General features: G+C 42.4%; 4 protein-coding genes across 4 annotated transcripts; 3 read left to right on the top strand and 1 right to left on the bottom strand.

Annotated features, from left to right (window-relative positions):
• Nucleotides 1-5,831: 5,831 nt before the first annotated feature.
• fgf2 (fibroblast growth factor 2) lies at nucleotides 5,832-25,193 on the top strand. Its single transcript, XM_033632825.2, has 3 exons — nucleotides 5,832-6,639; nucleotides 12,153-12,256; nucleotides 20,167-25,193. Exons 1-3 carry the CDS (start codon nucleotides 6,462-6,464, stop codon nucleotides 20,350-20,352), a joined length of 468 nt encoding a protein of 155 aa, XP_033488716.1. The 5' UTR covers nucleotides 5,832-6,461; the 3' UTR covers nucleotides 20,353-25,193.
• nudt6 (nudix (nucleoside diphosphate linked moiety X)-type motif 6) lies at nucleotides 19,723-42,001 on the bottom strand. Its single transcript, XM_033632824.2, has 5 exons — nucleotides 41,655-42,001; nucleotides 40,248-40,451; nucleotides 29,147-29,202; nucleotides 24,487-24,541; nucleotides 19,723-23,027 (listed from the first exon to the last, which is right to left on the bottom strand). Exons 1-5 carry the CDS (start codon nucleotides 41,908-41,910, stop codon nucleotides 22,645-22,647), a joined length of 954 nt encoding a protein of 317 aa, XP_033488715.1. The 5' UTR covers nucleotides 41,911-42,001; the 3' UTR covers nucleotides 19,723-22,644.
• Nucleotides 41,997-201,684, top strand: afg2a (AAA ATPase AFG2A). Its single transcript, XM_033632820.2, has 17 exons — nucleotides 41,997-42,945; nucleotides 44,928-45,052; nucleotides 45,282-45,439; nucleotides 46,357-46,415; nucleotides 46,555-47,214; nucleotides 47,298-47,427; nucleotides 48,690-48,746; nucleotides 49,081-49,204; nucleotides 52,219-52,320; nucleotides 52,546-52,699; nucleotides 71,978-72,132; nucleotides 83,200-83,409; nucleotides 90,543-90,596; nucleotides 90,847-90,926; nucleotides 97,472-97,598; nucleotides 172,527-172,691; nucleotides 201,296-201,684. Exons 1-17 carry the CDS (start codon nucleotides 42,774-42,776, stop codon nucleotides 201,473-201,475), a joined length of 2,712 nt encoding a protein of 903 aa, XP_033488711.2. The 5' UTR covers nucleotides 41,997-42,773; the 3' UTR covers nucleotides 201,476-201,684.
• A 4,416-nt stretch (nucleotides 201,685-206,100) lies between these two features.
• Nucleotides 206,101-210,072, top strand: spry1 (sprouty homolog 1, antagonist of FGF signaling (Drosophila)). Its single transcript, XM_033633899.2, has 2 exons — nucleotides 206,101-206,632; nucleotides 208,025-210,072. Exon 2 carries the CDS (start codon nucleotides 208,080-208,082, stop codon nucleotides 209,166-209,168), a length of 1,089 nt encoding a protein of 362 aa, XP_033489790.1. The 5' UTR covers nucleotides 206,101-206,632; nucleotides 208,025-208,079; the 3' UTR covers nucleotides 209,169-210,072.
• Nucleotides 210,073-288,358: the final 78,286 nt, after the last annotated feature.

Consider the following 288,358-nt stretch of genomic DNA (forward strand, 5'->3'; position numbering starts at 1 on the left):
GCCACTTGGGGGAGACACATGATTATATGACACTTGTGTCTGTCTGACTCTGTCGTCCCAGCTGTCGCAGGTAAATATGACAAAACGAGACTCACAAATATTTCTATTTCAAACGTCCTCAGGATAAAACTCAGATCTAAGGTAAAGAACAAAGTGAAAAACAACATGTATGAACAGTAAAGTGCCCACTGTTGTTTCCCCTCAGAATTTAAAGTGATATTAACCTGATTTCCCCTTAAACATTTGCTCTCCTGACCTCCTGGTATTTGGAGACAAATGAAAAAACAGTTCAGTCAGTAGCAATTAAATAATTGACTTTTTTTTTTTTATCTATTCTATCTGTTTTCTTAGGTGTCATATTTTTTGTCTTGAAGGTGCTGCATACTATTCTTACAGGAAATAACCAGAGGTGTGACCAAGACATCGTTTTGCACGTCACAAGTAAGTCTCAAGTCATTGCACACAAGTCAAGTCTTTAGTCCTAAACTTTGAATTTCAAGTCCTAAATGTGTCATAATGCCCCCTCACCAAATCAACTGCCATTTTAATAACTGAGCAATATATTAAATTTACAGAAATCATAGATGCTTTTTTAAATTTGTATTTATTTGTGAAAACAAGTTTATTGGATGGATTTGTGTTTCCTGTCATTTTTAACTGCACATTTTGCATTTTGCTCAGTAACGTGGTTCTCATCTGCAAGTTAATTGGATGGTCTCAGATTTGCTCAAACAAAGTAGATCATGGATCATGAAGATGAATTGATCGTTGCACACTTTTTAAATAACATACTTTTAATCTTTGGGCTTGGGGAAAGGTATCAAGTATTTGTGAAGTCACGAGTCACTGGTGTTAAGTCCAAATTGAGTTGTAAGCCCTTTTTGATTTTGTCGAATTGAGTCTAAAGTCAACAACTTTGTGACCAAGCCTGATTTAACAGACACTACTTGTACGTGACCTTGTACACACCTCGTCCTCATGCTCAGCTCAGCCAGCGAAAACAAACAGTGCATGTCCAAAACCACAATTAAATTTCCCTCTCATGGAGCATGGGTGGAATTTTTGTTGTGCCAGTGTGTTTCTAAGTCTTGGTACACTTCCTTTTATGATATTTGCCTACGCTTTATTATGTGTACAGCTTGGCTAACGCTGTTCACATTGGACGCTGCTTCCCTGCAAACTGTGGTGGTTTTATGACCTGCTCTGATGGAGAAGGTCCGCCTCCAGACGGAGTAAATGTTTTTGGTTAAGTTTTATTAGGCTGTGTCTTTTCAAAAAGTGAACTGAAGGTAATTACGACTTCCAGAGGTTATTTTAGTTGTTTGAATTCTTGAAACCTTTTTAGCATTTCCCCTCCTACATGATCATTGAAAGGTCACAGGAATATTACCAAGCCACAAAACTCAGACCCTTGCACTCCTGAGCACTAGGTACCTAAAGTTTGTTAATCCTGGAGCTTATGATTATTTGGCAGTAGTTTTTAAATATGAGAGGACAGTTGAAAACCGCCATTCCGGCCTGATTAACCGTTACTCCGAAGGGAAATGTCGACTAATTGGAAAAATCTAAAACAACCCGATAACAATGATGGTTGATGTGAAAGTAAAGCACACTGCTGGTTATCTTTAGACTTTTTCCTATTCTGCGCGTCGCATTTCAGAGGTGTCAGTTGAAACGACACGTGAGACCTTCCATTTCCTCTGAGATCAGAGCGGCAGCATCTTGATGCAGTCTAAAAATAGCCCCAGTGAAATAAAAACGTTACAAAGGCTTTACGGTGGAGCCCTAACAACCTTGACTCAGGCATCACTCAGCGGTGCAGCGGCCATGTGAGGGTGGGGTATGACATAACATAAACACAACAATGAGGAGGAAATTGGAACGGCGAAGTCAGTGACACATCTGAGAGTTCAGGCTGAGTCCACGTTTTACTGTCTGCACAGAGAGGACCTTGGACTGATGTAGGCACATGTTACACTTTAAAGATGTAAAAGCAAAAGAGTTCATAGTAAGATCTCAATACCTAACAAATCAACATATTGTTCTAAAACTATGAGGGGAAATAGCAACTGAAGGCATCTGAAGTTTTGCTTTCAATATTAAAATGTGTTTGCATGTTACATACACAAGATTTTGACTGGTATTCTCAAAACTACAAATGTGAAGTGAGGTTGTGCTGCACCAGAATGCACATAGCTTCTGTCAGGTTTTAAAATACAGCCCTCAGTTTGGGAACAGATGTCACACTGATACCAGAATGTGTCACAGAAGTTTATTTAAAAAAAGAAACTGCTGGTTAACCATAAATCTTGTTTTGTTTTCCTCAGACAATGCCAGATACTACATGTTGTAGAGTTGTTAAAGAAAAAGTAGACCAGTGGTTCCCAACTGGTCCAGTCACAGGGTCCAGATTTCTCCTTTGTCATTAGTTCAAGGTCCACATAGTTTAATATATATTCTGTAACATACTTGCATATGAGCATGTCATTGAGCTAGTTTGCTGTCACCGTCAAAGAGCTGTCCATTACTCACTCTACAGCAGGAAACAGCACTTTAAAATGAAAGCTCTGTGCCAGAAATTCACTGCACTTTAAAATTAAGTGTGTCTTTTGCAAACTTGACATGTTGCCATGTCACTCGGGGCCCACCAGTTGGGAACCATTGTCTTAGAACCACTGATTGGATTATTGCTGCCATGTTGTTAAATGTGAATTCACCTTCTGTGATTCTTAAAGGGACGGTTCACCCCAAAGTCAAAAGTACACATCTTTTCTCTTACCTGTGCTAATATTTATCAATCTAGGTCAGAGGTCTACTACATATATTGTATAAATTTGAGTTTGGTTGAGATAATTCTTGCTACACTGTTGAACCTTACATTAAGTATAATCTAAACAAAAGACAAAGATCACTGTGTGCACAGTTGCACTCAGGAACGTTACCATTAGCCTCAGAGAATGGAAGGTTTAATGTCACGCCAGAGGAGGACAGAATTTGTCTGTTGTGTAATTTAGGGGAAGCTGAGAATGAGGGTCACATCTTGTTTTACTGTTCTGTATATGAAGACATAAGGGATGCACTTTTCAGTAAAATGACCTCTATTTATATTGATTCATTTTGGTCAAAGCATGAAAAATTTGAGTTTTGTGTCAGAAAGGGAATCTTTCTCCTGGCTGAATTTCTTTGCCAGGCCTGTGATAAAAGACAGAGTATTCTGTTTCAGGACCGAGCTGTAAAATAACATGTACTTTGGATTGTTACTGCAACGTCATTGTAATGGTGTCTTGTAAACCCATGAGCGTTGGGCACATGTAAGTGTGCATGACACACAAAAATCAAATCAAATCAATAATTCTCTGAATGTAGCAGCTAAATCAACAGCAGCTGTAGCATGGCTAGTATCATTAGCCTCACAATCTGCATTCTCGTTGGTAGTTTCTGAGGTGGACGATGTGTCAGAGTCTCTTGCTTTAAAAGTTACAAAACGATCCATTGTGACTCACAAGACTGTCGGTATGCTTGGATTTATAATATAGCTAATTGGCCGGTATGTTTCAATAGCATGTAAATGTTAGCTAATTTAGTTTGCCTTGCTGTCATGGGTTGATGCCACACAATGAATTAGCGTTCATTGGCATTCATGATCGCACAAGGACTCATAGTAACAGTTAGCCTGTCGTTAATGAACAGGCCAATTTATCTTTGCTAATAATATGTTGAATTCATGCTAAAGTGCATTTTCAGACATATTGTCTTGAAAAACAAAACAAACAAACAAAACTTTAATTAAAATGATTAAACAGTAATTTAGTGGGCCCCCCTGCAGTAACTCTGAGGACACCCTAGGGGTCAGCAGACCTGCTGTTGGAGACTCAGGATCTAGATTGATTTGTTGTGGGTTGCCGAATGTTGGAGCTATCGACCATAGAGATGTTCGGCTTCTCTCCAATATAATGGAACTAGATGGCACTCGGCTTGTGGTGCTCAAATCTCTAAAAATATACACATAAAAACTCAGCAGCAATGTCTCTTTCCAGAAATCAGGATGCGGTTACTCAAGATAATCCACAGATCTGCTGTGAGCAGTTTCATGTAGGAACTATTTCCTTTCTACCAAACTACACCCGCCAGAAAATAGTTCTGACATGAAACTGCTCACAACAAGGTCATGATTTCTGCAAAGAGACATTGCTGTTGAGGTTTTTTTTTTTTGGTACTTAGAGCATCACAAGTCTAGGGCTGATATGTCCAACACTTGGGATCTCACACTACAAAAATCTTGATTAATAGATAGCACGGGAACTGCCCATTGGTCCGACAGCCCATTGGTTCGACAGCCCATTGGTTCGACCATATTAAACCCATTGTTCCGAAGTCCGTTCCGAAATCATCATGATGCCCTGTGGTTAAGGTCTGGTTAGGTTTAGGCACAAAAACCACTTGGTTAGAGTTAGGAAAAGATCATGGTGTGGGTTAAAATGAAAAAGAAAGTGACAAACACATAAGCCGTGAGCCTGGTTCGCCTCAAGCCTTTCCCAGCTGACCCAGAGCCAGTCGCGGCGCACCATCAAGGCAGAAATACGCCCACCGGGAGCCGTTCAGCACTGCGGACAGTCGGACTAATGGGCTGTCGGACCAATGACATGGACCCGATAGCACTACAGATAAGAGGAAAAATATCCTTTGATTTTGAAGTGAACTGTCCCTTTCAGATTGGTTTTGTCTGGCATTGCTTTTGTTGACTTGTGTCTGCCAATGTAAATGCTGTATTAATGTTCATGGTGCCTTTGTTTGATCATCTGTTTCAGAATTGTCTTTGCTTCGAGCATGGTAGTGCTACACTGCGTACTGCAACACCTGGATCACTAACATGTCGTTCAGTACAGGTAACTAACAGGTAAGCAGTTGCCTCTTTTCTTAAATGTTCCTAGATATTTTGTCTTATCATGACCGACTGACTACAGCCTTGGAGTAAGCATGCTGTATGAACAAGTTGTTAGTAATGAGTTAATGATATAAACGAAATGTTCCAGAGAAGACAGAAGTATAACAGCCTGATTGAAAAGGTCACTAGTTTGAGGAACAGCCAGACTATCAGAGGTGTTTCAGTAATCTAGTTTTTGTTCCAGTGCTCTCTAATAAGGAGAATCCGTAGTGATGGTGTATCGGGCACACTCCCTTTGTGATGAGAAACAGGGCTTTGCCCAAAAAGAATGTGTGTGGTCTCTTCACCCACTTTACATAAATATTGGATCAAATGTATTTTTGGAGAGGTCTTGATTGATACAGTCCCAGGAAATGCATCCTAAGGATGTCCAAAACCATTTGAACCCCTCCTGTGGTCAGACTCCTATTCTGACCGCAAGTCTTACAACTATGCGAGTCTCCGGCCTTAGTCACTCGAAAGGCCTGGCTGGATGTCATGTTTCACTGACCAGTTTCAGGGGGGGGTCACCAACATGACGTCAACCAAGAGCACAGCTGACTTTCTACTGATCCAGCACCAGTTTCAGATGTGGTTACCTTTTAACCAGAGCCCCAGACCAGCGAGTGCCTATTTTGGCAAATGGACGGCCTTGTTGCTGCTGAAATCAAAAAAGAAACAAATCCTGCACGAATAACCGATCCTCCACTCAGCTGCTTCTGAGGAAGTTGAGAATAGCAATTAAAACCACTCATTCATGATGCAGGCTTTTAAGTCTGCTGGCATTTCTACTTCACATTGTTATTTTTCACCTATGAATAACTCTGAGTGATTCACTGAAAAGCCGGCTGTGCTGGCTCTCATTTTACGTCTCTTTTCTTGCTTGAACAGCCTGGATGAATGAACACACTGGTTCTGTTCACATGCTTGCCGCCGCTCTTGGCACTCTGCGGGGTCTCAGTGCATTCCAAGTTGCACGTCCCCCTCCTTACCCTCCTCTTCTTTCTCGACTTCTGCTGGGTTGGTTGGTTGGTTAATTTAGTGAGCATTAGTGGGCGTGAGCATGTGTGTGTTGGTGCTCCTAGGGCGCATGCGAACTGAGGCCCAAAGGGGAAAGCCTTCCTCACAGATCTAAGCCAGCTGCCCTGATTTAAACACTTCATTGCAAGAAGAGTGGAAGAGAGGGGGAATCCGCATGCATCCCCCCTACCAGTGTGCGCAGAGTACACTGGCAAAGCTGCTGCCAGCTCTACAAACAACAGACGAACCGCTACAAGTTACACGTTTGCTGTTAGGCAGAAGCATTTAGGAGTGCTTCTGCCTCCGACACTGAGGACTCACAGGGCACTCGCTGCCCTGAGAGGGGGGGGCGTTCAAGCAAACTGACCTCTGGGGTTAAGCAGAATCAGTTTGTGTGAAGCTCTGTGGAAGAGGGGAGGAGGGAACTGTTAGTGGGAGGTGGGAGGCCACAGTGGGGCTCCTGCGCCGCTCAAGAAGGAGACGAAGCAGTCGCCGGGAAGCGGGGAAAGAGGAGGATATGGCCACGGGAGAGATCACAACGCTTCCCTCCACACCTGAAGACGGCGGCAGCGGCGGCTTTCCTCCCGGGAACTTCAAGGATCCCAAAAGGCTGTACTGTAAAAACGGGGGCTTCTTCTTGAGGATAAAGTCTGACGGAGGAGTGGATGGAATCCGGGAGAAGAACGACCCCCACAGTAAGTACTCCCAGTCCCCTTCTTCTTCTCCTTTGCTTTGCACAGCACACAAAGCTTCTTTATGTTCTTTTTTAATATGCAACAGGGAAGTAAGAGTGAAGCTGAAAACATCATGGAGGAACGATGTGAATTTTCCAGCTTACTGAGGTTTATTCTCCACTTGTAAACACCAAAATGTGTGTAGGCCTACTTCTGGAAAGTATAATAACTCTAGTTTAAGGGAAGTACACCTCAAATTTTCTTAATCAATGGGAACTTTGATGGAATATGCGTGATGTTTTTAGTAAATGTGGATCCCCATGCTGAGTCACAGCCACTCACACTGCTTACTGTGTGGTTTACGTCATACAAAACAGCACAACATGGAGTTAAAAGCCAGAATAAGTAAATTCCTGATACACAGGTCGCTGTCAGGGTTTGAGGTCAATGAACTTCTCCCACTAAAATATCCAAAAATACTACAAAATATAATAAAACATACTCTGTACCACCAGTTGATCAGTATGTATTTAGAAAGTGAAAGTAGTTTTTCTCATGTTCGTCTTTAATAAATAATAAAGTTAAAACATTGATGTGTTTGTTTGGTCAGAGCAACTGTGACACCCCTCGGTGCCTCTGTATCACTGATTACTTTTAAGTGTGTGTCCTAAGTTGCATCAGTAAGAGGGAGGGGAGGAGGGGAGGGGGGACACAAGAAAATTGAGGTTTTTCCGAGGAAAAAAAGAGGGAAGTGCGTTGCCCAAGATACAGTGTGACGTTTAAAGCAGGTGCGCCCAAACAAATGCCTGATATGGAACCGGTTCAAGGAGAGAGGAGCTATTTTTAGAATAACTCAATTACATTCAGTTCGACGTCTTTGTGACTTTAAGTTAAAGAGCGACCTTCTTGAGATGATGTGAGCAAGTTGCATGTTTAGTTTGTTTGGATTAGTGCAGGGCTGTATATCAATACATAATATATCATATGAGACCAGATATCTTTTGGATGTGATGATATAAAGTGTTGTCTTTTCCTGGTTTTAATTTTCTAAACTTACCAGACTGGTCAAGCTGTTCTTTACCCACTTAAGGTAGCTTCATAATTTACGAGCCCACATGTCCAAGACGGTCCGCAGATTGTACACACAGTAGGAGCACCAATCACGCATGCTCCTGTTACAAAATATAATATCTTGTTCTACACTCCAGTCCACTCCAAAACACTGTGGTCAGGCCAGCCGCAGCTGCCCCAGTGCAGTGACGTTAGTATTAAAGGGAGAGTTTGGATTTCATGAAGTGGGGTTGTTTGAGGCACTTATCCGTAGTCAGTGTGTTACATACAGTAGATGTCAGTCAGCACGCCCCCAGTTTGGAGAAGCAGGCAAGAGTACGACACGGAAGCTAAGCAGTGTACTGCTGTGGAGGGGTCAGCGTGTTTTAGCCAATTATCATTTTAAGTGCACGCTATATTTAGAATATTTTCATTGCTTTACCTTAATGTTAGACTGATTTACAACTGGAAAATGAAGCTATTACATCGCTTTCTTCAAACCCAGACTCCATTGAGAAAAACCGTGATTTAACATGGCTGAATTGAGGCACTGCTGGTCTAAAGCTGCCTTAATCAGTTTATTTTTTTCTTCTTAAGAAAAAAAAACATTTAAAAGGGTTTTTCACATCCACAAAAGTCACACATTAACACAAACTAACAAACCAATCGAGGCAGCTATAGACCAGCACCTCCCGTGTTCAGTGAGCTAAAATTACTGTTTTTGTCAATGGAGTCTGGTGGCTCTTACAAGAGTGTAGAGGGGGAACTTAAGTAATGGCTTCCTTGTCGGAATGGGCTGTCTGGCGGAAAGGTAAAGAGGTGAAAACACACTCAATGTAGTGCACACTTAAACTGATATTGACTCCTTTAGGTGGGACTAGTTTTAGGTGGCTGAAATACGTTTTGCGGCTCCCTTCGTCCACAGCGGTACAATGCTTGGCCTCCTGTCTGCTTCTCCAAACTGACATCTTCTGTATACAATACACTAACCATTCCTCCAGACAACCCCATTTCAAAACATTTGAACTATCCCCTCAAGTTGGATATTTGACAGACATTCACTCCGGACCCAGTTGTGTCTTTTTACTCAGTTTCACCTAGTGTTTGCAGGAGGAGGACAGTAAGCTCACCTCCTTTACTGCGGAAGAAAGTATGTCAGAGATTTAGTGATTTTATCCACATTACTTATGATTATCAAAAATTTCATATTTAAAATATTTAGTAAAAGCACCTGTAGTTAACCCTACAGTGTCATTGCAATATTAATATGGAAGCATTAAGTCAATTCTCTCCATATCACCCAGCTCTAGTTTGCATTAAAACCAGAGTCAGTATCATGGCTTCAGAAAGGACTATATCCACAATGAGTCACGAAACAGGAATCGTTATTAATCATTTAGCTTTTTACCGTAATGTTTTCTTACAGTTAATGTGACCTGAGCTGTGTGATTTCATCAATGGTCCTTTTGTTAAGGCTCTGATTGACCTGCCAACTTTTTGGACAACACAACGTACCTGCCAGTTAGAATTGGAAATGTTAGTGAGAAATGTTACCCAATATATCCAAAGATCCTTAAGTGGGATCTTAACGTGGATGGGACTCTAATCTATCCCCCATGCCCAAACTTTCAGAGGAATATATTGCCTGTATACACATATATGTTGCCACGAATCGTTGCTCTTCCGTCAACAACCCCAGGACAATTACAGATAGGATCACACTGCACAGAGACGAGCACAGTTGAAGAAAAGTTTCTTCTGTGTTCACAATAGCTGTGGGACATGATACTCCCAGTAAACATTGAACACACGACAGCACACTCACAGCAATTATAGCTTTTTTCAGGGAGGAACACCTCTTTGATCTGTGACACGAATCATCCAAGCAGCGGGCTTAACTGCAGACAGATGCGCGTCTATCTGAAGTCTTAATTTGGATTAATTCTGTACAGATCCACTAATTTACCTTATGGAGCCTCTGCTTCCTTTTTGGTGGCTCTAGCTTCAGACAAAGAATGCTTTGTTGGCAAGCAGCGTTGCCTCTTCAGACAAAAAGAAAAAGAAATGTGGAGATGATTTTGATACATCTGTGTTGAAGCTGTCACAAAGCCAACAGGTACTGCGTGCTCAGACTGCTGTCAGCCGCACTGTAATGCTACTGTTCAGTGGATGATGGGAGTTGTCTTATTGTTACCAGTGGTGTTTCATCTGTTTACTGCAGAAGTATCTTTGGGTCGTCAAAAATGAAGAGGACACTCAAGAGAAAATGCAGATGAGGTGGTTTATGCAACAGAAACTGATAAATCCCCAGGATTTTTAAGATATTAAAACCAAAATTAACAACCGTAAAGGATATTTAAAGCCACGTTAATCAATATTTCTCACTAACTCTATTAATAATAATATAATAATTTTACTTGCGTAGCATTTATCAAACCAAGGTTACAAAGAGCTTTACAAAGTGCATGAAAATAAGACCAAAAAAAAAAGTTAAGAGCTGAGAAAAATAGTGTGTACAGAGGCAAAAAGTAGAACAAAAGGAAATAAAACACAAAAGTTACAAATCCAAACGTACAAATCAGGCATAAAAAAGGAAAATGGGTAATGTGATAGCTGGGCTGATATCCCCAGGCAGAGAATTCTAGAGCCTTTGGGGCCTTGATGGTAAAAGCGTGGTCACCTTTAGTTACCAGCCTCAATCTAGGGACGACTAGTGAGGGTAGGCTTGAGGATCTCAGGTCATGACTTGGAGCGTAGGCATTCAGAAGCTCAGCCATATAACTGGGGGCTAAACCATGTGGAGCTTTAAAAGTTATTCAGATAACACTTTATGGAGTTTTTAAGGTTCTTTTTATGCCCCAATTTGGGATCAGTGAAGCACAACTACCCATCCATCCATCCACGTCTGTGCAAACCACGGATACGTTACATTTGCACGTTATTGCATAGTGTTTATTTTAGTTTCAGCAACTCTGTATTTAAGGTGTGGTCAGGTTAAGGCACAGAAACCACTTGGTTATAGTTGGGAAAAGATCATGTTTTGGCTTAAAATATCTGTATTTGAGGTGACCTCTTGCTCACCTGGTAGAATGTGAGTCTCATGCAGGCAGGCTTTTGCAGCAGCCCGGTTCAATTCTGACCTGCAGCCCTTTGCTGCATGTCATCCCCCCTCTCTTGCCCATCTTTTCTGTCTCTCTGTAGGTGTCCTATCAATAAAGCCAACAATAACATCCAAAAAATAATCAAAAAAAAAAAAAAAGAAGGCAGAATCACATCTGGAAACGCAGCCTCAGTTAAAACAGTCCTTTTACGTGGCACACAGTGGAAACACAGCAACAGATTGCTGATAAACACCCACGTTTGGTGGCTAAAAAGCCACAGGAAACACAGTGATTACTTCTTAAAAACCGGTTTTGTTGTTTGTTGGTCTCAAACAGTGGTTTGCAGCTTGGCAGGCACCTCACCTGAGTATCATGTCACCCTCCATCCCCTCTACCTCCAAATGACAAAGTCAAGTCATACACTGCGTCACTTTAGAAATGCTAATATGATTTGTAAGATATTCATGGTTTGTAGAAATGTACAATGCCAACATTTTATTCTGCTGACCAGGCTGTTGATTTACTCTTTCCACTCTTATCAGTGTTGTTTGGAGCTGCAGCAGGCAGCTGTTTACAGTGAACATGCTCTGATAAGCCCCCTGCACGCTACCAAACAAACATTAGCAGCTAGCAACGTATAGCAAGTTCAGGTTCAAGCATCTACCAGTTTAAGAGCTAGATATTGTTCTCAAGAGTAAGTGGAGACCAAAACAGAGCTGAAATGAGAATGAATATTGGACTTAAATTTATTAGGTGAACACAGACACGACAAATGAAGTCTGATGTGTAAGGGCACTTTATTTGCTATGACATTAGCTTTAACAACTTTTTAAGCTGTGTGGCAGTGTACCTGTCAGCTTGTTTTGTTGCACCGCCATCTTAAGTTGACTAAGCAGCTGTAAGTATTAATATATCATTATCTCTGAATAATTGTTTTGCTTAGTTTGCTCTGTAAGAACAGTTTACTGTATCTGTTTTGTGCTACGAAGCTTATCACCAGTCTTCCCTCTAGAATTCGTCTAGTTTGCACACAACATTTAATGTCCTGTAGATAGCAGGTAGATAGCTCAGATTGTCTGTAAGGCAAAGACTGCCACAACTGTTACTTGTTTTTACAGCTGGAGTAAATATTTCATATTGAAATGCCTCACATAGCATCTTTACAGTGATTTCTTTCTCACATTGCTGGCTCAAGAGGAGAGATTACTATTTTGTTGGGATTTAGTGTAGAAATCTGATGCGTAGGATGTTTGTGCCCCTTTATCTTTCTATAAAATGGGTGCACTTAATCTTTCTCCTCTGACTAAACATCCCACAAACAAACTACTGATGACGTCTGTGTTTGCTCATTTTGTTCAAATACACATTTGTCTTTTTCCGCAGTAAAGCTTCAACTCCAGGCGACCTCAGTGGGGGAGGTGGTCATCAAAGGAGTCTGTGCTAATCGCTATCTGGCGATGAACAGAGATGGACGACTGTTTGGAGCGGTGAGTGAGATGGATCAACATCTTTCTGTTAACAAAAGTTGAATTGTGTCTGTTCTGGAAAGAGTTTGGAGATTACCGTGAAAAGATTTCCTGAAAGGGTTCAAAGAGTTTTTTTTTTTTTTTTTAACCAACAGTGCTTTTCACAAATCTGAATTAAACACCTACAGTAAATGTCGTCCGCCTCTGTCACACGCAGCATTTAGACCGCTGTGTTTTGGAAACCAAATATTTACCAGCCACCCGACAAGAAATCCTCCCCCGTGGGGAAATAATTAGTTTGACATTCATTTGTCACAGTCAGCACTGAGAATAAAAAAGGTTAGCCACAACATTAAATAGGCCCAGGTCAGAATGATCCTGTTGTAGCTGTATGGGAACGGTTTGGTATCTCGGCACCTCCTGTTTGTTTTGAACAGAATTTGGGTCCAGCCAAGGCGTCTCTCCCAAATCCAATCAGTTCGACCATTTGTCTTTCTTTCCACTCTCTAGTCTCGTCCTCGGCGTTAACGTTTCCTTGGCCAACAAAATCATGACACTCGTCATGGCAAGTTTGAGTTTGAGTGTTCAAATCCACATCACATTTTGTTACGAGACCTGGGGTTTGATTTTATACCCACACAGTCCAGAGTGGCGAAGAAAGACATACATTTTGTGCAAGATGTTTTTTGGCTCTGATTTTCCCATTCTCACTTCAGTAAGAAGAGACAGTGGCGCCCCCAGAACTTTTTCACAGGGGCGGCACACCAAAACCAAAAGCCATAACTGAATGTCAGGTGTTCAGTTATGCCGTTGAAAGCTAGGTGAAAACTGTGTCAATTTAGAGAGTTAAAGAATCACATACCAATATACATTGGTTTATTTTAAAGTTAATGTTACTAATTATCTGATGTGCATACTGTAAAACTTCTATTAAAAGCCCAGTTCCAATTTAACGCCCAGTCCCTTTTACTAGCCCAGTGTAGCTACACATTTTGACAAATAAATGCCGGTGTCAATTAGACGCCTTGTCTGGTTGCCAAGCAATTCCTTTTTTTTTTTTTTTTTTTAATATAAGTTATTCGGATGTATAAAAGCAGGTTTTGGCTACCTCAAATTATGTGTCCATTCCTCAATTACCCTGTAAGTTGTTCATTTTTCCTCAGTCTGTAAGGGTCCACAGATCAAATTTTTTTTCCTAAAAATTCATCCATGTGAGTATTGTTTTAACAGGATAAAGTGGTGTTGTGCTGGTATGCCAGGTGCCGTAATCTTCAAGTTAAGTTCAGTTAAGTTCAGTGATTTAAGCAAATAATAGCCTGGGCTATTTATTGAAGTTTTACGGTAGCCTAATACCAAGACAGTTAACATTTCAAATTCCACAGTAATCCTGTTTTAACGTGTTATGTATCTAAACATCTTAGACAAATCATGCATCTTCAGATAGTCGTTTTTCTTAAAAATGCAAATATACAGCTTTAATTTGAAGAAGTACATTGATTTGAAGGAACAAAACATTCACTGGGAGCAAGCCCTCTCAAAGTTAGGGGAGACTCATAGAACCCATTTTTAATTGAGATATTTTGAGGTGAGAGGTTAAGGACCCTGTTGACAATGGCCATGCCAGTTGTTCCCAGGCCAGAGTTTAAAAATAAAATTTAGAGCATAATTTAGCTCCCCTTCTGACGAACTATGCCAGCATGGTTGGTACCAATGGATACCTTCGGTTATTAAGTTTCACAAGATACCGCTACAGTTATTAGTTAAAAAAATGAGCGCACCACAGCTTCTTAAACACAGAACTATCAGCCTGCAATATTTTTTGCTGGAGAGGAGGCAGCAATTGTATCCCCTTGGGAGTGCCACTGAGGAGGGATCCATTAGAAATTATAATAAAATTATGCCCATCATTTGATTAGACTCGATTAATTAATGTGCATCTTTGTAGAAGTCAGGTCCATAAACATAGGATATAGGACAGAGTCTAGATGCTGCTGGTGGGAAAAAAGCAAGTAAAGGTAAACGATGTGGGCTCTAATATTTGCAGGCTGTTATTGAATTTTTTTGGATCTCCACGGGCAACCTGACAGTCATCAGGGTGATGGGAAGGTGAAGGATTGAGCAGTAATTACTTTAAGCAAAGACAGAAACACAAAGATATTTAAGGAGCTGCTTCCAACAGTTGATTGGTCCGTAAAACATGGGAAGGTAGTTTATTGTCCAGACGTAAAATCTGTGAATGAGAGGAGTTCTAAGAGTGTGGGAAAACAGACTTGACGGAGAGGCTTGCAATTTCTGAATAATGATTTAAGTAGAAAGAGACAGACATTTAGAGTTAGAGGATGTCACTTATTGAACTTTTGTAAAAGCTTTATCATGAATCCAAGGCAGGCCACTCATCTATGAAGTGAGCAGATGCACTATGGTGTCTGCTGGAAGCTCTTACTGCTATTATGTATTGTTTCTTTCTGTCCTGCAGCAGAACATCTGAAGTCTGTTTTCTTTTTTTATATAAAGGTTTTTAGGAAATGACAGATTGTCTGACTGACCAACAGACAAACTGACTTCATGCTGTCTGCTGTTTTAGTTGCTCAGTGGTCAGATGTTTCACATAAGTGAAATTAAAACAGGAAACTTGTGTATTTTGTCTCATTACTCGGCGTACTGTCAAATTAAACTGATCTGCAGGACTTTCTTAGTGCTCATGAGAAGTAGCCAACACCAATTTGGCACCACTGCTGGTCTGTTGCCGCAAAGTAGTTGCTTACAGCGGCAGTGGAAGTGTGAAGTGTTGGTGACTGATGTGGTTTGGTGGTTGTGAAAGCTTGTCCACAGTCCATGTAATTGGCAGGGAGCATTTCCTTCCTAATGAGAAGCTACAGCAGCTGCCACCCAAGGCGTTGTTCTCTGTTCTGCTCTCATTAAAAAACCCACAAGATATTAACTTCCTTCTTATTACCATTTGAAGTGTGAAAAAAGAAAAGTTAGTATACAGACTGACATGAAGACTAAAGTTTGTTGCCAAATAAATTACAATTTTTTCCCTCTAATTTAGCACCTTGACTGGTCTGGTCCTGCACATGTTTTATCTTGAGGCAACAGTCATCTGCTGTAATAGATATTTGCTAATATAATTAATGGACACCAACCACATACACAAAAGTCGATGCAGAAATTTGTTCTGCTGATAAGATCTGAAAAAGATCAGACAAATTTTCAATATTTATCCTATCCCAAACATTTGACAAAATAACATTCTTGTATAATACTTTTCATTCAAGGGTAGCTTAGCTGCACAGCCTGGACCCTATCTTTCTATGTTATGTGTCAAAGTGACTAATGGAGACCACATTTTTAGAAACTGGTCCAGTGTCGAGCGAGAGGCCTGCAGGCTGCAGTGGCAGAACAGGCTGCAGCTTAACCAGTTGGGGCATATGCACCGTCTATTTCAACCACTTAAAGTGCTTGTTTTGCCACTGAGAGGCTCAGATTATTATTCCAAGTGTGGGACGACATTGTGGAAAGGATCCCTGCAGAGGTAGAAATTTTTACTGCTAGCTCTCTAGCTGCAAGTTAGCCAGGTTAATGATTTCAAATGTAAACATCGAGGAAAAGATGGAGAAGAATGGGCACCAGCTGAACTAGCATCCTGCTACCTTTGTACAGACGTTTATCAGGACCTATAATATCCTTTGATTCACCGAGACATGACTAAATCTAGTCTCTTACACAGACGCCGATGATGTCAGCACGCTGGCTGACTCTGTCGTCTGTGGACATTCCCATAGGAAAGTTGTAATAGAACTAGCGCTGGCTCCCAGCAGCAGTGGGAGCCAGCGCTCCAAATCCGTGTACTTCCTCGACCAACAGCTGATTAGCCTTACACCTGCCTACACCGGAATTGCTGTTCCCCGAATTGTTGTCCGTAGTACAACAGAAAAGGAAGTGTTCAGTGCATCGCAAGAAGAGATTAAAATGGATATGACTTCATTTGATTCAGCTATATTGCAGAGCTGCAACGTCCACAAGATTGGAGAAATTAAGGATTTACAGCGTGCCGTACCTATGGCAATGCCGTCACGTGGTCTGGATATCCCTGCCCATTTCTATTACACAACGAAAGATGAATGTCCCCAGACTCCCATTCCGAAGTAAGGGAGGCTGGTCACGCAAGATTAGGCTAAATCCTCACAGCCCCATTCAACATGGTGAATCTTTTTCGATATGCTGATCCGATGGAGCAGAAGAGAAAGGAGAGGAGAGGAATGTGCTTCATGAATGTGAGGTGCTCCCGGTCCAGCAGTGGATAGCTGCTATAACATTCCACCGTGCAGAGGCAATGGCTGTGCAGTGCTGCTGTGTACAGGAAGTGATCCTGTGGATCATCTTGTTGAGGTCGGGATGTGTGGACAGTTAAATCATTCCACAACCAGAAACCACGGATTACCAGAACCATCTGGAATCATGGACAGTTATAAGACATCAATCAACGATGTAAGAAGACACAAAAAAGGACTAAATTACAGTGCACAAGTTTAAGAAGCTGATTGGATCCCATTTTTCTACAGTTGTACCATGTATTATTTCCATGTGACAATTAAATGAAGATTGCTTGATTGATATTGTTGAAGATTATGGTCTTTTTATTAAAACAGAAACAGCCCAGAAATCACTATCAGCAAACCCACCAGACACCATTTAAATCAACAGCAATTTTAGTGTGCATAGAGCCAGCATATTATCGCATATAACAAGTTGAATTTATTAATAATTACAACCAAACCAGAGTTGGTGATTGTTGGAAAAGCCGTAAGACAAATTGAGATGTTATTTTTGTTATGTCGATTTAAATTGAGTGTTTTTCATAATGACAAAATTACTGTTTATTTAAATGGAGTCTGGCGGGTTAGCAACTTTGGCGCTGTTTCTGGTTCAACAAAAAGGATCGTACTCTTAAACAAAAAGTCAGCTTCTGTGAGGAACCTTTCCATAATGTTGCCAGACACTCATAATAACAATCTGAGCCTGTTAGCGTCAAGAACAAGCACTTTTAGTGGACATAAATCGACGGTGTACAATTGCTCACTGTTTCGTAGGTGCCAGCTGCAGCGCTGTCGTGCAATACTGGACCAATTTCAGAAGTCCTTGTTCCCATTTGTCACTAAGACACAAAAATGTGGGGTCTGGGTGGGAAATTACTTGTGTCTTAGATGACTGAATTGAAAAATCGTAGATTAGATACAACAGTTACTTGAACTTCCTTTAGTATATCTTTCACGTGTCCTGGCTATTTTAGACTTGTCATAACTAGGGTAATCAGACACGACACAAAAGGATTACTGTTTATTGGAAGCTGCTGCTTTTGCATAATAAAGTGAACAAAGTAGCCCTGGGTGGTTGTTGCACTTGAAAGAAAATGCCTCTTTGACTAATAGCCCCACAGCTCTGTGCAGTCAGGGACCAGAAACTTAAACAAAATCTTCTTGTTGGACAGGGTGTAGGTCTGTTAACGCCCAGCAAGGCTGTAAAATTTTGGCCAGACGTCCAGTAATTAATGATTTCTTGAGATTTTCTACAAAGGACAATGATGAAAGAGGGATAGTGTTAGCACTAGCTGTGACAGTGTTGTGATAGCTGGTATTGTTTTCACCTCATGAGTCCGTGTTTGTGTGTCATCATGGTAAAATGTGGTCCTGGTGACATCTATTATGGTGGGAACTAGGGATGCCCCCTGAAAATTGGAGATTCGAATCATCAGCCAGAGACCCCTCAGTCGACTGAGATTCCTTCAAGTTGACAGTCATCAGTGTGTGGTTTATTTCTGGGGACGTTTCGGTTCCAAAATTTAGCTGCAGAGTGTGTGCTGCTGGCTTTCAGGCTGCTCTTTGGTGCAGGCAGCTGTGGACGTGGAGGCAGCTTCAGACACAGAGGCAGAGGCTTTGCCTGGTCAGGCTCCCAGATAACAATATCTTCTGCCTTCTGCTTAGAAGTAGTGAATTTACAGCTCACAGAAAGTGAATATGACAGTCTCTAGCTTTTGTTTGACACCGAGTGTCAGCAAAAAAATTTCACATATTTCCGATCCGTCGTTAGCATATTTGAACTGAACATCCGGATGAACTCCGAAACTCTGTAAGGTAAAAAAAGGCACGAGTTGTCAAATATTTGTATTGACTGACATAATTAATATAAGTTGGGTACAGCCCAAGCAGGACGCCATTTTTATATGTCTGTCTATCCGTGGTCAGAATTTGACCGTAATGCAGTTATGAAACTTAATAGATGTGTAGTAGTAGTAAAGCAGGAACAAAACACCAGCTGGTTGTGATGGGATTGATATGACTATAGCAAAAAAGACTATTGACTGCATTATTGAGCCTCACCGATTTAAAACTACTGAATAAAAAACCTCACTAAATTACAACCGCTCAGACTCATCTACAATGGCACATTGCGCCGAGTCAAAGTCAGGGAAACTGAAACTCCTGTGTGACATAACTTGATGGATGTAGTGCGAATTTCTTCCCTCATAAAATCCTGTATTAACTTTTAAAATAATTATTTTCAGGAACCTTTAAAGCAGCAGTGATAAATGGTTATGAAACAGTGTCAATTTAATATTGATGCCTCTATATGACAGACAAGCAAATGACACCATTAATGAGAAAAACTGGCTATTTCTATATAGTTACTCTGATTCCCCGCATAATCAGATAAAACTATTTGCAGCACGCTGCCCAGGAAAGCCAATTGTTTTCATTTTCCCAGGGAAAGTTTTACAGTGACTATGCAGTAGCCAATTTAAGGAAGCAAAAGGAAATTCATCTTCAGAGAATTTTATTTTTGTCGTTTTATTTTGTGGTTATGTCTGATACTGGGGCAGGATCAGCAAACAAAAAAGAAGCTAAAAGGGACAGTCATAAAGCACAAAACACAAGTCAACCCCAGTCATTCAAAAGATGGAGAAAATCTTCGTTTTTGAAAGGATTCAAAATCAACTGAGATCAAAATGAAGACAGTTCGACAAAGGGTGTGGTTTGAGCAAGTAGGCTAGAAGTAGGGGGTAGGAAGTAGGGGAGGGAGCTCTTTCCCCCTCACTGTACACCCCTGGTCCACATTAGTTTTAAGTTGTGGATCAGTGAGATAGTGGCTGTAGTGATCCCATGGCAGGATGGTGTCTCGTTTAGTTTGTATTTTATAGTGAGCTTCATCTGTGGTTCTTTTTAAACCCTTTAATTTACAGTATATTCCTATCAAATCCAAGTTTGTCCAATAATTACATTTTAGCCTGTTCACCTCTTTGTTTAATGTTTAATCACAAGTCAAGGAAGCTCAACTAAGACAAACACTGCGTAGAGCTGTAATAATGTCCCTGGTCAGGCATGGTTTCCTTTAAAATATGTCTTTACTGTGTGAAGTGTGAAACACTGAGGAGGAATTATTCAAACCCGACAGTCTCCTTCAACATAAAGGTGACATTTGACTCTGGGTGTTTTATGAGGTAATTTAATGTCATAAAATGTCAGCATTACAAATGTTCTGCCTTTCCTACAACATATATTAAACAAATTTAATCGAATGTCATCCAAACAAAGTAACATGTTTGATCAAATGCCATGACAGAAATGATGAACATAAGCAGAGAGGATTAGCAGCAGTTTGGAAAGAAACACATTGACATTTAGATTAAACGTACAAACCGAATGACCTAACTTCAGTTTCCATTTGTTGAAATTAAAGACAGTTCACAGTTTCCTTACTTTTTCTCAGTTTACAAGCTTATTTAGGTGAATTAACAGTATTTATTTGTCCTGTGAGCCAAAGGCTGCTGATTGAATCCTGTTTAAATCCCCCAGAACCCCTGCAGTTCCTCACTAAACAGCGTAGTTAAACATCAAATTAAACTTGTTATTCTTCTGTGTCTTTTTCTCCAGAGACGAGCGACAGATGAATGCTACTTCCTAGAGCGACTCGAGAGCAACAACTACAACACCTACCGCTCCAGGAAGTACCCAAACATGTACGTGGCACTGAAGCGGACTGGCCAGTACAAGTCTGGAAGCAAAACTGGACCGGGTCAAAAGGCCATTCTCTTTCTTCCAATGTCTGCCAAATGCTAATCTGGGGATCCGACTGAGAAATACTAATGTCTTAGTGGCAGCAACAAAGAAGAAGATGTGACGGCAATGAAGACAAAGTGTTCCATCAACATTGCCCAAATATAGCTGTGATGCTTTCTGACTGTTATATCCTGAAACATGTCTGCTCTTATTCAGCTTTAACTTTCAAACAGTGGCTGCATTCACAACTGGCTGCTTCCCAGTAAAACCAGGCTCTTTTTACTGGGGACCAGCCAACTGCTACACTAGTGCAACTGGAGCCAGGTGCCTTGCTCAAGTGCACCCCTAAAGTATGGCAGTGTTCATTTTACCTATTCAGATCTTCTCTCTCTGGCTGAGGGATTTAAGCAGCAACATATATACAGAGGAATATTCTGATAAACCGTGTCTCATCAGTACTGAGGGTTTAGAAAATGCACTAAAATCCTACATTATTATAACTTGATAAGAGAGAAGGGAACTAAATAACAGAATTTAGAGTTTTGTGATACTTAATTGTTTGACAAAAGAAGACTAAGCACACTAAACGCATTTAAATCAAAACCCAAATACTACTTACTACGTTTGTTTTAATAATTACTTAACACTACTTGGTATCTTTACACACTTAACGGATACAGCAGATGTTTCCTGAGCTTGTCTTTGTTTTCCGATAAAACTGCATTCCCCATTTGTAAGTGTATAATCTGAGATTTATGCAAAAACTCCAAATGTTGCATGGCACTGGAGCATAATTTATACATTTATTAATACGAGATTATTGTTTTAATGATGTCTAGTTTGACGACAGAAAGGCAGTTAACTTGAACAAGAGGATGAGTTTTACTTTTTTGACCAGTGAGTAGGCTAATTCAGCGAGGCAGCCAATATTATTATTGCAGCTACTAGCTACTATTGTTAGCTTCTGCTAGTATGTGGTCACCTGACACTGGTGGATAGCTTGTTAAAGACATATTTCCAGTTAAAAATACAGTATAGTTTCAAAACAGTTCCTTTAAAAACCTAATCAGCTGCTGACAGCCAATACTGCCCAGCAGATATGGGCTTCTAAAATGGCTGCCAAAAAATGTTAATCAACTGTCTAATTGTCTGTTCCCACTTGGGGCGACAAAGCTACAGCAGCAGGATACAGAGTTGGAGGCAGGGCACAGTTCCTTTCTTTGAAAGTTGCTCAGTGGCACATGAAGCCAAAAAGTTTGACGGATCTTCCGCGTTGTTGGACCCATAAAGCAAATGCATTAGAGACGCTAACATGGAGGGGGCGGGGTTTATGACCTGTACTGCAGTCAGCCACCAGGGGGCAGTCGAGATGTTTTGGCTTCACTTCTGTGGCTTCTATTATATAGTCTATGGAAGTGGTTTCCAGCTGGTCCAGCCCTGGGGTCCAGAAGTCCCTGTAGTCAGAGGTCCACATAGCTTAATACATTAAGCATCATACTTGTGTTTGGCCATATCATCGAGCTAGTAGTAGCTGTCCATTAGTCACTAAATCTACAGCAGGAAATGGCACTTCAAAATAAAAGCTATGTGCCAGAAATTCACTGTACTTAAAAAAAAAAGAGTGTCTTTTACAAACTTGACACATTTGCGAGTTAGTTGCGGTCCATTCAGAATGTACCCCCGACCCACTTTTGGACTGCTACCTACCAGTTGGGAACCACTGACTTACAGATGTCTCTTTCCCAGTTTAAGTCCGAAGGAAAAAGTCTTTTGGGCTCAATTGCATCATGTGACGTACCTTTGAAGTTGTAGTTACACTATCTGGCCAGTATGTCTTATTGGCTTTACAGTCTGGCACGTTTCAAAGTTGAGCGACAAAGCTACAGCATGGCTGGCTGTTGAAGTTTTGCTCAACTGCTTGTTGGCGTAGTTATGTTATCATCTGCTAGTGTGCGTATGTCTGCAAGCACTGACAAAAGTTGAGGTCAGCTCAACTTTGATTTGTGGTGCGTCATACCCTTCACGCAGCTACAAGTGTAGGGCATCAGTTTGTAGCTTCATGTCACTGACTTCCATTGAAATGACTTGTACCCTGTTGCTTTGTCACCGGTGGTCTGAACACAGCAGAAAACTTGGAGGCACCATAGTGGCATATCTGTTTAAAAACCACAAAGTGAATGTTCATGTAGACCTATTGCACCATATTTCTTCAACAGTAACAGCTAGTGTGAAAAAACACACCAAAAACACAATTTCAGTCATAAATACAAATTAAATATGAGTAATACTGGCAACCTTGTGTCATCATAGCTAGCCATGATATGCTAACCCCATCAGGTTGATGATGGCCTGCTAGGACTTTTGTGTCGGAGGAAGCTGCCTGTGGTACAGCTGGTAAAATATGCCAGAGTAGACAGCAGGAAGCTCCTCCATGGTGAGGTCGATCTTGTCGAAGCCCTGCTCCACGCCGTAAAGCAGAAGCCGAGCTACGCGAGAGGTGATGGGCGTAGTGTGGTTAGTCTTGGCCAGCTCGGCGAGGTCCAGCCACTCGCAGCGCAGACACTCCTGAGTGCAGAAGTTGATGTCGTAGCTGAGAGGGCTGAGTCGGCAGATGATGTACATGTCCGACATGCCGAAAGCGCCCGGATGGTTGTGCTGCTGCCGGATGCTGAGCAGAGATCTGAACTCAGAGTGAATGCCGGTTTCCTCAAAGACTTCACGGACGGCAGTGGCACCTGAAAGAGATTCAGTAACATATAAATAAATGTATGTGGAGGCATTTTAAAGATTCTGACGGAATAGGAATATATTTATGTTCCCTTGTCAGAGTCACCTTGATGTTTAGACGTGGGGAAAAGGGAGAATTCATATATTTTTTGTAAAGACAAATGTTTGACGCTGCTTTTTGGGTTGGGTCATGTATATAATATTAAAGCTGCTTTTAAAATGTTAAAGGTGAATTTGGAGAGACAGATATAATTCTTTGCGTATATATTATGTGCCTTATTTTGTACAGTTAAAATGAATGTATGTGTATCATCATTAAAGGGACAGTTCACCCAAAATCAAAAACACATGTTTTTCCTCTGTAGTGCTACTTATCAATCTTAATTGTGAGTGTGAGTGTTGGAGATATCTGCCGTAGAGATGTCTGCCTTCTCTTGAATATGATGGAACTAGATGGCCTGCGGCTTGTGGTGCTCAAAGCACAGCAGTGTCTCACAGAAACCATGACCTGGTTGATAAAGATAATCCACAGACAATAACTAGATAATGGATCCCAAGAATGTGGCCATTCATTCCATTGGAGTTGCTTTCCGGGGGCATATGCCAAAAAAAGTTTCTAGCTTCTGGGTTTGCTTCTGTGGCATGCAACCCACTGAATATATGCAGTTGTGTTTCCCCTGCTGTCCCCGCCCATGAGTTCCCTTTTCACTGTCATAACATGACAGACTTTTAAAATGCTTTTCTTGGCTCAAGAAAGGCTTTACAAATATAAAACCTCTGTGGATCAAAAACTCCTAACAGAAAGATTCATAATTGGCCTTGTTTGCAGTTCGAGGTGTCCTGTCAACAGTTTTCTTTTATAATGGTGGCCTATGGGGAAAAGTAAGGTTTTTTTTTTTTTTGCTTCGATACGACAAGTGGCCACTGGGAAAAATTTGCTGCAAAGCTGAACAGCATTCCTTGGAGCCCGGCACTTTCACGTTGGAACTATTTTCTTTCTACTGAGCTACACCCGCCAACTGCTAGCCAACCGTATCATCAAGCAGAGGGAAGCATGCATTTACTACTAGCTAATGTTACAGCTCAGCTGAGGACGATGCCTCTCCTCCATGAGTAGATGCACGCTTCCTTCTGCGGGGTGTTACGGCTCCCACATTAAACTGCTCACAACAAGGTCTGTGGATTATCTTGAGTAACCGAGTCATGATTTCTAGAAAGAGACATTGCTATTTAGTTTTTCAAATGTATTGTTTTGGCACTTTGAGCACCACAAGCTGAGTGCCATATCTCCAACGCTCGACAACTCACACCAAAGCAATCTGGACGGATAAATAGCGCTACAAGTAAGAGGAAAAATATGCACCTTTGATTGTGGGGTAAACTGTCCCTTTAAGCATAATACTAAAATCGAAGGATTTAGCTAGATGTACTGTATTAGTTTCTTGCTCTGTTGAGCGTAACACTCACCAATATTTTCTCCTGGATCAGACAAGCCACCGGGGAACTTCCAAGCATTCTTTGTCTGAAACACAAAGTTAAAATTTAATTGTAATAGATGGCACTGCTGTAAATGTATCTTAGAGTCATATCAACATGTACGTAAAAATAATGTCAATTTAATCGTTTTGAATCATAAAATCTTCCAGTCGTCCAGTTTGAAGTCACTTGTGTCTCGCAAGTTCTTTAAATCAGTGGCGCCGTCTCACAGTGTGGCAGTAGAAAATAAATAGATTATGTGTTTGAAGGATCATCATATATATCTGAACTAATAGTTACACAGGCAGAGAGATGTTTAATGCTCTGATCTGAGCATCCTTTGCTTTTCTGTTTTATATTACACTCTGGAGACTTTTACATTTGATGGGGTGAAGTGTGTCTTCCAAAACTGTTTCACCACTTATCCTTGATATTTAATGACAGTATGCTGCTGGTTAAATTATGATGTCAGTGTTGTATATATATTTTTGTAGTTACGTAAAGAATTTTGTATGCAGTGCCTTTTTTCCAGAAATGCTATATCATCTTATCATTGTGTTACCAGTCCCCTCGTTGTGAGGAACACAAATGCACTACAGCATCTATTTTCATGTATTGTCAACAGAATGCTATATTTTTGGAGCTGTTTCTAAAATGTGCTGGTAAAGAAGGAATAAAGAGAATTTGTGTAACTCTAATCTGTGTGGTTTTTTGCAGAGTAAAATGCAGAACCCTCAAAGGATCTGTCAGAGCTAAATGTGAAAGTAATAATACCAACACTGTGATGCCAAACATACGCAAACTGTTCACGCTAAATCAGCTGGGAAATGATTGAACGATGGTTAAATCAAACACCCATGACATCATTCAGCTCCCCGATGGATGAAATTGCCTTCAGTCCACCGGGGGATCTGTCAGTTGTCTTTTGTTCAGATGTGAGAGTGATAATGTCCTGGTTTCTTTTCAGGAAGTTCGTAACCCTTCGTGAGCTCTGAACTGGCTCGGTCTGCCAGAGACTCTGTACTGCCAAGGGCCAGACTGTTATAGAGCCCATTTCCAGTAAACAGCTCGATGAGGAGGAGGAGGAGGAGGAGGTGGAGGAGGAGGAGAGGAAGAGATAAAACACTTCCCACACGTCCAGGCCACTAACTGTTTCCCTCTGCTTCTGGACAAAAGCCATCAAGATGCATTATATGCTCTTAAGATTCCTGGCCGGGACACATGTTACATGTTGTCAGCAAACAGGCCCACTTAAATCCCATCGGTTATAATGTGAACTATTTTTGTCACATGATGCAGATTTTACAGTAACCATGTGTGCCCTCTCAGACTACTCCTACTGGAATTTTAAGAGACTGAAGAGAGATAAGCAGTAAGACTGCACAACAGGACGTTTGTTGCACATTATGTTATTTGAAATTCAATAACTTCTGTATTGTGTATATATTTTGGAGGGAAACCATTACTTTTAAAGGGGTTGGTTAACCCAAATGACATGTAGTCATATACACTCACCGGCCACTTTATTAGGTACACCTGTTAAACTGCTTCTTTGCGCAAATAGCTAATCAGCCAGTCGTATGGCAGCAGCTCAATGCATTCAGGCATGTAGACATGGTGAAGACGACCTTCTGAAGTTCAAACCGAGCATCAGAATGAGGAAGAAAGCTGATCTAAGTGTCTTTGAATGTGGCATGGTTGTTGGTGCCAGACGGGCTGGTCTGAGTATTTACAGAGGATGGTCCCAAAAAGAGAAAATATCCAGTGAGCCAAAATGCCTTGTTGATGCCAGAAGTCAGAGGAGAATGGCCAGACTGGTTCAAGATGATAGAAATGCAACAGGAAGTCAAATAACCACTGGTTCCAACCAAGGTCTGCAGAAGACCATCTCTGAAGCAACAACACCTTGTCCAACCTTGAAGCAGATGGGCAGCAGAAGACCACACCAGGTGCCACTCCTGTCAGCTAACGACAGGAAACTGAGGCTACAATTCACACAGGCTCACCAAGAAGATTGGAAAAATGTTGCCTGGTCTGATGAGTCTGGATTTCTGCTGCCACATTCAGATGGTAGGGTCAGAATTTGGCGTCATGGATCCATCCTGCCTTGTATCAACGCTTCAGGCTGCTGCTGGTGGTGTAATGGTGTGGGGGAGATTTTCTTAGTACCAACTGAGCATGGTTTAAACACCACAGCCTACCTGAGTATTGTTGCTGACCGTGTCCATCCCTTTATGACCACAGTGTACCCATCTTCTGATGGCTACTTCCAGCAGGATAACGCACCATGTCACAAAGCTCACATCATCTCAAACATGACAATGAGTTCACTGTACTCCAATGGCCTCCACAGTCACCAGATCTCAGTCCAATAGAGCACCTTTGGGATGTGGTGGAATGGGAGATTCTCATCATGGATGTGCAGCTGACAAATCTGCAGCAACTGTGTGATGCTAAGGTGCTCTGAGGTTTCACACTTCTGTAACTCTGTGCTGGCATTCTGAGCAGTTAAAATGTCACCATAGTTCTCGCTTCATCCTATAATAGTGGCGTGCTATGAAGGGCTCATGTGTGAAGAAAGCTACAGTTACAGCATTCCCACTGTGCATATGATCTACTGTACACTGGTGTATCTTGTGTTACACGGGTTCGCACAATGCCGGGACTTTCTGATGTTTGATGCTTTGAATTCCTGGCAGCTGCAGCAGAAGTGGTGGTGATGTGTGGTCACATTAGAAAATAGTATGTTTGTATTAAGACCAGGGGTTGCTGCTGCCTTCCCCAGAACAGTTTAGCCAATTTTAAGGTTATAAAAAAAAGTTTCTGTGGAAAGGTCTTTACTTGTTGCCTCATTTGTGTCGAGTTGAGTTAGACGGTGTATCTTAAAAACATAATTGCTCTCTAAATTGCAGCATCGTGGTGCAATCTTGTTTTGAGACTGCAAACAAATCTGTGCAGAAAAGCTTTTAAAAGAGGCCTGTTGTAAGTCAAGCTCATAACAGCTCAAGCACTACAGCGAAGCTCTGTGAGAGCTGACAGAGGAGCGCACTCACAAAGTTGTTTGAGTGCATTCAGCTCATGTAAACAGCATGTTTGCTTGAGGTCAGCTAATGTTGTGTGGAGCTATGTTAAGTGTGAGAGGAGCTGAGGGTCCGAGAGGATTTTCACCCATGTTTGGATCAACAGAGGCAATATACAACTCGCTAAATAAACAGAACTAATCACAGACTGTTTTAGCAGCACCACAATATCTGCTGCTTCACTGGCTCAGTTTCTCACTGTGGATGGAAGAATCAGTGTTCAATATTACTGGAGCTTTTTGGCTCAACCAGGCAAGAGCTGGTGAACTAGCTGCCAAAAATAATTTCAACCAGCCAAAATATGTCATAATTTTTCTTTCTGTGTTATTCTGCCTACTTACTAACTGCACCTTGGATTAATAATTATTGCTCTGTGCTTACAGTTCACTTTTTCATATGATGAATTCCTGATTTAAAACAACTAACTGAATTTTCATCCATCCTTTTTCTAAATTTCAGTTTCCTGCAGGAAAGTAGCAAATCTACAGCCAACACATGCAGAAATTTACAGGAAATAAAACAAAGAAAGTATTTGTATCTCAATTTAATTCAATTAATATGGCCTACATGGCAAAAATATAACATATTTTATCTTTAATAAATGTTATAATAGGCAACTGATTATAATTAGGGCTTCAAGATATGAGGAAAATATAAGATTATATTGAATGTCATGATAACAATATTACTTGCGAAAAATAAACAAATATTAAAAACATAATACGTAACTTTTCCGCATTAAAATGTCTTGAAATGGGGCAGCCCCTGCTGTGTCGAACAGCATCGGAGAAACATAGATTTTTAACATGAAACTGCTTTATTCTGTGTTTTTAGTAGGGATGCATGTTATTATTGAGGGCTTCCCTTGACTAAGAATTTTCCTAGTCGACCAACAGTCGTCATTTAGGGCCATTAGTTGACTAGTCACCCGCATGTTTACAATATTAATTTAATGATTAAATGATATATTTTGGTGGTTTGAGTTGAAGGTGTGAGAAAGAATAGTATCAGTAACATTGTTAACACTGTGCTACATTACAGAGAAATACAAAACCGTACTAATGAACCTTCATTAATATAGGTCTATATTTTATCTACAAGTGCACGTCACACACTGAGCGAGCTGCCTGTTAATGACGCTGTGGGCTAATGGGCATCTAGCTACTCCCATGTTTCTGATGATACGTCATGTTTGTAGTCGACCAATTAACCTGACTCCTGTCTGACTGCAGAGCATGAACACTTCCTGTGTCTGTCCTTTCAAATTAAATTCCCACATGGTCCAATCATATAGGTTTGGATTTATTTTGAAAAGGCGCAGCTCCTAATTGAGTTTCAAATTTGTTTTTTTGTTGTTTTTTTCTACGACTAAGCAACCAATGAAATCTTGCTGACCAATGACCTTTCTGGTCAACTAACATTTGGTCGAGTAATTAGTGGGCCGCCTTAATGATAATCATGTAATATTGTAGCTTTTTGAGATGTATTTATCGCGGAAGTTAATATTGCCTGATATATCGTGCAGCCCTGGTTAGAATGTAAAGTATATTCAAACAAAGTGACACACGTACCTTGTTCCTGTCTTGGACCACAAGAACTTTTCCATTGGATTCATCAACAACTGCACCTGGAAAACAAAAAAAACAATCAGAATTTAATTTCAAATATTTTACAAGCACTTATCACCCCAGTGCACAAGCTGGTCCACATTTTGTAGTTACTGTAAGAACAATTTCAAAAGGAGACCTGTTGGCAGTGTAGCTCAGAGTTAATTATTAGGTTGGACACAACATAAAAGCTGCACTGTGTGGAGGAGAAAGCCTGGAACTGAGGCTCTGTCGGGCCTCAGATGACACAACAGCTGCCTTTAATATTTTCTAACACGTCTCTGCTGTTGAAGATCAATGAAGTCCACAGACAAGCCAGTCAAATGAATGACAGTAACATGACTGGGCTTGGGAATCTAAGTTCATTCCACTTCTCAAACTGCTATACAAAAAATAGAACTGTAACAAAGTGCCACTTGACTTTAATTCAAAGCTCTATACAATACCAGAAGTCTATTACAGTTGTAAGTACTCTCACTGTAAGGCCTCAATATGCCTTAAATAAAGTACGACATGTCATACCACAAAGTGTTTATACCTGTTTGAATTGACTCTCTAGCTGCTAAACGCTTCACCTTGGTCACCAGCAGCTAGTGGCTAACTATCTCCGTCGTTTAGTGCAGGGCAGGTGGCGTGCAGTGGGTTAATCAGAGCTGTTTGACTGCAAACATCTGCCAACTGCAGCTGGAGACGGTGCTAATGAGAACGGTGAGAGTGAACTAAAGCAGTAAAGTAGTGGACCGAAAACCAAAACATGGAGCTGAAAGCTGCTAAAATGCTACATGCAGCTGATAACGAGTGCAGATTTGGGTGATATTTTGCGGTGGGTTTCGACACTATGGGAGATGCCTTTCATCCACAAGTAGATGTGATCCATCTGTGATATAAAAATATCGACTATAGCTGCTTTAACATCAGCACCCAATCCCATTTCTTATATTTACCCCTACGCCATGTTTTCGAATGCCCCTTTGCCCTTCAGAGCAGAGCTACAAGGGTTAATGGTTGAGACTTAAAGGTCCTGAAAAGTTATTGGTATTGGTATCGTCATCTGTGGCGTTTACGTAAACAGGCGTGACTGCAGCAAAAATGGTATTATCACAGTATTTGCTGTTTATCTGATGGCGATAGAAAAACATGTACACTCACCGTGTGTTCACAACTTAAGATTAAAGCTATCAATAGATTACACAAGTCATGAAAAGGAACACTGTTTTATTATTAAGCCACTAGCAGAACTCTGTAGGCTAACGTTAGCAACCTGTGCTGCTAGCTAGCCTGCCAGTCTGCACTGATATTAGAGTTTAGCAACTTCGCTGCTTGACTTTAGTTAAATTTTAGGCGTCATGTGCCATTAAAGGGGGTATAATGGGTTTTTTCATGTCAAGATGTGGGACTGTCTTGCACAAATCAGAAAAAACAAAGTTACGTTAGCTAGCTGGCTAGCTAGCTAGTTGGTTACTGAGCCATCTTGCCAGTGATTTTTCGCAAAACTCGGTTTGGATTGTACCTGTGAAAAACTTCCATTTAGAGGGCCATCTAGCCCTAACACTTCATAACACCCCTCCATACCAACAAGAAGCAGGACACCCTATCCCTAGACGTGAACGTGCACAACAGTGCGGTAGGGCTAAAGCAGGGGTCAACCTTTACTATTAAAAGAGCCATTATTGGCCTATCAGCCTATTAAGTTTAAATTAGCCCATAAAAATTACAAATAAGTCTAAAGAACATTCATTAAAATGATTTACTACAAGGTGGCTACTCCGCAGTGTGTAATATATAATTATTTAGTACTTTATCTTTGCAGTGTTGATGGTGAAAGCAAATTAATCAATTAATCTAGCCACCACAACTGAAGTCGGGTAAAATTTAAAGGCTCCAGGTCGTAGATGTATGACGCACGTTTAGTTGATGAAATGGAAAACATCTTCTAATTCGATGTATAGGCTATACATTTTTTACAATATTAGAATGCAACAATCAGTTTAGGCTGCCAACAATGACAAATGAAAATCTGAATGTTAAAAAATAACCATTATTTATTTCAATAGATTTTTATGTCAAAGCCACAGGGAGTCACAGTGTCTAAAGCGGTGGTTCCCAACTAGTCCAGCTGTGGGGTCCAGAATTCTCCTTAGTCATTAGTTCAAGGTCCACAAAGTTTAATATATTCAGTGTCACACTTGCGTTTGGCCATGTCGTCAAGCTAGTTTGCTGTCTCTGTCAAGTAGCTGTCCATTATTTACTCACTTAACAGCAGGAAACGGCATTTCAAGCTTAAAGCTTGTGCTGGAAATTCACTGTGCTTAAAAATCAAGTGTGTTTTTTTACAAACTTCACGTGCGGTCCATTCAGAATGGACCCATTACCCACTTTAGGACCACAACCCACTAGTTGGGAAGCAATGGTCTAAAGAGCGGCATGCAGCTCTGGAGCCGCAGGTTGGAGACTACAAAAGTTATTTTTCTTTAAAATAATAGGTTGCAGAATAGTGACAGAAACATCCACTGAGTCAACAAGGATGGCCGGAGCACATGAAAAATAGGGTTGTTAAGAACATAAAATAAAATTCTTTACTTTCTCGAGTCTCAACAGAGTCCGAGTGACTCAGCTGTACTTGTGAATGATGTGGATATCCCACTTCCACATTAACATTTTTCTCTCCCGCTTGGGAGCTTTTTTTTTTCAGCAGGTAGTGACTAAGAGAGGGAGCTATGTGCCGCTGCTGACAGCTCTGGAGGAGGAGGTAAAACGGGCCACTTTCTTTTCCGGTTGTTCCGTCTGACCGACCGGGACGGGCCTCCTTAAATGAATGTCACAGATGTGTAAAGAGGGATGGGTCGTCTTAAAGGCCTGACTTGGACTTCCAAGTGGAAACTGATGTCATCCCCCCGATCCCTGTGCCATATGGCGCTTCACAGGAGGAGGCCTGGCTGCTGCTAGGGGAGGCTATCATTATGTAGCCTTCAGTCTAGGAAACAAAATGCTCACATGGAGCAGGGGAGAAAAAGGGGGGAATAGGAATTATGAGACAAAAAGCCCAGAAGCAATCATCACAGGGGAACTGTGGGCTCTGTAGTAAAAGACTCTTAATCGCTTGAGGTTACAGTTGGCCTCCGAACCACTACGAAGTTTGAAGTCTTCACTTAATTTGTATTTCATGTAGGCTTCTCCCACCACTTCTTGGTTCATACAGTAATTATAGGTTGACAGTAATATCTGCTGTATACTATGAGGTCACACTGAGGTCAGATGTAGAAATCTCATCTGCTCTGATTTAGTCATGAATTAATTTAACATGTTAAGGACCCTGATTTTGCTTCCTAGGTTTCCATGCAAGATAATATTTGTTATGCATCGAGTCTGGCACACATCGTCTGATTTAAACTGTACACACACCTTACTTTGATGTGGAGGAGACAGCATTGAAAAGAATGTTCTCCAAAATACAATTATTAGAAATGCTCAGTGACACACTAGGTGATGTATTGAACTGTAAAACACTTGTAATGATTCACAATAACAGTGCTTAAATTTCTATATATAAGCCAAAACACATTTCCTTTGTTTCACTTCCTGTTAAGGCTCTGTGCAGGTCAGGTTACTCATCCTTTAGTATGGTGAATGCAGTATAATTATGTAGATATTGTGTGGACAGGTTGAGATGCTGCAGAGCAGACCTGTTCTCAGAATACCATCTATATACCCTAAAACTTTAATTAAAAGCTTTGTCCCAATTAAACGCCCAGTCCCTTTTACTAGCCTGGTGTGTCTACACATTTTGACTAATAAAGGCCTGTCTCAATTGGAGGCCTGGTCTGGTTGCCATGCAGTCCTTTTTTTTTCATAGACGTTCTTCAGATGTATAAAATTGGGTTGTTGGCTACCTGAAGTTATGTGCCTATTCCTCGATTATAGTTTATAGTTTTATAGTTTTAGATCAAAAGGATCAAAAAAGTTTTTCATAAAAACTAATAGAAGTTGTAAATATTGTCTTAAGAGGATAAAGTGGTGCTGTGTCGGTAGGTCAGGTGCCGTAATGATTCATAATTGATAAAATATCTAAAGCCTAATTTTTTTAACAAGTAATATTTAAACTGGCTTAATTTTATTTTACTTCCCATCTTTACTGAGCAACAGTTTTGTGTGAAAGGAATTAAAGGCCTGTCCCAAATATAGGCCTGTTGAGTTCACTGATAGAAGTAAATAATAGCCTGGGCTACTAATTTAAGTTTTATGGTAATAGCATTAATTATAGTGTGGATGTAGCCATTTTGAGGCCACCCACTGGTTTGTTAACCATGTCGGTTACGTTCACGCATACGTAACTACTTTAAACAGGAAGCCGCGAGCCATCTACATTTCCAACTGGCATCTACAACGTAACGGTAATGTTAGCTACTATTATGCTTGCTACTAACGTACCATTAGAGTAATAAGTTATGTACGACAGGGGACTTCTGCTAGCTAGCTAGCTAGCTAGCTAACCAGCTAACATTACGAGGCAGCATAGTTATACTAGCTGGCATGTTATCGCAACGTGAAAAATCCGACAATTTCGCAGAACAGGACAGATGACAGACGCCAGATAGTGCGAGCTAGCTTGCTAACAAGCAACCTGACGACAGTAACGTTAGCTAGCTGGCTAGCTTTCTCTCAACTCCAATCTAGACATCGTGAATAGCAATAAAAACTTTTTTCCCCGTCTCTTGCTTGGTGGTAGCCATGGCAACATCTACCCCTCGCTGGCAAGTCAGCATCTGAAATCCCTCGTTCCGAAGGGCTAGTTTCATACCCACTACCCTTCGTTATGTCCCCTACACACAAAAAGGAATTGGGACACCCCTACCCCTCGCAGGAACACGCAAATCTAGGGGTAGGGCCAAGGGGTAGGGCTAAGGGGGGGCATTGGGATGGGCCCTTGATTTGTCAATTTAAAGGGATAGTTCTGATTATTTGAGGCAGAGCTGTATGAGGCAGTGTATCACCTACAGTAGATGTCAGTCAACGTGCCCCTAGTTTGGAGAAGCAGGCAGGAGTACCAACACGAAAGCTAAGCAATGTAATGCTGTGGACGGGGCCGGCAATAAAACGTACATTAGCCATTTAAAAAAAAAGTCCCACCGAAAACAATCAATCTCAGTTTAAGTGTCCGCTACACTGAGAATATTTTCACTGCTTTACATTGCTGTCAGACAGTTCTTTCAAACAGGGAACTGAAGCCGTTATATCACTTTCTTCAAAGCCAGACTGAAAATAACAGTGGTTTAACATAGGAACATAGAACCCTTATTATTAAAAAGGGTTCTATGTTCCCCGGTCCAATACAAAGCGGGGAACATAGGACCCGGGGAACATAGGTACGCTCCCGACCATCAGCTCCTGTGTTCAACAATGTTAAATCGCAGTTTTTCCTCAATGGACTCTGGTGGCTCTGAAAAGAGCATAGATGTGGAACTTTTTTCGGTGAGACTTTTTTTGGGTGTCTAAAATATGTTTTACAGATTTGACTTAATTATTTTTTATTGCAATTTCTTCCTGTAATTGTTTTTTGGTATTTGAGAATCAAATTACTATGTAGTTTGTGCTATCTATGATTGTGTTCCTCCAGAGGTTTAATCTTATCCTCCTCTGACCAATATGATTTTCATGTCTTCTCTTCTGCCATTTTTCATCATCTAACTACAAGACAACTTTGTAAAATGATAACAGGCATCACAAGCACGAGTCCAAGCAAACAAACAATCTCCATGGAAACTTTTAGCGCTGTAAAATCTCTTTCAACGCAGTCAACAAGTTAACATTTGCCCTTAACAAAGGAAACCTTTTAAGGGATGTCATACTAAAGGAGAAAACTTTAGGTGTTTTGTTACAACCTAAATCTAAATTCGGCATGGCATAAATAAATCAGCATTATAACCCCTGCCTTTATACGCTCAGGCAGAATTTTCCTCTGCTTCGTTTTGGACAATATTTATAACCTACTGTTTTGTTTGACTCTTCAGTTGAGCTAACCATGTTACATCCCACATCCCACTGTAAACATCAGCAGCTCGAGTCAACCTGCAGATTGAATCTGGAGTCAGTTCTGCAGTGTTACAGTTGGTAAGTTTTAATTCACAGTGTATACCAGTCAGCAGAGGTCACTTTCACCTTGAAATACCAATGTTCCACTTTTGGGTATTTAGATTGAACAGTTGGGCTCATATCTCCTTTGTAAATGTGTTTCTAGCAGAGCACTGCTGTCCAGTGCCTCTAAAATGTGGTACCATGTTAGGTTCAGTTATAGGTGTACTGGCCACAACTACAACAAATTGTGAAACACCCATAAATGTTGTTAAATTAGTGATTAAACTGAACTATGTTGTAGTGCAGGTTAAAACTTAGGTCCAACACTTTTTAATCTTTACATGCTGCCACTTGGAAACGTCATAGGGAGGCACAGCATCAGTTTCCATAGTTATGCTGATGACACACAGCTGTACATCGCCATGTCCCGTGATGAATCAGGGCCCTTTTTAATTGTATTTTAGATATCAAGTCCTGGATTGCAGAAAACTTTCTTCAACTCAGCCAGGGCAAAACCAAGGTCTTAGTTATTGGTCCTGAAGCTTCGGAGAGAGGAAGAACTGGCTCTAAAACCCTGTCAACAAGTGAATAACCTCAGAGTTATCTTTGATTCGAATCTTAGTTTTTAACCACATATTAGAAGTATAACCAAAACTGGATTTTATCATCGTCAGAATATTGCCAGAGTGCGACCGTTTCTCTCCCAAGCCAACACAGAGACACTGATGCCTGCTTTTGTTAACTGCAGAATTGAATACTGTAATGCTCTACTCTCTGGTCTTCCTAAGAAAAACATTGCTCAGATACAGTTATTACAAAACTCAGCTGCACGTACACTGGCAAGGACCTGAAAGAGAGCACACATTACAGCAATATTGAAGTCTCTGCACTGGCTTCCTGTGTGCTTCAGAATTAATTTTAAGACCCTTTTATTGGTTTATAAAGCTGTTAATTGTCTTAGTCCTACCTATTCATCATATGAGCCCTCTAGAACTCTCAGGTCTTCTGGTCGTGGCATTTTAATCATCCCTAAGTTCAGGACAAAAACCCACGGTAAGGCATCATTTCATAACTATGGTACACGTCTGTGGAACAGCCTGCCTGAAGACCTGAGGGCTGCAGAGTGTTGATGTCTTTAAAAGCAAACTCAAGACCTACTTCTTTAGCCTGGCTTTTAATTGAATGTTATACCTTTTTTTTATTTTGTATTTATTGTTATTGTGTATTTATCTATTTGAGTTTTTAACCCCTTCTTCTGGTGTTTCCCCACTCAAGATATCATTTTTTCAGTTCCTGTTTTTTATTTATTTCTTTTTATTGAGTGCTGCTATAATTTTAGTCTTTACCATCACATTCTTTTACTTTATGTGTGCCTTTTTGTGTTTGCATTCAAAGTAACAATTTGCAAGCACCCGAGCAAACGAGTATCAGATCATGTAAACAGCTACGTATTTCAAATTCCTAACATTAGTTTCATCACTGTTTGCTCCTGGATATTCTGGCAACAAAAAAGGGGAAATTTTGGACCCTGTTCCACACTGAAGGATGCTCTGGACATGTTCTGACATGCTTCAAGTGCATCCACTCTTGAAAGGTATAAACCACAGTCTGCCCTCTGCTGGACGACCGGTAACTTAGCACAGTTCAGGTCTGCAACTCCTCCCTTTGTTGCTCTTCTCCCCACATTCACAGTCCTGAGGAGTGAATTTCCATTTACGCAAGTGAAATGGGCCAAAGTTGAAAATACATAACAGCCCAACAAACAACCTCTCATACTTTAGAAAGGAAAAATAAGAAGTTGTTATATGTAAGTCAGAGTTTACCCCAGCTTTATTATTTTATTACTGCTACTTGATTTTGATTCTAGAGCAAAAAAAGAGGGTTTATCCCTGAACACAAAACACACACCTCTATATCTTCTAAAACTCTACTGAAGCACATGTCATCTGTAGTGTGTTTAACCCTTTCCAAAACCTGAGGCACTGATTTATATAAAGAAATAAGTGCAGTCTCTGTCCATTTCTCATCTCTAATGGGGAAACATTACCACCAGATCAGTAATGATTTGGGCTTGTGAGTCTCGGGAGCTCGTGTTCAGCTCTGTCGGTCAGATGTAACGTTACACAAGATGAAGCTCTGCCAATCACAGCTTCGGATCTTCACTGTTGAGTGAAAATTTGATAAATGTCTGTAGTGTGCGTAAACATTAGATTGTGCATGTTTTCAATGGCCTTTGGTTGCTCATAGCTTTAATGTTCTAGTATTTTATATTCTTTTTACGTATGTAATTGTTCTTACCAGAGTTATTCTGTTTTATATTTGTGTGCATGTTATATTGTTATATATTTGTGCGTCATTTGTTTAATTTGTACAGCACTTTGGTCAACTGCAGTTGTTTTTAAATACTATATAAATAAACTTGATTTGATTTGATTACATAAGTTTATAAAACTAAATACTCAAAATGAAAAACTAGTATATGCTGTAAACTTGAATTTCTTTAAGTTAAAGGAATTATATTATTAATTAAAACTTAAATACATTATAGACAAATTCAGCGACTGCTTTGTTCCACCATCTGTATATCATATGTTTGGTTTTGATGTAATTTTATTGTGTTAGTTCAGACTTCTTGAAGTGGAGTCATATGGGGTACAGTGTTTATTTCATTGGCAAAAACTATGACGAAAATGTTTTGCCAACTACCTTTATTCCGTGATGAAAACGAGACGATGATGAGCTAAAAATAGACCTTGGTAATTAAAACTAACACAAAATGCATACGTAATTTTCATCGATGAGACAACATGTGACGAGACGTTTGTGACGAAAAAGATCAGGAAGTGCGTGCTCATAAACCACCCCTTGAAACTGTCAAAAACTGCTGGAGAAATTCAAGTTTGTAAGTGTGCAGAAATTATTTGGAGTTGTAGAAAAAAATTGGCCATGTGAAATTTTTATATAACCTGTCACCTTGATTTTGATTTCTTTCTTCTTCTTTTTTTTTTAAAGATTATTTTTTTGGGGCTTTTTGCCTTTAATGTACAGGATAGAGTGAAATGGGGGAGAGAGAAAGAGTGGGGGGTGACATGCAGCAAATGGTTGCAAGCTGGATTCAAACCTGCGACCGACGGGCGAGGCATTGCCTTTGTACATGGGGCACCGGCACTATCCACTGTTCTACCGACGCCCCCTGATTTAGAGTTCTGATACATGAATTAAAAATACAGATAAAAAAACGTGGAAAAACCCTGACTAAAAGTATTGACTAAAATGTCATGAATTTTCGTCAACTAAAACGTTTTGAGTTCGACTAAAACTAAACTAAAACTATGAAGGATGAAAATGACTAAAATGTGACTAAAACTAATAAGCATTTCCGTCTCAAGACTATGGCCCAATCCCATTTCTACCTCTTAAATCTTCCACTTGGTGAGTGCCCTCGTTTGCGAGATAACCCTTGATGAGGGAAGTGAAAAATATTAGGGTAGTGATCTTTCCCTAAGAAATGAGACACTAACTCATGCAAATCAGCATGGTTGACGTGCAGGCATACGTCAGGCATAGTAGCGACGCAAGATAGCGGCAGTCATTCAGGTTTGAAAATGCCGGCTCCAGCGCTTGTGTTGTGGCGTGTGCTATGTTTATTCTTCTCCGTCTGATGAATCAACGGAGAAGAAATGCTGAAAACAGGAGGCGCTTACGACGCCTTCTAGTTCTGATCCATTTTGATCGTCGTCTCTAGTCGATTTGTTTAAATATTTTGATGCTGTGTTCAACCAAGTTGCTGGCTAGTCCAACCATCTGTTGTTTGTATAGCCTACATTATGATCGTACAGTAACAAACTGTTTTCCAAAACTTGGCGAAGTTGCTGACTTCACAAGGTGTTCTGGGAAATTTCATCTTCCACTATGTTGAAAGTGTGGGTCGGGGCTCCCTTGGAATCTAGGGCGGGTTTTAAGTGTTGGAAACCACTTCCACTACCTCAGTTCTGTTTTGGGACACCACTAGCCTAAACGTGAACGCGCACAACCAAGTGCAAGTGGGTATTTCTAGGGGAAGTGTGGGTATTGGGACAGGCCCAAAATCTAAAATAGCTGTCAAAATGAACACTGATGGGGTACTTTTCCATAGTCGGTGCATTACGTACAGTAGATGTCAGTCAGCACAACTCCAGTTTGGAGAAGCAGGCTGGAGTCTGTCATGGAAGCTAAGCAATGCACTACTATGGACAGGGGCAGCAGCAAAATGTTTTTTAGCCATCTAAAAAAAGTCCCACCTAAAAGAATCTGTCAGGTGAAGTGTACGCTATATTGACAGTTTTTTTTTACCGCTTTACCTTGCTGTCAGACAGCTCTCCTTAAAGCCACCAGACTCCATTGACAAAAACAGCAATTTTAGCTCACTGATAACGGGAGTGGGACTTTAATGACTCCAAACTAACCTTTTTATATGTGAAAGTCAAACAATGACACAAACTGACCAGCTGCTCCTGTGTTCACTATGTTAAATCACTGTTTTTCTCAATGGAGTCTGGCTTTGAAGAGAACAATATAATGGCTTCACTTTCCCATTGGAAACCACTGCTTGACTTTAAGGTAAAGCAGTGACAATACTCTAAACACAGAGTACACTTAAACTGACACTGATTTTCTTTAGGTGGGACTTTTTAGGTAGCTAAAATACATTTTAAGTACCACTTACAAACCCACTTAAAAAAATCTGAACTATCCCTTTAATTAATTGTGATAATATGTATTCATAAAATGAGTGATGACATAGCCATAACAAGATAGTAGCTAAGTAGTATACATGAAATTTTGGCTAGTACTAAATATAAGCAACCTCGAATGTTTGAGTTTTCATCTGCGTCTTACAGCCGCCATCAGATCCATGACACCTGAGCAAACTTATTATTGTAAGTTATATTATTTTGCGCCAAACTGCTATTTCCAGAAGTCAAAAATGAGCTTTCAGTCTAAAAGTCTCTACCTGCCACTCCAATTTGGTGAGTTGCAAACCCAGGCAGCCTGCTTTCCCCTTCTCCCAACCAGAGGGCCAACACAGCGTGGTCATGTTTGGCATGATGGAAGGTGAAGCCGTGAGCGGAGGCGGCGGCGGCACATCGACTCAGTGAGATGGGCACCCGAAGCCACACTGCAGCTTTGCCCTCTGCTTTCCACTGGGCCAAAGAATCTGTGGAGCATAAACAGTGAGTCAAAAGTTAGCTGGGAGTTTGAGGGTTTATATTTACTGTTCCTAGGACTGCACTCTTCTGGACATAGACCTCAGATGTTGTACCTGGAATTTGCTGGAGCCACTCTCCCAGTTTGGGAGTCACACCCCCAGTGCTCCCATTACTACTTGCACCACTTTTGTCTTTACTCCCCACCTCTTTTCTAGCTCCTCTTTCAGCCCTTGGTATTTTCTGAGCTGCTCATGTTCCTTCTTCCTGATGCTGCTGTCATTCGGGATTGCTCCAGCTTTTTGTTGTTTGTCCATCAACACAATGTCCGATTGGTTAGCCATCACCAGTTTGTCAGTCTGGATCTGGAAGTCCCACAGTATCTTAGCTCGGTCTTTCTCAACCACCTTCGGAGGTGTCTTCCATGGTGACCTTGGGACTTCAGCCCATACTCAGTGCAGATGTTCCTGTACACTATGCCAGCCGCTTGGTTATGGCATTCCACGCATGCTCTTCCTGCCTGCATCTCAAACCCTGCTGTTATGTGCTGAACTGCCTCAGGAGCATCTTTGCACAGCCTGCACCTGGGGTCCTGTCTGCTGTAGTAGACTCCTGCTTCTATTGATGTTACACTAAGTGCCTGTTCCTGTGCTGCTATGATTAGTGCTTCTATGCTGTCCACCAGTCCAGCCTCTTCCAGCCACTGGTAGGGTTTCTTGAAGTTGGCCAGGCCTTGTCCTTTCATACTGGCTCGTCCTTCTCTTCTGTGTTCTCAGGTTTCTGCTGCCTGAGGTATTCACTTAGCAGCTTATCTTTGGGGGCCATCTTCCTGGTGTATTCCTGGATCTTGGTTGTTGCGTTCTGGACAGTGGCTCTGACGCTCACCAGTCCTTGGCCCCCCTCACTATGCTTAGTGTACAGTTTCAGGGCATTAAATATGTCACTATGGGTTTGTTAGTTTGCTGAATGATAGAAAAGGGGACTCTAAGGGAAAGAGCACCTTCAAGCACCTGCATCTATGTATATGTAACAACTGACTTTCACCTTCTTTATTATTGATTTTACACAGCAAGTCCCTCATTCAAACTCTTCACAGCCCACTGTAGTCTGTGGTCAGTGTTTGAGGCAGGTTAATGATCTGTGAGTTAATAGGAAGACATGATGTGTGCATTGTTTCTCCTCTCAGTCTCACACCACACTAACAGTCAGCTTACCCTGCAGTAACCTGCTGAAGGAGCTCTCACTGATGTCCACCGGTAAACCGACCTCAGCCAGGTTCACTGTCACTCCACCGAATCGGTCCACTTTACCCGGTAGACCACCACTGGACCCGTCCACTCTGTGGAGCTGAGACCGAGCTGCTGTGCACGAGACCGCACGGACAGCTGGGCGCGCGGGGCGAGACGCTCTGCAGCAGATCGTTCCTCTCACTAACGGCAAGAGCCTGGAAGCAACGGCACAGGCTGCCATGTTACTACGCTGATATAAACAACCGATCAAAGGTTTGTTCAATCTTCAACCGGCATGTGCTTTCCGTACAGTACGGTTACGTAAACGTCCGCCCTGGAAGTTGCATAAATACCGTAATGCTCCGGGAAAATAGCTCGAGGACTAGCTAGCAACAGAACACCGTGGCTCCTGCGGTGCTAAAACGAACTCCATTCTCCTAACTGACATTTTAGCCACTAAATACTTTAAAGATAAGTTACCAGCATTATCTTTAGCTAAAACAACCCTTATGGTATATTGTTAAATTCGGCTGACATAAAACCGTTTAAACCGGCTAAATATCAATTTTGACAATGAATTTATGACGTTGCTGTAGCTTGTTAACGCGCTGTCTTCAAGGTGGCATCTGTTGTAAAGAAGCTAACAATAAATCAAAAATAAGCGTTTAACACTGTTAAAAACACCCCTTGGCGTATAATATGTATGCCGAATTTTGGACTACACCCGAGTAATGTTTTATATTCCTTTAAATATTTTAAGATGTGTGTTTTTACTTGCTGGTAACAAAGAAACCCTAAATTATCAGATTTTTCTATGGAATTTTGCACAACTTATTTTCGAGGCCAAATTAGTTCCAGGCTCTCATAGTAAATTTTCTCAGTTAAAACCAAAGTTTTTTCAATTGTTAGTCATATTTTTGTCATCAAATGTTTACAATGCAAACAATACAAAAAGAATATCACCTGCTGTAAAATTTAATTCAGAGCTTTTCGAGGCTTTACGGTAAAATGAGGCGGGGCTAAAGTTAAACCAGGAAGTTTACAACACCGCTCCGTGTTTACACATGTTTGCACGTTCACGTGGGGGAGATTTTCGCTATTAAAATGTCTTCAAAGAAAAATAAAAGCAAATCCAAAAAGGGGAGTGAAGGGGATAGTTCAGTTTTATTAAAAGAGAGCTCCAGTGACTCCAACCTGCAAACATCTGGCCACGAAGGAGGAAGCTGCAGGAGTCTGAACAGCAACTCATTCACTGTCATCGATTTCATTGAGAAAGGTGAGACTTATCTGCATGAACCTAAACGTTTAACATGCTTTGACAGTGTTAGTGTGTGAATACGTTCAGCAAATGAAGCAGTCTGCAGTTTGAAGATGGAGGATCCGCTTTGGTCCCTGTTGAACTCAGTGATGCTGCTGGACGCTGAGATGCTCCTCTAACTGTACAACTCATGCCGTCTGTGGGCAACTGAAGAGGCTCATGATTTACAGTTTTATCTCTGCACTCGCATTGGATTGAGAAACGGACTGAGGTGGAAGTGACTTTCAGCTTTGAGAATATTTGAGGGTATTCATCTACACTGCTCAAAAAGATGATGGGGACACTTAATCATCACAGTCTAACACCATGTCAGGTAAACTTCAGGGATATCAATCTGTCCATTTAGGAAGCACAAGCTGCTTTGGTGCAAATGAAAGTGACAAGAGGTGCAATGGAGAGGCAAAAGCAAGACAACATTTTCTCTCTCCTTCTCCTTCCTGACTGATTCTTCTCTAGTTTGGTCCTCTGCTAGTGTTCTTATCACTACTGGTAGCATGAGGCCATACCTGCAGTCCAATCAGGTTGAACAGGTCGTCCAGCTCCTCCAGGATGGCACATCAAAAGAAGGTTTGCTGTGTCTCAAGGGCATGGAGGAGATACCAGGAAACCGGCTGTTACACGAGGAGGGCTGGACAGGGCCGTAGAAGGGCATCAACCCAGCAGCAGGACCGGTATCTGCTCCTTGTGTGAGGAGGAACAGGAGGAGCACTGCCAGAGCCCTACAAAATGACCTCCAGCAGGATACTGGTGTGCATGTCTCTGACCACATTGTCAGAAACAGACTCCATGAGGGTGGCATGAGGGCCCCACGTCCTCTAGTGGGACCTGTGCTCACAGCCCAGCACCGTGCAGCTCAATTGGCATTTGCCAGAGGACACCAGCATTGGCAGGTCCACCTTTGGCGTCCCATTCTCTTCACATATGAGAGCAGGTTCACACTGAGCACAGGCATGAAAGAGTCTTTATGTTTTTTACCTTGATTTTCAGTGTGATTTTGAATCCAGCCCTCAGTGGGTTGATGATTTTGGTTTCCACTGACTGTTGTTACGTCATTTTGTTCTCAACAAATTATACAATGTACATCAGTGAAGACTGTCAACTTGAATAGTTCGTTCATCATGATCTGATGTGTGATTTAGGTGTTCCCCTTAATTTTTTGAGCAGTGTATATTTAGTGAGCGACGAATCATGTGGACATCTCTCAAAGTTACAGTGTTTTTAAGATGAAATTCCCTCTTTGTTAATTTATATCAGCCAGGAGACTGTCGGGGCAAACGCACAGAGGACATTTTATACCAAGAGGATTAACTTTGGAAGATATCTGCTTGATTTGTCTAATTCAGACGGCTGAAGCCTCAAATAAAATTTAGCTGCACTGAAAGAGGACTGTGTGGATTTTGTCCCTCATCACTTAAGCTGAAGCACATTAGGAAGGGATCTCTTCATGGCCAGTATTGTCAGGAGGAATGATCACAGCATGCAAAACCATACTCCAACAGTTTTCAGTCCTTTTCCGGCCCCTTAGCTGAAAGAGAGATGGAGCAGGGGCCCCTACTACAGAGGACTGTTTTAGCCTAACACTGCAGTCTTCCCCTGTATTTGCTTTACATGTTAATGAGGAAGGAAACTCCATTTTCACAAGGATAAGTTCTTGCAATTTATTTTGAAGTGTGTTTTCAGACATTTTAATTTTTGAAAAGAAAAAAAAAAAAAAACGTACACTGCTATAGTATCACCTACACAGGAGTGTATGAAGTAGTTAGACTAAGTACGATCTGGACGAGCTACGTTAAAATCATTTTAACATGTTCACAAAGTGATAAATTAACAGTAGCGTTCTTCAGAATAAATACTTACAACTTTTTGATACCTGAGAACAGTTACAGCAAATGCTTCTTTACTTTTATTTCACATGATATTTTTCCTAATTTTCCTCCCAGCTGACGACAAAACACCCAAAAGCTGCCGATCGACTTTAGTCCAACTGAGCCTCAATTCAATGAAGTCAGCCAGTGTTTGCATCGGGAGACCAGTCCTACTGACGAGTCCCTCAGGACAACAAGAGGTGCTGTCTTGTCTCTTCATCAGTTTCTATGCCAGATAATTTCAAACAGTTGTATTGTAAAACTCCACTGACATGTTGAATACGTAATGTTGCGCTTTGTTCCAGTCCTTAAACCTTTAGTTGATGGATGGTTTGTGTTTTCAGCATTCCGCCTTCCTTCCTCTGATAATTTTTCAGCTCTGACACTTTTTTAATAATCATTCGTCTATTTATGTCCTCTGTCTTCCAGGTGTGTTTAGGTTGGCCTGTTGCCTCCTTTCCAGGTGGAAAAGTCGGTCTTCAGAAATGTGCTCAGAACAACCTCAGAGTGAAGTCAGGGGACGAGGTGACGCTGCACCCGCTGACAGGTCCTGTGCTTCAGGCTGAGGAGGTGGTTCTCTCCAACAGGTGAAGTACATCTGGCTCTCATTAAATATGCTTATGTCACATATTTCACTGTGACATGTGTGTCATAAAACTGCACTATTAGCAAAATGAAAAACAACTTTTCTGTTTAAATGTTGGTCATAAACATCTGCAGCTGATATTTTAAAATACATATACAAATAGCTGATTGAATCATATGTGATAAAGTCATTGTAATAATGTACAGGAGTATGAGCACTAATGTTATACCTCTGACAAAGCCTTCAGAGTGTATCACACCTTCATGTTATTTCTCAGGTAAGGACTGCCATCTGCTGGTGTCTGTTTGCAACTGCAGTTCAAATGCCAAACTATCAATTGTGTAGATTTTATTAATCCACATTATAAATTATGAATAAATAGATAAACTTTATTTATAGGGCGTTTTTCAAAACAAAGTTACAAAGACAATGTGGAATTCAATCGAATAAAATGAGGCAACTTCAAGAAATACAAAGAACAATAAAAAAAAAAGATAGAATATCAAAACTGAAGCAGCTGTAGATTGCACTTAGATATATAAACTCAAACAATTAAAATAATACAAGAATAAAAGAATACAATAACCAGTGACAACACAAAATAAGACATATATTAAATAAACAAAATAAATAAGTTAATAAAAGGCTTATTTGAACAGATAAGATTTAAGAAGTGATTTAAAAGATGTCACTGATTCAGCTCGCCTGAATGCATCTATTTGTAATTATCATTTCTACACAAATCTGTTTTTATATTACGTTATGACATATTATAATGTGATATGTTCGGCGAACTTTGATTATCTTCTTCCTATTTTAATGTTTTGTAACTTCTGTGAAGCTGCTCTTGTAAAAAGATTTGTTGTAAAAAGATGTTTCATTCTGGTTAATTGTCACACCCATTTAACTTTCATTCAGGTCAAAAGATGACACACTGGAGACGGATGAGTTCAAGAACTTCTTCCTGAGGTCTCTGGGTAAGTCAGTTTTCATCATCCATACACATTTACCCCATATGGGAAAAGCAGAAAACTGTGTCCTGGTTTTAAATTGCTGTTCTTGTTCAGTTTGAGTCCAGACTGGAATAACTCTTCTGGTTTGTCTGTCTTGTGCCAGTTGAGAACATCATTTTGCCAGGAAATACCATCTCCCTGACCTACTTTGGCCGCTCGTGCAGTCTCCGGGTCGAGACCATAAGAGGGGAGGATGGCGTCACCCTCCACAGACCGGCACCTCCCTCAGGACTTGGCCCTGACCCGGAGGAGTCCTCCGTGATGAACTCCGTGCTGGACTCCACGTCAGCCGACCTGTCCCTGCAGCTCAGTTTGCTCACTGTGGATGACAACAGCGCTGACGGGGCACCAAGCACGCCTGGAGACATGCTGGGGCCTGCAGCCAGCACCCCACGCCGACCAACCGTCCTCCCTTCTCTCTCCTCACCCTCTGCTCCTTGCACCCCATCCTGCAGCTCCCAGAATCCTCCTGCAGGGTCAGCGGAGGATGCCGTCAGTATGGAGGGCTCACTGAGCTCAGAGCAGGCAGAGAAAATCCCCACAGCTCCCCCTGGTGGTGCTCTTAGTACTGACACCTTCTACTGCCTCTCCTGCTCCACTAAAGTCAGTTTCAGAGGCAGAACAGGGCAGCAGGATCCAGATGCAGAAGCTGCAAGGTCAAAGGTCACATACAGCATGATTGGCGGGCTCAACAGCCAGTTGGACGTCATCAGAGAAACCATTGAGCTTCCTCTGAAACACCCCGCTTTATTCTCCATCTATGGTGCGTCAGACAGCACAGTGTCGTTCCATGTGCATACATTAGACTCTAAAACTAACTCTAACTGCAAGCTGTTTTCTGTGCAGGTATTCCACCTCCCCGAGGAGTGCTACTGTACGGTCCCCCCGGCACAGGAAAAACTATGATTGGACGAGCTATAGCCAATGAGGTTGGAGCTCACATGACGGTGATCAACGGCCCAGAGATCATGAGCAAGTACGGTCATATTGCTCACAAACATTACTCTCCTGTCCCAGTGTAATATATAAGGAGGATTTTATTATGTGTGGACAACAGAATTATAACTCTGCACGTGATCTGAAGTCATAATTAAATCGTAGCAGTTTAATTTACTTAATGAGAAGGGATAAAATGCTTATTGGTTTTATGGTACACCACAGGGAATTTTCAGACGGTTAGTAGTGCTGTTTCAAATTTGAATTATCGTTAAGACTGTGTTTGATACCGTGCTTTGAAAAGCTCACAGTAAATACTGTTCAGTGTCAGCTAGAGTTAACAGAAGTCTCCCAGATGCAGGTGCAGCATGCAGCGTGGGTTTGTTTTGCTGTTCCCTTGTTTACAGAGTGGGCGTGCAGCAGGCAAACCCAGTGATGCTACTGGTCCCTTGTCCTCATCCACAGTGACACACACACACTGCAGCGAGCATTGTAAAGACAGGCTGTCTTTATGTTAACCCTTTGAAACTTAGAGTGACAACACTTTTTTGTGCTGCTTTCTGACACCTTCACAAGTATTTAAACCTTTGAACCTTTGAGCAAACGGGTGCGATTGCTTTCAGAAACATGGGGAAAAAAGGCAGTGAGCAACTTTGTTAGAAAATGTCCCACAAATTGCAAATAGAAAAAAATGAATGTCGAAAAATATTTTCAAACGCAAGGGAAAAATTATTATTATTATTATTATTATCATTTTTTTTTATTATTATTTTTTTTTAATATTCTAAATCTATTTTTTTAGTATTTGTAATATTTTTACATTTTATAATTAGGTTATAGAATTATTATAATATTCAAGCACTCTTTCCAGGTCATTTCCTTGTTAGTTTGTTTTTAACTTTTCTTTCTTTTTTAAAATTATTTTTTTGTTTTATTTTTGTCTTTTTACTAATTTCTTGCTAGTTTTTTGGTCATTTCTTCTTTCATTGCTCACTGCCTCCTTTCCATGTGTCTAAAAGAAATCAAGCTGATTTCTCAGGTTTCACACATTTCATATGGTGTCATATGCTTACATAAGGTATTGGCAATGTCATTATTTTAATATTTATACAAACAAAAATGCATAGTGGTGCTTATTTGTAGTTTTCATTAGCACACCTGAAATTGAAAATTTAATGAAATTATTTCAATGTGTGCATCGGTACCTTTTCAGCACATTTCAGCAATACTGTTACAATGCTATTTTCATACTGTTTCATCTTCTTCTTCATTCATGATGTATGCTGTTTTGTGTCTCTGCAGATTCTATGGTGAAACAGAAGCGAGGCTGAGGCAGATATTTACAGAAGCATCTCAGAGGTAAACTTCAGTAAACTGTAGTTAATGTAGCTGACCATGCCCTTAAATTACCATCATCGCCACTATCTTAGTGTTTTCTGTATATGCAAAACACTAAGTGTTTTCTTTTTGTTGGCCCCTGTCTTGTGTTTATTTTGTATTTTGTGTCATTTGTAATACATGTAATTTATAAAAGCAATCATTAGAAAAAGATTAATGTGCGTACCATCTAAAATCAAACATCAAAAACATTTAATAAAACAGAACTACTTACATTTTTTCCGTTGCTTAAAATCTAAAATTTTGTAAACATCATGTCTAGTGTTAGTGTGTAACATTTTCTCTTGATTTACAGACAACCTGCGATAATCTTTATCGATGAGCTGGATGCTTTGTGTCCAAAGCGAGAGGGAGCGCAGAATGAGGTGGAGAAACGAGTCGTTGCTTCTCTCCTGACTCTGATGGATGGAATTGGTTCAGTGAGTATCCTCCTTATCCTTCAACCATAATGTGTCCTAACAGGTGATGAGTCTTAGGGTAAAGGGACAGTTCACCCCAAAATCAAAAATACATATTTTTCCTCTTACCGTTAGTGCTATTTATCAAACAAGATTGTTTTAGTGTGAGTTGCAGAGTGCTGAAGATAGCGGCCACAGAAATAAGTGCCTTCTCTTGAGTATAATGGAATTAGATGGCACTCTTTTGAGGCTCTAAGTGCTCAACAGCAATGTCTCTTTCCAGAAATCATGACCCTGTAACTCATGATAATCCACAGACCTTGTTGTGAGCAGTTTCATGTAGGAACTATTCTCTTTTTACTGAACTACACCCGCCAATCATATCACTGTGCAGAATCAACACCAGAACTGCTGAAAATGTTTTTGCCATTTTTGCTGTTCAAATATATTGATGTTATCACATACATGAATGTAGCGTACGCATACGTCCATGTTTAGTTATGATGAGCTAAACTGTGATGGCAAGATAGTGAATGGAGGTCCAATTAATGGTTTTACAAACACTGGAAACTGTCATCTATGGTCATGAGCTCCGAGTAATGACCAAAAGAATGAGGTCGCGGATAGAAGTGGCCGAAATGAGTTTCCTGAGAAGGGTGTCTGGGCTCAGCCTTAGAGATAGGGCGAGGAGCTCGGACATCTGGAGGGAGCTCGGAGTAGAGCCGCTGCTCTTTTGTGTCGAAAGGGATCAGTTGAGGTTGAGCATCTGATCAACCATTAGAGGTGCCTCCCATTAGAGGTGTCCTACTGGTAGGAGTCCCCGGGGCAGATCCAGAACACGCTGGAGGGATTACATATCTCATCTGGCCTGGGAACGCCTTGAGGTCCCCCAGGAGGAGCTGGAAAGGGTTGCTGTGGAGAGGGACGTCTGGGGTGCTTTGCTCGGCCTCCTACAGTGGTGGTACTTGAGAGCCAAATTTTTCTGAGGTGTTCTGAAAAGTTTGAAAACCACTGTTGATTATTCAGATGATTGTATCTGCTCCGGTCAGTTATACACCGGGTGATGATAGCTGCTTCTCTCTGTGTGTCATGTTTATTGCTTGGCCAGAGCTTGCAGCATGAAATGGACAGTCTTCTCTTTATTCTATCAACCATCAGTATCTCTAAGGCCTGCTTTACATTGATCGGCGCGTGTTCAGCACACACATGACTTCAGAATATGGCTCTCTGCAGCAGAACGTGGCTCTGTCAGGAAATGTCCTCATTGCAAATGCAGATTGTCATGCAGAAACCATCTCTGCATGCTGGACGCCCTTCAGACACTGTGGGTTGTGTCTCTGGGGCGTTGTTTGTCCTCTGAGCACTCTGTGAGTGCCTGATGAGAAAAAAGATGATTTCCCCCCCACACACACGCCCAACGGGAGCCTGGGAAACAAATCACCTAAGGTTGCCATGACCTGCCAATTTGGCATAGCTTTATCAGTAAAGTACATCTCCATGAGCCCAGGCAGAAACGAGCCTTCATTTGGATCGGTGATACAACACAGATACACCTACGCCCTGCCGGCTCCCTGCTCCTGCCTGTTTTCCAGTCCAGATGATCCGAGGTCATCAGCGCTGATTGGTTTGTGGAATGTGGAGAAAGCAGTTCTGCTCCTCAGCATTCTTGCCTGCACTGTAATTTATTTGTGTTTCAATTATCCTGGTGGTATTGAAAGGTGGGGGAAAAAAAGTATTCTCATCTTGCAGGCAGACCACCCTGAGAAAGATAGGAGAAACACAAGTTTTGCATCAGACAGGGTCAAATATTCTCTGAGGTTTTGCTTATTAAAACCACAGAAGAGTCACAAATGCGTGGTCATGAAGTCAAACACAGGGCTGTTTTACTTAGCTCCCAGAAAGTTGATATTGATAACTCAAAGCAACAATTTGCATGTAATTCTGGGTGCATGTCTTCACCAACATGACAGATTTGGCAGTGATACTTTGAAATGTACCATTCCTTGTCCTCCATCTGTTATTTTTAGGGATGCACTGACTGTGAAATTTTAGGCTGATACGGATGTTTAGAATTACAATATGGCCGATGGCTGACGCTGATGTTTTTTGTTGTTATTTATTCCCCCTTTTGTGCCAGGGAAACAGAGAAATCTTTATTATAAAAAATAAATGAACCATTTTAAAGTCATTCTTTGAGGGAGCGCAAATTAAATCATACACATTTATGAAACGACCTTGAATATAACCGTCCTTCACATGAAAAACATCTTTTTTAAGTGCTTTAAAAGTCTTTTTACTATATATGATATATCATATTTCCTTTCTAATATCTGTTTTATATTGCTGTCAAAACCTCAAAATCAGTAAATCAGTACAACCTCTGTCAGCTGATAGTTCCGGTCACTAGCTGCTAACAGCTAACATTAACCGGCTCTCATCCTGTAGATATCAACACAGAATTGTCGTTCACAATGTAGCATTCATTCATTCATTGATTAATTAATGCATTTTCCGTAACTGCTTATCCTGTTAGGGGTTACCGGGGGCTGGAGTCCCAGCTGACATTGGGTGAGAGGCAGGGTTCACCCTGGACAGGTCACCAGACTATCACAGGGCTGACACATAGAGACAGACAACCATTCACACTCACATTCACACCTACGGACAATTTAGAGACACCAGTTAACCTGCATGTCTTTGGACTGTGGGAGGAAGCTAAAGCACCTGGAGGAAACCCACGCTGACACGGGGAGAACATGCAAACTCCACACAGGAGGGCTCCCTCACCCCGGGTTCGAACCAATAACCCCCTTTGCTGTGACGCGACATATTTTAGTCGTCAACGTTTTGATTTTTTTAAAACCATATTTGGATAAAAACATTATTTGGCTAAATGTCTTTTCAAAGTCATTTTGATGCCTCACAAGGTAATCCACTAAATACTGACTTTGGTTCAAGGAAAATATCATGACATGACATTAAACCATGATTACTAGGTCAAGACTGATCTCTGCTGTTTTTCCTGCCCCTTCCAGGAGGGTCACTCAGGTCAGCTGTTGGTCCTGGGAGCCACAAACCGGCCCCATGCCCTCGACCCCGCCCTGCGTCGACCAGGACGCTTTGACAAGGAGCTGGAGGTGCGTACTGCCACACTGTAGTGGAAGCAGGTTGTTAAATAGTTATGTGCTATGTGGATAATTGCTGTGTGTAGGATCATTAAAAATCAATCAATCATTGTAGTACTCCATCCATTTATGGGTTAGGGTTCCTCAAGGTTCCTTCTAGGGCTCTAGCACAATTACTTTGAGTGTAAATGAAACTTTCTGTTCTGCACTTTTTATTTTTTGATTTCATGACGCCAGGTGGGAGTTCCTGGTGCTGCAGAGCGTGCAGATATTTTGCAGAAGCAGCTGAGTTGCGTACCATGCAGCGCCAACACCGAGGAGGTGACGCAGCTGGCCGACGCCGCTCATGGATACGTGGGAGCAGACCTTGCAGCTGTTTGCAAAGAAGCAGGCAAGTGAATACTGTCCTACAGTCACATAGAGAGCGAAATGCTTTGGAATTTAAAAAAAACAAAACATGTTCCCTACTCGTAGCCACCTGATGGCATCCAGAATGGTTTGGCAGCCATGTGCTCCTGACAGTCTGAATGTGGTCTGCAGTGTTTTTTTCCCTCCCTCTCCTCTGAACCACATGATGTACAAAATGTCCCAGAAGGCAGCTAAATATTGTTCCCAGAAATGCAGCTATAGATTGTGACAACGTTATAAATCCATATCATAAAACTGCCACTGAAACCAAGAACATCCACACTTACTGTCAAAGCAGTTGTGCTGTTCCTTGCATTGATTTCCTCTTCCTGAAACCAATATAATTTGGGAAACCAAAACAAAGTCGCACATGCCAGCTGGCCAAAAAATACTCACCATCTTTTAGCAGTTTGGTTTGCCTCGTGGGCTCAGGCACCCAACCAACGAACAAATAGCATACGAACAACAGTTTGTTATTGAGCTTTAGGTACATTTGACTCCACCTCTGCTTTGCCCAAAACCACAACTCCTGGTGACTTATTCCTTCCTAAATTAGTTTTTAACAGATTTTTGAGATGTTTTCTTGGAGTGTCTGACACTGCTGGAGCCTCTTTGAACACAGAGGGTCAACCATCCTTTGATATTTGCCAAAGAGGAAGTTGTGAGCTTCTGTGGTATTCAGATCCCAGTGAGAGAAACCACTGAAACCACCACTTGTTGTGAAATTCCTTTGCCCCCTCACCCCCGATGCCACAAACCAATCCACCTCACATCCTGAGGACATGCATACTGGCTTATATACAGTATGTGTGTATCTGAATGTGCTTGATTGTGGGGGTGTGTGGGATCGTACGAGCACATGCACATTTGTTTTTCTGTGTGTGTGACCCCATATGCCTCCTGGGTGGTCTCAGCGCCTGGGGTACGTGGCATATTGCATTTCCAGCTGAGGAGGGAGCTGAGGGCTGCTGTGCGGAAGCACTCCGGCGAAGAGCGTGATTTAGTGTCCACAAAGGGCCAGACGTGACTGGCAGTGTTTTCTGAGAAACCTCCTCGCGCCCCGGAGGGAGACAACAACCTCCCCAACCCCGTTCGACTCTGCTCGCTTCCCCCAAAGTCTCCAAACCCAAATCACTAAACAAACACAGGCCCTCACAAGTACGCCGCAGCAGAACTAACAGATTCAGAATGCATTTAATGCTTTAATGCTTTGCTTCTTTCTGTCGGCTCATTCAATCTGGAAATAAAGTGCTAATAAAACACAAACTGAGGTGAAACAGAATATAAATACAGCTATAAAGGCTTCAGAGTTGGGTGTCAGATCTCCTGAAATCCACATGTAATGCCGTCTAAGGTTCCCTTGAAGTTGGTTTTATAAATCGAAATATAAAATGATAAATATATATCCAGCAAATTAGTAGGCAGTCTGAGATTGACCTATTTTGGGGTTGGCGGGTTTGGTGTCGAGTTTGCAGATTTATCCCTGTGTGGGTTTCTCCAGGTTCCTCACACAGTTGAAAAGACATGCAGGTTAGGTAAGTTGGTGACCTTAAATTGTTTATAGGTGTGAATGTGAGCGCGAATGGTTGTCTGTCTTTGTCAGTCTGGCGACCTGTCCAAGATGTACTGCCCACGATCCCCATGAGGATAAGCAGTTACAGGTAATGAATGAATCTTTGCTATTCAGCCAACTACCTTAGCTGTACTTACTATAGCCTTTAGCGTTCATTCGAGGGCTGTCAAGCGATTTAAAAAATTAATCTAACTAATGACATGCTCTGTGATTAATTAATCTAAATCAACTGGTCTGCAGTCCATTGCAGTCCATTTTGCAAGACTTACTCAGTTGATGTATGAACACCTGGCTGCTAGCGTTAGCATCAGGGGCTATGCTAGCTCAGACCTCTGGGTTTGCTGCTAAATTCTTTGTATTTGTGATATTTCAGACTTGAAATACTCAAATAGTACGAAAATTCCTTACTGCAGAAATTGCAGAGAACGATGCTCAACAGTTTCATCTGTTTTTTTTTTTTTTTTTTTTAATGTAAATGTTCCGTTCACAGAGCCAAGCAGCATTGTCTCGTCTGCCTCCATCATGTGACATAGCCACTGTGGCCTTCAGTGATGCACCGGGTCAAAGGGCACCATGGAATGTAATTAATCAGCGTTAACTGTTTTAACGTGTTATTTTTCTGGGTGGCGGCACGGTGGTACAGAGTTTGTATGTTCTCCCCGTGTCAGCGTGGGTTTTCTCCAGGTGCTCCAGCTTCCTCCCACAGTCCAAAGACATGCAGGTTAATTGGTGACTCTAAATTGTCCGTAGGTGTGAATGTGAGTGTGAATGGTTGTCTGTCTCTATGTGTCAGCCCTGTGATAGTCTGGTGACCTGTCCAGGGTGAACCCTGCCTCTCGCCCAGTGTCAGTTGGGATAGGCTCCAGCCCCCCCCGCGACCCCCAACATACCCAGCTAGTTGCTAACTTTTTCTGTCTGCTGTTTGGTGTTGGACAACTTGTATATAGTGTGTTTTTAGACCTGACCTTTGAGAGTGAGCCAAAACATTAAAGTTGTGGGTAGTAAAACCAAAAGAATGAAATAAGACCCTAATGTGCTTCGTAGAACTGCAGAGTCGGGTGATGATTATAACACTACAAGAGACCCCTTTCACGGACACTAAATCATTTGATCCATTGTTGGTGCACTGCTAGGTATAGAGCAAAAATTAAAAGCTGTAAATTTAGGTTTGACTGTGTGTGTGTGTGTGTGTGTGTGTGTGTTTGTGTGTGGTATGGGTAAGGATGCACCCTCACTAAGCCCCATACTGCCACACATTGTTTCAATTGACATAAACAGACACATAAAGCCCCACAACACACACACACACACACACACACACACACATACGCAGACACACACGTACCTACAAGTTGATATCTGTTTTTTCCTTCTTTGCTTTCATTGAAAGGAACAAAGAGGCACAAAAACACATCAAGTAGGAACTGCAGTTGTTTCCTTCTGCTGCTGCAGGTAACAATGAGCTGCTGGGGGAACATACGCTCCGACGCATTGCTTCCTGCAAAATAAAAATGGGGGGGCGGCACTGCGACGGCTGCAACACGCTCGGGTCACGCACAAGATCCCCACCTTGCACAGCTGCAGAGAAGCATGCACTCATACACACTTATGGTTTCGATTTTAGATGCACGCACACACAAGAAGCACGTTGTGGTGGGGGTTTAACATCCTGCCTTCAGTACAGTACCAACCTGCTTATAGATCAGAGAGTCTTTAAACTAATTCTTCATCTCTGGAGAAAGGCAGAGGGAAGGATGGCAAGGCCAAGTGGCTCGGGTTTCTGTGTGTGCGTTATTCTTTTTTCTTTGTGAGCATGTTTGCATGTGCGTAAGAATGGATGGAAATCTTGATGTCATGCGGGAAGTTTTTGTTTGTCCACTCGGAGTTGTACCGAGCCCCAGAAACAACTTCTTGACGACAGATGTGTTATATAATCAGCACGTAATTACAGTTGATCACGGATCGGCCAGTTTCGAATGTAATGTAATGTACACTCATACCAGACCTATTAAAGTCTGTTTCATCGGGGTCACCTCAAATCCCCTTTAAGCCTCCACTGAGCACACAAATTATTAAGAAAATCTGCGCTTTACATCATGTGCACTGACCGAGGGAATCCAGGTTGAACACTGTGATCCTTTAATGAAAGGTAGGATTTTTAAACCTGGAGAGAAAGCAGGAGTGGGTCTCAGTATTAAGGCATGACCATGTGTGCGTGTACTGTTTTCTGTCAAAATACATTCATGTTTGTTTGCTGTGAAACTACAAAATCGGATAAGATAAAATCCAAAATAAGGTCAGAGGTCATTGTCCTTTAATCAAATGTCTATTTGTTCCCGTAAAGACTCACAGATGGGTGCCAAATGAAAAATAAAAACAACATTTGTCCACACATATCAGAAGTTCTGAAAATGGGCCTTTTTGCTCCTTCTATCTCAAAAAAAATCTCTTCCACACAAGCTTTGTTTAAAGAAAATCTCTAACAAAGAAGAGAAACTCAGTTTGCACCGTCTACATGTCAAAAATAAATACGTAGTTTCTGAAAATCTTCACCCTAGAAGGCGTTTTATAAAAGGTCCGTTCTCAGTGACCTAAAACGCAGTTTGAAAGGCCATAGGAATAAAATATGTCTAAAAAAAATCCTGTGTATGTGTGGACAAAGTGGCAACCTCCAGCGCTGAAAAATGCAAAAACGGCCATGGCCACTTGAGGGTGGCTCCCGAAGCCGGTCACTCCCCATAAACTCCCATGTTAAATGCCCAACCTGACAGCAGGAGTAAGCAGTTTTGGTCTCCTATAGGTAATTTTCCCCTTCGTGACAACTGTACGGGGGATGAATTTTTATATTACTTGCTGGTTTACATTTTACCAAGGCTTAAAGTTATACATAATAAAGGGCAAGCCTCTTTGAGTGACAGGCTCTCTACCAATAGTATCCTCAGCTCTCAGTCAGATCCACTCCTTGTTGAGTGCACAAAGAAGTAGAAATTTTCTGAGATCTCAGAGTTCACTAATGAGGTTGTGGATACCATAAGAAGGGGGCGTTCATATTGATTCTTGAACACAATAAATACAAGCCCATTTGAATGCAGCATAAGGTCACTTCTGACTCCAAAAAACCAAGATGGCGATTGCCGAAATGCCAAACTCAAGGCTTCAAGATGGGAGTCCACAAACCAATAGGTGATGTCACGGTAGCTATGCCCATTATTTTTACAGACTGGTGTGGCCATAGCAAGATATTGGTACAGTCCACCACAAGCCTCTGAAAGAATCTCATAGATTCTAAAGTCTCTGAACTCTTCTGCTCATGCATTTGGGTTATTCCTTCAATATGTAGCTTGCCTTTTTGACATGACATTAAAAATATCAAATAATATGAATTACCCAAAATCTCTTAACAAAAAAAGTGTAATGGTGCAAAGATGAAAGCGCTTAGTACAGATGCTGTTTGCATCTATAGATGACTGTTTCTTGATCTTTTTGATTTTCCTTGCAACTCATAGGTTGCATTTCTTTAAGTTGTGAGAAGTTCAACCGAAGATTGTTTCATTAGATTGTGTTTTAGGAGCCCAAAGATGTCACGCTGTATGTTATGTCACAAGTAAGAAGCAAGGTTATTTGTGTTTTCACATTTTAGTGATGGCCACTGTAGTTCTCCTTCATGCTTGGCACACAGGAGACGTTTCAGTTCTGCAACCTCACCGGCAGATGCCACCAAGTCCTTCGTAGTGGCCCTTTAATTTTTCCAGTTTTTAGACTCCCGAAGTGTCAATTCTCTCCAGTATTTGACAAGATTTGTGTAACAGAAATGTTACTTATTTTTTAAAACTATTTTGGTGGTCTGATCATTTTTGATGAAGGTTAATGGTTGCAGCAGAATGACAAAGTTAAGTAGTGGTAAAAATATGTCAAAGTGCAAAATTAGATTCCATCATTGCTTCACTGCTCTTTGCTGCAGGAGGAGATGTCAGATCCACTGTAGCTGAACTGTAGTAACCTTAAATTACGACCTCTAGTGGACAAATGTTATATTACTGGGGAGGTAAACAGCCAAGCTCAGCTGCATGCACTCAGATAAAGTCATCTGAATTCTACCAGCACTCTGCTGCCTATTCAGCTGTACTGTAGAGAGATTTGGAGTTTGACTATTGCTATTTCTGTATTTTTTATCTGTCTAACTTTTGAAACAATAACTGTCAAGATTTTACAAGTTAACTACTCATACACACAATTAAACTGCATATCTTTGTCAGTCTCTATTCAGCTTCTATCAGACTCACTGACTCAGAACTTCATCTGTCTCAGTTACTGTGTCTGAGGTGGACATGGCTTTCATCATGGTTTCTCGCAGGTTGACAGATTTACGTACACATTAGGATGATCTGCTGGACTCTGTTAGTCACAGCCGAAAAATGTACAGCCTGCACCCTAGTAACTCTATTTATAAACCTTTCTGACAGCGCTCCTGTTGTATCTGATGTAGCTCCTCGTCACGTCATTCTGACTGGGCTTTATGTCTGACGTGTGTCAGCACGCACACTGTTACTGGACGGGCCGACGCAGATAGAGTCATTGTAGAAGTCATGTTTTATAGTTTGTTAGCTGCAGCGCGGCTGCATCACATCTGATTCACATGGTGGAAATTCTGTTGGCTCTCAGCCAGGCAGGAGGTGCAAAGACGTTTTGACAAGTTTGATATAGTAATACAGCATTTCAGTAAGAGAGATTCATGGAAACTTAACTAACTTTAAAAAGAAAAAGGCAAAATGCTTGAGTTGTGTGTCAGAACTGCCAAAAAAAACAAAAAACTGTTGGAATTGTACATTTCTGTTTCATATGTTTCAGATAAACATTTCTAAAGTGATGTAGTTCTGATTACATGTATATAAGCTGAGGTGGAGAGGACGATGGATTGTGTGTTACCTAGGCGCGACGGCTGCCAAGCTGCAGACCAACATTCGAGACCAACAAACAACAAAACCGGTTGTTTCTAGCAAGACATTGCTGCATTTCCAGCAGCAACTGTGCCACCAAAACCAGGTGTTTATAACAACACATTAGATGCATTTTTAGCAGCGATTGTGTCACTGGACTGGGTGGGTTAAGCAAGACCTTGCAGCATTTCCAGCGGCAATTGAACCACCAAAACTGGATGTTTTTTTAACGAGACATTGGCTGTCTTTTTAAGGGTGATTGTGTCACTGGACCGGGTGTGTTTAGTGAGATTGTAGCATTTCCAGCAGCAATTTTGCCACCAAAACTGAGTTTTTTAGGAAGACTGACTGCATTTCCAGTGGCAAATTGTGCCCCTCAAACCATGTGTTTTTAAGCTAAACGTTGGTGGCATTTCCAGTGGTGATTGTGGCTAATTACGGCCTGGTCAGGACCGGCTCGGGCTCGGGCAGAGAATCTAAGCTCTAATTGTGGCACCAGAAATTGATATTTTAAACCAAAATATGATCTTTTCCTAACCATAACCAAGTTTATTTATTTATTTATTCTGGCCATAGGGTTGAACTGGGGGTACTAAAATAGATTTGATATAATCAAAGGGATGTGAAAGATAAATATTTGGATATATATTTGATTTCTGCCTTCTTCACCTAAAATGAGACAAGCTGTGAAGAAACTGCCTTTTAGGGGTCACATGCCAAAAAAGCTACGATCCACTGTATTTCAGATTCAGATCAGTTTAGAACATTTTAGAAAGATAAAGTCAAAGCTGCTTGTTGATGAACTGTGTAAATCTATTGTTTATACTGTGTATATAGGAGTGTAGAAGAAGAAACAGGCAGAGTAGCTGATTCAAACCATAAAGAGACAGCCAACAGAGAGTGCTGTATTTATATTTCTGATTCCTAAAGAGATTTCCTCCAATATAACCACATATGCACTGATTTCTACTGATCTTCCTTCGTCCAAACGTTACATTGACACTGTATCCAGCTCAGCACAGATTATACAAAACAGCTCTTCATAATGAATCCCTCTAGGTGTTTTGTGTGGTATTGGAAGCTATCATGTGGTTTCGTGGAGCCTCGCAGACTCCGGGCGTCTCTCTGTCGTCCTGTTGGCGTTCAGCTGATCCCGGTGCGAGCAGATGACTCATTTCCACAGTCTAAACAGTGCAAATTGTGTGTGTGAGGGCGCACGTTTGTTTCGAGTGTTGTATGCGTGTGCGTGCTTGTTTGGTTTGTGCCACATCCGGACACACTGTTTACAAGCCTCTCTAAACAGGGGAAGCCCACTGAAACAAAAAGGGCCAGTAAAATTGATTATGTGGAATAATAAACACACAACTCTGCACTCTGTCAGCTGAAAGCTTTTTGGTGTGCCGTCTGATTTGACGGCAAAGATCTGGCTCAATATTTAACATCCACTTCTCCAGCTTAGACTAAACGGCCTAAATGATTTACTTGGTAATTGTGCAAAGTGATCTGGCTAACGCACTTGAATCCTCTAAAGCTAAATACTTGCTGAGTAGAAACGAGGAAAAAAATGGTGGTAAAAATGAGCTTAGTTTTGTGTGTTTGACATAAATTGTGCAGTAGAGGACTAAATGGATCCAAACACTGCTGAATGCTTGCTGATGTTTACAGCGGCAGCCTTGCCTTATAAAGCGCTTTCCCCAACTCGTTTGTCCTTTTAAAGACACTTCAGGAATTTCAGGACAGGTCACATAAATATCAGTCGGATCAGCATGTGAAGTTTATTTGAGGCCTCTGTTTATAAAATCCGGAAATGTGCTGCTTGTACTCCTTAACCCCGGCACTTACCTTTACCCAGTGACAGCTGTGTGTGTTCTGTTGTGTGTGTACATGTGTGTGTACACCAGCACACGTTTTCCGCATGTTTGGAGTGTGTCAGCACATGTATTTGTCTTTGTCATCTCTGTGTGTTTGTGTATGTGCGCACTTTAAGAGCACATATTATTGCGGTGTTTCAGCCCCGGGAACAGATGTTGGGTATTGTAAATACAGGTGCAAAGACTGTTCCGGAAGCCCCGGCGAGTAATGAAAACGTTCCTGCGGTTTTGTAATAGTGTAATGCCCAAAGTATTTCACAATTCATTTGAGGACAGCGTCGCAGGAGAGCTCGCGGCTCGAGCCTGTGGGTGTCGATACACGGTGCAACATAACGTTACACACAGTACTGATTCCTCTCTGTTGAAATGTGGAATGCACTGCTGAAGTGCAGATGGACTTTTCTGACACACCTTCCTGGACTCTGTGGGTGATGAGCTGCTGTCTCTGACAATGGAGCTCTGTGAGGTTTTCCTGTTTGAGGTCTTATACTGGAACTACATGTCCTACCTCATTTTTTCGTCCTCCCTGGAAGTTGAGGCTGAACTTCAGACACTGCACTCACTCACTAGTCCGAGCAGTGTTGACCAATCACGATTGAGCGGCAGGTTACATTCAGAACCCAGTGGCAATAGTGAAAGACAATTAAGCTTTATATTAGCGTTTTCTTTTTTACATCTGCATTCACATACAGATATCTGTTCATAGTGCGTATATCTCTTAGAATAATGTTTTGTATTCAGGGGTTTGATTCTTTAGTAGAGCGGCCATTTTGGGGTGACCTCTGGGAGGTTAGCCAAAATTACGGTTGCATGGAAGAGGAAGTCTTGGCTTGGATATTCGCTGGCTACACTGGATCTTACTGGTAGAAAAAGGTTTCTTCACACTTAAATCTATGCTGTATTTTGGGGTGAAACGCTGCACAGATGTAAGTGTGCGGAAACCTTTTTCTACCAGTTTGGATGCATGTTTTCAGCACCTTGCCATGACCAAGCTGGGTGGAGCGGTGGTTGTTCTGCATCATCTAAAGTGGATCTTACAAAATATTGGCCGTTGTCCCGAGAGGCTCATCATCATCATCATCAGACCAATGGTTTCTGTGATTGGTATGGTTTATAGCCTGACTGACGCTGCATTTTTAAAGCCAATATCAGTGTTTGAGCGTTTAAAAGTTTAGATCATTATGTATCATCATAATATTTGTGTCTTTTTCAACATAATCAACAAATATATTAATTGATGATCCCTTAAATTTGTCATCTTCAAGAATGGTGGCCAAACGAATGGAGACATATCTTTGATGTTTTTGTACTGCAGTTGTTGCTGCATGTTAGTTATCTGCTGACGTACGTGTCAATATGCATCTATCGCTGATACACTAACAGTAGGTGCGTTTCTCCTCACCTCTTTTTGTGCATATCTTTTTCAATTAGTGCATAAAAAATCAGCGGAAATGGCAGAAATTCTAAAAATGCCAAGCTGTCTCCGTTGTCTCTGGCTGCTTATGTCTGCACACAGGGCTTTTAACAGAACTCCTCCAAGAGCACAGTTGTTCAGTGCTCCCTATTTCCATTGCCCAGTGGGCTCTGCATTATTATAAATCCATTGTTTTTCCTTTGAGGTTTGACTGTCGCTCTAGTAATTAGATCCTCTCATTGCACCCTCTTCTGCAGTGGCACCACATCCATAGAATGAGCACCACCTACTGCTTATCTCGATAAACCAACTCCCAGTGTTCGCACAACAGAAGTGAACCGAAAAGCGTTTAAATTCACAATTTCATGTGCTAACTTTTTGCAAATTAGCACAAGATGGATGGAAACCCAACTACTGTCTGATATATGCCAGGCAGACTTTTCCTCCAGGGTCAGCTGTGGATCTGTTGTGGCTGGAAGGTTTGGACAGCCTCTTTTCAACCCCAGCATGAACAAAATACTGCAGTTCAAATGGAGTTTCATATGAAGAGCAGCTCTCGAGAGGTATGGCGCGATGGAGGACTGTTGCTGATGGAGGCAAACCAACCTTTTTTGCTCCAACTAGCAATGGATACTCTTGCATAGCTGGTGCATGCTGACATCGATCATTAAATGAACATTCTGTCCGCTGTGCCTTCTTTTGTTTCCCCTTTTTTCGTAGAGAGGTATCTGAAATACCTCCTGTATTGATACTTCATCAAGAAATACTTGGACTGGTCTTGGCCTTAGGACATCCTGAGTTTGCAGGGGTGTTGTACTGGATTGCCGTGTACAATAAGTACTTCCTCTGTTGTGTTGGTATATGTAACTGAATGTACCAGAAAAAGGTATTGATAAATGTCATTGGCTCATTAATTACTTATGCGGGTGCTCAGAGCTCTGGCTCACAGCTCCTTGTCTTTCTCTTGGTCCTTGTCATTGGTAGAAGTTGATATATATGGATCATTTGATGCTCATTGAAACTTAATTTTATCATTGTTTCTGTTCCGTAAGAAAATGAGGATTCATATCTTGTGCTGAAAGTACTTGTGGTGTCATCACAAGTTGAAGTATCTCTGAATGTTTTGCATTCAGGGGTTTGATTCTTCAGTAGATGGGGCCAATTTGGTGCGAGGGTCAGCGGCGGTGACCTCTGAAGAGAAGGCCTTGATTTCAGGAAGGTCTGTTGTGGACCCACATAATTAAGACCATCCCTGTTGAAAAACCACAAATAAGCGTCCTCTCTTCTCCCTGGCCGGCTTCAGCTCTGTTAAATGAGTTCTTCCCTCTCTTCCATACCTAGTTTAGGCCCTGGTGTGATGTTTTGCAAATGTGCATTCTTGTACATTTAGGGGCCCCTTCTTCTCTCAATTCCCACTAGATCTCTGGCGAATTTGAAGCATTCTGGAAAAGGAGGAGTAGAAGAAGAAAATGAGTCCACATAAGGTTCAGATTAAATTGTGTTGTGTTGCCTCTTTTCTTTCCTCCTCCCTTCCCATCGGATGTTTTCATAACTAAACCAAATGTGTGCTCGGAGTCAGCCAAGAGCAGTCAGGAGAGAGAATCCCTAAAGCAAAATGTTAAAGTCACATCGTTGAATCAAGTTTCCACTGCCCTCTGGGCGTCCAGGCCGGACTCAGAGCTCTGCGGCTTATGAAGCCCATTTCCCCTCTGGTCGGGTTGTTTCTCTGTGAGGCTTTTCATTACTGCTGGAAGAGTGCTAGATTACTCTAGACTCTTTCAGATAATACTTGATGAAACATTTATGAAACATTTGTCAGCTGCATTTTTCAGTCCCCAGAGCTACAGACCAGACCCTTTAAACCAGCTGTCAGTCTGCGCTTACTGTTATAAATTATTATCTAACTGTAAGTGCTGGATTAAGTTAAATCTAGAGATATAACTTTTGCAGAAAAGTTTGCAAGACCTCCAAATTTGTTATGAAAAAAAGCCAAAAAAGGTTTGCCTTTCTCCGGTAAAGCATCATATATTAATGCTGCAGAAGACTTTTTCTTAATGAGTTGCATGTGTTTTTGAGCAAGTTGTATATTTTTACGTTATTCTGTTCTTAACCTCTTCTACTACACACCTTCCTACAATAGACTATTTTTTGTCTTTTTTTACGGGGGACAGGAGGTTAATAGTGGGATATAGCAGGTCAACAGTATATGCCACATAGAAGGGGTATACATCATCTGAGAGCTAGGAACCTGAAGATTAATTTGATGCAGCACTGTTTCAAGTTTTTCTGGTTATACATATGTCATAAACATTGTGTTTTGATCAGGTGCCGATTCAAACTTTGAAAGTTTAGAGTTTAAAAGGGCTTAGAAGATTATGATGGAAGCATGTTATGGCCATTTACATGCTCAATTATGTCTCATACGTTGTTGCATCAATTTTGGGGTTGAAGCATTTTTTTACCACTTAATATAAATGGTCAATAATCTCTCTAAAATACCACAGTAAGTAAGAAACCCTCTGTTCTGGAAACTGCTAAAAAAAAGCCTCCTTATTATCAATTTATCTATGAAAGTTATACACCCTCTGAATGCTCAAGGTCTCTAGTTCGTGGTTGTCAGATTTCACGAGGCTGTAATTATCCTAGAGATCACGATAGGTCATTTCATACAGGGAGGTCAAGTTTCAACTTTCACAACAGTGAAATGGTCACTATGGGGGCTAACATCATCGCACATAGATAAAACCAGACTCACTGAATCCACAAGAGTCTCAGCTTTCCTGTCATACCCATTTTATGCAATTCCAGGACTGTTGAGTGACCCGGGTGTGCAGGAATATTCATTGTTTTTGCCTAAAACTGCATTGCACTGGCATAAAGTGGGCATGTCTGTAAAACGAAGAGTCGTGGGTACCCATAGAACCCATTATCATTCAGATATCTTGAGGTGAGAGGTCGAGGAACCCCTTTGTAAATGGTCATGTCAGTTTTTCCCTCGCCAGAATTTAGCCTAACTTTGGAGCATTATTTAACCCACTTCCCAACAACCTAGCATGATATAGTTACCAATGGATGCCTTAGGTCTTCTAGTTTAATATGATACCAATATCATCATAGCTGAGGCAGCTACAGCCTCTGAAAGACCGCAATGTTGGCCAGGAATGCCGGCATCCCCATGGAGTGAAAGAGGTTAAAAAAATGCATTCAAAGACTTTATTTCTTGCAAATTTGGGGTTTTCCATCTAAATTTTATCTATAATTTTGAATTCTATTTTTTTCATGATTTTTTTGTGTAGTCATGTACAGACTGTTGTCTTGCTCTGTAGATATCTGAGGATTGTCTTTAACAGACCCTGATCATTGCATCACGTTATGTGTACTGTTTCTCTCCCCTGTGAGTCTTCTTCAACTCTGGGTGAAGCATCTTTTATCTTTTTCAACATGATCAGCACGCAGACGTCTCTTGGGTTTTCTCCCCTGTCCCATCATCCTCTCATCCCTGAAGGAGGCCGAGGCCCTCCACTTTCGCAGGGCAGGCAGCTCATGGTTTGGGGTTAGTGCATATGGCGTTGTGGCTGGTGCTCCTCGTCTCCCTCCTCGCCTCAGCTTCCTTCCACATCCTGTCTTGTCTTGCCCTGTCCCTTCCACTCAGACCAGATGTTTTTGTGCAGACTGAGCAGCGCCGGTCTGAAGCTTTAACGCAGATGAAGAGCTGGAGCGGCAGCCAGGTGGAATGATGGGATGTTTAGACCTCTGGGGATCAAGAGTGAGAAGGAGGGTGGGCGGACGGGGATAGAGAGTGAAAGAGCGAGAAAAAGACATCATACACTGGGGGGCCGGGACTGGGGAACACATTGACCCCGGCTTGGTGTGCTCGCCAAAGACAAACCTGCCTGCATTAATTGTGTTTCTTTTTCTCTTCTTCTTCTCTGTCTGTCTTTCTCTCTGTCTGTCTCTCGCCTAGTCGGAAGGGTCCTGGAAAATATAAACAGGATGCAGTCTTGTCTGATCGTAAATCCCCTCTCGTCTGCTCCCTGGCCCCCGGCCCTGGACCACGTCCGTTCCCCTCCAGCCCTCACCACCCCAACTCCCGCTCAGACCCCCCCTCCCCCTTTTAGTTCAGAAGGGGAAGCCAAAAGTTTCTGTGTGTGCATCTGTGTGATGTGTGCACATGTGCATCGGGAATGGTTGTGTGTCTAATATACTGTTACCCAACTCTGGGGTTGGAAACGTGGTTGTGGGCTGGTTTTGTAACTACTAATCATTGTTCACATTTAGCGTGTAATTCACTCCAGGAAGACCTGTCCTCCCACCTGTAGGGGTTAAATCTGCACAGCTGGATGCAAGCTGATGCACACATTGTAGCTCTGCTTTTTTCACACGTTCTTATTTGCCGATTTAGTAATGATTGCGTGCAATATTGCAACCAGACCGAGCTGTTTTTCTATAATGTGAAGTGGAGGAAATTACAAGCAGAAACGCACTAAAAAGATCCCCCGTGCACTTGACTGATTCTCTCAGCAAAGTTGCAAATGTTTGCACATTGTTGAAGACTTCTATCATGACCGGCATATCAAACTCTTGCCAAGATTTTGAAAACTCATTTGGGAAAACTCTCCTTGAACAAAACCTAAATTTGAAATAACATCCTATACTGATGACAAGCTGCAGAAACAAGGTCCTTAATCAATCTTCATTTCCTATCGGACAGAGATAACAACTCAAGTGGTTGTTGAAACAGAAATCCAATGACAGGAAGGTCATCGATTTAAATCTTCAGACTGACTGTGAAAAAGACTGGAAGGTGAAAAGAAAGTTCCTGCAGTTATGCTTACATAGCTTCCTTTGAGCAAGGCAATCAACCATAACTGCTTGGTGTCCAACAATAGAAGACAGAGATGTTTTTCCGGGAAAATCCCCAACGACAGAGGGTGAACTGCAGCTGAATAAATCTGGAGAGTCAGAGGAGCTGCTGTTTAACTTTTACTGACATCCACAGTTTTCCTCATCATGAGACACCTGAATGTGCTGGATACATTTGAAGATACTGTAGGTTTGTTTACAGGGATTCTTGGGATCTTTTGAAGTGGGGTTGTATGAGGTACTTATCCATAGTGTATTACCAGTCGGCGCGACCTCACTTTGGAGAAGCAGGCTAGGGCAGTGGTTCTCAAATGGTGTGTGCTGTGATGCCAATCTAGGTGTGCTGTGGGATACAAAAAGTTATGAATGAATTTTTAATTGACTCTATCAGTATGTTGTGTGCACTGTTTCCCAATTAAGAGGTAAACTCTAGCTAAAAAATGTAATTTAATCACTGGGAACCTATCTGTTGCTGTCCATGTATAGGAGTTTTAAGTGTGTGACACATCAGAAGCCCTGATTGGCAGCCAGTGTGAGGGATCACAACGATTAAAAGGACAAAGCTGCGAGTAGGACAATGGATCGCTTTACTGTACGGAGGAAATTACAGCAAAGCACCAGCGAAGACGATATGAGTTCTTTGGATGTATAAAACAGCGTTGTTGGCTACCCACTGGAGCTAACATTAAATAGCTGTTTAGATTGCACATACAAATACAGTACAGGCCAAAAGTTTGGACACACCTTCTCATTCAATGCGTTTTCTTTATTTTCATGACTATTTACATTGTAGATTCTCACTGAAGGCATCAGAACTATGAATGAACACATGTGGATTTATGTACTTAACAAAAAAAGGTGAAATAACTGAAAACATGTTTTATATTCTAGTTTCTTCAAAATAGCCACCCTTTGCTCTGATTACTGCTTTGCACACTCTTGGCATTCTCTCCATGAGCTTCAAGAGGTAGTCACCTGAAATGGTTTCTACTTCACAGGTGTGCCTTATCAGGGTTAATTAGTGGAATTTCTTGCTTTATCAATGGGGTTGGGACCATCAGTTGTGTTGTGCAGAAGTCAGGTTAATACACAGCCGACAGCCCTATTGGACAACTGTTAAAATTCATATTATGGCAAGAACCAATCAGCTAACTAAAGAAAAACGAGTGACCATCATTACTTTAAGAAATGAAGGTCAGTCAGTCCGGAAAATTGCAAAAACTTTAAACGTGTCCCCAAGTGGAGTCGCAAAAACCATCAAGCGCTACAGCGAAACTGGCACACATGAGGACCGACCCAGGAAAGGAAGACCAAGAATCACCTCTGCTTCTGAGGATAAGTTCATCCGAGTCACCAGCCTCAGAAATCGCAAGTTAACAGCAGCTCAGATCAGAGACTAGATGAATGCCACACAGAGTTCTAGCAGCAGACCCATCTCTAGAACAACTGTTAAGAGGAGACTGCGCCAATCAGGCCTTCATGGTCAAATAGCTGCTAGGAAACCACTGCTAAGGAGAGGCAACAAGCAGAAGAGATTTGTTTGGGCCAAGAAACACAAGGAATGGACATTAGACCAGTGGAAATCTGTGCTTTGGTCTGATGAGTCCAAATTTGAGATCTTTGGTTCCAACCGCCGTGTCTTTGTGAGATGCAGAAAAGGTGAACGGATGGATTCCACATGCCTGGTTCCCACTGTGAAGCATGGAGGAGGAGGTGTGATGGTGTGGGGGTGTTTTGCTGGTGACACTGTTGGGGATTTATTCAAAATTGAAGGCACACTGAACCAGCATGGCTACCACAGCATCCTGCAGCGACATGCCATCCCATCCGGTTTGCGTTTAGTTGGATGATCATTTATTTTTCAACAGGACAATGACCCCAAACACACCTCCAGGCTGTGTAAGGGCTATTTGACCAAGAAGGAGAGTGATGGAGTGCTGCGGCAGATGACCTGGCCTCCACAGTCACCGGACCTGAACCCAATCGAGATGGTTTGGGGTGAGCTGGACCGCAGAGTGAAGGCAAAGGGGCCAACAAGTGCTAAACACCTCTGGGAACTCCTTCAAGACTGTTGGAAAACCATTTCAGGTGACTACCTCTTGAAGCTCATGGAGAGAATGCCAAGAGTGTGCAAAGCAGTAATCAGAGCAAAGGGTGGCTATTTTGAAGAAACTAGAATATAAAACATGTTTTCAGTTATTTTACCTTTTTTTGTTAAGTACATAACTCCACATGTGTTCATTCATAGTTTTGATGCCTTCAGTGAGAATCTACAATGTAAATAGTCATGAAAATAAAGAAAACGCATTGAATGAGAAGGTGTGTCCAAACTTTTGGCCTGTACTGTATACATGTTGAAACTTTTGTCAATATACAGATGGTACACATCGTTAGCTTGGTTAGATTCTCCACAATTCAGTGGTTCAGTTGATTTTACCAAAACCACGAGCACCAGAGGAGACCGTAATTCAGATTTACCGGCATGACTCCCTTCCTCTGAAGCTGTCATGAAGTCAAAATATGTGTCAATTCCTCGATTATGCAGTAAGTTATTCATGCTCTTTTAGTCCGAAAGGGTCCAACGATCAAAAGAATCAAAGGGTTTTTCATGAAAACGTATTGTTTTAACAGCATAAAGTGGTGTTGTGTTGATACGCTGGGTGCTGTAATCCTCAAGTGCAGTAAAATGAGCATCTACATTCTCTGTCTGTCGGAGCTAGATCAAATGAATAATTGATATGTTATACGAAGCCTAATTTCAGATACAAAATTGTATTTCCCATCTTGGCTGGGCAACAGTCATGTAAAAGAAATTAAAGGCCTGTCCCATACAGACGCTTGTCCCAAATACAGGCTCATCGATTTCAGTGATGTGAGCAAATAATAGCTTTGAAATTAAGGTCAAAGTTTTACAGTATTGCTAATTTTTTTAGGTGGGCGGCACAGTGGTACAGTGGTTAGCATTGTTACCTCACAGCAAGAGGGTTCCTGGTTCGAACCCAGGATGGGGCGGGGGCCTGTGCACAGTCTGCATGCTCTCCCAGTGTCAGTGTGGGTTTTCTCTGGGTTAGGTTAATCAAAATAGCAGTTACATTAAATGAATGAATGAACTTTTTTAGGTGGCTAAAACATGTTATGTTGCTGCCCTCATCCACAGCAGTACATTACTTAGCTTCTGTGACAGTACTCCTGTGTGCTTCTCCAAACCAGGGGTGTGCTGACTTCCACTACTGCAGGTAGTACGCTGACTATGGATAAATACCTCATGTAACCCCACTTTAAAAGATACAAACTTCCCTTATAAGGCCATCGTCTAATTGTTTTGACGCGAGTTCTGACAAATTGTGCACTGTTAATAAACTAAACCTGATGTGACAAAAAAGGAGAGACCTTTGAAGCACATCAGAGATGTAGCATAAGCAAAACAAATCATGCGTCCATGCATCACCTCAGAATCCAAAAGTGAACTCATTTAAACAGCTGGATGTTTCCACAAGGCATAATCTTTAGCTTTAGCATTGCACACAGCCAAATTTTAAGCTTGGTGATTGGATGTTTTGTTGTGGACTTCTCCCTGTACTCTTCACATACACAGGCTTGTACCTTTGACTTGTTTTTATCAAACAGCCACATCGCTTGACACAGCTGCTCATCTTTTGTACATGTGATCCAATCAGGAGAGTTTCACGTCCACCGAGGTATTGAAAGTACTCCAACTGTCAGTCACTTCACATGCAGACCATGAATAGGACTTTTACTTTGGCACCCTGGATGCCTGAAATAACTCCAAACACTTCACACCGCTTGATTAGCACAATTCAGGAAGAGCGTGCATGTTTAATAACCCTTCCTGTGCATAAATACAATCTCTGTCTTAACTCACTCATCACCTCTGTGTTTTGCGGAGCTGTCTGTGCCCAGATCTTTTTTTTCTCCAGATCAATCTGCTCTGACCTCTTTTGCAATGCAAAACAAAAGCCCATTCTTGATATTGACACATCCGTGTTTGTTTGGCTGTCTTCTTTTTGTTCAGATGCTGAAGTCTCTGGAATTGACGGTATTCAAACCTTAAGCGCTTCAATTACACTTCCCTTCCCTTCGGCCTGCTCTCTTTTTTCCCCCAGTAACGCGGGCCCAATTATTTCCTCGGTCAAAAGGGGAATTAGTGTTCATTTTGAGATTTGCATTCACTAGGCGTGTATCATCACAGCGTGTACGAGCCTGAATGTTTTGAGTAAAAAGTTGGACTGGGTGCGTGTGGGTTTGGATTGAAAACCCTAAAGCCACAACGACACTCGCATTGCTTCTTTAGGAAAACAAACAGCAGTTTCATATCCCTTTTTATGCCTCAAATCACAGGCTTTTATTTTATAAATGATTCACCATTTCTGTTGTGATATGTGGACCTGAGGACTCTTTTCCATCTCTTTAAGCCATGGCATTATCTTGTTTTTTCTGAGTCTAACTCAATTCCGCAACTTTGGATTTATTGATATATATTTTGTCTTTGTAAAGCATGACTTTGTCAAGAAAAGGTCAGTTAGTTTTTTCTTTTGCTGATCCAATAGGAGAGAATTAAAATGTGTACACCCTCTTTCTACAGGTTTGCATGCACTGAGGCGAGCACTGGGAGGTTCCCACCAACCATCGGACCAGCAGCTGACAGGGACTGTGACCGTCACTCTGCAGGACCTCCAGTGGGCCATGTCTGTTGTGAAGCCAAGTGCAATGAGGGAGGTCGCTATCGATGTCCCCAAGGTACAGTAACCTCTCTTGATCACCGCTACCTCTGTCTCCATCTCGCTCATTTGTTCATGAACACACCATCGCTTTCCTTTTTTACACAAGTTGAAGAGCCAACAGCTTTGTTTTAAAAGTCAAGAAACAATACGAAAATATCTTTCCTTCATCCTAATATTAATACTAATGGATCTTGGGGCTGTCTTAACAAATACAGCTGTACACAAGTTGTAGCCGCAGCATCTTCTTCCGCTGGTTTGTTTGACCAATCAGCAGTGCAAACTGCAAACTTTGCCCCAATGTTTCTTGAGATCATTTCAGTACTACCTCCGGAGCAGGGACTGAATTTAGTTCCTGGTACCACGAGTCAAAATACAGGAAAGGTTTCTCATTCATTCATTTCCGTAACCGCTTATCCTGTCAGGGGTCGCGGGGGGGCTGGAGCCTATCCCAGCTGACACTGGGCGAGAGGCGAAACCTGGACAGGTCTCCAGACTATCACAGGGCTGACACATAAGCCCTTTTTAGATAAGAATTGTGCAAATTTGCAGGAAAGCCCAATCAGTCTTTTTTCAGCATTGGCAGTATAAAAGCAAAATCGGGGAGTGCAGCAAAATGCCGCCTGCCTACTTTTGTTCATCCAGAATGTGCCTTTTTCGGGGCAATGGGGGGCGTGAGCAAGTAACAAAATGTGTAGCTCAGCGTGTGACATAAACAGTGACGTGGGAGGGAAGCCGTGGCTGGTCAGTCCTTCGGCGATTCTCTCGTAAGTCGGCCCGTCCTTCACCGTCCCCATCATCTGACGGTAAATGGCCTCTTTGTTTGCGAGGACAAGGAGGGCGCGCAATTCCTTGTCTCCCCAGCTGCTCATCTTTACAGTGTCTGTCAGGTTTGTGTTTCCCTCTTGCTTCTAGCTGCTCACTACTTCCTGCTATCAGCTGTTTCCAGTTTATCCACCGCCAGTGGGTCGCACGTGCGGCGTCATAAACAGCTCCTCCCACAAGTCATCAACAGCCCCTCCTGTGGCGGAAGGGTGCCTCGGTCTGTTTAAACTAAAAGGGTTCCGCCAATACGACTACCCTACGAGGGGGAAAATTGGGCACCTCGCATCAACTCGCCTGTCTGGCTCTGTGTGTCTAAATGCTCGCAGCTGGCCGGCAAAAGTTCCAACATTTACGGAAAATCTGGCAGTGTAAAAGGGGCTTTAGAGACAGACAACCATTCACACTCACATTCACACTTACGTACAAATTAGAGTCACCAATTAACCTGCATGTCTTTGGATTGTGGGAGGAAGCCGGAGTACCTGGAGAGAACCCACGCTGACACGGGGAGAACATGCAAACTCAACACAGAAGGGCTCCCCCACCCTGAGATTCGAATCCGCCACCACGGGTTCAACCCAGGATCCCTCTTGCTGTGAAGCGACTATGCTAACCACTGCACCACCATGCAAGGTTCCTGAGTTCCTGAAATGGTTCCTGGTTTCCTAGAAAAGTTCCTGTTGTGTAAACAGACTATAAACCTAAATACAGGGCTGTCTGCAGTTATTGTAGTCAGCGAATAAAATACAATTGGAAAATTGATGCTTTCCAGGCCTGACAGATCTACGTAGCTGTTAAATCTTGCCAAATGTGTCTGTGTTTTGCGCTAAATTGGCCAAGAAATGCAGCTGGTCAAAAGAAGTAATTAAAGTTTATTAGCACCTTTCTAGAGCAGACATTACAAAGTGAATCACATGAAATACAGACATAATACAATGTCATATCTATATATAGAGTTTAATCCACTGACGTGTAAACAGGTGGGTCATGAGCTGCTTTTTAAAGGTGGACGTAGATCTTAAGTCAAAGTTTAAGGATTAATTTTTAGGCCTGGACTGCAGTATGGTGACCTGTGGTCAGAAGACCTCTTGACATCTACTGCTGACAGAAGGCTACAGTCACTAACTGATGTCAGAATATGATAAAGAGCCAGTCTAAAGAAATCAAGATTTGTGTTGTAGAAGACATTTTAGAGGACACGGTCAAAGTTAGAGAGAAGAGAGTGAATGATCAGTCCAGATGTATAAGGGATTTGTTCTCCCAAAAAACATGCATATACGCCTTTTCCCACACATAAACTGGTATTGATAGAGGAAGAATGTGCACACCTCACACATCACCAGGTGTACACACAGTTTTAACTGCGACAGGTGCCATTGAGATGATGAGAAGGAGTTCGAACATGAGTTGTGAGATGGGTAACATTGTTTTCAGGTTGTCGGCAGTTTCACAGATTTTCCTCTCCACAAAGCATTTTGCAAAGTCAGTGTCAACAAGAGCCCTATGACTGAATCACCGGACATCCCTCTGATGTTTAATAATAATGGTAATCGTGGTTTTACTGCAATGACGGTTGGCAGAAACATCTGATGAATAAGTAACAGGGACGCTACAAATGGCGGCTCCTCTGGCACCTCACCGATGCGACATAGTCTATGAAATTGCACTTTCTTTGCGGTATTTCTCAGACAGGTCTAATGAGTGGTATTATTATCCAAGCTGTTTCTGTATCCATTTATGGTGAAATTTGGGGAGTGGAAATGAGGCTCATGCATGTGCACCCAGCTCCAAAATGATTTGAGATTTATAAAACAAATGTGCGTACATGCTGCTTTATAAATTTGGCAAAAAGAGTGCATATGTACATTTTATGTCTTCATATGTATGAACGTATGTATGTAGTTTTAGTCAGAATCCACACCCACTCTTTTTGCATCTGGCCCCAGATGCCAGAGGGTAAACCACACGGATCCAAGGGTAGGGATAGGAATTGATACTGTTTTACTGATATCAATGCCGTCATCGATTCTTCTTATTGGTGCGATTGTTCATCAACTCCCTTGATTCCTGATCTACCCTCTGTGTGGGAAAAAAGGAGGCCTACACAGGTTTTCAGCGTCAACACAACTGTTTTATTATCTCTGTGTCTGAACACAGTGTAGCAACAGTCAGTCTGTCGTCATCAAAATAGATAAAATGAGGAAACATTTGTACAGCATTCATTCTCATTTAGGTTGTCAGATATGTGACATTCCTGGACTTCAAGCCCATGTTGTGTAGAACGATGTGTCAGTTGAAATCATCGTTTTACAGAAATCACAGCAGCACTGTTGTCATTTTTCTTTGTGAAATGAAACCACACTTTGGAGCATTTCGTCCTCTCCGCCATGACTCAGTTTCCAGCAGTGTAGATGCATGAGTTTGAAGTCATTGTCTTTGCAATGCGCAACTGTCAGCATTGATAAAAAGAACTGATAAGCTCAGCTGAGCTTGCGGTGGGGCTGGAGTCTATCCCAGCTGACATTGGGCGAGAGGCGGGGTTCACCCTGGACAGGTCACCAGACTATCACAGGGCTGACACATAGAGACAGACAACCATTCACATTCACACCTACGGACAATTTAGAGTCACCAATTAACCTGCATGTCTTTGGACTGTGGGAGGAAGCTGGAGCACCTGGAGGAAACCCACGCTGACACAGGGAGAACATGCAAACTCCACACAGAAGGGTTCCCATACCCCAGGCTTCGAACTGGGAACACTCTTGTTGTGAGGCAACAGTGCTAACCACTGAGCGCTGGAAAAACGCAGATATAGCAAGGCAAAATGACAAGCAGAGTGAATCTGGGATTGGCTTTCACTTTAGCTGGCTATACTGTTTACAAACAGTCACCGACATTTCCTGCATAGTAAACCTTTAATTTTAACTGAGGCTGCGTGCTACATGTCACAGACTACTGAGGGAAAAATCATGCAAGGAAAAAATAATCATTAAGAGGCCTGCCTGGTTTATGACATCATCTGTACTGACACAATCTGTATCGGAACCTTTGTTTATAATCAGCATTAGTTGTGTCTCAGTTGCATTCAACCTTGCGATGGCCCTACAAGGAAGCAGACTGGTTTACATCACTCACAGTCTTTGCTTCATTTAAAGCACCAAACAAATTTCTAACCCAAACAGCGTCACCACTTATTGCCACAAGAAGAACTAAAAGCTCATCAACAGCAGCTCCCTTTTCCCTCTAATGCACATTCAGAAAATCCCTTAACTACTCTTTGGACCACTGACCACCGAATCACCGGCACTTAAAAGACAGGGTCAGGCCAAGGAAGAGTGGAAATGACCCCGTGGCTATTTTACCCTCCACTGCAATGAAGATGAATCGCTTTGCTCTCAGCGGATGGAGGGAGAAAGAGGGAGCAGGGGAGGGGAAGGAGGGATGAGAGGACAGTGGTGAGACTCCAGGATGTTTTGGAGTTTGCATGTGCAAGACATAACGGACAGGAAGAGGGCTAACATCATCCTCCACCGGTAATTGAAAGCAGATCGGGTCGCTGACGGTTCCTGCCAGCAACCAAAAAAAGAGAAAGAGGAGAAGAAGAAGAAACGTCCTTCCTATCCCTTCACCCCCACCCGCCTCCCCCTCTTCTCTCTGCAACACTCTGCACTGAGCTCACCCAGAGACGTTCAGTCCTTGCGGCCGGTTCCTGGAAACAAGAGAGAGGAGTGAGTTTGAGTTTGGAATTTTTTTTGTTTTTTTCTCTATCCCCCTAGCGCAGCTCAGCTGAAAGGCCAGCCGCAGAGCCCCGGACTTGATTATATCCACATGAGTGCAAACATTTGTTTCTAATCCATTTTATATAAGAAACTTCCAGTGGTGCCGGATGAATACACGCCTTGAGTTCCTCGGAAACCTTCTTAGATCACGTATCTAGAGATTTGAGTTTTGCAGATTACGCCTCTCGATTTATGTTATATTTACATGTAAATAAATAAAAAGTTCCCTCTTAATCGTTTGTTTTGTGACGGGATATTCATCCTCTTTTTGACATCTTTCTTGTTTACCCAGCATTGCATCTTCCACTGTGCAGTCTGGCAGTAATATTTTCATTTGGCAGTTGTATAACAAGCCCATTTATTCTTCCTTTTAAACTTACTCCTTGTCTCCCTTGAGTTTTTTTTTTTTTTTGTCTGAGAAGTCCCCCACACCCTCCTTTCAGCCCCATCAAAGGGCCAGAGCCTGAGAGGCCCCTTGTAAAGTTCAGAAAACAACAGTAAAAGATAATAACTGGGTCTTGTACAAAAAAAAGGAAGGGAGTGAAGAAGGGGGGAAAAAACGCAGCACGGCGAGGTGTGAGTCAAAGCATCGCCTTCTAATTCCGCAGACGCTTCATCCGTGACAAAAAGCACCTTGCAATTAATGTTACTTTATATTGTTATTTCTCACAATGACTCCATTACGTCTGCAGAGCCTTAACCAAAATATGCAACAAACAGGGGGAGGATGAGACTTTACAGTGTTGTGTTGCACATCTGCTGCCTCCAGGGGAAGAGAGGATGATTGGCAGGTCTGAGGATCAGTAAACTCAGAGGATCGAGGGGCCTTTAAAGCCCCAAAACCACTGAATCTGGATCAGATGACAGTCTCAGATTGCAGGTCATTCTTAGCATTTGTTGTAGTTCTGTACCTGATAAGTCGGGTATACGTGCTACAGTTTGAAAGGAATTTGTTTTCTCGGTCTAGAACTTTGAATCCACCCACTCCACTGAGTTGACCGATTTGTCTGCCATTGCGACATGAAACAGCGGTTTCTCCAGTGAAAATCAATTGATCCGGTGAGCGCTGTGGGGGGACTTACGCCGCTGTCAGGCGTTCAAGCTGCATGCCAGAACCAATGAAGAGTAATAACAACAATGGCGACCGCTACAGACAAGATCACACTACTATCGAGGCTGTTCTAAATCCACATCCTGTCAGTATCGCCCAACATTGTAGTTTGTTTTTACTTTGCTCTTTTCCACTCTTTAAAACCCGGAAAAACAGATATGTTGACATGGCTGTGGACTTAAAATGCCGTTATATGCAGGCGGATACGTTGGTCTCTAGTTATTGGTTAGGGAAAATGGAATTACTGTCCATCAAAGAAGTCAGTAAGGCCCTGTTCAGTCCAAAGATTCGAGACGAGATGAAACCATTTTAGGACATGCAGAGAAATTTTGCAGCGGTGTGAACTGGCCGTCTGAGCTCAACTCAAGCCGGCTGATGGTGTCACCTGCAACTCAGCTGGTCAAATCGCCGACGGCTGGTTTTAGAACATAAAGCACGTCACCTGGCTTGTAGTGAAGTCCACTGGTCAAGTCAAAATGGCCGCAGATGGCATGTTCGCTTGCCACGGCAGGTGCTCCGTCCACGCCAAGCCCTCTGATTCCGTTCTCACGGTGTGTCGGTTTTGGACGATGGGTCGCTGCTGCTTGCTGTATGTGCTCCCACACACACATTCTTACTGACTGATTAATTGGCGCTGGTTATTTATATTATTGTGGTGTATTTATTATGAATACAGCCCATCTGATGCTCGTTTTGTTTCTACTACAAATGCAGCTGTAGCCAGTATCTCACTATAGAAGCTACAAATTATATTCAGCTACAAAATACGTCTGAAAAGGAAATCAGAACAGAAGTACAGAGAGTTGTTGCATAGAGATGGTACACAGTCTCATCTAGTTGCATTGGTGTGAACTTGCAGTTTAATGTTGCTGTTGCAGAACTGTGCATTGCAAGTCATTAGTTTCAACTCATCTCGTCATGAATCTTTGGTCTGAATTGGACCTTAGAGTGGAGGCAAAGTCAGACTTAAGATGGAAACGGAGTTTAATAAGTTGACAATTCCATCTGATATCACGCAAAGGAATTCGTCTACCACATTGTCCCTTCCTTCTCGCCAGGGAAGGACAATTCAGGACAATTCATTTCATACTGGATGACATAAGCTGTCATGTCACAAATCGTAGAAATGTTTACTAAAGTGTGACAACTTTTTGTACACGGCCTCTTTTTTTCCCATCAGGAAGTACATTATCAGTTGTCTTGCTATCTATTAAGAATGAACTGCAGAGGCTTAGAAAGTCTCAGTCAGGTTCTTCTTCTTCAGTCTTCATCAGCAGAATGAGTCGGCTCAGTTGTCATGAAACTGTAGATGTTCAATCTTTCCATTACTTTTAACACTGGAAGTACTTTTGCCCATATAATTATGTTGTGACATGTTTTAGCTTGTTTAAGTCTACATTGAATTTAGCCTCCATTAAATACTTCCCACTGTAGCACTCCTTTTTGTGTTAAGTCTCCTCTGTCTTCATTCCTCATTTGTCTCTTTACCCATCTACCTCCTGCTCACCTGTTTCCTCCATTTCTCTCTATAAGCCTGTTTTACTGTTGCTTTCATCTCACTCCACTTTTTATTTCATTTCATTTCTCTCCGGGCCTTCAAATGAGCCTCCTGGTCCGCTTGCCTGCTTCCGGCCTATCTCCTCATCTCTGCAGCGCTCCTCTCTCTGTCTCTCCCTCTCTCTCTCCTCCATCTGTCCTTTCCTCTCTCGCTCTCTCGGCGCTGTCCATAAATTGTTCGGTATTTACAGTATGTGGCCAGATGCCAGGTTTCCATTAGGTGCTTCGTTCCCCGGAGACGGCGCCGGTGGCCTGGGATGTGTTACCTCTGGATGGAGAGCAGGAGGAGGGTGAGGGGGAGAGGAAGGAGTGAAAAGGAGAGGAAGAGAGAGTGGCAAGCAGCAGTATTTAAGGGAGGGAGAGAGATGGCGTGATAGTGAGGGTCAAGTGAGAGAAGAAAGAAAGATAGGAGTGCAGTCAAGATAAGACAGATAAGAAACAGAAAGCTGGGGGAAAGAGAGGACAGGAAGGTAGAGGAACACTGCGTTTACATGCACTGTTGGTTTTCTGAGCTTATCTGATGAGAGCTGCAACGAAGGATAATAATAATAAAATAATAAGACATTTTATTTATAGAGGGCTTTTCATAGTACTCACAGACACTTAACATTAGTTAATTGATTATTGATTAACAAATGCCCAACAACAATGTTTCCAGAGCCCAAGACTATGTCAAATCATTTTGATTAATCAACAAATAATTTCAGCACCAATGTGATTTTGTAATTATCATGTATTAAAAAGAACAGGTGTCAATAATCAGGGTAAAAATGAGAGAAACCTGATTTCCTCAGCTATATTTCTGACAATATCTTGGCGTGTGACAGCAGAGCGGTGGAAAGAAAGGAACGATCTACCTATTCTCACTCCCAACTTATCAAATACCGATGCTAGGTCAGTGGCCCTCGGCATCAGATACTGACGCACCAAGGCTACACCAGACCCTGTCATTATTTGACATTTTGAGTAACAGTGGTAGTATAAAGGTTTAGGATGTATGGTGGAGGGAGGGGTGGTGGATGGGTCAATCAGGCACAGGACTTTGACCCAGGAGACTGCTGTTAAGGGTTATCATGTCCACCTCATCAGAAACTGGGGAGGTATTAAGAGGAATATTGGATTTCTCCGTAACGCTGACTAGCCCATTAGCTAACGTTAGCTTCGATAGCAAAACAAACTGGAGGAAACCATTCAAGTGTCGTCCTCCTTTGTAAGATTGCCATTGCAACCAACCACAAAGCTTCCTGTGACATCATCCATTCACTGAGCGAGAGCATATGGGTCAGCCAGTCTGGTCCCATCGGTCGGTGTCTCGTAGAGTGAGTGACCTGACATGGTGCGTTCATAAATTCAGTCTGACGATGAGAGCCTTGTTGATCGAAGAAATTAAGTGTTGTATTAATTAACAAACGCTCTGCACTCTGCTGTTCCGCTGCTCCGTCTCCACAGACACAGTGCCCAGAGTGTGCTCTGCCACTCAGAGAGTGCAGTGCTCTGGTGACCGAACGGTACATTCAGACAGTACTCCGGATTTACAAACGGTCCAGTTTGTGCCAGAGTGCGCTCTGGCACAAATAAGTATTTCTGACTGCACCACTCGCATCATCTTCCTCCATTGTTTGAAACAAGCCCACCGAACTTGCTAGCTACCCACCAAAAACATCATATTATTTACTAACAGTAAAAGGGTCTATATAAGTCAATGTATCTGATCCCGATCATTTGAAAATGTTTGGATCTGTCCCGATCCTAATCTTTGAGTTTGGATCGGGAGACCCTTAGTTCCCATAATGCAACTCAATAGCATCTTTCCTTAAGACTCTCCTGCCTGGTAAATGTGTGTTTTCAAACTCCACATCTCTAGGCTTTCTGCCAAAAAAATTGAACTCTCAAGCCCAACCTGAGGTAACCCTGATGACATTATTGAGGTTGTTGTCTAATAGGCTCCCACCAGGACCACAGACCATATCATACAGCCGTTCTTACATGTTTAGTATTACTCTTTTAAATGTGTTGTGTTACTCTCTATGACAAGTAAACAGACTTTCATGTGTAATATCACTAGAGTGCCCCTATAAAATAAGCCATTCTTCAAAATAAGGTTTGGGATAGGGGAGAAATCTGATTACCGGTGTAACCAGGCTACTACAGTGCATGTAAACACACTGTACGACTTCCTGCATAACGTGATTTCTCCCAGTAACCCGGTTTCTTCTGTGCATGCAAATGTACTTAGACAGAGAGCCGAGTGTGGGAGGGAAGAAAAGGAGTACAGGAGATAAGAAACAGAGTGATAGGGAGAAAGAGAGGGTATGGAGGTAGATCAAAAAGAGATATAGGGAATGATGAGGGAGATCTAGAGGAGGAGGAGGAGATGTATGGAGGAGACAGCTGAAAAAGCGAGAAGGGGAGGGAGTAATGGATTGTAATGAAGAAAGAAACAGGAAGGATGAGAGAGCGGTCTTAGAGGGTTTTGGACGAGGGCTTCTCTTCTTATCTGCTTTATCTCCTCCGGTTGTTCACTGCCGGACTCTCTCCCTCCCTTCCTCCTTCCCTCCTTCCATCTGTCAGACAGACAGCTGCTGGCCGACTCCGTCTGTTGTTGTTCACTCCGTCCAGTCTCCCTGACTCAACCCGAGCCCTCAGTTCCTCCATCGCCTTCCAAATATGCTTTTATATTTCACTTCCCCCTCCGACCCTGTCATCCGCCTGGAAGAACTTGCAGTTCTCTGCAATTTGCTCAGGCGGTCAGAAAGTTAAAAAGGTCCTCCGTGTGGGTTACATGAGAACATCAGTGACATCAGCGCGCAATCAGAGTTTGTTTGGTCCGTTGCATTTATTGTTGGCGATGTGTTTGTGTTAGAGCTGCCACAGATTAGAACTGTATGTTATTTCAGATGATCCAGAGTGAGTTAGAGCTTTATATTAGACCACTGTTGATCATTTATTAGTGTTTGGCCTCTTATTATTGTCCACTTCCAGTTTAATACATGAGATGCATTTTGTTTGATTACATGTTATTGTGTGATTGATTAATACCACTGAGGCGCAGTTTAGCTCAGCATGTTGATTGGATTCTACACAGATTTGCTCTCTTCTTCTTCTGCCCTTCTTTTTCTAACTACTTCTTCTATTTCTACTACTACTACTGCTGCTACCACTTCTTCATCTACTAATACTACTATTACTACTTCTACTATTACTTTTTCTTCTACTTCTATGGCTTCTACTACCACTACTTCTTTTTATTCTGATTCTATTATCAGATCTAGATCTACTACTACTCAGTAGTAGTAGTAGTATCAGTCTCATCTTTGTCTTCTTTATATTTCTTTGTCACCTTCTTCTACGTATCTTTTTATTTTTTCTTTCTCATCATTATTTTTATCTTTTAACAAGAAGTATTTATTCATAAATACTTTTGTTCTGTGTTTCTACATACATAATGGTCAAATGCTGCTTTTATTAGTACATAAACAGTTTCTTTTCAGTGGCTTCAATTAAACAAACCTGTGTTAACTGGGCCTTTAAATTTGATTTGGTTAAATCCTGGAGTACTGGATGCTGTGTTCATATAACTTTGATGTTACATGAAATGTTGAGTTTTATGAGATACTGATTTTTGATATACTGATAGTTTGTGTATTTGGTGAAAGTATAGATCAAAGGGTCTTTATTGCGCATTTCATCTCTTGTATTTTTACATGCATCAGGCTGCTTGTCATGGCTCTGCAATAAGAAACATTTCTAGTCTTCAACTTAAATAATTAATTCTTAAGTTTTCTGATTTTACCTTATCTCTGCCTTCCAGGTCTGCTGGTCAGATGTAGGCGGGATGGAGGAGGTGAAGCTGAAACTGAAGCAGGCCGTGGAGTGGCCTCTGAGGCACCCCGAGGCCTTCACCCGCATGGGGATCCAGCCACCCAAAGGAGTCCTGCTGTACGGGCCACCAGGCTGCTCCAAGACCATGATAGCCAAGGCCCTGGCTAATGAAAGTGGGCTCAACTTCCTAGCTATTAAAGTGAGTTTTTATTATAATAGTCAGAATTATATTTTCTCAGTATGCTTTATTTACACAAGAATTATAGCACTTTTGTTTTTCTGCTGTGCAGTGTATGATAAGTTCAAATGTAAGGAGGTGTGGGCAAAAGGCTGTTGTGTTCCCCCCTCTTTTTTTTACATAAATATGAACAAATGATATACTACAGGTGTTGGTTGGGTGATCTGCCAAAACACAGCGTATGAATCATTGAAAAAAATAATGGAGCTAATCCAAAAACTCACTTAAAAAAAGCAACCAAGACTTTAGCTCAGTAATGATTCAGGTTTAGTCATAGCAAACATGCCGTGAGCAAGTTCTCAGAGGTGATGATATTAACTTGATGACAGATGATTGTTGATTCAATCTCACCTCACGGTCGAGTCCATTTTAGCATCTCTGCAAATCGCCATTTCCCCCAGACTTTACCTACAACCATCTAACCAGAAATGAAAATAATGTGATATAAAACACACTTCTCACTTGTCCTTAGTAGAAGTTAAAAGAAGATAAAATAAACTGAGCATTTTGTATTTCAAAATTGAAGAGTGCTTGAACCGCTGTAACCTCTAACATACAGTTTCCCTTTAGCTTTACGTTTGGAAAAAATTATTACACACTGACTGAAGGACAGTATCTATGACAACCCCTCCCACTCTGCCTGTCAGTTGTATTGCTTTGCTGTTTGTGTCTGCAGATACTGGGATTTGTCTGGTAGATACAGCTCCTCTTCTTACTGGACTTGGGGCTGGGTTGACTTTTGAGGAACAAAAACAGCTTCTCCTGCTACAGTTACAACAGGAAAAGGAGTATGCTTTGGAGTTAGAAAAGTTAAGACAGAATGCCCGTTTGCGTGAAGCTGAACTAGCCAATGTTCAGGCAAGACGGCAATTAGAGTTGGAGCGCTTTGAGTTGGAGCTTATGAGTGAGGGAAAGCTTCAAGCTGAGCCACAGATGAGCAAAGAGTCTTTGGCCCTTTTTAGATAGGAATTGTGCAAATTTGCAGGAAAGCCCAATCACTCTTCTTTCAGCATTGGCTGGGAAGTGTGGCAAAATGCCGTCTGCCTACTTTTGTTCATACAGAATGTGCGTTTTCGGGGCAATGGGGGGCGTGAGCAAGTAACAAAATGTGTAGCTCAACGTGTGACGTACACAATGACATGGGAGGGAAGCTGCGGCTGGTCAGTCCTTTGGCGATTCTTTCCTAAGTCGGCCCATTCGTCACCGTTCCTGTCACTTGATAGTTAATGGCCTCTTCTTTTGCGAGGACAAGGAGGGCGCGCAATTCCTTGTCTCCCCAGTTGCTCATCTTTACAGTGTCTGTCAGGTTTGTGTTTCCCTCTTGCTACTAGCTGCTCACTAATTCCTGCTATCAGCTGTTTCCTGTTTATCCACCGCCAGTGGCTCGCACGTGCGGCGTCATCAACAGTTCCTCCCACAAGTCTTCAACAGCCCCTCCTGTTACGGAAGGCCGCCTGGGTCTGTTTAAACTGAAAGGGTTCCGCCAATATGACTACCCTACAAGGTGGAAAATTGGGCACCTCGGATCAACTCGCCAGTCCGGCTTTGTGTGTCTAAACGGCCCAGCATTCGTGGAAAATCTGGCAGTGTAAAAGGGGCTTCACATTCACACCTACGGACAATTTAGAGTCACCAATTAACCTGCATGGCTTTGGATTGTGGGAGGAAGCCGGAGTACCTGGAGGAAAAGCGCACTGACAGGGGGAGAACATGCAGACTCCACGCAGAAGGGCTCCCCCACTCTGGGGTTCGAACAAGTTCTACTAATGTTTACTTTTGATTGCATGTGTGCGTATTACATCATGCGTCAGCAGCCCGCCAATAGGCCGCACAGCTGTGGGAGCTAACAACAGTTGTTTTGAGGTATTTCAGATTTCTCATATAAGTATTTATTGGTTACATTTTGTTTTACAGCGTTAGGAAAGCAATGTTCCAGTCAACCCTGATGATGTCTTACACATAAAAGCATGATCCCAGTCACTTCCACACAGTGAGGCACACAGGTTATTAATAAAACACTGTTATTAGATAATCCCGGTATCAGCCAATAGCCTTAGCCCAAGTCTTGGTACCAGGATTGAAAAAGTTGGATCGGTGCGTCCGTATTTCACAAACATTTCCCCCGAATTTTAGCCCGATACACGACTGGTGAGTCAAGAGGATTTGCACAGATTAAAAATTAACTCACACACACCGTATATCCAATATATCAATGTAGTGGAGATGTTTCCCTGATGACCTGGAGGCGGTCTGTCTGCCCAACTTCCTCTGCAGAAAGCTTCCCTGTCTGACCTTTGACCCTGTGTTTGTCCCCTCTCATTCATCACCCCATCCTCTCTGCCACCCCCTCTGTCACCTGCACCTCTGCCCATTCAGGCCGGGCTGACAGAGACTGATTGATCAGCTTGTTGAATTTTTGATCAGTAAACATTTCCTGAGCTGTTGCCATGCAAGACAGAGAGCTTCGACACGAATCTCTCAACCGGGGTCGTTGGGCCATCTGCAAATGCGGGTGTGATTTGAAGGCTTGTTTTTGTTTGTTGTGTTTTATTTCGCTTTATGATGTTGTGGTATGAACAAGTCCTCCAATTACGTCTAAACTTTAGTCTTATCCAGACCAAACTGAAAGTGTGATTGTACAATTTTAAAGAATGGAAAAGAGGTCATATTTTGGGGAGAAATGCTGAGGTCAGAGGTCAACAATCACATGAACAAATTTAACTATAATCTTGTTTTCAAATACACCTTGGAAAAACATATTTCACAAATGTACCAAAGCTGAAATTCAAAATGTTTTCACTTTCATTCTGATTTTAGAGACATTATCATTGTTATTGAATGATGTTTTGTGTTTGACACAAAGGTGATTACTAAAAGAGTTGTACTATAATCTTGTGCAGCAGTATCTGCCTCAGGAAAAGGTTAAAAAACATCCTGTCCCTCCCGCTGAAAGCTGCTCTCCAGCATCTGAAATAACAGTATCAGGTTTTTCCAGTGCAGCGGTTGCTTTGACATAGATACGTTATCCAGATTTAAATGTGGATACTTTAAGGCTCAGCCTGTTTCCTCTGTGTGAAAAAGCCCTATTATCATCTTGTCAATTTCAGTTTCCTCCCAGTGCAGCCACTCAAACACGCTCACATCCGCGCACCAACACACACACCAGCACACACAGCTCATATCTCTACACTGTCAATGGTTTTAAACTCACCATGTCCAGCCCTTGGCTCTGCCTCAGAGAGAGGAACCTGGGATTAATGAGTCAATCTCCACACTTACTGCAGGAGACAAAAGGGCTGGGAGTTAAGTGTCGTCTCCTCCGTCAGCCCAGAGGTGTTGAAAGGGTGGATTGCAGGGGAGGAAGTTCTTCTGAGGGCTGAGTGGATGTTTATCTGCCTCAGAGTGAAGGAGAGAAGAGGGAGGAATGGTCTGAAGGAGAGGGAGAAGACAGTGAGGGGGCTTAGGAGGTTCAGTTAGTAGCAGTAATAACAGTTTAATTGGTGGTGGTAGTAGTGCATGTAGAGTTCAGTGGTGTGGTCGAAGCATGGTACGCTTTCTTTCTGTTTCCACTGTGAAAAGTTGTGGATGGTACCAGTGGACCTGTTCCCTACCGGTAGGGACCTGTTCCCTACTGTCATGTTTGGTCCCCCCTCTGTTGGGGTACCTAGCACACAGATCTGGTACTAAAAGGTGGAGCTGTGAACACTGCAGTCTGAGTCTGAGTTGTGTCTGGTTTTGAGGCTCATGTAACCACTGTTCATACTGTGGAGAGTTTTATTAGTAAACTGTAACTATAAAATGAAAGGATGTTTTGCTGCCTCTCACAGCAGCTGGAGTCTGAGAAAAAATAACTTCATTCACTGGGCCGACTGCCGGCAACTTTTAAGGGGGAACATTGACTTGTAATGTTACTCAATGCATGAGTTGACAATGAATCCATCAGCACACCTTAAATTTCACTGTGACAACTTTGACCATTCAATTAGTTTTTATATGACAGACACTTTTAGTAATGAGTGGATCTTCAAGTATTTATGTGTATTAATTCCGACCAGGACGGCATATATTCTAATCCTCACTCTGAGGAAAAAAAAAGAGTTGCAGAGCATCATTCCTGTGGGCTACAGCAACACTAAACCCCTGAGCTTGCCTGAGAAGGACTAAATGCACAAAGCTGTTATTTTTAAATGTCCCATGGAGAGAGACTCTCACTGTAGCCTGTTCTACTTTGTTCTGAAAATGTCGGCGTGCAGCCTCGTTCTGTGGACGATAAACAAGGTGCAGACTTGAATCTGTGTCACCAGTGATGAGGAAATACAGTGAGTGACAACAGCCCCGCCCACATTTAAGAGAACTGTTTGCAGTGGAAACACTAGGGTCTAGGTACCATGTCTGAAGGGTTACTGTTGGTTCCTAAGGTACTATACTGAAAGAGTTTGGTGGAAACTGGGCTTTTGAAAGGTTTCCTGTCCACACTGAAATGTCTAAACACTTGGAAAATGGCTTAATCTCCTCTTCCCCCTCTTTGTCAGCAAAGAACAGATTTTTGCGTCAGAGCCATTGTGGTCAGACAGACAGACAGACTGGTCATTACACTGAGTCCGTCATCACTTATATTGTGTTTCACTACATCTGAATTCATTCTTTAGTTGTTGTCAGTGATGCATTTTTCCATTTATGCTGTCAAATGATTCAACACATAAAATGATTTGATCAAGGCTCATAAGTTCTACCTCTCAACCAACAGAAAAATTATTAAATTCAAGAAAGCATCTGGCAACAAAAATGATGTATTCTGACATTGAAAGTGAAAGACCAACATAAATTACTTAACTGCCACTGCTAATGTCAGGTATACTTCATATCTGTGAAAGCTCAGTTTTTACTGTCCACAATCAAACATGAGTGAAAACCCTGGTATTACTGTCAGGGTCCCCAAGGTCATGAAATTCCTGGAAATTTATGAAATTAGAAAAACTTTTTCCAGTCCTGGAATGTTTTGGAATTAATAGAATGTTTTGGAAAAGCTTAAATATACATTGTTTTGGCTATTGTTTGAATTATGTTCATAAAATACCCAAAAGTTGAATAACATCATGCGTGCAGTGCTGCGCTTCGTGACTGTTGATGAGATCTCTGGTTTTTTGTCCCCTAAAAAGAGGCGCAACCATGACATTTTGAGAAGTACCAGTATGTGCCAGTCTGGTCGATTGGCATATGCAGCTAGTTGGTGGCAGGAATGTCTAACTTGGGTGTAAAGACAGTAAGCCATAGCAGTTTGATTATCCACAAATGCCTGTAAACTGCCTGTTCATAGTCTTACCCATTTAAAACTACTGAAATTAAGTCATGAAGATGGGGTGAAATATTAAAGAAAAGTAATGGAAAAGTTTTTAAATTCATGTGTAAAAATGTGGGGGGACTGTGTACTATTGTACCTGCAGACATGTCAATGCTGATCCACACTGTGGGTAAATTTCTGTAATTGCCAGCTTAACCACAGAGTGTTACACACAAACATGAAACAGTACACAGTGTACAGTGAACACAGAAGCTGTGGAATTACACCACACACACACCCTGCTGCCCTTCATGACATTCTCACGCTGTGTTATCACCGTTTCACTGTGTTCCTCTTTTTAATCTCCAAAAGACACCACAGAACAGCAGCTGCCTCTCTGGTCTGTCAGAATGGTAGCTCTCAGTTTTAGAATATCTACAGACACAATGCCACCAGGTGATACTTCACAAACATGACCGTGATTACTCATGAGCGTCCTGACGATGATGCCAATTATTTACCACTGCTTCATATCAGATACTTTAAACTACTTTAAACATAGCACCTGAGCTTGATTATTGATTACTATGATGCAGGACCTCATTATTTCTAGTTGTCAGTATGTCAAATTATCAACTCAATCACCAGAATAAATGTTGGCATTATATGTTTATGCAAGCTTAGCATACGTTGCATGTGTATATTATTACCCAGCAGATATGTTCAAAACTTAAGATTTCTTTATGTTTCAACAATGCTGTGGTTAACGTGGTTATGTTAAGGCACAAAAATCACTTGGTTAGGAAAAGGTGTTTTGGTTTAGAACACACCCACACTCACTGCTGGGAACACTGCAAGATGTCGCTAAAACGCACCCAGTTTTGGTGGCTCAGACACCTCTAGAAACAGCCTTATTTGTTGCATAAAAACATCAGGGTTTCGGAGGCTTAAATGCTGCTGGAAATCGCGCGATGTGTCACAATTAGTGGCTTAAACACCACCAGACAAGCTGTTGGAAATGGCAATACTTGTCACTAAAAAACACCAGGGTTTGATGGCTCAAACACAGCTGTAAACACAGCTGGAAAAGCAAGTGGAAACGCAGCTGAAAACGCAGCTGGAGATGCAGCTGGAAATGCTATGTTGTGTCTCTATAAAGCGCCTGGGCTCGATAGCTCAAATGCTGCTCCAAACAGTGCTATATATCGCTTCATTACATCCAGGCTGAGAAGCTAAAATGCCGCATGAAATGCTTCTATGTGTTGGTGGCTCAAACTTTGCAGGACACACTGCAATGTGTCGCAAAAAACACCTGGGTTCAGTGGCTCAAACGCTGCTGGAAACGCTGCAATGTGTAACAAAAACCACTCTGGTTTGGTGGCTCAAACACCACTGGAAATGGGGCGATGTGTCACTAAAAAATCACCAGGGCTCAGTATCTCAAATGCCGTTGGAAATGGTGAAATATGTTGCTAAAGTACACAGGTTTGGTGGCTCAAACACTGCTGGAGACGCCACTGGATACAGTGCAGTGTGTCATTAAAAACCGTGATGTGTCATTAAGAAACACCTGGGTTTGGTGGCTCAAATGCCGCTGGAAAGCTAATAAACATCCAGCTTCGTTGTTTGTTGGTCTCAAGCGGTGTTCTGGAGCTTAGCAGCCATGTTGCCTGGGTGTCATGCCATCCACCATCCCCTCCACTTCTCAGGGGCAAAGTCAGCTTACGTACCATGTCACTTAAGAAATCATGATATATGTATGAAACAAATTATAGACGAAATGTAAAATGCCCTTTAAATTTGACTTTTTTAGGGTCCAGAACTACTGAGCAAGTATGTTGGAGAGTCTGAAAGAGCTGTGAGAGAGGTAAGTATTTTTAATTTCATTCCAATAAAAGATTTACAATGGTTTGCCAATACTGTTGAGTTAAAATTATGCAAGCTGAACCCTGTAAACGCATCCAAACTATTTATAGTTGCTAACGACCTGAGGTGTAATTTATGACATGAACAAGTGCTGTATTTCCTGTGTATGTTTGTGCTGAGAATGATTCATTTGTCCTGTTAAAGATTTGTCCTGTTTTTCTCTCTTCCATTGTTGCTAACTCTGCTTGCAGGTGTTTCGGAAGGCGAGGGCCGTCGCTCCCTCCATCGTCTTCTTTGATGAGATTGACGCTCTCGCCAGTGAAAGAGGAAGGTACAGTGCGTTACTTTTAACATCACAGAAAGAGGGCTAGAATTAGAAGAAAAGACGCAATGACTGCAACATTAATGGCAAAAACACAGTTCCTGCCCACTTGATGAATGTTGACTTCCTCTCTGAAAGTTCACCGCTGACCGCTGCCACTGTCCACTGTTTACTATTTTCAGCACTGTGGTCATTCATTGTCCAGCAATGACAAATGCCCAGTCATCGCTGCGGCCTGCTTTAATTTACCATCCCTTGCCTCTGTCCCAGCTTGCCTCACAAAGATTCACTTATGAATGGATGCAGCAAACATCCCAAAAAGTCTGCATGACTGCACTATCAAAGCCAGCCACTCAGTTCCCATGGTGTCCTCTTAGACTTTTGCGGCTTTTCGCTACCGGCAAACACAGAACACAGTCTTGTCCGGAGGCGCTTTAGTGGGATGGCACTGGGAACATCTGTGGCTTAAAGGAAAGAGGACGGGGGGCGGACAGAGGACACAGACCGGAGGAGCACAAACACTTCATTGTGCCCGTCCGCGGCAGATGGGGAAGGCTAAATATGCAGCATGCTTCCTGGTAAACCAGTCGATGAAACTAAATGTTGTAGGAAGGAGCACAGAAAGGCCAACGGGCTGTCCCTGTAACTTCTACGTGGGCTCTCAGTCAGATGCTTTAAAGTTATACAGCGTCTGAGAAACAACATATCTTTGTTTTTGTTAAACTGATTCTGATCATGAAATGTTGAATTATATCTCAACAGTTTTTGTTAAACAGAAAAGTATACTATACTATTCCATCTGATCTTTTCTTATTAGAGTCACCACCTTTCATTAAATGTTCTCAGAGCAGGGTTTCCTGATATCCAGTATACAGTATGGTATGTTACCAACCAGAGGTGTAACTGTTACATTGATTCATTGATTATACATTAATATACATTATATTAATTACCTCCTTCTCTGTCAGGACTCAAACTAGCATTATAATTGTTGCTGTTAGTAGTATTAATATTACAGCCACAACATCCAATGTCACTGTTGCCATGGCTACAGTCATTACTACAACTATTACTACTGCTTGTTGGGATTTATCCCTCTGTGTCGATTTGACGCCATATCTACGCTGTGGCCTGACGTGCACCTCCCCGGAAATATAACTACACGTTGCAGCGATAATTGGTGTGCCAGTGATTTGTGCCACCTGTGCCAGCTTTTAATACTTTGTCTCACTTCCAGTGTCTTGTTTTGGTTCTTCAAGATGTTTTATATTTGGGCAAACCCAAACTTCGGTGAATCTAGACTAACCAATTTTAAACGCCAAAGTGACACACCAACACAGACAAACTAACTGATCGTGGCAGCGGTAGACCAGCAGCTTCTGTTTTCAGCTATTTTAGATTGCTGTTTTCTCAGTAGAGTCTGGCTTTCAGGAGAGTGATGTAATGGCTTCAGTTTACCATCGGAAATTACCGTCTGACAGCAAGGTATAGAGGTGAAAATCTTTTAAATTTAACGTTGACTTTAACTGATATTGATTTTTTTGGTGGCTAAAACACATTTTGTTTCATCCACTTCCACAGCAGTACATTACAGCTTCTATGTTGGACTCCATCCTGTTTCTCCAAACTGGGAACATGCCTACTGACATCTAGGCTCAACCCCAACACACCCCTTATCCCCACCACTTAGCCCTTACGCTTCCATTTTGCACATTTACGTCTAGGGTCAGGGTTTCCCACACATTGTTTATTGATTTTCAATTTTGCCGCTGGACCATTCTCTAGGAGTGAGTGGGTTTTCTCCGGGTACTCCGGCTTCCTCCCACAATCCAGAGACATGCAAGTGCGTGTGAATGGTTGTCTGTCTCTATGTGTCAGCCCTGTGATAGTCTGGTGACCTGTCCAGGGTGAACCCCGCCTCTCGCCCAATGCCAGCTGGGATAGGCTCCAGTCCCCCAACAGACCCCTAACAGGATAAGCAGTTACGGAAAATGAATGAATACAGTTTGGTAATTCATCACACCACACTCTCAGCGTGCAGAGTGGAGTGTACTCTGGGCACAGACGAAGCAGTGAAAGTGAAAGTTAACCGTTCATTGCGCTGGGTGTTAAAGTTTGCATTCACTTGCATCTGCAGCAGCTGCTTTTCTCAACTATAGATCTGATCTTATCAGCTCTGATCGGATCGACTGATCAGTTATCCACCCTGTAACTCAAACTCCACAAACTGCTGCTGAAAAAAAACTCATGAAGCGTTTCACCTTGGCTGTGTTCAGGGACCTGCAAAAACCTCAGAATTTAGAGAGGGGACTCAGAATGATAAAACCAGCTACAGCCACACAGTTCTGTGGGAAGCTATGGATAAGTACCTCATACAGCCCCACTTCAAAAGATCCAAACTATCCCTTAAAGTCTTCCAAACTTCCAAGCCAGGCTGTTCAGTCGACAGCACTTTAGAGAATGTGTTTCCTGAAGAAACCTGGAACACAGACTTTATACTTTGATGTTCTGTGCTGTCTGGACTCATTTCCAACGTACAGAATACGTCTCTATTGCAACTTGTCTTCATCAGTCAGTATTTTTTGCCGGTGGGACTGACATGTTCTGTCTGTATTTATTATAGTGATTGAACCCTCACCCCTCGCCCCCGCCCATTTTTATTTTGATGTTCAACTTCATAAATGCACTCTGGTGCTCCTCACAGCTACAGCCAGCTTTCAGCAGTAATGCAGTATAGCGTGAGAGTCTGTCAGCTGGCTGCGATGGACGTGGGGCTGGACACGCGCCTCAAGGCCACTCGCCATTAAAAAAAAAAGCACTTAGCACTGAACTATAAATGTTATTTATTGGTCTTCACTTCCTGCCATGTTTAATCAATGAAGTGGCTCACGCACGCCGGCAAGAATTCAAAACTGTTGACACAACCAGACAGCCTCGGCTGTACAGTGTACGTGTGTGTTGTTTTCTTTTTTTTTTCCTCTCGAGGCAGGAGATGAGAAGCACCTGTAAATCTGTCAGCCTACCTGCCACGAGTCCAAACTGGTGGAATGATATGAAGAAGACAGGAAGAAGACAGGAAGACAGGCAAACTGGGGGAGACGAAAACAGACAGTGAATGTTAGACAGATGCAGAGACTGACAGATGATGAAGACAAAAAATGCTCAGGATTGACCGAATGAAAATAAACTGACGGAGAACCTAGAATAGAAAAGATAATTATGAGAAATGAAAGACAATTGTTAGATTTGAAAAGAACAATTCATAAAAGAGAGTCAAATGTTTCAATGGAAGCTTCTCTCCCTCGCTCCCTTTTCTGTCACCCTCATCTTTCTCTATAGTGTGTCTTTCTGACATCCTCTCTTTCTCACCACCTTTATTCTTTTCGTCCCATATTTTTGCCCTCATCTTCTTTCTCTCTGCAGTTCATCTCTCTGCCCTCCTTTCCCTAATCCTCTTCCCTCCTTCCTTTTCTCCCCACTATCTCCCCTCACCCAAACTTTCTCCCCCTCCCTCCCTCTCTCCCTCCTGCTCTGCCTCCATATCTCAGTGACAGAGCTCCTTTGTGTTCCTCTGCGGCCTTGTCTCTGCTAATGACGTCTGGCACTTCCGCTGGCCCTGTCAACAGAGACTGTGTGTGTGTCTGAGCTGAGAAGGGTGGCTGTCTGCACTGCGTTATGGAAAATAACCACCTTGTAATGCACTGACTAACTCGCTGATGAGTTTCTTAAAGGATAAAAGCTGTTGATATTCTATATTATATATTTCCTACTGGCAACACATGTTATTCCCCTGTGCCATACAGCTCCATTGCTCCAAAAGCTATTAAAAAAAACACATAAATGAGACACACTGCTGCAGTGGGTGACATGTTCTCTCATTACCATGAACTCAAACACTTGTTTACGCTGAGTACGCCATCCTGCTGCCCTAAATACTCACTAGAGCATCAAATGTGTATTAATCCGCTGCTGAAAATAGTCCCTGTAACCCTGTTTGAGTAACATTTGCTACAAACCACAATGCCCAGCTGTTTTTGGAAATTATTTAGCCTCATTTAGCACTCATTTAGGGGCTCTATACAAAAGTCACAGCATATGAGTTGTCTGCACATGGTTCTCAACATGGAGGTGCCTGAGCTGGTGGCTAGCAGCTAAAAGTGCTAACTCGATAACAAGCACTACAAAAACGCAACACTGCTAAAAGAGCTAATGATGTTAACCAAGGGGGAACTGCAGGGTGGATGCTACGCTTCTGTGATGAAGCCAACCACGTATCAGCAGTGACCTTTGAATGAGGGCAGTGCAAAGCCGTGGCGATGAGCTAGCTGTTGGGATACTGACATGAGCTAAAATGCTGACGTGGGCAGACGGGCATGTCAAAAAAAACAAAAAAAAAAACACAGAAAAGCTCAGATTACAACACACACAGAAGTAGCGTGACTTGATTCTTTGCTCTGGCTCATAGCGACTTGTCAGCACATAGAGTTAGCATTAGCATAGTGACAGTATTGACAGCAAACATGGGAGATGCTAACCGAAAACTTTGAGCTTCCTTCCACTGTCTACCAAAAATCTGATCATAGTAGGTATTACTGTGTTTCACAACTGTTAACACTGTGTCAGGCAGTTAGCCCACAAGCTAACGAGCTAAACAAACAACATAAATAAAAGATCCTAATGACACTTAGTAGCATTTGCTAGTTGCAGATTTTGTTGCACAGCAGACTCCTCATCTGAGTCTGGGTCTGACAGAGGCTCAAACATTTATGGCTGAATTTATGCCTCTAACACCAACATTAGCCATCTTGATGCGCACTGCTCTTTCACTGGTCAACATAGCGCAAACAACACTGGAGAAAGCAGAAAGCAAAACCTATCTCAAGCAGTTACCAGTGGGATGGATGTGTAAAGGCTCACTAATATTCCAATGTTATTCCGAGTTTTACAGTTTCCCGAATTTGATACTGGTCATGTAAACAGCATGATCGTTTGGATTTTCCAAATTAGGCCTTATTCCAAATGTAGCATTTCCTGATGAAGACGTGGGATATGTCAGAATTATTTTAGCTTTAGGAGTGTTCTTTGAACATGTATTCAGCACATTCGTAATATACATCTCAACATGGCGTCTTAACTGTTTACAGCCAGCTGATGCGTTGTCATGGATATGCTGTACACAAACCAACTCACCAACAGTTTGCAAGGCTGGCGTAGAGATGCATGCCCAAAAAAGCCCACATATCTGGTCAGAGGAAGAAACACACCTACTTTTAAACACGATGAAAGAAATGGGCATCAACAGATTGCTGGATAAATATTGTGACGTCAACCTTTTGAAGAAGGTGGTTGAAGGAATGAAAGAGGGAAGCTCATTTTGCATGGTTGGTTGTGGTGGAAAACTTTGAGGAATTTGCATAGGAGCACAATGGCATAAGTGACAGCTGTTCCACTTTTCCATACTGTATGTTGACATGATAGACGAAATGTTGGGGCACGTTAATCAGCGTATGCACAACTGCATGTAAATGGGAATATTAATGGAATATACATTTTCATTAGCCATGTAAACAGCTTTGTCTTTTTCGGAATAAGGGCAAAAAGCAGAATATTTTGTGCATGTAAATGTAGTTAATGAGGAGGAAAGTGCAGATCTGCTTCCAACCCCTTTTCTGAAATGTTCTTTTACCTTCTCTTTGGCTAAACCATGTTATAAAACATACTTTAAAACATGTAAAGTGGCAGCCTTTAAATATCATATATTGCACACACACAGTATCTGATGCTGGTCTTTAAGTATGGACACCTGGGTGGGATAAACTCCAGCATTTCCAGACGTTGCTAAATTGGCAGAACAGAGGTACAGCATTTACAAGTCCAAACAAGGTGACATATTTGTGAACTTTGTCTAAAGGAAGGCTGCTTTATTTGAGAGGGATGACGTGTTTTCAGTTGCAGTTCAGTGGGACGTCATTGGCAGGAAAGCTCCCTTCTGCTGCCAAAGCCTTTTCTTTCTTGAAGAAGAATTGCGCTAATGAAAGAACCTGCCATCAGAGTGTCAGTGAAACTATTCAGAAGTTCTCTACAAGTATTCAAGAACTGGGTAATTTTCATCATTACATAATAAAGCAAATATTAGAGACAAATGGGTAAAGTTTGAGGCAGGGGTTGAGTTGGACGTTGCATGCTGCTATATATTTTTTTATCATCCATGCACTCATTCATCAATCACACATTGATTTTAAGTTTTCTCTCTTTCCCTTCATCATTCCATATGTCCTGTTTCTATGCATTTTATCTTTCCACCCTTGTTCCCTTCATTTTTTTACAGCATGCTGTCCGTCCTCCCACCGACCCATTCATTTATCTGTAATTCATCACTTTACACCATCAATAACTTCCTTTTTACCCAGTTTCTGACCAGTTTACATTTGTTTCTTTCCCTTTCCATCATCCATCCTTCCATTGTTGTCTCTCCACACATCAATCTCTTCTCTATTCCCCCCTTTTTTGATCTTGTCCACTCATCTATCTTCTGTTCTCATCCACCCCTTCAGCTCCACGGGCTCCGGCGGTGTAGGCAACCGGGTCCTGGCTCAGCTTCTGACAGAGATGGACGGCATCGAGCAGCTCCGAGACGTCACTGTGCTGGCCGCCACCAACCGGCCCGACATGATCGATAAGGTAAACAGACGCCGGCTCTCTGTCTTCATCTCTCCTTCCTCTTCTCTGGTCCCTGATTGATAAGGCTGAGGAGATGTTGTGTGTTTGTCTGTCTTGTCTCCTCCTTTCCCTCCCTGCCTCTGTGGTACATGATTGATAAGGTTAAAGGTCGCCCGCTCTGGTCTGTCCACCTCGACTCTTTGGATGTTGTCACTGGGTTGTTTTGGCATGGTGGAATTAGATGCTAGAGCGTTTGTACAGCTTGTGTGGTTTGGGTTTTCAGATGTAGTGTTTGGAATCATTGATTATATAGTTTAGTTTGATTGGCTAAATGGTTCCAAGTCATTTTCTGTCGTCTTCCAGGAGATCAAACAGTGGTTCATCATGACTGAAAAGGAAAAATACATAACTTTAAAACACTTAAGGTTTATTGGTATGTACGGCATCAGATTGTGTGCAAACTCCAGAAATTAGTTGTGTTTTGATCAAGAACATCAGCATCTGTTGCTGCCAACATTCACACTTCTCCGACAATTTATCCTGACCTTTCGTCATATAACGAATGTATCACATTTCAGGTTTGAGGTTTAATTAGGCTCAAACCAATGATCACCTACAACAGAGTTACGATTTCACTCATGACACAGTCGATTTAAAACACACAACAGGTGGGACTAAATCATTTGTCTATACTTTCTTTGTTCTTCCTCTCCATGACAACCCCCCCCCCCCCCCTCCATTTTCTATTTTTCTACCCTTTTATCTCCTTCTCTTCCTCTTCCCATCCACAAAAGCTTTCTTTGGTCTCTTATCCACCCATCTCCGTCCTAATGAAATTTCCTGAGTGCTGATCAAAGACGGAGTCTGTGGCTTGTCAAAAAGGACACAGGAAAGGAGGATGTCGCGGTGCTTCTTAAGCTCCTGCTCAGGCAGCCGTCTGTCTCTGTCTTTCTTCCAGTTTTTGTCTTTGGGTCTCCTCTTCAGCTTCCTTTTAAATGTACCTTAAAATCTCTTGTGCTGAATCATAATAATAACAGCACCTAAACCGATGGTGTGACTGCTTTTTAACATAAATTTTAGTTTTACCTAAAGAGCGATTCTTGGAGTTCACTTGGTGATAATTTTTGTTCATCACGACTATCAGTCATATAAATATTTTACCCACACCTTTTATAATAGACATTTGGATAACACAAGTTCTGGTAAGACCAAAGTCGCCGTTTCATGAGACTGCTGTCCATGTACCTGAAAAATGTTTGGGATGATGCTGTTACACTTACGTTTATAAGAAAACTCTAAGAAGTCTGTGTGCTCCTTGCCCTTGATCATCAAGAATTTTAAAGACGAAAGAGATTTGAATAATAACTTCTGTTCTCACATAGGGCTGCAACTTATTTTCATGATCTATTAATCTGCCAATTATTTTCATGATCGTTCGACTAATCGTCTAGTCTAGAAAATGTCAAAAAATGTGAAAAATGCTCATCACAAAACCCAAAGACTCTTGATTTATCATTATAAATGACAAAAAGCAGCAAATTCTCACATTTAAGAAGCTGGAACCATCAAATATTTGACAGTTTTGCTTAAAAAAATACTGAAATGATCAATCAGCTATCAAAATAATAACTTACTTAGCCATTTATACACCTGCATGCAGTGTTGATACATAAGAATTCTTGTGCAAAAAAGCACTCAGTCAAGTCAGAAATAAACAAATAATAAATAGTAAAAGATAAAGTACACAGAAAGAGGTATAAAAAGTATAATTAATACAAGAATAAAGTTTGTCTGTAAGAGCTCCGTGACATTGACACAGGGGAGCGTCATCCACAAGTCATAGTAAAGTACATTTTCTCATTGTGTATTTTGAGCTATTGATGAAGATTTTTCAATTACAATCTATTCATCTCCAGACATTTTCCACTCACATCATTTTATCCTTTTCTACTTCAATGGTATACATAATAATCACTACATGTCTCAACTAAGCTAGAGCACAAAGAGTCGTCACATCTGCACTTCTTTTATATAGACTGGTAACTGCACATTGCATATGTGTCAGCACTTTGAGATACTCCTTAGAGAAACCCTTCAAATACAAATTTTGGGTAACCCCCCTCCCCAAACACTCCACTCCCGCCCCTCTTCTAGCCCACTTGTGGAGAACTGATCCATCGCTGTGGTGGGGGAATGACAGCAACTTCCTCCACCTCTGCAACTGGTTGCCGTCTCATTTCAAACTCCATTAGCAGTGTGGCGGCTGAGAAGCAGCCTGAGAGTGTGTGTGCATTTGTGTGTATATCTGAGAAGGAGAGAGATGCTTAAAGAGGAGAAGACAGAGAGAAAGAAACTCTCATAACAGTAGGGAGGGGGTCAAGCCCCTGGGTGGACAGATGGGAAACCCCAGGCGTCCTTCCACAAGCCTCCCTCTCAGGAAGTGGTCTCCCAGGCAGCTGAGAAATCAGATTACCTCCCGCCTGCTTGCACCCCCTACTGTGTGTGTGTGTGTGTGTGTGTGTGTGTGTGTGTGTGTGTGTGTGTGCGCGCGCGCAAGTCATTTGAAGAGAAACCTGTGACATACATTGGGAACGGAAGCTGCCAAATGGACAGATAGGCGCCCCGCTTTCACCCCTCCACCCACTATGGTTTGAGCACCCTGCCTGCCTGCACCGCCCCCCTTTGCCACCACCGACACTCACTGTCAGTTCACACCGGAGATGGGCGGGCATTTCCATACCAATAGCAGGATATGATGGGACAAATGAAGATTAATGGGACGCTGGGGTGTCAATGAAGTAATTGTCAGCTCTTGGTGTAGCAGAGGAGGCTCCTGGGGGCCTCAGCTGTTTGATGGACAGAGTGGGAGGGATGGAGAAAAGAAAAGAGGGGAGAAAGTGGCGTTTACTTAAGTTTGAAAGGAGCAGGCCTGATGTCCATCTTTCAACCGCTGCTGCAAGACAGAGTGGATTTCCGCTTCTTGTCAAATTTAAACAGGGTTGTTTTGAGTAGGGAAACTGTTGCCTCATCTGATTCAGACTCTGCAGAACGTTGTAAATATAAACTTAAGTGGCCTGAGGTTGTATTAATACCTAAAGCTTAACTCTTATAACTAAAACTTCCTGTCCTTTTGCACAAAGTCTTCCAACTTCCTCCGGCCTTTGTATTACATCAGTGACAAACATGAGCAGGTACGCAGCAATATACAGACACAATGTGACTAATAACAGCTGAATCACATCCTAACAAACGGGTGACAAAAGATAACAAATGGATGGTTTTCACACAAGCACACAAAGTCCCACAACTTCCTCTGGCTTTGTTTCACAACATATAAATGGCACATTATTCACAACTGCAAACTAACCAGAATAATCTGTTCTCGTGCCAAACACTTGAACACATATCGCCCTCCTTATCATGTACAGCAGTGATGCTAAATCTACGGCACACGGGCCAAAACACAATAAACAATAAAAAATGAAGCAGCTCTAGAGCTGCCCCTTGAAAGTCAGAGATTTGAATCGTCAGTTGGACACCCTTCAGTCGACTGAGATTGCTTCAAGTTGAGCAGTTGGGGGTTCTTTTTTTTGTTTTGTTTTTTGCTAGTTAGTGTTCTTTTGGGGCCATTTCGGTCCCCACATATTGAACACTCTTGACTTTCATGCTACTCGACAACAGCAGACATGATGCAGCAGCACAGAGGAGTGGAAACTTTCCACTGCAAAACTCTGAGAATAAATTACCTTCTCTCCTTTGCTTGGAAGTGGTGAATTTACAGCTCACAGATACTCAATACGACACAGTCTCTGGCTTCTGTTTGATATCTAGTGTTGGACAAAAATGTTGCTGCAAAGTTCAGATCCATCGTTCGCACTGTTAGCTTGTTTGCTATATTACATGAATACCGCTGTCACACTGAATGTCCCGCTGAGCTCCACACAAACTTTAAATGGAAAAATTAAAGAAGAATCTGATTTGACTGACATAATTCTGAGACCGGTGCAGCCCTAGTTGATTGATACTGGGATTTTTTTTTGTACTTTGAAGGTGCCAGGGTGTGTAAAATAATATCAAAATGAAGCTTGTTTATATAGAAACAAAAACAAGTGTAAGGGGAGGATCTTCTAATAGCCCTGTGCCAGAATTCACTGTTCTTCAAATACTTGCATATCATTTGCGGTTCATTCAGAATGGACCCACGACCCACCTTTGGGCTGCAACCCACCAGTTGGGAACCACTGTTCTAGACCACCTATTAGTGTCTTCAAATCCTAGAAATGCCCCTGCGTACAACTGACCTGCATGGGGCTGCTGCAACTGGATTTGCCTCTTGGCTAAAACTAGTTAGGACAGCAAATGTCCAAAGCTTGAAACAGGCAATTCATTCATTATACATTTAAATATTATTGATGTTTGCTTATAAACCAGCCCCAAGCTTGCTGTCATTTTGCAAAGGTGGCCCCATGGCAAAGCATGTTATCTGTATCTTGGTTCATGCAGAAGTTAATCCCCTTGGTGAACAAAAAAAGTTTATGATATTTACATATTTTGTTCAGCAAGACAGTCTTCACAAATCAACACCACCTTTATCATTTTTGAAGAGTAAATGCAGTCGCCAGATGTAAAAAGCTATCGTTAGGCTATAAACAAAGTAAACTACTGTTGCATGACCTCGTCACCACCACAACGAGGCTGTAAAGCCATGTTTCATTGATGACATTATGAAGTCTCTTTTAGCCTTTTTTAAGACACCCAAAAACTTCAGAATTCACGAGTGAGGTATTTATTAAAAAATGTGAAAGTCTCTTAAGCTTGTGTTTACCATAGACCTAATTTCAGGCATCAAACTAAAAACCCATTCAACAAACAACCACTGACTTCAGGACACAAGAACCAGGAGTGCTGAAATGCTAACTCATTTCCAGGTTTAAGGACTCATTAATGCATCACTCTCTTGCGGAAAGTAATATAAATATAGAAGGTGCAGTGGCCAATGTAGTAAGATTATTCCGTTCAGCTACATGTAGAGTCTACATGATGACATGTCACCAAACAACCCCCCTCGCACCTCCTACTGCCCCCCTCCACCTTAAAAAAAACTTCTTACACTTCCTCTTTCCTTTGTATTGCGCCAATCACCCAAGCCCACCTCTGACCCGCCGCGACCGGGCTGTGGTGATTGATTAGCACCACCAGGAATATTTATCCAGCCTGTTCAGTAGGAAGAACCCCCTGTCACTGTGTTTGTTGAGCAGTTGCCCATCTTGTTGACTGCACAAACAAACATTCACACACTCAAGCGAGAGATCCCTTTTACCATTTGTAGTTAGTCTAAAGCCACATTTTGACTTTTGTGTTGTTGTTGTTTGTTGGTGTTGTTGGATTATTCATCAGGATAGATAATGTTGGTTTGTTGTTTCACTGAATAGCCTATTTGTTTACCCTGATGTGCGCCGGGCTTCATCCATGCTATCAGGAGGCAGGACTGCTTACAGTGGGGAAGATTGCAAGCAGATGGGTCTTTGTTTAGGACCAGAAGTTCCCAACTGGGCTCTTATCAGATCAAGGGGCGAAACCAAAACAGAGGCAATAGAGTTAGAGTTGAAAGGACAGTATGTCTTTCCTGATTCTCTATAGGAACAATTAACATAACTGCATTCCACAGGTGTCAATGGATGATGAGACGACAGGGATTTGACACTTATGATAACATAAATAACAGTCAATATGCATTTCCAATGAGGATATAGGATGGGAAAAGAATGGGATAGTTTGGATTTTTTGAAGTGGGGTTGTATCATGTACTTATCCATAGTGTATTACCTACAGCAGATGGCAGTCTGCATATCCCCAGTTTGGAGAAGCAGACATGAGTACCACCACGAAGCTTCGCAATCCACTGCATTGGACGGGGGCAGCAACAAAACATATTGTAGCCACCTAAAAAAAAGTTTCACCTTTAAAAAAAAATCAATATTGGTTTATGTGTATTTAGAATATTTTTACCACTTTACCTTGTCATCAGACAGCCCTTTCTGACAGGTAACTGGACTGAAAGTGAAACTTATATATGCTCTCTTTGAAGCCAGACTCCATCGACAAAAAAGGTACATATTCCCTTGCTGAACAGAGAAGCTGCTGGTTTACTACCACCTCAATGATTTAGTTGTTTGTATTATTGTATGACTTTGGTGTTGTAAAGCACTGGTTCCCAACTGGTCCAGCCGCAGGGTCCATATTTCTCCTTAGTCATTAGTTCAAGGTCCACACAGTTTGATGTATTCGGCGTCACACGTCTGTTTGGCCGCGTCATCAAGCTAGTTTGCTGCCTCTGTCAAGTCACTCTCCATTAGTCACTCACTCTACAGCAGGAAACGGGACTCCAAAATAAAAGCTCTGTGCTGAAAATTCACTGTACTTAATAATAAAGGGTGTTTTTTCAAGCTTGACATGATTGCAAGTTAGTTACGGTCCAGTCAGAATGGGCCTGCAACCCACTTTTGGACCGCGACCCACCAGTTGGGAACCATAGTTGTAGAGGGCTAGTTCAGATTCAACAAGGTCACACAAAACAAACAATGTAACTCATCGAGCAGTGGTAGACCAACAGCTCCTGTGTTCTGCAAGATAAAATAACTGATTTTGTCAGTGGAGGCTGGTTTTGAAGAGAGCGATAAAATTGCTTCCGTTCCCCGTTGGAAAGGGCTGTGGCAAAGTAAAGCAGTAAACGTTTTTTTAATACAGCATGCAGTTAATCTGATTTGATTGTTTTTTTAGGTGGCTAGCCTTGCCATGTCACAGAGTAAAGTCAAACAGAGCTGCTAGCTTGGCTGTAGACTTTTAGTCTCGTCACTGAATAAAAGCTTTAAACAATGTGTTAGCAAATTTTCATCAAAAACTGTAACTCAAGACCCCTTTGTGCAACTTTCGTTTTCAACCACCATTTTTCACTAACTTAGCAGACCCTTTCTCATCCACCAGGTTGTCAGATAAATTGCTTGAACTGAAATGCTCAAATATCCTCTTGGTGACCAGATTCTTCTCAGCTACTGATGTAGAGCTTTCATTATTTATTGGCCTCCACTGGCTGCCTGTGCACTTTAGAGTACATTTTAAGATCCTTTTATTTGTTTTTAAATCTTTAAATGGCCTCGCCCCGCCATACCTCTCTGAGCTTCTTCACCCCTACGCCCCTGCCCGGTGCCTCAGGTCAGCTGATCAGCTGCTCCTTAAGGTACCGAGGTCCAAGCGAACACTTAGAGGAGACCGTCCATTCGCCGTTGCTGCTCCAAAAATGTGGAACAATCAACCTCTGCACATCAGACAGGCCTCCTCACTGTCTGTTTTTAAAACCCACTTTTACTCACTGGCTTTTAACCCAGCATGAGACCTCGTTCTGTTTTTATTTGTTTGTTGCTGTTTTTATTGGGGTTTTTTTGTTTTTAACTGCTTTTTATTATCTCACTGTTTTGTTGTTTTATGACCTCCTATGTACAGCACTTTGTTTCAGCTGTGGTTGTTTTAAAGCGCTTTATAAATAAAGTTGAGTTGAGTTATATTTAATAAATATTGATTCTATCAAACTATAATTACGCTGACACATCATGTCCCGACCTGCATGAGCGCCCACTTAAAAACATCCTTGTTCCCAGTGTCATCTACCTAGACATTTCACTCAGTGTGTTGTGGGTGGTATTGTGCCAGGATGCTGTTTGAGTCACCTAACAGCTCCCCAGGTGTGTTACCATGGTGGAACAATGACAACAAATGGGTGGTTGCAGCGCCTTCCTTCCTGTGAATGCTGTCTGCCAGATAAAACACTGACGGTGGAGCTCTAATTATACGATGTTGAAATTGCAAAATTGTGTGTAAAACAGGTGACAGTTTAGATAATGATTGTGTCATAAATCAATCAAATATCTTTGCAGGTCTGTAATGTATCTCAACAATGTGAAACGATCATTTTATAGAACAAAAAGCATTTCACAGCTTTTTTTGTTACCTCATCTTAAGACATTGAGGCCTGTTAACCACCATATTTGAATATCTTGTCCTTTCTACCCACTCATGTTCTGTTATAGGCTTTCTCCCCTCTTCACATTCTCATGCTCCTCCCTCTTAAAATCAGCCCCTTGTACTGTAGTGTGGCTTCTGAACAGGAGATGGTGCCAAACTTGACATGGGTCAGTTCTGTTGACAATTATGATCAATACTGACAATTCCCAAAGATTAAAAGCTTGCCAGGATAAATACAAATACTTAGAGAATAATAGCTCAAACATGTCCCTGTGTTATTCAGTGAGTAAAGTGAGGAAACTCTGCAGTTAGGGCTTCAACCCTCACTGAGGACAAACTATATACTCAAAGGAATTCAGATAAAAGTGATGATTAAATGTCAGATGTAGCCAACTTTCTTTGTGGCTGGCAACAGCATGGAACATGTCACAGTAAATTGACTTTTACCACATAAAAACAGGCTGAAAGCTGACTTATGCCTTAAGGAACTGTCATATTATTTGATATTCTTTGATATTTGATTTACTTTTTGTACTTTTTACTGTAGCAGCTCCCTACTTTTATGTTGCATCTCTGTAATTTAGTAGTAAATTGGTTGTTCTATCCATTTTTGTCACTGTAATGTAGCTCTGCAGCTTGATGCACGGCACTGAAACATGAGGCCTTGTGAGATATTTTATGAGCCTTCATGGTCTTGTGGTCTTGTGTCCAGTCCACATGCTTCCAGTAACACACGCTAGCATTGTAATTGTGCAACATGTGACTATTTCATGGTTACTTTTTTATTATCCTAAGTCATGCTTGTTTTCGCAGAGTTCGTAGTCCCTTTTTAATCCAAAGACCCACAAAATTCACCATTTACATCTGTTAACTGGAGCCCTCCCTCCGTTATTTATAATTTCAGACACATGCCTGCATCTGGCTCTGTGTCGTCGTTCTAATAAGCAGGTCTATGTTGATAAAGTTGCATTAATTTATAAAGTCCTTCTGTGGCCTACTGGGCTTTAGCAGGAGTCATGCAAAGTAAATACCCGACATCAGGCCAGTTTGAGCAGCCTGAACATCTGCCAGTGTTTTCCTAGCCAGTCTGGACGCTGCTAATTGTAATCACAGTCGAATTCCACCAGACTGTAATTAGTGGGCCACTTGGTAAATATTCAGGCATTAGCTAAGTGTAGCTTTGATTTTTCCCTCCTCTCTCTTTCGTGCATTTAGACCTCACATCAGTGTGTGCCTGTGTGTGTGTGTGTGTGTGTGTGCGCTTGTGGCTTTCCATTCATGTATGCTGCCATGCTGGTGTCCCAGATCTTAATCAGTTGTGTTTTGAGAATGATTTATGCTTTTATCACCTGCCCGTTGAACCAGATCGGTGGGATTTCCCTCCTCACTGACTATTGAGAAAGTTACAAATACGTTATGAATCATATGAAAGAAAATGACATTGACTCTGTTACACTGTGTTGTGACTGGAAGTTGTTGTGTGTGATGTGTTAACTGAGGCTACAACTAATGACTCAAGGTAGGACTGGGCAATATTGAAATTCCCCTACTGACGATGATGCTTTAAGAATAATGATGGACTGGACTGGAGACACGTGTTGCAACACCTGTAAGTGGCCACAGAGTGTAGGCATTAAGCACTACTTTACACAAAGGCACAAATCAATAAATCCGATCAGTCAACTGGTAAGTTTATTTTTATTCAATGACACATTTAACCCCCATATACAGTCACGCCACAGTTGACAGTCACATTTATTATTATTAGTGTGTGTTATTGCCTTTGCGAACACCGTGATGATTGAGGGTTGATTGCTCAGTGTGGCGGAGGCTTTAGTCCGGCTGCTCTTAATCGATGGATTGAAGTTAAGACAACCTAATTGCCAGAAAAACTGTTGACCTCCCATGACAAAGTAAGCTCTTATATTACGTCATTTTAGAAACATTGATATGATAGGACTAAGCATTCAAATGTAATGGATTCATGGCGTTTCCATCGCTCATCTTACAAATCACTTTGTTGATTTTCTCTGGCTCTCGTTTTTCGTTTAGTTTAAAACCAAAGAATCGCTAAAAAGGCACATTTGTATTCTTTTTACTCAGGAGAGCCGACATCCTTCCTACTGGAGTTAGGGCCATATGGGTAATTACATACAGTGTTGATATATGCTAGCATGTTGTAACTTTATTTAATGCACTACAGCAATGCCGTGAAGCGTATAGAAAGCAAAAAAAAAAGAGAAAGATACTGAATATAGGGCAAAATTCATAACAGGGGCTGCATAATTGAATATCTTTTTGTTATGTTGTGTTCACACCAGGCACAAATAAAACAATTTGCGGGACTGAATTACATGTAAAGTCAATGTAAAGACGCGATTAGACGCAAATTCCCATTGGGCGGCACGATGTACGTGATGTGAATGATGCGAGAAGCACAATTTCACGTCATACGCTTAGTCATGAGAACTGAAAAATCTGAACTTCAGCGACCGATTAATGCGGTGTATGATGCCTTTTCATGTCTTTTGGGCATTCGCGTACACACAATTTTAGCCGGGTATGTTGTGAGTTATTCACGCGTATGAAGCGACTCAACACAAAATATTCTAGCGTTCAAACTTGCGTGATAGTGTACACACAACATTATTCTGGCCATGTGAGGACCATTATCATGGCCAAGTAATATCGTGTTGAATGATGATATTGTTGTATCGCCCAAGTCTATTTCAAAGTTGATTGTCGATAACGTTTCTCTTGTAATTATTTGATCTGTCAAATGTCAGAAAATGGTGAAATGCCTCACACAACTATCTACAACTTCAGGTGATGTCCTCAAATAACTTTTTTTAAACTGAGGAACAGTCCGTAACCCAAATGTGAGACAAAGCTGTTGAGGTAATCTGACTCTGAAAGTAAAGCAACCTAAAAATCTGTGTATCTAATGCACAGTGCGCTTTTGTTTGTGTGTGCTGGCTCATATGAATTCCTCTTAATTCCTCCCTCCATTAAGACTTTACATTAAGACTTAAGTGAAGAAAGCCTCTCGGGAACACTCAAAACATTTCAGTCTTTGTTATCTGGCCTCACACGAGGGCATCGGAGGATCCTCACAGTTTCTCCCTGTGAATACCTTTTGTTTTGCCTTTTCTTTTGGCACAAACCTCCACCTGTGCAGTGCCTCCACTCAACAGGAAACAACCCTTAGCTAAAAGAGCGGCTATAAGCCAGCCAGTCAAAACAGGCCATATTTTATTTTGTGTTGGACTGACGTTATCATCTCCCAAGCTTTGCTCTCTTCTCGTGACGAGCCAAGCATGATGGAATCTCTATTGGTGCTGTCTTAAAGGATTAGAGCTTATTCACTGTTTTTTCGTGACTGCACAGTTCTGAATAGGGCCCCGCTGCCACAGTACAGGGTGTCCTGCTGAAGCTGAGCTGAGCTGTTGATATTATCCACGCTGCAGGTATTAGACTCTCTCTGCTTAAATGCTGTGTTCTTTTTAGCTGTTTTCATCCCCGCGTTGAGTTCTCGATATCAAGCACCAGCTGCAGTTTGGGTTTTATTCTCTTTGCTTAAACACTGTTCTCTCACCGACCTGTTTTGAGAGTATTTAAAGTATTTCCTGCCCTGGTTGTGTTTCTAAGATGCGGTAATGAGAAGGCAGAGTGAGAGTTTTGGCTTGTGGCTTAGTGAAGCTACAGTGGCAAAAGAAAACAAAAAGTGTGTGTGTGTGTGTGTATCTTTGCAAGCAAGTAATGGGATACCACCTAGGGATGGATGAGCTCTGGGAAGCTGTGTGCGTGTGTTTGTGAGCATTGGGGGAGCAGGATCCCCAGGCAAGTATCAAACTTCAAGGACTGTATTAGTATCAGTTTACACATGTGTGCATCCAAGAATACCACTACAAAAAGCTTCCAATCCGACCAGACGCAGGAAAAAACCTGCAGGACCAGATCGACTCTGGTTATCGAAAAATATTTAACAACAATTGGATTTTCTTTATAGGAATTCATATCGTGATGTAATATATTACGCACATAAACACCTTCTGGAAGACAGAAGTAGAAGAAAATTTCATGATATGGAAAGAAGCCGCTTGTGTTTTTAGCTGATGGAGGTACACGCATGTTTTTTATCCTCTCTGTCCTCCCTATGCTGAAGACGTGCCGCTTATAAATCAAAAGACACTCTGCATTTCTGTCAGCTACTCCTCTGTTTTGGTGAGTTAGAGAGAGGAGGACGTGAGGATGGTGGAGGGAGGTGTGTGTGTGTGTGTGTGTGTTAGGGTGGCGGGGAGGGAGGGAGTGAGGGAGGGATAGGGAGGAAATGAGGGCTCTTTGTGCTCTGCTACCTGGCAGACATCTCCAGCATGTGTCGTCTTGCCTCTTGGCAAGCCGAGACCACCGGCGCCCTTGGAATGCTCTCAGTTCAGGAAATCTCGTTTATTCTCACAAATGCTACTCCTAACCCCCCTCCTGCAATGTTGCTGCACAGCTAGTATATTTTCCTCTTTTTTTTTAACATCTCAGAGTGTCTGTCTTTATTGCCCTGCCTTAATATGTAATTGTTTTGCATTTTCTTTCACCTCTTTGTATTTGTCTCTTCGTTAAATGACAAAGATTCTCCTTCACTCCTTATATTCCTTATCCTTTTAACATAAGTAGTTATCTTAAATAAATGTAGTCAGTGTTACAAATCAATAAGCATAAATGTTGAAACATTAAATTACATTTGCCATGATAGCAGATTTTATCACCCCTAATGGGCACAATTAGTGCACAGCAGTCCGTCATACATTTTGGCCACCATCCAGTCAGTTGCTTCCTCGCCTGCACATACTTTTTAAAATCTATGTATTCCAGTTTCAGTGTAGATGCTTAGTTATAAAGCAGCAACAGCAACAGCAACAATGTTTGGCACTTACATGGAGGTAGAGCGAAGAGTTTAATGGTGCCTGAAGAAGAATGATCGTACTGTCAACTCAAGTCGTTCCCAATAGAATTAAAGTAACTGAACATCTGATATGTTGCAGTGACACAGTAAGCTGTCATGTCTTTACAGCTACAGCCCGGTATTCTAACTCACACCTCTACACATAGAAATTCAATGAGATGCTTGGTTAACCTGAACATTGCCAGCCTACAGTGTGTGAAATTTTAGCAATCTTATAAGTTCAGTGCAGCTACACTGTGCAACATGGATCTAAATAACTTGGGTACAACATCAAGTTTGACGTAAGCAGACTGTACGATGACAGCGCCTACTGAACCACAGGCCAAGACCTACAATACCTTCCCATACTGAGTGCACAAGCATGCTCACGGGTTATAACTTCAACTGGGAAGCACAACATAGAGGGTCACATTATCAAAAAACTGTAGGTTGCTAGGTTGCTCACCTTGCAGCTGCAGCTCTGCCGCTATTTCCTTACATGCTTCGTCCTTCTTTACGTGATCATAGTGAAAGCTGGAGGACACATCATGCAGGCAAGGCTTCTGCTGCCACAACTCCACAAGGTTTTCCTCTTTGCTGGAATCCCACACATTTCTTTTAGCATGATTTGCCTCCATGGCGAGCTGCTGTCTGTTTGTTTGTTTGGGTTTAGCGCCAGTTTGTCATTTCATGCTGCATTTCTATTGGTTGGTTAGTAGACGTAGGTGGTAACAGCTGTCACACAGTGAGATGGTCATCCCAAATTTCTGGCACTGTCAGAATTTTATCCCAGGCTGTCTTTGATCGCAAGACCGTGACAACAGCCATCCTTGTACCTCTCTCACTGTGTGATGTAGAATCAACCTTTCAGAGCCACGGTCAAAGATATCGCCATGTTTCTTTCACGTTGGTCCGCTCTCGTCTGGGACAGCCCAAAATCGCACAGTGTATACGGGGCTTAGTGGAGCAATACGTACAGCTATGACAAGCGTGCGTGTATGTGGGCGGTTTAATTGTAGCTCATTTGGAACAGTTCATACCACTGTTCCTACAAATCAAGTTTACACACATAACGTAACTTCATTGTGTCTATGAAGTTTTTTCAACACATTATGTTCTTATTTTAACCCAAAACATGTTTTTTTTCCAAACTTAACCAAGTACTTTTGTTGCTTAAATCTAACCGCAACCATTTGACAACTTAAACACATGTTACAACGGGTTTCACCCAGGAGACACCTGTGTGTCATAGACACGCAAAAGGGTGTCTTTGGTGTTGGTATCACACTGAAGGGCGTGAGACAGTGTCAGTATTTGACACCCTGAGATAAGAACGCATTGAAATATTAGGCGGAGTTTATGAATAGTTTCCTCATGTTGAGAATATTACACGGCAGTGAGCCAAACATCTAGCTAAGAAGTATTAGACGATACCATGAATGTAGTAGGTTGAAATTATCATAGCATTAAGCAATACAGGCAAATGAATACAAGAAATTTCTGTTTAAAATAATTTTATTTACTTACCTGAGCTAAGCAAATGAAGCCGCATTCGAAACATCCGTTCTGAGGAAGAGTTGCAGTGCAGGCAGAGGTCAAGCTCATCTCATAGGCCAGACAATGAAAATGTAGTAACGCCGTTACGTTTTCATTTCCTGCCGATGTTGTGGATGCAGCACAGGCTGGTAAAGTTTTGCAGGCTGGCTTTAAAATGTTTATTTGCAAAGAAAAAAAGAAACCATCAGAAGAGTGATGAGAAAAAATAAGTGAATTCACTGTGACGCTCAAAGGCTATTGAACAATTTAATAGTAGGCTATTATTAGACTACAAATCAATCACATTATGAATAATGACTAACAGGATGAAAAGAAGGTGCCTTGTAATACTGTGGATCACTGTTACATGCTTTTTAATGGACTTAATGAACGGATGAAGTGCACAGAGTTGAATACAATGATGGCAGTTTTAAAAGCTTTTTACGCAGGGAAAATACATGTACATGTTACATGTATGCATTAGCATATAGGTTATGGAATATACATGGCCTTTATCAGGATCAATTATGAGATCATGGGCAGATTTCACATTCAGCAGATGGATTTATTGGTTTAGCTGTTGCCAAAATCACATATCTGCTCTCCTGAAATCCTGTGGTTGGTTCTTTTTCTTTCACAACACAAACGAACCGCACCTGAGTCCGTTTGGATGCGGACCGAGTCCCACCTTTTCAAGCAATCTCGTTTGGTTGTGTGGTCCACACCAGGGTTCGATTGACAGCTTTCACATCAGCCCAAACAAACCGTACTAACTACGCAAACAGACCTGAGTTTGCTTTAACCCAACCAGACAGGTTAGGTGTGAAAGCACCCTAATGTCAACATAGTAACTTTGACCATTCCATTTGTTTTATTTTCTCTTTTGCATGACATGTTTAGGTAATGATAGGATCTTAAAACACTTAAAAATGTATATGAATTTTGGGGCTTACCTGGAAGAGTGTGTACCCCATGTACTATGGCTGTGTCCTTACCTGAGCGGCCCAGATTCGATCTCTCTCGCCCCATTTCCTGTCACTCAAAGGCAAAAGTATATGAATTTCAACAGGAATATGCAAATGGAAAATATTGTATTTCTACACTTGGAGAAAAAAAGTGGCAGAGCGCAGCTCCATTGCACTTCGGCAGCACTACACCAATGCTAGCAGATACATTTAACGAAACAAATGTATGTATCACTGCTAATTCTAGCTCCAGATAGTATTAATTTACAGTGATGGTTAGTTGACACATGGCTAACCATCTAGACATGCTTATCTATCTATCACGCTGTCATAACTGTAACATGAACAGTGTTTCCGCAGTGTGCCTCATGAAAACAAGTGAAATAATTGCCACTGTAATAACTTTCCAGAATTGTAAAATCTTGTCTCTGTTTATTATAAACGCAGTGTGTGCAGTGTTTTGGCATCTGATAAGCCTTCAAACTCACGGATGTATTACTCAAGCTGGCCTCCCTGGATTGTATTTCATGTCTCAGTGGTACCTGAAACAACATGCCCCCCTCCTAAACACATGGACAAAATACAGAGCGGAAACACTGAGGTTTATGGAAATTGTCCAGATTTGGAGAAAAATGCTTCAGGAACTCAGCTGCCTTAATGTTGTTATAGAATATGCTGACATCAATATGATGCACATCTTTACTGCAGATATTAAATGTAAACATTGGTTTAACTTACTGATTCAAAGGTAAATATACTCTCTGTCCCACCTGAGGGGACATGAGACAGCCTGTTTGGCCTTTCTCTAGTCTGTGTAAAAGCCAGGGAGTAAGAAGGAGTCATCATTCACCACCATCAGGATACAGTCAGACCCACATACAGAATAGAAGCTGGTAGGGGGCCAACTCGGGGGGTGCAACAAATAATACCCCCTTTGTATGTTCCAAATATCCCCTGCTGAAGCTCCCTGAGCCCGGCTCTCTGCTCAGGGGATCCCAACACCACATTAAGAGCTGCTTACAAGTGGATAAGGTGTAAGTTTTGGGGGGATTTGAAATGGGAGTTGGAGGAGGGGGGGGTACGGTAATGTCGCAGAGGGAGCTACACTACAGAGTGTCTCCTTTTTTTTTGTCCTGTGATAAAAAGCAGGTTTGTGCGTCGTTTTTCTTCCGTGAGGTCCAGTGCCATGTTTGGAGAATGGCTAAACAAATGGGCTATTATTTGCTGCAGTAATTTCAGAGGTGCACTGGACAGGCCAGGGGAGTAACGGTATCCAAATGTATATCCTCTGCCGGCTTCAGTCGTCTTCATCGAGATTTAAGTTACCCATTGTAGCTGAAATGAAATCAATCCCACCAGGCCCTTCTGTGAGGAGGACCATTTGGCTGTCAGAGAAGGAGTTGTGTTTCCATGTAGCCGAGCTGGATGTATACATCAGTGCTGGTTAAGCATGTGGTTAAGTAGATTCCTTTGGATACTATGAGGCTTTCAGCTGCTTTTTGTGTCGAGGAAGAATAATTAACATTAGGATTAGGGCTTTAGTTGATGATTATTGACTTATCTCCTGATTATTTTTCCAGTGTATTCAGTTACAGAGTAATAAACAGTCATGATGATAATAAACTAAGGAGACATCTTTAAAGTGTTTTTTTTTTTTGACCAGCAGTCCGAAATCAAAAGATATTCAATTAGAATAGATATGAACAAGAAAAAGCAGCTGATAATCACATTCAAAATCAGTATTTTTTGTAACAGTTTCTTTTTGAAAACATTAACCAACTATCAGTATCATTGCTGTTCTTGTTAATGTTGTGTTGACCCGTCATAGCATGCCTCGCGTGTCTTTTAAAAGGAGATTTTACAACTATTATTACCCACTCCACATGTGCTGATGAAGCTTTAGATGGCAACTTTGCATGTTGGTCACCCCAAGTATGAGCTTTGTGACAGTAGGGCTGCAATATTTTTATGCTGTATCATGATACACAATATAATAATATAATAATAATAACTTTATTTGTATAACACTTTTCAATAAAAATAACAAAGTGCTTTACAGCATAAAATATCAGCACACACTCAATATCAACACGAAATACATGCAAATTACAACTTAAACATTACTTCATAAAAGCCTTCCTGTAAAAGTGTGTCTCGAGGAGCGATGTAAAACGAGGAACAGACTCTGAAAACCTGATTTCCTCAGGCAAATCGTTCCAGAGTCTAGGGCCTCTGATTGCAAAGGCCCTGTCGCCTTTTGTTTTCAGCCTAGACCTTGGAACAGCTAGCAGGGCCTTACCAGCGGATCTCAGACTGTGAGCTGGTTTGTGTGATGTGGTCACATTTTTTAGACCTGTTTAAAAGCCGAGCTGCAGCATTTTGTACTAACTGTAGATGGTGAAGTGATTTCTGGCTGAGACAGGTATATAAGCTATTACAATAGTCGAGGCGTGAAGAAATAAAAGCATGGATGAGTTTCTCCAGATCTGTGGCTGAGATAAAAGACCTGACGTTGGCTATGTTTCTCAAATGATAAAAACATGTCTGGACCACTTTTTTTACATGAAGTTCAAAGTTCAAGTCCTGGTCAAAAATGACGCAGAGGTTTCTGGCTGAGGGTTTTACAAGAGGTATTAAATCGCCAAGGCTTTCCAAAATTAGTTTTCTTGTTGTGGATGGACCTATAACAGTGACATCGGATTTTGACTGATTGAGTTGGAGAAAACTGTGTGACATCCAGTATTTTATATCTGTGATACAGTTGTGGAGGGCTGCTATATTAGACTGATCACTGGGATTAATTGGGATGTACAACTGTGTGTCGTCTGCATAACAATGAAAATGAACGTTGTATTTACGGATGATGTCACCTAGAGGGAGCATGTAAATGGTAAAGATAATAGGGCCCAGGATCAACCCCTGGGGGACACCATAGGAGACATTAATGGGGGAAGAAACAGAGCCAGCTATAGATACCGAAGAGTATCTGTTAAAAAGGTAAGACCTGAACCAGTTCAGGGCCACGTCAGTGATTCCTGCCCACTTCTCTAACCTGTCAATTAAAATGTCATGGTCTACTGTGTCAAATGCGGCACTAAGGTCCAAGAGAACTAGAATGGAACGCTCGCCGGGATCTTGAGTCAATAGGAGATCATTGCAAACTTTAAGGAAAGCTGATTCTGTGCAATGAAGTGATTGAAACCCGGACTGGAATTTTTCGAATAAGTTATTGACTGATAGATGATTTATTAATTGTCTGAATACAGTTTTTTCTAGGATCTTTGATAAAAAGGGAGCTTTGAGACTGGTCTGTAGTTGTTCAGAATGGATGGGTCTAGATTGGGTTTTTTGAGCAGAGGTTCAATTAGAGCAGATTTAAAATAAGCAGGAACCACACCTGAGGTCAGATGTATATATCTCAATGTTTTGTAGTATCCTCCAAACTACTGTAGAGTACCTAAATACTAAACTAAATGAATTACTGTGACAATAAAGTGTGTTAGTAATAAATATAAACAAAGTACTGTTATAAGAAAGTTAAATAAAACACTTGTGATAAAGTCAAATAAAGTACTGTAGCTTAATGGTCACTATCTGGAGCCATCAGATACAAAAACATACGCCTGCTCACACACTATTCCCCAGTAGAGTGGCCTGGATGGGCGGGGCAGTGTGCGTGACATGTCATATTTGTGCTGGTTTAATAAACTGATGTGACTATTTCTACTTAATGTTTACAATATAGTGATTTTGTATATCCCCTGTAAAACAAGCTGCGATACATTGAGTGTAACTGATGTATTGCCCACACCTATGTGGCAACCCTTATATTGCAAAGATGTTAAGTGACTGCTGGTTCAGGAAATTATGACCACTTAACTGTATGAGGTCAGTGCCAGTTACCGTACCTGACATCATAAAGCCATGTAGGTGCTTCTTTACTTTGATTTAGACTCATGAATTGGAACCTGGAACTGCAGACTAACAGTTTCTGGCACTGGATTCAATCCTGTTAAATCCTTTTGGCTTGTGTCTTTACTACCCCATCGCCTTTGCTTCCGTCCTTCCAAAAATGCAGCATTAAGAAATGAGTGCACCGGCCCGTCTCCTTTTGAAAACTGAAATGATTTAGTTGATGATTTTAAAGCAAATATTTTTAAGTAACAGCACGACCCCTGAGGTCAGGTAGAGACACAACAAAGTGAGACAGAAACATGTCTGCAGTCTTTGAGGCTCTGCCGCCCCGCTGCAAGGACTTGGCAGATGCATCGGAAAGAGGATGACGGGGCAGTGTCACTTCATTTCCTCTTTCACAGGCTCCGCTTGATGAATGACCGTGTGAAAGGCGGCTGTTTCATAGGTTTGGGATTGCACCTCTGTGTGTTCGTGTGTGTGTGTGTGTTGGTGTTGCAGCAAAAGGGCACCAGCGCTTCTTTTTTTTTTCCCCTGCATGTCATCTCTGAAGTCAGAGTAATTTATGGCTGTCAGGAAGTCCCCAGAAGCGCTCTCATGCCCAAAAAAACCTTGACTTGGGTCGGATGGGGGATGGAGGGGGTTGGGAGAGTGTCACACCCATGAAATGCTCTCATGTATTTCTTGTGTCAAAGGGCCACGGGGAGGTCCCATCCTAAATCCTGTTGCCTGAGAAATGAAAGAATTTCAGAGGCTGCCTGGTCCACTGTCCTCCGGGCCAGACCCCAGAACTAATCTCTTTCATCTCCTCTTCTTGCTGGCAGCGGGAGGGGGGAGATGGGCGGGTTGGGATGAGGGGATGCTACGGTCTCTTCCTCCTCCTCCTCCTCCTCTTCCTCCTCCTCTGGGATCTTTGCTTCTGTCGAGCAGATCGCCTCAGGGAGATGTGACTGAGCCCTCCTCTTCTATTGCCCTTCCCTCTTTGCTGTGTAACTGCGCTGATCCCTCCACGCTCCTTCCCCACCTCCCTCCACTAAGCCTTCCCCTTTGCTCCCTCCCTCCTTCCCCTCCTCTCCCTCCCTGGGCCTCTGAGCTGGACTGCCTTCCCTTTGGCTTTCCCCTCTTCCTTCCTTCCTCAGTTCCTCCACTAATAGCTCCCTTGTTCCTGACTAGTCAGGGCTGCCAGTTGAGCGGTCACTCGTGGAAGATTCATTCGCGGCACGGTAATTGTAAACAGACAGAGAGAGCAAGAGAGGGACGTCGAGCATTAAACCTACTGGTCACAGACAGAAAGCAGAATTCAGGAACTCTTAACTCTGTCTCTTTTTTTGACTCCATCTTCACCATCTCCCTCCTCCTCTTCCTCTTTCTCCCATATCACCATCATTGTTATTGCTTAAATCTTTCCTCCTTCTCCACCTCCCTTACCTTCTGCCCTCATAATTCAGGCACTATTTAGATCCACGGGCGATCTGTGTCTTGTTTCACCGCTAAATGTTGCATGCGATTATGTTACGCCCTCAAACGCTTAATAGAGCCCAGCTACACGCTTGCTATATTGTTTTGCTTTCCAGAAATGGAGTCACATGTTTGTTGCGTTCTGCATCTATTCCAACTCCAGAGGGATACATGCACACAATCACACAGTAAAACAAATACAGATTTCCTCAGCCACTACTGAAACTCACTGACAGTGAATAGAGACCCTTTGAGTTGTTGTTTGTGGACAAATAAGTGAACTGAAGACTGAATGCTGTCAAAACAGTGCGTTTAGCAATTTTGTCAGACTTGTATCACGGCAGCAGATGCACTTCCTAAAGAAATTTCCAGTAAACTTGTAGTAAGTGTAAAGTAATGAGCAATTACTGAGTCAACAGGTGACAGTATTTTAAATTACTCTAGACTAGTGGTTCCCAACTGGTCCAGCCTTGGGGTCCAGATTTCTCCTTAGTCATTAGTTCGAGGTCCCACAGTTTAATACATTCAGCGTCATACTTGCATTTGGCCATGTCGTTGGGCTAGTTTGCTGAAGTCCACAGTGGCTAGGTAATACTATCTGAGTGGGTTTAACTGAAGTCCACAGTGCTAACATTAGCTGAGATGCTAGCAGAGATGGCCTTGAGGAGTGTGAGGGCAATAGTTGCCCCAGGAATGAGTCCTGAAACCCGGAGATTAGTAAGCATTTCTGCACTCCTGGTTCCCTCGTCTTAAAGTCAACAGGTTTTTGAATGGATTTTTGGTATGATGCCTCAAGTAAGACATACACATTTTGTTCTACATCATAAAATGTGTCATTAAACACCCCACTCATCAATATTAAAGCAATTTTGATAGCCCCAGTTTGCTGTTGACGTTGAATTCATGCGGCCATGGTGTAGTTTTTTTTTATAGCTTAACATAACCTTTTTACCTCTGGTGGTTGCATTTAGACTTCAAAAATCATAAACTGGTGGTCATTTGCTGAACACAGCATGTAACAAGTTTGCCACAGCCCTTACTTTCTGCAGTGAATCCAATGGTAAAATCTCATAGGCTAATTGATGAGGGAACAAGGGTGACACCAACGTCTGCACTCTATAAGGTGCAGTGGGACCATTGCCAGATATACTAGACAATTCCTGCATAGTATAATGCCGGGTTCAGACTACACGGCATTTTCGTCTGTTTCGACAGTCACTATATCAGATTAAGCGATTGTGGAGTCAAAAAATCGTGCTGTGACTTGGCCGACAGACATGACAGACTTCACGATGGTCCACGACCAATCATCGCTGGTTGTCTGTCATTATGTGCATGATGTCATCGGATTATTCTCATCCTATCATTTCAGTCACTGTGGCTGTTCATGTGCCAGCTGAAATGTTATTGTAGTACTGTAAAAAGAGCCACCAGATGGCAAGAGCTCCATTTGAAGTACTGAATGCAAACTTATATTAGTCACTGAATCCTCCACAACAACTTCCTGCAAAGGTTTCACAATAAAATTGTTTTTAAAAAATGAAGGGCTTTTAATTTTAAACGGATACAGGAACTGTTGAGTTTGAAACGGGAAATGGCAAACGGGAGCAGATTAAAGGTAAAAACAGAAAAATACAGAGGGAACAAGAAATAAAGGCCTGTTTCTAATATAGTCTGTTTCAGATGAAGCTGGTACCCTTTGCAGTTATGCCCATAAAAGCCCCGCCACTATTAGTAAATTTTATTCCTTTATATCCTCCATTATGAAGGAATTACATTGTTTGCTAGCTTGATGCTAAGTGCCTTTGCTGTTTCACGCCATCATTTTACCTTTTTTTAATCTGTGTGGTAACATCCCTAGAGGAAATATCAAAAAGGCGGGAGTGTCATCGACGTACAGTTGACCACAGTAGCAGATTGCTCTGTATTTCTATTGGTCAAAGTGACGGCTGAGACGGGAGTCGTGGAAGACAATAAGTTAATCAGACATGCTAGACTTTTTATCAGAACATCGTGAGGCGTCCCAGACATTGGTTGTGACACACTTCACAAGATAAAACAATGGATTATCACGTACAACACTCGTTGTCGTACATGATCCGAGACAACACCATACGACGCCACGTTGGGCTGTTTTCAGGTTGATATCGTTTAGTCTGAACCTGGCATAAAGTACAACTGTAACAGCAGAATATGTTGACGTTTCCACCAACCTACCCTACCAATAATCAGTTGTAATAAAGGATACAGAATCAAACTACAGAACTCTTGAACAATAAATGTGAAAATACCCTTGTGCGTTCTGTGAACTTCCTCTTTTAGTAAAAAAAAAAAAAAAGGTCCAAACCCACACATTAAATCCTAGTATTTTTCGTAATTTGATGTTGTGCATTGAAGTTTTAACAGTACTTGCGGCTCAGGCCTGGCCTCTCCACCGCTGTGTGGAAAATGTGATTTCTATGCAGGAGTAAATTTCTTCAAGTTGCCCCAGTAACAAGGAAATGTGTTTGTTGGCTGGTGGAAACAGTAAACATGAGAGAGGATGACACAGGGAATGTGTGTAAGTGAGAATCCAGTAGTGCCGGGCAACCAGACCTGTCCCTGACCTCAAATGATTGCTCCTTAAAGCCTGTCCTGTGAGCCATCAGCAGCCAGCCAGTCGCCTGCTGCTCTCTTTTCCCTGCTTTTATCTCCTTTTCCTCCTGTCCTCGTTTTGCAATTCTGTATTTTATTTTCCTTTTCCTTTCCCACACTTATCTCTCCAGCATACTCAAAGTCCAGCAGTAGTTGTTTGGGAAAGTATTTCATTGGTGTTATCAAACCAAGCATGTTTTGCAACCAGCAGTGCATCCCCTCTTGTCTGCTTTTTGCTGCTTTCCAGCTGTTTTATAACAACTTTTTCCTCATTCAAAGCCAAGTCAACACATTTAACAACTGAGAGCTGTCCGTCAGTGGCTTACCTGCGTCCAATGCCATGCTCACACACCTTGAATGGAAAGCAACATGGGGAGTGTTTACTCATCTGCGCTCTGACACAAAACCACTAAAAGACCACATACCCGGCTATAAACATACCACAGTAAGCTTTAGCTTTGTGATCTCCTGTGTGTTTTCACTCACAGTTAGCTTTTGTTGCGTGCAATAAACATGACTCAGTTGTTAGGTCATGGGTAAACATTTGCGTTCAGATAATGCACTTTCCACAGGCCATTATGAAGAGGGCTTTTTGCATAGGCAAAAACTCAGCTTCAGCATGAATGGGCCATTTTATATTCTCTCAGTGGAGTTAAATACAAAGTTGTCTAAGGACACATTAAAGTATTGGCAGGAAGTACTGGAGTAATGAGTTGTTTATGGTGCTATTATTTCAAAAGACAGTATTCCTTGCATTTTTCTCATGGACTATATAAAATAATGAACGTAGCCACTGTAACATCACCCATGGTTTATGGACTACGTTATAAAGCTTCCAGTTTGGCGTTTTGTCCGTCACCATACTTATGACTCCAAAATGGAGCCACATTTGGGCAAGAGGGTGGAGATAATCCTAACGCTAGCTGCTAGCTTGGTTAGCACGGTGCATTTATAGCTATTGCTAACTTTATTAGTGCTAATGCTAGTGCAGATTTTCAGTAGCTGAAAACAGGCTTAAAACCATCAAAACAAAATCTACTTATGGGAAAAACTGAACTTTGGACTCCTGAGAAAGACTTTTTGACGCGACCAAAGCAATGCAGTTAACTCACATGAACTGAAAACACACTGAAATAGCGACAACTATAGCTACGTCTATAGGCTACTCTGTGAATCTGGGTTTGAGTCATCATTATGTTACCTAACCAGTGGGGATAACCCCGAATGCTAGCTGCTCACTTGATTAGCACGGCACATCCACTGCTGTTGGTAATCATAATAATGCTAATGCTAATTTTCACTGTTGAGAAACAGGTTTGAAGCCATTAAAATACAGTGTACATACTGGAAAAACTGAACATCCGGCTCCTTGGAGGGTCTTTTAGTACAACCAAATGCTGAACAAGATTTTTTTAGGGGACCAAAACCTTACAGTTAACTTTCATGAACTGAAAATGCACTGAAATAGCGACAGCTACGGCTACACCTATAAGCAACTCTTTGAATCAGGGGTTACACCATGGTTACATTACCTAACCAGTAGATATCTCTGACACAGTTGGTAACCATAATAATGCTAATGCTAATTGGGCTAGTTGGGCATTTTAACATGGGGGTCCATGGAGATTGACTCGCTCTTGGAGCCAGTCTCAAGTGACCATTTGAGGAACTACAGTTTTTGGCACTTTGACGTTGGCTTCATTTTTCAACCCTGGACGCTGCCACTTGATTTTTCTATATAGTCAATATAAAATCATCGATGTATTTGTCTCCTATTTTTTTTACATCTGTGGATCTGACCTTTGACCTCACGACACTGGTTGCCAGTAAATTAGGTAAGCAAGGAATGTCAGCTTGTCCTACTGTCACACTCTTTGAAAAATGATATGCTAAATACCAAGGATGTTAGTACAGAGTGTAGTGCCTGAACCCATATTATTTCCTCATTCTTTCATTCTCAGAACATCTTGTGTTCACAACACAACACGAGGCTTTTCCTCTGGTTGGATCCCACAATGCATACAGATGTATTTCCTTTAAAGAAACGTGGAAAACTATAAAAAGAATGAGGTTGACTGTTCTCTGCACAGATTTTCCTGTGCTGCCCTTGAAAACGTTAATTTTGTGCCTTGATTACGGTGTACGGTTTCTCTCAAGACAAACAAAGCACACTAAATGCAGCACGGCCAATTGGTCCAATCCCGAATTAAGGCGGAGGGAAACGGAGAGAAACCAATTAGGAGACGGAAGCCACTAATTAAAAGCTGCATGCTCTACAGATTGCATCAATTTTATTTTCTTTAGCAATGGCCAGGGCCATAATTTCAGAGCTTGCTTGTACGCCAGTGCACATTCCAGGACAGCTGCCTTCTGTGTTTGGAAAGTTCTTGTGCACAGAGGCAGCACTGTCTGTGTCTACCGCTCTCCCTTGTTGGTAGTTTGGAATGAGGAAAACAAAAAAGCACAAACTGAGGGAAATTTGGAAAAATCTTCAAGACTCCACATCATTCAGAATAGACGAGAAACCATTCATTAGACGTTTTCAGCAAGAGTCTGTTTGCAGAAATGTTTCCCCTTCCTGGATTAGGTTCCGTGGATTGCTGCCAATACATTTTGTGTGTTGTGAATCGGAGATTGCATTATGCTCGAGTGGTTTGGGTGGTTAACCAATACGCTTGCTTTGGAAAGCTGCAGGGAAACGTTGAGCACCTGAGGAAAGCCACAGGGTTGCTCTGAACACTGGGCTCACAAAAGACTGGGGCCTGTATTCGCGAAAGGCTTCCAGAGTAATGGTGTTCATTTGGCAGAGTGACCCAGAGCACTTGTCTTTGTGCTCTTATTGTAAAATGAGGATACACAAGGCATGTTCTGTTTTTTCGTGGTCAAAGCGGATGGGCAGCACTCCCAGAAATAGGTAACAGAGCCAAAGAATCACAAAACTATTCAGATATTTCCCTGGCAATGTTGCTGTGTGATTAAAGCAACTCTGTGGACATTCTTTTCCACATGAAGAACAAAATATAAAGTCAGTGTGACATAAATACTTATCAGGACAGACTTTGAAAAAAAGGGGCCTGTTTTATATAAAGCTCAACTTCCTGATTCTATTTCTTGCTCATTGTTTTACAGGTGATTACCTAACACCTCTTGGCAACTTTTCATCTCAGGCTGTTGTGTATCTAGTGAACATGAGCCCTCATCATGGCCACACACACACACATGATAAGATCTATTTTGGGAATTAATTGAATTTGTTGTGGATTTATCCCAATGTTTGAAATATGCCATTTATGTAATGCACAGGAAGTCAAAGCAAGGAAATACGTAGCCACTGGTACAGTCAGATACGCAACACACTTTCTGCATGACCCTTTGCCCCCTGGAGCACCAGATGCACGAGCAGTTGCCCCATTCTGTCGCAATACACAAGTGCATCCTGAGTCCTCTTGTCATTGCTTCCTTCCCACCAGTGACCACTGTGACACTCCAAGGAGGATTAGCCCCCCCACCCCTACCCCAACCCCAACCCCAACTCGCTTCTCAAATGATGGAGAGAAAAGAAAAAAGAGAGAAAATAACTTAGACCTTGTCTCTTCCCTTCATTCCACCTAATGGTTTTTCCAGACCTCGAATGCTGAAGGCTGACCTTCCCTCTCGAACTGGATTTTTCCTGTACCCTACACCTTGGATTTCAGGAAATGTACAAAACAGGATAGCAGCAAACATATTTCTTGTGTCAGTTTTCCTTTTTTTTTTTTGGAGGGACAAAAACACTTGAGAATCTAGTGACATCAGCAGCCAAGGCTGCAGTGTTTTTCCTCTTTGTTTTCCTCTGTACAGTAGCCGTGTCTGCACGGTGTCCAGATCTAAGTCTGGCTCTTCATAATGTGATTGTTCAGCAATACCTTAACCTTGCACACTGACTGCTTCAGGTCTTAACTACATGGTAAGATACAGTCATTAAAACGCAGTTACATCCTAGGCATCGAAAAAACTTAAACCTTTCAACCAAATCTTATAACCTGCAAATCACAAAATCACAGCTTAATAGCGAGACAATGTTTATTATAGAAAGAGTTAATGAAAATAAATTCCTGGTTGTGATATTGGACCACAAAATCTGCTGGAAACCCCATATAAAATATGTGCGAACAAAGTTGGCAAGAAACGTTGCAGTTATGAGAAAAACGAGACACATTTTGGATCATAAAGCATTGTACACTCTGTACAATGAAGGTACTGTGTGGAGGTATGGGGTAACACCTACAAAAGCTCCCCGCAATCATTATACATGCTACCAAAAAGAGCCATAAGGATAGTCGACAATGTCTGATATCTGTAACATACTTTATTTTTACAGCCTCATGCACTGAGATCCAGGGATCTGGAGGAATTTAAAGCTGCACAAAAACATGCAAGCAAGAAGTAATTTACTTCCTGGTAATGTACGAAAAATGTTCTTGGACAGAGAGAGGGGCAATAACTGAAGAGTAAAATTTAATCTGAAACACTGTTTTGTTTGTAGCAGTATTAAAATTATGTGCCTATCAGTATGTGGGGTGATTGTGTGGAAGAAGTCAACCAAATTAAAATATCAGACAATTTAAAAGGCTTTTTTAATGTTCAGAATTAAGTGTATTCAATCGCCGTTCATGTTCATGGTTTGAATTTGTTTATTTGGTTTGTTTACATCAAATGCCGAGTGCCAACCCGTGTGCAACTGTCACAAAAGCAGAGTACAAACAGATCCAGAGCAAGCAAACAGGCATCGCATTACATTTGTGTCCAAATGAGCCAACTGTCCCCAAGTCGGATGTGATTTGCATGTTGAAACAGTCGGGGCTAACGGTCCATGAGCCCCTCTGTAATTAGTGGGCAGAGGCCTTATTTGCCTTTCAGGCCAGTATGGGCTTTGCCACATTGTTCAGGGTAGGGGCGCTGTTGAAAGCTATACACACAGAGGTGACTGTGTCCTTTTCCCTTGGTCATAGTCACAGTAGCCCATTGATGAGTTGCCCAGTTCAAGATCAATTTTGGCAGTTTCCACCCTGCATGCAGCACCCAGCCTTGTATTAATTGCAGCAGCATTGCTGGCAGTAAATTCTCTTTTATGCCTTTTGGAGTAGTACCCTTCCAATCGTACCATGTTCTTGAATTAGATTTTGCTCTTGGTACAAACAACTCCCCCTCCCCAATTTTTATTAGCCTGACTTTGAGGTGTAGACGAAGTACAAAGTGACTTAGTCATATAATCTAGTTTTAGCCTTCAGTTCTGTGGCATTACAAACCATACACCCACAGCGATAAACACTTACAGCTTTAAAAGCTGACACAAAGCTTTCCCATTCCTGCCCTCAGTGTATTTTTAGGATGAATGTGTTTATTGGCAACTGCTGGTCACTGCACCTGTCACTATTTTCGGCAACGCCATAACTGCGTTGCGTCCATACTCCAGACTCGCCCACTCTCCATGTTCCTTACCATGTTTGCTTTTCCCAATATTTTTCCCTCTCCACAATCAAGGGGGAATTATCTGTCTTCCGGAAAAAAAGAGGCAGCCCACTAATTTTAGATTGACTTGATTGAGCCTGGAGGCCAAAGGGATCAAGCCCACATCCGTTGAAAACCATGGATGCTAATTCTAACCATAACATAGCTAACATATGTTTTGCTCTCCCCAAGCACTGATTTGAGACCTGCTCGAAGCGGAGCTCCAGGGCTGCTGCCTTCCCCACTGCACCCGCTGCAAAGGACCATTCTTTCTTGTGGCATGTTTTGTGGGTATTGGCCCACCATGTGTATATTTATAGAGACCGGGTCATGACACATGTACACGCACTACTTGTTCTTTCTTAAGGACATGAGGCAGTCACTTTCCAGTGCTTGGTGTTTTTTTAAGTGTGAGTGTAGACATTTTATTGGGGCATGATTTAATGTCAGAATGTTGAACCTTCTTTTTTTTCAATTAAATTTGTCAGGAACCTTGCACAAAAATCCTGTTTGCACAGAGCCAATGAGATGGGATTTGTTGTCACAGAGTTGGCTACTAGCTACCATGGGCAGGTAGACTCAAACAGTTTTAAAGCAGTGTACAAGAAAAACTATAAATGCTTGACATTGAATGCAAGTGTATCATTATTTGAGCATGGGCAACTGGGATACTGCGTCATTTCCAGGCCTTTTTTTTCAGTGTTTAATCTCTCTTTATCTTCTATGTTTATTCTTTTGCCATTTCATGGAGCTTTTGTTTTTATGGAATAATTTGTGAGAGATTTTCTGAATGCGTGTTGATAAAGATCATATGTGGTGTGCTCTATCAAAATCAGTCAGATGTCGCAACGACTCATTTCTAGATAAACTTGGATTCATGTCAACATCATGATTTTTGGTCATTCATTTCAGAATGAATGAGCTCTTATTGGAGCTCTGGAGCTCTTATTGCCAAATTCAGACGATAAATACAATTTTGAAGGTTGTAAAGGCGTGATGCTAGCAGTGAACCACATTCTGGTCCTACTCAGCACCACTCTCCCTTCCTTTGTCTCTCTGAAATTATGAATGAAAGTAACAAGTCAGGGTCTGAAACAGTGGATTTTGTCTGCTTTTAAATAAACACAATTTTGGCTTTCAGAATATTAAACGTCTTAAAATCCACAAGGTCACGAGGGACAATCTGCTTGAGCTAGTGCTAAGCAGCATAGCATTGGGCATCAAAATATATAGGTTTACTGTAAAACTTTTGTCAGATCGCTTGCGCTGTGTTGTTGGGTATGCTTGTTGCTGCTTACCAAATAAGTGTCCCCAAGTTTTTTGATGTATTTTCCATCCCGCATAAACCCCTGGAATGCCACAGTTTAGACAGCCAATGGGCTCTGTCAGGTGTCTTTGCAGTCACCGTATGGCAAACTTTGCAGACCTTTTTCTCAAAATCATGGCCAGTTGACAGTCATTACATAATGTGAGGTATTTTGCTTATAATTTGGAGTACAAAAACAGTACTGATATAATTAGAAAGCTAAGAATCTCCTCTTTCCAACAGAAACTGAAAATTATGTTTCTGGGTCTATTTGACTGGAAATGATAGAGCAGGTTGCATATATGTTTAGTTAGTCTAATCACAGATTTGGTAGTTTACATAAAAGGGAGGTTTCAACTCAAATGAGATAATTGTGTTTCAATCAGGCCAAAGAAACAAGGCATGTCTCAAATCGCTGCACGTCAAAGTCCGACACCCCGGTCATCCATCAAACACACCAGAGTATTAGAGATTTGTCACCAGCAGCAATACTGGGCTTCTCTAGCAACAGCAGAAAGAGCGTAACGAATGGTCAGACTCCATCTTAGGCGTCTTCAAAGGGAGTCTGTTAATGACAACGTTGCTAGCAGTTTAGCCCTCGGGGTCCGCTGTGGAGATGCTTAACTGTGGCTAACTACCAGACCAATTACTTACAAAGACGACCTTAGGAAGAGACACTCGATGCTGCTGCCACAGGAACAATCCCAGCTCCCCCACGTCCACCCGCCCGTTTGGTCTAATAGCTCCAACCTAGAGCCTGATCCACTGTTGGCTGAAGCCCTCAGGCCACTCTCAGCTTCACATCTAGCTCTGTGTCGCCACTTTTCCTGTCAAGACTTTGTTATTGCCATCTTTGGCTTGGGAAGCTGAGATTTTACAATGTGTTTATTGGTGGGGGGGATTTGACAAATACAGTTTTCAGGGTCTCTTTTTTCTGTTTCATGGGAAAAAACGGGAGGAAATTGTTGTATGTATCCTGTAAAGTTTGAACTGAAAAGCTCAAGGGAAGGCGGTAGTTCACAGATGTGGAATTGTTCCGTTAATGATACTTAAACATCCCATTATGTTTTCCTGAAACACTAAGGCTGTTAAACAAGGATGTTTACAACAAAACTCATATTTGCTGTCAGCATGTCATGCACCAGTCGGGGTTGTATATTTAAGGTCATGCAGACACGAGACTTTTTAGGCGCCTGTTGTTTGTTTGCAAAGCACTATACAACAATGGCTGTTTGTGGATCGGCAAAGGCAGGAAGTGTACAGTATCCTTTCTGGAAAATACACATAGCCCAGTCACTTCATTAGTCTTCCCAAGCGTAGCCGTATGGGAGGGATTTAACACAATCATAGTCAATAAGGGAAGTGAACTAGCTCACAGACTGGTGTACTATCCATCATTCTCTAAGCATGCTGCCAAGTCAACGGAGACCTCGCTGCAGTTGGTCGAGCCAGCAGTCATGTCTCATTCCTTGAGTCTTCTGCAATCCCCCCGGCTTAGTCCCCATCTGGCCAGCGGTTCCGTGCTAAAGCTGGGAGATGCGTAGGGCCTAATTCCTACACACTAAAGCATTACCGTCTGTCCAGGGCCCACGGAGACAAGATGGTCGCCAGGTGTCTTCCTGTCTTCAAAGTGTCGGCATCGTTAATCATGCCCCCACCCCTTCTGCGTCGCCTCACATGTGTTTTATTTTCCTCAGCCCTCACCCCACATACACACACCCTCACTCCTTGTTTCCTTGCCTCTCTGTCTATATTTTTGGACAGTCTGTCACCCAGCTGCATTTCCTGCGGGGTTTATGTACAGTTTGGGCCCGATTGGAACCACATTGGCAAAACAGCGTGCCATCTTAATGAAGTCACTGTGATCCAAATGGGTGGGTGGTACGGAGGGGGATAATTGGAGAAGCTGTGCCTGCCCGTAAAGGGCCAGAGGATACTGCGAACCCTCCCAGCCTGCCCTTTAGCCCCCAGCAGACTGCTGTTTCTCTCTAATGTGGCCACTTTTATTCTTGAATCCCCTCCTCCCCGCTTCATCCACTCCTTCAAAGGCACATTTATCTTTCATCTATCTTTGCTAATGGTATTAACGCAGCTCATGCTTGTGAACACAGCCTCCACAGCTGCAAGGCCTTAAACAGCTTCAGAGAAGAAGTGCTAGCAGAACTTTTTTGTGTGTGTAGGAGCAGGGAGGGGTATTTATGTCTTTCAAACCTATGCCAAATATTTCCAGTTTACAAGCGCAGCGATATTGCAAGCTACGGGTTATCTTTTAACAAACAGGAAGTTTTGACCACATGGTGAGATCGTAAAACGCTTTGCTTTAGTCAATCTTTTTGTGCCCTAGAACACTTTGTCATGCAGATAAATGTGAATCATCAACGGCTTTGTGTTTGGGGAGCACTGTCTGTTCTGTCCTGCCATAAAAGATACGCACATCCTCTTTATGAACTTTACAGTCATTTGTGGTTCATGTCAAGGTTGCATCTCTTTTTTTTTCTATTTTGGAAAGGCACATTGGATTCAATTTGGCACGTTGGCAGCCGAGGCCCAGTTTCATTAACAGTGCGGAGGGTGCACTCTCAATGCCCTCGCTGACGCAAAACCAAGCAAGTAGAAAGAGAGCTCTTTTCCTCTGGAAAAGCACCAGGGGGACTATTTCTGTAGTTTAAAATTGTTAAAGAGGGGATTGGGCCAGAGAGAGGGAGGGGGGGCTGGTGTTCAGTTGTGAGCTGCAGACTGTTTCACGTGCCAGATCTGTAATGCGTTCCTCCGGGCTGGGAGCTGGCTGAACTCTGGGCCGTGGCGCTCCGGGAGAGGAAGTCCCAAGCCTGGGGAGTTTCAGACATCCTGTTTTGGAGTGCCATTGGCTACGACCGGGGCTGTTGCACGCCACCTGCAGACTGTAGGATCACATCTGCCATTAGACCCGGGACAGCAGCCGAACGTCACACACCTCCCGCGGTTTGGCTCATAATGGCTTCTCTTTGTCTCACTATCTACCTCCCGCTTTCCAAACATGCAACCCCAATATTTAAATAAACAGATAAACTCAAAAATTGGAAAAATCTAACTCCAAATTCAAATTCTCTTCACTTTCCTCTATGTGCACTTTTTCCTCTCCCCTCTACCTTATTCCTCCAGTGTTGGACTGGCTTTTTATTTTTCTTCGAAGAACATTATTTCATTTTAATGGAATGTGCCTTTAAAAGCAGTCGAGGAATCGTTCCTTAATAAGAGCGTGCATGGAAGAAGACGAGCCGAAATATCTGCCATGACATGTTATATACTTTATACTGTGAGAAATTCAGTGCAATTAATGTAATTCTCTCTTGAGTTTTTCTCTTTGGTTTATCGAAAGCGACACAAAATTTTACCCTGCTGTTCTTTGAGCAACACACTGCAGCTCATACATTTTTGTGAAGTCGCTGGTTTTGCAATTGTTTGTAAAAAAGACAATTTTAAGAATGGCACACCATTTGTTTTGGTTTTAGTTGGAGTTGATAGAAAGAGTATGCCTCAAAAAAGTCCCAGTTCATGTCCCATTTTACCATCACTTTTCAGATTCTCGTCAGTGACCTCCAACGCTGCGACACAGTGTTCGCTCTCTGACCGGCCCAGCTCTCCCCGTTCTCAGAATCCCCAGGAGCTGATAGAGCAGGAAGTTTGGTGCAGATAGCGCTCCCTTGGTTGTTGCTATTTAGGACAACAGGAAAGGGTTTGTGTCTGTCTCGACCAACCCCCCCTCCTCTTCCTTGATTGGCCCAGTCTGTTTATTCAGAGTCATTCTCACCAGTCCAGCTGCATTTTAGTCTTCCCTGTCCAAATGCCCACCATGTGACCTTTTTCCGGCGTATGTGCAATCAGCACTGCTTTTTCTGGACTGTGGTCACTGTGACAGATTTTCAGCACTGTGTGATCACAGTCGTTCCTGGCATGAGAATGACAGCAATGCATTTTTGATGTTGACAATACATGCATTATAACCAGTTTCATGTTAGAACTGTGACTTGCATATTTTTTTAAGAAAGATTTAGTAGGTATTTTGTCATTGTTCAAAGCAAGAGGTGGGACCCGTCGGGATTCTAACTCAGACTGTGCTCGCTTTAATGTTAACTGATGCATTAATCAACATTTTTCATACAAGAAATACTGTGATTCACATAAAAATAGACAGAATGAACATGAAACAGGCCAACAAGGCAGTTTTAAATAAAATGATACAATCACAAACAAAAATAGAGTGCAAAGAGTGCATTATAGCTTAATATTATCAAAAACAATAAAAAAAAAATCATGTAAACAAGAAATCATAAAATCAAGTCAAATACAACATTGTAAAAGAATTGCAGCAGTGTGAAGCATGCATTGCAAGGGTTTCTGTTCTGTATCATGGAAGTCATAGCTAGTTAAAGACTTGAAAAAGAAAAGTTTTTTAAATATTTTTAAACATAAGCCCCTTTTTCCACCCCCAAACACCCGCCAACATCTAGCTTTTTCATGTAATAGGAAAGGTTACAATCCGCATTCACACCTGGGTCAAATGACTCTGCAGTAGTCACAGGTATTTATTTTAGCCCCTTAACTGGCGAGATGCAATGTCGCAGTACCACTAAATATTGTCCGTCTCCACCCAAGCAGCGCTCAAACATTTCAAATTAGTCTGCACACAGTTTGACTGAGAGACTGAATTAGTAGGAGAAGTACCCACTGTGAAGTTTTCACAGGCCTCCATGCTGCTTTCTACTGTTTACTAACCTGTTTCCAGCCTTTTTAGGAGGTTTACCCGTATTGAAAAAACCTGCGTACACATGCTAGTTTTGGTGTAAAAGTGAGCTGGCTTCCCTGATATCTACAGGTAGTGTGTTCCATAGATGTGGGGCATGATTGACAAAAACTGCATCCCTAATTTTCTTCCGGCTGTTGCTAGAAACCTTTAATAAACCAGCAGCAGATGATCACAGTGTTCTTGAAGACAAATAGTTAAAAGGTAGTTAGCAATGTAGCTTGGTCCCAGCCCATGTAGGGCTTTGTATACAAGGAGGAGGACCTTGAAATTAAATCTAAAGTTGTAAGAAGTCAGTGCAGAGCAGCTTAAACTGGACTGATGTGTTCTCTCCTCTTGGTTCTGGTTAATAGCCGAGCTGCAGAGTCTTGAATGAGCTGCAGTCTGTCAGTGTTTTGTTTCAGGAGGCCAGTTCTGCTTGAAATATATGAATGAATCCGTTTTTCAGCATCTTTTTTATGTCTAAAGGGTGGTACTAGAGCTGTGTTTCTAAGGCGGAAAAATTATGTTTTTGTCACCTTGTTAATGTGGAATTTGAATCTAGGATAACACCAAGACTTGTAACCTCAGATTTAATCCGGGGATTTAATTTCCCCCGATTTCCTCCAGCATTTCTCTTTTTCTTGTAGGGCCGATAAGTAGGATTGCACAGTCTGCTTGTTTAGTTAAATCTATATCTCAAATTTCTTCATCTTACACAAAAGTTTTCCCAGTTATATTTTCATATGTTCTGTTATTATTCTGGACAATGAGGAACACTTCAGTGGCTCTGTCACACACTCTCTTGCATAGGTATAGTATGCAAACTGGCGCAGTGGTGTCATGGGACTGTAGGATACTCATCTGGCATCCCTTAACTGGCCTGAAAAGTCCTAAATGCTGTGGGGGCTCAACTTCTAACCCCAGGAAAACACCAATAGACCCTGTAGGCCAACTTCAAAGAGCCTGCACATCAAACGAAACCGAGCGCATAGATGGTCAGCTGGGATAAAAACGAGCACGAACACTCCCATTTGTCAGCCTAGTGACTTATAAGCATTTTCTCCCCATGAAAACCGCCGTTTTATCGAGGGAGTGCAGGGGTGGCAGTCAGAACGTGAAGGCTTGCGTGCATTACGCTTAATGGCAAGCGCCGCCGGCACACGTCGCAAGCTGCATGAGCTTCTGATCCTCTCTGCAAGGAAGTGCTCATGTGGAATATGAAATGTTATGTCATGAAGAGGGGCTCGCCCCCTCCCCAATAAAGGAAAAAAGAGATCAAGAAAACATCTGTCTGTCTGTTTTATTCTCTATCTTTTGCCCCCTTGTATCTCTGTGCACCCCTCCTGCCCCCCTCCCCTTTCCCATCACCACCCCCCCCAACCCTGACGCTAGCTTGTCTGAGTGGCCTTTTGCCATGCATTCCTCCCTTCCCTGTTTGGCCTCTGTCTCAGGAAGTGGCCCAATTAGTGGATAAACACCATGGAGGAGATGGAGAGGAGGGGCAGGGCAACTCCCGCCCCCTGTGTCTATGCCACTACTCTGCCGGCAAAAAGATGGAGATGGAGATGGAGAGGGGCTGTGATGGGGGGAGAGGAGGTCAGGGGTGAGGGTTGTGAATGGAAGATCAACAATTAAATGAATGATTGAAATTCTTATGCACAATCAAAGTGAGGATGCACACAACACTCGGCTCGATGACAGTCAATCCCATCTGTTTCAACAAACACGTGTGCTCAATCTGATACAACTTATTCTTATCTGAATACTATTTTATATTAATCGGGAACAAAGTTCAAGACATTTGTTCAAACTTTTACACACAAAATGACATCTCTAGATCTGAGATAAGCTCAGAATATTTAACCTTTTAAATCTTTTCCTGTATCGTGCTGAAGTAAACTCTTGCAGTGAACAGTTCGATGCATTTATGTCACTGGTTCCCAAAGCTTTACAGGGGTTATGAAGCCTTCTTGATTTTAAGGGGTGCAAGCTGACGTACATCTCACACTATAGGGTCACTTTAGCCATTTTGACACTGCCTCTTTAAGGCAGGAATGTCACACCATTATGCCCTTTGCTGTTCTGTATAAAACATGCAATCATGGAAAGGAGGGACAGTTGTCTGGCTTTTAAGGCGGCATCAGCGGCAGTAGCAGTTCTGAAACGCGGTCTGTGTAAAAGGGACAGCCAGCAAGGCAAGATCATGGATGACACAGGTGTGACATTTTGATGATGTGTTATGTATGCAACCCACCGCGGGAGATTTAAAAAGTAACTGATAGCAGTTAGCAGCTAACTCAAAGAAGAACAGTGACCCTACAACAGTGAGGTTCCTGAGCTCCTTACCCTGCGAACAGAGGTCGAGATTAGAAATAGCAAATGATTGTTATTGCCATGTTACTGACATTATTATAGTTCAAAAAGCACTGTAGATGCTGTCTAGAATCACACATTGGAGCGACATGATGCCATCGTTGTTTGGTTTCTGTGGAAAAATGCAAAGGTGGCATGAAGAAGGGACTTTGTTGTTGCCCCCACAGCCTGATCTCTGTGTGTAAAGGGCTTTAGTCTGGGGTCGTCAATTTACTCAATGACAGAAAAGGGGTCCCATAAGGAAATATGTTAGGAACCACTGATTTGCATCTTTTGTTTTCGGTGTATTAAGACAAATATTTTTCTAATTAGAGCAATGATTGTTTTTGCATTCTGTTGATTTCTTTACTCTACAATGTTTAATAAATATTATCAGATACTTACACACTAGTAATGCATCTTTTCAACATTAATGTAAGGAATCCAAGAATTTACTGCCAGACCATTTATACTCAATCGTGAAAACAACATAATAACCTTACAGTACTTCAAGTAATTTAAACTGTAAATGTGAGAGGTTAAAGTATGAGAGATGAGAGGCATTTTAAACACATTGCTGTTACTTTTTGGTGACAGCAAGCACTTCCTATATTGTGTCACCACATGTTGCTGCCAAATTCTGATCTGCTGGAAAAGTGAAAATAACACTTCCTTTTTGTCAAAGTGGATTACCACGATGGAATTTGCCTTTCCGTTTTGATTATGCCATTATTGGTTGGGTTTGCCTCAAGTGACATGGTGCACGTATTTGCGGTTCAAACCATCTGCAGATTGACTAATGCAGACTGTCGACATCGTAGCCTCAGGACAGGAAATCTTGATCCACAAATAGCGCTCTTAATTAGGCATGTTTATGATCAACTCAAACCACATATTTTATAGTTGTTTTCCTGTCAGGTTTTGTTGTAGTAGTTTCCTTTTTAGCAAGAGGTTAGCTGGTTGGTTGGTTCAAACTTTTTTCAGACGTTTGCTCTTTGGCACCTCTGTGTCACGTGTGATCACTATGGAGATGCAAAACAAATGTGTTTTGCTTCTGTCATGTTTCTGTGGGACCAAATCTCCTGGTTGTTTCTGATGTTTGTGATTGTATGGTTTGAGGGTACGCTGCGGGGTAAGAGACTCAGATGTACAGTAATATAATGTAATCGGGTTGAGATTTCTTCCTCCTCCCCTCAGATTGCAGTGGAATGCTTTTTGGCATTTAGTGAAGTGTGATTTACAGGTGACACTGACTTGGTGAGTGCACATGGCTAACCTCAGGAAGCACTTGGTTTGACATATGACACTCCCATGACCCCGAGGGAAAAACTGTTGAGTCTACTTGGCATGTGAAAACTCATGCTGTTTTCAATAAAATCAACTTGTTTCACTCGGTTTTTGAAAAAAGTATTATAAGACAAGATAGAATTTTAAGGGGACATATTACACTCATTCTCAGATTCATACTTGCATTTAAGTATTCTACTAGAACATGTTCACATGCTTCAGTGGTCAAAAAAACTTTTATTTTCTTCATACTGTCTGTGCTACAACACATGTATTCACCCTCTGTATAAGACGCTCCATTTTAAAGCCTGTCTCTTTAAGCTGCTCTCATGAAAAAGCCCAGTCTGAGTGGTAAGCGTTTCTGGTTCTTCCACATCTCTGTGGCTTTGAATCGTCATTGCTGCCAGAGAGTGATTGCACCATTTTAGTGGCACTTTCTACTCTGTAAAATCACTAATAGAAGCTTCTAAACACAACTTGCTGTGTTCCAGCAGGAATCTGTTCCGAAATTGGGGAGAAATTAACAACATCAGTAACCAAAATTACATGTTTCCTTGATGTTAGCATGTAGCTACATGTAGCAGCGTACTTGCAGCCACTTTCTCTGATTAAAAATCACCAATAAAAGCTTCTCAACATGACTGGACACGTTACAGCAGGAATATAAGATGAAATCAGAGAGAAATTAACATCGGCAGCCAAGATTGCTAGTTTCCCTGACATTGTAGCTTTATGTAGTAGCGTACAAAATTACTGTGTATAGAAGCACTTTCTCCCCATTAACATCACCATATAAAGCTTTTAAACACAACCAAACTTGTTCCAGCAGCCACATGAACATTCTCGGAACCCATCAACTGTATTCGGCATCTGGCTTCCGACAGACGGCGACACAGCCTCTGGGGGCAGACCCCCGATTTTTTTGGCATTCCGGTTTGATTTGGGTGGAGGAGGCGAATTTCCGTTTCCGACTTCCGTTTATATATAAAAAGTAAATATGCTGAATCATGGCGATGGATTCAGAGTTTGCAGTGACGCCAAGTATGTCCCACCTCGTTAGTTCACTGCACGGACTGTTTAACCTGGCAACAACTGCAGTCGGCTCAAATGTGATTGATCAATATCACGCGGACTATAAACAGCCTACAACCGGAAACCAGGGCTCTTCCACTCTTCTTCTGGAGGCAAGATTTCCGGGGTTAGCCTACAGACTCTACATTCACTGAATGTAGAGTCTGTATATAGAGACTACCACATGAATCAAAATTTGACATTAGCATGTAGCTATATGTAGCACTGGACTTCGAGCCAGGTGATGACTGTGCATAGTGGCACTTTTTCCTGTTGGAAATCACAAATAAATTAAACATTAGAAATGAACATCAGCAACAAAGCTTACATGTATCCCTGACATTAGCATGTAGCTACATGTAGCAGTGTGCTTGCAGTCAGGGAATGACTGTGAACAATGAAACTTTATTCCATTAAAAATCACCAATAAAAGCTTCTAAACACAACATGTTCGAGCAGGAGTATAAGCTGAAATCGAGGAGAAATTAACAACATCACCAACCAAGATTACTAGTTTCCCTGACATCGTAGCTTTATGTAGCAGTGTACTGGCAGCCGGCTTAATGATTGTGTATAGCAGCACTTTCTCCCAATAAAAATCACTGATAGAAGCTTTCAAAAACAACCAGACTTGTTGAAAAAAACTAGACTAGACCAGCAGAGTTATGAACCAAAATTTGATATTAGCATGTAGCTATATGTAGCAGTATACTTCGAGCCAGGAAACAAAACCAAACGTGTTCCAGCAGGAATCTGTTCCAAAATTCAGGTAAATTAACAACTTCAGCAACCAAGATTACATGTTTCTCTGACGTTAGTATGTAGCTACATGTAGCAGTGTACTTGCAGCCAGGGAATGACTGTGTATAGCAGCACTTTCTCCCTATAAAAATCCCCAAATAAAGCATTTAAAAACAACCAAACTTGGTCCAGCATGAATATGAATCAAAATTTAACATTAGCATGCAGCTGTATATAGCAGTGTACTTAAAGCCTGGAGATGACTGTGTATAGCGGCACTTATACCTGTTAAAACTCCACAATCAAGCCTCTAAACACAACTAGACATGTTACAGCAGGAATATGATCCAAAATTGATAAGAAATTAACAACATCAGCAACCAAGATTACACGTTTCCTTAGCATGTAGCTACATGTAGCAGTGTGCTTGCAGCTATAGAATGACTGTGTTTAGTGGCACTTTCTCCTGTTAAAAATAACCAATAAAAGCTTCGGAGTACAATTTGGTACACTGATGCGAAATCAGGAAGAGATTAAAAACATTTGTACCAAGTTTGCATGTTTCCCTAATGTTAGCATGTAGCTAAATGTAGCGGTGCAGGCTACGAAACACTTGCAGTAGCGTGTCTGTAGCAGATGACCATATGAAGAATTTCTCACAGTCTGTCGTCATCTTGTAGCCAAAGTAGAAAAAATGTTAGAAGTATTCAAAAGGTCTGAAGCCTGAGGTTTTTACATACATTTACCTCATTTTTTAAAAAAACTTTAGCCATATTTAAAGGAAAAGCATAATAGGTCCCCCATAAAGTCATTCCAATGTTTAATCCTTGCATTATTTGCAGTCACCTTCAAATAATTCTTCAAATAACTTTATCTATTGAAAATGGGTTTAAGTATTCTTACTGCTTGGACAGATAATCCAGCCATCCATCCATTTTCAACAGTTTACTTGAAGGTAATGACACTATGTTTAAGAAAACAAGGATTTTTACGACTCAGTTATAGACAATAATAAAAGAACAGAATCACCATTAGTGTGGATGTTTCCTCGGCAGGCTGCTCTTACTGGTTGGAATATTTAAGTCAAGGCTGAAGCTCAGTACATTGTGGTATAATGTGGTCATCTCAACTAAAGCCGCCCAGAATCACACAGTATAATTTTTTGCCGTACAACCAACACAGCAAGCATGCCATCCAAATTGAATTAAAGAAGTACTCTTGTCTGTCCTCTCTCTCTGACTAAACTCAGTAATTTGATTGACTGAGCTGCTCCCCCCCCTCCCTTTGCCATTTTACAGTTATTTCAACTGGCAAATATGTACTCTGCATTCCACCTCCGCACATGCCGCTCCATTTCCCTAAAACAGTCACTTAACCAATGGTGCAATTACTGTCCCTATATGCCCAAACACAGTTGGAACAGATGGTTAGATAAACAAATGTTACCCGATAGGCACAAATTATACATGTATGGTCAAATTATAGATGCATGGACTACTTTCAGTTTTCTGGGGGGAAACATTTGAGTGAGCGTATTTCAATCAGGGTTTTAATATTGATGTGTGTCGTTGACAGCGTGTCTGAAAATGTTTGCATTCTTATTGAGATAGCAGGAAAGAGGCCCTGTCAGGATATGTGTTTTCTTTTTTTTTTTTTTTTTTTTCCTCCATCTCCCCTGGTTGGTGGCTCTGCATTTAAGAGTGTTTGTGGAGCAGAGCAGTATACCATATGGCTGTCAATGTGGATGAATTACTGCGAGCAGTCCCTCGGAGAAGCACTGAGATGCGGAAGATCACTGGAAAAGCAGTTTGCATGCTCCTCTTTGCACAGTGCACACCTTTGACTGAGGACTTTTTTGCTGTGGAACGACAAAAAAGTAATAAGTTATTTTGCTCTGGGACCTGTGTTTGGACGAAAAAAAGTCAACTTAAAGTCTGCTACATAGATAAAGGAGAAAATGTCTTAAACAGCACATACAGCTCATTTTAATGAAATATTCTTACTCAGGATATTCTGCTGAAGAAATACAGCTTCTTTCACGAGCACAGGAGCACTAGAAAGTGCAAACTCAGTGTTAATGAAGATATTAAAATTGAACAGGCACTTTAAAGGTGACAGAGTATCGTGTGAAATATGTTCACTATGCTGACACGACAGAGCGGAAATGCTTTCATGAGCGGCGGTGATTTGTTAGATGAAGATATCCGAGGCACTTATGGCACCTTGTGGCCTTCGGGGACAGAAAGAGGAGGGTTAAAAACAGAGAGGTGGTGTGTTTGAGGGTGTCGGTGAAACTAAACAACCCACAGGATATAAGACAGTAAGTATTATATTATCTAAATTGCACGAACGCAAGGCTTGAAACAAGATCTCCCAAATTACACATCACAGTGTTTGGTACATAAATAGTCATTTCCGCACACAGACCAAAACAGAAAAAAAAGCCATGCCTCCCACTGAAAATGGGATTCCTAGCTGTGAAAGTCAAGCTATTTATGGTATGCACCACTTTCCACCCCTGAAATATCCGCTCCGCTCCTTTTTTTTTTTTTCTTCCTCTGTTTCTTGACAGACAGTAAAAGCCACCTCCAGTCGAACTGCGAGCCAAGATTAAGTTTGACAGGCAAATAGCCGCTCTTAAGGCTGTGATGGCTCGTCTGTTGTCATAGCAGGAGTTGGAACCTCATACACACACATTGTAGTCCCCTCACTGAGAGATTTACAGGGCCTGAAGTGCAGTGGAGTTGCAGTGCAGTGGGGGCCCGGCCCGGCCCGCCGTGGTGAGGGCCTCAGACGGAGAGAGGCGGGCTGGTTCCTGGGTTAGGGGCTCTAAAAAGGCTGTAGGTTATAAATACTTGACAGCGCAGTAAAGCTGTCACAGTCTTCCTGAAGCAAGCATGCACTCACATATGAACACACACTCACATACACACACACACACACACACACACACACAACCCATGCTCAGGCCCGGTCTCCTCCTCTTTGTATCCCTCCCTATTTGCCTACTTTCCAAACAGCGGTTTACTTCCTGTGTAAACAGGAAGTTGGATGGCAGAGAGGACGTCTGGGTGGCTCTCAGTCACAGTGTATAACAGGCTTTATTGTGCTTGCTCTGCATGCGTGTGTATACTGCACATGTGCATTCTATAAATGACATTAATTTTACAGTGGAATCAGATATTTGTAGTTAAAATGTCTTTAAGTTACTCATGACTTTTAAAGGTCTCTGCTGGAAACCAAAGAATTGACTTAGAGAGCCTTTAAAGGAAGATTTCTGGTATTTTTCTACGGTGTTTTCTACATTATTTTCCTTAAATGTGGCTACTGTGACTATCAGAGGCTAACTTTATACTCACCACCTCCATCGTAGAGATTTGGGAAATAAAGGCAATTTTGACTTTCCACTTTCAGATACAACATGAGAGGTACCCTGGTTGTTGACGTTCTGGGACGCCGTGTGAAGTTCTGCCTGTCATATGCATTGTCATCTTTCAAAATACACTTACGTTTTCATAGGAAATGTATCGTTTACATACAGTCTCTTTCAAAATAAAAGCACTACGTCAGTACAAGTAACATTTTTTTCCTTCAACAACAAACGAATGTGGTTGGGTTTTGAAGGGTTTTGCTTTATAATCTTTTGGGACGTGAACACCGCTACCTCAGGTGAAAGTTGTTGTTTGTTGGACCCATCCACCACCCCTAGCACCCACCCGCCCAACTTGGACTTTCGCCGCCTTAACTGCCGTTCTTGTCCCGCCGCATTTCTCTGTGACGCCGCCGAGCATCTGGCTGAGTAACATGCCAATTTTAAAGGATGGCTTTTTTCGTCGCAAGTCACTGCCCAAGCGCCAGATTTCAACGACTTCGGAGTGAGACTGGGTTGAATACACACTTGAATACACACACAAGGACTCACATACACTTACATGCACACACCGCTAGAGCGTTTACCACAACAATAAACAGAGAAGCTCAGGTTACAGCACACACAGAGGAAGTATGACTTTGTTGTCTGCTCAGGATGCCATTACTCCACTGTAGCTTTACCTAGCAAATAGTTGTTTGCTGCTGTATTATTGCTCTGAATGTCACATACAGGGCATTTAAAGATATTTCCTCATTTGTTGTTTTGATGATGGTGGTGAAACACGTCACTCCATAATCTTCCGGAGGTGTTCAGTTGGGTCAAAGTGTGGTGACTGTAAAGGTCCTAACATGTGATTCACATCAGTGCCACACTCATCAGACCATTGAGTGATGCCTCGTACCCTGTACTGACGCACCTGCTGTAGTTACCTGCTGTTTTTGTGGCCAACATTGTCTCCAGACTTTAGTCCGAGAGTGAGACAGAAAATTGACAGCTGAACCGCTTGTGTCTTGCGTATGAGACGGTATGTTCACCTCCCATCGCACAATCCATCGTAACACACAGACCACTCCCCTCACCTGACACACTCACACACCTGCATGGCCCCTCTACCCAGCACATGCAGGCTGGCTGCTGCTGATGCTTCACAGTGATAGCTTCACGGTGATAGCTTTTAATATCTGTTTGTGTTCCTCTCAGAGTCTTTGTTAGGGTCAGGATGTTGTTGTAAGGACAGGTCCTTTATTTTCAAACCTATAACATACCAGTACCTGCACTGAGGTGTGACAGGACCTTAATCATGTCGGCCGCTGCTCACTGTGTGCTGATGTTCAGACCCTGATTTCTTTCTCTTTGAAAGCTCAGGAACAAGGACCCTTTTCTCCCACGTGTTTTGTCATGGTTTTTCTTCTTCTTTTCTTTTATTATTATGAATTTACAAAAGGTGGCAGGACAGGAGAAAGGGTGCCGACGACAGGCTGCCCTCCTGAGGGTTTTATCTCACCCTGACTGCGGCTTTGTCAGGTTCCCATCAAAGGGAACTGACAGTAAATCTTTGTTTGTTGCTGTTTCTGTAGCTCATCAGCGCTAATTGTACTGAAAATGTGAAAACACTGGGCAGCTATTTTAAATTACAGTTTTTCAGAAAACAATGTTGACATAATCGAATTGCTTGGTGTCTGACCAAATGTCCAAATCCCCCAAATTTTCAGTTTACAATATTATTAATTGATAAATCGATAATCAAAACTTCTGCTTAGTAATTTTATTCTGATTGACTAATCACTTAACAAACAGTTGTTTTAATAAATGTTTTGGTTTTTAGATTTATACTTGTGTGTCAGCTCTATGCAGAGTTGATGTTATGAATAAATAGTCACACTTTGGGGCCCAGACACACCAAACCAACTTCAGAAAACTAGCAATGACGAAAGCCCTCTGCTGCGCCACCTCACGTTGCTGTGTTTTGGCCAAAAAATTGCACATAAACACACTGCAAAGACTACAGCTGACGTCCAACCAGCATGCACGTTTTGCACTCGTATGAGAGAAAATAACTCTTCACACCAGCAGACGAGGGTCGTCTGTAATTGTCATTCAAAGAGGGAATCCGGAAGACCATGTCGACACTAGTTAGACAGTTAACACATTAACGAAACAATCCAGAGCATACTTACCATGCACCAGTAAATGATAACATAAACCATCACAAAACGTTTCTGCTAAAGAGCTCAATGGCTGAAGAAAAGCAGTCTCACCTTATCTAAAAGTTTGTTTTGCTCTCATTCCCTCTTGACTCTAGCTATTTGTTTACTTTCCTCACTTCTGTTTCTCATCCTGTGCACTGAGCTAACTGCCGATCAGAGTGATTTCATTCACCAACAGGCTCTGCGGTCACCAACTACATCTCCACATGCTGAATCAGCGTAAAAAAGTAGACTAGCGCCGATGAGGGCCACGACTGTGCGCTGACAGCCGAACATTGACAACAGCCAACCGTCGGCTTGGTGTGTCAGGACCTTTAAATGTCAGTATGTCAACTCTGACCCTTCCATTTAGTTTTTTGGCTCTCTTACATACAAGCGATGATTGGATTTTCAAGCATTTAAAAATGTATATATCAATTTCAAGCAGATTATGCAAACTACGAAAATTCTGTTTCCTTTCTTGGAGAAAAAAATAACTTGTGGACCATCATTTTTGTGCGCTCCGACAGCACTACACTCAGTTTATAAGGGTGTGGAAAGAAAGATAAACAGAGACAACGACCAGGCAAAAAACTTCGGACACCTAACTGCCATGACATTTTGCAGTGATATGGAGCGATGTAGCCTACCAATGTGATGGCAAGAGGCATATAGACAATGAGGTCATGCACTTCAGCTCAAAGACAAGTCTAAGCAATTGCTAATTAATGCACAAAGCATTAACTCGACAGAGGTGTGAATTACTTAAAGTTATGGTAGATCTCACTCAGGGTCCCAACAGATTAGAAAAGGTCTGACCTCCTTAAGATTTTTCCAGTCAGTGATGGAAAAAAAATGGTAAACATGACTTCTAGGTGGCTGTATTCAGCACTTTTTTATAACTTTCCTAAACTATCAAAAATGCAAGCCCGACACAGTGATTGGCCTGGTGAGCAGAGATGAAAAATTGGCAGGAGTTTACACAACTCACTTCTGCTGTGCTCAACTGAGCCCAACACCATGAATGCCTCTGAGGAGACACTGTCCAAAGGTGTGCACCGTCATCCCCATTTGTACAATTCATCGTGCCTCACCCCTCATTATTAAGACAAGCTTTCAGCCCCGTCTTTGTCTGTGGCCGTTGGGATCAGCTATGAACACTTGCCTTTACACGCAGTCGGACAACGCTCCATATGAACCACTTAATTTCAAGCATACCCCAGCCTTTAAGATACAACCACATCTGGTTTCTCTTGCTGAAAGTACAGCCTGCTGTTTATAAAGGAGATGGATTAAAAGACAAATCGGACATCCTTTGCATTCCAGACTCTTATTTCCTCTTTATTATGGGCGAGAAATTACTACTTGGCAACTCTGGCAAATCTTTGATTGTAGCAGTCAGGTCACATTCACATGCAGCCGCTTTCGTTGTCAGTGGATCTGCTCTGAAAATCATTTGGTTGATTAAAGGCAAAAGTATCTTGTGAATTTCTGAGACATACAGACTAAAAAATGTTTCCGGCCTTGCTAAAATTTATGTCTGCAAAATTCCCTCGTGAGAACTTCAGCAGCCAAATGACTGTCGTGTTGAGTTATTGCATCTTCATTGAGTTATCGCCATTTTTGCAGAAAGTCACACTTGAGCTTCACCAGCACTTGAGAGAACCTTGTACCTGAGCCACTGTGACTGAAAGCAAAAACAATATGTATCCCTGAACTGATGTGTCAGCCAAATACCGAAACCATTTCTGTTGAAATGTCTAAAATATGAGGCCAAACCCAACATATAAGCAAGAACTTCTGTTTCACCTCATTTTATTTAACACAAAATTTGCATGACCCTGCACAGCCTGTGTTAAACCCCAAGATTGTGTCGAGCGCAGCCTAAACACAAAGTAATATTTTAAAGAATCTAAAGTGTGAAGTTGATCCTCGGGAGCTTTGTGTTAGGGTTTTCTTTTTATCAGATATATGAGAGTCATAATAAGATATATGGAGGCTGAGCCAGGCTGGTGGCTGTACACAGTCAATTCAAGGTGAAGGTTTCTCTGTTTGCGAAGCCGTTAAACTGTCAGCAGCCAGAGCAGAGATAGAAGCAAAAGCCTCGTAATTCAATATATTGTGTTGTTTTTTTAAAGTGAATTTATCTCAATGGAAAGTGTTCCTGCCTCTGCTTGTGTGGAGCTGTGACCCCAGAGGACATGAAGTGAGTTGTCGTAAAAAAAGGAGGACAGTTCTACTTGGGTCACATTGTTTTTGAAGTTTTATAGGGACAGTTGGAACAAGATAAATGACAAACTTTTTCTCTTTATTTCATCCTCATTCTTCTCTTATTCTTAGACACACACACTTAAAGACACACACACCTATATACGTGCACTCCGAGAGGGAAAGAGAAAGAAGTGAGGTGTTACTGGTTGAGAAGGACATGTACATGCAGCTCCTGGTCTGAATAGCACTTCCTGGCGTGTGAAAGGCGAGCTGAGGAGGGAGGGGAGGGATGAAGGGAGTGAGTGGTGGAGGTGGAGGTGGTGGTGGGGGCCTGAGGGGGTGCACCTCCTCCTCTTCCTCCTTCCTCCTACCGCTGAAAGCCTTGTTTGCCATTCTTGCGAGCACCTCTCTGAAAAGGGAGTCAACGGGGGGAGGAACGAGGGAGGGAGGGGGCGGGGGGTGACAATGAGATGAGGAGGACCACATCCGTGTTTGCCAGGTGTTCCTTTTGTGATCCTCACCTTGCACTCAGGCATGGAGGGCGAAACAGAGGGGAAGGAATATAGCAAGAGAAAGGTGGAGAGAGATAGGGAAGGGGGGGAAGACGAAAGAGAGTGTGTGTGGGGAGGCACGGAGATACAACACACACACACACACACATGCAGAGAAAAAGAGGCAGGGAGGGTAAAAAAAAAGCCCCTAGATCCCGCCATTCTTTCACAGAGATAATCTGCAGGAAAAGGTGCTGCGAGCACAAGGTGTGCATTTGCGTGTGCATGAAATGCATGCACGCACATTTGTCTTTCTGTGGGTGTGTGCTGCCTCATATTTATTCAGCGCAGGTTCACGGCTTTTATGCACGCTATTATGCTCCAGTGATAAAACGCTTTTCCACAGCCCATCAACAATGCCTTATCAAAGCCCTAATCACAACCCAGACTGCAACAGCCTGCTAAACCTGAACGCACGCCGACTACGTGATAGCGCCGATTTCCAGCCCTTCACATCCTGAGGACCCCCCAAGTCAGCTCCAACTTTATGTATTACTGTAAGTGCTATTACCAAACTGGCTTCTCACAAACTTCTTAACTACACTGCAGAGGACATAAATATAGATAATGGATGCAAATTAGACCGGGGGACCCTCATCTGAGAAAGTTTTGCCCCAAAAGATGCTTATCTCAGAAGACTTTTGCTCTTAGAATGGATTTTACACAAAATTGCAAGCAGATGGCAGCCGGCTAAGAAGTTCTACTTTTTTTTTGTGATTGATGCTCTGCTGCAGCGCTGTTCTCACCAGCCTTAAGAGGAATTGTTTGTGTAATCTTGTAGCAGTAATGCTGGGTAGTTGCAATAATAGGGGGACTGTAATGTCCAAATTGGGGGTTCTCATGGGCCTCCAAAACGGCGCCTAAGGCTCACTTGTCTGGGGTAGGTTCTGCCATTTGCTGACCACATTTTGATATCCACCTTGATTGCGCAACCTGATTTTCCACCATAGTGTGTAGGAGTTAGTGGCATCTAGTGGTGAGGAATGCTCATTGCAACCAGATGAAACTTCTCTTATGCATCAAGCATTAACTCCTGGTTAGGATTCCTTCAGCGTTCATTGTTCAGGAAGTTTTTTGCAGGGGCCAGTCTATACGCAGAGGTCTCTTCCTCTACAAAACAAATGGACCAAGTGATTTAAGTCAGTAAAAATGGCGAATAAATCAGTGTCATGTTAAAAATCAGTTTTTCTTCTACGTTGTTCGGCATGTCCCAGACTGACTGCTTGCCTAACCACTGCTGTGTGTGCTCTAGGGCTCCCCCAAACAGAGAATTTGACGAATAGTCGCCATTTAGGGCCATTAGTCGACTAGTCACCTGCATGTTTAGGATAGTAATTTAATAATTAAATTATAGATTTTGGACGTTTACAAAAGTGGTTTTCATATCACCTTGGGTTCGTCCTTCACCTTCTCAAAATGATCCCACACTTTGGATTTCCTGCCTGACATGTTATTAACTAGCCTGTAGAATAACCGCAGGTACCAGCCCTGGAAATTAGGGGCCGGGTCTTTGACTGCCTGGAAAACGCGAGGTCAGGTGCTGGGTGCTACTCTTGTGCCTTTTCTGTGCCAGCTTTCACGAGCACGGCGGCAGGTTGCATCTGAGGTTGCTAAGCCTATCGTCTGTGGGACAGATGTAAAGCTTTGGATAGCCCTGCACTAACATGATCAACTTTTCCGTGTTTATCAGACTGAATATTTACAGAAGAAGGGAAAGATATCTGTCAGCTGTGATTGGTTTGTAACCTGACTCCTGTCTGACTGCTGAGCGTGGACACTTCCTGTGTCTGTCAAATATAAATTCTCACACGGTCCAGTCATATAGGTTTTGATGTGTTTTGACAAGGTGCATCTACTGATAGAGTTTCACTTTTTTTTTTTTTTTTTTTGTTTCCTGCGACTAAGCAACCATTGAAATCTTGCCGACTAATGACCTTTCTGGTCGACTATAAGGGGCCGGTCCTAGTGTGCTCACCTTATTTTAGATCCAGACATTGAGGAGGTTTTAACCAGGAGCTGAATTATCCACAGAGGTCTCCTTCTCTCTGAAAACAAATGGGCCGAGTGATTTACACCAGTAAAAACACTGATTAAAGCCGTTTCACAGTAAAAATCAGTGTTGTTTGGTTGGCTCGTCGCAGAGGGGCTGCTTACTACGGGGGCTAACACAAAAACACAAATGGCCGTACAACATGGTGGCTCCATGGATGAGAACTCGTTCCCTACGTAGGTATAAACAGCTCATTCCAAGGTTACAAAAACACAATAATTTTTTTGTCAATATAAAATCTGACACACTGGACCTTTAAATCGTTACTTTTCCCCAAAAAATTTCATGAAAATGTGTGTATAGGCAAGCAGGCAAACTAATAATATACCTTCCTCAGGTAATAATAAAGTGTAATTGCATTTGCCAGCAACCTGTTATCATTCCACCTGAATGAACACTTTCATTTCTCATGCCCACGTAGTGCAGTTGGTCCGTTCATTAAGTTATTTTGAATACACACTTAGGTGAATTAGCAGCTCCAAACCTGACCTTAGGTGGAGGAGCAGAGGCTTGTTGTTGGGAAGCCAGTGACTTTCAGTTTGTGGTTTGTTAGTTTTGAGATTAAGCAGTTGACAGCATGCGAAAAGACCAGTTTATCTATCTTTAGAAACTGAGGGTTGTTGTGTTCTTGCCAAAGGGAATCACCTAGATCCGGAGCTGTTACACAACCAGAGGTGTGGTTAGGATGTGGATTTCTTACAAAGCAGACACGACAGAAGTTGAAGTTTGTCTTTATTCACCAGCTTCTTTTGCACCAGTTCGATGCATGGATGACCTGGAAAAACTTTTGCTCTTGGCATTTGATAGCTCACTTTTTTGTTTGTGTCTCTACTTCCACTGTTTTACATCACAGCTCTTGGGTGTAAGCTGTCAAAAGACACTGCGTGCTGAAGATGTGAGTCATGAAAAATTAACCCTGGTGCCAAAAACACTCGCTAACATGAACTTTCTCCGTATTATTTCTGTGGTATACTGAAAGATGCAACACTGCCGTTGCTATTATAGGTCTACAGTTTATCTTTTAGGATTATGAGCATAAAGAGCTAAATTCACAGAGCTTATTTATGAATGAGGTGCGAAAGTATCTCAAGACATAGTTTTAACACGGATCACCTGATTCCCTGCGCATGAAGAACTTAACTCAGCATGTAAAGCCTCGCAGTTCAAGTAATAAAAACAAAGCGAAGGAAAAACAAACATAATTGGAGTCACACGACCAAAACACAGTAGCCGCAAGATTATGCCTTGTTCTTAACCACTGTGACTAAGTCTGAATGCGTCCGCAGCACCATTCATGTCTAGTAGTCCTGGAGAGCATGATTCAATTACCGGCAGCTTACTGTAAGACAAATACAGAAATAGACTGGTGGGCGGTGTTGTGTTTCACTCAGCGTACCCAAGGTCAGGAGACTGTAAAATAATATCCCCTTGTAAAAGGAAGGATATATGTCTCTGCAAACAGGGCGTTGCTGAGTTGACTGAATAGATAGGACTGCGTATAATGCAATTATTACTTTGAGATCTTCAAATGCCTCCTGTCGGTGGGTCAGCTCTGTTTGATTGATTGAATTTTATGTCGACATCATGCGCTGCGAGTGTCCAGTCCACATACGACTACAAAGCATCTATACATCATGTTGCAATATTCCTGAACACTCTCTGGCACTACACTGTCATAGTTCCCTGACTGTACAGATAGAACAAGTGTTGTCTTGTTCCACTGCAGTCTATAGGGAATTAAATATTGGCCCTATTACTATTACAAAGACTGGGCATTGTTCATAACTTTTTTTTTATTCTAGTCGTGATACTGTAGCTGGGTTTTGATACCAGTACGTACGCTTTGTGGTAACTTACTTTGAGGAATATAAGCAAAAACTTCTCAGGTGTCTAAACATAAGCATCTGTATAAGAATTTTACCCATATAAAATATCAACTCAATCGCCAGAAAAATGTTGACACTTTACTTTTCTGCAAACTGTAGATATGTTATATTTGTACATATGTAGCGGCTGCGTTGAACATTCATGTTTCCACAGCACTGTGGTTGATGTGTGGTTAGGTTGAGACACAAAAACCACATAGTTATGGTTAGGAAAAGATCATGTTTTGGCTTAAATACCCACTTTCAATGGCACTATCCCAGTGATGTCTGTAAAAAAATAACCGCTTTACGTGGCACCATACTAGCAGAAAAAAAACATGCTTTTCATTCTTCTATCCCTGCTGGAAAAACAGTGATGGGTGGCTCATAAACACCCATATTTGGTGCCTTAAAAGCCTCAGGAAGAACATTGTTGTTGTTGTTGTTGTTGTTTGTTGGCCTGGAACAGTGGTCTGCAGTATGTCTGCATCTTGGCAGGTGTCTCGCCTAGATGACACACCATCCACCATCCCCTCCACTGCCGTATGGCGAAGTCAGCTCATATACTATGTCACTTTAGAAAGGTTGATATGATAGGTGTAAAACCTACAAATGGAACATATTTATGGTTTGCAGGAACCTACAATGCCGCATTTTCTTTGTCCAACATGGGCAAAATAATGTTTTACATATCTAATTAAAGAATACTAATCAAGAGTACAAACCTGGCCTGGCGTTCTGCACCAGCCTTCGTTTATCAGTTCTCAATAGTCTATGCTGTACAGCTGTACCTTCTATACCCAGCCCTATACAGTACCTAACATGTGTTCATAAAGTTTTGAAATTCCTGTAGATGATTTCTCCCTGGATCCATTAATTTTGCACCCAATTTGTAACAATACCAATATATCACATTAAAATTTCACCAGATTAGGGGCCTGGGAGCCACAGGCCATTTTTCTTTTGCAGATAATATGGAATGCTTAATTGAGTTGGGCTATCAGTTGTCTCAGCCAACTGCAAGCACCACAGCATTGATTAACTATAGCTGTCTACCGTGTCGGCTTTCGGTATATACAGTATATCCATGGCTGTGATGCTGTGATGGCCCCTGACCCTCAGGACAAACCCCGCTATCGAATCTCTCTGCCCGAGCAAAGGATGCCTAAGCCTTGTGGCTGCAGCGTGTTATGTGGCCTGTGGCGCTGACCTGTCACTCCATATCCATTTCTAGCATCCAATCTTGTCCATGAATGGCGGACCTCGCCCTCCCCCCTGGCCGTCGCCATGGAGACAGCCAGGCTGACCTGGAATGCCGCTGTTCAGCACTACTGAGGGTTTCACTCCTCTTTCGGAAGAGCTGAAAGTATCAATTAAGGCAGCACCAGCCCCTTTATACACGTCCCCCAACCTGCAAACCCTCCCTCCCTCAGTCACATAACTCATGCAATCGGAACTCAAGAGGACACCAATTTGACCAGATTCCACTTTCTCAAATTGCAGGAAAACACACTTAACTGATGGGCCCTCCCAACTTGAGAGGGGCCATTGTTGCACGCATTGACCCTCCACCCCACACTCCTCCCCTCACCTTCCTCTGGCCTGTCTCCCCTCCACATGTCACATAACAAGCTAAGAGCACACCTTTTTCCACCAGGCCAGCAGGCCCTCAACAGGCAGTCCTTTGACAAGCCCGGGGCCTCTCTGGGCATCTGAAGGGCCATTCTCCAGGGTCAGGGACCACAGGGGAAAGTGTGTAAATGATACCTGATGGCATGTAAAAAGATCATTTGATAGGTCTTGATAGACAGACATAGCTGTTAACACAGGAGGGCAACTGCACTGCGTGGTAGGAGCTTAAATTCACTTAGACAACTGTGTTACCCACACAATGACTGATATACATTTTACTGATGCACAGGGGACCTCTACAAAGTGTGCAGAACACAGCCACAGCATAGGCTTATAACCCAGGACCTGTTTCCTAACTTTTGGAGGACCTCTGGTGTTCTGGCGCCCCAGGACAGTTGCCTACTTTTCCTGGTGATCCAGCATTGGTCCAGTCAAAGTGGTTTGAAATGGGAGTCAACCATCAGACGTCAGATTTAGCTAGTATTAATTCAGTTACGTTTATGTTAAATCTTTTTTAATGTTTTTGTTTCTTCAATCATTGCAGGTGACATACAAAAGGGCTGCTCTATACCAGTAGTTCCCAACTGGTGGGTCGCAGTCCAAAAATGGGTCATGGGTCCATTCTGAATGATTGATTCGTGATTTGCAAATGTGTCAAGTTTGTAAAACACACATTATTTTGAAGGGCATTGAATTTCCGGTACAGAGCTTTTATTTTGAAGTGCCGTTTCTTGCTGTAGAGTGAGTCACTAAAGGACAACAACTTAACAGGGACAGCAAACTAGCATGACAACATGGCCAAATCCAGGTATGACTGAATATATCAAACTGTGTGGACCTTGAACTAATGACGAAAGAGAAATCTGAACCCTATGGCTGGACATGTTAGGAACCACTGCTCTATACCCAGTGACAAATACAGAACCTTACATAAGGTAAGGTAAGGTGTTTTTCTCATGATTTGTACCCTTTCCTTGTCTCTGCTCTGTTTGGTAAACCAGACATTCCTTAAAATAAAAAAGTTACAGAGGTATGGAAGAGTAACAAAAGAGAATAGAGGACTATGAGCACACAGCTCCCTTCATAACTAAAACAAGGATTTGCCTTAGCCAAACCTTACCCTTACTGCAGTTGGCATGTTGCATGTTGTAGAAATTAATTGGCACTGACTGTAATTCAGGGTTTTGCAGAATCATCTAGTCGTCTGCCGATATGGTTCCTACAGTTTTCTATAGCCTCATTACTGCCAATGAGTCTGGTTCAGTTTGTGTCAGCTCGTTCCACATCAGAGCAGTTATTTTTGCGTTTCCATTGTCAGAAGTTATGGGTGGTACCAACAGAGCCGTTATATTCTGTCCTGTTTTTTCGTGAACCCTCTGGCGAGGTGCCTAGCACATTGCGCCATACTGAAAGGTGGAGCTAGAAACACCACAGTCCATTTAATGGTCAAGAGAGAATCGTTGCTCTTGCACACCAAGGACTCAGTGCAGCCAGTATATCAGCGTGCAACCTGGTTCAGTGGCTGATCAACAAGGTGCAGACCTTCCTCTCCATCAGCTATGACGATGCTGTATGGTGACTCTGGATGGAGCAGTGGTGTGGCTATCACCAACTGGTAACAACTCAGCCTACAATTAAGAGTACTGTCTGCTGTGGTAACGCTAAACAGATCAAGGGTCTAGATACATGTCCATATGGGTAAAGCACCGGTTCCAAGGGATACCAAAAGTGTTTTGTGGAAACACGGCTTATCTGCTTTGAAGGAAAAGACACTTGTCATGTTGCATTTTCCAGACGTGCAGTATTGGAAAACAGGCCTAAACAGGTAAAACCATGCTAATGGATGCACTCATTCAACACCTTAAAGATGCCCATTCGTTTTTTTGATTGCTGTACAACCAACTTTTTGAATCTTGGTTGTTAATCTGTGCTACCATACTACCTTAGACACTAAAGTCTGGCATTACCTATTTTCAACAAACAGTGAAACAGCAATGGTTAATAAGTGTGTAATCCCAACAACGGTACCCCACAATTATTCCGTTGGCCTGTGTGTGTTTACCTGAGGTGATTCACAGAGCTGTGCTGTGAAACTGTGCCAGTGTATCCAGAAACCTTTGAGGTGTGTAGCTGCATGTGCAGTTACAGTTTGCTTTGGTTTTCAATCTCTCCATCATCACTGAGAAACATTCCTCAACATACTGAGTAGGAAGCACAGTATGTAATTTGCGCTGTCTGAAAGAATTATTCAGCTCAGCTCAGCTGCTCAAAATCTGATGGGAAGTTCCTAAAAAAAGACCAGTGATTTAGGAAAAGAGGTCAGCGATCACCACATAAATCACCTTACCACGGCAAAGGATTGCCCAGGAGCAGATGTGTCTTTGGCACTTGGCACAGGATTGCTCTACCGGATCAAAAAAAAAGGCCCAACCCTCAGACCATAAACATGTCCTTCCTCAACCCCAAACGGAGGCTACAGCAGCACAGCGTGCCTCCCTCCCTCCCTCCAGCCCTCCCTCATTCTCTCTGTTTCAACACATCCCTCTCTCGACTTCCTTCCTGCCCCACCCATTGAATTTTAATACCTGCCTGTCATGTTTTCTTCTCTTTTTTTCTCTACCTCCCCCCTCCTTCACCAGACCCTTGCTGCGTATCTAGTAATTACCAGAGTACTGAGAAAACCCTTTCATTTAAAGGATTGGCAATTATCTCAGTGGAACACAATAAAATGGCTTCCCCTCAAGAGGAAGGGGAAGTTTGAGCTGCGGTACGCCGCTGCATGTCGCACCGCCTTGCTCTTGAAGTGGGAGCAGAGGTGGAGGTCCTGTAGGAGGTGTATTTTTTTTTTTTTGGTCTTATTTTTTTCCCTCGTCCTCATCTCCTCCTCCTCAGATATGTGATAATCAAAGAGCAGGCTGGGAAACGACGTGGGTCAAGTGGTGGGATTTTATTGCCGGAGATTTGTTCCTTCTTGTTGTTAAGTCGCCACTCTTAAAATATGAACGCGGCTTAAATTGAAAAAGGGTGAAATAGCAACCTTTAACCAGACTTGATTTAGAGCCGTGGCCTCCTGTTCACCTCCGGGGGAATCTATAAAGTTGTTCAGGCCATTGTAAATAACACTTTTATGGTGCTGTGGGGAGAGTTTGATCCTAACACCTCATCGGGACCAACACTGTCAGGTAGATCAGTCACTTTTGGCCCTTTTTTTAGAGCAGTGGCAAACGATACTCTGACAAAGCACACAAAAATGTAAATGAGCATAAAGTTGTAAAATCTACTATTTGGGGAAGTGTGGAAAAGGGAAACTGTTGAGTTTGGCTGAGGGAGCTGTTTTTAGTGTTCCAGGCTGTGTAAATGTAGAACGTGTTTTACTTAGATCATAGAAGACGTGCTAAAAATGTGATCACTTGGCCAGATGTGATAATGCAGCCAGTTAGCAGCAGTAGCAGCCTGCATTGATCAGGGCAGCAGTTTATCATATTGCGACGAAGGAAGCCAACTTGTTTTCCATTGGTTTTAGTGGTCAAAGATAGGAATGCACCGATCATACTATTCCTCTCCCGACACTGATTCCAATAACTCAGGGTATTTACTGATACTGAGTACCTATACCTGATGCCAATGCTTTCTTTTTTCCACATTTAAAATCTGTACACTACACTGTTACTCATTGAAATTATTTTTATGTAAGCAAACATGAGGCCAAGTACTGCTGCGGCACTAAAACTGAGTTGGCAGCATGCTGTGACAGAATGAATGTAGCTAGAGGCAGAAACAATACATCTTTATAACGTACATGTTATATTCATGTGGATCAGTCACGTTATGGCCGAAACCAGATCAGCTTAATAAGGTCAGGACTGGCACCAAGACTGAATCGCTAAATGAAAGAGTCAGTTCAGCCAAATTACAAAAATATAAACAAATACCCCAATATAGTGAGGCTGAGGGGAATTTGTATGTGTTCTAAACATTTTCAACATCAACACGTCTGTTACAATGAATAGTATTGAAGTGTATTCCACAGTGTAAATCGTGAAGAGTTTCTACCAGGCCTGTTACTTTGGTGGAAAGTAGTGGGGTTGTCATCAATCAAAGAAAATCTTGGTCGACTGAAATGTAAAAAAAAAAGTATCCTATCGATTGCGACAGAGTGTAAACACTCCAGCCCGTTCTTTTTTGTTTCAAAAATATTGGCGTGCAACCTGGTTCAGTGGCTGAACAACAAGGTGCAGACCTTCCTCTGCATTAGCTATGAAGATGATGTACGGTGACTCTGGATGGAGCAGGGATTGTCCAACGAATAAACAGCAAATCAACGAATCAATTGACCAACTGACCCGAGGGTGTCAGCCCGAGAAATTTGTTTCAGTGTGCTTGACAGCAAGAGATCTGAGGAGTTTTCAGAGAAAGAAAGACGTTGTTTGTGAACACCTTTATTTATTGTTTTCGGTGCTGTGAACAAAATTTAATTTACCTCCACTGTGTTGGACCGACAGCAAAGTTATTACAAATATTTCAAAACTTGGGCAAGGAAAAGTAAAGCTACACATAAATACCACCATAGAGGTGAGTGGGAAAATATGTTATCACTCCCTGCTTCACCTGTCCAACACAGGCATGTCCGTTAACTTTTTTTCACTGGAAGAACCAGTTGTAGGAAGAGACCACCTCATTGGTCTCTGCCAGAGTTCAGCAGCATTTTGTTTGCATGGCGGCTGGTGTTAAGTTCCTACCCCTGTGTCGTCCCAGCATTGAGCTAGCTTTGTGTTTTCACAAGCGCCTCAGTGCTGCTTCTACCCGCCTCACAGCCCCACCTGTCGTTTTTGCCGCCGGCTCGGAGAGAGAGGCAAAGTTTGGCTGGAACAGCTGGTTGCCTTGGCAACACTTTGTGCCACCGCAGCGGATTGGAACAGGAACTGGCCTATCCATGTCAGTCTGCAGGCAGGATCTGGGCCATGCCTTGTGTTAACAGATTATCTGATTTCCATTCAGACGGCTCGGGTATCGGCCCCACTCCTCCGCTCTCTGGAAAAGCGACCCCGGCCAGCCTCTTTCTGAAAGCCCCCAGAGCCCTCCTCTCTTCTCCCATTTCCTGTCTTAATTACGCACTCCTTTGTGCCGTTGTTGTTTTTTTTTCTTCCTTCCCTCCTCCTCCCCTGCCTCCCCTTCTGCTTCTCTTGATCCCTCATCCCCTCCCTTCTCACTGTCTGTCTCTCACTCTATTTTCTGTGAAGAGATGAAGACCAAGATTTTGAAGTTTGAAGTCTGTTGCGGGGACCGTCCTTGGCTCTCCCCCACCACCGCCACCACCGCCACCACCCACAACCCAGCTCCCCTTCTCCCTTCCATCGTCTCTCCACCTGAAAGGGAATACTGTGTTTTCGATGCATAAAAGGCTTGGCGCTGTCAACAGGATGAATCCACCAGGGCCCATGGAAAACATACTCAGAGCTGCAGCTACAGTTTCTCTGAAAGGGGAGAGAGGAGGAGGAGGAGGAAGAGGAGGGTGGATGGGTGAGTGAGGGAGGCAGCTGGAAGGGATTACTGTGCAGTTTCATAGGCAGTACAATTACAAACATACCAAGTGTTAACTTGGCTGTGCAGCATAACACCAATGATGATGCTTTGGCTCTGGAATTGGGACAAACCTTTTTTATTTTTTTGGTGTTTGTACGCACGTGTGTGTGTGTGTGTGTGTGTGTGTGTGTGTGTGTATGTGTGTATGTGTGTGTTTGAAGGGGTGTTCACAGCTGCGCATAGTTACACACAATCCCTCCACAGGTAAATTAAAGGCTCTCGGTGGAAGAAAACAAGGGAAAAAATAAAAACGTAGAGGTGTTGTAAACACAATGGGCATGTAAACCAAGTGGGCACCTCTGCTGTGACAAAAACAGGTTTGTCGCCGTCCTGCGCCGGATCCGGTTACCAAGCCAGGGCATTGAGGCGAGACCAAGAGAGGGTGACCTTGTCTGTGGCGAAATCTGACACAGGTTTTCACATGCTGGGTGGGGGATTTTTTTCTTCCCCTCTTCCTCCCTCCCTCTCTCTTTCTCTGTCTTGTTATCTCCTGCAGTAGGTGGCTAATTGCTCTAATGTTGTAGGTTACATTTAGCGTGCAGCTCTTATTGTTCGTGCGCGGTGCAGTAAGACGTAACAGCAGATCCGGTTGAACTGTATTCAAAGTTTCTAGAGTCAGACACTTTGATTAATTCTACATTTCATAAAGTTGCATAATTGGTTCACTTTACAAGAATATAGCAGAATATATTTCTTTTTACATTAGATGCAGCTGTTTTCAGCCCTTCAACTTAATTTTACATATTATTTAAACCTTTCATTCCACATGGTGAAAGTCAGTGAATTTTAGGGGATTGTGGGAAAAATGTATAAATAAAAATACATTTTAAATGTCAGTTTACATTAATTAAGTTTTTGACAAAGTGAGCTTTAGCACCCTATTGTGAGGCACATCCATGGAATTTTAATGTTTTGTGTCATAAATGTCTTGCTTTATATTTTATTGTCCGTTGGCTTTGCAGACCGACAGCTGCCCACTGCCTGCCCTCCAGTCTCCGCTGGTTAGCTATTGTTAGCCTTGGTAGCTCTGCATTGCTCACCACCCAGGGTAAGTTTGAGCTAGCTAGTGATGCCACTCATTCAGCGATTACTGCTGTAATCAGTAACTGCCGAATGAGCTGAAACATGGCGGCCACCTTCCAGTCTCCCCACAGCTCACCCTGGTGAGGAAGCGGCTTCATTTTGGTGACATGCGGAAACACACTTCCCAACGCTCACAGTCTTCACTGGTTAGCTAACCTTAGCATTAGCTGTGCTAATGGTGCTGACAGTGATAACATAATAAACAATGCTAAAGCGAGTCGTCCTTACTCACCAGGATGGCCTGGGGGGAGACTGGAGGGCGACACAATATTTTTGTAGCAACTCTCTTGCCATGACGGCATTAACGTTTCTAGCAGTAATCGCCAAACGAGCAACGTGCTAGCTAGCTTTCACCCAGCCTCGTTGGTGTGTAGAGCATTAAGCTGTAGAATAGCTAAATTTACCAATATCCTCCTGAGACCCTGTGTCCTCATATGAGGACATCACATTTTGGGTTTCCTGCACCTTATACTTCATTCTACTTAACTCAGACCTGTTGTCCTCATTTGTGGACACTTTTTTGTGCCATCTAGTGGCAGTAAGAGCACAATACATTAATCCATTTAAAAACAAGATGGCAGCCACCTCTGCCAATTCAGTCTGCAGCCAATCCGACAAAAAAGTGGACAAACCAAAATCTGATCACATTTAATGGCTGAAACTTGTTTATTTATGATTAATAATGTCTGTAGTTTGATATGGTTTAGTTTTTTATACTTATCAGGTACTATTGATCCCAAATAGCTAGCAGAAATTGAAAGTGCATACAAAACAAAAGTTCAGGTCTCAGGAGGATAGACGAATGTTCTGAACTGCTCGAAAATATTATGATTAATGATCAATAACTGTTGACATCCATGGATGGGACAGTTGCAGATTACAATAAAAACACTCCCAACAAGTTGATCGTTGTGAATGTCTACAATCGGTATCATCGTGGATATTGTTTCCAACAGCACTCTAAGCGACTGCTGGGCAGCCAACAACTGAAGAGACTATAAAAACAGGCTGTGTACACATAAACCTCAAAAATTCAATAGATCTTAATCAAGCATTGGCATACTTCATATCAGAAGATATAATGCCATTTCAAATAGTTGAAAACCCTCGCTTTTTGAGATTATTTGATTGTTTTATCCAAAAAGGATTTTAAAAAATGTAAGGTAAAGTGAATCCAGTATGTTTTAGTGCCAAGCTAAGAGTTGATAATGGGGTTAATATCGTGAATCAGTTACTTTGGCCAGGATCATCATGACATGAAGCTTTCATGTTGTCCCATGCCTCTTGTTTATTTCCAAAGAGACAAAGAGTTCAAAAGGTCTTCCTCATCTTCCTCTACAGTGTACTCTCTGCTGACAGCTGAGTGAAAGGTGTCATGGCTGACGTCATGATGGCAGGATTAGGCAGGTGAGAGGGAGCGCATCTGTCCTGTCTTTTCCTCTTTATATGCTACTCCAGTTTGGGGTATTGTCTCAATGAACACATCCCCTAGTTTCTGTCTGGACACACACACATCTACACGTAGAGACACACACTCCCGTCTCTCATCCCGGCCCAGTCTCAGCCCAGGATGAGGGTAAACAAGCTAATGTTTAGATTTCACGGAAGTGGAAACTGATCCAGTCGAGTCGGCTCTGTCACTCAGCAACGTGCCTGTTTATGTTTGTCTCTTTGGTAAGTATCAGTGAGTGGCAGCATATGTGCACATTCAAGTCTGTGTGTGTGTGTGTGTTATTTTGTTAGTGTGTGTGTGTTGCATACATTCCTTAATATAGAGTCTTTGTGTGTACGCACAGGGGGGAGTTGCAAGGAGGTTGTTGGTGGCACTGAGAGGGCCTTGTGATGGTGATAGCCAGAAATGATGGACAGGTAGAGATGATAATGGTGTTGATGGTGATGCTGGAAATGCAGGTGTTGATTTTGTTATAGGATCTGTAACTCATCCTCAGATCACACACAGATTAAAATCTATCAGCCATTTTCCGCCACCATTCTACAGCCTTTCAAAATATGTGAGGCAAAGTAGGCCTGCAACATGATAAGTTTGTTAATTTTGAGAATTTTATGGTGCAAAATGATGGACTGTCTAAGTTTTTAAGTCTCTCCAAGTGGATTTTAAGACGATAAAGGAATGAGTGAAAACCCCTGACTGTCTTCAAAATAAAAAATAAATAAATAAATAAATAAAAAGTGGTATAGATCTTGGTAAAAGGACAGCAGTAATCTTATAAATATGGGATTTATAGCAAACACTGGTATACTCCTTTAAAACTGCCATAGGTGCAAGTTGAATCTCAGCTGTCAAATCCTTCAAAGCAATAATCCCTGAAGTCCTCCTCGTTCCTTTCTTTTTTTTTTTCCACCACTACATGAAGAGGACGACAAGGGCTGTCAGAGAAACACAAAGCACTCAGGGTTGCGTGTTAGGAGCCGCCTGAATGGCACCAGGCCTAACGAGAGCCCGGCAGGGACCCCGAGGTGGGCCTGGCACCTGCAGTCTGTCTCTTGGGGGAGGTGGGGGCTCTGTGCGTATGTGTGGGTGTGTGTAGGAAGGGGGTGGGAGGTGTGTGTAAAATGCCAATCTTGATTTCACAGTATGCATGAGCAAATTTAAAGCAATACTTTGCCGTCAGAGTTCAGTATTTCCATCAGATTTTCAGCTCTGTCTCAGTATTAAAACTAATACTCATACTTTATGTTGAACACAATGAACTGGAATTATAACTGCAGCCGCGACAATTAATCGATTAGTTGACCAATAAAAAATTGATCAGCAGCACTTATTTTGAAAATCTGATCCGAGCCTCTTAAACGGGAGCATTTACATCTTTTCTTTGTTTTACATTATTGTTTTTGAATATCTGTTGGTCGAACAAAACAGTGCATTGTTTCACAGTTTTGTGATGTTTTTGTAAACTAAATTATTCATTGATTCATTGAGAAAGCTGGAGGGTTAATCAATTATGAAAAGAATAAATAGTTACAGCGCTAATTTTAACCTGTTTACTCAGATTTTCTAAAGTGCTGATGTCACAGCCCAGTCGCTACAAGTAAATGCTGGTATTGTCTCTGCTAATCATGAGTATGTTGCATGTTTGTGTTTCATATGTATCATATCAATATTTTTCAAGTGACGTAATATATGAGCTGACTTTGTCATTGAGAGGTGGAAGGGATGGTGGCGTGAGACCTAGGCAAGATGGCTGCTGAGACCAACAAACAACAAAAGTGGATCGACAGGAAGGCAATCCAGGCACTCCGAAAAGGAAATATTAAAAAGCCTTTATTGCAGTGGCTAAATCGTAAAAAGAGCCAACGAGTTTCTTTTTCTAGCTTCCCTTTGATTAAGTTTCTGTATTCTGCCACCCCCTGACCAAAGGTTTAAGGTGTTCAGCGTCTTCTAAATGTAATAGGGAATCATTTGCTTTATGAAATTTGCTGAAATGTCTAGCCATGGGATAGTCGCGATTTTTGGTTCTAGTGGCATATTTATGCTCAGTAAGGCGATCCCTCAGGCGTCTTTTTGTACGGCCTATGTAGAAAAGGCCTTCACACAAACAACAAAGCTGGTAAGTCATTGTTGTGTTTCCAGCAGCTTTATAGCCACCAAACGTGGGAGTTTTTAGCAACCTGTCACTTTTTTCCACCGAGGATAGTGCCACATAAAGCATTTGTCCTGCCACGTTTGCACCACGTCTCTGCATGTGCTGTCAGAGTAGTGCCATTAAAAGCAGCTGTTTTTTACTGAGACGTCGCTGCGTTTCCTGCTGGGATTGTGCCACAAAAATGGCTATTTAAAGCCAAACCATGCTCTTTTTCTAACTGTAACCAAGTGGTTTTGTGCCCTAACATTAGCCCATGTTAACAAAAGCGTTGCTGTAAAGAAACATAAAGTTTGAACGTATCCACTACATAATTAGGCTATGTAATGTGTCCATGGTTTGCAGAAACGAACAGTGCCGACATTTATTCTGGCCATTGGGTTGATTGTCACCAAAAACACCATCTGATACGTACACAGCTGTAAAGTCATACTGCTTTGACACACACACAAACATGCATTTCCTTATTGTTGTTGGACTGTGCCTGATGAAATTGAGACTTGTTTACACACACTTTCATCCCCATCTCACACCTTTCCACACACACTCATGTACATACCAGAAGGATATAAGTACTGTAGCGGGGGTTGACGGTGGCACTGAAAGCTCAGATTGATGGTTGGAACAAATGAAAAAATGAATCAGAGCAACTGTTGAAGAAAAAAAACAACAACGATCACTGGTAGTTTCTTCTCATTTGTCTGGACCAGGGCATTTGGAGGTTGCCCACGGGCTCTGGGGCAGATTATGGAAACCAGACCTGGCGAGTTTACACCGAACGCAAGGCCCCGTAGAATTAAACTGCGAACTGCGGACAGCTCACAGGAAACGCCTCTTTGTAAAGCAAACATACATGTATTTTATGGCAGCCGCTTTACTGCTTTTTTATTTTGGGCTCCAATGAGTTGACATTTCAACATGGCCTCGGTCTAATTTCCTCTGCTTTTCTTCACCTTTTTTTTTTGGGGGGGGGGGGGGGGGGGGGGGTCTCGTGGGCGACCCTCCCCTCACATATACACACACACACTCTGCCCACCTATTCCTATCAAAATAAGGCTGCTTTTTTGGCAGTGGCCATTTTTATTTTCGTGGAGGTGTGAGGGCCAGCCAGTCGGGGTTGTTTTGACAGATTCAGGGACTTTATTGCGGCCCCCAGGGCAGCTGTATGGGTGTGAGTGCCCCACCACCATCACCACCACCACCTCACCCTCCACCCCAGAACCAAAAGGAGAGCAACACAGCTGCTGCTGCTGCTACTTCTTCTCCCCCTCCCTCCCCTCATCTCAGCCTCTTCACCTGGTCTCCATATGATTGTGACCCTCACACACACACACACACACACACACACATGCCATAAAAGGTAAAAGAGGTGTGACATCTAATTCTGTGATGACCCTATGCTCAGCAACACCCACCCTTTGACACACAAACACACACACACTCTCCCTGCAAGGATTAGAGTCTGACACCTGCTGGGCCCACACATACTAAAAATGAAAATGTGTTATTTCATGACACTGTAGGACGAAAACAAACATCAAACTGGACACGTTTTCAAGAAGACATCCGGTTTATCACAGCTTAGATCTTATTATCATGATCGTTTCTATCGGTAATCCCTGAGAGCTGATATCACAGTGACATCTTTGAAAACAGAGCAAGAAACACAAGCAGTCAGAAAAAGATTTAAAGCCTCACATTAGCCGACTTTATTTGGAAGTTAAAGTATCATTTTTATACCCACAGCTGTGTTACTTCTGTACGTTATTTTGTAGTGGATGTGTTAAAACTGAACATTTTTCAACAAATGCAGCTGTGAAACATCGTGATGTACCACTTAAATAACCCAGGTTCAGTGCCACAAATAACACTAGTAAATGCTGTGATGTGTTGATGAAAAAAACACCTAGGTTTGGGGGCACAGCGCTGCTGGGAAAGGCAGTAATGTGCTGGTAGAAACACCCAGGTTCAGTGCCTCAAATGACATTAGGAAACGCTGCGATACATGGATTAAAAAACACCTAGGTGCTGGGCCACACTGCTTCTGGGAAACACCGCAATGTACTGCTAGAAATACCCAGGCTCAGTGCCGCAAATGACACCGGGAAACACCATGATGTGCCGCTAAAAACTCCCAGGTTTGGTTAAAAAACACAGGTTTGCTGCCAAAAACGCCCTTGGAAGTGCCATAATGTACCACTGCAAGGTCCACGTTCAGTGCCACAAACAATGCTGGGAAATGCTGTGATGTGTTGGTAAAAAAAAAAACACCTAGGTTCGGGCCACAGCCCTGCTGGGAAACACCACAATGCGCCACTAAAAACACCCAAGTTCAGTGCCTCAGACAACCCTGGGAAACACCTATAAATATCCAGGTTTGGTCAAGACACCCTGGATCTGTGCCCGAAATACCAGTAGAAACACCACAAAGGGTCGGCAAAAAACACCCGTTGTTGTTGGTTGATGGTCTCGATCAGTGGCCTGTAATGCTCTGCAACTTGGCAGCCGTCTTGCCTAGGTGTCACACCACCCACCATCCCATCCACCTCGTCCTACGTCACTTTAGAAATGTTCATATGATATGTATGAAATGTGCAAATGTAACATAATGCAACATTTTATTCTGGCAACTGGGCTGGTGATCAGTCACCAGTTCAGGTGCGCTCACTTACAGTTTTACATGCAGTACTGTGATTTGTATATTCTGGGTGGGGGGGGTTTATAAAACCTGTATTTGACCTGTTGGGCTGTTGTGAAATCGCCTTGTTTTCAAGACTCAACATTTACTTTGAGAAAGATGTAATTATTACTTTAAGAGAATCAAGGTGTAATAAACCAGAATCATCCTCTTATAGAGGCATTGTTATAAGATTTAGTGGCTTGCTGAAAATGTACCCATTCATGTTGCTGTAAAGCCCTTAAGTTAAACTTGTTTTGTAGTTAAAGTTTAAAAAACAATTTAAATCAGTTTGAAAATGATCCTCCACGACAACATGTATTTGTTTTAGGAGGAACGTGGCATTGTGCAATTCTTGTGTGTTTTGTAGGAAAATGAGAACTATTTTGAAGTCTTTTCTTTTCTCCGTGGCTTTACCATGCCAAAGCAGTCATTTTCTAAGAACAAATCTCACCTTTTCAAATGATTTATACTTCATTTTGAAACTACAAATCTTGACTTCCTCCTGGCTGTGCAGAGTACAGGGGACAGTATGGGGTTAACAGCGCCAGAGTTATTTAGTTCTTGGACACGGTGGCCTCGCCTGCCGGATGCAAGTTTGACTCAAGGGCAAAATCCAGAGTGAAAGCCTCTCATGTTTTTGACTGGTTGCCAGCTCTGCTTCTCTCTGTGCTGCTCGCTCCGTCGCTCTCTCCCCCCTGTCATTCTCATCTCTCTCTCCTTCTCTCCGCTCTGCTGTCCCCTCCCCTAGCTCTCTGATTTACTCTCTCTTTCACCCCACTCTGTTCCTCCTCTGATCCTCTCCCACATCAAAATCAGGACTGACAGAAAGCAAGTTGAGTGTCCCTCTGAACACAGCGTGGCCTCGTCCAAGGTTATGTCATCTTTATAGAAAGATGTTGGTGCAGAACCCTCCAGTAGATAGTATAGATCTGCTTTAGCTGACAGTCAATGTAATTGGGATTTGAAGGAACTCGAAAAAACAAAATCTAATCCTGGTTCGATATGTGGTGCAAGAGTTGGCCTCAAAAAAGCTCCTGGAATTCATTCCAAAAGCCAAAAGCTCCATGTAACAGAAGCTGAATAGCAGCTTGTATCAGCAAAGTAAAAAAAAAAAAAAAGAATACAATCATATTAGTCTAAATATTGCAGTAGCTTCAGGTCATGGGTGCCTGGTCTTCATGGTGTGCATGGATGGATCACTGAATGGGCTTCCCAGGCACAGTGTGAGGGGGCCCCCCTGGCCTTCACCTGCAAAATGTCACTTGAAGAGACATGCACGGACCAAGAAGAGACTCAAAATGAATGAGATACAAAGGAAGGGAATTGCAAAGAGACACTTAATGACTACATAGAGACACAAAAGCCCCATTTCCACCAAACACTTTCAAGATAGTAGTAAGAGAGACAATAAAAACTAAACTAATGGTCAAAGTTGTCACACTGAAATTTAAGGTGTGCTGACGGATTCATGTCGTCAACTCATACAATGAGTAAAATAACAAGTGAGCGTTCCACCTTAAAAGTTGCTGGCAGTCGGCCCAGTGAATTAACTATTGTTTTCTCCGACTACAGCTGCTGCAAGAGGCAGCAAAAGATCCTTTTATTCTACAGATGCATCTCTGATGCATTAATACACACCACACACCCAGGCACGTTGTGTTTGTGGTAGCAGGACAAAAGTAGAACAACTGAAGTCATCATACGTAGGCTTCATGTTATGGAAGATGTAAAAATAGCACATCTCAAGTGCCATAGATGCCACACAGTCTTGCCATGCATGTCTGTTGCACAACTGACGTAAGGTTCAGAAGGATTCTCATCTATGAAAACAAACTCCCTCCCAAACCATGTAACAAACAATCCTTGTTCTGTCTAGTGGCAGTTGATGAGTTGGGTGTACTGTTGGGTTGATGAATAGGTCACGAAAGACAAAGTGAGTTTATTCTCCTGTATATTCTAATGGCTTTTTGGCTGATAGGTGGGTGTACTGTAAACAGCCAGAGGAAGAGGTGGGTATACCTCCTATACCTGCATATACCCTCCACCAGACTCTACAGGCCACAATATTTAAGTGTATGAACAAAGTCTGACAACACCATCAGACTTGTTGTCTTTGAAATCGAGCTACTTCTTAAAGAGAATGGGAAATCGATCAAGACGCAACCTTGTGGTCCATCGGCTGCCACATCCCAAATTGCTGATTTAACAGCAAAGTAGACTGCTGTGAAGTAGATGGAATAACTACCTAAAATATTGTTTTTACCCTGAATATAGCCAACATTTGCTGGTATTTAGTCAGTATCCTGTATTAATCTCCCAAATATGAACTCCAGAAGTCGACCTCTCTGACCCGACTGTGAGTGCTCGGTTCCCATCGCGCTTTCTGCATTTTTTGTTTGGTGTGTGTTCTGCATAAATCCAGGGTGGCCCATCTCCGAGTCAGTATGACTCACCGAGGCCTCTGAGGATTGCGGACTGACAGGTTAGGAAACCACATACAGCAAATGCCTTCAGGCAGGGAACAAAGTCAACTCATGTCTCCCCAGGCAAGCCACTTATTCAGCCAGACAGCGTGCTATCATCCTGCACTCTGGGAAAAAAAAAAGCACAAACAAAAAGAGTTTTTGAAAAGAAAAGAGAGACTTCACCAGATGTGCAGGGAAGAACTTAGTCATCATGTTCGGTGTCGTGGACCCAGTGTTTCCTTTCATTTTTCATTTGATCTGAAGGGAGTGTGAGCAACAAGGCGGATCTGATCTTGATTCAGCCACGCCGTGTCTAGGCTGCCATCTAAGAATAAGACACCTGAATTGCGGGGGCGTCCGTTTGTAAACAGTTTGTAGACGTAGCTCAGAGCAGGTCAGATTGAAGCTGGCCAAGAATGTGCTCAGCAACAACGCTCCAAGGAGAAGATTCCCAGCATTCCACGCTGGTTAGGGAGAGGTACTGGCCTTCGCAGATAGGAAGTCGTCTGTCATTAGGGGGTAATCACTTCTTGAGGAGGATTGCAATGCCTGGAATGATTACTGTTGTTATCGGGAGTGAAACTTGCCGCAGAGAGAGCGGATGAGGTTTTTTTTTTCCTCTTCTCTTTTCTCTCTTTTTTCTGTTTGTGTGTTTTGATCAGCTTGACTGATCCAACATAGGCCTTACTTGTTTTTTTGACAACTTTCCCAACAGTCGATTGCCTGATTTTGCTCTGCAGGGTAGTCCACAGTGTGCGCTTGCCCAGATTTAGTGCTGTATTAATGTTTTAATGTTGACTTAAAGCTAGTTGGTATTTCTTACCTGGGGGCATTTCTAATTACTAATGGCTCATGTGTAATGATGCCTATCATGTCAGTGGTGCAACAAGGTGGATGCGATCCGTCATGCAAACTCATGTAAAAAAAAATTTATCCAACTGCATTTTGCATTTTGTAGACGGGGGCTTTCTGTCTACCACGCCACTTATCTGTGTTTGTTTGCAGGGTTTTGGTCCTGTAGTCCTTTCAAGTGGATTGTCTGGGTCCCTTTGGTCTGGCTGTTTTTGTCCTTTCCTCTCTCTTCTCCTTCCCTCCCTCCTTCTTCTCTTGCCCTCTGCCAGTCGAGCCAAGACTTCAGGTGGAATGATGCCGTTACGAAAAGAGCCCGTCAACGCTTGCCCGACATGCCAAGCCAAGTATTTGTCTCTTGGGGTCCCCCCTTACCTCCTCCTTCTCCTCCTCCTCTTCGCTCTCCTCCCCTCCTCCTCCTTCTCCTCCTCTCCTACCCCCACCCCCGGATCCTTGAGAACAGGAAGTGTATCTTGTTAAGTGATGGATGGGCCCCCTGCTCTTGCTGAGAGGAAAGAAAAAAAAAAACCTTTCTTTCCCTCCAGGGCAGTCAGATGAGTTTAGCAGTCTCAAAGCTGAGGGTCGGCTCTGCTTTTTGGGAGCGCCTTGGAACCCTTGGAGCCTGAGCGCCTGGAAGCCACGGGCACTTCTCCATTATGCGTGTGGAGAGAATTAATGGCTGATAAAGTAACAGGCGGTGTCTTTGCACTAGATAAATGGATCAGAAATTAAAAAGACTAAAAAGCATTAACCGGAATTGTGCATTTCCGTGCACGTTCGCGTATGTGCATTTGTTTGTGTTTGTGTGCGTGGGAGTGTCTGTCTGTGTGAGTTATTTAGCCAGGGGTCAGCAGGTTTGTGTTGGCATGCAGCCGCCAGATTCTTCCAGGGAGAGCAACTCAGGAAGTGTCCCTGGCACGTCCTCTGCATAGTGCAGTACGCACTGCCGCGACTGGCTCGACCTGCTGTGACAAACAACTACAGACTGCAATCCCCAGTGCACCCGTCTCACCTCCTGCACACGCACGAATCTACAATACCCTCTAACCTGTGGGAAGAACCTCGGCATCAAACTCTCACATGTGTTGTTTTATAGTTGTTTTGCCAGACGCATCTTATCAAGTTCCCCGAGTCTCCAGCCCTTATGACTTTAATTTAATGCTGCAGCCCTCAAACCTGCTATCCATCCATCTCCCAGCAGGTCTCCCAAACAGCCATCCTTTCCCCCGCTTTGAATCATGGTGACGTTATTCCCCTCCATCCGTTTTATGCCCATGGTTCGTCACCCACAGCCAGACCCTCTCCTCAAATGAGTGGAAGAATCCAGAGACCTGAAAAACAAGAACATTTCCTCTCATGATCCATTGCTCCTTTGTCAGACATGGCTCTGTTGTGGTTACCTAAGGGTAGCTACTAATGTTTGTCTCCAGTTTCCATCCTCTCATGTTCCATACGCATACACAGGAACACAAAAAAGCAACAGATAAAAGGCAGGAAAACTGTCCATCGCCCCAGTAAATGGGAATTAGTTATCCAGAGGGGAAATAAAGAAAACCATAAAACAAAACTCTTAAAATTGCATCCACTGCACTTTGCAAGCAGATGGACTTAAAATGTAACATGGTTGGTTAAGACCATTTAATGGTTTGTGTCATAGTACCTTGAGTACAAGGCTGCAGCTTACAAGGTTTGTCTTTGTCACAGCGGTTGATTTTGAACTATGAAAGCAGCAGGTGACAAAACAATCACAGCTCCAGTTCCATTGTGGATGTTCAAGTTTTCATTATGTCCATTCATCTCAAGGACTTCTTGTCCATGTTGGCTTAAAAGTTGAGGTTCAGAGTGTTGACCTTGGATCCATTTTGTGTCATTTCATTTATCTTTTTTCACAATTGTTTCAGCTGATACTTTCAGCCCAGCTGCCAGAAGAAAATGTTTGCATTGTACATTTCTGCAAACCACAGTTACATTTGTCCATTGTCCATTTGTCTATCATACCTTTCACACCAATGTTTCTAAAGTGATGTAGTTCTGATTACATGCATTTAAGTTGAGTTTCTTATCTGGAGGAGGGCATGGTAGATGGCAGACCGAAGCAAGACAGCTGCCAAACACCAGACATCAGCAGACTACTGTTCGAGTGTTCGAGTGCGCAGCGTTTTTAAACATGTTGTGACATTTCTAGCAATGTTTGTGGCAACAACAATTGAGTATTTTTTTGAGAAAACCTGGACACATTTCCAGCTGTGGTTGTTGCAACCAAAACAGGCAAGGTCGGCATATTTCCAGCAGTGGTTGTGGCAAGCACAACAGGATTTTTTTTAAGGCAGGATAGGCACCTTTTCAGCAATGGTTGTTGGGACAACAACTGCTTTTTTTAAGGCAAGGTTTGGACATTTTCTGCCGTGATTGTTGCAACCAAAACAGGGTATTTTTTAAGGCAAGGTCAATACATTTCCAGTGGTGGTTGTGGCGACAACAGTCAGATATTTGTTATGGCCAATGGCACATATCCAGCAGTAGTTTTAGGGACAACAACCTGGTATTTTTTTAAGGTGACGTTGGCAAATTTTCAGCTGTGGTTGTTGCAACCACAACTGGGTATTTTTTAAGGCAAAGTTGGCACATTTCTAGTGGTGGTTGTGGCGACAACAACCTGGTATTTTATTAAGGTGAGGTTGGCACATTTCTAGCTGTGGTTGTTGCAACCACAACCTGGTATTTTAAGGCAATGTTGGCACATCTCCATTGGTGGTTGTGGCAACAACAATTGGATATTTTTTGTGGTGAGGTCAGCACCTTTTCAGTAATGGTTGTTGCGACAACAACCAGGTAATTTTTAAAAGGACACTGACACATTTCCAGCAGCGGTTGTTGCAACTGAAACAGGGATTTTTTTAAGGCAAGGTCAGCATATTTCCAGCGGTGGTTATTGCAACAACAACCGGGTATCTTTTATGGTGAGGTCGGCATACTTGCAGCAGTAGTTGTGGCAAAAACAACAGGATGGGATTGGCACCTTTTCAGTAATGACTGTTGCGTCAACAAATGGGTATCTTTAAGGCTATGTCAAAGTTTCAGTTTACAAAGAATAAAACAGAAAAATAGCAACTGATATTTTTTGCTTGATAAATAACGATTAATTCTAATTGTCGTTTCAAAATTGTCTTTCAGCATTACTTGGCTACTTGGATTAAATGCCATCCTTTACTAAAACCCGTTCCATTACTTATTATTCTGTTATAATCTTTTCCTATACACACGGACATACTATGAATGTTCAGAGACTATGCATATAAAAGAAACGAGGCTGTCAGGCCTGGGAGATACATGGTACATGCAGAGAAGCAGGAACAGCAGTGTGATGTCTATGTAAACAAGAGTTCAAAGGCTGCTGGTCCGGTCCCTCCAACCTTCACTGATCACTCCTGACGTGACCTCCTGCATGGCTTGCGTCTGCGTGTGTCTCCTGCCTCGTCTCCGCTGGCCGGGGTTTAGCCCCGCTGTGGCCTGTCTGGCCCGAAGCCAGGGTCTCCACTGTCTTTACAACCCGGCCTCACTGAGTCTTGGGGGAAGAACAACAATGAAACTGTCAGTTCCAGTTGATGTTTGTTTTTCTGTTGATTCTTCATTCCGGCGCTGAAATTAAATGCTAATTCACGGTGAGTCAAATGCATTTTGCTATTTTCAAACCCCGCTGTTCTTTGGTTAGCTGGATGGTCAAATGGATACACAACCCAAACCAAACAATACCACACCATACCACAGCTTGTCACTGCCTGGCTGAGGAGAGCGAATGGAGACACGGCATATTTGTCTGTCCGTCTGCCTGTCTGTGTTTGAGAGGCGCCTGCCACTTAATGACGTCTGACAAGCGAGACAGCGGCGGCTTTGGGTACTCAAGGACTGTTTTGGGGTCACGTAGATGTGATCTGTAGGAAGTGGAGGGTTTATCAGATAACGTCAACTTTGTCTCCACACTGACTGCCAGAAGTGGAAAACTTACATTTCACAGTTTGCATTTTAGGCATTTGGTTCATGGTCCTGTGTAGAGAGGCGTACGATTAGTGCAGAGGCAGAGGAAGCTTCTGGACCTAGCAAGTAGTGAGGAGGTAAAAGGTCAGAGCCACGGTGTCCTGACAGTATCGCTGTGACCCCAAAATAATTATGTACAAAATATTTGCTAGAATAAAATAATGTATATTTCAGTTGAATTTAATGTGTTACTCTCAGCAAGCCGAAAAAGATTCCACTGATGCTCAGTATTAATGTGGAAGCTTCATTTTGTAAGACTTGTATGTGACAGTTTATGAAATATGATATAAACTTTTTTTTCCCATCCCACAGGCTCTGATGCGTCCAGGTCGCCTTGACCGAATCGTCTATGTGCCTCTTCCAGATGCTCCAACCAGAAAGGAGATATTTTCTCTCCAGTTCCGCAACATGCCTGTGGCCAAAAATGTGTGTCTTGATGACCTGGTGACTCGGACCAGCAAGTATTCTGGAGCAGAGGTGCGTTACATTTCCTTTAATTGATTTATAATGAGTGCAGCAGGAAGGATCCATTTTGCACTGGGAGCAAAAGATTTCTTAAAACCAAATGGCAAGTGTCTACGTCTGCAGCAGTCTGCCCCAAAGTCCAACTTGATTTAAAATCCACTCTTCTCCTTTAACAAAAAGGTATTTGCAGTGTTGTTTTTGTTTGTAAAGTTTGAAGGTGTAGTCTAAATGTTGGAGCGATCAAAGCCATGTAGTTTTCTCTCACCAGATTTTAGGATATTAGTTTGACAGCCATGCAGTCCACTTGTTTCTTGTCAGCTCAAACTGAAAATAGTTTTCATATCTTACTAAAGATCAGAGGTGCAAATCACCAGCTTCATCATGGTACGATGTTACGTGGATTCTTTGGACAATGATACGATATTTGCTACGATACGATTTCATCCGATTTAATTCAGGGGCTGCAATTGACAATATTATATGCACATTTAACACAACTGATTGCAGGAGAAACTGAAAAGAGAAGAAATAGCATAAATAACTATCACCAGTTAAGTTCACTAAAGTTACCTTTAACTTAAACTGACTCCACGATCACACATAAAACATGACTTAACAACAAGCACATTTAACAGAAGTGTAAAATCAGTAACTGCAAAGGTTCATAGACAAAACAGTTGTTTTTTGCTAGACGCCATTTTTACATTGCATAAATTTGCAGCCTAGCATCTTTATCTTTACTCACAAGTTAACCAATTACATGTATTATTGTTACTTTTCCTTACACATTGTTGGTTTAAAGGGACAGTTCACCCCAAAATTAGAAATACATGTTATCTCTCTTACCTGTAGCACTATTTATCAGTCTAGATAGTTTTGGGAGTTGCAGAGTGTTGGAGATATTGACTGTAGAGATGTCTGCCTTCTCTCCAATATAATGGAACTAGATGGCACTCAGCTTGTGGTGCGATCCACAGACCTTGTTGTGAGCTGTTTCATGAAAGAACTATTTTCTTTGTACCAAACTACACCCACCAACGGTATCACTACGCAGAGGGACACATGCATTCCCTTATGCACGAGAGGCCTGTGCTCTTGACAGAATGAGATATAAACGTTAATGGCTCCTTGTCTAAGCTGTAACATTAGCTAGCTCAGTGGTGCTAGCTGAGCTAGCAGTAGATGCACCATAACTCATATTGGCATTGTTTGCATATGGCATGTAATTTGTCTCATGACCCGTTTTTTTTTTTTTTGTTTTTTTGTTTTTTTGTTTTTTTTTTAAATCCAAATATTTCCACACTGCTGATTAATTCCTGAGAAGCTAGGAAATGTCCTCATCGTCTTTTTTGGCTGCTTGCCATCATCTGCCTGGCGCTCTTTGACGGTTACATAGACGTTCCATTGGAATTTCAAAATAAAGGCGTATTGTAAAGATGATACATCCCCACCAAACCCCAAGTAAAATACTCCAAAGCAAATAGTACTCGGCCCAAACAACCCTGCATTCACAGGCCTACGTCTTTACCCTCTGACTACTTCTGACCCCTGAAGCAGAAACTGCATCACAGCGAGATGTTACTGTGCTTTTCCATGATGTCTGTGTCGTGTCTGTACTGTTTCACAGAGCGCCCTCGTGATCTCACAGCAGACTGGGAGTAATCGTACAAACACTCCTTTGTGTGACAGATTTGTCTCTCTGCATTTGTCTGCCACGTGATTCACATTGTCTCAGGCAGAGAGACTGCTACCGTCCTCCAGGACACAAATAACCAAGAACCTGTGAGGCAAAGGGCACAGCTTAAAAAGAGTGTGTCACCTTTTGGCCAAATAAACTAATTTACTAACTTTACGTTTGGCAGCTTTTAGCCTGTGTGGATTATTTACTGCTGAATTTAGAGCTTTAGAAAGTTTTCTGTAGCTGCTCTGGTTCTCTCTATCTGTCTTGTCACAGTTCATACGCCATCTTACAGAGAAAAAAACAACAACATTCCCCTAAGATGTACAGCCTGCATGTAAACCCCAGCTGTATATTTAGACTTTAAGGGTCACGGACATGATAGAAATGTCATGCTGGTCTTCTGACAGGCGCAGAAAACAAGCGTTTTGAAATGGTTCAGAGACTAGCGTGCCACGGCAGGCTTTGGAAACACAGATTTCATTGTTGTGCTTGTCATGGTTTATATGTGGCATGTTTATGAGCGCTGCGGTGTACAGAAGAATCTGTGATGGGTCTTTCATGTGACTGCCTGAGATAGTGCAGGAGGCAAGTGTTTGTATCTTGAAACAATTTTCATAATCAGCTTCTGGTTATAAGTGATGGCGTCCTCTTATATGGGCACATTATCCACTAAAGTTAGAAACATATTGGTTACATTTCTTTATTTGTTTTTGAGTGTTTCTAGAGCAGACCCATGCAAACTCTATCTGAACCACGCATACATACATTAATTTTCAAAATAAGAGTCCAAATTTAATTTTTATTGATTTATATGTGAGGATTTTTTTCAGAATTGAACAGTAATTTTTCCACACCTAGTCACGAATATTAAATCTTGTAGAGAATCACTCCAGATTTGATACCAGGTTTTCAGGTGCTTTAAAGGGTAAGTTTGACATTTCTTAACCTGGACCCTGTTTTTATGTCTAAGTGACTAATGGGAGCAACAATATTTGAAACTGATCCAGCACTGAGCGAGAGTGCTGCAGCTGGTCGTCGCACAACCTGCAATGTCACCACTTGTGGCATGTTTGGACTGTCAGTTTGTGTCCATTAAATGTGCTCTTTTTTTGCCTGACAGGCTCGGATTATTACTCTAAGTGTCTGACAACCAAGAGTAAGATCCTTTTTGATGATCCAGAAACAGCCCTGAAATCGCCTTTGCCAATTCCACCAGACTCCTAACATAAACTCATCTGAAGAGTTTCCAAGAGGTGAAACAGCCTTTAAAAATTCTGTGGAAACTTTTGTTTTAGAGAGACATTATTAAATAAACATGTTAGTTAGTGAACTTAAATTTTGCCGGTACGCAGGTTTTGTTTCTGCTGGACAGAGCGAGGCCTGCTGTTCAACCCCTCTCCAGTCTTATATTCAACAGTCAAACATCAAAATTATATAAATCTTCTTACCTAACTCTCACAAAGCAGTGAAGCGTATTCATTTAAGCGTGTACGAAGCCAGAATATTTTTAGATATTACTGGGTAAATTATTAAGGGTTTATTTAAACCAAACCAGAGTTGGTGATTTTTGGAACAGTGGAAAGACCAACAAAGATGTTTTTGTGAGTCTTATTTATTTTTAATTTTTTTGTGCATTATACGTTTATAAAATCACTGTTTAATTAAAGAGTCTGATGGGATTGGCAACAGCCATTTCTGGGCTTTCTCTGGTTAAACAAAAAGGATCTCCCTCCTCAAGGTCTCTGTAGGATCATGTTGTCAGACACTTGGGGTGCTCTCAGACCTAGAGTTGTCTTGCTTTGGTCTGAATCAGGGACTAATTTTGTTCCAAAGTTGTTTAATTGCCTAGAGTTGGTTCATGTTCTCACAGCAGCATTTACAAGCGGACCAGATCAAATGCCTTGTGTGAGAAAGCTGCTCTTGATTGGAGTGCACTGAAATTTTCTTTTTCCTGTTTGCTCCATCGTTCATACACACTAAGGGTGCTTTCAGACCTCGAGTTGTCTCGCTTTGGTCCCAATCAGGGACTCATTCGTTCGTTCGTGTTCTCACGGCAGCATTTACAAGCGGACCAGATCAAATGCCTTGTGTGAGAAAGCTGCTCTTGATTGGTCAGAATTTCCATGTGGGAAAAATCCAGGAAGTAAAGCAAACGTTGAAGAAGAGTACAATTGCAAGATAAATGTGACACTTTCTAATGTCACAATGGAGGGACGACTACGCAGGTTGATTTTAGCGCTGCTCATCGTGGACTATATTGCTGTCATTGTTCATTTTAGTCAAACCATACAGTTTGAAAACGAGGCGCGGCTCCAACTAGAAAACAATGTTTTGATGCATTGGATGTGCTGAATGTGCATATTAAGGCAGTACAGGAGGAGGTGCACATTAATAATCCTCCAGGACTGTAACATGCTCATGTTTGACCCAAACAATGTGTCATGTGACTGCAGTTGGTTCACATCCAGGTCGGAACACCTTCTCACCACAAACCAACCGCACCAGAGTTCATTTGTAACCGGACTGAGACCACCTCTTCAAGAAGGTCTTGGTCAGGTTGTTTTGGTGCACACCTGAGTGTGATTGCTGTGTTCACACCCGTCCACACTTAGGGGGCAATCGAATCTGAGCTCAATTGAACCGCACCAAATTGTACAGGTGTGAAAGCACCCTTAGAATAACAGTCTGAGCCTGTCAGCGGCAAAAAGAAGCACTTTCAGTGGACATGTATTGACGGTGTGCACATCCCCCAAGTGGTTACATTGTAGCCCGTTTTACCACTGCTGGCTGTAGCCCTCTCGCTCAATACTGGCCCAATTTCAAAAGTTGTTGTCCTCATTAGTCACTTATTTACAGTAATAATAGGCACATCCAGTGTTCAATCGAAGGAGTGTTGGATTAAAGAAATATTTTCCTTTTGGGTGTGCAGATCTAATTGTTTTCTACTCATTAGACACAAAAACCTGGGAAAATAGGGTCCAAGTTGTAAAATATCTTATATAACTTCACCATGTAACAGTTGCACTTAACAGACACATGCATGTGTGCACGCCACCCACATCAACCTTTCTTTCAGCGAGCTCAGAAAACTGTTTATCACCTCCAAAATCAAGTCTGATCAGGACAGCGAGGTGTTGAGGTGTTTCCGTATCTTCTCTTGACATTATGATCCTCTCGAGGGCAGTCAGGGGTTATCTATAGGGCCTCCTCATATCCTGAGAGTACATGCTCTCTCCTTGATTCCTGACTCAGCAGCCCCCACCCGAAAAAGCAGCCTAAAGCAGGCATACACCTGGAGCAGGTATGCAGTAAGAAACCAATCCCCCGCTATCAGGTGTTGTGTTTGACATCGGGGTTTCTGGTGTACTGTCTCATCTGTGGAATGGAGGTTTGCAGTCACTTGCCGTCGAGTTCTTGAAACCCCACAAAAAATTCAAAGAAATGCCACAGCGAAGCAGATAATAGTTCATAGGTGGAAAAGAAGCCGTGTCTCACCTGTGTAGGGATTATATTTTACATACCGACGCTATAGATCAGATTAGATGAGATGAAACTTTAAACTCCCGTGATCACTGAGGGGAAGTTTGAGAGAAAACAGGATACAGATAACGGAGCCACACAGTACTGAAGATAATGCTGTGTTTACAAGACAAGAGCAGCGAGGGATAAATGCAGCAAATCACCGAGTAAATAAACAATTAAATGTCCAAACACACAGACCGTGACTGCTGACTGGTCATATCTTGACCAGCTGTTTTTATACTCTATATGTCACTGTTGTGCTTAAAGATATAATATAATAAGTTATAATAAGTTAAAAGGCTCATCACTTTCATTGTTTTTAACCAATTTTTACTAAAAAAAAAAAAAAAGCTGCGTCTTTAAAAGCAGCAGATTGTTTTTTCACCTGGATGTTACCCCACCCTCGCCCCTCCAAAATCCCAAAGTGTTTGTGTTTCCTGCTGCAGGAAGACACGTGTCGCTGCAGTTTACAGTAAATGAGATTGCAGTAGATACAGTAAATGATGAAAATGATAATGTTGACCACTTGGACAGTGTTTCTGGTAACACTGGAGACTGTTGACTTCTTAAACAGATTTTCACCCCTTTGTTAAATAAAGATACATTTCCTGTTGAAACATAAACCCTGAAAACAATAGGCCTATTTATGTATATGTAGAAATCTGCTGTTTATATCTTGAAGCTGTAGTGAGGGACTTTTACTCAGAGATTAATTCAAGCACGTTCATTGAGCTTTGTTCTCACAGTGCTGATTAAGCCTATGGCCACCAGGCATAGGTGCAGATTTTAGGGCAGAGGCAGGGGACACATCCCCCTCAATGTTTAGAATATAAACATTTGTCCCATTTGAAATCATGACAGTAACATTTTGGAAGTAGCTCTGCAACAAATCAATTAGTAGCCCAGGCTATTATTTGCTTAGATCACTATACTCAACAGGCCTATATTTGGGACAGGGCTTTAATCTCTTCTACACAAAACTGTTTCTCAGCAAAGATGGGAAATACAGTCAAAGTGTTGTATGAATATAACTTGTATAAAAGTACACTGAATACTTTGAATAACGCATCAATTATGTTATGAAACTTGTATCAAGGCACCTGACAATTACACCACCCGGCATACCGACACAACACCACTTTACACACACAATTTTGATTCTTTTGATCAGTGGACCCTTATGGTCTAGAGGAATATAAATAAGGATGGACACATGCTATGTGTGGTATTTATTCAGTTTTGGGAAATCACGATGTCTAGAAAGCATCAGCTGACAGGGACAGCTAACAGCAACAGCAAAGCTAACATCAGGACGTCATCTGTTAAAAGCCTCCCGTTGTCGGATACGACATGAAACTACTCCAGTTAGCTCAATCATGTTGTAACTAAGACATCCGCTGGAAAAAATATTTTTTTCACGGACCGTGACCGGAGTTATTACAGACACCGCTAACGGCTAACGGCTAACGGCGTCCCTACGAGCCTACATCAAAATGGTTGCGCAACAGCCCATAACTTTACAGGAACCTTCCTCGTACTCTGCTCTCTCAGTGGAGACACGGCGGTTGAGAGGGCTGAGCGAGAGGACGTTCCTGTAGTAGTTCCTGCCCCCCAAATAGTACCAGGAACTTCTTCAGTGGAAACGGGCCTATAGAGACAGACAACCATTCACACCTACGGACAACTTAGAGTCACCAGTTAACCTGCATGTCTTTGGACTGTGGGAGGAAGCTGGAGCACCTGGAGGAAACCCACGCTGACACAGGGAGAACATGCAAACTCCGCACAGAAGGGCTCCCACATCCGGGATTGAACTGGGAACCCTCTTGCTGTGAGGCGACAGTGCTAACCACCACACCACCGTGCCGCCTCTCATGGTTTCAGTAAAATGAAATCAACCAAGCTAACGATGTGTAGCTTCTCCATATTGACAAAAGGTAAAATATTAATATTTGTATGCACAATCTAAGCTGCTAGTGAACATTAGCTCAAGTGGGTAGTCAACAATCTGGTTTTAAACATCCAAACAATTCTATAAAAATAACTGCTTGGCAACCAGACCAGGCCTCTAATTGAGACAGGCCTTTATTTGTCAAAATGTGTAGCCACACCGGGCTTGTTAAAGAGACTGGTTTACATTTTACGGTATTTTGACAAAATGAAAGACATGTACACCATAAATGGGTGCAGAAAAACTCGACAAAAATGCAGGAAATTCACTGTTACTCAACTGAGTGAGCGACTAACTAACTCCCCTTCAAAATGGATTGCAATGGACTGCAGACCAGTTTCAGCGCTAGAGGACACAGGGGGACAGTTGTGTCCAATATCCAGCAGCACTCCCAAGACACATCCGACAAAACTCATTTGAGTTTACATTTTTTAAATTCTGTCACAGCAAAAATTGATGTTTGTGATTAATTTAGATTAATTAATGATTTTAAAGCACATTATGATACCAACAATCTCAAACTCTGTTACTTAAATAAAGCAACAGATGAAGCCTACAGGCAGCAGATATAATATAGAGCAGTATTATACATAATAATATATTTGTACATTAGAAAAATAAACTGTATGTTTTTACATTTCCTTAGTTAGTATCATGACATGCTCGTGTAGCCTACCAAACATCCTCTGGCAGAGTTACAGTCTTATATAACTCAGAGGAATGAGTGGTATTGCCTCGGTGTGGACATTCAGAGTAGCTGGACCTCTCCATCTCTGTGTGACAGAGCACTGAGCCATTATATTTGACTTGGCATGCTAACTGCGAATGCAGCAGGCAGCTGAGCCGCAGCCGATGAGCGACGCTGCCAGGGAGCGAGCTGGATGAGGGGAGGCGGGGGGAGGTCGTAAATCAACAGCGGGATGCTTATTGAAGCTGGGGGCCACTGAGCGTCCTGAGTCCAGTTTCAGTTTTCATGTCTCACACACTGTCACTACTGACTGTCGCTCCATCTCTTGTTGTCACTTGCTTGCGTTGCGTTCTCGTCTCTCTCCATCTGTCGACTGGTCGTGTGGAGGCTTTGCAATTGTGTGACTAATCTTCTGTTAACTGCAGTCAGTGTCATCGTGAAGCTTTAACGGTGATTTGGTTGTAGTCTTCAGTGTGGCAGCCTCACTTCTTGCTTAGTTCAGATTTAACATGAGCTGATGATCATTTCTAAAATCCACTTTAGCCATATACTTTACATTCAGTTTCTCTTTGCTGTCTTCTAATACTGTTTGTTGCAACCATGGCCCATTGCCTTGTGGCCTAAAAATGACTCTGTTGAAAGACAGTCAAACAGTATTGAGATTGAAGCCTAATACTTAGCCAAGTCAAGCCATTATTAGTTTAGATGTGCTGTCCTAAAAGGGTCTTGGACTAGCATGAAACTGAAGCTCAGTTACTTCCCTGCCCAGATTTACACTGTCGGTTCGAAGATCAAATCAGTCATCTGGTTATAAACTCACTACTTCAACCATTAGGCCACCTCTGCCCCAAAATATTCAGTGAATTTGTTCCACTTTTTGATCATAATTTTGTTGTTTTTAACCACAGTTTGACATCTCCCTGTATAAAACTCAATGAGGGGGTTGATTACTCGAGCGTTAGCGGATGGCGCGCCCATTGTTGTAGAGGTGATGCACGAATGGGCCCATTGAGCACCTTTCAGTCCTCCGTCTTGGCAGTCTGACTACCTGAAGCTCTGACTTTAATTACATTCCTGGGATTTCAGACTTGTTTGAGAGGAAAGGGAGGCAGGGTCGAGTGGAGTGGGAGGAGGTGGGTGAGTGGGGGGGGGGTGTCACGCAGGAGGACACAGTTGTTGTCAGCTTGGAGCTAGGAGCTTGTTAAAATCACCTGTCTTCCTACCTGCCCGGAGTGACATCTGGTTTCCCAACAAGCACGCACACACACACACACAGACACACACCTTCAACTAGCAGAAAATTGCTGCCGGCTCTCCTCTCTCACCTCTGCCATCAATTTCCTAAACAGAAGCAACATTTGATACTGTAATCGCAGTGTTGTCTCGAAGAAGAAGAAGGGCTTAACTTGCTCCTGGAGGAAGGTGTGATGCTACTCCACTTCTCTCTTTTTTTCTGTTTATGATCAAGCCCTGACAGGAAAAGACCTGGAGGATTTATTGCACCCTGTCACATGCACTGAGTCAGTTCCAGGCCTTGTTTGTAGCCTTACTGGAAAGCTGAAGCCCTCTTAGGTTTCGACACGGTGCTTTTTAAAATTTCTCTATAAATAGATTTCAGTCTGAACTCGGGATTCTTGTTGTAAAGATGAGAATGTTTTCCATCTCTTTAAAATATAGAGCAAACATTTGACCACTCAGGTACTAATTTAGTCAACAGAACACATATGCACGTCTTACGCAGGTTTCACACTCTGGAAAAGTTTCAAATTTGTGGCAAATCACACATTAACAGGTGAATCATAACCACTATCTGCTCTTTCTCAAGGTCTGATTCACAAAAGATATTGCGCTTATGATATTACAGCACAAACACGGCCATAAAGTTTTGCAGCTGAGTGCAAGTTTCCCTTTTTTGTTCCGACATTATCCATGTGGCAACGTATAAATGCTGCATTTGCGCCGATAACACAGTAAGCAACACAGTGGCAGTGAAAATAAAAGAGAACCAAACTTTTAGATTTTCAGAAGGCTGCAGGTCCTAACCGACGAGGTGCAGAGGTATTCCTCAAAACGTGAGGCAAGGTATTTAGACGTGACAGTGCTGTTGGTGCTGCATATCGTCATGACACCCCTTATAAATACACTTCAGTTACCACCAACTCTCTGAAGATGCTAATAATTAGACTCCAACTGTGCGTGGCTGTCAGTAGTAGTAGGGGTGTAAATCTGAAGTATCACTATATGACATTATATAGATGTTTTTGGACAATGATACAGTATTTGCTGATAATCACAAAGTCTACCACAAGAATAGAAGATGAGAACATTTCAGTAAACATCCTTATTGTCTTTTTCTTGGTTGCTTACCATTGTCTGTCTGGTGCTAGGCTGCTAGCACTGTTTGAACGTTCAGAAAGTAGGTGCTCTTGGACGGAAATGGTGACACAGACATATGGTGGGTTTTACCACTCAATATGAAAGATTTTTGTTTCTATGTACAACAAAAAACGTGGGGAATGGGGACATCATCAGCTTCTTGTGCCAGAGCAATGTCGACAGAAGAATTGCCATTATAATGGCAATGAGCTTTGATGAGATTGAGCAGTAAAGGTTGTTGTTAATCGACAACTAATGTAACACCATAATAACTGTTGAGTCAGCATATTTTTTTGGGAATCACTTGAAAAACTTGAAAAAAAATAAGCCCCCGTTTCCACCAAACACATTCGGTATAGTACCTTTGGAACCGAAAGTAACCCTTCAAACATGGTACCTAGACCCTAGCGATTCCACCGCAGATAGTGCTCTTTCATGTGGGCAGGGTTGTTGTCACTCACTGCTCCGTCCAGCACTCACTGTATTTCCTCCTTTATTACCTGCACCTGGTTTATCGTCCATAGAACGAGGCTGCATGCCAACATTTTCAGAACAAAATAAAACAGGCTGCAGTGAGAGTCTCTCTCCATGGGATATTTAAAAATAGCAGGTTTGTGCATTTAGTCCTTCTCAGGCAAGCTCAGGGGTTTAGTGTTGCCGGAGCCCACAGGAACAACGCTCCACATAATCTGGTCGAAATCAATATATATCTTTAAACACTTGAAGATCCACTCATTATTAAAAGTGTATGTCATCCAAGAGATGGTCAGAGTTGTCATATGGATTCACGTCGTCAGCTTATGCACTAGTGTACCAGTGCACTAGAGTAATATTACAAGTTAACGTTCCACCAATGAAGTTATTTTTTTTCTCAGACTCCAGCTGCTGTGAGAGGCAGCAAAACATCCTTTCATTTTATAGTTACAGTTTACTGATAAAACTCTCCACAGTATGAACAGTGGTTACATGAGCCTCAAAAGCAGACACAGCTCAGCCCTGAGCAGAGTGACCGTCCTCTACTGACCAATCAGACTGCAGTGTTCACAGCTCCACCTTTTAGTACCAGATCCGTGTGCTAGGTACCCCAACAGAGGGGGGACCAAACATGGGGACGATACGGAACGGTTCCATTGGTACCATCCACAACTTTTCACAGTGGAAACAGAAAAAAAAAGCGTACCAAACTGAACTGACCCGTACTGCTCAGTTGAAACGTGGCTACATATCAGTATACATCACTAAGGTATCAGCCCTTTACATTCAAATAAATGTTGTTTTGCTGCACACAAAGATGTGAGGTCTTCTTTCTCTGGAAAAATCCTCAGACACAGAGGATTGATGTGTTTTCTTCAACGCAGTTTGTTTGGAATAAACAGGAAAGGAGCTGAGTCACTGAGTGCACAACTTCCAGAAACTCAAACTTCATTAACAGAGTGTGCCACAGACCTCCCTGTGCTTCGTGACTGACAGGTGACCTCCAGGAGGTGAAGTGCAAAAACACCACAGCAATGAGCACTTAGCAGATGTTGACAAGTTGTTGACAAAAGAAATCAGGATTTCCCCGCATGAACCCAGTAAGAACAGAACTGGAAGCTGGTGTTTAGATGCTGAGCACGTAGAGGTGACGTCCGACTGACAGGCAGTGCCAACCCCTGCTGCCCGCCCTCCCTGGAGATCTCACAGTGTCGTAACATCCATCTCCCTTGAAGAGGAGGAGGAGGAGGAGGAGGAGGAGGGGGGAGTTGGTTGTTGAGGCATTTTAATAAAACCTCAAGCTGCAGCATTCAGCCGTATCAGAATATCTTTGTGTTCAGTCACAGATGCCTTTGACCGACCGCGACCTCCATAGCGGTGGGTCTTTTCCCTCCAACAGGGGGAGAGCTGTTTGGTCCGAGCCCAGGTGTCTGAGATGCTTGGCTGACAGCCATTCAAACTCACTGGCGCAATTGTTTTCTTAACTTTTTTTTTTTTTTTTTTTTTTTTCACACCGGCAGGAGCAAGTCTGTTCCAATGCAGGACGTACAAATCAGGCAGATCAACAGTCTGTCTTGATGTCAATGTGCCGCCTGCGATGCTTAATATTCCCCTTTCCTAGATTACTGAGCGCCTCTGCAGCTCCCTGTCAACAACGTCAACGTGTTAAGTTGTAACTTGACTTCATCAAGTTACAACTTAACACGTTGACTGTGGCATTTTTGCCTCCGTTAAAGGACATGAAAGCACTTTTGGAATGATGATTAGTTTTTGTTGTGAACCCCCACATTTTAAAATGGACGCCTGAGCAGACGCACTGAATCTGCAGGAGCTTGTTTGCAACGATTAAAAGCCACGAAAAAAGAGTTTGATCACAAATAACGCCTGTATAATGACACAAACACACACACCACCACGACACACACACACAGAGCTTAAAACCACCCTCACAGGAAGACAAATGGTTTCCTCTTAACACCTGTTGTGGTTGTGGCTGTTCCTCCTCTGGCTCTGTGTGTCGTCTGTCTGATTTATGACCCGGTATTTGTTGTTGCAAAGATTTTTATCACCAAGGACACAGGCGCAAAAAAATGCATCAACAAAGCGTGTTGCTGTTTGAATAACAGTGAAATTACACAACGCACGGCACTGATAAACGGCATCAATCCAGGCTCTCCAACAAAAAACAAAACAATCTGTAATCATCATCAAATAAACATGTCAGCCTCAGTGGAATGCGTGTCGGACGAGGTCTGAAGTTGGCAGCGATTTTCTAAAATATGGTTCAACCTCTAGTCTAGTGTGTGTGTATGCGTGTGTTACTTTCAATGTGGCTGACCACCGGAGCGGTCACGCTGCCACTCAGAAAAACACAGTCGGCACGGAAAACACAGTCAACAGCTCGACAAAAAGGCTGCGAGGAAAGAGCCTTTCACACCTCTGTAACTCTGTGTGACTGTGAAACACCGCAGCTCACTTCCTCCCAAACAAGTCTTTTGCCTCTTGTCATTGTGAGCGTGTTGTTCTTAGTCGACGCTGCAGGTTAAATAAAGGTTAGAAAAGAAAACATTTCCCTTGTCGCTTTAGATGGCAGACTGCTGCTGCTGCTGCTGCTGCTGTGGCTTGCAAAAGGCCAGCAATCGCTGAGAGGGAAATGGCTCCAATCGGCCCTAATTTTACATTTTATATATAAAGCCTTCACTGTGGTTTATGTGCGAGTACATGGTGAGCACAAATTGAATTTTTCCTGGGAAATATGAGCCCTCAAGCGTACGAGTCGTTCTGTTTCCTTTGGCCGGGCAGGAAGACAGAATGTGGGCAGCAAGAGCCAAAAAAGAGACAAATGGAGCAAGAAAGGAAGAGTAGAAAGGTAAGAGAGGACAGAGGAAGTGAGAGGAGACGTGAATGCCAAACTGTGGAGGGAGAGAGCGATAAAGATACAGGACAACCTGAAAGTAGCTAATAAAACCAGAAGAGGATGGTGGAGCCTGTAGGAGAGGGAACTACACATAGTCGATGATCATTAACTCTAAAAATGCTATGGAATAAGTCATGATTGGCATTTAAAGTAAGGTTACTTTTGAATTAACTAATGATGCAAATTTTCTTTTATAAAAGTTGAATCTCCAAATAACCATTTGTATATCAGTTCGTTGCCCCGTGTTACATTAAATTCATGAAGACAAGTTTTTCTCTCATATCTTTGGGGAACGAAGAATCCAAAAAATTCTTGATGAACTCTCTTCAAAGCCAGACTCCACTGACAAAACCAGTAATTTAACCTCGCTTAGCATGAAAGCTGCTGGTCTACCACTGCCTCCATCAGTTAAGCCCCATTTCCACCGAGCAGTTCAGTTCAGTTCAGTTCGGTCTGCTGTTTTTCTGTTTCCACTGTGAAAAGTTTGAATGGTACCAATGAATCGTTCCGTACCATCCCCATTCTTGGTCCCCCCTCTGTTGGAGTACCTAGCACACAGATCTGGTACTAAAAGGTGGAGCTGTGAACACTGCAGTCTGATTGGTCAGTAGAGGACGGTCACTCTGCTCAGGGCTGAAACGTGGTGGAAACGGGGTTTAAAAGCCCCCCTACCCCCCTAGGGCAGCTACAACATGCGTCTTAACAGGGACTTCATGCAGAGGCTCTTGCTTAGGGCCCCCCAGAGCCCTGGGGCCCCTGGTCCCAGGCTTGGTAGGCCCGTATGGTAATAACACCCATAATTCCCTTGCAATATGTTTTGTATTTCCTCTCAATGCTTCACATTCTCTCACAATAAATTCTGCATTCTCTTCCAATACTTGTGCTCGCCTTGCAATACTTTCCCATTTCTTCTGAAGGCTGCAGGATTGATATGTTGATAAATACGCAGTCTCTGAGAAGCGCCGCGCCAGAGCGCAGCGCTGTCACACACAGCCGTTCACTGTGTTTACCTTCATTAAATCGCCTGAAAACGACACCAGGCTGCTACAGTATAACCATACAGGCCTCTTCATACATCAGACTGGTTGGTTGTATATCAGCATACTTAATGCCAAGTTCAAAGTAAAATTCAATAAACTGATCCATACTGGGGCGCTGGGCTGGGAGCAGCTGAGCAGAGACAGACGTATGGCTCTGATGGAATGGATGAAGGAAAGTATAGCGAGGCAGCACAAAAATGTTGCGAGAAAATGCGAAATTTATTACAAGAGAACGCCAAAAAAAACCAATCCTGACCCTCCGCAGGACTCCGTAGTACCTGAGTTAGTAACACATGTGAACGCTTATTGTGTGTGTGTACAGGTACTCTGTATCTAAGGATGCTGTTTGGTTCGGTTCAGTCAAACTCAAGTTTGTTTGCCCCCTCAGTGCGGTTGTTTGTGGTGAGAAGGTGTTCTGACCTGGATGTGAAGCAACTGCAGTCACATGACACATTGTTTGGGTTAAACATGAGCATGTTACAGTCCTGGAGGATTATTAATGTGCACCTCCTCCTGTACTGCCTTAATATGCACATTCAGCACATCCAATGCATCAAAACATTGTTTTCTAGTTGGAGCCGCGCCTCGTTTTCAAACTGTATGGTTTGACTAAAATGAACAATGACAGCAATATAGTCCACGATGAGCAGCGCTAAAATCAACCTGCGTAGTTGTCCCTCCATTGTGACATTAGAAAGTGTCACATTTATCTTGCAATTGTACTCTTCTTCAACGTTTGCTTTACTTCCTGGATTTTTCCCACATGGAAATTCTGACCAATCAAGAGCAGCTTTCTCACACAAGGCATTTGATCTGGTCCCCTTGTAAATGCTGCCGTGAGAACACGAACGAACGAATGAGTCCCTGATTGGGACCAAAGCGAGACAACTCGAGGTCTGAAAGCACCCTTAGTGTGTATGAACGATGGAGCAAACAGGAAAAAGAAAATTTCAGTGGAGCACATCATGCAGGTGGAGCTTTACCTACCTTGACATTGCGCACACACATCACATATGCACACACATACACACACAGAGCCGAGTCTCCAGGTCACTTCAGTGTGGGTGTGTTTGGTAAATATGCCATCCCTGCCTTCCCGAGTCCGGGGAGAATGTGGAGCTTTCATTCGTCTGATTAAGGGGCGAGGACAAATATGCCCTTAAAGGCAAGGCCCAGCCATACCACCCCCACTCACACACACTCTCACACTAACACACACACACACAGCCTTAACACTGTGTAGCCCCAACACAGGTGCTATCCCACATGGGTCTTTCCAAAACATAAGGTGGGTAGGGGCTTTAGACAGGATCACACTCAGCCGCCTGACATGGAAGTTTTTCGGTGGCTCTTGTAGGAGGTTTCCATCTGAAACTGACCCTGTCGCTATGTTAACAGTGAGTCATGCAGCCGGGGAGCATCCTCCACTTTCATGACAAACATTTCCTGCGTGGCAAAAACACACCTCACATGAAGGTGACACAGTCAGACAAATGTTTTATTGTGACATTCACGTAGGAGTGAAATATATAAACTCAGCATTAGAGCTAATGTATCTGAGGCCTACGTGCTTCACACTCGAGCGTACGAAGGTTTGTGTCTGCAGGAACACTGGTGTGTAATATCTCCCCTTCGCCTGTATTGTCTCAGCTGTAACATATGGCGAGGAAAAGCCCACACTTTCATCATCACAGCTTCTATGGAATCTAAATTCCTCTGCCGAGAGCACAAGCATGTGCACGTTCATCCACGGCTCACACACACTCCACTCTGCTATTTATGATCATGTGCCATATTTCCGTTCTCCCCCCCTTTTCTCCCCCACGTGACTCTCCTCCCCTCCACGCTAACCTCGCCTCCCTCTCTTTAACCCTCTCTCTCGCCTTGTAATCTTAAATAGGTTTCACATGGAGCTGTGGTCAGGCCTTGTTTCTCATGGCAGAGGCATGTCACTGCAGACACTTCCTCTTTGCCTCTTTGGAGGATGGAACATTTTATTTCTGGTTAAGAGTTTGGGCTCTGCACCCCCGATGTCGTTTGATTTATATATTATTTCATTTCCTCTCTGAAAATTGGATGCAGCGTGCCTTCTTTTTTCTTTTTAGTTTTTTTTTTTTTCTTTTCCAGTGGAGGGGTTGGGGTATCGGCGGTGGTACTGTGGTGTGGTTGGAGCAGTTTTAGGGAGGGATTTATTATTTTGATAATTGCATAAGAGCACCTCTTAGAGCCAGTATCATCTCTGGCTTTAGATGTCAGATATCCAGTAATCAATCATATAGTCTATATAGGTGATTATGCTAATCAGTGCTAATTATTATTAATTATGTAAATCTCTCAACATATCTAAGTTAGCATCCGGCAGTTGTGTTGCGTTGTCACACACAACGATGTTGTGTGTGATATTCTGAAATAAAATGGCGGCAAGCCCCAGCATCTTATTTTGCTACTTTCCCCTTTGTGTCAGGATACTCGTTACCAAATTTCATACTTGTGTGATGATTTATGCCATCGTGGTGCACTAATATTTGCATTTACATCATTTCACCTAGAAAAACATCCCAAGAAAAAAGGTTTTAGGCCCCCTGAGACCAAACGGCCCCGAGTTGGGGGTGCTCGCTATCAACTTGTGATGACCCAGGGTTCAGAATGCATCAGTAATTATAACACAGTATAATGTATATTATTGCGAAATGGGCCACTCTGCATAATGAGTACTTTTACTTTTGGTACTTTAAGTATATTGTGATGCTAATACTAAGTTTTGCTGCAGTTAGATTTTGAATGCAGAGCTTTTACTTGTAATAGAGTATCTCTACCTTACTCACGTAGAATAGGTGAGGACTTCTTCAACCACTGGTTAATTTTCAAGCCAAAATGCAACACATGAGCCAGTTACAGTTCCTCGAGTGTGTAGATTTACTGTTTTTCCTTGTCTTACACAAAAGTAACTGAGTATCTTTGAGTTTTGGACTGCTGGTTGGACAAAAGATTTAATTTCTACATGTCACCTTGGGCTTGAAAACCTTACTCTGGGATGGTGTGGTGGACATTTGGCACTTTTTTCATGTATTTTATTGTATTGACTAAACAATCGAAAGATAATCTCCATACAGTAAAATATTAAAGTGATTAAACTGAGCTGAGCTCATATTTTACATTATATTTTACGTTTTGACCGATAAATAAGTCACAAAATAAGAGAATAAGCTGCGACTCCCCCATGAAAGATTGCACATATTACTGCATATGTGTGCGGCGTGTCTATGTGCACATGCATTTATACCTGTGCATGAATGTGTGGTTGGTGTGTAACATGTTTATTTGGGCACACAGCATGCGTAAGTGCACCTTATCTGTGTGGTCCTGTGAGCGCAGTGCGTTACGTATGAGCGTGCACACACGTGTGCAAATGCATGTTCAGTGCATCACGAACTGTGAGCAAGTGCACTGTGCACTGTAGCGTATGTGTGCAGGACTTGTGAAGTGATGGAGGAGAGGTTTTGTGGAAGGCGGGGACGGGGTGTTGGGAGGGGGGTCGGGGCTCGCTCCTGTAAATGTGGCCGTTTGTGTGTGAGGGAGGGGGTGAGGCGGGGGGGGGGGAGTACTGGATGTAGCCTGCTGTAGACACAAGGGCGGATTGATAGTAAACACACACTCGGGGTCTAGTGGATCTGCTGCCGGTAGCCCGGCTAACAAGCCCTTCATTAAGGCCGTCTGATACACTCACTGAGCGCCTTTGTTGAAGTAGGAAGCGAAAAGTACACCAGACAGATTTGACCTGAGAACGCTGGAATGCGCTGCCAGCAGTCGCAAGCAATTTTTTTTTCACCCCCCTCCACCTCTCGTGAAGAGTTTATTTTTGTCGTGCTGAACAGGTTGTCTCATGGCACGCGCCACTTCTCACCTCCTCTGGGGAAATACTGCGGGGAAAAATATAGATTTACATAGTTATTCTGCTGTGGACATGTAGGATGCGTGTAAAGGTTTGTGGAGCGTCACTGCGTGTTTTTGGGGTTTTCCCGTCAGTGTGCATGTGTTCATGTGTACAGTGTATTGTGGCTGTGTTGAGATCAGAGGTTGGATGCAACTTTCCATGAGATTTTAGTCATTTATCTATATTTTTCAATTACCCTGACATATGGTACGAGCTGTCTGTTTCCCTTTATAAGACACACAACATAGACTATATAAAGAAAATAGACGTAGCCACCATGACGTCACCAGACCCCTTGAAGTGTGCCAGGCTTTGAAGACAATTTCACATGACCCTGCAGCCAAAACATAATTTTTCCCCATAGACTTACATTGTGAGAGATACATCTGTTAATCAGTGGATTAGGGATGCATGATATTGGATTTTTTGCTGATAACCGAAATGTCGATATATAACAACTTACTTGGTCAATATCAATATATCCACATTTTTCCCCATCTAATTTTAGTGATCATCAATTCTCTTCTGTAGTGGAATTAACATCATATTATGCATGCGTAGTCTTATCATGACGGCCAACCAGCAGATGGAAGCATAAAATACTATTTGGCTTTTGGAGCCAGCCTCAAGTGGCCATTTCAGGAACTGCAGTTTTTGGCACTTTTGCGTAGGCTTCATTTTTCAGCCCTGGCAGGTGCCACATCCCATCCTCTCTGTATCCACTGAACAACATTTTCACATTATCTGTGTGTTCTGTCCTTATTTTGCTCAAGTCTTTATTAGATATTGTACATCTCTGGGATTTTCCATGATTTTTCCCCTTTTCTTGCTGCAGTTATGTTCTCTTTTTTTCCTCTTCTTTTCTTGACCTCCAAAGGTTTAGGTCATTACTGCATTCCCATCTAAATGTTGATACTCCTAACTTTTTATTCCACTCATATATTTCTGCTTGCCATGTACTAGTGCTAAAAAGTGTCAGGTGTGTTTGTGTAACCTCCACTTTGCTATGTTCTTATTTATATTCTGTTATTCTTTGCCATATCTTGTTACCATTTGCTGCTACAACTGCCTAATTTCCTCTCTGGGGTCATTCAGATTTCGTGTTGTCTTCTCTTACAAGGACAACAGGACCTCACATACAGTGCCGGACGGGCTGTAGTATATCACTCCACATACAGACTGTACATCCAACAAGGTATCGCTTGCATGCGTTCAAGCAGCATGATATAGGGTGTAGTTGTGGCTACAGAGGGAAGTGCAGTGCAGTGACCAATGGAGCATAAAGGCCGCTGTTGTATCCAGGGTTTCATGTTGTGGCACCCTAATGGCTGGGAGCAAGGGAGGCGAGCGAGGGCCTGCAGCTCTGAGCTGAATGAGCCCTGCACGTGTCCGTCCTAATATCATAGCCCCATTAAAGTGGCTTTGCAGTCCTCTGCCGTCTTCTGTCACAGTAATAGGACAGAATCTGGAACCGTTTGAAGCAAGAACTAATAAGAAGCTATTTATATCAACAACTTTGTTGTGAGAAACCTACTAGAAAGATGAACTCATTACCCTTTATTAATCATTTACTAACAGTAGACTTGATATCTTTTTTAGAAAGTGAAACATCAAGTCCTCAGTTAATAATCCACTAATAATTACCCACTGGTTCCTTATTTTCTAATCAGCCAGAGAGCTAAAGGGTATTGGGTCCAACTTTTTAATAAGCCATCCATTCTTCAGCCTCAGATGTTTATAACGCCTTGAATAGTTATGGGTTTTCAAGTGAAGGAGTCTATCAAACACTTGAGTTGAACCAGGATCCAGGTCTAGACCAAGAGGCAACCTTCAGGGCTGAAACATGAAGTGGATGCGAAAGTGCCAAAAACTGCAGTTCCTCTAATGCCCACCTGAGGCTGGCTCCAAGAGTGAGTCACTCCACATAGACCTCCATGTTAAAATGCCCAGCTTTATAGCAGATATGAATATGTTTACAAAAAACGGTTTTGGTCTCTGTAGCTAATTTTTCTGATCATGACAACAGTACAGAGGTTACATTTTATATTTCTCACCCTTTTAAATGTTGCATAATTAATGATGCAGCCACTTTGGATGACAGGCAGGTGCCATCTGTTGACAAGTCGCTACCACAGGGGCAGCATTGATTAGGTATTGTAACCATGGCATAATCCAAGATTCAGAGAGTACAGTAGCTGTAGCTATTTCAATGTGTTTTCAGTTCATTTGTAAACATTTTGGTCACCAAAAGAAGTGTTATTCAGCATTTGGTTGTAATAACAGATCCTCATAGGAGTCGGATATTCACTAGCCTTATTACAGTAACCATAGCTGTAAATGCACCACGCTAACCAAGCTAGCAGCTGGCTTTAGGGTTAGCGCCACCTTCGCGTATGGCTCCAAAAATCCAAGATGGCAACAGCCAAAAAGCCAAACTCAAGGCTTCAAAACAACGTCTATGTCTTCGTCCTTCGTCTACATCTACGTCTGTATAAATAACGTCTACATAACTCACACGTTTACATTTTATTAAGGCCAAAAGCTCTGCACAACTAAGGGCAGGATCGTTTTGGACGACAGGCTGTCTGTAGACAGTTTCCTCAGGCTCTCATTCAGATCCACCTCCCGTCCTCCACACCTCCACCTCCTCATTCAAATATGGTCACTTCTGGCTCCAAAAATCCAAGATGGTGACAGCCGAAATGCAAAAATCACAACTTTAAAATACAGTGACTACGTCCATTTTTTTTAACAAGTCTATGATTAGACCTGCTGGACATTTTAACCCTTTTGTTTTTATGAGCACTTTGACTCGTTTGTTCTTGTCTACTGTCAAGAGGTAGACCAACCCTCCATCTGTTCCAGACCTTCTTTTTCTACATCTTGTAGACTAAAGGTTCATTCTCACTGCCGTGATGCGGAAATGCGGGACGGATTTGCGGAATATTCGTGCAGCGCTTTTTTTCGCGTTTAAACCATACACACAGGCGCGGTACGGACGCAGTGCGGAATTTCGCGTTGTTGTGTTCCAAGTCCGCGCAGTATCAAAAAGGACGGGGTGCTGTGAATCGAGGTTTATTAACCTTTCTCACTGTCCTGCCTGACTGGATTTTGGACTCCCCCATGGGTCTGCACGACGAACAATTTCATTGGCCCAGCTGTGTAGTTCCGCTGACGAATTCCGCGGGGGTCAAAGTCTGGGCAGAAACTTTTTTCACTGCACGAAAATTCCGCCCGATGTGCAAACTTCCATAAATGAAATCAGCTTTTATATTTTTCCGCGAGATATTCACCCTCAATGAGAATGGACTTTAATGGTGTGTTCTGTTTGCACCAGGGAGTCATAATTTCCAAGTTCCCAGTTGGAAATTTCAACTGGCACACCCCTTGAAGTTAGATTTTCAACTGGGAAAGTCAGCGGAACCTCACCCACCTTAACCTCAAAATCCAATATGGCTGCTCCATACATCAACAGTAGTGAAAATACAGTTTTTGGCTCTTCTGTCTTATTTGTGTCTCATTAAAAAAGTCATACACAGTACTGTCAACATGTTGGTATGGTGGTGTTATGCGCAAAATACAGCGTAATGCATTGTAAGCAACTGGTATTGCTAACAATGGCTAACTTGGCTAGAGCTGGTATTAGGCTCGTTCGAGATGAACTGCGCCTCGCCTGAAAAGTAGACGAGAGCAGGCGGACACAAAACTAACCGGCATGCATTGTGCGCCGATCGCCAGTGATCGAATCTGCGCAGGACTGGCTCATCTCGAACGAACCTATTCTTAACAACATCGTGGTTTCCAATTTCTTGTGCAGATCGTCATTCCCAGCTCCAACCTTCAACTAAAAGTAACTGATGGCAGAGTTAATTTTTCCTCTCGGCCCACGTCTGCCCCCTGAAGGTGATGTTGGAAATGAATTTCAGCTCAACTGAAATAGTATTTTTGAATGTTTGTGAAGTTCAACATTGACTTAAAGCTGTTTTAATGATTTCTACATTGGTCTGTTTTGCTCCCTGTCTGTTTCGGAGAGACGAACCTTCAGTCCACTTAACGATCAAAGGGAGATCTAAATGACTTTTCCTGTCTGTATGAAACGACCAACAGACAGTGGAGGCAAATGTGACCGCCAGCCTCCAGGAAACATGTCTGTCATTATGGTCGTCTGACAGCGATTCTAAAGGGGTAATAGTAAAAGATCTTTTCAGTGAGACTTAAACATGTCCGTGCATACATTTTAGTGTTTAAGAATGTGTGTGTGTGTGTTTGTATGTTCATGCATGTGAGGCTTAGTTTTCAGAGGGGTTTGAGAACCACCAGGGGAAACTTGTCATTAGAGGAATATGTGGAAACAAGGATGTGGTGGGCGCTCCAATCGAGTATCTATCACTTTTCCAGCGACCCTTTTAAAAGCTCTGCGGTCAGAGAGGCTATGTGGACATTTTATTAAGGTGGAATGACTGACACAAGGATTCTGGGCACTTCTGCTGGTGGTGGCGGCGATGTCGCAAAAAAGCTTATAGCCTCATGCTTCTGGTCAGGACAAGAGGTGATGAAATAAATATTATACTGTACATACGGTAGCCTATCTATTACATGTCTGTCCCTTCTCTGATGTTCTTCCTTTTTTAAATTTGGGGTGTTGTGTGTTGTACAAATTGTAAAACTCTCTGAAATGACTATAGAATTAGTTTTCATGAATCGAGCTTCCTAGACGAGTTTGTAAAAAACACTTTATTTTGACGTACAGTGAATTTCTGTCACAGAGCTTTTTCTTTGAAGTGTCATTCCCTGCTGTAGAGTGAGTGACTAATGGACAGCTACATGACAGAGACACCAAACCAGCTCGACGACATGGCCAAACACAAGCATCACACTGTATGTATTAAACTGCATGGACCTTGAACAAATGACGAAGGAGAAATCTGGACCCTGTGGCTGGATGTCACCGAGAATGTTTGTATCATCAGCAAACATCTGCTGAATAAAGTGATTGAAGGGAACGACTCATTTAATACTGAGGAGTTAGTCACAGGCATTACTGTTTAACCAGAGCCAGTACCGACTGTGACTTTAAACAGCTTCTGCTTCGTCATCAAAACCTCTCTCTTTGACTCAGTATCAGGCCGACTTTCGGGTCATCTTGAGTCAGCAAGTTTTCAGCCCGTCTCCAAACTGAGAGGCTCTTGATGATTACTTTTTTTTTTTCGTTTGCTTTGCCTTTACGACTGGCTGCGTGCCACCTCCAGGAACTCTGCGCTCGCCCACATAACCAGAGAGCAGCCACTGCAATGCATCAGCTCAGTCCCCTCCATATATTTAAGTGATTGTTGACATAATTTATGAAGGGAATGAAAAATATAGTCTGCATTGCAATAAAATTAAAAAAAAAAGAGAGAGATCTATAATTTATTTGGCCTGCCACAAGTCAGCACTCTTGGCCACCGACCACCCCCCCCCCACCCCACCCCCCCCCCACCCCCACCTCACCCCACACACACACACACACACACACACATCTAATTTCTGTGCATTTGCAGTTTTCTCCTTCCTCCTCTTTTTCCCTCTCAGGAGCGCAGGGGGCCCATCTTTAGGGGGTGGTAGGTTGCTTTCTGGGGGGAGTTAGGGGTATCAAGGTGGCGCTGGAGGGGGGTCGGCGCTGGACTCTTGGCTCCGGTCTAGGAATGCCTTCACGTTTACAAACAAACTGGCTCTTTCCCTCGCCCTGTTTGCCTTTGTGGCTTTATTTTTTTTCAAGGCCTGTACGGGCAAACACACAGCGGGAAACACTGGCTTGTTGATCGCCTTCACAGACCAGCTCATAAACCCAGCGAGCATGAATGTGGGGGCCTGTGTGTGTGTGTCGTTTGTGTACTTCAGAGCAGCTCCGGACAATTTTCTCTCTCCCCCCCCCCCCCTCCCCTTTTTTAATAAACCCAAGGGGTGGTGTGGGAGTAAACAGCCAAATAATTATTAACCGTTGAATCATGAGATTGAGGCACGAGGAGGCTAACGTGTCCTGTAAGTCAAGTTTGAACGTAAATAAGAAATTAAAGTTTGATTGTGCTGCAGCGTTTGTCTGTTCCTGTTTATGGGATGTTGCTTGGAAACAACACTAAATCACATTGTTCAACATGTGGCATCTCTCTCCCTAACTCCTTTCCTTGCTCACTCTCCCCTCACTCAGTTTGTAAACAGGGAAGCGGGATGCATGGCCTCATTGTTTTGCATCATTATTACTGACAGGCCTAAATGACTTGAATGATGGGAAACCCTCATACAAAATTAACCCGGCCCCGTGTGTTTACCCTGCCTAAATCATGTTGCTCATTGGCTTGAAACAGAAGAAGAAGAAGAGGGGGGAAAATAGGCCTCACATCCTGACATCTGCAAAGCACCTGTCCTGAGCTGTGCATGCTAGCCGGGGCCAGAGCACATTCAGACAGCTATCTCCCCTCATTTTGCTCCCTCGCCTTGAAAAACGCCATGACCGTCCTGTGCTTTAGCAGTTGACAACCTCTGCCATGTTTTTTTTTCCTGTCTCCATTGAGTCTGAGACGTGTTTCAGATGATGTCACGTTCTGTTGATGCACTCATTCAAAGGTGGTGATTTAAAATCTTCTGCATTTAAATGTAGGTGAAGATTATTAGAATACGTCTTGTTTCCACTTCTGCATTTTTACCACATAAAATAATGGACACAGCCACTGTGACATCACCAATTGCTTTGTGGTCTCTTGGCATTTTGGCCGTCGCCATCTTGGATTTTTGGAGCCAGAAATGATCATATGTGGACAACCCTAACCCTAATTCTAGCTGCTAGCTCGGTTAGCATGGTGCATTTACAGCTATGGTTACTGTAATAGTGCTAATGCCAAATATTCGGCTCTTAAGACGGTCTTTTATTACAGCTAAATGCTGAATAAGAATTTTTTTAGGAGACCAAAATGTTACAGTTACAATTACAAAAACTTTTCATGATCTGAAAACACACTGAAATAGCAACAGCTACAGCTGCTTTCATTTTTGTAGTGGCCAAACAGTGGTACTGCAATTCCCGGGTTCCCTCATGTAACACTGCCGCCCTAATAGAACTTTTCCTGTAAACGCATCTGTAAATCTGTGGATACATTTTCTGAGCATCACAGCCCCTGTCAAAAGACTAATTTCACTATCAGGATTTAATCCGTTCGCTCTGACAACATTTGAAAAGTCTAGAAGAGCTGCAAGATTACAACATTTTTTCCCATTCCAGTTATCGGAGGGCTAACCCAGAAGTAGCTGGCTAGGAAGTCTCTAGTGCGCTTGTTCTATGGGCCAAATGATGCAGAAGCAGCACGATTACCTGATACATTTAATACCGCGGAAATGCAGATATTCTAATCCTCATTTAGAGAAAAAAAAAGCATCATGGAGTGTCGTTCCTGTTGGCTACGGCAACACTAAACCCCTGAGCTTGCCTGAGAAGGACTAAATGCACAAACCTGCTATTTTTAAATATCCCATTGAGAGAGACTCTCACTGCAGCCTGTTTTATTTTGTTCTGAAAACGTCGGCATGCAGCCTCGTTCTGTGGACGGTAAACGAGGTGCAGACTTCCATCTGTGTCACTGGTGGTGAAGAAATACAGCGAGTGACAACAACCCTGCCCAAGCTTTAGCAATTTTCATTAAATTTTCAAGAACACGTGCTGAAGATAATTAGCCTCGATTAAAAATTTTGCGGAAAAATTACAGCTGCATGCACAGGCTTATATAGCATTTATCCATAAATGTAAATGCACAGTTTCTCATTGTGTTGACCCCTTTTGGGTTTTTTTAGATTTAGTTTCAGAGTATTTATTGATGCGTATAATGCAGGAGCTCACCTCCAGTGTTAAAGGACAGTGCAACATACATATTTGTAACCTGTTCTCTTGCTCATAGTAAATATGAATATTCGCGATCAGCTTTCATGTCACGCAGTGTAGCTGCAGAGGGAAGAGCAATGACCAGCGGCGCTTCGCTCCACTGAACAATTTCAGTGGATCCACATTGCTCTACATGCCTGCGCTCACTGTTCAATATTCCACAGCTCTGCCGCATCACATGACTGCCTGTCCCACTAACCTCCCACCAGACGTTATCAGTGGTTGTACAGGCGAATAGTTTCCTGCACCGCTCTTGTCGGAGGGAGTTGTGTAAGCTTCCCCGCTCAGAACAAAGCTGTGCTTCTAGAAACGGAGGAGGGTGGCACTGCTGGGAAAGGTGCCTGGCCTTCATCAGCCATCGCCACCGATTCGGAGTGAGTCACTGCTCTGCCGTGTGCAGAATCTCTCCCAAAAGGTCAACCGCACTGCCTGCAGCACTCCTCCATGTCAGCCATTGCATAATTCCATCAGCGCTGTAGTAAAGAGGCTGCAGGAGGAGCGCTGCGTTTAGACAGGGCAAATCAGAAACATTAGTTAAATGGGCATGTTTTCATTGAAAGAGCTGCTGTAGATGCAGAAATATTCCTGTTGGTTAAATTAAATCTTAAAGCATGGAACGAGAAAACTACAGTTGTTGTTCCTCCAGTGTGTAATGTTGATTGAAGTCCAGAGGAGGAGGCGCACATTAAAAGCCTAAAACATCCTCAGTCGAGTTAATTAAGTCCTTAGCTGTTATTTATATTTTTATTACAGTTCCTTGTTAGTTTGTGAGTTCAGTCATGTTCCAACAACATGTGGTTCTCTGGCTTCATAACACATCTAATGAGATTATTAGAAATATTTTTGTCTCCAGGGCCTCCGACTAAATTTCCACTCACTCTTTTCCAAAATGGTGAACAGTTCAGTTTGTTTCTTGTGACTCTGTCGGCTCCTTCCAACCTGAAAACTTATTTAATGGTGAAACGATAATACTCAATAAACCAATAAACTCAGCTATTTTTATGTGATGCACATGAAAATATTTTACATGTCACCCCTCCTCTGGCCAAATTTCAATTTCTGTTACCTCGCTTTTAAACAAAACTCTTATGTTTCTCACTTTAGCTCTATTGGTAACCGTCTCTTACTGGCAACTGTCCTGACAGGGCCAAAGGAACATTATTAGTTGTGCAGCTCTGACGTTTATCATGTTGTTCATTGTAATTAGGGCTCCCCCGACTGAGAATCTTCCTAGTCGACCAATAGTCGTCATTTAGAGTCATTAGTTGACTTGTTTACGATATTAATTTAAATATTAAATGATATATTTTGGTGGTTTGAGTTGAAGGTGTGAGAAAGAATAGTATCAGTAACATTGTTAACACTGTGCTACATTACAGAGAAATACAAAAGCGTACTAATGAACCTTCATTAATATAGGCCTATATTTTATCTACAAGTGCACGTCACACACTGAGCGAGCCGCCTGTTAATGACGCTGTGGGCTAATGGGCATGTAGCTACTTCCATGTTTCAGATGATACGTCATGTTTGTAGTCGACCAATGAAGATGAGTTTACATATCACCTTGGGTTCGTCCTTCACCTTCTCAAAATGATCCCACACTTTGGATTTCCTGCCCGACATGTTGTTAACTAGCCTGTGGAATAACCGCAGGTACCAGCCCTGGAAATTAACCTGACTCCTGTCTGACTCCCACATGGTCCAATCATATAGGTTTTCATTTACTCTTTCTGTTTGGTCGACCATTAGGGGGCAGCCCTAACTGTAATATGTCACCTGTATGGAAGGCAGAAGCTCCGTCAGTTTAAAATGCTTTTACTTTCTAGACAGGATCAAATTTGTTCTTGTTCCCAGTTCGAGGTTCTTCCAGGTCTGTTTATTGCAGAGCTTGTATACAGTTTGATTTGTGTACGTCCTGCTTGTGTTTGTCCCTCTGCTCCGCACAGCTTTTGATGTTTACGAGATGAAGGCATCTCTGTAAGAAAGATAAATAAAGTACTTTTCCACCATGCGTAACACGTCTACCTTCGGCAGCCTGTGGTTGAAGTCGATCGGCCTCTAGCTGTGCTGATGGACCGCTCTGCCTGACAGCTGAATATCTGTGTCTGTTTCCTGTCCCAGATAACAGCAGTATGCAGAGAGGCTGCCCTCCTGGCCCTACAAGAGGACATCAAAGCTCTGCACGTCGAGGCCAGACACTTTGAAAGCGCCCTGAACACTGTGAAGCCCCGGATCCCCGACTCTCTCATCCAGTCGTATATCAGCTATCAGCAGCGACACAGCGGCCTGTGTTTCTTCTGATCACGCTGCTGACGATGAAGTCAGAACGAAGGAACTTGTATTTCTAATAAAAGATTTTTTATTGTAGGTTTCAAAACAACACTGCCTGTGTGTTGGTAGCTCAGCCGACAATGTTGTTTTATTGTTTTGGATTTGAAAAATGAGTTGAAGTGTCATGTTTGATCATATAAAATATTAATAATGTATTAAATACATTATTTATGTATCCATCGCCTGTGGTTGTCTCATCTTTTTAATAGCAATAGAAAAGTCTGTAAAATATACAAAATGTAGTCAAAACCATGTCGTTCTCACCAAACATAATTTCAAAGGCATTTCTTTTTGGTGCTAAATTTAGCTGGGAGCAGGTTTTGACTGGATTTTAAAGTTTTTGCCGACTGTATGTCCAAAGAGAATCTTTATTTTCTGCATGTTTCCAGTGCCGCTTTGCATCAGAAGCAGAGACAGATGTTGCAAACATTTGGCGCTCAGCCCAAACCGAGGGGGGTCTGGGATCGTGCTCCCCTGGGGAGATTATTTTCCCATTTACCGCAGCTATATGCGCTATTTTTCAAACCATTTGAGAGAATAAAATGTCAAAAAATTTGTACATTAGTTGGCTGCCAAGGAATAAAATTGTCCTGTAGAGCCTACATCCTATTTTGTATTTAATACCCTACATAGCATGTGTATGCAGGTTTTTTAAACACGGGAAACCCTGTTAAAGTGGGTGATAGACTGCTTCCTATTGCCATTAGATTGGAGCTGTGTACACGGAAAACAGAAAACAGGTTAGTAAAAAGCAGAAAGCAGCATGGAGGCTTCTTCTACTTCTTTTTTATATCTCTTTACTTTCTTGTAAATGGTGCCAACTAGATTTGTAACGATGTTCGAGCGCTGCCTGGATGGAGACGGACGGTATTTTGTGGCGGCACGTTATTGCATCGCACCAGCAAAGGGATTATCATGGGTACATATATATTCATCTGAATCACGTAAAGTTTAAGGTATTTTAAAAACCTAAAAGTGCCCTGTTACGACTCCAGAATGAAGGTGTTAAATAACAATAGCTGTTGGTAGAACTTTCCTGCACTGTACTCTGGATTAGAGTATTAGAAATTTTAAATTTGGTGGTTTACTTCAGAAATTCTTTTAAGTCCAAAGTTATGTTTACTGTGGGATCGGTCACAAATACCAAACGTGTCCAAGTGGGCATTTTCTGTTATTATTGTGGGGCTGTTTGTCGAGTTATTCTAAGACACTGGAAGACAACAAAGAGTGAAAGAATGGGTCCATGCAATGGTGGAAATAGCATCTTGTGAATGTATGCTCAGTAGAATGAATGGCGATCGTTGGGACCAGTTATGGACTCATATCAAAATGGAGGATAAGCCGACATAATTATGAACTTCCTCTGTGATTATGTGACCCTGTAGTGATGTATGAGGACATGTGTGTGACATGTTTTGTCAGTTTGTTTTCATCTCTTTCCTTTTTAACGTATTTTTTCATTTTTATTTACAAACTGGAGTCTATCTCCACATTATAAAAAACTATGTGCCTTATATTCTTGAATGCCCAGAAAATAATACATGTATACCATCTACTGAGCCATTCAAACCACTAAAAACTTTCATCATGAAAAAAAAGAGGAAAAAAACTACAAAATTTGGGACTTTTGAAAAAAAAAAACATTTTGGGCCTGCCCCCCCTGAAGCCACCCTCCACTCCGCCTCTGCTCTGTGATGTGAGATTAAATGTCGGTACCTCTTTAAAAAATAAAACCATGCTCCATGTGTGATTTTGTTGAACTGCACAGACACTTCAGGCCCATATCTGACCTGACAGCAATAAATCCTCGGCTGGTAAAACATGATTTAACTGGTTAATTCTGGAGAACATGATCCCTTTAATCAGAATATTACACGTGTCCCTCTGCACCAACATGTCTGCTGTTACATAGTGGAATGAGACTTTCTGTGGGGACCTCCTGGACCCCCTTCAAGGACCCCTGATGGTTGCTAAAGCCCTGCTGTATATCCACGGGGAGAAAAACAGCCCCGGCTGGTATATTCATCACATCCATCCATGGAAAATCAGCTAATTGCTGTAATCGTGAGATTTCCGTCCGCACTTCCGACCACTAAGAGCAGGGATCCAGGCGGCCATCTGTCGGTCTACCAGGATTTGCTTTATCACCAAGAAGCTGAATTTTAACATCCAGCCTGAGAGAGAAAAAACTGAGTCGTTACTGCGCCACAAAGTCTTTCTAGCAGCGCGTTGACTGTGGCACGGCTGCTCCTGCTCTTTTTTAAGCATGTGCTGACCCGAAATGGCACAGGAGGTCATTCAGCTATTGATTTTTCCATTTGAATAGGATAAATTGACTTTGTATTGAACTTCCTTTTCTCATGGATCCGGATGTAGCGCATCCGCGACACCAATCAAACCAGACAGTCAGGAACAGAGAGGAGGGGGGGGGGGGGGGGGGGGGGGCAGCAGCGAGGGGGGAGTCTTTCCCCTGGCTGCAGGGCTGCTCTGCTCTTAAGGTGGTCCTGGACTAAACACCCCCCTCAACCACCACCACCTCCCCCCACAGCCAAAAAACCCCGAGCCATGAAAGTGTCCAAATGATGGGAACATGTCCATATCAGGGAGCTGAGCGAGCTGCAGGCTCATCGTGACACATTGTGTTTCCTCTCATGACAGACGTGCATGCGTAATGGGAACACTCGGGCGAGCAGAGACATCCTGTTGATGTTTCCTCCCTGAACTGTCTATTAAAAACCACACAGTTGTCTGTGCAGAGCTGAGGTGCAGACAGTGGGCTCCAAACTGTGGTTCCAGCACCAGCGGGGGGGCTTTTAATGGAGTCCAGGTTAACTTTGATTAACTTTTAAGATTGTAACAACACGTTAACGTGTGTGTGTGTTGGGGGGGCATTATGCAGTGCTAAATACCACAGGGATGATTAACTCTGACTAGAAATGCCATATCTTGTTAAAGACCCTTGAAGGTCCTCAGACCTTTGATTATAAAGCATTTTAATTATGTGCGCAGGGCCGGACCTAGCGTGTTCACTGCCCTGGGCCCCCCCAGAAAAAAACCATAAAAATCACTATTATTATCTTTATGTTCATTATCCTTTTATTTTTTTGTATTTAATACTAACAAGAACAAGCGCTAATGAGAAATCAACACACAAACAACTCAGCTAATAAACAATAATAATAATACCTGTGAAATATCTACACTCTGCTTGTTATTATTATATGTTGCTTTTAATTTTTACTCAGGTGCAATATCAGTATTGTTAAACTGTGCGATATCTATACTTCCATCAGTCAATAATAAAAAAAAAATCAGCTATTCAGTCCATCTCTTTATTATATTCTGCTTCTTTCTGATGCTTCCTTGTTAATAAATAATACAATAATACATTTTATTGAAAAGACGCCTTTCAAAACACCCAAGGTCACCGTACAGTGTATAAATTATTATATTGCTCTTTGCTTTCGTACAGTTTTCTTATTTTACGTACATTTATATGTATATATATTGCTTTGTACTGACCCACTGCTGCTGTAAGGGACTACAGATGAAAATGAGCTAAATATAAATAAAAATAAAAAATAATAGCTTCCCGCTGTGGAACAAAAAAGGGATTATCTTATCTTAATAAACAACAAACAATAGCAAAATATGGAAATACTGTGTGTGCAAATTTGTCATTTTCTTGTTTTTGCACTGCGCTCTGGACGGCTTTTTCTTACTCTAATGCTCTCCATATACACTCCACTCCTCCATTTCCCTTTTTCTAAATATCAAACATATTATGAATAAATACATACCACATTTTTGGGGTCTGTTTTGGTGCCTATGTCTCTTATAGTGAGATCTGCCACTGTATATATGATAAATGTTTAGTTATATTACATATAATACAAGCATTTGTCAAACACTGGTCATTTCTGGTAACTGCATGTTTAAAAAAAGGTCTGTGAACCCTGATTTAAACATATTCACCCCTTTTCTCGCCCCAGTGCTTCACTTCGAATCATTTTTTTAGTTTATCAGTTACTTTTTGCTATATCTTAAACATATGAGAGCCCCTGTGACCACCAAAAACCATCAAACTGCCTTTATGTTATCAGTGTAACAGTGGTAGTAATGTGCTTTAAATGGGGACCAACACTGAGAAGCAAAGACAAAAGTGCTTCAACAAAATGTACAAGTACAAAAGTGTCTTTTTCTTCTTCGTGTCAGAAGCCTGAGTCCCAAAAATGACAAATCAGCAAGAATATAAATAACCGGCTCGTTTATTACATCACTATTAGTCACATTAACCTTATTCACATCATTATTCATAACCCACAAGAACGGAAACTAGTAGTGTTTTTTCTTCCCTGAGCCCCGTCACTGAGCCAAGGCAAAATAAAAACCCCGGTCCACCTTAACTAGTGCACACATCTCTATCGCCCGGCCTTCCACATCTGCCCAATGAATCAGGAGCGGATGCGATGTATCCTTTTTCAGTGGAGTGAATGGCCAATGGGAGTTGGCTTGTCGAGCAAACATTGAGCCCTGCGTTCCCATTCATTCAGTGCTGAACAGGCCCGCAGAGCTGGAGAGAGCGCACCGCCGCTGTCTGCGAGCCCGACGACGCTTTTTCAGCGAGCGCAGACTCCCCGCAACAGTAAGTGCCAGCCGAACTCTCCGTGCGTCCCCGAAGAGGACACAGTCTTGGATATAAGCTGCTTGATCTCATCCCTGCGACACCTCTCCTTTTTTTTCTTTACGCTGTTTTTTTATTTTATTTTCACACCAACTCCTGCGGGACTTCTTCTGTATCTAGGTTGCCCTAAAGATCGGCCTCCCAAGTGCGCAGCAGTTCTCCGGGTTGCCTTCCTTCCCTCCTCCATCAGAGCTCCACCGTGGATTTACTTTGTGTTACCCGGGGACGAATGCATGCGTAACCCGCGCTGTGGACTCCTCTGCTGAACCCACCGAGAAAAAGGGAATAACGCAAAGGGATACACTCGCACTTGGATTAACAGGCTGTGAATGTTATGCATCAGACCTCCTAGTCTACGTTTGGACATTGCCCCTTCCTTTTTGGATGGAGTTTTGGTAGGCTACACGATTGATGGATTCGACGTTATGGATGGTTGCATATAGGTACGTATCTCCAGCACTATTTTACGCTTGTTTTGCGCTTATTATGTTTTATTTACGGCATTTATTCCGCGATAGTAGCGCACGGAGCGACTCAATCTGCGCCGCCGGAGCGATTTAATGTTTTGCAACACTGGTGCACACATCCAAACTCTCTCCGTGTGCTTTCTATATAATTTGGCACAGATAAAAACACCCGCTGTGGGTTAAATTAAACGCGATTAGCTGATGAAGTTGATGGATCTCCATGCCCTGCGTCCTTCCGTGGCTGTGCTGTAACAAACACCCTTCCCCCCACGGCGGTTGTTTTCATTCATAAGTTTTTCCCCGTCTATTTGGATGCGTCCTCTTAATGTCTCTTGATCTGCGGCTCTGTGTGTTTTATAGGATCCTGCCTTTATTACTGCGCACGACGTCTCCTGCTTTGAACGCGCTCAGTGCGGATAATCCTGTTTACAGTGCGCGCTTTGACGCACAGATTATTAAAAAAAAATAAGTTTGTTTGTTTGCGCAGCGCAAAAGATAAAAATCAATCAGTTTGGCTGCAGCGTTTCGTCCTGTGAGGTTTAATGTGTGTTTCACGGGGCCTCGTGCAGGTCGGCGTTGCTTCATAACCAAATTCCTGATGGTGTTTATGGCACAAACAAGCGCATTAGACAAATTATCTGCGTCAAATAAACGCAAAAAAATCGCGTCTCGCTGCAGCGCGAGGTGAAGTTTTAATCCAACTTCAGGTCTGTATTTTGTCGGAACTTGGTCTGACCTTTTTTTTTTCCTTTTTTTTAGCTCTACTTTTGTCCCCATTTCCCTGAAATCCTTTTTGGTGTAGTAATAGAATACTAAGTGAGGCAGCTCATTTAGTTCCCTTGGATCGCGTCCTCATTTCGTCGCCGCGGTGCATTTAAATGTTAACTAGTCATACAAATGTAAATGAGGAGGGGAAGTATTTGTAGGGCCTGCTGAAGTTTAGATGTGTGCGCGTTGGGGAGGAAGGTACAAAAAGTCTTGTTAATAGTCAACTTTTTTTTCTTTTTTTTTTTTACCCCCGGGTTGGCTCACTTAGCGGGATCAAAAGTGACATATTGTCATGTTGACAGGAGGAAAACACTCAGTCTGGCTTCACTTATAATTCACCTTTAAATACTCATACTTTGCTTCTTCTCTTTAAATAACAGTCAATGTTGTAGATGTTGTGCTGCTGCAGTGTAGATATGATGTTGTGACGGTGCTGACTGGGCTCCACTTGGCTTTGAGTCTGAAGTGTCCATGTCCACCCCTCTTCCATCAGGACAGTGTGTTTGCCTGTTATGCCATGTTTTGGCTCTGTCTGATGATGTCCCCTCCCTCCCTGCTTCTCCTTTGTCTCTCCCCGGCCTCTCTTCCCCCCTCTGGCAGGTTTTCCGATGCATGCCAAGTCCACGGTGAATGTCGGAAGTGGTGATCCCCCCAGATGGAGCTCCAAAGTCAACATGGCCCCGGCGGTTCATTAGTGGTGATCCAGCAGCCTTCCCTAGAGAGCCGGCAGAGGTCGGATTACGAGCGGGAGCTCCAGCATGCCGCCATTCTCTCCCTGGACCAAATCAAGGCCATCCGCTCCAACAACGAGTACACCGAGGGGCCCTCGGTGGTACGGAGGCCCCCTGCGCCTCGCATGGCCCCCAGGCCCCAGGACAAGCAGGAGAGGACTCACGAGGTCATCCTCGTCAATGTGAACAACAATTATGAGCACCGGCCATCAGGTCACCACCATCACGTCGGGGGCAGCGTGGTGGTTGTGGCAGGGGGACAGCAGTATGGTGGGTCCCGGGCGCCGGGGCTCAGCCGCTCCACTAGCACAGGAAGTGCCGCCAGTTCAGGGAGCAACAGCAGCGCCTCCTCTGAACAGGGACTCTTGGCACGCTCGCCCCCCACCAGGCCCGGCATGAGCTTACAGCACCACCACAGAGCGGAGCGGCCTGTTCGGACTCAGCCCAAGCCCAAGGCCCTTTTACAGCCCCAGCAGGGACCTCACTTCCACCAGCCTCCACTAGAGGCTCCACTCAAGCCCCAGGGCAAAGGGAAATCAGACTTTTCTAGCTCTGGCAACGGGGTGGTGGCTGCTGCTGGGCACCAGTTCATCTGTGAGCGCTGTGGGAAGTGCAAGTGCAGTGACTGTACGGCTCCCAGGAGCCTGCCTTCATGTCTGGCGTGCAATGGCCAGTGCCTCTGCTCTGCTGAGAGCGCGCTGGAGCACGGCACGTGCATGTGCCTGGTTAAGGGCATCTTCTACCACTGCTCCAATGACGATGAGGGGGACTCTTGTGCTGACCACCCCTGCTCGCTGTCACGCTCCCACTGCTGCTCTCGTTTCCTGTGCATGGGATTAATGTCGGTACTCTTCCCCTGTCTGCTATGCTACCCACCTGTCAAGGGGTGTCTGAAGGCGTGCCAGGGCTGCTACGACCGGGTTAACAGGCCCGGCTGTCGCTGCAAGAACTCCAACACTGTCTATTGCAAACTGGAGAGCTGGGCCCCACAGAGCCAGGAGAAACCTTCCTGATCGCCCCTGTGTGTGTTTGTGATTGCGTGTGCGCGGGAGACTCTTGATGTGGATCTTATGATGACAATGATAATGATGATGATAGTCACAAATTAATGTTTATCAAACATTCTAAGCACCTCCCACCAGCCTCCCCCTCCTCGCTGCGGAAACCTAAGGAGCTAAGCAAAGGAGTAACGAAAACCACTCAATTATTTTTATTTTCTCTGGATCAGGACCATGTTTTTACAGACCAGTGTTTGCCTTAACTGTTTCTATGTCTATCCTCAGCTCCTCATTAACACTATTTTTTTATACATATGAAAAAAGTTTTTCTTCCGTTTTAGGTAGGCAGTTTCCTCTGGGTCTGTGCGCCCGGCGGGAACTGCCTCTCACCAAATCTGTGAAGGACGATCTACTATAGGGCAATTATGTAGCTGTTACCTGGTATTCATAGCAAGCAGGTATGTTTGAATTTATTGGTTGCTGCCACACTAAAACCGTGGTTCCTATGCTCATGTTGCATTAACAAAAGCACATCCATCTCATAGTATTTTTTTTTCCTCCACTTGGATATGTTTCTCTCCTTCCACCCATCTGAACTCTTCATACACATTCTGTGGCATTCTCCCATTGTTTTATTTTTTTCTTTATTTTTGTGTAAATTGTATGCTCAAAATCCATAAGAGGAATTCTGGCTATTTTTTAAAAAGAAAAAATGTCTGTTAAAACATTTTTTTTGTTGTAAAAAATATTTATTATGTGAAGCTCTATTATTTTATGATATTTATTGCAAGAGACAGTCTTAAATTTACTCATGTCTGAATATAACAAAATATCAAATACTTACTGAAAAATTAAAGGGTGGCACAAAAGAAAACTATGTTAACTTTAATGCAGAAAATATATTAATTAATGAAAAACAGCGCTGTCTGGTGTCTTGATTGAGAAACAGTAAGCGGCCTGACTGGTGGCTGATTTTAAGTTGGAGTTTGAGCTGATTGGCGAACAGCAAATCACTGTTTTCTGTGTGTGTGCATGTGTGTTCACGCTGGGTGTGGAATTCCTGGTGAAAAAAAAAAAAATCAGCAGTGAGTAGAAACAGCTTGTAGCTCGAAATGTGACTGTTTACATTCTTGGAGGGCTTCTTTGCTGCGATTCTCCTTGGTAACCTTGAAAGCTAAACAATACAGGTCATTGACACGATTAGCCCCGAAGCTGCTAGCATCAACAGAGCCTCCACGTTTCCATGAGTTATGCTCGCAGGAAGTAACTCTCCTTCTAAACCCCCCCACTCCACTCACCAGCCAACAAGTCACCACAAAACTATGCACTGTAGTTTACTCCCTGGGCTTTAATGCGGCTAGATCGGGATGTTCCCAAACTCCCAAATGGTCTCCATATTGTGGAGCCCAACAGTGTGAGCCTTGAGAAATGAGAGCGACCATTACGAGTAGCCGGGCCACCTGTTCAAAGATAATAAACCGGGGCTATCAATGCTGGGCTTTTATGGCGTGGTTCCTGCACTAAAGGCAACGACAGGGGCAAATCCAGCCCCCACCCCGACCCACACTCCCCCATTTGGCCGCCTCTTTTTGTCAGTGAATTTATCACTTGGGAAGTCCGCTGACCCCGCCCCCCCACCCCCCCCCCCCCCCCCCACCCCCACCCCCTCCCTCCCCTCCTACCCCCAACCCCACTGACACCCACTCCCCCCTTCCACCTCCGGGCCCCCAGGGGATGAGATCATCACTTTGAAAGTTGGTTGGTGAGCCAGAAATGCCAACAGTTGGGGAAACACAAACTGTGACCAGGAATTTCTCTGGGACAAAGGAAAAAAATATACTGTGGCTTAGGTTTGGAAAACTGCAGCGTTGGCAAGAAAACAACACAACCGTGTCTATAATCAGCTACATGTGACGCTGGTGCCCTCAGGTGCTGTGTGCAACAGGCCTGGGATCTTTGGATTCAGAGTTGTGCTGAACGGGAATATGAACCTCTTGATTTAATATAAGAACTCCACAGAAAAAAGCTGCAGCAGCTCTGAGGAGTAGAAGGTTCGGTTTAAAGGTCCCGTATTATTCTCATTTTCAGGTTCACAGTTGTACTTTGGGTTTCTACTAGAACATGTTTACATGCTTTAATGGTCAAAAAACACTTAATTTTTCTCACTCCACCTGCCCGAACATCCCTGTACTCATCCTCTGTCTGAAACGCTCTGTTTTAGCGCCTGTCTCTTTAACCCCCCCTCCCAAAAAGCCCAATCTGCTCTGATTTGTCAGCTTTTCCGGGTCTTTCACATCTGCACTTGTGGCACCTTTGCACCGTCATTACGTCTGGGAAATTAATGTAACAGCACTATAGCAGCAGTTTCTACTGTTATATAGTAAAAATGTGACATCACAACTTCACAGAAGTCGTGACTGCTCACTTAAAGGCACAGTCTCTCTATACAGAGTATTGAGTGTTCTGACACTTTCACCATATTTCCATAGCAACTACATCTGTTTTACAATTTAAAAAGACAGAAATCTGACTTTTTATATTATTGAAGCTTTAAAGGTCCCATATTATGCTCATTGTCAGGTTCATACTAGTGCTTCAGTGCTCAAAAAACACATCATTTTTCTTATACTGACTGTCTGAATATACTGCTGTCTCTATACTCTGTCTGAAACGCTCCGTTTTAGCGCCTGTCTCTTTAAGTTCCCTTCCTGTAAAAGCACAGTCTGCTCTGATTGATCAGCATTTCCTGGTCTTTCACATCTGCACTCATGGCATCTTTGCAGCAGCAGTGACTTTTTATATCAAAACTTCAAAGGTCCCACATTATGCTCATTTCCAGGTTCATACTTGTATTTAAGGTTTCTACTAGAACTTGTTTACATGTTTTACTAGTCAAAAAACACGTAATTTTTCTCATACTGCTGCCTGAATATATCCTAACCCTGTCTGTCTCTTTAAGCCCCCTTCCTAAAAAAGCACAGTCTGCTCTGTTGGTCAGCGTTTCCGGGTCTTTCACATCTGCACCCATGGCGTCTTTGCACCATCATTGCAGCTGGGGAGTGACTGTAACGGCACCGTAGAGGCAGTAAAATTGTGACATCACAACTTCAAGGGCATCCTGACAGCTCACTGAAAGGCACAGTTTGTGAACATGACTGTGTGCATTTCTCTGTGGGATGAACATTTTCAGCCTTTCACAGTATTTTTATATTAAAAAAAAAAAAACTTTAAACAATATGGGACCTTTAAACACTTCACAGATGAGAAGCGAACTGTAAACAATAGCACAAAGGAAGTATCTTGTTGCCTTTGTCATTTAGCTGAGCAGGCTTTCACTGAGACCGACTAGCACGCAGCCTTATTCCAGTTTGTCAGCAGCTTGCATTAAATGAAGCGTTCCTCCAAATGGGCCTTCTGTACTTAATGTGCTTTTCTTTCCCTTTTTGGTGGAATGTACCTTTTGTTGCCCTGAATAGTTAAGAGTGGATTAGCGATTTGTCAATTTCCTGTTACCTTTCAGAGCTGCAATCCGAGCCCCATTTGCTCCTGGCTCCTGGATGATAGCAAACAATAGGAGGCCTTTTTTCAGGTTTCACTATAGTTCCCCTGTACGGATGAGGAGGGGGGAGGAAGAGATCTAAACTGTATTTAGGAGGTGGTGAACAGGAAGACAGTGTTTACTCCAGCCTAAGCCAAATAAGGAAACAGATCCTACTCCCACCATTTCCAGAACTTGGCTCTGCTAAGTCCTTAACATGTCTCCTAAATCTCTGATCTAATCGGCGAAAGTGTCTAAAATAACATCTTAAGTGTAGTAACTTGTGTGTAGTAACTTTTCGGTCACCCTGCCACGTGAACTGCACTGTAACTGCGTCACATGTTACTCATCATGGGACTACTCAGTGAAATCTGAGTCAGTATTAAGTAATTAAATGGTATAAATGGTCATAACCCTCCTCCTCCTCCTCCTACTCCTTCTTCTCTTTGCACTTGTTTCAGAGTAAATTTAGCTGCTCCACACACCCACGTAATGCTATTTAGAGTTGTCAGGCTTGGCGGGTCCCTCGCTGCAGCTTTGGGTTTTTTGGGGCCATACAAGTGCAAACACGCATGACTACCAAGTGAGTCATGGTGGAACCTCCAACCCACACATCCTACCGGGGCAGTCCTTTTCTTAGCCAGGGCACCGCTGCCGGCACGGCCGCGATGGAGCAGGATACTCTATAAACAGTCATCCTCCTCCACAGCATTCATCACCAAAAGGCCTGCCTCAGCTTTCCTCCGCCTCCTCATCTGGTTTTCATTATTTCCCCTCATGGCATATAAATAGAAATTAGCAATCAGGGGAAACGTGGGGGTGGTGGATTTTGGAGAGGAAGGCAGCTTTTTTGGACTTCAGCGTGATGACCAAAGTTTATGGAAGTTATCTCCTCAGATATTCAGTTTATGGATGATCTCGGTGCGCTGGAGCGACATGTGAGAGTGGATGTGTTTAGAAACTGCTCCAACATACACACTCGGCCTCGGCAGGATTAAAATGACATTGGAAAAAAAAAATAGATAGCCATAAAACATCTGAGCACAGGTCCTGATAAAGTCACGGCTATAATGTCCAAAATACTTGAAAAATACAGAATACTAAAAACCTTGTGTATCCAAAGTGTAAACATCTGCGTAAATAAGAAAAGCCGCCTTGTGTTTGCCTCGACCACCGTGCGCTTCAGAGTTTATATAACAGGTTTTGAAAGGGTTTGGTTTGGAGGATTTTCTCAACCCACAGAGGAACATGTAATCCTTCAATTTAACTTAAAACGTGAACTCGGAGATGTGATATTTTCACCCAACAGAGATGATATTATAAAGACTGCTTCTGGCTCGACAGCGGAAAAGGCCAACAGATTTTGCGGCTCTCAGAGTTCCAAGTAGCCATCAATCGAAGGACGCACACATGATTGTAACTACAGCTCCTCTGCTTGACTTCTACAGCGGTGCAGGACTGGTTTAAGGAGATCTAGAAAATCTCATGAAGGGATGTCCTGAAAGATTAGATCATTCCCTACAAATACAGATTAACTTTCTGTTTCTGAGGACATTCCTCTCTCTCTGGTGCTCTATGGAACTCTGGAGAAAGATATTTGATTGTTGAGCCTCATTACCACGTCGTCAAATACCGACTCTTTGGGTTGGTAATCGGACTGAATCACCCACCCAAAGTGTCTGACGACCTGGGAATCAACACTGAAATATCTTTCTCCAGAGTTATTTAGTTCTGAAAATGTCGGCGTGCACCCTCATTCTGTGGAGGATTGACGAGGAGCAGACTTTCTTCTGTGTCACCGGTGATGACGAAACACAGTGGATGCTGGACGGAGCACTGAGTGACAACAACTCCGCCCACATTTAAGGGTTCTGTTTGCGGTGGACATGCTAAACAGACCGAGGGTCTAGGTACCATGTCTGAAGGGTTACTTTTGGTTCCAGAGGTACCATACTGAAAGGGTTCGGTGGAAACAGGGCTTAAAATAAAACTTCTTGTATCTATGTGACGTCAGAAATTTTGGTGATCAACACCTCAAAAACAAATCACATCAGCTCAGAAAGACAATTTCTTTGTACATTGGATGAATGTGTGCCGCAGAAAACTACACTTAGCTGCTGTGGGCTGCTTTCTGTTTGTCAGACGAGAAAGTGTGTCAGTGGACACGCAGTCATTTAGCGGCCTCTTTCCTCCTCAGGAGCCATAAAGGGCCTGCAGGGACAACCCTGTGTTTTATCAGGTGTCGAGGGCCATTCAAGATGGAGGTGTTTCATTGGGGCCTGAGCCTCTTAAGCATTTGCTCCTGGGTACACACGCCCACCCACAGGAACTGTGGTGTAAAACTTTCACACCCCCCCTCCTAACCTGCTGCAGCATTACCAGCTATCTGATACCACATTCTTCTTAAGCCCCCTTCCTGTCTCTTGTCTTTGTCTGCCGTTTTATAGACAAAGGCCAGTTGGAGGGAATGATGATGATGATGATGATGAGAAGGAGGCCTGCGGATCAATACAACACCCAACCCTTTGCAATCATTCAGTCAGCTTCTTTTGTAATTAATGTCCCGGGCGTTATTTCAACTGCAGACGAGATTTGCTCTTGATCAATGGCTCCTATTTCATCAGCGCGATTGACTCATCAGTATTCAACGTGTCACTTCCTTCCTGCAAAGTTAGCGCAAAAAGCCTTTGCCAGCTCTCACAGACCCCAACAGACTAGCTTGTGATTTTGTATTCTGCTTGCTAATTAAATCAGCGGGGTGTTTGTCTCAGTGTTGCTCTTACTGGAGACTGTTGCTGGAAACAGACAGTTGTCAAGCGTCGTTAGATTTGATCCTCAAATATGCTCAGAACGGATCAAGAGATACCAAAAGACTGAAGTTCATAGTGGGGGATATTTCAAAATGACGACACGAGAGAATGACAAGAACCAGAGCCTGCCTTACATAAAAATCACCTCCTCGAATTTTAAAAGCTTCTCTGAAAAGTCCACAAGGAGCCTTGACGTTAAAGAACACTTCTGACACACACTGCGGAGCTGCTTTAACTTTTTCTCACATAGCCTAACCCTGACAAGATCACGTCCTTGTTCCTCTCTGAGCAGCCTCAGGGGACAGTTTTGTGTGTTTGCTGCTGCATTCCAGGCCCCCTACAACCACTTTTGTTCTGATTACCCCTTTGATATCTCAACCAAGGACAACACAAAGCATCACATATGCACATTAGATAGATAGCAGGAATGATAGATTGATCAGTTGATAGATGGATTAATGTGTGTTTGTTTGCGAGGAAGACGAGGAAGCTCTTTCTTTATCCTCCCCCTTCGTTCCCTCTTTTTTTTTTTTAGATTAGACTATGCATCCAGACAGATGGTTCCCGTCTGCTGGCTTTTTTCAATTCACTTCCTCTCCTCACAGACAGCCACCCTTCCCCCTTCTGCTGTCTCCTTCCCTCCCTCCCTCTCTCTTTCTTCCCCCTCCCCCCCCCCTCCAACGGCTCCTCTGTTATGTGGCCAGAAATAATCTTTTATTGCCCAGTTGTTCGGAAGTGACCTCCTGCCCTTGATTAGATAGGGCCAAGTCCTATCACACGATTGTGTTTGAGCTGGCGGGCTGACCCCCCCCCCCCTTCACACACACACACTCACACACACACCATATTCACCCCCCTCCCACACCGGCCCCATCCCTTTTCCAACCCCCCGTCCCTCTCTCGCTGCCGGGGCCTTGGTGATCCTGTGTGAGGGGACAACAATGGGGGGCTTTAGTCCCGTCCGGCTCTTCTCGGCTGGGGGGCAACAGGGTGGGGGTCATGAGGGACTTTCTTTTTTTTTCCATCAGTCAGCCAGTCACCGGGTGGAAGTTGCAACCCACCCTCCCCCTCCCCTTCCCCTCCCCTTCCCCCAGCAAAGCCTCCATCCCATCCCCAGTATGATGGTTAACCTGCCAGTTGCAGGTTTGCTCACCCTTCGACCCTCCAGGCCCTCCTTCTTCCTTTCCTGGTGACCCCCCCCCCCCCATGAAGACCATGAGGTCACTTCTTATGTAACCAGAGTTCTTAGATTAAAGCTTTTTGCACTCTAAACCTCCCTAAAATATTTTCAGGGAGGGTTTCATGTTCCCTTACACCCCCGTCACGATGACGTTGGCATTGTACATTTCTGCAAACCATGGATATGTTACGTTATCACGTGGCAGATACAATGAAACTTTACGTTTCTTTAGGTTCAACAATGCTGTGGTTAATGTGGTTAGGCTAAGGCACAAAAAAACACAAAGTTATGGTTTGGAAAAGATCAGGTTTGGGGTTAAATTACCCAATTTTGGTGGCACAATAATAGCTGGAAAAGCAGTAATGTCTGGGCATCAAACAACCACTTTTCATGGCACTCTCTCTGATGGAAAGACTGCAACAAATAATTAAAAGACACCCACAGTTGGCAGGCGTCCCATCTAGGTGACACACCATCCACCTCCAGATGACAAAGTCAGCTCATATACTACGTCACTTTAGAAATACTAAAATGGGGGTGCTAAGTAGCTCACCTGGTCGAGCAGATGGCTCATGTACAAAGCCTATTTCCTGCCAATTCAAGCTGTGGCCCTTTGCTGCATCTCATCCCCCCTCTCTCTGCCTTCATCCTACCACTGTCCTATCAAATAAAGGCCAAAAAAACCTTTAAAAAAGAGATACTGAAATGATATGAGACATAAAAATCTGACACAGCTGTGGTTTGCAGAACTGTACAGTGCCAACATTTTATCCTGGCAACTGTGCTGTTTCTTAAAAACCCACACATATCTTAAATCGTTGCAAAAACTTTATTTGTACGGGACCTTCATACAAGCTGCAAATACTTGACAGGTGACACAAACGATCACAAGCTTATCATACTTTGCTCACGTTACGTAAACGTACTGCACACTTCATCAAGCCCACGTTAACTTTCCGGTCCAGTTCATGACAAATGACTTGCTGTTAACATTAAACAAATAAAACTTTATTCACTTTCAATACTCACACGTGTTTGTTGTCTGTCATCTGAAATTGAAATGCGGTTAGTTGTCCAATTTGGTAAGTGGCGCTGTGGCAAGAAGCTAGGGTCCTAGAACTGCAGCCCTGAAACTGCAGCATCCTTTCCTGCAGCTTTACCCTACTGGTTGTTAGCACTGTTTGCATTGTTAGCACCGTTCGCTGGTAGCCACTGGCTCAGCCACCAACATGTTGAGAGCTGCGTGCTGACAATCCCAGCACAGACTCTGAATCATTGATATACTCTGAATGTCACATAGAGCTCCTTTAAGAGTAAGAAGACACTATAGCCCGTTTTACACTGCCAGATATTCTGCGAATGTTGGGCTGTTTTGCCGGCAAGCTGCGAGTGTTTAGACACACAGAGCCGGATTGGTATGTTGATCCGAGGTGCCCAATTTTCCACCTCGTAGGGTAGACATATTGGCAGAACCCTTTTAGTTTGAAAGGACAGAGGCGGCCTTCCACCATGGGAGGGGCTGCTAATGACTTGTGGGAGGAGCTGTTGATGACGCCGCATGTGCGAGCCACTAGTGGATAAACAGGAAACAGCTGATAGCAGGAATGAGCGAGCAGCTAGTAGCAAGAGGGAAACACAAACCTAACAGACACTGTAAAGATGAGCAACTGGGGAGACAAGGAATTGTGCGCCCTCCTTGTCCTCGCAAACGAAGAGGCCATTAACCGTCAGATGATGGAGATGGTGAAGAACGGGCCGACTTATGAGAGAATCATCGAAGGACTGACCAGCTGCGGCTTCCCTCCCACGTCACTGTTTACGTCACACGCTGAGCTACACGTTTTGTTACTTGCTCACGCCCCCCATTGCCCCCAAAAAGGCGTATTCTGTACAGACAAAAGTAGGCAGGCGGTATTTTGCTGCACTCCCCAAATTTGTATTTATACTGCCAATGCTGAAAAAAGACTGATTGGGCTTTTCTGCAAATTTGCACAATTCCTGTTTAAAATGGGCTTATAACATAATTAGTAACAACGAGGATCAAACTAGGAGTCTTAAATGTGTATTTTATCCATAAAAATGGGTAAGTAATCAGATTCTGGTGGGTATGCATCACGCCTGGTTATCTGCTCTCATTCACAGTATTTTATAATTCAGGCTTTTAGCTGATTCCCTGAACCTGAGTGATTTACAGTCAGAATAATGTGTCAAACTCTTTCTCTGCTTTAAATCACATTGGTGATATTTCACTGACGAGCTGTAGAAGTGCACAGACCGTTTCAAACATTACAATCCCCCCGGGTACAAATTCAGTAGTTTCCCGACTGGAGACATGACATCTGCCCACAACTTTGGCTCTTTTTCCACTGCGGTTGCACTTGTCAATTGTATAACCTCACAAACTAGTTTAATTAGTTTCAACACAAGACACAGCAATCAAACCACTATCTCGATCAAAGACACAACACGGAGTCATGTCTTACTTTTTATGTAAACTGTTTTTCTAACTTTAGTGTCAGTTTTGCAGCAGTGCTACAACTGCAGAGGAAAAGCAGCCCTTTTTTTCTCTGCACCGTCTTGTTTGTCTCCTTGTCCTCTGGAGCTGTAAACCCATAACAAAAACCTCGGTGTCCAGTTTCACTTTGGGAATGAAGGCCAGGCTGTGTGAATAGGGGGAGAATAGACAGGAAGACAACTCTGATTACCTCCATAAAGGAGCTGACCTCATGTCGCTCCCTCTTCTACTTCTTCTCCTTTTCCACCTTTCGCTAAACAGCATTTTACACTTGAGCCATATGAGCCTATTTCTTCAAGTAGAAAATGTAAAACATGTTTACTACCTGTAGACATGGATCAGTTTTTTTAAGATCAGTGTCAAAGAGATGTGACTTGGAGATGTCATAGTAAACATAAAATTAAGATGACAACTTTTCTGAAAAATATATTTTATTTACTGCGTATTACAAAGACAACATGTCTAAAACCTCAATAAGTCATATTGCAAATCCCAGAGGTGTGGACTTGAGTCACATGACTTGCACTCAAGTCAGACTCAAGTCACAAATTTGATGAGTTAAGAATCGACTTGATGAAATCTTGCAACAGATTCTGGGGCATCATTCATACCGCGTCTCAGCCGAGTCAGGCAACCTGATGCGGCCCGGCTAATTTCATCTGGCATGCCGTGGTCAGGCCGATGCTGGGCCGGGTCACCTCTGATAACAGCCCAGTGATGGCAGTGTTGGTAGCCAGAACCAGGCCAGCTGATTTGGCCCGATTCTGGGATGTCATTCATACCGAGTCTCAGCTGAGTCGGGCAACTGAACCCCGCTAATTTCATCCGGCATGCCGAGTTCAGGCCGATTCTGGGCCAGGTAATTTTGGTCACCTGGGATGACTTCACTTGGACTTGAGCCTTTTGACTAAAAAGTATGTTATTCTAAAAGTGTGCCACAAATCAGTTTTATTAACCTTCATTTCCTGAATGACCTTACTTTGAAAATATCCATTCCCAGCAAGTCGACATTTATTTCCCTAGATCCACAGTGGTTGATCCAGTCCAATCAAGTTGCAGGAGAGAACCATGAAGAAATGACATTATATAACTTGGCACCAGTTGGAAAAAAATACAAGAAAGACATTTTTGTTCATGTACAAAAACTAAGCGGTGATCAACAAAATCTGAATTGCAGTATGCATTGCACTTTGAGAATTACAGACGAAGGCGCAACAACTTCCAACTTCATTCAACATTTGAAGTTAGAGAAAGAACAGTTGGTTGAAGCTAATATTAACATTGTTAGCAGGCTGATGCTTAGCTAACATTAGCTTTTTGTAAATTTAATAATGGCATTATGATTGTTACAGAGTGAATTATGACTTGTGTAGGACTCGAAACTAACAACACAATCTCACTCCGACCTCGTCACATATTGGTTATGAACTTTCCACGTCCAGATACGTCTTGAAAGGTACCCTGGGTGTGTTGGTTGTTGACGTTCTGGGACGCCATGTCAAGTTCTGCCTGTTACATGCATTGTCTTCTTTCAAAATACACTTTGGTTACACTGCACACACGTGGTTGGGTTTTGGAAAAAAGAACAGAGCTTGGCTTTAGAATCTTACAGGACTGGAACACCCCTCTGCCAGGTGAAAGTTGTGTTTGTTGGACCCATTCACCACCCCTCCTGCCTGCCCTACTTGGACTCTCACTGCCTTAACTTTCAATCTTGTCCTGCCGCGTGTCCCCCTGATGCCACCGGGCACTGTTAAACTATAACGGCAACTGGTGGCGTGTCATGCCGACCTTGAGGGACGGCTTTTCACGTTGGTGTCTGACGCAGCAAGTCACTGGCCAAGTACAGATTTCGACAACTTCGGAGTGAGAGCGGGTTGAAACTCAAAGTTTAGGACTTTGGACTTGACTTGGGGCTTGAGTGCAAAGACTTGAGATTTACTTGTGACTAGCAAAACAATGACTTGGTCCCACCTTAAGTTTTTGTCTGCATATATAAGATACATACATGTAGGCTAATCCAAATAAAACCACCTGAGGACGATCATACAAAAGATGATTCAAGTTTTGTCCAGAGGTTCAAATAAATTAAAGCTGTTCAGAGCAGATGATGGCTGTTCTGCATTGAGTTCCTTTAAAGTGATTTTAATAATTATGTTGGTTGTTTACAGTCAGCCTATTACAGTGAAGACACAGTGGAAAGTTTGAAGGCATCTGTATAGCAGAGACCCTGTGCTCTCACCCCTCCCTCTAGGATCTCCAGCCCCCAAATCCAAAGCAGGGGGGTCCTGAACAGGAAGCTTAGGAGTACCCCCCCCCCCCTCCTTCCCTTTACCTCCCCCCATGCTGGAAGAGGGGGGGGGGGGGGGGCTCTAGATCAAAGAGAAAGGACACAGAAAAGGCTTATCTGTTGTTGATTTTAGGCTTACGCTCAAGCACAGGGTTCTAGAAATGTGTCAAGGAATTACAGGGCCGGATCATTGAATCTCCCCCTTTTCATCCTTTTTTTTATGCGTTTGTTCTTCCAGGTCTTTGAAACTGGGGGTGCTCTTGTACAGTTTGGAGAGGTGCTTTGATAGTGAAAGCAACAAGTAAGAGCAGATAAGGAAAAAAACTGTCAGTGTGTTAAGTGGAGAAATGAAAACAAACGCACCAAAATGTGACGGAAAGGAAATAGTTTCCTATCTGGCAACCGGGACTGTCGTTCCTCTGGTGGCATTTTGCAAGTTTGCTTCTGTGCTCCCACAAATACCCAGATTTCAATCATTTCTCTTCCCTCTCTGCTTGGTCTTTAACACTTCAATTTCGAACTCTGCGAGAGGTATGATTCTATCTCCATCTCTTTCAATAGCAGTATTATGCCGAAGGGGAAATTGGACCTTAAGGGCAAGCACTTTCCCCGCTGTAGATCTTATTAAGTACGCCCCTCCATAATACAGCCCAGCTTGACTCTCCGAGACCACACCCCTTCATAGAAACAGACCTGTCACTCAGAGCTCCTGGTAAGGCCCTGACATGGTCAACTATGGCATGATTGGCACCTTGTCGGTATGTGTGCAGGCTCTGAGGGAGTATACAGAAATGCTGGTGTACCACCAGGAGAAATTCTTTTCCACATCGCTGCTCAGCCAGAGTGTTGTGTGTGCATGTGTGAAGTTGCTGAGGTCTGAAGGCTGCTATTTTGCCACACAAAGCTATTCCAGTGAAGAGAAGCGAGGCTGGATGTTCACCATTATATATTCAGAGTCGTAGAATGCAGATACGCAATCCTGCACAGCATCCTGTGGAACAGATACAACGCTTCAGTGGTTTCCAAACTCTCTTAGTGGACCCAAATTTCCAAAGTAATTTTCCTTGCAACCCAAAATTGTTGTTGTAGACTACTGTGCAGGCCGGTCTAATCCTTCCAGGTTTTAGTGGAGTAAATCAGCAGCAGATCAAATGTTTCATTTGGCCCGCCTGAAAAAGAAAGTTTGGTCGCATAAAGGAAGCAATTTAAGCTTTTGATATTTAATTTTTAATTCAGCATATCACTGCATTTCTTTCGGATGTGGCCCACACTTAGGACTAAAAAGATTGTAAGACTTCCAAACTATGGCATACTGAATTACCCAAATATATTTCGCCATCTAGCTTTAATCAAGTGGTGTAGGACAGTGGTTCTCAACCCAAGGACCCCTAAACTGATCTCCATTAGGTCACGCACCCCCAAGATTTTGCTTCAGGTACCTCCTTCTTTCCTGCAGCCCCACTTGTAGAAAAAATGTTGCCATTGTACATTTCTGCAAACCATGGATACACGACAATTGCACATTATTATGTGGTGGATATGTTGTAACTTTAACCCTGTGGTTAACGTGGTTAGGTTTAGGCACAAAAACCAGTTGGGTATGGTTCAGAAAAGATCATGTTTTGGCTTAAAATACCCAGTTTTGGTGGCACAATCTTGGCAGGAGGAGCAGCGATGTCTTGGTAAGAAACAACTGCTTTTAGTGCCTAAAAATCCACTGGAAAAACAGTGATGGGTCACTACAGTACACCCATGTTTGTTATCTAAAAAAGCTGCTGGAAACACAGCAACGACTTGCTAAATCACAACTGGTTTTGTTGATTATTGGTCTTGCAGACGTCTTGCCTTGCACAACATCAACCATCCTTTCCACCTCCAGATGACAAAGTCAGCTCATACAGTACATCACTTTAGAAATGTTGATATGATGAAACATGCAAATGTAACTTATTCGTGGTTTGTAGAAACGTACAATTCCAACATTTTTTTTGGCAACTGGGCTGTTTTCTGGCACCAAGTGTATGGTGGTCTGCAGGGGCAAACTGCATTCAGCCAGTGTAGCAGATGACAGTTTATGTGCCAGCAGCATTTGGTTCTTGGTGGGTGGCGGTATCAGACATTGTGCTATCAGTAGATGCAGCAATGACATGAAACTCAGTCTAGACTTCCACCAATTTGCTTAAACTGCTGTTAATACCTAAATTTACAATGATGTAGGTTCCTGTTCATAGTTCCAGCTCCAACAGGCCCCACAGCGCTGCAAAGCAGATGGAAAAAATAGCTGTCACGCAGAGGCCTATAGCTTTTCGTCTGCATCTGTTCCAGGGTGCTGCTCAGGAGACGGCCAGCTGTGGAGGCCGTGTGAGAAGTTGAAAGGAAACTTCAGCTGCCCTGCGAATCTCACACCATTACTCAGGATGAATCAAAAGAGGAACACTTTGGTTGAACAAAAGGAAAGTTAGAGAGGAAGAGAGAGCGCACGAAAAAGTGAAACCAGCTGTCTGGAAGTGCCTCGTCTTTACAACGGTGCGGCGGCGCATGCTCGTAGCCGCGTTCAAGTTTGGCCACAATCAAACGCTCAATTTGCCTTTACAGGAATATCAGAGATGTTCCGCCAAGGTCCATTTTTTTTCAGGGGAGGGGGGTTGAGTTAGGCTGCCCTCTTGTATTTGTGCCTTTAAAATATATATGAGGTGTAGCTAGTGCAGACAACAAAGGCCCCCTCTAATTCTTTCCTTTCCTGAGGGGTTAGAGCACACACTGCGCCCACATCAAGCCTCCAGACTCACCCCCACCATGCTATACAGGTGCAACTTTAAAAGAGCTCTCGTTCAAGGCGGGCTGGACATCTGCAGTTAAAAAAAAAAAAAAAACCTTCTACATCTCTGCCCTCATGTTTCTTTCCATTCCCTGCATTCGTTTTTCTTATGTGATCATTTTAAGGTCAGGGAAATGTTCTGTTGCATCTGATGCCAGGGTACTATGAATCTGACCTTTGCACTCTTTTTGTACTATCAGTTGCATGTCATGATGATGACTGAGGAATGAAGCGAGCTCTAACTTTGTACGAGATGTTCTTTAAATCACAGAAACAGGTTGAACAAAAATGATTGATCAAAGTATACGGTACTGTTTTGTTCCAACAGGAAATTATTTCAGACGTGCAGCAATAAACCTCAATCAAATCATGACTCTGGAAGAACGACTATAAAAATAATGTATGTAGCTGCCATGATGTCACCCACTGGTTTGTGGACTCTCATTTTGAAGCCTAAAGTTTGGCATTTTGACCATTGTGATCTTGGATTTTTAGATTCAGAAGTGAGTATACTGGGACTAGAGGGTGGAGCTAATCCAAACGCTAGCTGCTAGCTTGGGTAGCAGAGTGCTTTTTTTTTTTTTTAACTGTTATGATGCTAATGCCAGTTTTCGCAGCTAAAAACAGACTTAAAATCATTAAAACAAAATGTACCTGAAAAACTGAATATCCGACTCCTTAGAGGGTCTTTTAGTACAACCGAACATTGAACAAGACTTTTTAGGTGACCAAAGTGTAACAGTAAACTTTTAATACATTGAAAAACACTGGAGTAGCAACAGCTACAGCTACACACTGTGAATCTGGGGTTATGTCATGGTAACATTACATACCCTCCTGTTTTGAAGCCTCGAGTTTGGTATTTCATCTGTCACCATCTTGGATTTTTGGAATCAGTATTTACCATAATTTTACAAGAGGGTGGGGGTAACCCTGACACTAGCTGCTAGCTCAGTTAGCACGGTGCATTTACAGCTATAGTTAACTGTGATAATGCTAATGCTAATTTTTTGCTATCATGAAGATAAAATGTGCCAACATAACGCTCACAAAAAAAGGCACTCAGGAACGTGAGCATGCCGTAATAGCATTGCTCTGGCATTTGTGCATACCTGCTGCATGTCTCCAGTAAAAAGGAGGCAGCCTCAAGTGGCCGTTTGAGAAACTACAGTTTTTGCCACTTCTGCGTTGGCTTCATTTTTCAGCCCTGGAGGTGGCTGCTTGCTCTGAAACGCTATCACCAATTACACAAAACAAAGAGACACTAAAAGCCCTGATCAAAGAATGACTTTGGATTCACAATTAACTATTATATATAGATAGCATACTCATGGACACTGAGCTCCAGGAATCACCCCAACGACCCTGTGTGTAAGACAGACAGAGACAGGGGGGCAGACAGAGAACATTTTCCTTCACAAAAGGCTTTTCATGAATGAACTTCAGCCACAGACGAAGACTCTGAAGACTTCAAACACTAAACAGAGACACAAATTACCACCTGTCGTCCTCTGCAGATGCTTCTCAGCCTCCCCTCTTGCATGTAGACGTGCAGGCCGATGATGTCAGCCATGCTGCTCTCAGGTATTCTTTGGACTTTGTGACTTTCCGTCTGCTATCTACGATCCACATCGCGGATAACAAAGTTGTCAGGATGCCATTAAGACGGCTATAAATCCCCATGATTAGGTGAAATTGTAACTCATCATGTTAAAGGTTGCTGCTCTGCTCCGACTCTGTACCAGACGAGTTGATCTGGTATCGACCTAAATAGGTCTATAAAGCAGATAAGGGTATCTTGCATCCTCAGGAAGTACACCCCATAAACACTGTAAGAGTTTACAGGCCCTAAAAGTGAATAACAAACTTGCAGAGGTCGTGGATAGAACTTCATTGTTAAGTTTGGCTTTCACATCTGTGAATGTGTTGTTTTGTCCGACAGGATGACTTCCTGAGGAAGGCAAGTGCGCCAATACTTGTTTGTGTATTTTTATAATCATCTAGCCCATATTATATAAGGGCTTTTTAATTTTAACCATCCAGCTGAGTGCTTGGAGTTGATTTTTTATGCCAATATGGATGAAAGCATGTTTTTTCCCATTTAAAATTACTTGTTTTCTTCTCCAAGATCACCAGAAGCACTGTTTTTCTCATTTCTTTTCAAACTGATTTTCTTGTTTTAGGATTTTTAGGGTGTTGGAAAATAGAACGAAATATTATTTTATTTACAGTGAATGAACAGACAACTCTGTGCATGTTTAGGACAAGTATAGGACAATACAGCTACATTTTTATATTCAAAAAGACTCAAAATCATCGAGGCCAACAGTGAAATCAAACAAAAATAAAGTGAAGTAAAATATATAGAGAGTAAACTTTAAGTGTCTTTTTTTTTGAGACGGACCTTCTAACTAAAATTCAAAGCACCTATTTCCTTACAAAGAGGATGATTTCCTACTCCCTTTCAATAATTTTGCAATCCATCATTTCCCAGACTGGAAACACAGTGAAAGAGGAAACAAAACTAGCCTTGAATGTTAATGACACAGGCTAATCAACGGTCAGCTATTATTCAAGCAAAGGTCGCGCTCCCTGCAGAGGAAGTGCACCGCTATCATCAATCTGGTCAGAAGGGCCTGCATGAGAAAGGAGCTGGAGGTCGTGGGCGGGGTTAAAAGTTTAGTGCACTGTAGGTGCCAAACAGTACTTTCAATACCTTCACACCCCGCCACCGCCGCTATCTACATGTCAATGGACAGTGCTTGTTGACTTGGTATGTTCGACTTCCACAGGAGCCCATTGTAGCTTCGCTGTCATTTATCATTTCTTCTTTGTCATCCCACTTTTTCCTTCCCTTCCTAAGTTTTGACTAACTTGGCTGTCTGATTCAGGAGGGAGGGAGGTCTGCTGGTAGGGGAATGGGTGACGGGGGTGGAGGGATGAAGGAGGAGGAGGAGGGGGTAAGACACATTGAGTTTGCCAAGTCAGGCAGAACGATCGACAGGAAGCCAGGCAGGAAGGAAGACGAGCCTCTCCCCATGAAGTGCCATTGTTTATGTGACGTGACTTGAAGCAGCCAAAAGTGACTGGTGGTGGGCTCCTCAGCTGCTCTGACCCACTTCTCAGAGTGGCACAAAACACTCACAGATGGAAAATACAAAAGAGGAGCCCTTTTTTTCTTTTCAAATCATGCAATACAAACTTTAGTCTAATCATAACGAGTTGGGTAAACCTACCACAGTGAGTTGAGTAAAATATAGAAGCTGTTTCCAACTTCTAATGCAATTTGTGTATGTATGTTATACCAGACCAGGGGTGGGCAACCTGCAACAGTGGCTCCCTGTGGGCTTGTCCCAAAAACAAAAAGGAGAAAAAAAGGAATAAATAACTGTTATTTTTACCATACATAATTGTTCTAAGCCTAAAGTGATTTAACGTTCTTAGATTGTATAAATGTGTAGCCTATACACCACTTAAAAAATGTATTAACATTTTGTCAACTAAAATTTGTGTCATAGGTCTATGATGATGACCTGACAGCTTTTTCTCTAAATTTTGCCAGACCTCAATGGTGTTGACTCGTCTTGAGTCTCCCTAGCTAGACTAACTATAGACTCGAAATCAGAAAAAGAGAGAAAAGATATCAATTAATGCTCAGTATGAGCCATTATTAATGTTGATGGGCTAATTTAGATACCTTCATTAAAAGACTTAAATATGCTTTTGCGGCTCCATACTGCTTATTTAATGGCTCTTTTGATATTAAAGAATGCTGACCACTGTATCAGACTAATGAGAGTAATTTGTTAGTCTTCTAAAGAAAAGAAAACTATGTAACTATATGTGACTAAAATACAAAATGTATCCTTATTTGTGAATTATGCCCAATGTGTGGTTATGCAGGCTAAAACATTTAGTTAAAGGAGCTGTGTGCGACATTCAGAGCATATCTATGATTCAGAGTCTGAGCCAGGATTGCCTGCACATGGCTTTCAACATGGACGACCTTCCATGATGATGTCATTCTGCCACAACCAGAGCAGTGGCATTTAGCTAGCCAGTGGGACACACATGCACTAACACGCACATACTACCTGTCAGCGTTGCAGCCTCCGGGGGCTGAAACATGAACCAAACACGGAAGTGCCAAAAAATGAAGCTCCCAAAATGGCCACTTAAGGTTGTCCCCATTAGACCCGTTTCCACGGCAGGAACTTCGGGGTAAATTTACGGGGCCAGGGCCGTTGGTGCGTGTCTCCACCGCAGGAACCACCCCCGAAGGACAGAGTTCCGGAACTTTTACAGGGGCTAAACAAGTCCCTGCCTCGGAGTAGGTACTCAGAACGGCCCCTGAAAAACTCCTGGCTGGGGCTTGGGGGTTACTTGGTGCTGATTGGTTATACTCAAAGTGAAATGTGACGTCAACAGAAAGCAACAAAATAGCCGGCATTTTTAAAACTCAGAAGATGAGGGTTAGCTCGTTCATAGCTTCCACCGCCATGTAAACAAACTCAATAACCAGTCTGTGAAAAACATATTTTTTCTGGCGGATATCTTAGTTACAACATGATTGAGCTATCAAAGTAGTTTTGTGTTGCTATGTGTGGTATTTATTCCGTTTTGGGAAATCACGATGTCTAGAAAGCATCAGTGGCTGCAGCTGACAGGGACAGCTAACAGCAGCAGCAAAGCTAACATCAGGACGTCATCTGTTGAAAGCCTCCCGTTGTCGGAAACGACACGAAACTACTCCAGTTAGCTCAATCATGTTGTAACTAAGACATCCGCTGGAAAAAAATATTTTTTTCACGGACCACTTTGTGAGTTTAGTGAGTTATTACAGACACCGCTATCGGCTAACAGCTAACAGCGTCCCTACGCCACTACGTCGCCTCGGTCACATCCAGAGCCCGGTAACTTTACAGGAACCTTCCTCCTACTCCGCTCTCTCAGTGGAGACACAGCAGTTGAGAGGGCCGAGTGAGAGGACGTTCCTGTAGTAGTTCCTGCCCCCCAAATAGTACCAGGAACTTCTTCAGTGGAAACGGGCCTATCGACCCCCATGTTGAGATGCCCAATTGTACAGCACAAATAAACACGTTTACAGCCATATTTTGGTCTCTATAGATAATTTCAGCACTGATAACTGTACTGTTGGTGAAATTTTATGTAACTCACCCGTTTAAATTTTGTTAAGCCCTAAAGTTCTGCATAATTAAGGGTGGGGCTGCTTTGAGCAACAGGTGGATGACAAGTCGCTACTAGGGCGACAACGTTGGTTAGCTTTTAACTTTTACAGTGTGTTTTCTGTTCATGAAAGTGCATTGTAACATTTTTGGTCACCTAAAAAACTCTTATTCAGTGTTTGGTTATGCTAACAGACCCTATAGACGAATTCGGCGAGCGATTTGTGTATGTCGCCATCTTGCGGTGGCGCCATTGCTGCAGTGACATGTGTCAGTCATCAATTCATTCGTGAGTAAAAATTAGCATTAGCATTACCACAGTTAACCATAGCTGTTAATGCATCCTACTAACCAAGCTAGCAGCTAATGTTAGGGTTAGTTGAAAGGGCGAGATATGCAAGTGGGGAAAAAGCAAGATGTTTTGCAAATATATTACTTACAAATTTCATCATTATGTTGATAATAAACGTAAAACTTTGCAACATCAATCATCCTTCAAAATTTAATTTGTGATGATAAATATAGCCTCATGGTCAAACTTCACTTACACACACTTCACTTACACACAACAACCTCATGGAAAACTGTCATCTTGCACATGTAGGCCTAAACCACCAATAAAGTGTCACAAATGTTTAAGTCCCATCCCTTTATATCTCCTACCAAATCAATCAGCTTCTTTTTCTGAGGGGGTTATGCCATTGGTTCACACTGATCCCTCACTGCATCATATCCCACCCCTCAACATCCTGTTTAATCAGGAAACACATCACACCTCACCTGGAAACTGAAATGCCATCAAACATTTCTATCCCACATTTGACCTCAACAAACTCTTCAACCTGATGTGGAGTCTTTATTTTCCCGGTGATGTGTTTTTGGTTTCATGAATAACAGTTACACCTGTTGATGATTTCTAAATGGACAAGAAATTGATCCCAGATGTTTAAGTCTTCACAGTTCTTTGCAACTTTCAACATCTCACAGACCGTCTGGAGCGCGATTTCACCTTTGGATCTGCATGTAAGCTCTTGTAATTTTAATCATTTTTGTTAGAGATGTGTGATGGTTTTGATTTTGTTAATTTTCTTTCTTAAGTCGGTGCTACTGAGCTGATGCTGTCCGGCTGGTCATTATGAATGAAATGACTTTCATGAAAAGAAAGCCAGTGCAAGTGTTATTCGTTTACCTTTGAGGGACAGAGCACATGAATCTACACTGACACTACCAACAAAGATTCTGTATGTGACATTCAGAGCATTAATATAGCAGCAAACTACTATTAGCTATAAAGATATTGTGGTGTAATGGCGTACAGAGCAGAGAATGAAGTCACACTACTTCTATATGCATTGTAATCCAAACTTCTCTGTTTGTTGCTATGGTAGCGGTCCAGCTGTGCATGCTTGTCGGTGCATGTGAATACCAATGAGTGTATCTGCACTACGCTCACATGGCAGTTACTGCTGATACTGGGATGACACCATCACGGAAACGTATCACCCACCCTCTGCTTTGCCCCTTCAGATAACAATTCTGTCAGTACTGGTGTCGTTGGTGGTGTTCATGCTGTTAGCACAGTTAGCTGCTAGCCTCTGGTTCAGCCACTTCCATGATGAGAACTGTGTGCTAACTGTCCCTCTTCTGACTCTAAATATTAGATATGCTCTGAGAGTACCGCCACACTAATATGTTTTCATTTTAAAATGCAAAACCATTGCTAAGTTTACGCTTAGCATCCACATTACTCTGTGCGGTGGTGTGTCTGTGTCACTCTGCAGTTACACCTCCAAAACACTAGTCGGCGGTGGGATTTCCGTGAAGTGCTGTAAAGTTTAGTTGGTTCAAACCACACATAAAACATGGCTTTATAGCGACAATTTCAAACACAAATCAGCTTCACTGTAACTCGCAGAACTCACAGACAAAGTACTTGTCTTTTGCTGAACACATTTTCCCCACAAATACACATGCATGTTGTGTTTGTGAGTTATAGTGAAGCTGATTTGTGTACTTGTGTTTGAAATTGTCTCTATTAAGCCATGTTTAATGTGTGTTTAATGTGTTTTGAATCAACTAAACTTTACAGCACTTCACAGAAACCTAACTGCCGACTAGTGTTTTGGAGGTGTAACTGCAGAGTGACACAGACACACCACAAGTATAAATGTTCACAGCAGCGTAGGCCACATGCGTAGGCTCTGCATAGAGCTGAAGCACAAGTATAAATCCTGCGTTAGTATTTTGTGAAACTAATCAACCAACCACAGAGCAGACAATTCCTGTTTACACCGGCACATGTATGCCCAATGTACATGAATGATCATGTTATATGCTTTTTAAAGCATGATAATGTAGACTGATATCATTCCTGAAACAGTGCTAAAATGCTTGTGTGCATGGAGTTTTCCTTTTAAAATAAAAACATAGTATTGTGAATGTGGCCTTCATGTTACCTACAGCTCCTTTAATGCAGAGTTGGCTAATTTTCTACTTGTCTCAACTAAAAACACACAAAACAAAAGAAACAATGATTTAACAACAGAAATAAGAATAAAATCCAGTGTGTGTTCATTCTATCTTCCCTTTGCAGGAAGGTGAGACAGTTCACCTGGACCTCCACCTGGACTACAGAGAGAAACATCACCTTTCTTTCCAATCTCCATCTGCTCACCAGTCCACCTTTGGAATGCTCTTCTGGTCCCGTCGAGTTCTTGGCCTTGTCCTTCCTGACTGATGATCAGCCAGATAACATTACCTCCCAACCAATCAGACGCCTGAATCTGTACCTCATCCCACAGGTAGGCTTTCCAACAGACGGGCCGGTAGAAAGAGCGCTGCTTTTATAGAGAGCCAACCAATGGGTGCGTGGAGATGTGATCCAGCGGTAAAACGGGGCCACCTGTGTTTTGTAGTGTTTGTTGAGGTAATGTTGAGTGGGGATAGTATGTCAGTGTTCAGTGTGCATATGGCTGCTGAGCTGAGTTCTCATGCTGTTGCTTCACATAGATGTTGTTTTGCTGGTTCTGTTGTATCTGCTCATTTTTAAAATAGTGGGTGGCACTGAAGCTGGTAAACTGAATGTAGTGGGCAATAATCTCATACAACAGTATTATTAAATCTCTCCTAATGATTTGAAAAATTTAAAATTAGGGATTACAGTTGGATCAAATGTTTAAAAGGTCTTTTTAGTGTTTAAAATTTATCAATTCTTGTCTGGGACAAGGCGTTTTTTTGGCACATGGAAAGTTTAGAAGTTAAAAAAATGGAAGCAGATCAAAATATTATATAAATCATATTTATTTCATACATACAAATCCCTTAGAAATAACGCCAACATTTTCATAAAAAATTAATTTTAAAACAAAGATGATTAAAACAGTACATTTTTACACCAATGTCATCAGTACGTACTGTTAGTTTTAGATTTTGAAAGCTTTTAACACATTCTTTGATTGTTTAAATTCATGAATTCTTGTCTGGGACGAGGCTGTTTTCTGGCACATGGAAAGTTTAGAAGTTAACAAAATGGAAGCAGATCAAAATATTCTATAAATCATATCTATTTCACACATATTAATACTTTAAAAAAGAATGTTTCACACCAGTAACAGAATTAATGTGTTGATAAGTTGTGAGGTTTTTTTGTCCCAGTTCTCACGATTGGGTGCAGTATGTTAATTTTAGCCTGTTTGGAGTGTCCGATGGGAGCAGTTTTATCTTGACAATTTTAGCAACATTCTCTTTCCTGTGCTTGTCTGAACTTTCTCTCACTCCTTTTATTGTCCAGCTTGGTGCACCCTCTCCATCTGGCACCTCAGCAGTATATAACACATCATAAAAAGTATTTGCTAATATTATTTGACCCAGGTCAGCCTTGCGAAACAAAATATTGGACTCTACTCTTTGGAACTGTAGTGAGAGCCCCCCCCCCCTCGTCCCGTCACCACCTCCACCACCTTTCCCTTCCTCCACTTCCTCCTCCTCCTCCTCTTCTTCTCTCCCTCTGTGTCCAGTAGGGACCAAACAGACGGCCTGTGTTTGTTTCCCCTCTGGTCTTTCCTGATTGTGCGACCAGGCAAATTCCGGTCGGCCTCTAATCTAGCCGTTAGACAGCCACCGAATTAACGAGAAAACCCATTTGACACACATGCTTCCACTTTTCTGTTTGTTGCCTCCCCCTCCTGAAGTCTGCTTAATTCATACAATTTTGCCTTCATTAGGCTGCATTTCAAGCTGCGGGGCACAGGTAATGCAAAGCATTTCCCCCTTCAAATTGTAGGCCCTAGCCACGGTTGCTAGGAAGTGGAAGAGCCTCAATTGCAGCCATTTCCTCGCCAGTGTACTGAGAGGTCCTATTACAGCGTTTAGGTCAGGGCAATTGGTGTCATTACAGGCAGCCAACTTCCCTCCACCAAAGTAATGAATTAGCCCGAGCTATTTGGGCTGTATGATTGCAGTTGCCAGGGGAGATGAGTATGAAGTGGGGGGATAATTATGGTATGTATCCCTGAGCGGATGTGTGCCGGTGTGGGCCAGCCACGGGGGCGGTTTCCACACTTGTGTAATGGCTTAATGTAGCTGCTGACAGGCAGCCGGGCAACATGGAAAGGTGCTACTGTGCTCTGCTTGTGGACTGTGACTGACATGCCAAGCCATGCCAACCTGTTTTAACCCCGCGGCTCATTTACTTTAAATGACTCAGTCCAACGTCCAAGAGCCATTTGTGCTCTGAAACGTTCATGAGGGATGAATAAAGCTGATTGAATATAATTGTTTACAGAACCTTTTTAAGGATAATTTGTATGGTAATAGAGTGTAACTTTATATTATCAGCTAACTATAAATTGTGCTCAAACTTCATTAAGAGCTCCGGTTCTTTACAAGCTGCTGAGACAGGCAAGGAAACCATTAACTCTTGGAACACTGATAAATTACCCCCATAATAAAACAATAGTGAACTTTGATTGCGTGTCCCATTCATAAAAAGCGGTGAAAACAATAACCAGGAGGTGCTACTTCATTTACACCACCGACTCCTGGAGGGGGGCGAGCCCTGTAATAAAAGAATCTATGATAAATATGCGGTGTGAGGTTTCATGTGATGCTTTTAAAAAATGAAACAAATACAACCTGGATAAACAAGTGTTGACTAATTTATTGAAGAAAACAAGGAGGCCAAAAGCCTGGGGTTTGCAGCGCAGAGCTGAATTGTGAGTGCCATGCTCAGTGCTGGTTGCGGGGCGGTGTTGGGTGGTTGGAGGGGGGGTTGCTTGTTTTCTCAATGGGAAGTCGAGCGCTGCAATAGGAACCCTGCCAGAAAAAGGCTTCACCAAACAAAGAGGCCGGTAGGAAATAATGCTGGTCGAGGCTTGTTGGGCCATCTATGGGCTTCCTTCCAAGCTGCTGTAACCAGCTATAAGTCTTTTTATGGGGACACCCCGAACAGGGGGCCCCACCAAGGACAGGAACTTATACATTTCTGCTTGAATGGGACCTCTGCCAGGGGCTGAGTTCAAAGTGCACTTTCCAGTCATTTGATTTAACTACTTTGTGTATTTGATAGGCCGGCAGCGAGGCGCAGGACCTGAAGTAATATTCCCAGATTTTCAATCTTTTTTTTTTTTTTTTTTTTTAAGAGTCCAGTCTGAGGGGGGAAAACGGGACAAAACCTCGTAAAACTGTGGGACTCTGTCTCTTTGTGCACACACAAGCATTTAATTTCTGGCTCTCAAGCCGTCCCTCTGCTTTTCCTCTCCATCCTGCAGATCATATCTCATGTCAGTGAGAGCAGAAAAAAGCGCAGCCTGATTATTTCTCAATACAAACACCATGTGTCTGCTGCATCCATACGTCTGTCATTGTGTCTCTCACTGCAGCTGCGTTTCACCTCACTTTTCATAAAATAGTTTGGCCAAAAAAAAGTTTATATATGAAAAAAAAAATCCATGTAATGGGTTATTTATTTTCAGCAATTTGATTCTTTTACAGAAGTGGAGTTTTTTAAAAGACATGTAATTTTGTTTTGGTTCTGAACTCTGATATCTGCAGTATGTCTATCCACTCAACAGCTTCACCTCCTTGGTTAGAGACTGACTTTGCACTGAAGTCCAACTTTATCCACAAAAATCCTTTGAAACTAAACCAAGTTTTTTTTTGTTTTTTTTTTACACAGCCTTCTCATATCACAAACCCACGGTGGTTTTAATCAACAGATGAAAGAAATTTGGTTGACTTAAAAAAAAAAAAAAGTTACTGCTTCACGCTGTGGCATAGTTACTGTACTTTTCCTCTGTAGAACGGACCATTTGCTAAGCAGTTGCATATCTTGCCAGCGATCAGCACTAAGCCAAACTTTCATCCTATCTCTGTTGGTAAGCCACTGTTGGATGGTGTTCTGCCAAATGGCACCAAAAGCAGGGGGATCTGCACGACGCCACCTGGTGGTCCAGGACTGGTCTGAAGCTCTGGATACCACTTAAATAAACTGACCATCATTCAACATTTAAAGCAAGGATGACTGTGTTTTCAAAAGGCTTCCATGGCAATAATATGTTAAAAAATAACTTTATTCCTCTTGATTATTTGAGTGTTTTGAACATGTCTTCATTGATTTTTGTTCCATAGAAAAGCTGTGGTGCTTATCACAGACTGAACAGTTTTGTAGCTGGCTTCATTATTGTGTTAGAATCTGAGTATATTACATGAGATAATTATTAAATCCATGGATATCACATTTTTATTAATCATATATATAAAATATATATCTGCAAAGAAAGTATCCATTTGATTACTCACCCTTTTTTCCCTCAGTAAGTTCTACATGGTAAATTAAGTTTAAAATTGCACCTTAAAATGTCTAAAATCAGTTAATTTGGTAAAGTTGGAGAAAACATTTTTAAAAAGTGCAATAAAAGTTTCTCATCATTTTAAATACAAAATTGTCCATAAAACATTAGTTGAGGATGCCATTAAAGGAGAGCACCACCCAAATTAAGAGTGCCAATATGATATTTCGACAGCCTAGGAAAGTTTAATCAATATTTGTAACCATGAGATACACTTTCTCAAAGCCAAAAACCAGAGAAGACAGTTTTAAACGTGTGATATCACTAGGTATAAAGTCTGGAGCTGCTCCATAACAATGAAAGGGAGACCGGTTTTGTGGACCCACACAATGTTTTCTTTTTTATACCCAAATAAGCTTTATTCTGTATTTGCGTTCTCAGTTTTGAAACAGAAAATGTACCTGTATACTCAGAACATTTCCCTATGTGCTCTCAGTGTTATCTAGAACATCTTTCTAGTCATTGTCTGTGGAGCAGCTCCAGACTTTACATATCACAAATTTGAGATGTTGCGCTCAAGTTCTTGGATTTGGGAGAGCGTTGTCCATGATTACTAATATTTTTGTTTTGTGTTAAGCCCAGTCCAGAGAGATCGGCTCTGCAGGTGAGAATCAAGTTTAATTAAGGGGCATCCATGCATGATTTTAGGCTAACGCAGAGGAGGAAGAGGTACAGATCTTTCACTTAAACTAGTAGTAACTTTATGTAGTCGTCTGCTGATGAGCTGCAGTGCAATGCGTCTGGTGGCACTTGATGCGCCGGTGTATTTTCAGGTTGAAGGGCAGCATCGAATTCAGACTGATACAGAGAGCAAAACCGAATGTCTTACCAGGCTGCTAAAATGAGCTCTATCTGATCAGGGCCTTAGACCAAAGGAAAACCATGTATGAATTTTGAAAATGGCTGTAGTTCCCTTCAAAGAGGTCCTCCATCAATGTTATATTGCACTTCTGTACAGTCGGGGGACTTGTCTTTAAAAACCAAAGGGGGAAGCTGATGCAGCAGAGGAGAGTTTTAATTAGACTAAATATGTTTGCCTTTGGGCTGTTTTTCTTATTCCTGACAGATGCAGTGTTTTCTTACAGAGCAGATATGGTTTGCTTGTAATGTCGTCTTTTCAGATGCAGTTATTGCACAGATACTGTCAGAGTGTTAAACATGCACAGATAACCTCTGATTACATGTATAAAAAAAAGACTTTGACTCAGCGCTGGTTCAGATGGTTCGTCCAAATAATTATTTTTCCCTTTTGTTTTGATTTATGTACGGCACCAGATGGAGTGAGTATTTCCACATTGGCAGGCACAAAGAGTACCAGCAACGTTTGCCCATCTGAACATCAAATCATGTGTACTCTCCTGGGGTTGACAGCGTATTTGGAACAGTTCAAATTACCCTGATGCAGTAAGAGACGGCCATCCTGCACACCGACTGGATTAAAACAAACCATTTGACTGAAGCCTGACTTTGTGTCTTGTTGAGCCGCGGCCTGTAATGGATGGTGTGTTGGGAGGATGAAGTCATACTTCTCACAGTGTGTGAGAGAGAGTCTCACTTCCTACCTTTGGAAGAGCATGAGGTTAGTATGACAGCTTGATGGATGTTCTTTTTGGTACACGCTGCTTGCGGAATAACATGATTTTATGTGGTTGTGAGGCCGCCCTGTTCTTGTTGCTTTGGAGCGCTGCAGCAATTAGCACAGTCACCCATTACATCCACTGTATGATAGGGCTGCAGTGTGTCTGAGTGGGTGTGTGTACATGTAAAATAGAGAGCTGCAGTTTGTGTGTGATTGTAGATGTGAACCTCACAGGACATAATTTTAAAACCACACTCGTAGTTTCATAAGACTGCTTTGGCAAATGTTTGCAGTGACAAGTGAAATACGCATTTGAGCTTCGCCAATAAACAACAAAGCAGCGTCCCATGAATTATTGGATTTCATTTTGCTGTATGAAATTAAGAAATGGAACGGTCCACTCCCATAATCAATCAACTAAAAGAGGATTGCTGCAGTGCGACTCATTCAAATCTAAACTGTGGGAGGAAGAGAAATGTTGAATTATGTGATCATCATAAGGCACAAACAACACCAACCTTGTATGTGCATATGCACTAACTTCTTACCATTAACCAAAATGATTAACCTCTCCAGTGACACAGCAGTGGTTGGTCTTACAGCTTCAAACCACTTACACTGAGTATCAAAGCAGGAAGTTGTAGAGTGAAGTTTTTGTATCTCTAAGCACCCTTTAGTCTGAACTCAGGGTGGATGGATGGGCAAAAATAGAGCGTGACTTGAACACTGATGTAAATTTGGTCTCCTCAAGTTAGTGAGGGTTCACATGGACCATTACAGTGTTGGTCCAGACCAAAATATCGCAACAACTATTGGATGGATTACTGTTAAATTTTGTACAGTAATAGTACTCAGACCATGAACCCTTTACCCTTCTGACTTTGGTGATTGCAAAACACCTTAAGTTTTCTCCTCAAGTGTGATGCTTGAAGCTTAATGTCTTCTGAGCTGAGAGACTTGCACAGTCGCACAGAATCCCTTAAAAAGTTTCCTAAGTTAAGGAAAAAACACTGATATATTTACTGCGTTGAAAGAGATTTTACAGTGGTAAAAGTTTGGAGTCTGTTTGCTTGGACTCATGCTTATGAGGCCTGTTATCGACTCACTAAGTTGTCTTATAGTTAGTTGGTGAAAAAATGGCAGAAGACAAGGAAACCATATTGGTCTGAGGAGGAAAAGATTATACTTACAGAAGAATACAATCATAGAAAGCACAGACTACAAGTAAATTTGATCCCCAAATTCCAGAAAACAGAAAACGACTGTAGGGAGAAATTGCAACGAAATCTAATTCAGTCAAATCTAAAGTGTAAAATCAGTAGAGTATCCACTGGGGTCTCCTGGTTGAGAAAGACTCTTGTCAGGGTATGTTAGTTTTTTCATTTATCACTATAAACTCAGTCATGTTACAGTTAAGATAGAGTCAGAGGTACCTTAAGTTCTTTTTACCCTGCTTTGGTTGCTAAGGTCCTTTGTGCAACCATCTATGGATTCCTAAGTATAAGACCAAGATGAGGAGAAAACCACAAATACTTAAGTGAACACTTTAAGGAAATCTTAAGGAGATAACTTGAGGATTTTTTGTGCAGTAACTTTTTATTATAAGGAAAATCTTAACTTAAGGTGTTTCATGCAACTGGCCCATGACGCTTTCTTTACCAATGTATGTAAAATTCATCCATTGTGCAAAATAGGAAAAAGCATGTTGGCCGATTCTGATAGTTCATTTTAAAGCCAATATTGGTCGATACTGTTGACGTGCCGATATTATCAGCATATATAAATTAGGGCTGCCACTAACGATTATTTTCATTGTCGACTAATCTGTCGATTATTTCTTCTATTAGTCGACTAATCATTTCATTGAAAAATGTGTTAAAAAATTATGTTATCTAATGTCTTGTTTCTTACTCACGGCAAAGGGTTTTAGTTCACCGTCACGGGAGAGTGTGTAAAGCTGCCAATATCTGAACGAAGCTACAGTAAGAGTATTTTGGGGTACTTTTATAGTACTTTTATATAAAAAATGACTCAAACCGATTAGTCGACTACTAAAATAGTCATCGATTATTTTAACAGTCGATTAGTCATCGGTTAGTCGACTAATCGTGGCAGCCCTAATATAAATAGAAGTCTGATCAATGTCTATGTTTTTCTTACAAGCAGCCTCTGGTTGGTTTCACTAATAACAGCTGTTCATTCTCAGAAGCATTGGTATACCTCTGCAAACTTCCTGGAAATGATGTGAGGATGGATGGTTGGGTGTAAAAAGTGTCTGACTTTGACAGCTTTGACGGCTCTTTGCATTTTGTCTCCTACTTATAGGCACATTAGTTTCTTTTAACCATAACCCTGATCTTTACCTTACCTTAACTTAGTAGTTTAGCTGCCTAAACTACTTAACCAAATATTAGCCACAGAGGTGGTAGATTAAAGGCAATGACGTTTAGTTATGAGGACTTGTTGACATCTGAAGGACAGACGGACAGACAGTGTCCATAAATACAGCAAAAGACAAGCATACAAATAACCAAGTCAACTCTAACTTCCTCAGATTTGTCTTTTTCTTCCTCCTCCTCCTCTTCTTCCTGGGCCCTTGCCACCATTCCACCTATCCTTTAGTTATTTGACACTGCAGGAGACGCCAGGCATTCAGGGCATTCTTTGTCCCTGGAGAAAGGAGGAGGGAGATGGGGGGTGAGGCAGTAAGGGGGTGGGGTGCAGGAGGGGAGACAATGCGAGAGGTTCCACTCCATTCGGCTTCAATAAGAGCCCCCCCCCCTCAACACTTTCCACACACACATATACACACACTCCTTGACCACCTCCCATCTCACGGAAGGGGCGGAGTTGAGGGCAGCGAGGCAGTGTGGAGTTAGAGGAAGGGGGGAAAAAAGAAAGAAAACTAACCCCACCACCACCAACACCACCACCTCCACCACCATCCGCCCCCTTTCAGTGTGTGTCGTGGGATGCCAGCATGTCCTGAGCCCCCTTTTTTCCCACAGGGAGGGAAGAAGAAAAACACTCCTCTTCATAGACCCCACCTCCCTGCTCTGTGCTTCAATGACTGAATTTGACTTTGGCATCAGAAGCCATTTGGTCGGACTTGTTGTGATTTATTATTATCCTCACCTGCTACGCTCCACTGCCTAAAACAGACGGCGGCCAGGGCTGTATGATCCTTGAATTGTGTCACTTCCTTCTTGTATTAAAGGATGTTCCAGTTTATCACAACTTAAGTCTCACATCCGTAGTTTTGGCTGTCATTCATATTGGATTAATGTCCGCACCTGCTGTGTGCTCACTTTTGCTTTAACCTTCAAATTAAGTGTTTTAGATAATCTGGATTAACTGTTGGCTTGATTACAATTTGTGTGTTTCTTGCCATGTCAATTGTTGTTGTAGTGATGCTGCCATGTCTCCAAATCTCAGCATTTTCTTTGTTGATTGCAACAAACCCAAAACAACAAAAAAAAAACCCTACAATGATAAAACCCAAGTTGTAATAAACTGGAATTATCTTTAACTTTTTAAAGGAGCTGTATGCAACATATATGCTTTGATATAGCAGTAAACCACTATTGGCTATGTAAAGATAAAGTGGCGTCATGGCATTCTGAGCAGAGAATGAAATCGCACTACTTGTGTGTGTGTTGTAGTTCCAGTTTCTCTGTGATTTGTTGTTAACATATTCTCACTCTGACCTCGTCACATATTGACGTTTGGTTTCCACGTCCACATACGATGGCAAGGTACCCTGGGTGCATTGGTTGTTGACATTCTAGGACGCCGTGTCAAGTTCTGCCTGTTACATGCATTGTCTTCTTTCAGGATACCCTTCTGTTTTTACAGGAATTATAACGTTTACATACAGTCTCTTAAAATAAACACGCTACATCAGTACAACAGCACGAATTGACATTTTTTTCCTTCAACAACAAACACACGTGGTTAGGTTTAGGCAACAACAACAGGGTTTGGCTTTAGAATCTTATGGTACACAAACACCGCTCTCTCGGGAGAAAGTCGGTGTTTGTTGGTTGGAGAACCTGCTCGGCCAGTCTTCTGTCTAAGGCGTCCCTGTTGAACTGAAAAGCGTAGTACTTGCAGGGGTGAGTAAGTTACGAAAATTCAAGGATGCCCAACCAAGTGCTTTGACATCTCTTGTAGCCCTCACACTCGACATGAAAGGGACGATTACATCTGTCAGTACTGTTGCCGTTGTTTAGCACTGTTTGCGGAGTTCGCATTGTAAGCTGCTAGCTGCCGGCTCAGCCACATCCATGTTGAGCACTGTGTGCACACAATTTATACACTATTTTGCATAGGGCCCCTATAAGTGTAAGTATCTAAGTATTTTAGAGAATAGAAGCACATAAAATAGCGTTGCTTGTAGGTGTTTAAAAATGAACCATACATGATGTCCTATTCCAGAGTCAACAACGTCAGGGCGATTACATTATTATTATTATTATTATTCTTAGTGCAAAGCACAGTTCAGGTTTATTCTGCTTTCTTGAGACTCTTGTCAGGACAGCGGTGTGTTGGTCAATATTTCTGGTTATGTTATTAAGTGATGCCGTTGTTGTTGGGATCGATGCTACTTACCTAAAATCATTTGTGCTCATTGTTTTCAAAAAGCCAGTCAAGCTGTATGGTAGCACTGTTTTTGGATTTCTTTAACTGATGCAGTTTGTGTTTCTCTGTAAGTAGCACTTTTGTCCTGTCTTGTGTTGCTGCTTAAGTTAATTTAGCAGCAGCAGCAGTATTTTCTTCTTTTGCACCCAATAAAGCAGCAACATAAATTCACTTTCTTTGCAGCAGAGGATTTTAAGAGGACACCAGTTGCTTTGTGGGAAAATAGTGTAGTCATGGTTTTTGTGTGTGTACTCATCTGACCCCAGAAATGTGAACGCTTTCATTAACCGATGATGATGGAATCAATAACACAGGGCAGCAAAATGGGCATTTATTTTCAGATAAAAGTCAGATTATTTCTTTAAGACAGAAGTCTGTGGACTGTTTTTCATTTACAGATGCCGGTTGTGTTGTCTGTTAACATCATGTGTGGTCACATCTTCTTAACATTTAAAATAGAAAGGAAAGTTTGTGTGGGAAGCTGAAACCAATTGGTTTTTATTGATTTGTATCTCTGAAAGGGGAAATAGCATTCATATGTTTCAAACCATACTTTAGACTTTAACCTTTTATGGTTGCACTACAAATCACCAGCAGTGCAGTACCTTTACAAAGGAAAGTCCCAGTAATGACATGGTGGCCATCTTGGCTGTTTACACGGCTCTCATATCTGAGGTAATGCAATTTGTCTCTATATATTAAACTGGGCAGACTTGGAGGCAGATGCCCACTCTTATTACAGCGACAGCAGAGCAGAAACCAATACGTCTTTGTGAAAAGAGCAGGAAAATGAAGGAGCCAGCTACAGTTAGTGCTCCAACATGACAAAAAGCCCAAGTAGAATGTAAAAATAATCCAGCATAAAATAATTCCATCCCAAATGGTCTTTTAAAGACATGTTACAGACGGTAATCATGAATGTAAACGACGTCAGCCAACCTCAGCCTCAACTGGGACATCCAGCGTTACTCTGTGGCGTAAAAATTACAGCCGTGGCCGGAAACGGGGAGTTACTTTTTTATCTGACCTGAATATTAACATTCTTCCGGAGCTGCCGGGTGAAACCATAAGCCTGTGTTTAAGAAATATCACTGCTGTCATGGAAAACCCATATATCTGCAAAATGTGTTTTTACAGGAATGAAGAAAAGAATGCTTATTATTGTATTTTCCCCCATTACACAATGGGATTTTCTGCAGGCAGCACAAACACACAACTTATAAACTTTCCTCAACATATACAGAACCATGTCAACCTGGTGGTTTGCATGTTTGATGCTTGAAACGCCTCATTTATTCCTCTGCACACAGGCTTCCTGTTGACCTTAGTGACCACACTCACCTGTTGTGGTTTGGCTGACAGGAGATTCCTAAAATATATATAAATCTTAAAAGGCCTAAAAAAGAAACAGCACACTTTATTCCAAAATATAAAAAAAATACAACTGAAAAATTAAGAACATTTGTAGTCTCCCACAGACTTGGGTGCATTGTTAACTAAAGGTACGTGAGATCTGTCTGTGCTTTAAAGAAGAACCTCAGCATTTTGGTAAAAACGCTCAGCTGCTTCCTTAAGGCTGATTCATAGTTGTGTGTAGGGTCTACACAGTGGCCTACGCTGTTGGGAGCATTTATACTTTTGCAGTGTGTCTGCGTTGCTCTGCAGTTACACCTCCAAAACACTAGTTGGCGATGGTGTTTCTATGCTGCTGTGCTGAGTTGCTGTGCTGAGTTTCTGTGAAGGAAACACACATAAAACATGGCTCAACATCGACAACATTGAACAAAAGTACAGAATTAGGCTCCATTATAACTCACAGGATTCACAGACACAATTGTCTTTTGCTGGATGCGTTTCCCCCGCAAACATAACATGCTAACATTATTAGCATAAAGCAGGATTTATACCTCTGCGTCGAATTGATGCTGTACCTGCAGTGTAGGCTCTGCACCCTATGCCATAGCCTGATGTGCAGTTCCCCAGAAATGTAACTACATTTCTGTAAGCAGAAACCATTTCCCTCAGTGGAAACAAAGCTTTTATTTACTTTAATTTCACTAAAGAAACAATTTCAGTAAGAAACAATAAATTGTGAAGACAATAAAGCCTCCACAAAAATAGCATTGTAAGTCTTGTGTGTGATTTATCCTGGCTTCATATGAGTAGAGGAAAAGTCCACTAGCTGCTAGGCTAATTTATACAATGTTAAATGCCATAGGCTTGTGCTAATAACGTTAGCATGTTATATTTGTTTGGAAAACATGTTTAGTACGAGACAGTTGTTTTGTCAGTGAACCTTGTGAGCTGTAATGGAGCCGAATTTTGTAACGGTACCTTTGTTAAATGTTGCGGTTGCCCCTGGTTTCATATGAGAAGAGGAAAAGTCTGCTAGCCACTAGGCTAGTTTATACAATGTAAAATACCATAGGCTTGTGCTAATAACATTAGCATGTTATATTTGTGGGGAAAATGTGTCCAAGTGTTTGTCTGTGAATGCTGCGAGTTATAGTGAAGCTGATTTGTGTACTTCTGTTTGAAATTGTCTCTATTAAGCCATGTTTAATGTGTGTTTAATGTGTGTTTTGAATCAACTAAACTTTACAGCACTTCACAGAAACCCAGCTGCCAATTTATAGGGGTTTTTTTAATTGAGTTTTTCATAAAAATTAATTCAAGTTGTTAGTTTTGTTTTAGCAGGATAAAGTAGGGTTGTGTCAGTATGCCAGGTGCTGTAATCCTCAAGTCCCATAACTGTCTCTGATTCGCTGTCTGTTGGAGCTAGACCAAATGAATGAGTCATAATTAGTATATTATCTGAGCCTAATTTTTTAAACAACTAATATTCATACAGGTCTAAATAAACAATGTGATTGTATTTCCTGATCTTTGCTGAGGAACAGTTTTGTGTAAAAGGAAATAAAGGCTTGTCCCAAATATAGGCCTGTTGAGTTCAGTGATTTTAGCAAATAATAGCCCGGGCTATTAACCCCTTGGGCCCAAACGACGCATAGTGCGTCCAAATTCACACCTGTTCTTCTCTATTGATTTTCTCCGCGACCGTGCATCATAGTGAGAAGCCATATCATGTGAAACAGCGAAATTGTAGCTTTCCAACAAAACCAAGCAGTTGTTGGTAGTCCAATGTTTTCATAGCGAGAAAAAAAAAGATAAAGTTACACTAAAATCATGAATAACAGAGCTTTCATACAGCTCTGCACACACATTACTCTTGGATGGATTAATCACGAATGCAGGCTCGCACAGAAATGTCACGCATATCACATGAAAGCGCAGGAGCAGAGCTTTCCAATGTTACCACACACATCATGTCATCCCATCATGCTATAAATCCATCAAGTCAATCATATCCGCCTGGCACAAACCACATGTTTTGGACAGCTGTGAAGTGACAGAATGTCCCACCATCATGGTTCTTATATTGCCAGATTCCAGAGAGTCTCCCCTCTTCATATATGGCAGAATATGTCTTTTTCCAAATTGCTATGCTGAGATACATGTAAAAATGTAAGAATTTAGTAACACGGATTTGTTTTTTTCATTGATATAAAAATTAATATAAAATACAGGCACATAGAAGGACATGAAATGATGGCAAATCTGGTTAGCCCAGATTGTCCTGAAAAAAAAAAACAAGATATAGCATGTGTATGTAGCCTTTATAATGACTGTGATATGAGCTTAAAAGTAAAGGCAGTAAAAAATATCCCCAAAACGCCTAGGGCCCATAGGGTTAAGTTAAGTTTCATGGTTGGTGACAATAAATTTGAACTTGTTCTTCGCATTAAAAATGGAAGCAGGAGGAAACAGCTAGCCTGCCTCTGTCCAAAGCTCAAAAGTACCAACTCCACATTTAATGCACAGACATGAGAGTGGTGCCAATCTTTTTATCATTATTTAAATGATTAAATGTTCCCAAAATTTTGAAGTATTCCTTTAAAGGAAAGACAGATGATCAGTGATTATGGATGAGGAAACAAAACATGCACAGATATCAACTGATTCCAACAATTAAGATTCATTTAAGGTCAAAGTATGTGCAAAGAATTTATTTTCTATGACCAATCAATTTCCTCATGTATGTCAGAGCCTTTTTTGGCAGCCACTGGCTGTTGGACTTCCTCTTTCTCTATCAGTGTGATTGATGGATCCATAAAGCAATAAAAGCACCAGAAGACGGAAATGTATTTCACATTGCTTCTTTTTTGTGTAAAGGAACTTTAAGAGGAAGCAATGCAAGGAAATATTGTTTGGCTGCTTTTGCACTCAGGACTCTACACTCTGCTGCTGTATGTTTAACTCGTTTATTAAGTGCTTCAGATTAGATTTCAGCCTCTTGTTAGTCAGCAGCTTTAACATTTAATTAGTCACTACTCTGTCTATTGCCAGAATCTGTTTCAACTTCATATCAAAGTTGTGCAGCTTTAAATGGCTTAATCTGGCAGTGTGGTTTAGTGAGCAGTGGTTGGTCGAAATGTTGGTGATTTTTCATTTCAAAAACGGCTCCGCATCAAGCTGGACGGGCTCTCCAAACTTTGGTTAAACATGTTTTTAGTTTGGTTGTATCATCTCTATATTTAAAGGCGTGTGCGTGTGTGTGTGTGTGCGTGTGTGTGTGTGTGTGTGTGTGTGTGTGTGTGTGTGTGAGGCAGAGACGGAGAAAGAGGGAGTCAGTCCCGGAGGCCTGTAGATAATAATAATGTTACAGGAGGAGGATTGTGGTCTGCATTCTGGAACAGTTTATTAGGGGGAAGTCTGCAATTACATATTTTCTGGGTAAACATTAACTAGCTCTGCAGCGCAGGCCTTCACAACAACAGCAGCTCGGACTGTAACGTACTTAGACACAGAGTGTGTACTTGAATGGTTCACTTTTACTAGAACAGTCACCAGGAAAGGGGCTGAGCACAACAGTCAGCTTTATTTGAGCAAACTATTAATCTAATTCTGGTAGATTCCACTGGAGGATATTTTGACAGTGGAAATACTGTCGGACCAACTGCAGCTGGTTTAAGAGGTCGTTTAACAGCTGTAAATTAGTCTTCTGGATAATTTAACAATTACTGTGGCTTTATTCCAACTTATTTATCTAGTTAGTTATTTGTTTGAGAAATCAGTGTTTTCTGCCAGTTTGGTGGTGAATGTTCTCTAAAAAACTATTACACCCATTGAACACAGTGGCTGTTGCTATGGTGAAGACACCAGCCAGATGTGTGAACACCTTATTCTTTTCCTTCAATATGACACTTAAGGCTTGATTTCTCCTTAGCTGAGTGACTTTGTTGACACGGTTGCACAGAATCCCTGAAAAGGTTTCCTCAGTTAAGGAGAAATGTTAACTCATTTACTGTGTTGAAAGAGATTTTACAGTGGTAAATGTTTCCAAGGAGATTGTTTGTTTGCTTGGACTCATGCTTGCGATGCCTGTTATCATCTCACAGAGTTGGCTTCAAAGACAAGAAAACCATATTGGTCAGAGGAGGAAAAGATTATACCTCTGGAGGAATACAATCATAGAAACACAAACTACAAAGTAAATTTGACCCCAGAAAACAGAAAACGATGGTTGCAATTAATTAATTAAGTCAAATCTAAAGTGTAAAATCAAAAGTGAATCCATCGGGTTCTCCTGGTCACAGAACACTCTTATCAGGGTGTGTTCGTTTTTTTTTTCATTTATCACCATAAATTCAGTCATGTTGCAGTTAAGATAGAGTCAGAAGTACCTTAAGGGTTCTTTTAAACCTTACTTTGGTTGCCAAGGTCTTTTGTGCAATGGTCTACGGGTTTCTGAAGCATGAGACCGAGACCAGGAGAAAAACAAATATTGAAGTGAACATTTTAAGGAAACCTTAAGGAGAAGACTTAAAGCTATAGTGCGTAACTTCTGTCGCCTCGCAGCGGATAATGTGTTATTACAACTAATAAGCCGCCAGCACTTCCATGTACACAGAGTAACACTCACCACACACCGTACACAAAGTAACACTCGCTTCACACCGTGTGCACAACGCTACACAACGTGGCGAACACCAGGCTGCTAACATTACATTACGTTCATAGCACCATTTCCAAGAAAATAATAAAGTACTAGGTCCAGTACATGTAACAGCAACACGTACTACTCATAATATAATTATAAACCACTTACTTATCTAACAGCAGCAAGGCAACATCTGTGTCTGCCCTCAGCCCAATTTCTTCCTTCAGGGCTCTCCACCGAGGAAAGCGACGCCAGTGCAAATCCTTGTTTGCCTTCTCCGTCGGTCACTTTCCTTCTTTGCTAACAGACCTTCAGCCGAACGTCCAGGCTTTTTCTTTGTGGTAGGATCCACTTCTGAACCGTGTCTCGGCCACTTCTCCGCCATGTTGCCTTCTCTTTCTATCTGCGCTCTACCTCTTGCCATGACACTCTCCACTCTTCCTCCCCCTCCCTTCTTGTTGTGAGGAAGCATTTTCTGTGTGCCAGCGCGGGAATGTCGCCGGTCGACACGCAAACTAAAAATGATATATATTGAAAAATACAGCGAGATGTTAGAGGAGCCAATAGGCTTAATCAGCATTGTGTCATCTCCTCTAGTAGTGGCTTGGGTGAAACGGACATTTACGGACATGTAGAAGTTACGTACTATAGCTTTAAAGGTGTTTTGTGCAACCAATTTTATTTTTAAGGCAACCTTAACTAAGACTTAAGGGAAAATCCTTACTTAAGGTGTTTTGTGCACTCGGCCCCAGAGCTGTAGCATATTCCGAACTCTTCGTTGCTGCAATTAGAACTTAAACACAGCACCACAGTTGCAACCTGGTCTCACTCCGAAGTTGTTGAAATCTGGCGCTTGGTCAGTGACACTGACGAAACAAGCTGTCTTTCACCTCGGCATGATATGCGGCTGGTGCCTGGTGGTGTCAGGGGAAAATGTGGCAGGACATGTGGGCGGGAAGGGTGGTGGATGGGTCCAACAGCCACCGACTTTCACCCAGGAGGCCGGTGTTCGCGTCCTGTAAGATTATAAAGCCAAACCCTGTTCCTTGTTCCTAAACCTAATCTTGATGATCTTTAGATTCATAAGGGTGCATAATGGTGCACTGCGACACAATTTTAAACTCGGAAAACTTGGATGTTTTCTACTGAAATGCTCAGTTAATTATCATCCCTGAGCATTGTAATAGACTTCCCTTCTTATGTTTTTACGTACACAAGCTTACACCTTTGACTTTTTATTACAGAGCCAGATATTTTGCAGTTGATCATATAATGTAGGAGAGACTCGCCTTAAATGTAACATGCATGTTTTCTCTTTCTCCGTAAATGTACAAAGCCAACATTTTCCTCTGGCGACCAGGCTGTGTGCACATTCCAGTTTTGCCTTTGCACAGTGCAAAACACATGCAAACATACTCACAGTGCTCCAAATATGAATTCCTATGTCTATCAACAACATCCTGCATCATCATCATCATCATCATCATCATCATCATGATCATCCAAAGAGCAAAGGTTTATAAAGAAAAAGAAGTGGCAGAGTAGGAAGCATAAGAGAAGGAAAGAAAGGCAAGTCATAATAGCTTACAAATGTTGCCCCTCTTTCTGTGTGTGTGTGTGTGTGTGTGTGTGTGTGCCCATCTGAGGGCAATTTCCAGATCGGAGCAGTTGTGATGGATCTCTGCCTTTCAGGTGTAATTATTTTAAGAGAGATTGAGCTGTTAAGCACTTAAAAACATCACAGAGGCTCAGAGAGTGTTTATGCTTTCCGTTCCGTCTCTGAGGTCCCGACAAGGGGACTGACTCCCTCCGAAGGTCCTGCACACAGTGATGTAGCATGTTACAACATGTGACAGCTGCAGGATGTATTCAAGTAGTTAAAGAACTCTGTATGAAGTTGTCAGGAATGTTATAAAATATCATGATATATTTTGTCTCTCAGTACAGGCAGATATACAGGTGACCATCATGTAATTCATTCATGCATCACTAAACTAGTCCTCAATCGTCTCAGGCCTCGGTTTCACCAACACCCCCTCAGTTACCATGGAGTCGCTCTGTGCTCTTTCAGCAGCGGATCACCCTGGGCCTCAGGACAAGGTAAAGAAAAACACGCTGCTGTTAGTGCCGGAGTTACTCTCAGTCCAGCTAACATATTAACCCCCCCCCCCCCCCCCCAGACGAGCTTTCATTTGACCGATCTTATCTTGCCAGAAAAGGAAATTGGCTTTGATGACTTCCATAACTGAAAGAAAGTGCAGAATAAATTTCATGTTCTTTCTCTTTAACCCCCAACCTCCACCTCCACCTCCACCTCCACCTCCACCATCCCCGCTGTCACCCTCCTCTCCCTCCCTACTCCTCCTCTTTTCCCTCTTTCTCCTTATAGTTCTGCTCTCTGGTGTTACACTGTGCAGAGGAAATGGATGTATGATGACATGGCAAACAGTCTGACATATGAATTAGCACAGCCCAAGGATATTTTGGCTTTGTACGTTTCTGCAAATCAGAGATGCGTTACATTTGGACATGTCATACGTATCATATCAGCATTTCTAAAGTCAGTATATGAGCTGACTTTAGCCCCTTTACACTGCCTGTGTATGGCAGGAATATTGCGCCGTTATGCCGCCTCGCCGTGCTGTATATAAGGTATAATCATAGAATGGGGAACTGAGTGGTCTCGCCTTTAATCCGCCATTAGAGGTAGTAACAGCACCAAAACTGCACTGCATTTGTTTAGTGCTTTTCTAGTCTTACAGCCACTCAAAGTGCTTTCACACTACATGTCACATAGGGATGCACCAATCCGATATCTGGATCCAATATCGGCCCCGATATCGCCAAAATAGATGGATTGGGTATTGGAAAATGCAACCTATACCTGAGGCGATCCTTTCCCTTTAAATCTATTGCGACACGAGCTACGTCATACATCATGGAGCGAAGGAGACAATCTGCTGTGTGGAGGTATTTCACACTATTTCAACTGCTGTTGCACAATAGTTTATTTTTCATTCATTCATTCATTCATCTTCTAACTGCTTCATCCTCTTGAGGGTCGCGGGGGGCTGGAGCCTATCCCAGCTGACATCGGGCGAGAGGCAGGGTACACCCTGGACAGGTCACCAGACTATCACAGGGCTGACACATAGAGACAGACAACCATTCACGCTCACATTCACACCTATGGACAATTTAGAGTCACCAATTAACCTAGTCCCCAATCTGCATGTGTTTGGACTGTGGGAGGAAGCCGGAGTGCCCGGAGAGAACCCACACTGACACGGGGAGAACATGCAAACTCCGCACAGAAGGGCTCCCACGCCCGGGATCGAACCGGCAACCCTCTTGCTGTGAGGCAAGAGTGCTAACCACCACACCACCGTGCCGCCCAATAGTTTATTTTTGTTCAAAATAAATAGTTCCTCATTGCATTAATCTGTTTCATCTTGTTTCATTTTATTTTAGTCTTTTCTGTTCTACATGGAAAGGTATATAGCTTTTTGGGTCAACCATGGTGTCGTATCGGTATCGGGAATCGGCTGATACTCAAAGCCACAGCATCGGGATCGGTATCGAAACTGAAAAAGCTGGATCGGTGCATCTTTAATGTCACATTCACCCATTCACACACTGGTGGCTGAGGCTACTATAAATGGTGCCACCTGCTACTCAGTAACTATTAACTCACACTCACACACCTATGGAACAGCCATCGGGAGCATTTCAGGTTCAGTATCTTGCCCAAGGATACTTCGACATGCAGACCGGTGGAGCCAGGGATTGAGCCGCTGATCCTCTGATTAGCAGCAACCAGCTCTACCTCTGAGCCTCAGCCGTCCATCCATGTCTGTATAAACAGGACAGCGAGCAGGATGGTAGTGCAATGTGGTGGTACAATAGTAGAAGTACAGTGTGAGAAAGTAGTATACTGTTGCTTTGAATTGTGCTCTGGGTTCCTCAATGAGTTAGAAAAGCAACATAATTCAATATTTTTTCATAAATCTGTAACTGTCTGCGGCTCAGGTATCTTGCTCAGACCCAAAGACATGTAGTGTTCAATATGAAGTTGTTTGGATGAGCGTTCTTGAGAAAGCTGCAAGTATTAATACCACAGGCCAAACAATCGGCCTGTTCCAAACAGGCCTGTTTTGAACGTCACTGCACTAGTTGTAAAAATGAGTGAAGCATAGCTGCACCACTCTTCTGATGATGGATTGTGAAGCTGCAAAAGCTTTTTGCCTTCACATATACACCCCAAAAATTGTACTTCTGTTGAGATATTTTGCCTCCAGCAGGGCAGAGAGGAGAGAAGAGGAGAGGAGGCATGATTCTTAATGCTGCTAAATTTAGATGCTTGTTTACAGTGCAGCACCAAACCATTTCTTGGGTGTGGTCTATATCATGAGACTCTTTCTGGCTAAACTGTCAATCATGTAAATTAGTCATAGAACTTTAAAATGCTTTCATTGTATTGTAAAAGCTTCCTGACAGTCGGTGCATTGTCCTGCTGTTTGTGGCAAACCCCACCCATCCGGCACCTGAGGACGCTAAAACAAGCTGTATGAAAACGTTTCTGCAAGTGCTTTCTGAAACAGGCCTGTGCAGTGCAGCACAAATGAGCTTGCTGACAAGTGTTTGGAAGCAACATCGGATTTTGCTAAATGCAACAAAGCTTGATCACTTGTTCATTTACTTTGTCTCCTTGCAGTTTGTGCTGTATTTCAACATAAATCTCCTCATTACTTTCATTAAAACAAAACATGCTGCACTTTGTTTCATCCTTGTTATAAAATTTTTCAACCCAAAATGTTAAAAGTTTACATATTATTTTAAGGCACAAAAAAAACAACTGACCTTTTGCTAAGCCCCGCCTCTTTCTGATGGTCTGTCAAGCTGTCGGAGTAAGCATGGAGCCCACACTGTAACTGATTGCACTCTTTGAAGAAATATGATCATATTTTTCGAAAAATGAAACAGTGATTCCAGAGAGAAGCAGACAGAGGGGTCTACAGTCTGTGTTTGAAGGATATATCCACGATGTCAAACTGACTCAGCAGCCCTGCACTTTTCAGGGTTTGATTTTGGTTTTGGAACAGGGAAGAAACGTGTATCTTTATCCAACCTCTCCAGGTAACGAGTATCATTAATACACGACGTGCCCCAGGCACAACATTTAGCTCCACATCCACAAAACCAGCCTGAAAATGAAGGAAATCTGAAACGACTGCATTAGAGTCAATGGAGCGCAGCTGTGTTGTTGTTGTCGGACCCTGGTCTGAGCGGCCTGATGCAACGTTATGATTGGCCAGTCTGCATCCGGGGGCGGGACTTAGGCAAGGGTCAGTTGGCTATGATTAGGAAAACACCATATTTTGGTTTAAAATACCCAGTTTGAACGCCACAAATATGGCTGAAAATGTCCAGACATGTCATTAAAAATACTGGCTTTTGGTTTTTGTTGGTCTCGAACAGTGGTCTCCTGCAGTCATGCCATCTACCACCCCTTCCTTCTTGAAGCTCATATACATGTAATCTGAACCAGGACACTTTAGATATGTTAATATGTTATGTATGAAATGTACAAATGTAACGTATCCGTGGTGTGCAGAAATGCATTGATTTTTTTTTGATATTGCAACCCAATCGCAAGAAAAAATGTTGGCATTGTACATTTCTGCAAACCATGGATACATTACATTTGCAAATTATTATGTAGCGTGTACACTGAAACGTAACATTTCAACTACGCTGTGGTTAATGTGCGGTTAGGTCTAGGTGCAAAATCCACTTGGTCGTGGTAAGGGAAAGATCAGGCTTTGGCATAAAATACCTGGTTTGGGGGACACAATCCCAGAGAGAAAAGCGACAACCTTGCGGTAAAAAACAACCACTATTCACGCCAATATCTCTGCTGGAAAAAACAGCGACAGGTTGCTACAAAACTCCCACATTTAGTGCCTAAGAAGCAGCTGAAAAAGTGCAGAAACACAGAAAAACAGTCACGTTCAACTGCACAAAAGCCGCTACATAACAGAGGTCGTTGTTTTGGGGTCTCAAACAGTGGTCTCTGATGGTCTGCAGCTTGGCAGCTGTCTCACCTAGGCATCACGACATCATCCATCCATTCCACCTCCCAATGACAATTCAGCTCATATACCAGGTCACTTTGGAAATTATACGATACTTATGAAACTTACAAATGCATCGGGTTCATGGTTTGCAGAAACGCACAAGTTTCATCGCTGTTTTCTTCTGCCGACAGGGCTGCTACTTTAGCTCAATCTGAGAAGAATCTAAACACACAGGATGAAAGTAATGTACATGACACAGCAGATGGTAAATGAAGATACACATGACTTTAAAACTTACAAAAAAAACACGGTGAAGATGCATTATTTTTACACCATCACGTATCAGTCAGCAGTCTCTTTACAATGGATACACACCATCTGATTAATATTTACTTGCGTCTCCATGCATCAGGCCTGGATGTGTGCACACATGTCTGTCTGTCTTTGTCCTTCAAAAGTGTCCTTTTCTGCCCGTAGACTGGAAACACCTTTCCTCCTCTTTCACCCCGGACAATAGCAAAGAGAACCAAAGAATTTCTATTTGTCCACATCCTTTGTCACGCCGCATTAGTGTTATTTCCAGCCAGCTGAGCCCATCACACTCGATCAAGGGCCATCTATACACACAAGTCAAAATGATTCCATTAATAAGTCACCTCCGTGGTATTTAAGCGAAGCTTGGGATTTAAGACTTCCTCTTTGCTTGGTGGAATTCGCCCGGCCTTTCGGAGCTACCTTTGTGTGACTTATGTGCCTCCGGTGGATTAGGAGTACTCAAAAGCCATTTAAATCACAATCCTCTGCGTTCCAAAGCAATGCTGGAAGGACAATGTAGTGTAGTGAAAAAAACGCCCAACAAGTACTAGGCTGATAGTTATAAAGCAGCCATATTCCAAAGAAGGGCCCATGAATAAAAGTGCAAACCCCTCTATTAGGGGGATGTGCCTGAACTTGAGCTGAAAGGAATGTTTTGGATTCACAAGGATCCTGTGTGTGAGACTTTGTGTGTGTGTGTGTGTGTATGTGGCTGTATGTGACTATGGGAGGTTTAAGTGCATGTGTGTCTGAGTGTGTGAGTGCATGAGTGTGCTGTAAAGCTCTGCATGAATAGATGAATTGACCCCAGGTTAGCATGCTCCATGCAGACAGGAATTCTTTGCAAAAATTCTTTCAGTACAAAAACTAAATTTAAGCTTCTGCACAGCTGCATACTGCCTCCACCACGACATCATCCGCTTTGTGCATATCTGATAGAGTCATGAAAGATTGCCTGTGTGTCAAAAACATCTGCGTAAAAAATTATGCATGCTTTCGGCCGCGCTATAGCTCCGGCCGTATCTGTTTTTATCATGAGAGAGCATTTGTGCGCCTCCTCACAAGCTTGTGTTTGTGCGTCGCATGTGTGGTCAGAAAAAAGCGAGGCCGTTTCCTTCTGAAAAATGCTGGGAAAGGGACATAAATCTCCCCGGCTCCCGGTGGGACGTCACGGAAAACGGAGACCTTAAAGGCAGGCAGGCTAGCAGCTCGGGGGAGGAACGCAAACATCAATCGTGGAATCCAAGGAGAACGTGTTCTGGGTCCTGTCGGATGCTTAAAACCAGGCCAGGAAGTGTGTGTGCCTGAGCATGCTCAGCTTTTCTCTGTGTGTGTGTCTTTGTGAGGATTTGTATGTGAGTGGATGCGCACTGAAAGTTTCAGAGTGTGTGTGTGTGTGTGTGTGTGTGTGTGTAGACTCCTCTGAAAACGCCTTCCCAGACTCCCCTCTTCTGGGGTGGAAACGGGCAATAAATAGCAGGGTATCTCCTGGCGGCGGTCCAGCAACCGAAGCCCTGGCAAGGAAGTGACTCATTTCAGCGGAGAGAAAAGGAGGGGGGATAAGAGGATTTTTGTGTCTCTTATTATCAGTCAGCCAAGGCAAACCACACTGGCAGGCTAAAGAGGGAAGAGAAGGAGGTGGGGAGGAAGTGGTGGTGGTGGAGGGGGGAGTCAGGGAAGGTGGTTGGGGGAGGTGAAGAAAGGGAGAGGCACTGCCAGTGTGATAGGGCCTCTGCTGCTGGTATTTGGCTCTTTTTAGGAACTGACTTGTGACCTTCCGTGCGCTCCGAGCCAAGAAGCATGCTGGGAGAGTTTGTTTGCTAACACCTGAGCGATGAATGCTCGCCCTGCATATTCTGGGTGCGTTTTGCTTCATTTAAAAAAAAGCTTTGGTTAAGGAAAGTGTCTCTATTTCTTTGAGATTTGAGTTTACACTTTCAGCTGGAAAAAAAAAAATGTTCTCACTGAGCTGCCCCTGTTTTCCAAGCCAGAGTGTTTCAGGTAGGTAAGTAAAACACCTGAACAGACAGGCAGTACTGTTTTATGTGTTTGTGGGATTGTGTCGCGTGTGTACGTGTGGCAACGTTTGGATGAGAGGCTTAAAAGTGGGCCGGAGCTAATGTCAGCCAAACACTTCTAAATTTACTTCTGTGTGAACAGGTTCAGTCAAACTTTACATTTTGACTATAAAATAGAAATATTTAAACAAGTGTTGTCATCATTACTGTTGGTTATGATGAGATTTTACTCACTGTGAGATCTAGGGTCAGGGCTCATCACATACCATTAAATCTGACAAATAATGGAACAGGAACAACACCTGTGGTTTAATTCCCAACAGGAAGCATTTCAGTTAGGGATGCACCGATTTACCAGCCGGACATCAGTAACCAACACATTCTCACTCCGACCTCATCACATATTGACATTTGGTCATGGACTTTCCACATCCACGTATGACATGCAGGGTACCCTGGGTGCGTTGGTTGTTGACGTTCTGGGACATGTCAAGTTCCGCCTGTTACATTCATTGTCTTCTCTCAAAATACACTTCTGTTTTCACAGGAAATTTAACGTTCACAGTCTCTTTCAAAATAAAAGCACTATGTCGGTGCAACAACACGAACTGACACACATGGTTAGGTTTAGGAAAAAAGAACAGGGTTTAGCTTTAGAATCTTACGGGACGTGAACACCGCTGTCTCGGGTGAAAGTTGGTGTTTGTTGGACCCATCACCACCCCTTCCGCCTGCCCTGCTCAGACTTTCGCCACCTTAGGTCTCGTCCTTGTCCCACTGCATGTCCCTCTGACGCCACCGGGTGCCATTAAACTGTAACGGCAAACGACCGCGTCTCATGCCAACGTTAAAGGACGCCCTTTTTTTGTTGGTTTCTGACGCTGCAAGTCACTGTCCAAGCACTGGACTTTGAAGTGAACAGGCTCGAGTACAAGATATTCACCATGGTGACTGGCATCAGCCTACCGGCAAATAAGATGAATTCACTGATGCCTGTGGCTGATGTTTTTCTGTTGTGTCGCATCAATTTTTTGCTAAAAAGCACAGCTGGAGATGAAAGGCCTTTGCATACTGACGCACAGAAAGAAAATGGACTTACCTTGCACACCGATTCTGGTGTGTTTTATCATTTTATTCGTTATGAAGATTTGTAACATGTGACAAGATGAGAAGAAGCATGTAGTGAAGTTACCAATCTGGCTGTCATCACTCCCTCCCTGTCTTTCATTTGGCACAGCAGCTGCATGAAGGGCCGGAGCTCTCCTCCACCTTCTGTGTGCGGTCCACATCCTCCTCCTCTTCATCATCATCCACCTGAATATTACCATCTGACCTGTTTAAAGTGAGCTGTCTGAGTTATGAAATGATTCTGTGCGCTCCTTATCTCTGTCTTGTCACAGCTGTAACCAACTGCCACATTTTCTTTACTGATTCTTGGTCAAAAAAACTCTGTAACGCTTCATTTCCACTTACGTATGTGTACAGAGACGAGTCAACTGGAAGTCCCTTCATTTCTACGGGAATATTTGTGATATACAGATATGGAGTGATGATTGCTGGGTAATATGTCCATTAATGTTATCCAATGTCAAGGCTCTGATCATGTGACGAGATGATACCTACACGATAGAGTACACCATCGGGTCCATCATAATAGTGTGCACTGGGACCCATTGTAACTACCTTATGCCACTGATGTAGTGCATGAAATTAAGTGCTTGCTTGTCACATCTTTAGTTTAGGAAGTTTTGGGCAGTTTTAGTAGCTTTCTGATGCTGACAGTCCAAACAAGCATGCCCACTTCACACGGCATTTGACCAGGTATGCAGAGGTGAGAAAGAAAGTATATAGTAGTAGTCCGTAGTGGTGGTAGTTGCATTTTGCAGGCACACTTCCTGGTTTAAATTTGACCTGTGGTAGTTGCCGTAATTATGCACACAGGCAGTTTTCTCATCCATAAATCAATATATCTGATATTTTGGGTTTAGTCTCTCTCTGTTTACCTTCAAATTAAACATCAAAGATTAACATCAAATTGGAAAAATGAATGCAAAGAAACTGATAAAGGGAATCTTGTTTGCAGACCCTTTAAACATGACAGTGTTTTCAACCTATAATCAGATAAAACATGCTTTAAATTTGCTGTTTTTAGTACCATAAAATCTGACACAGGAAGTGCAGTGCAGAGACACCGCACCACTGAACTCTGCATATCAAAGATAGAAACAACATTAAAAAATGAGGATCTTGCATTTATCTGGATGCTGTATCCACAGCAGCAGCAGCAGCAGAATGAGCCTCCTGTTCCCATTATCAACATCACACATCCGGTCCGAAGGGGCCTTTCAACTGCATAATCATAAGTCACACAATGAAAAGCCACCAGTGTTAAGCAATGAACACCTACCTCCACTCTGTCCCATCTGAGTTCCCAGGTGGGTGTACAATATGGCAGACCTTTGTTCCGTGTGTGTGTGTGTGGAAAAGCACACACTGTCAACACGGGAGAGAAAAGCTAATATTTACCACGTATGGCCTCGGCTTTAATATTAGCTAGAGGCGCTAGTCAAGGGAGAACAGAGGCCTCACTCTGGTCTCACTTCCTACCTGAAAGCAATATCCAAAAATTAGTCGTTTAAGCTTCGACTGCTTTAATAGACAATATATCAGGCTGGAAAAGAAACAGGAAAGTGTCAAACAAATGTCATGAGTTGGGATCAGACCAAGAGCATTATGTATACTATACTGCTGCAGTCCACAGATCAACCAGGAACTCCTGCTTCATAGTATTAAGGTGTCTCCACTAATAAAGTTTTCATTTGTCATAAATTATACTATAAATTATATTATTATAGTTTGTAAATTTCACTTGAGGGTTGGGATTATTAGTGTGAATTTCTTAAAGGGGGCCTATGATGCTCATTGTCAGGTTCATACTTGTATTTAAAGTTTCTACTTGAACATGTTTACATGCTTCAGTGTTCATAAAACACTATTTTCTACACAATTTTACACACAACACCCCTGAGACGCTCTGTTTTAGCACCCCTCCTGGAAAAGCCCAGTCTGCTCTGATTGGTCAGTGTTTCTGGGTCTTCTGTATCTCGGCGTCTCTGCCAGTGTTGCCAACTTGGTGACTTTGTCGTTAGATTTAGCAACTTTTCTGACCCTCTTAGTGACTTTGTTTCTAATAAGTGACTTGCTGCTAATTTAGCAACTTATAGACCTTTATACTGTTAGTGTGACATTTTTTAGTGGGTGGGGCTTAGCTGTAGGCAAAACAATTCTCCACAGACATTAGCTCACGCTAATGCAGGAATATAATCCAACATTGGGGAGAAATTAACACATGCCAGTTAACATCAGCAACCAAAATGACATGCTTCCTTTACGTTAGCATGTAGCTACATGTAGCAGTGTACTTACAGCCAAGGAATGACTGTAATGGAGACTATCAGCACTTTTTACGGAAAAATAAATAAATAAAAATCTCTAATAAAAGCTTCTAAATACAACCAAATATGTTGAAGTAGGAATATGATCCGAAAATGGGGAGACATTAACAACATCAGCTACCAAGATGAAATGTCGCCCTGATGTTAGCATGTAGCTTGTACGTTAGCAAAGTACTTGCAGCTGGGGAATGACTGTAATGGAGAATAATAGCACATGTTACCTTTAAAAATCACCAATAAAAGCTTTTAAACACAACCAGACATGTTCCAGTCGGAATAAGACCCAAAATCAGGGAGAAATTAACAACAACCAATCAGCAATTACATGTTTTCTTGGTGGTAGCACGTAGCTACATGTAGCAGTGTACTTACAGCCAAGGAATGACTGTAAATCTGTAAAGGAGGATGGTGTCACATTTTACTGTGAATAATTGCCAATAAAAGCTTAGAAACACAATCGGACATGTTCCAGCAGGAATCTGATTTGAAAATTGTGCAGAAATTTACAATATTTTTTCTCAAATTGGCATGAAGCTTCATTTAGCATCGTAGGCTACATAATGTAAACACAAAAATCTGGCACACTATGATGTCATACTGAAGCAAGAGCTGAAAATGGAAATTGGAAATGAAGAGTTCAGAATGTTAGGAAACCTGAGATTTTTGCTCACAGGCACTACTTTTACATTTGTTGGCTTCATTAATTAAAACTTTGGCCACTTTTAGTATAAACATCCTTCATTGTAACACTGTATATGACACACAAAATACAGAACAGCATAATAGATCTCCTTTAAGTATGGAATTTCATCACAAGTGGCTAATCAGAGTATCTGCAATACAGGCAAATTACAGGGATCTCTGACAGACTGAATTACTACAATTACATAATATCTTATTTTTAGCTCTTGATGACGGATCTGAGCTTTTTGTGGCAGCTAAACCCGAAAAAAAAAGACCCACATTCCCCTTCATTTGTACAGTACATGCAGCCTTACAATAGCCTTGTAGTAATCTCCACACTGATCTTCTCCAATCCACCCGGCAAATATTCTGTGCATATTTTCCCCTCTCTGCTCCTGATCCCAGTTCCAAACAGGAAATGATCCCGGGGCCATTTCTATCCTCACGGCCCAGACCAGCGGAGTGCATATTCAAGACATACTGGCTATGTCCCCCGTCTCAGGAAAGAACTCCAGACAAGTTCTTGTCCAAGCATTTCGGCTAAATACCGCATGAAATCGCCAGAGGATTTCAAATGAGTCAAGCTGTGGGGCTCTGGCGCGGGACCCACATCAATATCCTACTCATGCCGGTGGCCAGGTGTTGAGGGGAAATTCTCAATTGAATATTGTATCCAGCTTTCTGGGAGCTCGGGGAGCTGTATCTTGTGTGGATATTCGTTCCTCCGCCTCGCTATGCGCCCCGTCTCCTCTCCTTCCGTCTTGTTTTTGGCATTCCTCCGATCCGGGGCCGAGTGCAGTCTGCTGTGGCTCCCACTTGCACACCTGCCACGAAGAAACAGCTGTGGTCCGGCACAACATCATTAGTGCAGCTGAAAGAGAAGGAAAGGCCTGCGTAGTCGTTCCCCCCCTCTGTTTACTCTCCCTAAGAGTTCAACTCTAGGGCATCTGTACAATGGACAAACATTTTAACGATAAAGACGTGCAAAAAGTCACCCCCCCTAGCTGAGTTCTTACGGCCAGGATGTGTAACACGATCATGATGAAACCTGTGGGAGAGCAGGGGTGCTGAAAGAAAATTTCATACCTCAAGACAAATATGTCCTTTTGGGGTGTTCACTCCCCACAGCTGTACAGTGGATGGCTTTAAGGGCAACCCTTGTGCATTTATCCCCACACAGCTTAGATTGCTCCATGACCATGACCAGGGCTTTTGGTAAAGCATGAAAAATGAACTCTCTTAAAATGCAGCTTGGACCCCCACAGGCAAGACCTCGCCTCTTAACACCAGACCAGAAATCTCTCATCAGGCTGCGTATTTACAAGCAGTGAAGAAACACGGGAATGTATTACGTGTATTGCTGTAATCGATACATCCTCGGTGAATGCGGAGGACAAGGAGAGAGGAAGTGCTTCCATTGATTTGTAAAGATACTGGAGTGTAGGCCTCTCTTAACAGTCTCTGTTCTTCCAGAAACAGAGGAGGGAGATTTGACCCCTGTGGGTACCAAGGGCTGCTCCGGAGAGCAGACGCCAAGCCACAGACCCAAGACTCCACTGTAAAAAATGTCCATTTAAACAAGTCACTTCATTTTGCTCTTACTTGTAATATGCAAAGAGAGAGATTTTCACTGCAGCTGATTATTGTATAAATCATGACTCACTTATCATATAGTTGAGCATAAGGGTTTGTAGACCCTGTCTGAGTAGTTTGTTTTTACTTATGATCATCTTCAGTAGTTGTTCATTCATGATGCAATGTTGAGGCACTGCTTCTGACTCTCCTCAGTAGGTTTTGTCTCTTAGTGTTTCTGCTTCATTCAGCTTACTACTAAACTAGTCTTAAACAACCTGGTCTCACTCCAAAGTCATCCAAATCCAGCACTCGGTCATTGAATTACAGCATCAGACACCAATGAAAAAAGCTGTTTGTTATGATACGTGGCCTGTTATGATACGTGGCCTGTTGCCATTAAAGTTTATCAGCATCTGGCGGCGTCAGGGGAAACGCGGTGGGACAAGAATGAAAGTTGAGGTGGCAAAAGTCCGAGTAGGGCAAGTGGGAGGGGTGGTGAATGGGACCAACAACCACTGACTTTCACCCGGGAGGCCGGTGTTCATTTCCCCTATAACTGTAAAGCCAAACTTGTTCTTTGTTCTGAGACCCAACCACGTGCGTTTGTTGGTGAAGGAAAAAAATGTCAATTCATTGTGTTGTATGGACGTAGTGCTTTTGTTTTGAAAGAGACTGTATGTAAACGGTAAATTTCCTGTGAAAACATAAGTGTATTTTGAAAGAAGATAATACATGTAATAGGCAGAACTTGACACGGTGTCCCAGAACGTCAACACGGACACACAGGGTACCCTCCATGCCACATCTGGACGTGGAAAGTTCATGACCAAACGTCGACATGTGATGAGGTCTGAGTGAGAATGTGTTGTCTGAGGTCGTCAAAATCCAGCGCTTGGTCAGTGACTTCCAGAGTCAGACACCGATGAAAAAGGCCGTCCTTTCACGTTGGCATGATACGCGCCCAGGTGTTGTTATAGTTTAATGGCACCGAGTGGTGTCAAGGGGGAAAGCAGTGGGACAAGAACGAAAGTTAAAGTGGCGAAAATCCGAGTAGGGCAGGTGGGAGGGGTAATGGATGGGTCCAACAACCACCGACTGTCACCTTGGTGGCTGGTGTTGTTCCTGTATGATTGTAAAGCCAAACCGTGTTCTTTGTTCGTAAACCCAACCACGCGTTTGTTGCTGAAGGAAAAAAAACATCAATTTGTTGTGTTGTACCGACATAGTGACTTTATTTTGAAAGAGACTGTATGTAAATGTTAAATTTCCTGTGAAAACTGAAGTGTATCTTAAAAGAAGACAATGCATGTAACAGGCAGAACTTGAGATGGCGTCCGAGAACATCAACAACCAACATACCCAGGGTACCTTGCACATCGTATGTGACGAGGTCAGAGTGAGAATGTGTTGTATATAAACACTATTTAAAAGGTTAATGGCTCAGCAATAACCCATCCTTGCTCACTTTACACAGCAGTAAGTCAGGCAGGTATTCTTGAATGTTATTAGTTTATACAATGTGTCATCCTCACTGAGAAAAATAAATCTGAGCAAAAGTAAATTTAACATAATTAAACCTGTGATATTAATAATAAAAAATAAAGTTTGTTTCTTTAAATGAATAAATCTATTTTCTAAGTTAATCTGCATTGTTCAAAATACAAGATATAGAACAGAAGCTTAAGGTGATCCCAGCCAATACAACAAACTATTATCTTGTTTTATCTACTCCATGACCCCATACTGCACGTAAGGGTTGAAATGAAAGTGTTTATAGCTGTTGTGAACAGCCACATTAGAAAGCAGGGTGAGCAGACAGCCGCCATAAAGTGACGAGACGCGATTAACTTGAATTTGGTCATATCATTGTGCAAGGTATGAAGGTGTTCAGGTGTTGTACACATAAAAAGTGAAATTGTTGGGTTGAGAAAGGGAAAAAAAGCCCTCTTACATTCTCACTTCACCACGCCAGGCCAATTACTGTATGTAGTGGGTGCAAATGTTGAACTGTCCATCTTGGAAAGTTATAAATTGTCAGAAGCTTCTTCAGCTTTGACAGAAAGGTGTGAAGAGAGGATTTCATGAGACATGACATGATTGCTACTTTGAATTTGAAAGTGTCTCAGTGAGCTGTCAGAAGCTAACGTGTTGTATGTCAGGGCTGAGCTTCAATGCAAAAAGTCACTGGTATGGCCATTAACACCAATGAATCAGCACAGCTCTGCTTGAGGACTCTGTGTTAAGGATTTCTTTGTCCATGTACTGTCTCGACGGCACAGTGATGCGCTGTCACCTCACAGCAAGAGGTATCCAGGTTTGAACCCGCTGGGCCCTTCTGTGTTTGTCCTCGTGTCAGGGTGGGTTTTTTCCCACAGTCCAAAGACATGCAGGAGAGGTTAACTGTTGAATCTAAATGACCTTGATAGCTGTAAAGGGGAGCATGAATGGTTGTTTATGTTGTTTTCTGTCACTATGCGTCAGCCCCCTGGTGAACTGTCCAAGTGTACCCCGCCTTTACCCAGTGTCAGCTGGTTTTGGTTCCAGTCACCCCCCATGCCCGAACCCTGAATAGGTTAAGCATTACCGCAATGCAAGCTGCTGGCATGGATGCATTATGAGACATCGGAGCAAGACACACAGACTTTGTGGGGGTTTTTGGTGAAGTAAAGCGGGCCCCCTGACACTTTGGGCCCCTGAGCCTTTTAGTAATCCATCCATGGGTGCAGGGGGTTCAAGACGATGCTGATCAGTGCCATTAACTTGAACCTTAACCATGATTTACATTTCCCTGAGCACCTGAACCACGTCTCGCTTTAAAAAAAACACTTAAAAGTTGAGATTGAAAGTATATTCTTGACCCCGGAGCTTTTAATACAGTTTAAGATGAATCATAACTTCAATGTGTTGAGAATATTGAAGATGAGAGAGCATCCATTGTCAGGTTTGTTGAGATGTTTCCTCCTGTTTTCATTGAAATAACATGAAAATATCTTGAAAATCTATTATTATTAATGGGAGTGATGCACTAAAGCGGGATTGATGCTTCTGCGTTGAATTAGCGCCGTACCTGCGCCGTAGCTTGTCATACACCTCCCCAGAAATGTAACTACACATTGCGGCGATGCAGACCTCCTGTCTATTTCTGTAAGCTGAAACCATTTCCCTCAGTGGAAACAAAACTTTTTTTTTTACTTTAATTTCACAGGTAAGAAACAATAAATTGTGAAGACAATAAAGCCTCCACAAAAATAGCATTTTAAGTCTTGTGTGTGATTTATCCTGGCTTCATATGAGCAGAGGAAATCTCTGCTAGCTGCTAGGCTAATTTATACAATGTATAATGCCATAGGCTTGTGCTAATAACGTTAGCATGTTGTATTTGTTTGGAAAACGTGTTTAGTATAAGACAGTTGCTTTGTCAGTGAACCTTGTAAGTTGTAATGGAGCCGAATTTTGTAACGTTACCTTTGTTAAATGTTGCTGTTGTCCCTGGTTTTATATGAGTAGAGGAAAAGTCAGCTAGCTGCAAGGCTAATTTATACAATGTAAAATGCCATAGGCTTGTGCTAAAAACATTAGCATGTTATATTTGTGGGGAAAATGTGTCCAGATAAAGACAAGTGTTTGTCTGTGAATGCTGCGAGTTATAGTGAAGCTGATTTGTGTGAAATTGTCTCTATTAAGCCATGTTTAATGTGTGTTTAATGTGTGATGTGAATCAACTAAACTTTACAGCACTTCACAGAAACCCCACTGCCGACTAGTGTTTTGGAGGTGTAACTGCAGAGTGACACAGACACAACACCACACAAGTATAAATGCTCACAGTGGCATAGGCCACGTGCGTAGGTTCTAAATAGAGCTGATGCACAACTAGAAATTGGCCTTCAGATGGTTTTGGTGTCATTAACCAGATAGCTGCAACCCAACAAATCTGATCAACAAGTCTCGACAACACAGTATGAAGACTGAGTGTTCTCTTTATTAGTATTTTATTACACTCCAGATGGTTATGATAACATATAATTAAGAAAAAACAACAGTACAGTACAACACTGATTCCAACTTTGAATTAGTTTTTGCAATTTCATGGTTGCCATTTGAGGTCGATAAAAGTTAGAGATGACTTGATTCCACTTTTAAATCATTTCATTAAATGAAGGAGTTTGGTAGCGTGACATAATCTCATTTCATTTCCAGTGCGAGCTCACATATTAAAGAAATACTAAACAATTGGAAAAAGTGCTAACAAGGTTAATCACTCCACTTATTTCAAGGTGATGTCACTTGGCTGAAGCACTTTCTGGAAACAGTTGTAGAAAAGTGAAATCATCTCTCCTTCCTGTAAGCTGTTTTCTTCCTCTAAAGCGAAAAAAAATTGCAATTTTAAGACTTAATGCGAGATTAAATAACCTGTTTAGATGAATATTTCTTGCAGTGGATCCCTACCGGAGAAAATCAATCCGTCACCACGCGCACAGGAAGGAAGCCTGGGCTGGGGAGAGATACTGCTCTTAATGACATGTCTCTGTGTGCCTGGACCAGAGGGGGAAGTAACCGGATATTTAAACAGAGATAAGAGTGTGTGCCAAAGGGGCCGGGATTGGATATGACTGAAACCCCATGGCAACGGGCCGGGGCTATCGGATATGGAAAGGTAAATAGTAATGCAGCCGTAGCATGTTTTAATGCTGTAAATTAAAAGCTCATGTAACATTCATGCGAGGGTGATATATAGGTGGTTAGCTTCTGCCAAGTTTTCATTAGTGATTTCCTCCATGCTTTTAGCAATGCGCTTGTTTTAAATCAAGATTTGGAACATGCGTTTTGGCTCATCAGGATCTGTAAGCAGAAATCAGATATGCTGTATTTCCAGGCAAGAATATCCACTGCCATACTACGATGAAGGAGATGAAAGTATCATTTACTGAACCCTCTCAGACGAGGAAGAGAGGAGATGAGAAAAATGTGTTGGTACATACTGGGAAAGAGACCTTGACGAAAAAGAAACTTGAAAGTTGTGTGTTTATCTAACCAATATCTGTTCGAGTCCCTCCCCTCGCTCTTACCTTATACTGTATATACTGATATAATCTACTCCTACATATTCCACAATGGCTGTGACATCTCTCAGAGAGCAGGCCTGAGCTTGTTGTATCCAGCTGTGGGTTATACAAGTTACTCACAGCTTAACCACAACCTGTGTTGTGGCTGCAGTGCATTCTGGTCTGTTGAGGCTACTGTGGACGGAGGAATCAGAATCTTTGCTTCTTATCTCCCCGTATGACCGGTGTAGTCCGCAGCCTCTCTTCTCTGATTCTTTGTCACTGTCATAGCTGATGTTTGTGATTGATTTTTTAGGCTCTGTAATCAAACTTCTCAGATGATGTGAAGTGATGTCATCATGTTTGACCAGATATCCACAGAGAAGAGAATAAAAGGTGTTTTTTGACTGATAAAAGGAGCATTGTTCAAGCGCCAGTTCCTGATTAAAGCGAGATTCGACGTAAAGGCAACGTCATAACCTATGGCGTAGCCTGATGTGCACCTCCCCAGAAATGTAACTACACATTGCGGCGACGCAGACCTCCTGTCTATTTCTGTAAGCTGAAACCATTTCCCTCAGTGGAAACAAAGCTTTTATTTACTTTAATTTCACAGATAAGGAACAATAAATTGTGAAGACAAAATAGCCTCCACCAAAATAGCATTTTAAGTCTTGTGTGTGATTTATCCTGGCTTCATATGAGCAGAGGAAATCTCTGCTAGTCGCTAGGCTAATTTATACAATGTAAAATGCCATAGGCTTGTGCTAATAACGTTAGCATGTTGTATTTGTGTGGAAAACGTATTTAGTATAAGACAGTTGTTTTGTCAGTGAACCTTGTGAGTTGTAATGGTGCCGAATTTTGTAACGTTACCTTTGTTAAATATTGCTGTTGTCCCTGGTTTTATATCAGTAGAGGAAAGTTTGCTGGCTGCTAGGCTAATTTATACAATGTAAAATGCCATAGGCTTGTGCTAAAAACATTAGCATGTTGTATTTGTGGGGAAAATGCGTCCAGCAAAAGACAAGTGTTTGTCTGTGAATGCTGCGAGTTGTAAGTGCACAAATCAGCTTCACTATGTTTGAAATTGTCACTATTAAGCCATGTTTAATGTGTGTTTAATGTGTGTTTTGAATCAATCAAAATTTACAGCACTTCACAGAAACCCCACCGATGACTAGTGTTTAGGAGGTGTAACTGCCGAGTGTCACAGACTCACCAGTTGGCCTGTAAATACCAAGATATGAATTTTTATCCATATCGCCCAGCCCTACAGTCTAGTAGTGCTCTAGTGTTGTTGTTTTTTCTGATGATTTTTCTGCTTTAGTACATTAAGAAAAGTTTAAGTTAAGTTATTTTGTTTATTTTAATCACTCTCATTCTCCTCTATTTTGTCACCACATCTCTCTTGATACTGATAGCAAGCACCCGGTAATACTGAAGTCTGCTCCTGCCTCCATAATCGATTGGAAAACTGCAGCACGTACACTGATGAGTAAGACTCTCCATTCTCTTAATCACCAACACTAACATGCCCTTGAGCAAGGCATTAAACCCCCTGACTGTTCTAATGGTGAGAAGTAAAACCTGTCACGGCTGTGGGAAGTTCCCAGGGATGAAAGTGAAGCATTTTTACTGCAGATATATTAAAAAAGGGGGAAAACAGCAGTGTCATTTTTGCCTTTTCTTTTCACTCCCACACTGATCCGTGTATCAGTCGACTGTCTTCAGTGTTGGGTCTGCACAGTCAGATCAGGTTCCCTCTCTGAGTTGCCGCTCAAAAAGAGTCCTGTAATCGGAGCAGCTCAGTGTTACAGATACAAAAATACACAAGTTTGTCTGCTCTCTTAGTGGGTTGGATCTGAAATCATATGGAACGTATCTTTCCCTTGCGGTTTGATGATAATGCTCCAAGACAATGCAGGCTTCGCCAGAGGAAATGATTAAACCGTATTTTGTGGTGTGTTTGTTTTAGTTTTGGCCATTTGAATCATTAGTCCTTCTGGAAAACACTGAGATGTATTTCTCAAGTCTCGAGTGTGTGTCTGAAGAGTTGTTGACATTCTGAGATTTTTATATTTTATGAATCCAGCTTAAACTTTTATTCACAGTGGCTAACGATGGGTCTGACGGTGAGGTAAAGTTAAACTCTAACATTACAATCAGTCTGATAGTTCAGAGTGTGAGACTCACACCACGCCTTGCCAGCAGTAACAAAATATTCCTGTGATGCTGCGGTTATCATGTATGGCAGAAATTCCAGGGAAGGTAATGGGAGCTTGAAGAGACGAGCGTATTAGAGGAAGCAGAGGTGGATGGGAATCAAGGGGATGAGGGTATCATGAAATCTTTGCTCAACAGATGGGTTTTGAGCCACTATCGGCTGTCACTAACCCCTCACATACACACACACACTGTGTCCATGTTTAAAGCACCTCCAACCATTGGCAAGGCCGCAGTTCTAACCTCCGCCGGCCTCGGGATCAGGTGATGCTCCGCAAAAGGATTAGCGGCAACTGGATCCTTTTGGCAAAGGCACAGGAATTTTCATTACAATGATCCTGGGTGTGGTGTGCCAGGAATGCATCCTCAATAGGAAGGAGAGGAATACACCAGGGTGAAGTGCAAGGGAGTGGCGGGTAGGAGGGGGGTAACGGTGGGAGTTTTGGCGGGTCACGTTTCTTCCCAGTCCACTACCTTTTCTCATCTCCCCTCGTCTGTGGTTATATTCCTGTACGGTTTAAAAATGCGTAGAGCCCCATTTACTGTAAGGAAGGGGAAGTTGATCGATAAGTTTATTGTCGAATGTTGAGTGTGTATTTGCATTTTTAACTGTTTTGCACAGTGTGGCAGTATAAATATTAGGGCTGCCCCTGACTAAGAATTTTCAGAGTCGACCAATAGTCGTCATTTAGGGCCATTAGTCGATGAGTTGCCTGCATGTTCACAATATTAATTTAATCATGATTGTGCTAAGTGGCTAATGGGCATGTAGCTACTTCCATGTTTCAGATGATACGTCATGTTTGTAGTCAATGAATGAAGATGAGTTTACATATCATCTTGGGTTCGTCCTTCACCTTCTCAAAATGATCCCACACTTTGGATTTCCTGCCCGACATGTTATTAACTAGCCTGTGGAATAACCGCAGGTACCAGCCCTGGAAATTAGGGGCCGTACACATGCCACATCTTTAACTGCTTGGAAAACGTGAGGTCGGGCGCTGGCCGCTACTCTTGTGCCTTTTCTGTGCCAGCTTTCAAGAGCACAGTGGCAGGTTGCGTCTGAGGTTGCTAAGCAACCTTAACAAGCACCATATAGCCTATTTACCTAAAATCCCGAGTGCAGAGCTGATCCTCTTCCAGGCGCTGTTTAAAAGTATGTAGGCCTATTGTCTGTGGGACAAATGAAAAACGGACTCGGGACTTTCCCCCTGGAGTCACGTGTTCAGATCCATGTGAATTTTGAGTCATTTTAAGGCATGTCCTCACCGTGTTTCTTTTCCTAAACCTAACCTCTTTAACCTTACATTAATTACGAAATTGTACGTTAAGGACGTTAATGTTATTCATGGGACGCAAATTTGTAGGGTATCATATGAACTGTTATGAGAATACATTGACTTTTTTCAGTCTTCATCAGTGACCTTAGTGGAAGTGTCTCAGATGTCCACATGTACCAAAGAATTGTTCACTTCTAATGCAAAATAGTGGTGTTTTAAAGGCACGTAGTTTGAATTCAGCAAAGTCACACAAGAACACAAACAAACCACCGATCGAGGCAGTGTTAGATCAGCAGCTCCCATGTACAGCAAGATAAAATTACTGTTTTTGTCGATGCAGTCTGACGTTGAAGACAGCATTGATAAATTCCACTTTCAAATCAGTTCCCTGTTAGAAAAAGCTGTCTGTTTGGGAAGCACTGAGCATACGACTTGATAAATGACTCTTGGATTACATTGCACGAGTTGTATGAGAGGAGTGGTTGTTCAGTGGTAAGCACTGTCGCTTCACAGTAAGATGGTTCCAGGTTTGAACCCAAATGATAACAAAGGGTGACTGTGAATTTTCATATGCCTCTGTGCTGGCGATAGCTGTGGCCTGAGGCATTAAGTTTTTGGGTTGTCCGTCTGTCAGCCCATCCGTCTGTCTGTCCGTCCCATTCTTGTGAACACGATATCTCGAGAAAACCTCAAAGGGAATTTCTTCAAATTTGGCAGAAATGTCCGCTTGGATTCAACAGTGAACTGATTAGTGTTTGGTGTTCAGTGGTCAAAGGTCAAGGTCATTGTGACCTTGCATTCATCTCATTCTTGTGAACACAATATCTCAAGAACTGCTTGAGGGAATTTCTTCAGGCGATGAACTTATTAGATTTTGGTGGTCAGTAGTCAAAGGTCAAGGTCATTGTGACATTGTGACTTTGATCTTATTCTCGTGAACACAATATTTCAAGAACGCTTTTAGGGAATTTCTTCAAATTTGGCTCAAACATTCACTTGGACTTAGCTTTTGGTGGTCATAGGTTAAAGGTCAAGTCTTTGCAACCTCATCTGTCTTATTCTTGTGAACGTGATAGATGGACACTTAACTGGTGACACTAGTCTTGGAAGCACACCTTAAAATTGTGCTGATTGTATATCTGTGTTAAGCATCCATGTTTTTACAGACATGGATATACTGTAAACTGTAAGGCATACAACTGCAGGGCTGTAATTCTAGTTAACTTTGAAACCCAGAAATGAAATGAAATCAGCAAACTGCTCAGGTTTGAGACCTAAATTATGTCTTTTGAACTGTAGTGTGAGTTGAGGTGATGAAGCAGCTAATTAAGAGACACTTTCCTATTATACTGTATTTGTAATTCTGCATGAAGATTGTCAGTCCGTACCATAAATCAGCCTTTAACTTGTGTAAACAGAACATATGGCTCCTCATGCAACGGGGACATTCCTTCTTATTTTTATTTAAGTGCGGGTTTATATGGAGCTCGAGTTATCACCTTAGGGCATGTTGTACCCATATCACAGGAAATAGCGATGTGTTGATTATTTCATTTCCAAAGCGCTGGAGAATTGACATTTTGATGTTCACGTCTTCCTGCAGCGAGGCCTCAACATGTTTGTGATAATTTGCTCAGACTGCACACATCGGATTCGCGAGTTAGTTTTTTTTTTGTATCTAATCTCCACTTGAGTTATCAAACAGGTGTCTGGTGTTAAATCTGGCAACTGAACCTGCATTTAACAAGTTTTTCCACCCCGGTCCCCCTGCATTGAAATTTTATTCTCTTTGTTTAGTAATGTAATGCTATCACTGCCTAGAGCGCTCACTGAGAGCTGACGACCAGGCGACTATGGCTGAAAGGTCTTTCCGATTGCAGGTCACGATTGTGGGTGAAGGGGGGGGACTCGTGGGGCACAGCTCTGGAATTACCTCCACAATTGCAAAGTGAAAGCCGTTCTTAGAGGGGGGCAACAAAGAGCTCTCTGTCTGGGCAGCGCCTTTTGGCCAAGGAGAAATACTATCTGCTGCCACGGCCCCCCCATCCTGCCTCTTGGGCTGATTACGACAGCGGGGCAGGGTGGGCAGAGTGCCGCGCCAGTGCCACGTCCCACAGCTCCATTGACAATTGTTGCGGTTTGCTTCTTCCATTTACATGCGGAGGACGAGAAGGAACAAAACTAGTGGTTATACAAATCTTTGTTCCTGAACCACAGACCTACGACTGCCCACTGCATCTCCGCCAGTGTTTATTATATTCTGCAGCATTTCTACAGTCAGAAAAGAAAATACTTTGTTCATCATGAGGTGGGGGAAGTTTGTCTTTGACTTGACTTATAAGTTAAGAAAAACTAAATATACTTTGTAAAAATATATATTGGATAAAATAAGATAAATACACTTAGTGGCCACTTTATTAGGTACACTTCTGCTCAGTTTTTAAGAAGTTTTACTGTATACAGTGTTTCTAATATTCTGGCCACTTATGTATGTAAATGGAGATTAAAAGCATTTTGAAACAGTCAGTATAATGTAGTCCAGTACATTTATCTATGACCTCACTACTAAACACATTTTTAGAGATCTGTGTGGGTACATGAGAAAGAGGGTGGATCATGGGGAGTACCACCAGTTGGTCCAGGAGCTTCTCCTCCATGATGGACGTTTCCAGGCTTATTTTAGGATGACTCAGGGGCAGTTTTACAACCTGCTGTCCATCATATCATCGGGCTGTATAGCTTTGGGTATCCAGCAACCACCACCACCAGTTTCTCCTCCATTGTTTACCAGCTGTAAACTTGTTGTCATGACCACCACAGAAGGCCCGCCTCTCAAATCATCCGATTGGACAATGGGAAAAACTTAAACTTTAAAATTTACAGCTACTTAGCTTGTTACCATTGCTAAAATTGGTAAGAAATGATTGGCATATCAAACTACAAACATTATTAATCATAAATAAACAAGTGTCAACTATAAAATGTGATCAGGTTTTGGACCTTGTCCACTTTCGTGTCAGGATCAGCTGCAGACTGACGTGGTAGAGATGGCTGCCATCTTGTTTTTACATGGATTAGTGAATTGTGCTCCTACAACCATTAGATGGCACAAATAAAGTGTACACAAATGAGGACAACAGGTCTAAGTAAAGCAAAATGAAGTATAAGGTGCAGGAAACCCTAAATGTCACAGGGTCTCAGGAGGTTATACAGGGCCCAGAAGCAGGGATCCATGCTTAATTTCAAACAAAAACAGCAGCGTTTTTTAAGAATCAACTAAACTAACTATAGAAAGAAAGAAGGATGAAGAAAAGGAAATTGCAGTCTGGTCCACATTGTTTGACCATTGTGTGATCTGTGGGAAGAGCAGTGTGAGACGTTGAATTTATTGCTGTCAGCTCTGAAGTTCTTTTGGGACATCCTAGAAAAAAAAAGCTCTGTACATGGCCAGATTACATGCTCCGTACTGGTGAGAAGTGCAATATATGTCACTGGCTCCATTTAATCCAATTAGTAATCCTCAACCTCGCTTTCAAAGGCATAACGTGAAGAGAAGAGAAGGTGCTCCTAATCGCCGTGGAATCTGCAAAGATCCAGCAAAACACCTCCTCCCCCTCCTTCCTCCACAAGCTTTTCCTCTTTCCTAACGTGCAGATGGCAACAGCTGTCTGCTGAGAAGCTTGAGATACTGCAGCAACTGGAAAAGCATTTTAATTTCTGCTATGTAAGGTGACGTCTGACGTGTTGTCCAGAGCCTCTCAGTGCAGTCAGTCTGTGGGAGAAAAGATCTTGTTTGAGGAAAAACAAGCCCCCATATTAATTCTAGACCTATTATTATAGTCATTTTGATATTGAGTTTTAAATTAGGCCTTTGAGTGTGCAGGCATATTTTGCCAGAGAAACTTTGCCTTATGACCCTTTCCACAGCAACGCCATAACCATGACTTCATACACCGAAAAAGTCTCTACAGGCTTCCACATGCTTCAGTGTTTTTGGGCCCGTAGAGTGTGACTGAGCTGGTTAAGAGCATGCACCCTGGAGACTTACTCTGGTTGAGCAGGCCGACTCTCTGTGGGCACCCCAGCCACATGAATAGGATAAAATAATTCACTAATATGGCTTTCCAAATATTATCGGACCTAATGGATCAAATAAAGTCATTTCAAGATGTTTTTCTTGCCAACAAAAAATCATTTGCTGTTTGGCAGTCGCTCCTCTTCTAATGACTTTTGGCTGGTGTATGTCACATAATAATGCACTACAGAGTGTGGCCACTAGGCCAAAATTGCCTCTCAGCCCAGAGCTTTTCCTGGGTGTTCAGCGGCAGGGGCGAAGCCAGATCTTGTAAATTTCTGGGGGTAAGCCCAATAGCCCACAATAATATAAACAAGCATAACCAATTAATCAGTCAATGAGAATGTGTGTGTGGGTGGGACATGAACACATACAGTTAGCAGCAGCAGCAGCAGCAGCAGCAGCAGCAGCAGCGACCCACCGTCCGAAACTGGCACACAGTGAGGATGGAAACAGAAGGGTTCAGTAGGGACGGAGTACCGGCAGTGGTTTATCAGCTGCTGCAGCAAGCAAAAAGACCATCTGCCCTCATTTTGACTTGACCAGCGGACTTCACTAAAAGCTGATTGGCTGTTGAAACAGGTGACGAGCTTTACGTTCTAAAACCAGCCGCTGGCGATTTGAAGAGCTGCAGGTGACACCATCAGCTGGCTTGAGTCGAGCTCAGACCAGCCAGCTCACACTGCTGCAACTTTTCTCTGCAACCTTTTAAAACGGTTTCATCTAGCTGCAAATCTTTGGTCTGAACTGGGCTTAACATCTTTCTGAAACCACAACACAAAATATGCTCAGGGTGACCAATTTTCGTGCCTGCTAGCTAAAAAAATTCCCTGATGTTACTATTTTTAAAGGGACAGTTCACTGCAAAATTAAAAAACCTCAACAGCAATGTCTCTTTCTAGAAATCATGACCTGGTTACTCAAGATAATCCACAGACATCGTTGTGAGCAGTTTCATGTAGGAACTATTTGCTTTCTACTGAACTACACCCACCAACTGTATCACTGCACCAGAAGGAAGCGTGCATCTACTGCTAGCTCAACTAGCAACACTGAGCTAGCTAACGTTACAGCTCAGCCTAGGAGGACGCCATTAATGTTTACATCTGTGCTGTCACAAGCCTCTTGTTCATGAGTAGAGTAGATGTACGCTTCCTTCTGTGTGATGATACGGTTGGTGGGTGTAGTTTGGTAGAAATAAAACAGTTCCTACATGGGGCGCCTGGTAGCTAAGTGACATGAAACTGCTTACAACAAGGTCTGTGGATTATCTTGAGTAAACCTGTCATGATTTCTGGAAAGAGACATTGTTGTTGAGTTTTTCAAATGTATTTTTTTTTGGCAGTTTGAGCACCAAAAGCTGAGCGTCATCTAGTTCCATTATATTGGAGAGAAGGCAGACATATCTACAGCTGATATCTCAAACACTCAGGAACTCACATCAAAACAATCTAGACTGACAAGTAGTACCATAGGTAAGAGGTCAAATATGTGTTTTTGATTTTGGGATGAACTTCCCCTTTAAGTTAGATTACTTGGGTAGGGTAGGAATTTGGCGTAAACAGCATTTCTAATCTTGATGCCTATTTTTGTTATACCATGCTGGAGTTCACAAAATGAGTGTTCATTGTTCAATTATCTGGGCTGCTCTGTTTGCAGACTCCCAAACGATGCCAAGTAAACAATACTCTTAATCTAATATTGGGGCCAACAGAAGAAAGTTGGCATGTGTAGAATTAGTCTGTCAATGACCACACAGCTCCGTCTTGTGGAACCTCTGCTACAAGGGCGCAGATTTTGTTTCAGCATTGAAACAGGGAGGTTGGGGGTTCCCCCTCAGGAAATATTGAGCAGTGTCCCCTGTGTCCCCCCTGAAATCTATGCTTTGCTTTATATTTGAGTCTCTAACAAGCCAACAAACAAACAAACAAACAAACAAAAAACCCTGACACATATTTCTTTATTACTTATCAAATAGATGATGTAGTAGTACCAAGTAGGAAAAGACAATTTAAGAAGTCGTGAGAACTATTAAGGACATACTAACATTAATACTTGAACATGAAATATTCCCAAACTGATTTCCTTCATTCAGTCACTCTTCCTCCTCACTGGATGGGAACACTCTGCGTGGCCACTCCTCCTCCTACTTTGGGAAACAAAAAGGAAAAGCAGAGGAGAAAACATTGAGCAGGGTTACTCTGGAGTAGAGGACAGCAGCAGCAGAGGAGGAGCAGACCATTGAGACAAGAGGAGCAAGCGAGCGAACTTCACCACAACAACACAAGTCCCCAACCCGCCCTCACCTCCCTCCCTCCCCCACTGCACCTCACCCTTCAGTCCTGAATCGCGTCCAAATCTTATACATTCACAGGCTGGGGCTGGCCAACTTTCACAGCTGTCACACATTTTCAACAGATTCCACCAGCCCTAGATGAGGCTGGGGAGAAGACATTCCTGCGCCATTACACATTGGCTAAAAGGAATTACTGTTAACATCTGATATTGTGGAAGTGGGAAATTTGCCACCCTGACCTTGCCCAAAGCACTCCGGAACTCAGGGTCATGGATTTATTATCTCAGATGGTCCTCAGAGGTCACAGGGGGCCGTTTTTTTCCCCCTCACTGTTCCGGCAAAAACCCCTGCAGCCCCAAGTGTGCTATTCATTAAGTACACTGTGCAGCTTTGTGTCGGGGGGGGGTAGGGATGTGATGGGATGGTGGGGGGGTTGACTCGCAGGGGTGGGAGACACATGTTACTGTTGCTCTACGGGTATTTGTCATAGGAACGGCATGTCTTGTCAGACTGAGAGGCCATTCCCAGCTGTTGGGCTGCAGCACCGTGATGTGGCCTGAGCCAATCCCCCCAGAGCAACCATGGCCACATAAACAGGATGCCTCCGATGTACAATTGCACAAGTGTGGGAGATAAATCCCTGCTCAACACCAATCCTTTTATTTTCTCAAATCAGATTAGGTTTCACCAGAAACGTCTCTGCACCGTTCTTGTTTAGATTTTGTTGTTTTGTTTTGTTTTTTTTATATTTAGTGTTTGTGGACTTAAAATATTACCATGCTTTGCAGGTTTGTTTAATATTCACTCAGCAATGGAAGCAACGACCACACTTTCCCTGAGCATGTTTGTTGCTGCTAGCTTAACAAGACCACGCTAGTGGGTCTAAGAGGCTGTACTTCGGTGTTGCTATGAGCTAAATGCTAATGTCAGCATGCTAGCATGCTCAAAATCAGTCAACCTTTATTTGTGTAACGCTGTTCATTAACACCTTCCCTGCCAGAGTATTATTTTTAAGTTGTCAGCCACCACCAGCATTTTTGATCATATTTACTAATCTTTAAAGACCCACAGAATAATTTGTTCTATGAATATGTAAACAATATATACATGAAACTAAAAGTGTTTTTATACACGCACACAAAAAAAAATCCATCTTATTCCATTTCATTTTTATCAATACTTGAATTTGAGCATTTTCACAGAAAAAACAAAACAAAAAAACATTTTGGACAAAAAGCTGAGAAAAATGCATTTTTTTTTCTGGTCCTTGAGACCAGTTTTGTGAGAAGCATTTTGAGACAAGCAAGCTTCATGTCTCATTTAATTTTCAGTGATCAAAGAAACAGCTTATTTAAGGTTGTTAGTGTTGCATTAGATAGGCTAATGTTAAGATCTGTTGAAACAGACACACACAGTGTCTGTGGTTTAACTGTATTATGCTGTGTTCATACCATGACCAACAAAGTTCCAAAACAATGAAACATGGCCAGCAACATTGTCTCCGAGTTGCTCGTCAGTAAGTTAGTTTAGTTGATGTTGCTAATGCTAACAGACTAAAGATCTTTTAAGAATCATGTGCTGTACACAGTACATAAAACAGTTTTACTGTTAGTAAATATTATATTGTTTTTTGCTGGAGGCGAAACAATTCTCCACAGATGTTGACGAACGCCAGCTAGCAAGTTCTGTTGACTTGTTTTAGACAACAGAGGAAGATGAAGCGAGTGTCGCATTTGGAAATACTCATTCCGCGTGCCTGAGCGCTCTCCAGCACAAAGTGTACCGTTTGTAAGCTCGTAACGCTGTTGGAATGTACTGTTCGGTTTTCCAGAGCACCGCACTCTCGGAGTGGACTGGTTGACCCGTATGCTCTCACTCATGATGGATGATTTGACAGGATTGCTGAAGGTGGGATGGCCGGCTTTGTAGTTGATCACCATGCCAATCTTACAAAGGAGGACGGCACTTAAACGGTTTCCTCCAGTTTCTTTTTGCTATCAGTACTAACGTTAGCTAATGTGCTAAAAAGTTAATGTTAGACAGAAATCCAATATTCCTCTTAATCCCTCCCCAGTTTCTGATGAGGTGGACATGATAACCCTTAATAAACATAACGTTCAGCCCTGCAACAGGAAATACTTTTGCGCTAACCTGATATGAAGTGTGCGCTGCACATGTGAGCATTTTTGATGATGGTCTCCGTCCAGTCCTTTGGTCTTATCACATTTAACCATAGTTGTCTTTGTTTTTGTCGACGGGCAGTGGCGGCTGGTTTTTAGCCATGACTCCTTCTATTCTGGCTCCACACAACACAAGACAAACACATTTTAAGACTCCTATGTAGCCTACAGCCCTGTGGGGGAAGGGCAGGTTTTGCCTCCAGCTAATAAAATGACATCATCATGACTTTGGCCCTAAAAGGGTCTATAAACACAGCAGAAATGTCAGATAGGCTGGAGGACTGGTGTCTAACTATATATCGTTAAATGCTACAGTTATAGCTGAACATGACAACCGAAATAAACACATTTTATGATTTCACATATCTCCAAAATTCAAATCAGTTGTCAGTTGTCTACCCAGAAGTAACTGCTGTCGTCAGCATACATCATGGTGATTCAGCCTGTAGGACAGTACAAATACAAACAGTTGCAATTTTGAATGATCCCCATATTAGTTTAGCGTGTTAGCATGCTAACATTTGCTAATTAGCACAGAATTCAGTACAGCTGAGGCTGATGGGAATGTTATTAGTTATGAAGTTATTGTTCATAAACAAAAGTATTAGACAAATTCTAACTTTTTATTTGTCAATGACATTAGGTAAAAATCAAAGGATCACCAGAGTTGTTATTATCAATTCCTAGCCGTACATGGAGACATTTCACTTCAAACCACAAATGTCAAACTCATGGAGGTGTTACAGAAAAATTCAGTGTATCACTGAATACGTAGATTACAATATTTTATGGTAAACCATTAAGTAGTTGTTGAGGTTTGTTGAGTCTGGACCGACTGAGTCCTGCAGTGTGGATTAAAAGAAGCAGTCCTGCACTGGATAACAGGCCCTCAGTCCTCACGAAGCGTTCAGTTGACTTTTCTCTGCTTCTGACAAACTCGTCGACACAGTTTGGCACAAGGAGTCGGACGGACGAGATGCAAGCAAGCTGAGTCTCATTATCATCTAAGTGGAGGGGAAACACTACAACAAAAGTCACTCAAGCAGTTTTACAGACACTCTGTGAGGGCGAGCTCACATGCAAACATCTATTGTTGCTTCTAAAGTGATGAAGACAAGAAAATAAATCTAGTGTCATTTCCAAATATCTCGAGGACATTTTATTTTCTTAAGCAATTATGATGTTTATCTTAGTATGGTTTTTACGATGTATTTCTGTAGCTATTTGAGTCGTTCTCGTTACATTCAGAGACCTCTTACAGTCTGTCATCAGTTAGTTTTAAAATTTGGATCCTGTTTCAAAGCACCTGCAACGCTGGCACATTCAAAAACCCTCCCCTCTTAAAACATCTTTTTCTGAATGCTCATAACAGCTAAATATTTATAGAAAGTCACAGTGCCAAAGTAACCCACCGCATTTTCTAAATAAGCCTTATTTGAAAATAAGGTCCAGATGTTTCACGTTTTTGGTGCACGATGCAGATGACTGTGAGGAGTCAGCGTGTGTTTTCACCGTTTCCATGACTGAGAGTACGATGATGGTTGTCTTAGTAATTTCAAGGCAACCCCAGTGCTCCACTTCCAGGAAGTAAAGCAAAACTATGCCGGAGCCTGCGTCATCCAGTGAGTCAACTAAACAGTCTGGAGGGATATCTGTGAGGGAGTCCAGACACAGTCATTCCTCCTTCCTCTCACTTTCATGACTGTTCAATTTCCTCACTGGCGGTACACTAGCTACAAAAGCATTTACACTACATATTAGAGCTCTTCTTCTGCACGTCACTGGATTTGTCACACAAACAGAACATCCTCTTGTTACTGTATTCCTCAGATGAACAGAACATTCCCAGGATCTGGAGCAGAATAGCACAATATGACAGGAACTGATTCATTTAACATTCATTCATCCAGGTCACTTCCTCTGAGGTCAAAACCCTCTCCTACCCAGAAAACCTGGTCAACATGGCCAAAATTCAGCACACCAATTTGGTCCTCGCTGAAAATGTCAACTATTAGATGGATTGCTGTAAAAATTTTGTATGTTCAAGTTTACCAGAAGATGAAGACTCATGATTTTGGTCATCTCTGACTTTCTATCTGGCAGGTTGACATTTGTGATTTTGAGTGAGAAGTCCTGATAGCTAATGGATGGATTGCTTGCAGATATGGTACAGATTCATGTTGCCTTCTGGATTAGTAGTAACTTTGGCAGTCCCTTGTTTGTACACCTCCGTACCACTGATAGCTGCGGACAGAGGTGTTATGTTTTTGGGATGTCTGTCCATCCATAAGGTCGTCCCATTTTTGTGAACGTGATATCTCAAGAAAGCCATGAGAGATTTTCCTCAAATGTGGCAAAACATCCACTTGAACTCAGTGATAGACTGATTAGAATTTCGTGGTCAAAGGTTACTGTGACCCCATGTCTGTCTCATTCTCATGAACGTGATAGTTCAAGAACGCCTTGAGGGATTTTCCTCAAATTTGGCATGAACATCCACCTGGACTCAAGGATGAGTTTAGATTAGATTTTTGTGGTCAGTGTTCAAGGTTCTTGTGACCTCACATCTGTCTCATTGTTATGCATGCATTTCTCAAGAAGGCCTTGAGAGATCTTCCTCAAATTTGACACAATTATCCACTTGACCTCAAGGATAAACTGATTATAATTTGGTGGCTCATGTCCGTCTCATTCTCATGAATGTGCAAAGAACACTTTGAGGGATTTTCCTCAAATTTAGCACGAACTTGGACTCAAGGATAAACTGCGGTGTTCAAAGGTCACTGTGGCTGCAAGTCTGTTTCATTCTCATGAACGCAATATCTCAAGAATGCCTTGAAAGATTCAAATTCCTCAAATTTGGCACAAATGTCCACTTGAACTCAAGGATGAACTGGTTAGATTTTGGTGGTCAAAGGTGACTGTGACCTCATGTCTGTCTCATTCTCATGAACGTGATAGCTGAAGAGGTCCTTGAGGGATTTTCCTCATATTTGGCACAAACATCCACTTGGACTCAGTGACGAGACTAAATTAGATTGTTGTGATCAAAGGTGAAGGCCCTTGTAACCTCAAGTCCATGTCATTCTCATGAACGCAATATTTCAAGAATGCCTTGAGGGATTTTCCTCAAATTTGGCACAAACTTCCATTTGGACTCAAGGATAAACTGGTTATATTTTGGTGGTCATAGGTTACTGTGGTTAGCTGAAGAAGGCCTTGAGGGATTTTCACCAAACTTGGCACGAATATCCACTTGGACTCCATGATGAACTGATTAGATTGTGGTTGTCAAAGGTCAAGGTCCCTGTGACTTCACATCTGTCTCATTCTTATGAACGCAATATCTCAAGAACACCTTGAGGGATTTTCCTCAAAGTTGGTACAAATGTCCACTTGGACTCAGTGATAAACCAATCTGGAAATCCATCGGTAAAAAAAACCCAAAAAACTTTTTTTTATTCTTCCTTTACCCCTGGAGGCACAGCCCGGAGTTTTTCGACTAACAGAAGTGCAGGGGCCTCTGCGATCGCTCACCCCCTTCACTTCCGGCGGTGCCCCCAGGGAATCGCCGTGTTGTTTACAAATACTTTGGGTAGAAAACCAGCAGAGTTTAGCTATATATCACATTTTTCACGTCACTATATCACCGTGTAGACTAATCTGATGTTTGTTAAGTCTATAAACACAATGACTGAACAAACGTTACTATTTCTGTGTGCATGTTTTGTAAATAACATGGTTATCGTAGATTAGCTGGGCTAACTGTTAGCTGTTAACGTTAGCTGTTAGCGGTGTCTGTAATAACTATAGACTGTATAAAAATAAGGTAATAACTCAATAAACGGTCCATGAATAAAATATTTTTTCCAGCGGATATCTTAGTTACAACATGATTGAGCTAGCAAAGCAATTTTGTGTTGCTATGTGTGGTATTTATTCAGTTATGGGAAATCACGATGTCTAGAAAGCATCACTGGCTGCAGCTGACAGGGACAGTTAGCAAAGCTAACATCAGGACGTCATCTGTAATAAGCCTCCCCTTGTCGGATACGACATGAAACTACTCCAGTTAGCTCAATCATGTTGTAACTAAGACATCCGATGGAAAAAATATTTTTTTTCACATTGGCGAGACGCCGTTTTGGGTGGAGCGGTCGCTATGGACGCGGAGCTTGCTGTTTCTGTAGGTACACATTTCCTGGGGACACCTGCACTTCTTGGCCACGCCCCCTCCATTGTGATTGGCTAAAGCGCAGCATCGTTCAAACTCAAAGCCCCGCCCCCCCCCCCTCTCTAGTCGTCTTCCACACAGGGCTCCCAACAGATTCTACAATGTAAATTGCAGAATCAGTCTTGAGAGATTAGTGATAAACTGATTAAAATTTTTTGGTCAAAGGTCAACGTCCCTTTGCCTTTGCATTTGTCTCATTCTCATGAATGACATATCTCAAGGAGGTCCTCGGGAATTTTGTCAAATTTGCCACAAATGTCCACTTGGACTTAAGGATGCACTGATGAGAATTTGGTACTCAAAGGTCACTTTGACAGCGGTGAACGGCACTGCAACTTGGCAGTTGATTGTTTAGAGGCTGACATAACGGACCTCTATTTCTCATGCTTCCATATTGGTGAGCAGCATCACCAGCATAGTTACGTAGTTACTTACTTTGATATCATTACCACAGCGACCCATGCAGTTGGTGATGTCTGGACACATAAATCCAGTCTGATCACTCACAGATAACAGTTTGGACAGTCTGTCTGTTTGAGAAACAAATCTGATTTGCCAACAGTCTAAATGTAACCCCAGACTATTTTGCTTATTTTTCTTTAATCATTGGATGACACCTACATTTTCATGTTGTGGCTGCAGTAGACTCTCTGTTTGCTATCTACACTATAATCTTTTTTTCCAGTCAAAGTTTACCAGAGGTGATCAAAGCAGAAAGTATCATTCCAGAAATGTTATATATTCAATGTCTGAAAGGTGCTTTAGGGATAACTGGAATAAATTTTGGCAATTATTTTATTGCTTTATTTATGTTTTATAAAACACAAAATGATTATTTTTCATGTTACTAGGGAAAGTCCCATTGGCATCATAATGCTTACTGTAATTCACATCATAACACTGAAATTTTGCATGAGGCAAAGACGATCCCGTCCACCTGTGTATTCCTCCGCATAGACTAAACACAGACATTCCTCAGTGGAACGGGTTAATGTAAATACGCACAAAGCCAAATACAAGCTTTGAAGCAAGCCTCGCTGATATCGATATCCCATCACTGCAGTACCTGATATTAAAAGGATCCCTGCCAGATGACTGAAAGGAAAAAAGAAAAACTTGTCAAGTTGCTCTCGCTCTGCTGTGCCTTCAGGGCAGGGTTCTTAGTTTTCCTTTTGTCTGAATGAAGATACGGACAAGTCTGTCATTTGACCGTCTCCCTCTGCTGTGTACACTTCAGATCTAGCCCTGACAGACTATGAATCATCTGTTAGGAAACTAGGTTAGAGCACAATAGGCTCTTCATAAAGTAAGGCAAGGCCAGGTAGTAAAGCAGGAGAGAACATATGCGTGGCAGCCATCTTGGAATTCAAAAGGAAACAGTGGATAAGGGCTCAGTTTGTTTTGCTCTTTGCTCTGTCAGTTTTTGAAATCCCTTTTACAGTAAGATCCATTACAAGGTGAAGCAATAAAATCCAGGCAGTTTAATGACGACTTCATTATTAAAAAAGACCACAGTTTTTATGTATTAACACCACAGAAAAAATACAGGCTTTCCACAGCCTTTTCTCGCCATGCATTATTAAAAATACCATCAATATTGACACTGTAGGCTTATAGTCCAGAGAGGCTGGGAATTTTGCCTAAATATTTTAACAACCTCTCTTCGATTTATACCTCTTTTCCCCCACGAGTCCTCACCTACGTGTTTCAGGCCCTCTGTAATATGGAGTTGCTGGCTGTGCTGTGTCCGGTCTACCTTACAGCAAGGAAATTAAATGTTAAATATTTACCATTCCCCTGGTATGTGACCCCGCAGATTCCAGCTGTGATGGGTAGCAGCCACATTCCTCCCACAGGAAGTTTATCCTTACTCGTTTTCTCTTTTTTTCACCTCCTCCCTGTCCTGACAGTGCTTTTGAACATGGCCAGTGGCTTAGGCATCAGCCTAAATCTCTGTCATGAAATACACTAACATGTCACATAAGTCACTGCAGCCGGGCCGTGAAGCTTTCCAGGACTAACAGGGTATTTTCAACGGCTGTCATACACCAAGTGAAATCTTTCCAGCTCTGTCCACCATATATTAGACCCATCTGATGACTTTATTTTCTCTGGATTGATAATATATAACATTTTTATCTTTTGCTTCAGACAGTTAATAAACTGTCTGATTTTTTGAGCGTCAGGTTTGACTGTCCTGGGAATAATAATCTATTGTACAGGAAGTGATGCATTTTTTGTTTTGGCAACAGCAATGAGAATAAGCAAAAGAGTCACTGGGTAGTTATGATGAAGAGAGAAATTATACAAATTATGTATTTTTGGAGGACTTGTTTGATAATACTTACTACTACTATACTTAATCTATACTTGGCACTGTGTGACGATATGATATTGCTGCACAAAAATATAGCAATACTTTGCTGTATCAATTTTTTTCCCTTACTCCTGATGTTTACAGGTTTTAATGTTAAAAAAACATTTTTCTCAAACTGTCTGCCTCAATATACCTGTATGGACTCTCTGTCTGAAACACTTAGTTTTGGCACCTGTCTCTTTAAGTCCCCTTCAGAAAAAGCCCAGTCTGTTCTGATTGGTCAGCGTTTACATCTTCACTGTAGCCAGGTAATGACTGTAGCTGCACTATAGCAGTTTAAACTTCACAGAAGTTCTGACGGGTCATTTAAAGACACAGTTTCTGAATACAGAATGTGCATTCCTCTGTGGATTGAGTGTTTTGATTGAAAATATAGAAAGTGGCCCCTGGGGTGGAAGCGCCCACAGAGAGAGCAGGCCCTTGCAACTGATTCACACCAGTGGTGAATGCAAAAAATACGCACCTGTTATTTTTATTGCACAACTCCATACCAGTGATGGCGAGACATGCGTCAGCGCTCCTGGACGTACTGCCTCACCGTCCTATTTCCAGCCTCGCCCCACACAGAATTAAATGCCTTTTTCTTCCACTCACTTTCTGCTTGTATGTACCGGCTCCCGTAGCAGCTCCTTTTCTGTGCTCCTATGGCAGCTCGACCCACTCCTCAACATGTTTGCAAAGACAACTATGTAGCTGTAGCTGTCTCGTGTGTGACCAAGACTGGATGAGGAGAGACTTGCTGTTGAGGTCGAGAAATATCCTGAGCTGAACGACCCTCAATCCTGTCATTATAAAGACAATGGCCAAAAAGATATTGCCTGGCCAGTCATAGCTTAGGCGAATGGCTCTTAAGGTGAGAGATCAAGTTTAATTAGGTGCTGTCCACACATGATTTTAAGCTAACGCAGAGGTGGAGGAAGTGCAGATCTGTCAGTAAAAGTAGAAATAACTTTGCCTGGTCCTCTGTTGACGAGCCGCAGCACGATGCGACCAGTGTGTGCTGGGGCGGCACTTGACGCTGTTGTATTTTTGGCTTTACTTTGTAAAGTTCTACAGTGGTATATACGCAAGCATCTCACACTGTGCGCAGGGCACCAAGCGCTGGCGGGAGCACCAGTGATAATGATCGTCATACACTTGCATGGATACAACCATGTGCAATTTTAACTTCTAACTCACAAAAAATAATTGCATATGCAACCAGTTTGTTTGCAGTTTGGAACCCTGCATATAAATAAGTGGTGATCTAATACTGATTAATACACTCCCCACATGCACTAAGCTGCACAGAATGCAGCATATGAAGGAAAACAAATGCTTTACTTTGTCTTATTGTGCTTTCATGTGTTTCTGCCGTTTTGTGTTACAAAGAAATAACTGCAGTCCCTGATATTTCCATGCTTGATAAAAGACTCGGTCCACATGGACAACATCTGTTACATGCAAGGCATCTCTTTTTTTCACTTACAATCAACTGATCCATTAAAATTGCATTTTGGGGCTAATCCTTCAATAGGAAAACCGCACTTTTGTCACAGCAAAGAATACGACCAAATTTCGAACATAGCTCGAGTGAAAAGAAATGGGAGTCGTCTGATTTCACAATATCCCGAGCACAAAGCATCTCTTTACCCCTAAGACCCCAGGCACCCCACCCCTTCAGATGTAGCCTTTTGTTGTGTGCATGTGACTGTAGAAATGGCTCGGTAGGAAATGCCAGACACCCACAAAAAAAGCAAGAGAAAAATAGTTGTGGGAGCCACCCTCTGCATCAATTCAGCTGCAACAAGAAGCATTTTACAGCTGGTTTATTGTTATTCCTCTGCTGTTTAAGCTGTCTTTCATGTCAAAAGTCTTTTCCTGCTTACAAATCACCGGGAAGCAATCCCTTTGGCCGCACTGCTGTGCCCTAAGCCCCTTCCTAGGGTTCAGTCCTTTGATCACCTGTAACGTTGGCCATCA

The sequence above is a fragment of the Epinephelus lanceolatus genome, chromosome 7, assembly GCF_041903045.1.
Source record: "Epinephelus lanceolatus isolate andai-2023 chromosome 7, ASM4190304v1, whole genome shotgun sequence".
In the NCBI taxonomy this organism is placed as follows: Eukaryota; Metazoa; Chordata; class Actinopteri; order Perciformes; family Serranidae; genus Epinephelus; species Epinephelus lanceolatus.

What these genes read in the sequence shown, in the direction of transcription:
- fgf2 (XM_033632825.2), top strand. Translation starts at nt 6,462, where the DNA reads ATGGCCACGGGAGAGATCACAACGCTTCCCTCCACACCTGAAGACGGC. An exon ending in GGAGAAGAACGACCCCCACA is followed by an intron (nt 6,640 to 12,152) that starts GTAAGTACTCCC and finishes CTTTTTCCGCAG; the next exon opens with TAAAGCTTCAACTCCAGGCG. An exon ending in ATGGACGACTGTTTGGAGCG is followed by an intron (nt 12,257 to 20,166) that starts GTGAGTGAGATG and finishes CTTTTTCTCCAG; the next exon opens with AGACGAGCGACAGATGAATG.
- nudt6 (XM_033632824.2), bottom strand. Translation starts at nt 41,910, where the DNA reads ATGGCAGCCTGTGCCGTTGCTTCCAGGCTCTTGCCGTTAGTGAGAGGA. An exon ending in TCACCAAATTGGAGTGGCAG is followed by an intron (nt 29,203 to 40,247) that starts GTAGAGACTTTT and finishes TTTGTTTTCCAG; the next exon opens with GTGCAGTTGTTGATGAATCC. An exon ending in TGGTCCAAGACAGGAACAAG is followed by an intron (nt 24,542 to 29,146) that starts GTACGTGTGTCA and finishes TTTGTGTTTCAG; the next exon opens with ACAAAGAATGCTTGGAAGTT.
- afg2a (XM_033632820.2), top strand. Translation starts at nt 42,774, where the DNA reads ATGTCTTCAAAGAAAAATAAAAGCAAATCCAAAAAGGGGAGTGAAGGG. An exon ending in CTTCTTCCTGAGGTCTCTGG is followed by an intron (nt 46,416 to 46,554) that starts GTAAGTCAGTTT and finishes GTCTTGTGCCAG; the next exon opens with TTGAGAACATCATTTTGCCA. An exon ending in TGATGGATGGAATTGGTTCA is followed by an intron (nt 49,205 to 52,218) that starts GTGAGTATCCTC and finishes TGCCCCTTCCAG; the next exon opens with GAGGGTCACTCAGGTCAGCT.
- spry1 (XM_033633899.2), top strand. Translation starts at nt 208,080, where the DNA reads ATGGAGCTCCAAAGTCAACATGGCCCCGGCGGTTCATTAGTGGTGATC.